Source organism: Papio anubis, chromosome 18 (assembly GCF_008728515.1).
Source record: "Papio anubis isolate 15944 chromosome 18, Panubis1.0, whole genome shotgun sequence".
In the NCBI taxonomy this organism is placed as follows: Eukaryota; Metazoa; Chordata; class Mammalia; order Primates; family Cercopithecidae; genus Papio; species Papio anubis.
Window position 1 is genome coordinate 70,045,962 of NC_044993.1, and position 286,281 is coordinate 70,332,242.

At 46.5% G+C, this 286,281-nt stretch overlaps 3 protein-coding genes and 2 long non-coding RNA genes across 11 annotated transcripts in view; 4 read left to right on the forward strand and 1 right to left on the reverse strand.

The window, feature by feature from the left end:
* The window catches only part of LOC103880275, an 8,187-nt gene extending 2,142 nt beyond the window's left edge, over positions 1-6,045 (forward strand). The window contains exons 2-3 of the long non-coding RNA XR_641220.3: positions 206-335; positions 5,822-6,045. This is a non-coding gene — a long non-coding RNA (uncharacterized LOC103880275). The remainder of the gene's footprint in view (positions 1-205; positions 336-5,821) is intronic.
* A 59,639-nt stretch (positions 6,046-65,684) lies between these two features.
* LOC116271251 (formin-like protein 5) lies at positions 65,685-67,319 on the reverse strand. Its single transcript, XM_031657986.1, has 3 exons — positions 67,225-67,319; positions 66,465-67,037; positions 65,685-65,849 (listed from the first exon to the last, which is right to left on the reverse strand). The coding sequence occupies exons 1-3, from the start codon at positions 67,317-67,319 to the stop codon at positions 65,789-65,791; spliced, it is 729 nt and encodes a 242-aa protein (XP_031513846.1). The 3' UTR covers positions 65,685-65,788.
* On the forward strand, positions 67,037-223,745 carry CREBBP (CREB binding protein). Of its 7 annotated transcripts, none has more exons than XM_003916457.5 (31): positions 67,037-67,926; positions 97,632-98,344; positions 134,672-134,848; positions 152,674-152,914; positions 154,207-154,320; positions 163,167-163,409; positions 165,078-165,180; positions 165,505-165,651; positions 167,546-167,663; positions 168,159-168,330; positions 168,684-168,728; positions 171,771-171,895; positions 172,532-172,711; positions 176,134-176,550; positions 177,755-177,934; positions 179,195-179,384; positions 187,959-188,077; positions 188,932-189,171; positions 189,602-189,690; positions 194,852-194,932; positions 196,984-197,040; positions 200,947-201,024; positions 201,344-201,411; positions 207,747-207,897; positions 208,569-208,715; positions 209,640-209,753; positions 211,489-211,654; positions 212,057-212,224; positions 216,595-216,756; positions 217,047-217,328; positions 218,941-223,745. In XM_003916457.5, exons 1-31 carry the CDS (start codon positions 67,842-67,844, stop codon positions 221,095-221,097), a joined length of 7,329 nt encoding a protein of 2,442 aa, XP_003916506.2. In that variant the 5' UTR covers positions 67,037-67,841; the 3' UTR covers positions 221,098-223,745. The 7 variants fall into 7 exon arrangements, with proteins under 7 accessions (XP_003916506.2, XP_009194140.2, XP_017808636.1 ...); XM_017953147.3 differs by having other exon boundaries at positions 67,615-67,926; positions 194,822-194,932; XM_017953148.3 differs by lacking the exon at positions 67,037-67,926 and adding an exon at positions 67,962-68,444 and having other exon boundaries at positions 194,822-194,932.
* On the forward strand, positions 89,399-91,907 carry LOC110741989. The gene is made up of 2 exons (XR_002519121.1): positions 89,399-91,525; positions 91,628-91,907. It is a non-coding gene; the product is annotated as an uncharacterized LOC110741989 (long non-coding RNA).
* A 14,025-nt stretch (positions 223,746-237,770) lies between the features above and the next one.
* The window catches only part of TRAP1 (TNF receptor associated protein 1), a 70,070-nt gene continuing 21,559 nt past the window's right edge, over positions 237,771-286,281 (forward strand). Inside the window, exons 1-5 of the mRNA XM_003916454.5 lie at positions 237,771-237,942; positions 270,994-271,152; positions 272,885-272,967; positions 275,859-275,999; positions 283,384-283,455. Coding sequence (XP_003916503.2) covers positions 237,855-237,942; positions 270,994-271,152; positions 272,885-272,967; positions 275,859-275,999; positions 283,384-283,455 — 543 coding nt within the window. The 5' untranslated portion in view covers positions 237,771-237,854. The remainder of the gene's footprint in view (positions 237,943-270,993; positions 271,153-272,884; positions 272,968-275,858; positions 276,000-283,383; positions 283,456-286,281) is intronic.

The window sequence follows — 286,281 nt, forward strand, 5'->3', positions numbered from 1 at the left end:
GCAGACTCCCTCTGCCACCCAAGGGTCACCTCTGTTTCCATCACTGTCATCCTAGATTGCATCTTCCTTTTGACTTCCGGGTTGAGTCATATCACAGAAATCATGCAGTAAGGACCGTTCTGTGTCTGGCTTCTTTCAATCATCAATCCGCCTAGGAGATTCCTCCCTGCCATGTGCAGCAGAATTTTGTTTCTTTTCATTGCAGCGTAATATTTCGTTGTGTGAAGAGGCCATGATTTCTCCGTTCCGCTGAGGATCACTTGAGCTGTTCCCAGTTTGGGGCGTTATGAACAATGCCGCAGTGAGCATTCTTGTCAGCGCTGGCGTATCTCATGGTAGGTTTGGAAATAAATTCTGATGGGAATTAAAACTGGTGTAACCTCTATAAAGGGCAACTTAGCAAGAGCTGTCAAAATTTAAAAAACACATGCCCTTCTGGGAATTAATTCTACAGATCTGCCCAAACATGCAAAATGTCTCATGCACCAGGTTCTTCTTTACAGCATTTATTTGCAAAAGGTGAGGGTAGAGACAACCTAAATATCCATCAATAAATATTTATCCATCCGTAGACTAGAATACCAGGCAGCCACCAGAAGGAACGAGAAAGCTCAGTACCAGCAGGACCTCCAAGTTAAGTAAAAAAGCAAGATGCTGAGCAGTACATATAGTTCTCTACCATGTAGATTAAAAAGGGATGGAATATATTTGCTTGTATTTGCATAAAATATCTATGAGTATACTCAAAAAATAGATAATATGATCTATGTATGCGGGACGGGGGGAAGGAAGATGTTTCCATGTATATTCCTTTGTAATCATTGAATTTTAAGCCATATGAATGCATTATCTACTCAAAAACTCAATTTATTGTGAAAAGACTAAAAACCACTGAACAGTACACATTAAAATTCTATGGTATACGATTTAGATCTCAATGAAAAATGTATATTGAGGCTGGGCGCGGTGGCTCATGCCTATAATCCCAGCACTTTGGGAGTCCGAGGCAGGTGGATCACTTGAAGTCAGGAGTTTGAGACCAGCCTGGCCAACATGGTGAAACCCTGTCTCTACTAAAATACAAAAATGAGCTGGGCATGGTGGGGGGTGCGCTTGTAATCCCAGCTACTCAGGAGGCCAAGGCAGGAGAATCACTTGACCCTGGGAGGAGGCAGAGGTTGCAGTGAACCCAGATCACACCACTGCACTCCAGCCTGGGCGACAGAGCAAGACTCTGTCTCAAAAAAAAAAAAGTTACATTTAAAAAAGCTCAGGCTATAGGGCCCGGCATGGAGGCTCACACATGTAATTCCAACATTTTGGGAGGCCGATGCAGGAGAATCACTTAAGCCCAAGAGTTCAGGACCAGCCTGAGCAACAGTGAGATTCCATTTATATTTAAAAAAAAAATTAGCCAGGCATGGTGTCACACATTTGTAGTCCCAGCTGCTCAGGAGGCTGAGGCGGGAGGATCACTTGAGCCTGGGACTTTGAGGCTGAAGTGAGCTATGATGATGCCACGACATTCCAGCCTGGGCGACAGAGTGAGAGCCTGTCTCTAAAAAATATATTATAATAATAATAGTAAATAATTAAATACATAATAAGGCTTAGACTAAGAGGGAAGGCAGAGCACACTCAGGTGCATTCGGCCTTCTGGATGCTACCTGGGAATGCCAGACTTCAGGGAGAAACAAGAACCCACCTGTTGTCAGGGTGCCCAGCCCAGCCCAACCTGTGGCCCTCCAGAAACTGTTGTGGTCGTCATCCATTCATCCATCTATTCATTCATCAGTTCACCCTTCAGAGAGCTGCAGAGGGCCTACGATCGCCAGGAATCTCTCCATGAGCAAACTGTGGGGCATTGGGAAGACAGTGGCCACAGTTAGAGGTGGGAGCTGCACAGACAGATGGAACCGCAGCGGCCGCAGGCCCTGGCGGATCTTCGGCCGCCCGTGCTGGCTTGGAAGCCCTCCCGGGTTTCTTCACACAGACTTAGGGCTTTGGGGACCCTGACTGGGACAGCCTCAACCTGTGCTGAGCCTCTGAAGATTCCTGTAGGCGCTGCACCCCGAGTGGAGACTGCAGCTTGGCCTCCCTACGTCTGCACTGCCTCCCTTGCTGCAGGGGTGTCCTCGAGGGCCTGGGCCGTGCTCCTCCTACCACAGCTCCTGGTCCTGGTGCCTCCTCCATCCAGAGACACAAGCGGCCTCCCGCGTCAGACTTCATCTCAAGCACCAGGCAATACTCATTAAATCAAAATGTGCTAGAACTGCAAGGAATAAATCTCTCACTATGATGGATTCCTGGGGTTCCAACAACCCCTCAGCAACGAGTATATTAATTCTAATAAAATGTTTGAAAATTCAGTAAAATGCAAGGAATCCCATTTTACAAGAAGGCAAACAAAGGCTCAGGCATAGGTAAGGCACACAGGGAGTGACGGCCAACCTGGGAATTAGACTAAGGTTTCTTTCCTCTCTGTGCCTTGGTAGAGAATCCACCTCAGCTCCAGAACTTGCCTTGTAGAAATGGGGTCCACTCTTCCCACCCACTTCTGGGAAGCAAAGCCCTCCGGGCAAGATATCAGGCCTCATGGCTCCGGGCGGCCAGGCATGAAACGCCAAGCACTTGTAACAGGGCACATTCCTTCATGATGATAATATGGTTGGCTCAGACTTTTGACACCGGCTGAGCAAAATATTCAAGCATGCACAGACACAGAAACGCTTCTTTGGATGTTTTCTTTCCTGCCTTCCTCCTATGGAATAACATATATATATATATATATATATATATATATTTTTTTTGGGGCCGGGGTCTCCTCTGTCGCCAGGCTGGTGCAGTGGCGCCGGTCCCCGGCTCGCCGCGGCTCACCCCAGTTCCCGCCATTCCTCCTACCTCAACTCCGATGGCTGGGCTGGTAGCCGCCACCTCGCCTGGACTAATTTTTTTGTATTTTAAGTGAGGCCGGGACTGCAGGTGTTGGCAGGGGATGGTCTATCAGCGACCTCGTGGTCGCTGTGCTCGACCTCCCAAAGCTGCTGAGGATTACAGTAACCACTCATCACCTGACCCACTATGAATGTTTTTGCATTCAATTGAGGCTAGATTACAGTGGCTCCTTGCACCGTAATTAACTACAGAGGCTGAGATGGGAAGACTGCTTGAGTCCAGGAGTTTGAGACCAGCCTGGGCAACACGGTGAGACCCCATCTCTACAAAAACTAAAAAATTACCCAGGCAGGGTGTCATGTGCCTGTAGTCCTCGCTACTCAGGAGTCTGAGGTAGGAGGATCACTTGAGCCCAGGAAGTTGAGGCTTCCATGAACCATGTTTGTGATGCTGCACTCCAACCTGGGTGACAAAGTGAAACCCTATCTCAAAAAGAAAAAAGAAAAAAAGAGGCCAGGCACAGTAGCCCACACCTGTAATCCCAGCACTTTTGCGAGGCTGAGTTGGGTGGATCACGTGAGGTCAGGAGTTCGAGACCAGCCTGGGCAACATGGTGAAACCCCATTTCTACTAAAAACACAAAAATTAGTTGGGCATGGTGGCAGGTACCTGTAGTCTCAGCTACTCGGGAGGCTGAGGCAGGAGAATCGCTTGAACCCAGGATGGGGAGGTTGCAGTGAGCCGACATGGTGCCATTACACTCCAGCTTGGGCGACAGAGTGAGACTCTGTCTCAAAAAAAAAAAAAAAAAATGTCCAGAAAAGGCAAATCTATAGAGACAGAAAGATCAATGGTTGCTGGGGCAAGGGAGGAGAACTGTCACAAGTTGAGAGTAAAATTTTTAGGATGTATACGGATATTCTAAAAATTGAATCATGTTGGTTACATGACTCTATTAAAAAGCATTGCTTATACATTGAGAGTGGGTGAATTTTACTATATGTAACTATATCTAAATAACACTGTAAAAATAAAAGAAAGTAACCTGCAAGGTAGTAAGGCCTAGATGAAACAGTTGGCAATAGGATAATCATTTTGTAAGTTGGGTAATGGGTAACAGGATTCATTATACTATTATTTTTGTTTGCGTTTGAAAATTTTCATTATACTAAGTTTAAAAAATTAATACTTGCTCCTCTGTGCTTCCAAACACCAAAATACATGCGATCCCATGAAATCGCAAGCACGCTGTATTGGCATCATTTACAAGCCTTCCTTTCTACCGAGTTAGTTAGTGAGTTTCCTACAGGCCGGGATGGTTTCCCATTATTTGCTCCTTTTTTGTATTTCCAGGATCTGACTTTGAAGGCTGGCAAATAGATGTTAACTGAATAAGTTATTTAAGTAAAATGAGGAGAGAAAAAAAGAGAAATATCTAGTAACATAGAAAAGATCATTTTCCAAAAGCTAACTTGAGTTTCTTGAAAGGAAATCTTTGCAATTCTCAGAGCTTCGAGAGACCATCTTATTTCCATGTATGTTTGTCTGTTGCCTTTTTGTTTGTTTTTGGAATGTCCTGCTTTAGGGAGAGCTGCTGTCAGTAGAAGCATGAGGAATGGATTCTTTGTTCTATTTTTTAAAAAATTATTAAAACACTCTAAATGAAGATAATGCTGAACAAAATTGGATTCTTCTTCTTTTTTTTTTTTTTGAGGTGGAGTTTTGCTCTCGTCCGCCAGACTGTGGGTGCAATGGTATGATCTCAGCTCACTGCAACCTCCGCCTCCCAGGTTCAAGCGATTCTCCTGCCTCAGCCTCCTGCGTAGGTAGGGTTACAGGTGGGCACCACCACGCCTAACTAATTTTTTTTTTTTAGTAGAGATGGTGTTTCACCATATTGGCCAGGCTGATCTCAAACTCCTGACCTCAGGTGATCCATCCGCCTCAGCCTCCCAAAGTGTTGGGATTACAGGCATGAGCCACCGCACCCAGCCTGGATTCTTCTTGATTAATTTTTTTTTTTTTTTTTTCTGAGACGGAGTTTCGCTCTGTTGCCCAGGCTGGAGTGCAGTGGCGCGATCTTGGCTCACTGCAACCTCCGCCTCCCGGGTTCAAGTGATTCTCCTGCCTCAGCCTCCCGAGTAGCTGGGACTTGAGGCACGTGCCACCAAGCCTGGCTAATTTTTGTATTTTTAGTAGAGATGGGGTTTCACTATGTTGCCCAGGCTGGTCTCGAACTGTCGACCTCAAGTGATCCACCTGCCGTGGCCTTCCAAAGTGCTGGGATTGCAGATGTGAGCCATCACTCCTGTCCAACATTTTGTAATGTCTCAAAGTCCTTATTGGGAGTCTCCTTTCCCATCACATTGAGATAGGAAGCGGAACTTGATTCCTGATGGAGACCAAATTGAGGACTAGCTAAAACAGGGACTGGGCGTAAGCAAATGTTCACAAGACCTGCCCACCAGTGAACCGGGTTGGTTTACTGTTGCCATGGCAACACCTGGGCGTTACCACCCCTTTCCATGGCAACGACCCAGCACCCAGAAGTTACCACCCTTTTCCTAGATTCTGCATAATCTGCCCCTTAATTTGCATGTAATTAAAAGCGGGTATAAATATGACAGCAGCACTGCCTCTGAGCTGCTACTCTGGGCACACCGCCTATGGGGTAGCCCTGTGTGGCAGGGAGCAGTCCCTCTGCTGCTGCTGGACACTGCCGCTCCAATGTAAGTTGCTGTGTAACACCACTGGCTCACCCTTGAATTCTTTCTTGGGTGAGGCCAAGAACCCTCCCGGGCTAAGCCCCAATTTGGGGGCTCACCTGCCCCGCATCAACATTAGCATAGAAAATACACTTATTTGAGTCTGTTCCGATAAATTTCCTGTTTTTTTAAATATGTGATTTTTTCTTACCAATTGACAGGGAGGCACAGGAAAACTTTGAAGAATCTTCCAGATGTGGCTAACAGAGATGCGCATGACCTGACAAGATAGATGTGCCACTTGGACCCTTTCAAGAGCAGACCAGAGGGAAGGGGGGTGATGTGGATCAATTACAGATGTGGGTGGCTTTATTTTTTATTTTTTATTTTATTTTGAGGTGGAGTCTCGCTCTGTCACCCAAGCTGGAGTGCAGTGGTACAATGTCAGCTCACTGCAACCTCTGCCTCCCGGGTTCAAGTGATTCTCCTGCCTCAGCCTCCCAAGTAGCTGGGACTATAGGCACATGCCACCACGCCTGGCTAATTTTGTATTTTTAGTAGGGACAGGGTTTCACTATGTTGGCCAGGCTGGTCTTGAACTCCTGACCTCAGGTGATCCGCCCACCTCGGACTCCCAAAGTGCTGGGATTACAGGCGTGAGCCACTGTGCCCAACCTGTGTGTTGCTTCTTGACGGACACACCTGAGAAAGTCGACTTAAGGCAATTCCGTCATTGTGTGAACATCACAGGTGCACCTACACATACCTAGATGTCACAGCCTCCCACACACCTAGGCCACATGGTGTAACCTATTGCTCCTACACTACCAACCTGTACAGCTTGTTACCCCACTGAAGACTGTAGGCAACTGCAACAAAAGGGTAAGTGATTGTGTATCTAAACACTTCTTTTTTATTATTATTATTGTACCTTAAGTTCTAGGGTACATGTGCACAACGTGCAGGTTTGTTACATAGGTATACATGTGCCATGTTGGTTTGCTGCACCCATTAACTTGTCATTTACATTAGGTATTTCTCCTAATACTATCCCTCCCCCTGCTCCCCACCCCATGATAGGTCCCAGTGTGTGATGTTGCCCACCCTGTATCCAAGTGTTCTTACTGTTCGATTCCCACCTATGGGTGAGAACATATGGTGTTTGTTTTTCTGTCCTTGTGATAGTTTGCTCAGAATGATGGTTTCCAGCTTCATCCATGTCCCTGCAAAGGACATGAACTCCTCCTTTTTCATGGCTGCATAGTATTCCATGGTGTATATGTGCCACATTTTCTTTTTCCAGTCTATCATTGATGGACATTTGGGTTCCAAGTTTTTGCTATTGTGAATAGTGCCACAATAAACATACATGTGCATGTGTCTGTATAGTAGCATGATTTATAATATTTTGGGTATATACCCAGTAATGGGATCGCTGGGTCAAATGGTATTTCTCGTTCTAGATCCTTGAGGAATCGCCACACTGTCTTCCTCAATGGTTGAACTAATTTACACTCCCACCAACAGTGTAAAAGCATTCCTGTTTCTCCACATCCTCTCCAGCATCTGTTGTTTCCTAACTTTTTAATGATCGCCATTCTAACTGGTGTGAGATGGTATCTCATTATGGTTTTGATTTGCATTTCTCTGATGACCAAACACTTCTAAACACAAAAAATGCACAGCACAAATACAGTATAAAAGATTAAAAATGGGCCGCACGGTGGCTCATGCCTGTAATCCCAGCACCTTGGGAGGCCAAGGCAGGTGGATCACCTGAGATCAGGAGTTCGAGGCCAGCCTGGCCAACAGAGCAAAACCCTGTCTCTACTGAAAATACAAAAATTAGCTGGGCATGGTGGTGGGCACCTGTAATCCCAGTTACTTGGGAGACTGAGGCAGGAGAATCGCTTGAACCTGGGAGGCAGAGGTTGCAGTGAGCCGAGATTGCGCCACTGCACTCCAGCCTGGGCAACAGAGTGAGACTCCATCTCAGAAAAAAAAAAGATTAAAAATGACACACCTGTATAGGGCACTTACCATAAATGGAGCTTGTAGGACTGGAAGTTGCTCTGGGTGGTGAGTGGATGTGAAGGCCTGGGACATGACTTTGCACTACTGTGGACTCTATAGATACTGCACACTGAGACCACATGCAATTTATTTAAAATTTGGTTTTTTCTTCTTCAATAATAAATTAACCTTAGCTTACTAGAACTTTTTTACTTTATAAACTTTTTAATTTTTTTAACTTTTTTACTTTTTTGTAATAACACTTAGCTTAAAACACAAACACATCAAACATATTATACAAAAATTTATTTTATGTCTTTATTCTACTAGCTTTTTTTTTTTTTTTTTTAGATAGGGTCTCACTCTGTCACCCAGGCTGGAGTGCAGTGGCACAATCTTGGCTCTCTGCAGCCTTGACCTCCCAGGCTCAAGCGATCTTCCCATCTCAGCCTCTCAAATAGCTGGGACTACAGATGCACATCACCACCTCTGGCTAATTTTTGTATTTTTTGTAGAGACAGGGTTTTGCCACCTTACCCAGGCTGGTCTCAAACTCCTGAGCTCAAGTAGTCCACCCAATTCTGCCTCCCAAAGTGCTGGGATTACAGGTATAAGCCACTGCACCTGGCCCTATTAACTTTTTTCTTCTTCTTCTAGACAGAGCCTCATTCTGTTGCCCAGGCTGGAGTGCAGTGGCATGATCTCGGCTTACTGCAACCTCCATCTCCTGAGTTCAAGCAATTAATTCTTCCTGCCTCAGCCTTCCATGTAGCTGGGATTACAGGTGCCCACTACCATGCCTGGCTAATTTTTGTATTTTTTTAAATGGAGATGGAGTTTCACTATGTTGGCCAGGCTGGTCTCTAACTCCTGACCTCAGGTGATCTGCCCGCCTCCCAAAGTGTTGGGATTACAGACGTGAGCTACTGTGCCTGGACGGCCTTTTCTATCAAATTTTTTTTAACTTTTTAAACTTTTTTATTAAAAACTAAGACACACATACACATTAGCCTAGGCCTACCCAGATTCAGGATCATGAATGTCAATGTCTTCCACCTCCACATCTTACCCACTGGAAGGTCTTCAGAGGCAATGTGTATGGAGACTGTCATCTCCTATGATAATAATGTTTTCTTCTAGAATATCTCCTGAAAGGCCTGCCCGAGGCTGTTTTACAGGTAACTTTTAAAAAATATGAGTGCCCTCTAAGTAACAACAAGGGCCAGGCCCTGTGGCTCAGGCCTGTAATCCCAGCACTTTGGGACGCCAAGGTCGGAGGATCGTTTGAGCTCAGGAGTTCAAGGCCAACCTGGGCAACTTAGTGAAACCTTGTCTCTACTAAAAATTTTTAAAAAATAGCCAGGAGTGGTGGTGCACACCTGTAGTCTCAGGTACTCGGGAGACTGAGACAGAAGGATCGTTTGAGCTGCAAAGGCCACGGCTACAGAGAGCTATGGTCGCACCACTGCACTCCAGTCTAGGCAACAGAGCGAGACTCTGTCTCTATAAAAACAAAACAAAATGAAATGAAAAAAGTATAGTGTAGTAAATACCTAAGCCAGTAACACAGTTATTATCATTACCGAGCATTATGTACGGTGCATAATTACATGCGCTAGACTTTTATATGACTGGCAGCACGGTAGGTTGGTTTACACCAGCATCGCCACAAACTCGTGAGGAATGCGTTCCCCTATGAAGTCTCTAGGCCATAAGAATGTTAAGAATTTTTCAGCTCCATGAAAATCTTACGGGACCAAGGTGCTATACACAGGCTGTTGACCCACACCTCTATGGGATGCACGACTATCCATCCCTCCCATGGGCCGGGCCAAGTGCTGGGCCTTGAAAAGGCATTGCATGGCACCGCCCAAGGATCCTATAACTGGGCCACGCAGGGGGTTGATGATCCGCCTGCGCCAGAGCAGGGAGACCCCGGCCGGCTTCAGGTCTCCCCAGGGAGAGCCTGGCGCGCTCTCGGGCGCCACCTAGCGCCAGCCGGGGCTGGAGCGCTCAGGTTTGAGACCCCAAACCCCAAAAGAGGCCCCGCGGCTTCAGGAGCCCCAGGCTCCAGGACCGAGCGATCGTGGCCTGGGCATCCTGGGATTCAGAGCCAGCCTCTGGGCGCCCTCGGGACAGGCGTCTGCAGCCAGCGTCCCCCACGCGGCGTCCTGCCTGGGGTCCAGGCGCTCTCCCTGTCGGGTTTCTGGAGGCGCCGTGCAGGGGGTAGGACGGGCGCTGGCTCAGGAACGGGGATGGGGTCCTAGTCCCTCCTCAGTCCTCCCGGCACCCCTTTCTTCATGCAGGCGGAAGTGGCCCCGATGCCACTCGGGGGCTCTTCCAGCTCTGCAAACACGAGACCAATTGCACAGACCGCCTCCAGCCCCTGACCCATCCTTGGAAGCCGCCCAGACTCCTGCAGTTTCTTAACTGTGCAGGTCACATTGGAGTCACTGTGAAACTTTAAAAAAAAAGACAAGTATCTGGGCCCCACTTTAGACCAGTCGAATTGGGGGTGGGGGCGCTGGACGTCAGTATTCTTCCCGTTCACCAGGCGATCCCAATCCTCTGCTAAGCGTTGAGAACGCCGCCTTACGCTTAGCGCGCGTCCCCTTTGCACGCCCATGCACTCCTTTCCTGCAAAATCTCACGTTGCGCTGGAAAGCATCCGCTTGGGGTCTAGCTCTGGTGTGTCTGACCGAACCTCTCTCTCAGCCTGGATGGTGGAGGCAGTGGGGGAGTTGGAGAGGGGCTTCTTTTAACCAGAGGCCTGAGAAGCAGTACCCTCTTTGCTCCAACTCCTGGTTAGCGCAAAGCCAGGACTAGAATCTGGATCTTTGAACTTTTTGTACCGTGAATGTTTCCAGATTTAGCAAATAAAAATACAGGGTATACACGTAACTATGAGGGTCAGATCAACAATGAATAATTTTTTGGTATAAGTGTATCCCAAATATGCATGAGTTGGGATATATTACATTAAAAAAATAATTTGACATTTGAAATTATTTGAAATTCAAATTTAGGCCGGGCGCAGTGGCCCACGCCTGTAATCCCAGCACTTTGGGAGGCTGAGGCAGGAGGATCACCTGAGGTCAGGAGTTTGAGACCAGCCTGACCAACATGGTGAAACCCCGTCTCTACTGAAAATACATAAATTAACCGGTCATGGTGGCACATGCCTGTGATCCCAGCTGCTTGGGAGGCTGAGGCAGGAGAATTGCTTGAACCCGGGAGGTGGAGGTTGCTGTGAGCGGAGATCGTACCACTGCACTCCAGTCTGGATGACAGAGTGAGAGTCTGCCTCAAAGAAAAAAAATAAAAATAAAATAGATAAATGTAATAGGGTATACTGTTTTTTCAGGCAAAATTACATCTATGTCTATCCATTTATACATATGTAAATAATATAGCTGGTTAAAAATTGCCCAGTGCCTTTTATCCAGGGCCAGCAGCTACCCTTCTCCCCAGGCCGGTGTCCACCCATGCCAAATACTGAGCACCCCGCTGGCCCTTCGAGAGTGCTTCCCCGCTAGCCTGAGACACCTCCACCCCAGCTCTGCCTGGAGAGCCTGGCTTGCTGCCCACTGACCGTAAGGAAGGTGGCTGGAGCCTGTGGTGTCTTCTTGGACATGCCCTCGTAGCTGGGGAGCCCAGGGAAGCTGAGATGTCTACAGTAGTGTCCTTAACTAAAATGCTCAGCAAAATGGGCCAGCTACTGGCAACATAAAGACACAAGTTTAGAGTTTTATCCAATCCATATTCCTCTAGTTTCTTTCTTCTTTTTTTTTTTTTCTTTCTTTGAAACAGAGTTTGGCTTTGTCGCCCAGGTTAGAGCTCAGTGACGCGATCTCAGCTCACTGCCACTTCTGCCTCCTGGGTTCAAGCCATTCTCCTGCTTCAGCCTCTCAAGCAGCTGGGACTAAGACTACAGATGTACACCACCACACCCAGCTGATTTTTGTATTTTTTGCCTCACCACATTGGCCAGGCTGGTCTTGAACTCCTGAACTCAAGAGGTCTGTCCACCTCGGCCAGTGAAAGTGCTGGGATTACAGGCATGAGCCACCATGCCCGGCCGTATTCCTGAACAGTTTCTTGAACTTCCCTGACAATAAGAATCCCTGAGATTGGAGCCAGTTGCATAACTTTTAGGGCCCAGTTCTAAACGAAAATGAAGGACCCCTTATTCAAAAAGTTGGATCAGGCTAGGTGCAATGGCTCAAACCTATAATCCCAGCACTTTGGGATGATGAGGCAGGAGGATTGCTTGAGGCCAGGAGTTCGAGACCAGCCTGGGCAACATAGGGAGACCCCTGTCTCTACAAAAAAAATTTAAATTAGCCAGGCATAGTGATGTGTGCCTGTAGTCCCAGCTACTTAGAAGGCTGAGGTGGGAGGATCACTTGAGCCCGGGCAGTTGAGGCTGCAGTGAGCTGTGATCGCGCCACCTCACTCTAGCCTGGGCAACAGAGGGAGATGCCATCTTAAAAAAAAATTGTTTTTTTTAAGTTAGAACAAAGTGCTATGAAAGTTGTTAACGTGTAAACTTTCTTCCTTTCTTCCATGCTCTCTCTCCCTTGACTCGTCACAGTGTTATTTTATTTCTGTTTAATGTCATTCTACGTAAAGAAAAATAAAATTGTAAATTATCAGCATGAACTTTACTGTTCATCCATATATTGTGCAATGCCAGTTTTAAGTGCAAATATGAGAGCATTTAACTTGCGTGCAGAATCACAGAAATTACGCCATTTGTGTTGTGGTTTTGTCCTTGGGCGCGCTGAAAGAGACCAATGCAGGCCTGACTCAGAGAGGGTGGAAGGAGGAAAAGGGGGTCCCCAGGCATGGAGCTCAGGCAGGGCGCGTGGGGACCCTCTGCGGTGGTCGAGCCAGGCATCTCTTCTCCCGTATGCTCACTGCCCCACTGCATTGCAGACAGGGACCCCGAGGGATTTTAAACATCTGTGCCAAGAGGTGCGGGGCTCACCAACCCCACCAAGACAGATATGCCCGGCGCTGTCAGCCCGGGGCAGGAATGGCCACAACCCCACAATGTTGCAGGCAGCACACCCGACTCCAGTCCTTCCCACACTTGTGCCCAGGCCCTCTGGGGACAAAGGATAAAGGGCAGAGCATGGCAGTGTACGAGGCAGGGGCAGGTAGGGGAACCAAGCCTGGGGCATCCAGGTGTGGGGGGACTACAGGGAGAGCCTTCCCAGGGAGGCAGAGGGTGGGTCGGGGTGAGATCACAGGTGCGTAGAGCCCGAGCCCCTGGCGCACATCACACTGTCCATCACTTACAAAACACACATTCGAAGATTACATTATTAAGAATTTCAGCCCAGCGTGGTGGCTTACACCTGTAATCCAGCACTTTGGGAGGCCAAGCGGGGCGGATCGCTTGAGGTCAGGAGTTTGAGGCCAGCCTGGCCAACATGGTGAAACCCCATCTCTACTAAAAATACAAAAATTAGCTCGCCATGGTGTCACGTGCCTGTAGTCCCAGCTACTCGGGAGGCTGAGGCACGAGACTCACGTGAACCTGGGAGGCACAAGTTACCGTGAACCAAGATTGCGCCACTGTACTTCAGCCTGGGCAACAGAGTGAGACTGTCTCAAAAAAAAAAAAAAAAATGAATTTCAGGCTGTTGACTGCTGAGGTTTGAAGCAAGCATGGCCCCTCGAGGGTGAGCTGTCAGTGGCTGCTCAGGTCTGGGAAGCTGGGCCTGCCTGGGACCCTTGCTGGTTCCTGGGTCCTGCCTCAGACCCAGGAAATAGAATCTCCGAGACGCCCTGGAATCCTAGAGTTAAAGAATGCCCCAGGCGGTTATTATCAGGGAGTTGGGAGCCAATGCCCCAGGTTTCCAGATCTGGGGATCATTAGATTCCTGCGCCCCCTCCCCTGCTGACTCACATTGAAAATTCCTAAATTCTGCTCTCCTCTTCCCTCCCCACCACTGCATGGAATTCTGCTAGATTTTTAGAGCCGCTCTGCCTGGATCCCGTAAGTGCCACCCCACTATCCACTAGCTGTGTGATTATAAACAAGCTGTGTAAACTCTCTGTGCCTCACTTTTCTTTTCTTTTTTTTTTTTTTTTTTTTTTTAGACGGAGTCTCGCTCTGTCGCCCAGGCTGGAGTGCAGTGGCCGGATCTCAGCTCACTGCAAGCTCCGCCTCCCGGGTTCACGCCATTCTCCAGCCTCAGCCTCCCGAGTAGCTGGGACTACAGGCGCCCGCCACCTCGCCCGGCTAGTTTTTTGTATTTCTTAATAGAGACGGGGTTTCACCGTGTTAGCCAGGATGGTCTTGATCTCCTGACCTCGTGATCCGCCCGTCTCGGCCTCCCAAAGTGCTGGGATTACAGGCTTGAGCCACCGAGCCGGACTTTTCTTATCTGTGAATGGGGGGAGGATAATCGAACCTTCCTCCTGGAGTTGTAAGGATTCAGTGAGTTGCTGTAGACAAAGTGTTCAGAATGATGTCGGCTACATTGTAAGTCCAAAGTAATAGCTGTAGCTGTTTTTATGACCACGGGTTCTCAGCGCAGGGCTGCGTATGACAATAACTGTTGTTTGCTTTCTTTGTTTGTTTTTAGTTTGTTTTTAAATACCAGTGCCTGGATCTCACTGGAGAACAATGACATGCGAATCACACAGTGATTCTGATGCGTGAGCTTTGAGGCACGCTGATACTGAATTGGGATTCGCTTTGTTCATTCCCGTGTGTGTCATGGAGTTCCTTCCTTATATGAGGATATACAGATCCACACTATCATTTTTAAAAACTTTTTATTTTTGAGGCCTGGCCTGGTGCCTTATGCCTGTAATCCCAGCCGTTTGGGAGGCCGAGGTGGGCGGATCACCTGAGCTCAAGAGTTCAAGACCAGCCTGGCCAACATGGTAAAACCCCGTCTCTACTAAAAATACAAAAATTAGCTGTGTGTGGTGGTGGGTGCCTGTAATCCCAGCTACTAAGGAGGCTGAGGCAGGAGAATCGCTTGAACCCAGGAGTCGGAGGTTGCGGTGAGCCAAGATGGTATCACTGCATTCCAGCCTGGGTGACAGAGTGAGACTCTGTCTCAAAAAATAATAATAATAATAACTTTTTATTTTTGAGGTAGTTACCCTATTATTTTAACTGCTTTATGTATTCCATGGCACAGACACATCACAATCTAGTTAATCCCATGTATTTTTGGTGTTTTGTTTTTGCTTTTTGAGATAGGATCTGGCTTCGTCGCCCAGGCTGGAGTGCAGTGGCACAATCGCGGCTCACTGTAGCCTCGACATCCTGGGCTCAAGCAATCTTCCCACCTCAGCCTCCCAAGTAGCTGAAGTGTATGCCACTATGCCTAGATGATTTTTTAATTTTTTGTAGAGACAGGTGTTTCATTGTGTTGCCCAGGCTGCTCTCAAACTGGCAGACTCAAGCAATCTGCCTGCCTTGGTCTCTCAAAGTGCTGGGATTATGGTGTGAGACACCATGGCAGGCCTAATCCCATGTTATTGCTATTGGCCTAATCCCATGTTATTGCTATTGTTCCACTGTGCTCATCCCAAAACTCTGTGAGATAAAACTGTATCCGCCTTTATGCCCGGGGATCGCCCCAGTCAAGTTCAGAGATGTTAAACACCTTATCCAAGGTCACACAGTTAGAAAATAGCAAAACAGATAATGGATCCAGTCTTTTTTTTTTTTTTTTTTGAGGCAAGGTGTCACTCTGTCACCCAGGCTGGAGTGCAGTAGCGTGGTCATGGCTCACTGTAGACTCAAATCTCCCAGGTTCATGGCATCCTCCCACCTCAGCTTCCTGAGTAACTGGTACCACAGCTGTGTGCCACCAAGCCCAGCTAATTTTTAAATGTTTTGTAGAGACGAGGTCTCCCTAAATTACCCAGGCTGGTCTCAAACTCCTGGACTCAAGCAATCCTCCTGCCTTGGCCTCCCAAAATGCTGGGATTACAGACGTGAGCCACAGCACCCAGCCTGAACTTTTTGATTGCTTATGTTTTTGGGGATTAGTTTGCCAAGTTGTATTTTTTCAAAAGAACTGTTGGGATGTTCACTGGGGTTACACTGGATCCGTAGATCAGTCTGAAAATTGATATACTTTCATTATTGAATCTTCTTATCAATGAATGTTTTATTGTATCTCTCCATGTTTTGAGGACTTTTTAAAATTTCTTGTAATAACTTAATTTTTTGTTTCCTATTTACAGGTCTTTGCATATCTTTTGCTCGTTTTAGTCCTAGGCAATGACATATTTTAAAGGTATTGTAAATCAAATCTCTTTTAAATGTATTTTTCTGTTTACTTTCTAAATGCTCTTGATTTCTGTATATTGACTCTATATCCATTAACCTTGCTAACATCTTTTAACTTTAATGTTTATCAGTAGATTCTTTTGGATTTTCTTCAAACAGAATTGTTATATAAGAATAATGGCTCTTGGCCGGGCTCAGTGGCTCACGCCTGTAATCCCAGCACTTTGGGAGACCAAGGCAGGTGGATCACCCGAGGTCAGGAGTTCAAGACCATCCAGCCTGATCAACGTGGTGAAATCCCTTCTCTACTAAAAATACAAAAACGGGCATGGTGGCGCATGCCTGTAACCCCAGCTACTTTGGAGGCTGAGGCAGGAGAAAGGCTTGAACCTAGGAGGTGGAGGTTGCAGTGAGCCGAGATTGCGCCATTGCACTCCAGCCTGGGTAACAAAAGCAAAACTCCGTCTTAAAAAAAGAATAATAAAATAAAATAAATAATGATTGTTTTAGGTGGGTTTTTCCCCACTTCCTAACCCTTTATACTTTTTTTTTTTTTTTTTTTTTTAAAGAGACAGGGTCTTCTTTTGTCACCCAGGCTGGAGAGCAGTGGTACAATCATAGCTTACTGTAACCTTGAACTCCTGGGCTCAAACAATCCTCCTGCCTCACCCTCCTGAGTAGCTGGGACTATAGGCATGCATCACCATGCCCAGCTAATTTTTTGTAGACACAGGGTCTCACTATATTGCCCAGGCTGTTTTCAAACTCCTGGCCTCAAGCTGTCCTCACGCTGTGGCCTCTCAAGACACTTGGCTTCAGTTTGGCTTATCAAAGTACAGGCAGGAGCCACCACACCGGCTGAATTTCCTCCTTCAGTCTATTACCATGGTGGGGTCTATCCACTGATTTCTTAATGTTACACCAAAGCTGCATTCCTGGAATAAATCCAATATGGTCGTTATGTATAATCCTTTTATATGTTGCTTGATCTGACTTGCGAATATTTTGTCTAGGATATTTGAAGTTATATTATGAGTGAAATCATCTGTATCTTTCTTTCTTTTCTTTCTTCTTTCTTTCTTCTTTCTTCCTTCTTCTTTCTTTCTTTCTCTCTCTCTCTCTTTCAACTGTTCTTGTTGGGTGTTAGTATAAAGGTTATGCTAGTCTCCCAAAATTAGTTCGTGATTCTTTTTCTGCTCTCTGGAAAAATATGTTATAACTTAGCTTTATTTCTTTCTTCAATGTTTAGTCTTATTCCCTAATGAAGGAATTTTGTCCCCGAGTTTTTACCATAGCATGTTTTTAAATTACAGTGTAGTTTATTTGATAGTTACAGGACTAAGAGTTTCTTTTTTTTTTTTTTTTTTTTTGAGACGAAGTCTCAGTCTTGTCCCCCAGGCTGGAATGCAATGGTGTGATCTCAGCTCACTGCACCCTCCTCTTCCCAGGTTCAAGCAATTCTCCTGCCTCAGCCGCCTGAGTAGCTGGGATTACAGGCGCCCGCCACCATGCCCGGCTAATTTTTGTATTTTTAGTAGAAGATGGGGGTTTCACCATGTTGGCCAGGCTGGTCTCGAACTCCTGACCTCAGGTGATCCGCCCGCCTCAGCTCCCAAAGTGCTGGGATTACAGGCGTGACCCACCATGCCCAGCCTTTTCTTTTTCTATTTTCTTTTTCTTTTCACAGATGCCTTTGGTGAAAACTGTCAATTCATTTCCTTTTAATCATTCTCATAAGGTGTTAGTCAATTTTATTAGTGGTTTCAGTTTTGGCTTTGTTGATTCTCTCTGTTGTGTGTTTGTTTTTATACTTATTATAGATTTAAATCATTTCCTCCTGTCTACTTTTGTTGCGTTTCTTGGGTTGTTCTTTTCCTGACATCTTAAAATTAATGGGCTTAACTCATTCTATTTTAAGCCTTTCTTCTTCCCTAAAATACGCAATTAAGGCTATAAATTTCCCTCCAAGCACTGCATTAGCTTTACTCCATAAGGTTTGTTGTATTTTGTCTTTCATTACATATAGTATAGTTCAAAGTAATTTCAAATTTCCATTTTTATTTCTTCTGAAACCCATGCGTTATTTGGAAGTATATTTTAGAAGCATGTTACTCGAAAGTATCGTTTTCAAAGACACAGGGACTTTTTAATATTTTTGTTATCGATTCTTAAACTACTTGCAATATGTTAGGATAACATTATCTGCTTTATTTTAATCCTTTGAAATGTGTTGAAACTTGCATTTTGGCCCAGCAGATCATCATATTTTAAAATGGATGATATCTTCTTGAAAATAACATATTTTTCACTTGTTGGATGCACAGTTCTCCATATGTTCATACAACAAGATTGTTCATTATGTTGTTTCAAATCTTCTACAGTGTTATTGATTTCTTGTCTGCCTGTTCCACTGATTACTGAAAAAGCTGTGTCAGACATCCCACTATGAATATGGACTTGTCTATTTCTCCATATAATTCTGTTCACATTTGCTCTATGTATCATGTAACTAGGTACATACAAATTTAGAATAATCATTTATTATTATAGAGTGACCCTCCTTACCCTCCTTAATTCTAGAGACTTTTTTTTTCTTTATCAAGCAAACATATGTTTGCTTGATATTGGGATTTACTACACTGGCTGACCTAATAGTATTTCAATTGTATATAATTTTTTATTATTTTCCTTTCAGTCTTGCTTTATCTCTCAGTATTACATGTGTCTCTTGTATTTAATATGTGTTGGATTTGGTGTCTATCCAGTATGATAATCTTTGTCTTTTAGCTGGAGCATTTAACCCACTTACCATTAATGTAATTATTGATATGCAGTTTGCCATGAATGGGCTTTCTATTCATCACTGATTCTCAGTAAGTCCTTTTTTTTTTTTTTTGAGACGGAGTCTCACTCTGTCGCTCAGGCTGGAGTGCAATGGTGCGATCTCAGCTCACTGCAACCTCTGCCTCCAGGTTCAAGCAGTTCTCCTGCCTCAGCCTCCTGAGTAGCTGAGATCACAGGCACCTGTCACCATGCCTGGCTAATTTTTGTATTTTTAGTAGAGACGGGGTTTCACCACATTGGCCAGGCTGGTCTCGAACTCCTGACCTCAAGTGATTTGCCTGCTTCAGCCTCCCAAAGTGCTGGGATTACAGGCATGAGCCACTGTTCCTGGCCTTCTCTGTTCTTTTATCTAATTTTGCCTTTGTTTAGTTTGGTTGAATTTTTACATTTTCATTTTGTTCCTGTGTTAGTTTGAGAGTTATTGAGTTTTTTTTTTTGTTTTTTTTTTTGGTTTTTTTTTTTTACCATTTTTAGTAATTATTCTAAAAATTACAATAAGCATTTGGTCATGGTGGTTCACACCTGTAATTCTAGCACTTTAGGAGGACAGATCACTTGAGGTCAGGAGTTCAAGAGCAGCCTGGCCAACATGGTGAAACCCTGCCTCTACTAAAAATATGAAAATTAGTCAAGCATGGTAGCACATGCTTATAATCCCAGCTACTTGGGAGGCTGAGGTGGGAGGACCATTTGAACCCAGGAGGCAGAGTTTGAAGTGAGCTGAGATCGTGCCACTGTACTCCAGCCTGAGCACCAGAGTGAGACATTTTTATCCCTTTTCATTCCTTCCTCTATCCCCAACCTCCCTTCTGGGACAATTTTTGCTTCTGCCTGAAGAACACCGTAGACTTCTCTTTACTGAAGAACTTTTCCACTGAGGAAAATTCTAGTTTGGCAAGTTTGCTTGTGTTGTTTAGTTTTCTTTCCAACAGATTGAAGATATTATTCTGCTACTTCTAGCTTCCATTGTTGCTGCTCAAAAGTCAGCAAAAGTTGTACTTTCTTTTTTTTTTTTTTTTAGACAGAGTCTTGCTCTGTCCCCCAGGCTGGAGTGTGATGGCACAATCTTGGCTCATACCACCTCCCAGGTTCCGGTGATTCTCCTGCCTCAGCCTCCTGAGCGCTAGAATTACAGGCACGCGCCACCATGCCTGGCTAATTTTTTTTTTTTTTTTTTTTTTTTTTTTTTTTTTTGAGACGGAGTCTCACTTTGTGGCCCAGGCTGGAGTGCAGTGGTGGGACCTCGGCTTACTGCAACCTCCGCCTCTCGGGTTCAACCAATCTCCTACCTCCCCCTCCCAAATAGCTGGAATTACAGGTGCCCACCACACGCCTGGCTAATTTCTTTGTATTTTTAGTAGAGACAGGGTTTCACCATGTTGGCCAGGCTGGTCTCGAACTCCTGACCTCAAGTGATCCACCCTCCTGGGCCTCCCAAAGTGCTGGGATTACAAGAATGAGCCACCATGCCCGGCCTGCCCCTCCCTTCCTCCCTCCTTCCCTCCCTTCCTCCCTTCCTTTCTTCTTTCCTTCCTTCTTGTTGTTGTTTCAAGTTCACAGCAAACTGAGCAGAAAGCAGAGAGAATTCTCATACACCCATTTCCCCACATACGTACAACCTCCCGACGATCAATATCCTGCCCTGGAGTGGTATGTTTGTTACAGTCAATAAATCTACACTGGACAGCACTTTGGAAGGCCAAGGCAAGAGGATTGCGCAAACCCAGGAGTTCAAGACCAACCTGGGCAACAGAGCAAGACCTTGTCGGTAGGTAGGTAGGTAGGTAGGTAGACAGACAGATAGAATCAGTCTACACTGACACGCCATCATTACCTGAAGTCCACAGTTAACATCAGGGTTCGCTCTTGGTGTTGTACATCCTATGGGTTTGGACAAATATATAATGACGTGAATCCACCACTATAGTATCATACAGAATAGTTCCACTGCCCTAAAAATGCTCTGTGCATCACCTATTCATCCCTCCCTCTTCCTTAACCCCTAAAAACTAGTGATCCTTTTACTGTCTCCATAGTTGCATAGCTTTGCCTTTTCCAGAATGTCACATAGTTGGAATCATATACTATGTGACCTTTTCAGGTTGGTGTCTTTCACTTAGAAACACGTGTTTATAGTTCGTCAATGGCTGGGCACAGTAGCTCACCCCTGTAATCCCTGCACTTTGGGAGGCCAAGGCGGGCAGATCCCGTGAGGTCAGGAGTTTGAGACCAGCCCGACCAACATGGTGAAACCCCATCTCTACTAAAGTACAAAAATTAGCCAGGCATGGTGGCGCGTATGTAATCCCAGCTACTCGGGAAGCTGAGGCAGGAGAATCACTTGAACTGGGGAAGCAGAGGTTGCAGTGAGCAGAGATCGTGCCACTGCACTCCAGCCTGAGCAACAGAGCAAGACTCCGTCTCCATAAATAAATAAATAAAAAATAATGGCTGGGTGTGGTGGCTCACATCTGTAATCTTAGCACTTTAGGAGGCTGAGGCTGGAAGATTGCCTAAACCCAGGAGTTCAAGACCAGCCTGGGCAACATGGTAAGACCCCATCTCTGTTTTAATAAAGTTAAAATTTTTATTAAAAAAAAGTTCCTCCATGTCTTTTCATGACTTGATAACTTTTTAGCACTGAATAATATTCCATTGAATTTCTTTTTAGCACTGAATAATATTCCGTTGTCTGGATGTGCCAAGGTTTAGTTATCCCTTCACCTACTGAAGGACATCTTGGGTGTGTCCAAGTTTTAACAATTACGAATAACGCTGCTATAAACATCTATGTGCAGATACTTGCGTTGAACTAAGTTGTCAACTCGTCTAGGTAAATACCAAGGTATGTGATTGCTGGATCATATGGTATGTTTAGCTTTGTAAGAACCTGTGACACTGTCTACCAAAGAGACTGTACCATATTGCATTTCCACTGGCAATGAATGAACATTCCTGTTGCTCTGCATCCTCACCAGCATTTGGTGTTGTCAGTGTTCTAGATTTGGGCCATTCTAATAGGTGTGTAGTGGTATCTCATTGTTGTTTTATATTTTATTTTATTTTAGAGACATAGTCTCATTCTGTTGCCCAGGCTGGAGTGCAGTGGCACGATCTCTGCTCACTGCAACCTCTGCCTCCTGGGTTCAAGCGATTCTCCTGCCTCAGCCTCGGGAGTAACTGGGACTACAGGCGCCCGCCACCATGCCTGGCTAATTTTTTGTATTTTTAGTAGAGACGGGGTTTTCACCGTGTTAGCCAGGATGGTCTCGCTCTCCTGACCTCATGATCCTCCCGCCTCGGCCTCCCAAAGTGCTGGGATTACAGGTGTGCGCCACCGCGCCCAGCTTATTATTATTTTAATTTGTATTTCCCTAATGACATATGATATGGAGCATCTTTTCATATGCTTATTTGCCATCTGTATCTCTTCTTTGGTGAGGCGTCTGTTTAGATCTTTTGCCCATTTTTTCAATCCATCTGTTCATGTTCTTATTGTTGAATTTTAAGAATTCTTTGTATATCTTAGATAACTGTCCTTTATCAGATATGTCTTTTGCAAATATTTTCTCCAAGTCTGTAGCTTGTCTTTTCATTCTCTTGAAAGCATCTTTCACAGAGCAGACGTTTTTAATTTTAATGAAATCCAGCTTATCAGTTATTTCTTTCGTGGATTGTATCTTCTTTGTTGTTTGCTAAAAGTCACTTCCATGCCCAAGGTCATCTGGATTTTCTCCTATGTTATATTCTAGGAGTTTTATAGTGTTGCATTAACTCAAAATGATCTGAGATCCATTTTGCGTTCATTTTTGTGAAGGGTGTAACAGCGTCTGTTGATATGGTCGTGTGATTTTTCTTCCTTAGCCTGTCGATGTGATGGATTACATGAATTGATTTCCAAATGTTGAACCAGGCTTGCATACGTAGGATAAATCCCACTTAGTAGTGGTGTAGACTTCTATTTATACATCGTTGGATTCTACTTGCTAATATTTTGTTAGGAATTTTTGCATCTATGTTCATAAGATATATTGGTCTGTAGCTTTTGTTTCCTTTTCTTTCTTTCTTAAATTAAGACAGGGTCTCACTCTGTTGCCTAGGCTGGAGTGCAGTGGCACAATCAGGGCTCACCGCAGGCTAAACCTCCCAGGCTCAAACAATCCTCCTGCCTCACCACCCCCCCCCCCCCCCCCCACCCCCCACCTGGGAGTTTTGGGGTGGCCCCCCCCCCCTTGGCTAATTTTTTTTTTTTTTTTTTTTTTTTTTAACTGAGTCTCACTCTGTCACCCAGGAGGCTGGAGTGCAGTGGTGCGATCTTGGCTCAATGCAACCTCCACCTCCCGGGTTCAAGGGATTCTTGTGCCTCAGGCTCCTGAGTAGCTGGGATTACAGGCCTGGGCCACCATGACCAGCTAATTTTTGTATTTTTTGTACAGACGGAGTTTCACCATGTTGGCCAGGCTGGTTTTGAACTCCTGACCTCAGGTGATCTGCCCGCCTCAGCCTCCCAAAGTGCTGGGATTGCAGGCGTGAGCTACCATGCCCAACCTTTTTTTTTTTTTTAAATTTTAGTAGAGACAAGCTCTCACTATGTTGCCCAGGCTGGTTTTAAACTCCCTGAGCTCAAGCAATCTTCCCACCTCAGCCTCTCAAATAGCTGGGACTACAGGTGTGCCCCACCACACTCAGCTAATTTTTTTTTTTTTTTAAATTTTAGTAGAGACGGGATCTCACTATGTTGCCCAAGCTGGTTTTAAACTCCCTGAGCTCAAGCAGTCCTCTGCCTCAGCCTCCCAAACTGCTGGGATTATAGGCAAGAGCCATTGCACCCCGCCTTGTAGTTTTTCTTTCTGGAAATGTCTGGTTAAGGTGATGCTAGCCTCATAGAATGAGTTAGGAAAGGTGATGCTAGCCTTATAGAATGAGTTAGGAAAGGTGATGCTAGCCTCATAGAATGAGTTAGGAAAGGTGATGCTAGCCTCATAGAATGAGTTAGGAAAGGTGATGCTAGCCTCATAGAATGAGTTAGGAAGTATACCCTCAGTTTCTCTCTCTGGAAAGAGATTGTAGAGAATTTGGTATAATCTCTCCCTCAAGCGTTTGGTAGAAGTCACCAGTGAGCCCATCTGGGCCTGGTACTTTCTGTTTTGGAAGGTTATTAATTGCTGATTCAACTTCTTCTCTATTGCGGTTTCTTTTTAAGCTGTCTCTTATATTACTGCAGATTGTTGCACCATCAATTATGTATTGATTGTTTTTAGTCTGAATATTCAGGGTGATATTTTCTTTCCTAGTCCTCACTTTTCATGGGTGCCTCAAAGTAGAATTTGTACCCTTATCTTATGCACTTATTATAACAAGATATTCTTTTATTGTTAGCCCTATCCAGTCCAGGTCAATCATTTCACAGATGGCTGGGGGGATTATAGGAGATCCTACCCCACAGACTAAAAAGAGACCCCCTGACCCAAAATTCTTTTTCTTTAAACAGCTTATAATTCTTTAAACAGTTTTATAATTCTTTAAACAGATATAATTCACATACCATATGATTCACTAGTTTTTGGGTTTTTTTTTTTTAGTTTTTATTTTTATAGAGACGGGGTCTCACCATGTTGCCCAGGCTGATCTCAAATTCCTGGGCTCAAATGATCCTCCCACCTTGACCTCCCAAAGTGCTAGAATTACAGGCATGAGCCACCATGCTTGGCCTGACTCACCCTTTTAAGTATACAATTCAATAACTTTTCATATATTCACAGAGTTGTACAACCATCACCATGATCCACTTGAGGACATTTTCATTATCCCAGAAAGAAACACCATTATCTCTTAACTATCACTTCCCTAATCCTACTAGGGAAGCCATTCCCCAATCCTAACTCCAGACAACCACTCGTCTACTTCCTGTCTTTTTTTTTTTTTCGCAGACAGAACCTCGCTTTGTCAACCAGACTGGTGTGCAGTGGTACAATCTCAGCTCACTGCAACCTCTGCCTCCTGGGTTCAAGTGATTCTCCAGCCTCAGCCTCCCAAGTAGCTGGGATTACAGATGCCCACCACCACACCCAGCTAATTTTTGTATTTTTAGTAGAGGCTGGGTTTCACCATGTTGGCCAGGCTGGTCTTGAATTCCTGACCTCAGGTGATCCACCCGCCTCAGCCTCCCGAAGTGCTAAGATTACAGGCGTGAGGCACTGTGCCTGGCTTCAGTCCTATTTATGGTTGAGTAGTATTCCACTGTATGAATAGACCACAATTCGTTTATCCATTCGTCAGTTTGTGGATATCTGGGTTGTTTTCACTTTGGGCCGTTAAAGGCAATGCTGCTGTGAGCATGCCTGCACACGTTTTTGTGTGGATGGTGGCTTTCATTTCTCCTGGGTATATATACCTAGGAGTGGAGTTGCTGGTAACCCTGTGTTTAAACTTTTGGGGAACGGCCATGCTATTTTGCACAATGGCTGCACTTTTTTACATTCCCATCAAAGGTGTGTAAAGGTTCCCATATCTTCATGTCCCTGCCATCACTTCTCATTCTCCAGGGTTTTGACTGTGGCATCCTTGTGGACATAAGGTGGTGTCCCATTGTGGCTTTGTTTTTTGTTTGTTTTCAGACAGAGTGTTGCTCTTTCGCCCAGGCTGGAGTGCAGTGGTGTGATCTTGGCTCACTGCAACCTCTGCCTCCCAGGTTCAAGCAATTCTCCTACCTCAGCCTCCCTGGTAGCTGGGATTATAGGCGGGCACCACCATGCCTGGGTAAATTTTGTAATTTTAGTAGAGATGGGTTTTCACTATGTTGGCCAGGCTGGTCTCGACCTTCTGACTTTAGGGGTGATCCACCTGCCCGGGCTTCCCAAAGTGTTGGGATTATAGGCGTGAGCCCCTGAGCCCAGCCTCATTGTGGGTTTGACTTGCAGTTCCCTGCTGAGGAGTGGATCTTGACTGGGCTGGAACCACAGCTGCCTTTGGGTGGCCTTCTGCTGCTGTTACTTTCAGCTTCCCTGCCTCGCCCTCAACCACAGACCAAGGGTGAACCCCTGAGTGCATTCTGCAGAGAGAAAGGCGCTTCTCAGCCTGCAGCAGCGAGGCTGGCACCTGCTTCCTCCCAGTTTTGCAGGAATTTCCCCCGTATCAGGTTTTGTTTAAGGGGCAGGTTTCCCAGATTGTTCTCTAACACTTAAAATCACTCACCTTATCTTTCCCCATTAAACAAGTACATCTTACCCAATTTCTATCCAGTTTTTAAAAAATCCCCCTTCCAGACAGGCAAGGGTCAAGATGAGCCAGGACCACCTAACCCCTCCACAGAGTTTCCCTGCCCAGCACAGCACCTCCCACCTCCCACCTCCCACCTCGGAACAGGTTTTCCTCGTTCTGCCAGCGGCTTCCTCCCTGCCCTTTCCAAGTTCTGGGCTCTGGTGGCTGCTCTGGGGCATTTATGCAGGAGGTCTGGCCAGCGAGTTGATTTCCTGCATGATGATTGGCAGCTCATGGACCCGGCAAGCCAAAGCTGCCTCTCTGCCCGGGACAATGCGTGGCAGGGGCCCCACTGCAGCCAGGTAAGTGTTGGCCATTTGCCTGAAGTCGAAGGAGGTTAACACCGAGAAGGTGTGTGTGTTACTCCAAGCAGCTGCCTAGGCTGGGAGAATTGCCTTCAGCGGCGGGAGAGTTCTTTCTGGAAACTATCTGGCCAATACCTTCCCAGTTTCGGTGATTGAAGAATTGAATAAGAAAAGACCACTTCTCCTCTTCCTCCCTTACACCTCTTCCCGTGTCTCTAAGAAAAGGACGAAATAGCACAACCTTATTATTTAGTGTATTCTCTTTCATTAAACACCTTTTTTTTCTTTTGTTTTTTGTTTGTTTGTTTGTTTGTTTGTTTTGCTCTTGTTACCCAGGCTGGAGTGCAATGGTGCAGTCTCGGCTCACTGCAACCTCTGCCCCCTGGGTTCAAGCAATTCTCCTGCCTCAGCCTCCTGAGTTGCTGGGATTACAGGAGCCGGCCACCACGCCCAGCTAATTTTTGTTATTTTTAGTACAGACGGGGTTTCGCCTTGTGGGCCAGGCTGGTCGTGAACTCCTGACCACCCGCCTTGGCTTCCCAAAGTGCTGGGATTACATACCTGAGCCACCATGCCCGGCCCATTAAATGCCTTTTAACACTTTGTTTGTTTTACCATCTTTCCAGCCACTCAGGAAAGATGAAATCTTTCTATAGGGGAAAAAATCCTGGTGGAACAATCAAACAGGATGGAGAGACAAAGTTTGGGTAAAGGCAACGCCAACCGTGTTTCACAGATGTAGCTCTCACGTCTGTGCTGCAAGACGGGTGCTGGAAGGTGAGCCGTCGGAGGTGTTATCGGTGGGAGAAAAGGTCTCATCAGCTCACCAAGCGTGTCTTGGGCAACTTTCCCCTGCAACAGCCGGGACCTCCACGCTGGGGCTTTGTGGCTTGGCCCCTCATGTTCTCTGGCAGAATCTCCTGCCCGGCACAGCCAGCCCACCAACAGTGGGCTGTCTATGGGCAGGACCGACTATGGGTCTGGGACCCATACTATGGGAAGGGCCCCTGAGGTCCCAGCATCCACACAGAACCCGTTTTTCTAGACCACAAGAGTGGTAAACTCCCTACCGGGAGGCGTAGCCACAGAAGGATTCATGAGATACACAAGAGGCCGGGAATTTTGGGTCCGTCCATTCGTCTGAACGTTCATTCGCAACTGTTTAACGAGAAGGTGGTGAGAGAATAGTGAGAAAAATAGTTCTGGAGTCGGTTGAGTGGAAACCTCCTCACTGTGGGATTAGGAAATGGACACATTCAGCACTTTGGGAGGCAGAGGCCGAGGCAGGCAGAGGCGGGCAGATCACTTGAGCTCATGAGTTTGAGACCAGACTGGGCAACTTGGCGAAACCCCATCTCTACTAAAAATACAAAAATGAGCCGGGCGTGGTGGTGCACATCTGTAATCCCAGCTACTCGGGAGGCTGAGGCAGGAGAATCACTTGAACCCAGGAGGCAGAGGTTACAGTGAGCTGCAATCGCACCACTGCACTCCAGCCTGGCAGCAGAGCGTGACCCTCTCTCAGACAAAACAAAACAATACAATGAACTGGGCATGTGCTAGGAAGGCCAGACCCCAGAGTGGGGAGCAGGGTCCCTGGACCTGTCTAGGGCTCAGGGAAAGCTACCTTGAGAAAGGGAACGACGAACTGTCTTCAGAAGGAAGAGGGGGATGTTTTCAGGTCAGGCAGCTCCTGGGAAAACAGCCACTGTGCGAAGCCCCGAGGGAGCACAGCGTCTTCGAGGAGTGGATCAGAGGCCAGCACGACTGGACGTGGAGCAGGCAGGCAGAGGACGGCAGGGTCTTTGGCCAGTGGGGAGGTCAAGGCAGGGTCTGGGTGACTCCCAAGAGCCAGGCTGCTGTTCAGCCGGCGAGCCCCGGTTCAGCTAGTTTGGGTGTTGAAATCTGTGAATACTCCAATGTGGCTAGGCCTCATAGGCCTCCCTGGCATTCCAGCCCCCGCCCCGGGGACCCCTGGACTTCCCTCCAGCCAGACAGTAATAGGGCAGCCTTTGAGACCCAGCTCCACTGTGACGGTGGGGTCCCTGCTGGGTAGCTCTGCCCGTGCCTTCCCCTGCTCAGAGTCCCACTTGGCGTTCAGGTCCCACTAGCTCCCTTGGGTCAAAGGCTCCTCCAGGGTGTCCCCCTACAGGTATTTCTGGCTGTGCCTGTCCTATATGCCTTGGACTGACCCCAAATCCACAGCAGTCCTGGGGAAGAGGTTTGCATCCTACAGCCATGCAGTCACTGGATCCTTGCTCTATACAGAGGGAGGGCTGGCCTGGCAGACCCCACATGAAAACCCACCCAAGGGAAAAAATCATGGTGTTCCAGTCCATGTGTGTTACCTGGAACTAAATCAAGGAAAGACGTAGCTCCCCTCAGAACACCAGCATTTGCAAACCCCTAATAAGAACTTTCCTGGATTAAAATGATCATGATGCAAGTAAGAAAGGTTGTAAGTGGCTCAAGCCTGTAATCCCAGCACTTTGGGAGGCCGAGACGGGCGGATCACGAGGTCAGGAGATCGAGACCATCCTGGCGAACACGGTGAAACCCCGTCTCTACTAAAAAATACAAAAAACTAGCCGGGCGAGGTGGCGGGCGCCTGTGGTCCCAGCTACTCGGGAGGCTGAGGCAGGAGAATGGCGTAAGCCCGGGAGGCGGAGCTTGCAGTGAGCCGAGATCGCGCCACTGCACTCCAGCCTGGGCGACAGAGCGAGACTCCGTCTCAAAAAAAAAAAAAAAGAAAGGTTGTAAGAACTGCACACTGGAAGAAAGGCTGAAAGTGATTAACTTCCTTCATGGAAGGGTTTTCCCAGATGGTGCCTCTGGAACCTGGAGCACCTCCAAAGCTTTCAAAAGGGAATGTGATTGCTATTGAAAAGCTCTCCAGCCCACAAACATGTGTCAAGTGTCTGTGGTGTGTCTCACACATTTCTTATCTCACAAGTCTCTGCTGTGTGTCCCTCCTAGCCCCTGGAGCAAGCACAGCAGAGCTCTGCTCTGAAGGAGTTTCCGTGCAAGGGCTGGCTTCAGACAATAATCAGGCAGACAGGATATTTTAGCTGGTGCTAAAAATGATGAGATGATGTGGTGAAGAGGACCTGGGGTGGGGCATGCTCTGAGAAGGTGACACTAAGTAAAGATGAGAACAACAGGAAAGAAGGCAGCCTTGTGAAGATCAGGTGGAAGAATAGTCTGCGTCAGAGAAACAAAGTGTGATGATCTGGTGAGTTTGCAGGGCATGGAGAAGAACATCATGAATGGTCACATTATGGGGTCTGGGGTATATTATAGGAGTCTTATAGCCATGGTCACGGTTGGGATTTTTACTGTAATGATAAAGGGAGGCCATGGAAGGGGTTTAAGCAAGAAGTGATATGATCTAGGCAAAAAAAAATTTTTTTTAATGTTTAACAGCATACAGACCGATTTCTTTGATCCTTTGTTTAGAAGCGAGCACGGGCCTCCCCCATTGTGACAGGGTCTCTGGTGGGCAAGGCCAGGGGAAAGGCAAGCCTTGGGAAAAGGAGGAGGAAGCCAGGAACCTGGCTGGAGGGCTGGCCCCTGTGTGGGCATAACCACAGTCCAAACCTTGCCACCATGAGGAAGGGGCTGCTGAGACCTCAGTGTGGAAAGGAGCTGATCAGACTGAGGGTCCATTGGGCATCTGGCCCCTTGTGTATGTTGGCCCAGTAAATCCTGACGCATACCTTGAGATAAGTCTATCAGTTATCTATTACTGTGTAACAATCTACCCCCCAAAACATGTTAGCTTAAAACAACAAAAATTCATTATCTCACAGTTTCTGTAGTCAGGAATTCAGAAACATCATGGTCATTTTAATCAGGATGGCTCTGGCTCAGGGTCTCTTGTGAGGTTGCAGTTGGGATGTCTGCTGGGGCTGCCGTCTTCTGAAGGCTCAAATGGGGCTGGAGGAGCCACCTCCAAGATGGCTCCTTCATGTGGCTTCTGGCTGGAGGGTTCGGTCTTCACCAGTGGCCAACACAGTGCTGTTTTAATGACATAGCAGCTGGTTTTCCCCAGAGGAGGGATCTGAGTGCAAGGGAGGGAACAAGTAGGAACCCGCAGGCCTTTTATGACCAGTCCCCAAGGTCACACAGTGTCACCCCTGCCTTATTATTTAGAAGTGAGCCACTAATTCCATCCCACATTCAAGGGCAGGGGATGAGGCTCCACCTCTTAAAGGGAGGAATATCAAAGAGTTTGTTGTGGATGTATTTTAAACCACAGCGGGCAGCAGCATTCGCATCCCAGTTTAAGAGTCTTTAATTAACTTGCCCCAGATCACACACAAGGAAATGGTGAGAATGAGATTAGAATCCAGCTCCCAGCCAGGCATAGTGGCGCATGCCTGTCATCTCAGCACTTTGGGAGGCTGAGGCAGGAGGATCACTTGAGTCCAAGAGTTTGAAACAAGCCTGGGTAACATAGTTAGGCCTTGTCTCTACCAAAAATCAAAAAATGAGACAGGAAGATTGCTTGATACCAGGAGGTCAAGGCTGCGATGAGCCATGATTGTGCTATTGCACTCCTGCCTGATTGATGGGAGTAAGACTCTGTCTCAAAAAAAAAAAAAGAACCCAGCTCCGCAGAGCCCATGTCCTTCCTCTGGTACGTGCTGCCCTCATGGGAAGAAGCAGTCATAACCCAGCCAGCTCTCACCTTGACCTTGCTACAGCCCCTGAGAAGATGCCACTGAAGGCTGTGTCTATGTGTACACTCAGACAAATTGGCCGCTACGGCTTCACCAGGCTGCATCTTCTCTCTCTGGACTACTGGTGGCCACTATCATCACCAAAGCAGTGCCTGTGCCCTGTTTTGTAGGGTAAATCGCTCATCTTTACTTATGGCATATATACACCCCCAGGTTCCTCCTGCTCTCTGGCTATGTACGCCACAGGGTCTGAAGAACCAGAGGGGCCTGCGGTGTTGGTATGTGATAGGCCGTGTAACTATTCCAGGTCAGCTCACTGGGCCTGGCTCCTGCCTTCCATGGGCGAGTGGTTTCCTGGAAGCTCCTTGTCCTCTGCACAAGCTTCTGGTGAGGCCCGACCCACTGGCCCAACATGCATTTCCAAAACATCTGAGTCCATCCCAGGTCCCAGCCTGGGCCCGAAACTAGGGTTTCCCCCATCAGGAAACAGGGAGGGGAGCCCAGGACGTTTGAGCCAGGGCCACCTGTCATGCTTAAGGCACAAACACGGATCCAGATGCCACCGAACGGTACATTGCCTGTGCCAGGCTGGCTCAAGGCCCAGAGGGGCCAACCGCCAGGTGGATCTCCATGTGCCCAGCAGAGAGGAGCTAGGGAAGGCAGAAGCCGAGGTCTCCTCTCTCCTCCTCTCCCTGCCCTGCATCCATCACCGGGAGGTGCTTCATGATGGAAGAGCCAGAGGGGCCTGCAGTGTTGGTATGTGATAGAACTTGTTTGATCACTCCCTGCTATGCAATTAAGGGCAGATTCCCCACGCTGTGGGGAGTGCGCCAGACCCGCCCTCTGTGCAGTGTGGGACTCGATGCTGTCACTGTGAGCTCAGATGAGCCTTGGTGTCCTGCTGTCCTTGAATATGTTCCTGAGCTTAGGGTGATCCATTTGTAAAAGGGGAATAGGGGCATCTACTTCCCAGAGCAGTTGTGAGGAGTCAACAAGATCGTGCATAGAGAGCGCTTGACTCAGCCCTCCTGGCAGGGTAATCGCTCAGTGGGTGTCTGCTGTTGGAGGATGGTCCGACTATTGTCACCATTGTCACCGTTAGAGGGGTGGCCACCGTTGTCACCATTCAGAGAGGTGGCTGCATTTTGCACATTCATTGCCACGGTGTGGCCCTAGGACTGCTTCTACAGGGCTGGTCTTCTCGCCATCAGTCCAGGAGTGCTGTGACGCCATCAAGAACCACTGTTACTCTACATGGGCCTTCAATTTGCATCATACAAGTCAGACTCCCGAGAGGGGCTGGACTCCCAGGGAAGGGCTCTCAAGAGCGCAGGACAGGAAGCTTTGTGGGTTAGGAGAGAGCTGGGCCCATTCACATCAAATGCGTTTGTCCCAGAACTGTTTCTACCCTCCAAGGAGCATCTTGCAATTGAAGTAGGTAAAGTCCGCTGTTGCTGTTGGCCATGGGAGGTCATATATGTCCTGGTTTGCATAGGGGCTATTTTGGAGGGTTCAGAGTGGTTAAGAGGAACAGAAGCACCCATCGAAGGTCATGGCCAGACACCTGCAGGAACAGGTGGAGGAGGCAGAGAGAAGTGAAAGAGGGACAGAGGACTTAAAGGAAAGAAGAGGCCACCAGGTAGCAGGAGAGCACCAAGGAGGCGCGAGTCCTGGATCCTGCGTCTGTCTCTGTGTCCTGGGGGAGTCCAACTCCCACTGCAGCTCACCCCAGCAAGACAGCTTGACAAAGCTCTGCTGTCTCCTGATCCTGGTGACAAACAACCCATCTACTTGTTTTAGGGGTGCCTAGGCCTGTTGTACAATGCAATGGGGTAAACCCTGCAGACATCAGCCTTCCTTATTCATCTGCTGTTTGGCACTAAGCATTCAGTATTTATTTTGGCCAGGCACAGTGGGTCATGCTTGTCATCCCAGCACTTGAGAAAGAAGAGGTGGGAGGATTGCTTGAGGCTGGAAGTTCGAGACCAGCCTGGGCAACTTAGTGCCCAATCTCTACAAGAAAAAAATTAGAACCACCCCGGCATGGTGGTCCACATGTATAGTCACAGCTACTCAGGAATGAGGTGGGAGGATTGATTGAGCCCAGGGGTTCAAGGCTGTAGTGAGCCATGGTCATGCCACTGCACCCCAGGCTGGATGGCCAAGAGAAACTCTGTCTCTAAAAAAAATCAAATAAATAAATAAAAATCTTGGTCGGGCGTGGTGGCTCATGCCTGTAATCCCAGGAATTTGGGAGGCTATGGTGAGTGGATCACCTGAGGTCAGGAGTTCGAGATCAGCCTGGCAAACATAGCAAAAGCCCGTCTCTACTAAAAATACAAAAATTAGCTCGGCATGGTGGCACGCGCCTGTAAACCCAGCTACTCGGGAGGCTGAGGCAGGAGAATCGCTTGAACCCGGGAGGCAGAGCTTGCAGTGACCCGAGATCATGGCACTGCACTCCAGCCTGGGCGACAGAGTGAGACTCCATCTCAAAAAAAAAAAAAAAAAAAAAATCTTACTGCTGCAATTGACTAGTCTTACCTTTTTTTTTTTAAATATTATCTCAGGCCAGGCACAGTGGCTCATGCATATAATCCAAGCACTTCGGGAGAGGCTGAGGCAGGTGAATCACTTGAGGCCAGATGTTCAAGACCAGCCTGGCCAACATGGCAAAACCACGTCTCTACTTAAAAAAAACATATATATATATTATATATATATATAAATTATCTGGGCGTGGTGGTGCATGTCTGTAGTCCCAGCTACTCAGGAGGCTGAGGCACAAGAATCACCTAAGCCTGAAAGGTAGAGATTGCAGTGAGCCGAGATTGCGCCATTGCACTCCAGCCTGAGTGGCAGAACGAGACTCTGTCTCGAAAAAAAAAAAAATTACCCCAAAAAGAGAACTATTAGACAGTCCACACATCTGTGCATGGATCATGGATGCACAGAACCATGCATGCTGCAGTTTAAGGGATTGTAAGGATCATGAGTCACGTGGAGCAAACATGATTTCATCATCATTTAGAGCCCACAGTAGACAGGACGCTGCAGTTTCAGCTGGGGCTGGGCTTGGGCAAGTCACTAAACATCCATGTGCCTCAAAGTTAGTAGAAGCCATACGTTCACAGCAAGTTGGTGACCAAGACACAGTTTGTGGATACCGGACACCGATCCCCACCTGGGCCCCTGCAGTCTACCCTATGGCCACCCAGCCCAGGACACTCAAAGGCAGCCTCATCCCTGCTCTCATGGCTTCTTCATGTACCACTGAGTGGCCCTAAGGGAGGGAAAGGATCCACACGCAGGGCTCCCACTATGCACTAGGCACTGAGCTCATTGCTTTCCACGATCTGGTAACCATCATTTGCTGGGCAGCGCCTATGCTCCTCAGATGCTCACAACATCTTAGCAAGAGGAAATCCAGGTTCTGAGAACCCAGCTTGCCCAGAGTTGCCTGCTAGTGGTGGCAAAGCCTGTAGATGAGCCACCCAGCCCCTCCTGAGTCAAAAGCCCAGTTTGCTGTGCTGCATCCTCTCTCCCCATCACCTCATCTGAGCCTCATGACAACTGGCAGTAGGTGACGAGATCAGCCTCGTTCTACAGGCAATGAGATGCAGGCTCCAGACTGGGACTCGGCCTCATTCCCCAGTTCTTCCAACGCCCCTCATGCCCGTGGACATCACAGAGGAGAGAGGGGGGCCTGGAGCAAAGAGAGAAAGTGCCACACAAATGGCATCACAGCCTCATCACTTCTAAGAACAAAGGTCTTCTGGGGAAGCACCATGAGGAGGCCCACATGGCCACGTGCTGAAACACGCCTCTCTCTCAGCAGCCACCCGCGTCCTCCTTGAAGGTGAATGTCTTTCTGAGTTGCTGCCTTTTGATTTGATTTGATTTGACTTTTTTTTTTTTTTTTTTTTTTGAGACGGAGTCTTGCTCTGTCACCAGTGTGATCTCGGCTCACCGCAACCCCCGCCTCCCAGGTTCAAGCGATTCTCCTGCCTCAGCCTCCCAAGTAGCTGGGATTACATGCACTCGCCACCATGCCCAGCTAAGTTTTGTATTTTTGGAGAGATGGGGTTTCACCATGTTGGCCAGGCTGGTCTTGAACTCCTGACCTCAGGTGATCTGCCCACCTCTACCTCCCAAAGTGCTGGGATGATAGGCATGAGCCGCTGCACCCAGCCTGATTTGACTTTAGAGACAGGGTCTTGCTCTGTTGCCAAGGCTGGAGTGCAGTGATGCAATCACAGCTCACTGCAGCCTCGACCTCCTGAGCTCAAGTGATCCTCCAACTTCAGCCTCCCAAGTAGCTGAGACTACAAGTGTGAGCCATCACACCCAGCTAATTTTTTTTTTTTTCGAGACAGGGTCTTGCTCTGTCACCCAGGCTGGAGTGCAGTGGCACAATCTCAGCTCACTGCAACCTCTGCCTCCAGGCTCAAGTGATTCTTGTGCCTCAGCCTCCTGGATAGTTGGGACTACAGGCACATACCACCAGGCCCAGCTAATTTTTGTATTTTTAGTAGAAATGGAGTTTCACCATGTCGGCTGCACTGGACTCAAACTCCTGGCCTCAAGTGATCCACCCACCTGGGCCTCCCAAAGTGCTGGAATTACAGGCATAAGCCACTACATCCATCCAGCTAAATTTTTTTTTAATTAAAAAAAACATTTTAAGAGACGGGTCTTGCTATGTTGCCCAGGCTAGTCTCAAACTCCTGGGCTCAAGCGATCCTCCTGCCTTGGCGTCTGAAACATTGGGATTACAGGCATGAACCACCATGCCTGGCCAGTCACTGCGTTTTGAGATTTCATGTCCAGTGGCCATTGTCCCTTTGGTTGCCCCGGGAAACATCCTTTGGCTTCCTGGAAGGTACAGAGTCAAGAGGACACTGAGGGCACCTCCAGTCATGGCTGAGTTTTCCCTCTGAGTCTGAGTACCCTGTGATCCCTAGAGCACAGCGGAATGGACAGACTCCAAGTACAGGCCCAAATGGGGCCCCATTGTACAATATCAAAATATGGATGATAAGAAAGAACACCATGAGGCTCGTACAGTTCCCCACTTCATGGTTGAGTTTACCAGCAGAGGAGCCTGGTGTCACCAGGTGCAGTGTGACTATTATTTTTATGTGGCAACTTGCCTAGGCTGCGGGATGCCCAGAGAGCTAGTGAAGCTATTTCTGGGTGTGTCTGTGAAGGTGTTTCTGGAAGAGATTAGCATTTGTTTTTTTAAAATTTTGTTTTGTTTTCCATTTTTGAGAGAGAGTCTTTCTCTGTCACGCAGGCTGGAGTACAGTGGTGGGATCTCGGCTCAGTGCAGCCTCCACCTCCTGAGTTCAAGCAATTCTCATGCCTCACCTTCCCCCAGTAACTTGGATTAGAGGCGTGCACCACCACACCTGGCTAGTTTTTGTATTTGTAGTAGAGATGGAGTTTCACCATGTTGGCCAGGCTGGTCTCGAACTCCTAGCCTCAAGTGATGTGCCCAACTCGGCCTCCGAAAGTGCTGGGATTACAGGTGTGACCCACTGAGTCCGGCAGAGCTTAGCATTTGAACTGGGGTAGAGTCAATATAGAAGATCACCCTCACCAATGCAGGTGGGCATGTACAATCCTGAATAGCACAAAAGGGTTGAGGAGGGGTGAATTCTCTCGGCTCGAACTGGGACGTCCTTCTTTTCCCGCTCTCTAACATTGGTGCTTCTGGTTCTCAGGCCTTTGGACTCAGACAAGGACTTAACTCATGGGACCGCCAATTCCCAGTCATTTGAGTTTGGGTTGGAACCACACCTCCAGCCTGCAGATGGAAGATCTTGGGACTTCTCTGCCTCCGTAACCACGTGAGCCAATTCCTCATACTCAACCTCTTTCTGTGTATCTATATACATCCCAATGGCTCTGTTTCTCTGGAGAACACTGACTCATACATGCCGTCTCCCAGTTGATATCTCGGGGCCCTAAATTCCTGGGAAGGTACCTTTGACTGGCTTGGCCCACACAAAAGCACTTAAAACTTCAACCTTGACCGCTTCCCTTTATCCTCGGTGGAAAGTTTCAAAAGACAGCCAGATATGGTAGCTCACAACTGTAATCCCAGTGCTTTGGGAGGTCAAGGCTGAAGGATCACTTGAACCCAGGAGTTTGAGACTAGCCTGGGCAACACAGTGAGATCCCATCTCTACACGTTTCTTGTTTGTTTGTTTGTTTGTTTTTAATTAGCCAGATGTGGTGGTGTATGCCTGTAGTCCCAGCCACTCAGGAGGCTAATGTGGGAGGATTGCTTGAGCCTAGGAGGTTGAAGCTTCAGTGAGTGGTGATTGAGCCACTGCAACCCAGCCTGAGCAAGAGAGCAAGACTCTGTCTTTAAAAAAGAAAAGTTTCAAAAGACATCCAACCAAGCCATCAGGCCTCCTTTCTCTCCTAAGCTGGCCTGCTCACCTGCTCACCCTAGAGGGGCAGGGCGGAGGGGGAAACTCTCTTGGCTGCAGCACTGGGGGTGCTGACATGGGGGTGGGGTCTGCATCTCCCCTGCACACCACATGTTGCTCTCAGCACCATCAAAGAGGTCAGTTCACGGCGGTGGCAGGTAGGGCTGTTCATGTTGCCACCCTTTCTGAGGAGCTCCTAGAGGCGCAGAGACAAATGCAACCAAGACCCTGCCCTTCCTGGAGCTCACTGGTTGCTCTTAGTGTTGCCATAGAAACAGAAGCCTGGATGGCGGCCGAGGACTCAGTTGTGGCCTCCCCTAAAAGACACGTCCACCTGGAACCTCCAGGATGCGATCCTATTGGAGTAAGGATCTTGGCAGATGTGATTAAGCTGAGGCTCTCGAGATGAGATCATCCTGGATTACAGTGGGCCCTGTGACAAGTCCTTAGAAGAGAAGGGGAAACAGATACAGAGACTCCGAGGAGAAGGCCATGTGAAGATGGAGGCAGAGACTGGAGAGATGCAACCACAAGCCCGGGAAGGTCTGGAGCTGGGAGAGGCAGGACGGGTCCTCCCCTAGAGCCTCTGCAGGCAGTGTGGCCTGCTCACGCCTTGATTTTGGACTTCAGGCCTCCAGAACTGTGTAAGAATAAATGTCTGTGGTTTAAGGCACCCAGTTTGTGGTCATTTGTTTTGGCAGCCTCCAAAAAGAATATAAGGCGGCCAGGCTCAGTGGCTCATACCTGTAATCCCAGCAATTTGGGAGGCTGGGGTGGGTGGATCACCTGAGGTCAAGAGTTTGAGACCAGCCTGGCCAACATGGTGAAACCCTGTCTCTACTAAAAATGCAAAAACTAGCCAGGTGTAGTGGCACACGCCTGTAATCCCGGCTACTCAGGAGGCTGAGGCAGGAGAATCACCTGAACCCGGGAGGCAGAGGTTACTGTGAACTGAGATTGTACCCCTGCACTGCAGCCTGGGCAACAGAGCGAGATTGTCTCAAAAAAATAAATAAATAAATAAATAAAAGAAAAGAAACAAAGAATACAAGGGAGGCTACTGTCGAAGACGGGGCTCCCCAGGACGCATGCTCTGAGATGGAGAGGAGCGTGCAGAGATTTCTCAGGGGTGCTCTTGAGGTCAGCTCACGTGGGGAAGTGTGGAAGCTGGGCGGGCCCGGGAGACGCTGGGCCGCATCACAGGCTGGAGCATGGCCTCAGCAACCTAACCTCTGCTTCAGACCAAGCTTCAGGGAATGGACTGAGATTCTCCCCCTGCCTCAGCCACCTCGAAGCACACCCCAGAAAGGGGATGTGACCTTCAGTAAGGTAACTCTCCTCAGTCACGGGCAATTCACAGGGCATTCCAGCAGTCAGAGGGAGCCCAAGTCATTCAGTCCAGAAGGGAGGGCGGAGGGTCATCATGCTGTCCCTACAGCCCCAATTACTTTTATGCCAACAGCGGGCAGAGGGATCCCCTGCTTCGGGGGAACAGGGCTGCCTGGCCCTGATCCAAGTGTCACCTGGAACTCAGCATCCACCATGTAGCTTGTTCCAGCCCAGCAGCCTGTGTGAAGCACCCCACCATTTGTGGGTATCCCTGTGAGGGGCTGGGGGAGGCCAGGCCTGAGTCACACTGGGTTATTACTGCAGGGACTTAAGTGGGGCCTCCACAGGCACGGTGGCATGTGCCTGTAGTCCCCACTACTCAGGAGGCTGGCGTGGGAGGATTGCTTGAGCCCAGGAGGCAGAGGTTGCAGTGAGCCGTGATCATACCACTGCACTCCAGCCTGGGCAACAGAACCAGACCCAGTCTTAAAAAAAAATAAAAAAATAAAAAGCCAGATGCAGTGGCTCACACCTGTAATCCCAGAACTTTGGGAGGCTGAAGAAGGAGGATCACCTGAGGTCAGGAGTTCCAGACCAGCCCGGTCAACATGGTGAAACACCATCTCTACTAAAAATGCAAAAATTAGCCAGGTGTGGTGGTGCGCACCTGTAGTCCCAGCTCCTCGGGAGGCTGAGGCAGGATAATCAGTTGGACCTAGGAGGCGGAGGTTGCAGTGAGCTGAGATCATGCAATTGCACTCCAGCTTGGGCTACAGAGTGAGACTCCATCTCAAAAAAAAAAAAAAAAAAAAAAAAAAACCGAATGCAGTAGCTCATGCCTGTAATCCCAGCACTTTGGGAGGCCGAGGCGGGGAGATCATGAGGTCAGGAGATCGAGACCGTCCTGGTAACACGGTGAAACTCCATTTCTATTAAAAAATATATATATATAAAAACTTAGCTGGGAATGGTGGCGGGTGCCTGTAGTCCTAGCTACTCAGGAGGCAAGAGAATGGCATGAATCTAGGAGGCAGAGCTTGCAGTGAGCCGAGATTGCACCACTATACTCCAGCCTGGGCGACAGTGCGAGACTCTGTCTCAAAAAAAAAAGGGGGGGGGTCCTTCTTTGCACAAGCTTGCCCCAGATGCCTGTTTGCTGTGTTCCATGATGTTGCCCAGGACAGGTAGGGCAGACCTTGTTGCAGTCGTGTTTGCCAATATCTCAGTTCTTACCACTCAGTCTCCCTCCCATGCTGTGGTTATCCACTCTCATCCTCCATAAGAGAAAGCACTCTGTGCCCTGGGCTTCTGTTGATGGCTCTGAGGGACCTGGGGACTCACGCAGTGGCCAAACAGAGCTCAGCTCCACCCCAGCCTCTTTACTCAGCCCTCTGCAGGCCCTGCCCACACCCCAGTCCCCTGTAGGTATCCAGGCAACTCCCTTGGCTCCTCCTTAAAACTGGTGACGCCTTTTAATCCTTAATTGAAAATGGTTCCTCTAGTCCCTGGATTGTTCTCACAATTTTTTTTTTTTTTTTTTTAGATGGAGTCTCGCCCTGTCCCCAGGTTGGAGTGCAGTGGCGCGATCTCGGCTCGCTGCAACATCCACCTCCCAGGTTCAAGCGATTCTCCTGCCACAGCCTCCCAAGTAGCTGGGACTACAGGTGTGCATCACCACGCCAGGCAAATTTTTGTGTTTTTAGTAGAGACAGGGTTTCACCATGTTGGCCAGTCTGGTCTCGAACTCCTGACCTCATGATTTTGCCTGCCTTGGCCTCCCAAAGTGCTGGGATGATAGGCGTGAGCCACTGTGCCCGGACTCTCATGATTTTTTTTAATGACTTTACTACTTTTTTTTTATTGTGGTAAAATATGTATAACATAAAATTGATCATCTTAGTCATTTATATTATTTTTCCCTCCTTAAGCATTGTGGGTTTTTTTTTTTTTTTTTTTTTTTTGAAATGGGGTCTTGCTCTGCTGCCCAGGCTGGAGTGTAAGTCACAATCATAGCTCACTGCAGTCTGAAACTCCTGGGCGCAAGCAGTCCTCTCGCCTCGGCCTCCTAACGTGCTGGGATTACAGGCATGTACCCAGCTGAGTTTTTTTGTTTGTTTGTTTGTTTGTTTTTTGTTTTAAAAACAGGGTCTCACTTGGTTGCCCAGGCTGGAGTACAGTGGCACAATTATAGCTAACTGTAGCCTTGATCTCCTGAGCTCAAGCAATCCTCTCAACTCAGCCTCCCACATAGCTGGGACTCCAGGCACATAGAGAGACGGGGGTCTCTCTTTATTGCCCAAGCTGATCCTGACCTCCTGGACTCACGTGATCCTCCCGCCTTGGCCTCCCGAAGCACTGAGATTACAGGTGTGAGCTACTATGCTCAGCCTGCCGTTCTACTTTCTGTCTCTAAGGATTTCACTTCTCTAGGTACCTCATGTAAATGGAATAATAGATTAATAGTATCTGTCTTTTTATGCCTGGCTTATTTCACTTAGCCTAAGATTTATCCATATTGTAGCGTGTGTCAGAATTTCCATCCTTTTCAAGGCTGAATAGTATTCCATTGCAGGCATGGCCTGTATTTAGTTTAGCTGTTTATCTGTCATTGGACAGTTGGGTTGTTTTTACATTTTGGCTACTGTGAAAAATGCTGCTATGGACATAGGTGTACAAATATTTCTTCTAGACCCTGCTTTTGGTTCTTCTGGGTATGAAGCCGGAAATGGAATTGCTGAATCATAGGGTAATTCTATTTTTAATTTTTTAAGGAATTGCCCTACCGTTTTCCATAGTGGTTGCACCAACTTACCTTCCTACCAGCAGTGTGCAAGGATTCCAATTTCTCACATCCTCACCTACACTCGTTATTTTCTGGGTTTTGGATAGTAGCCATCCTAAGGGGTGTCAGATGGTATCTCATGGTGGTTTCAACTTGCATTTCCCTAATGATCAAGGATGTTGAACATCTTTTCATGTGCTTTTGGTTCTTTGTATGCCTTCTTTGGATAAGTGTCTATTCAAGTCCTTTGCCCATATTTGAATCAGGTTGTTTGTTTTTTGTTGTCGAGTTTTAGGAGGTGTCTATATATTCTGTATGTCAATCCCTCGTCAGATATATGATTTGCAAATATTTCTCCCATTCTGTGGGTTGTTTTTTTACTGTATTCATAGTGTCTTTTTATGCACAAACTTTAAATTTTTTCGTGAACAGCTAGCTGGGCATGGTGTCTCACCCCTGTAATCCCAGCACTTTGGGAGCTGAGGCAGAGGATCACTTGAGGCCAGGAAGTTGCGACCATCCTGGGCAACATAGCAAGACCCTGTCTCAATAAAAAAATTAAAAAATTAGCCACATGTGGTGGCATGCACCTATAGTCCCAGCTACTTGGGGGGCTGAAGCAGTAGGACCAGTTGAGCCCAGTAGATCAAGGCTGCAGTGAGCCATGATTGTGCCACCTCATTCTAGCCTGGATGACAGAGAGGGACCCTGTCTCAAAAAAAAAAAAAAAAAAAAAAAAAAATTTTTCATGAAGTTTAATTTGTCTATTTTTTTTTCTTCGGTTCTTGAGTTTTTCTCATAATTTTTTAAAAACTTAATTTTGGAGGTGGCAGGAGAAGGAAGAGCATCAGGATAAATAGCTAAATGTGGGGCTTAATATCTAGGTGATGGGTTTATACCTGCAGGAAACCACCATGGCACATGTTTACCTGTGTAACAAACCTGCACGTCCTACACATGTACCCCAGAACATAAAACAATATAATATATATACGATTTGAAAACTTTAAATTTTGAAAACTGTTGCAAGTGATACATAGGTTAATTTGTTTGCTTTTAGTTTTCTTTTTTTTTTTCTCTCTGTTTTTTGACCCCAGGCACCAAGCATTGAGTGATTCACCTCTTGGTTCATGATTCATCTCAGCGCTGTGCAAAGCCTCTCTTTTCTTTTGTAAAGTGTAGCTGGCATGCAGCCTGAGGACAGAAACCTCAGGGGGTTGGTGGCCAAGATGGCAGCATAGACTCAGAGGGTAGCCGTGGTGTGGCGCTGGCAGCAGAGGCAAGCTGGAGGCCTGTTGCTAAGAACAGGAATTACCATGGCAGAGTTTCTATCCATCCAGAGACCTTGACTTGACCGGTGTTTGGCTTCAGTTATTCTCACCTGTGGAACTGTCCAGAAGGGCACTTTGGGAGGCCGAGGTGGGAGAATCGCTTTAGGCCAGGAGTTTGAGATCAGGCTGGGCAACATAGTGAGACCCTGTCTCTATTTTAAATTTTTAATTACTTTCTTTTTTTTTTTTTTTGATACAGAGTTTCACTTTTGTTGCCCAGGCTGGAGTGCAATGGCACAATCTCGGCTCTCTGCAACCTCTGCCTCCTGGGTTCAAGCCATTCTTCTGCCTCAGGCTCCCGAGTAGCTGGGATTACAGGCGCCCGCCACCATGCCTGGCTAATTTTGTATTTTTAGTAGAGACGGGGTTTCTCCACCTTGATCAGGCTGGTCTCAAACTCCCAACCTCAGGTGATCCACCTGCCTCAGCCTCCCAAAGTGCTGGGATTATAGGTGTGAGCCACTGCGCCTGGCCTAATTAATTTTTTGAAAAAAAAGAAAGAAATCACTGGGCTATGCATGGTGGCTCACACCAGTAATCCAGCACTTTGGGAGACTGAAGCAGGAGGATCGCTTGAGCCTAGGAGTTGGAGGCTACAGTGAGCTATGATTGTGCCACTGTGCTCCAGCCTGGACAACAGAATGAGATCCTATCTCTTCTTGATAAATAAATAAATAAGTTAGAAGGCTGAGGAAGGCTTTCAGGGGGTGTGTGAAGCCAGAAAATCTGGCAAACCGAAAGTGGTGATCATTCATTTCCTGAGTTCTCTTACATGCCATCAGGCAGTGGGTTACCAAAGATACTGCAGACCCTCCAGAAGGGACATTCCCCCCAATGTCCAGTGCAGGTGTTTCCACTGTGACCTCATAACAGGGTTAGAGGGGACAAAGGACGTGGCAGATCCTGGGGGAGAGCTGGATGGTGGGCGGTGGAGGTGAGGCCAGATCTACTGACCAAATAACTCGCTCCAGCATCAGGGCAAGGACCTCTTACCACCCCGGACATCAGAATGTACATGCCATGGGCAGGTGACCGCCCTCCTAGTCTCCCCTCTCCACAGAAGGGGGGGTTTTGGATGTTTTCTGTTGCGTTTTTTTGGGTTTTTTTTTTTTTTTTTTGGTTTTGGTTTTCCAAGATGGAGTCTTGCTCTGTTGCTCAGGCTGGAATGCAGTGGCACAATCTCAGCTCACAGAAATCTCCACCTCCCAGGTTCAAGCAATTCTCCTGCCTCAGCCTCCCAAGTAGCTGGGATTACAGGCGCCCGCCACCGCGCCTGGCTACTTTTTGTATTTTTAGTAGAGACAGGCTTTTACCACATTGGCCAGGCTGGTCTTGAACTCCTGACCCCAAGTGATCCACCCACCTCGGCCTCCCAAAGTGCTGGGATTACAGGCATGAGCCACCACACCTGGCCTGGGTTTTGGATGGTTTTATAGGTCTCTTTCTAGAATACCCCCTTCATGGGCTGGGTTGGTCAAATTCTTCAGTCAGCCATAGGTGGTTAGACTATAAGGACCCACATCGCAGACTTAGCAGAAAGGCCAAGTCACCAAAGATTCCAGTCCTAGATTTAGGAGGCTAAGACAGGAGGATCACCTGAGGCCAGGAGTTCGAGACCAGTCTGGCCAGCATGGTGAAACTCCATCTCTATTAAAAATACAAAAAAAAAAAAAAAAAAAAAAAAAAAAAAAAAAACCAGGTGTGTTGGCACCATGCCTGTGATCCCGGCTACTTGGGATGCTGAGGTAGGAGAATCACTTGAACCTGGGAGACTAAGGTTGCTATGAGCCGAGATTGTGCCACTGCACTCCAGCCTGGGTGACAGAGTGAGACTCTGTCACACACACACACACACACACAAAAAAAGATTCTAGTCCTAGAGTGGGAAACTGTGGCTGGATAAAACTGGGTTGGAACTGGGTACACTGGCTCATGCCTGTGATCCCAGCACTTTGGGAGGCCCAGGCAGGTGGATCATTTGAGGTTAGGAGTTCAAGACTAGTCTGGTTCCAGACCAACCCCATCTCTACTAAAAACGCAAAAATTAGCCAGGCAATAGTAATGCATGCCTATGGTCCCAGCTACTCAGGAGGCTGAGGCAGGAGAATTGGTTGAACCCAGCGGGTGGAGGTTGCAGTGAGCCGCCAAGATCGTGCCATTGCACTCCAGCCTGGGTGACAGAGTGAGACTCTGTCTCAAAAAAAAAAAGAAGGAAATAAAAGAAAGAAAAACTGAGTTTGCTCCTCCAAAGAGGAAGTAAATGCATGGTCAGTGTGAGCAGATGTGTCTCTGTGGCCGTGAGTAAGGAAGGAGGGTATTTGTGGCTATTGGGCATCCAGGAAGGCATAGGCATTGCTGCGATTGCCCAGGTACCCCTTTGCTCATCTCTGGCTACTGTCCCCTGCTGTTCACTTGGAGGTCCACATCTCCTCCAGTCTCAGCTCAGATGAGGCTGAGTAAGTGAATCAGGACGAAACCTATTCTGGCATCACATCCCCAGTAGGAGCAATAGATCCAGGAAGGACACGAGGCTCCTTGAAACTCAAGGAGGAGGCCTTGCTGGGGTTTGCAGGAAAGACTTTAGCTGCTGCTGCTGCTGCTGCTGGTTCTGGAGCTATCGTCTCTATTCTGCCTCTGCAGGAGGCCTGAGATTGAAGCCAACAGAAGGAGGCCAAGGCTGAGGTGTGGAGAGAAGCCAAGTGTGGATTTTGTCATTTGAAACCCTGAAGCCTGGGTGTCTGAAGCAGGACCTACTCATGGCCTCAGGCCTGGCGATATCATTTGCAGGGGCCAGTGCAAAATGAAAATGCAGGGCCTCTTGTTCAAAAAGCAGGTTAATCCCAGCACTTTGGGAGGCCAAGGCAGATGGATCACTTGAGCCCAGGAGTTCAAGACCAGCTTGGCCAAGATGGCGAAAACTATCTCTACTAAAAATATAAAAATTAGCTGGGCTAGCTGGGTGCGGTGGCTCATGTCTGTAATCCTAGCATTTTGGGAGGCTGAGGTGGGAGGATCACTTGAGCCCAAGGATTTGAGACTAGCCTGGGCAACATGGCAAGACCCCGTATCTACAAAAAATACAAAAATTAGCTGGGTGTGGTGGCAAGTGCCTGTAGTCCCAGCTACTTTAGAAGCTGAAGTGAGAAGATCGCCTGAGCCTGAAAAGTTGAGGCTGCAGTGAGCCATGATCATGCCACTGCACTCCAGCCTGGGTGACAGAGTGAGACTGTCTCAAAAAAAAAAAAATATATATATATATATATATACACACACACACACACACACACACACACACACACACATCACATATATATATAATTATCTGGGCATTGTGGCACATGCCTGTAATCCCAGCTACTCAGGAGTCTGAGGCATGAGAATCACTTGAACCTAGGAGGCAGAGGTTGCAGTGAGCCGAGATTGCACCACTGCACTCTAGCCTGGGCAACAGAGTAAGACTCTGTCTCAAAAAAAAAAAAAAAAAAAAAAAACACTGTAGCTAGGCAAATAAACTAGGCGTAGTGATGCACACCTTTGCTCCCAACTATTTGGGAAGCTGAGGCAAGAGGATTGCTTGAGCCTGGGAGGTGGAGACTGCAGTGAGCCAAGACTGCGCCATTGCACTGCAGCCTGGGCAACAGAACTTAAACAACCAAAAAAAGAATAATGAAACTGGCCGGGCGTGGTGGCTCAAGCCTGCAATCCCAGCACTTCGGGAGGCCGAGACGGGCGGATCACGAGGTCAGGAGATCGAGACCATCTGGCTAACACGGTGAAACTCCGTCTCTACTAAAAAATACAAAAAAACTAGCTGGGCGAGGTGGTGGGCGCCTGTAGTCCCAGCTACTCGGGAGGCTGAGGCAGGAGAATGGCATAAACCCGGGAGGTGGAGCTTGCAGTGAGCCGAGATCCGGCCACTGCACTCCAGCCTGGGCGACAGAGCAAGACTCCGTCTCAAAAAAAAAAAAAAAAAAGAATAATGAAACTGGCCAGGCACAGTGGCCTGCATCTGTAATCCCAGCACTTTGGGAGGCTGACGCAGGAGGATTCCTTGAGGCCAGGAGTTTGAGACCAGCCTGGGTAAAATAATGAGACCTTGTCTCTACTAAAATTTAAAAAAAAAAAAAATTAGCCAAGTGTGGTGGCACATACCTGTAGTTCCAGCTACTCAAGAGGCTGAGGCAGGAGAATGGTTTGAGCCTGGGAGATGGAGGCTGCACCTTTGGTCCCAACTACTTGGGAGGCTGAGGCAAGAGGACTGCTCGAGCCCAGGAGGGAGCAGTGAGCTGTGATCATGCCAGTGCGCTCCAGGCTGGGTGACAGAGTGAGATCTTGTCTCAGAAAAAAGAAGAATGATGCTAAGAACTTTGTGTGCAAGTCTGTGTGCAGATACATGCTTCATTTTTCTTGTGTAGATACCTAATTTTTGTGGAATTTCTGCATCATATGGTAAATTTAACTTTTTTTTTTTTTTTTTTTTTTTTACAATTGAATGGTTTTGATATACTCACAGAGTTTTGCACCATTGCTGCAATCAGTTTTTGAACGTTTTCATTATGGCAAAAAGAAGTCCTATACCCTTTATCACTTCCCTTCCCCATACCCTTATCCTCACCCTCCACCCTGAGCAACACTAATCTACTTCCTGTTTCTATGGATTTGCCTATTATGGACATTTTATATCAATGGAATCATGTGACATGTGGCTTTTGTGTTTGTTTTTTTCTCCTAACAGAATGTTTTCAAAGTTCCTCCATGTTGTAGTATGTATCAATACTCAATTCCTTTCTATAGTTGGATAATATTCCATTGCATGGATAGATCACATTTTCTTCATCCATTCATTAGTTAATGGACATATGGCATGTTTCTACCTTTTGACCATCATGAGTGATACTGGTAAGAATGTTTGTGTACACGTTTTTCGTAGACATAGGTTTTTATTTCTCTTCAGTATATATCTAGGAGTAGAATTTGCGGATCAAATGTTTAACATTTTGAGGAACTGCCAGACTGTTTTCCACAGAGGCTACAGTATTTTACATTTCCATCAGCAGTCCACAATGGTTGTAATTTCTCTACATCCTTGCCAACACCTATTACTTTTTCTCTGTTTTGTTTATTATAGCGACCCTAGTGGGTGTGAAGTGGTATCTCACTGTGGTTTTGATTTGCCTTTCCCTGGTGACTAATGATGTTTATATGTTTTTGTGGGCTTTTTGACCATTTGTATACTTTCTTCAGAGAAATGCCCATTTAGATATTTTGTCCTGTTTTTGTTTCTGTTTCTGTTTTTTGTTTTTGAGACGGAGTCTTGCTCTGTCGCCCAGGCTGGAGTGCAGTGGCCGGATCTCAGCTCACTGCAAGCTCCGCCTCCCGGGTTTACGCCATTCTCCTGCCTCAGCCTCCCGAGTAGCTGGGACTACAGGCGCCCGCCACCTCGCCCGGCTAAGTTTTTGTATTTTTAGTAGAGACGGGGTTTCACTGTGTTAGCCAGGATGGTCTCGATCTCCTGACCTCGTGATCCGCCCGTCTCGGCCTCCCAAAGTGCTGGGATTACAGGCTTGAGCCACCGCGCCCGGCCTGTCTTTTAATTATTATTATTAGTAGTAGTATTATAGAAACGGAGTGTTGCTCTTGTCACCCAGCTGGAGTGCAATGGCGCAATCTTGGCTCACTGCAACCTCCACTTCCCAGGTACAAGAAATTCTTCTGCCTCAGCCTCCCAAGTAGCTGGGATTACAGGCGCCCACCACCACGGCCGGCTAATTTTTAGTATTTTTAGCTGAGATGGGGCTTTGCCATGTTGGCCAGGCTGGTCTTGAACTGTTGACCTCAGGTGATCCACCTGCCTTGGTTTCCCAAAGTGTTGGTATTACAGGCGTGAGCCACCACACCCAGCCGTCTTTTTATTATTGACTTGTAAGAGTTATTTGTATCTTCTAAATACAGTTCTCTGATAGACATATGATTTACAAATATTTTCCCCATTATTTTCACTTTCTTGACAGTGCCTTTGAAATATAAGTTTTAAATGTTGATGAAGTCAAATTGTTTTATTTATTTATTTCGTTATTGCTACTTGTGTTTTTGGTGTCATGTCTGAAAATTTGGGTTTTTGTTTTTGTTTGAGACGGAGTCTCACACTGTCACCCAGGCTGGAGTACAATGCCGCAATCTCGGTTCACTGCAAGCTCCGCCTCCCGGGTTCAAGCGATTCTCCTGCCTCAGGCTCCCGAGTAGCTGGGCTACAGGCACGTGCCACCACGTCCAGCTAATTTTTGAATTTTTTGGTAGAGAGGGGATTTCACCATGTTGGTCAGGCTGGTTTCAAACTCCTGACCTCAAGTGATCCACCCACCTCAGCCTCCCAAAGTCTGGCACTAAAGGCATGAGCCACAGTGCCCAGCCAATCTTAACCATTCTTTAATCATGCAGTTCAGTGGCATTAGCCATATTCACATTGTTGTGTGACCATCACTGCTATTTTTCTCCAGAACTTTTTCATCTTCCTAAACTGAAACTCCATCCCCATTAAACATGAACTTGCCATATTCCCCTCCTCCCACCTACTGTAACCGCTATTCTAGTTTTTGTCTCTGAATTCAACTTTTTTTTTTCTTTTTTTGAGATAGAGTCTTGTTCTGTCATCCAGGCTAGAGTGCAGTGGTGTGATCTTGGCTCTCGCAACCTCCACCTCCCGGGTTCAAGTGATTCTCCTGCTTTAGCCTCCCCAGTAGCTGGGGCCACAAGCACGCGCCACCACGCCTGGCTAATTTTTTAATTTTTTGGTAGAGATGGGGTTTCACCATGTTGGATAGGCTGGTCTCAAACTCCTGACCTCAAGTGATCCACCTGCCTTAGCCTCCCAAAGTGCTGAGCTTACAGGCGTGAGCCACCGCACCTGGCCTCTGAATTCACCTATTCCCTTTGACTCTTCTACTTGTACGAGGTACATCATATAAGTGGAATCATGCAATACTGGCCCTTTTGCATGTGGCTTATTAGCAAGTCTTCAAGGTCCAGCCATGTTGTCCATGTTGTAGCAAGTGTCAGAGCGCACTTCCTGTTGAAGGCTGACTCATAGCCCATTGTGTGGATGAACCATAGTTTGTTTCTCCATTTATCCATGGAAGAACACTTGGGTTGCTTCCACATTTTGGCAATTGTAAATAATGCTGCTGTGAACACGGCTGTAAAAATATATCTCCAAGTCTCTGCTTTGACTTCTTTAAGGCATTCATCTTGATATGGGGTTGCTGGATCACATGGTAATTTTACGTAAATGTTTGAGGAACCACCATATTGTTTCCACAGCAACTGTACTGTTTTATGTTCCCACTTGCAATGTACATAGTTGTTATTTTCTGTTTTTTATTTTTTGGTAATAGCCATCCTGGTGGGTGTGAAGTGGTATCTCATTGTAGGTTTTGTGTCTGTGTGTGTGTATTTTTGAGACAGAGGCTCACTGTGTCACCTAGGCTGGAGTACACTGGTGCGATCTTGGCTCACTGCAACCTCCGCCTCCTGGGTTCAAGTGATTCTCCTGCCTTGGCCTCCTGAGTAGCTGGGATTACAGCTGCGCGTCACTAGGCCCAGCTAATTTTTGTATTTTTAGTAGAGACGGGGTTTCACCATGTTGGCCAGGCTGGTCTTGAACTCCTGATGTCAAGTGATCCACCAGCCTCGGACTCCCAAAGTGCTGGGATTACAGGTGTGAGCCCCCGTGGCCAGCACAATTTATCTTTTTTTTTTTTCTTTTGTTGCCCTGTACTTCTGGTGTCATACCTAAGAATATATTAAACATGTATATATTTATTTATTTATGGAGATAAAGTCTCACTGTGTTGGCTAGGCTGGTCTTGATCTCCCGGGCTCAAGGGATCCTCCTGACTTAGCCTCCCAAGTAACTGAGGCTTCAGGCATGCACTTGGCTACATTAAACTTCTTAAAGAATTGCTGAACTATTTGTTCTGAAGAGTGCCATTTTACACACCCACCAGCAATGTATGAGTGATTTTGTTTCTGCTCGCCAACGCTTGTTATTTAATTAATTAATTAATTAATTAATTTTATTGTAGCCATTCCTGGTGGTTGTTAAGTATTATCTCGGCTGGGCGAGGTGGCTTATGCCCGTAATCCCAGCACTTTGGGAGGCCAATATGGGCAGGTCACCTGAGGTCAGGAGTTTGAGACCAGCCTGGCCAACATGGTGAAACCCCGTCTCTACTAAAAATACAAAAATTAGCCATGCGTGGTAGCAGCCACTTGTAATCCCAGCTACTTGGGAGGCTGAGGCAGGAGAATTGCTTGAACCCAGGAGGCGGAGGTTGCCGTGAGCTGAGATCACACCATTGTCCTCCAGCCTGGGCGACAAGAATAAAACTGTCTCAAAAAAAAAAAAAAAAAAGAATTACCTCATTGTGGTTTCAAATTGCACTTTCCAAATGATCAATAATGAGGATCTTCTCTCTCTTTTTTTTTTTTTTTTTTTTGAGACAGTCTCACTCTGTTACCCAGGCTGGAATGCAGTGGCATAATCTTGGTTCATTGTAACCTCTGCCTCCTGGGTGTAAGAGATTCTTGTGCCTCAACCTCCCCAGTAGCTGCAATTACAGATGCCCGCCACTGCGCCGGCTAATTTTTGTACCTTTAGTAGAGATGAGGTTTCGCCATATTGGCCAGGCTTGTTTCAAACTCCTGGCCTCAAGTGGTCCGCCTGCCTCAGCCTCCCAGAGTGCTGGAAATAAAGATGTGAGCCACTGTACCTGGCCTTGAGGATCTTTTCATATACCTATTTGCTATGTGTTTTTTTTTTTTTTTTTTTTTTTTGGTAAAATGTCTAATCAAACCGTTTCCGATTGATTTGTTGGGTTGTTTTCTTATTTCATTGTAAGAGTTCTTTGTGGCCGGGCGCGGTGGCTCAAGCCTGTAATCCCAGCACTTTGGGAGGCCGAGACGGGCAGATCACGAGGTCAGGAGATCGAGACCATCCTGGTTAACACGGTGAAACCCCGTCTCTACTAAAAATACAAAAAACTAGCCGGGCGAGGTGGCGGGCGCCTGTAGTCCCAGCTACTCGGGAGGCTGAGGCAGGAGAATGGTGTGAACCCGGGAGGCGGAGCTTGCAGTGAGCTGAGATCCGGCCACCGCACTCCAGTCAGGGTGACAGAGCGAAACTCCGTCTCAAAAAAAAAAAAAAAAGAGTTCTTTGTGTATTCTGGATACATGTGCTTTAATGAGTAAGTGTTTTGGAAATATTTTCTCCCCATGGGTTGCTTACTTTGCCATTTTTTTAATGGTATGTTTTGAAGAATAGAAGATTTGCATGTTGATGAGGTCCAATTGATCAATTTTTTTTTTTTTTTTTTTTTGAGGTGGAGTTTTAGTCTTGTCACCCAGGCTGGAGTGCAATAGCGTGATGTCAGCTCACTGCAACTTCTGCCTCCTAGGTTCAAGCGATTCTCCTGCCTCAGCCTCCGGAGTAGCTGGGATTGTAGGCATGCACCACCATGCCTGGCTAATTTTTGTATTTATGGTAGAGACGGGGTTTCACCATGTTAGTAAGGCTGGTCTCAAACTCCTGACCTCACATGATCCGCCTGCCTCGGCCTCCCAAGGTGCTGGGATTACAGGCATGAGCCACCGCACCTGGCCCCAACTGATCAATTTTTAAAAATGTATTGCACTTTTGTTGTAGGTTTTCCTTTTTTTTTTTTTTTTTTTTTTTGAGGCGGAGTCTCGCTCTCTCCCCCCCGTTGGTGTGCAGTGGGGGGGTCTCAGCCCCCCCCAACCCCCCCCCCCGGGTTTACGCCATTCTCCTGCCTCAGCCTCCCCAGTAGCTGGGACTACAGGCGCCCGCCACCTCGCCCGGCTAGTTTTTTTTTTTTTTTTGTATTTTTTAGTAGAGACGGGGTTTCACCGGGTTAGCCAGGATGGTCTCGATCTCCTGACCTCGTGATCCGCCCGTCTCGGCCTCCCAAAGTGCTGGGCTGTTGTAGGTTTTCTACGGATGCCTGTTATCAGGTCAAAGAAGACCTCTTCTATTTTAGTTTGCTGAGAGTTTTTTTTTCTTCTTCTTCTTTTTCTTTTTTAAAAAAAATTATGAATAGGTATTGAATTTTGTCAGATGGTTTTTTTTCTCATCAAAAGAGACGATTATAAGATTTTTCTATTTTAATCATGTATTTGCTAGCTGAAGGTGCTGTAAGAAATTGCCACAAACTTGGTGGCTTCAAACAACGAAACTCAGGCCAGATATGGTAGTTCATGCTTGTGATCCCAGCATTTTGGGATGCCGAGGCAGGCGGATCACTAGAGGTCAGGAGTTTGAGACCAGCCTGGCCAACATGGTGAAACCCTGTCTCTACTAAAAATATAAAAATTGGCCAGGTGTGGGGGCACACGCCTATAATTCCACCTACTCAGGAGGCTGAGGCACAAGAATCCCTTGAACCCAGGAGGCAGAGATTGCAGTGAGCTGAGATCGTGTGCCACTGCACTACAGCCTGAACAGCAGAGCGAGACTCTGTCTCAAACAACAACAACAACAACAACAACAACAACAAACAAACCAAACAACAAAAGTCTATTATCTAACAGTTCTGGAGGCTGGAAGTCTGAAATTAAGGTGTCATCAGGGCCACACTCAACCTGAAGGCTTTGGGGGAGGAATCTGTCACTTGCCTCTGGTTTTTGGTGGCTGCTGGCATTCCTTGGCTTGTGACTGCATCACTGAAATCTCTGCCTCTGTCTTCATATTTTCTTCTCTGTGTGTCTGTCTCCTCTTTCTGTGTCAATATCCTTCTACCTTCTTTTTATACGGACACTTGTCACTGTGCTTAGCAATGGAGCGAAGTGTCACTTAGCAACGGAGATATGTTCTGAGAAATGCATCATTAGGCAATTTCGTCATTGTGTGAACATTGCAGGGTGCCCTTACACAATCCTAGATGGTACAGCCTACCACATACCCGGGATACATGGTACAGCCCATTGTTCCTGGGCTACAAACCTATGCAGCTTGTTACTGCACTGAGTACTGTGGCAATTGTAACCTTGTTGTATTTATGTATCTAAACATGTCTAAACATAGAAAAGGTACAATACACATACAAAACTACTGTTTTGTTTTGTTTTGTTTTGTTTTGTTTTGTTTTGTATTTGAGATGGAGTCTCGCTTTGTCTCCCAGGCTAGAGTGCCATGTCATGATCTTGGCTCACTGCAACCTCCACCCCCTGGGTTCAAGAAACTCTTGTGCCTCAGCCTCCTGAGTAGCTGGGATTACAGGCACCCAACACCACACCTGGCTAATTTTCCTATTTTTAGTAGAGACAGGTTTCATCATGTTGGCCAGGCTGGACTCAAACTCCTGACCTCAAGTGATCCTCCCACTTCAGCCTCCCAAAGGGCTGGGATTACAGGTGTGAGCCACCTCACCCGGCCTTTATTTTATTTTTTAACATATGATTCAAAGGCCTACACAAAAAATACAAGACATCCTGGAGAAAAAAAATATTAATATGATTGGAACTAATAGAATAGTCTGGCGAATTTGTTGGATCAGCCAAAAGATGGGCAGGCCCTTGTGGAGAAAATTATAAAACTTTATTGCAAGACAGAAGAAAATGTAAATAAATGAATAGCTATATCATGTCTGTGGATGGAAAGACTCAGTATTTCAATGTTTTTATTGTTATACTATAATGCTAATATGTTATTATACTATTATACTGTAATAATATACTGTATAATAATACACCATTTAGTAATAATCACTCTGTTGCCCAGGCTGGAGTAAAGTGGCACAATCACAGCTCACTGCAGCCTCAAACTCCTTGGCTCAAGTGATCCTCCTTCCTCAGCCTCCCAAGTAGCTAAGACTACAGGTGTACATCACCATGCCTGGCTAATTTTTTAATTTTTTGTAGAGATGGGGTCTTGCTGTGTTGCCCAGGCTGGTCTTGACTTCCTAGCCTCAAGCAGTCCTCCTACCCCAGCCTCCCAAAGTGCTGAGATTATAGGCAGGAGCCACCACACCTGGCCCTCATATTTTAAAATCTTTTATTATGGGAATTTTTGAAATACACAAAAGTATGCAGAATAATGTAATGAATTCTCAGGTACCCATCACTCAGTTTCAATAACTATCTATTCCTGACCAATCTTGTTTCATCTATTATTCCTACTCCCAGGCATCCTATTATCATACTATATTTTATATACATTTATATCTGTTGTATTGTTTTTAGATTATAAATATTTCAGCCTATGCCTCTAAAGAGAAGAACTATTTAAAAATACATAATCACAACGTTACCATCACACTTTAAATAATTGGCTGGGGGCAGTGGCCCACACCTGTAATCCCAGCAATTTCAGAAGCCAAGGCAGGTGGACTGCTTGAGTCCAGGCAATAGAGCAACACCCCACCTCTACAAAAATGAAAATATAACAGAAAATTAATGGTAACTTCTTAGTGTCATTCCATATCAGTCATTGTTTCAATTTCTTTCTTTTTTTTTTTTTTTTTCAGATGGAGTCTTGCTCTGTCACCGGGCTGCAGTTCAGTGGCATGATCTCGGCACACTGCACCCTCTGCCTCCCAGGTTCAAGCGATTCTCCTGCCTCAGCCTCCTAAGTAGCTGGGATTACAGGCACCCACCACCATGCCTGGCTAATTTTAGTATTTTTAGTAGAGACTGTGTTTTACCATGTTGGCCAGGCTGGTCTTGAACTCCTGACCTCAAGTGATCCATCTACCTTGGCCTCCCGAAGTGCTGGGATTACAGGCATGAAACACCGCCCCTGACCAAGACACACTATTTTTTATTTTTTTTATCTATTTATTTATTTATTTATTTTTTGAGATGGAGTCTCACTCTGCCGCCCAGGCTGGAGTGCAGTGGCCGGATCTCAGCTCACTGCAAGCTCCACCTCCCAGGTTTACGCCATTCTCCTGCCTCAGCCTCCCGAGTAGCTGGGACCACAGGCACCCGCCACCTTGCCCAGCTAGTTTTTTGTATTTTTTAGTAGAGACGGGGTTTCACCATGTTAGCCAGGATGGTCTCGATCTCCTGACCTCGTGATCTGCCCGTCTCGGCCTCCCAAAGTGCTGGGATTACAGGCTTGAGCCACCGTGCCCGGCCTCACACTATTTTTTAAATGGCAGTTTTCCTCAAATTAATTTACAAATTCAAAGCAATTCCAATGAAAATCCCAACTTTTTCTTCACACTCCTTGAAAATTGAAATTCACATGGAAGACCAAAATAGTCAAGAATAATAGTCAAGACAACTTTGAAAGGGAAGAGGGGTGGGGGAAACTCTCCTCTCCAGATACCAGGCGTTACCCTTACCTGGAAAGATTTTATACATTGTAATATCGGCACAGGGGAATACAAATAGGCCAATTGACAGAAGAAAGAGGATCTTGGGGCCAGGCTCTGTGTCTGACGCCTATAATTCTAGCACTTACAGTGGCCGAGGCGGGCAGATCACTTGAGGTCAGGAATGAGTTTGAGACCAGTTTGGCTGGCCAACATGATGAAACCCCATATCTACTACAAATACAAAAATTAGCTGGGTGTGGTGGCACGTGCTTATAATCCCAGCAACTCGGGAAGCTCAGGCAGGAGAATCACTTGAACACAGGAAACGGAGGTTGCAGTGAGTCAAGATCGTGCCATTGTACTTTAGCCTGGGCAACAGAGCAAGACCCTGCCTCAAAAGAAAGAAAAAGGAAAGGAAAGGGAAAGGGAAAGGAAGAGCATGAGGGAGGGAGGGAGAGATGAGGGAGAAAGAGAAGAAAGAAAAGGAAGGAAGGAAGGAGGGAAGGGAGGGAAAGAAAAAAGAAAAGGAAAGAAGAAAAAAGAGAAAGAAAGAGGATCTTGTATAAGAAAAGAGTTGACATTGGCCGGGCGCGGTGGGTCACGCCTGTAATCCCAGCACTTTGGGAGGCCAAGGCAGGCGGATCACGACGTCAGCAGATCGAGAGCATCCTAGCTAATACAGCGAAACCCCGTCTCTACTAAAAATACAAATTAGCTGGGTGTGGTGGCAGGTGCCTGTAGTCCCAGCTACTCGGGAGGCTGAGTCAGGAGAATGGCGTGAACCCGGGAGGCGGAGCTTGCAGTGAGCCGAGATCGTGCCACTGCACTCCAGCCTGGGCGACAGAGGGAGACTCCGTCTCAAAAAAAAAAAAAAAAAGAAAAGAAAAGAGGTGACATTAGAAATCAAAGACACAAAGATGGAGTATTTCATAAAGGGAACCAGCTCTCTGTAAGGAAAAAGAAGTAAATCCCTACCTCAAACAATGAACATGTGCATGCCCACATGCACAGTCCCAGAATGCACTGAACACCCAAATGTGAAAAAGCAAAACTAAGATTTCTAGAAGAAAACATGGGAGAGCATCTTTATAACATCAGAGTAGGGAAGGAGATCTAAGCCACAGATACATACCATGAAGGGGAAGAGTAATCAATTTGAAGAGATGAAAATGTAAACATCCAGCCAGGTGCGGTGACTCAAGCCTGTAATCCCAGCACTTTGGGAGGCCAAGGCAGGTGGATCACCTGAGGTCGGGAGTTCAAGACCAGCCTGGCCAATGTGGTGAAACCCCATCTCTACTAAATATACAAAAATTAGCTGGGCATGGTGGCAAGCACCTATAATCCCAGCTACTTGGGAGGCTGAGGAACGAAAATCACTTGAACCCGGGATGGGGATTGCAGTGAGCCGAGATCATGCCACTGCTCTCCAGCCTGGGCAACAAAGCAAGACCCTGTCTCAAAAAAAAAAAACAGAAAGAAAAGAAAATGTAAAAGTTCTGTATAACAAAAAATACTGCAAGGGAAAAGATAAGTCACAGACAGAAGAGAATAGCTACAAGTTTTTTGTTTGTTTGTTTGTTTTTGAGATGGGGTCTCACTCTGTTGCTCAGACTGGAGTGCAGTGGTGCCATTATAGTTCACTTCAGCCTCCAGGTCCTGTGCTCAAGAGATCCTCCCACCTTGGCCTCCTGAGTAGCTGGGGCTACAGGTGCTTGCCATTACGCCCAGCCAATTTTTATTTATTTATTTATTTTTTGTAGAGATGGGGTCTCACTGTATTGCCCAACTACATCTCAAACTCCTGGCCTCAAGCGATCCTCCTGCCTCGGCCTTCCAAAATGCTGGAATTACAGGTGTGGGCCACTGCGCCTGACCAAACAATTACAATTTATTTATGAAGGATTAGCATCCAAAATTTAAAAAGAAACTAATTAATGAATCAGAGAAAGATAAACAATCCAACAGCAAAAGAGCAAAAGATAAGGCAATCCACAGTACATAAAATCTCCCCTAAGCAAATAAGTACGTGAAAATACTCAGCCTCATTAGTAATTAGGGAAGAGCATATTAAAATTAGGAGGCACCGGCCGGGCACGATGGCTCAAGCCTGTAATCCCAGCACTTTGGGAGGCTGAGACGGCAGATCACGAGAGGTCAGGAGATCGAGACCATCCTGGCTAACAATGTGAAACCCTGTCTCTACTAAAAATACAAAAACTAGCCGGGCGTGGGTGGCGTGGCTTGTAGTCCCAGCTACTCAGGAGACTGGGAGGCAGGAGAATGGCTGAACCCGAGGCGGAGCTTGCAGTGAGCTGAGATCCAGCCACTGCACTCCAGCCTGGGCGACAGAGCGAGACTCCATCTCAAAAAAAAAAAAAAAAATTAGGAGGCACCATTTCATCCCCGAAGGCTGGGAAACAACTCAAATTAATGAAAATTAAGTCTGGTAAATAACAGCAAATGTCGGGAAAGATGTGAGTATATGGATAGCATAAGTTGCTGGTGGGAATGTGAATGTAAATGGATAAAATCATTTTGGAAAGCAAATTGGGCCCGGTGCGGTGGCTCACGCCTGTAATCCCAGCACTTTGAGAGGCTGAGGCAGGCGGATCACCTGAGGTCAGTAGTTCAAGACCAGCCTGGCGAGAATGGCGAAACTCCATCTCTACTAAAAATACAAAACAACTGAGCTGGGCATGGGGGTGCACGCCTGTAATCCCAGCTATTCAGGAGGCTGAGGCAGGAGAATGGCGCGAACCCAGGAGGCGGGGCTTGCAGTGAGTCAAGATCGCACCACTGCCCTCCAGCCTGGGCGACAGAGCAAGAGTCCATCTAAATAAATAAATAAATAAAAGCAAATTGGAAATTCCCCCTACAGTTGAGGATGGCTATACTCTATGTGCCAGACATCTTCTGGATAGCCTTCCAATTGATCCCGTCACCCCTTTCCCCGTTGTCCTGGCCTCAGGAGGCTGACTTGGACAGGTTGCCATGTCTCGGGCCTGGGTTCCTAGTGGGCAGCCTGGTGGGAGATCAGAAGGAAAGAAAGGCTGGGCGCGGTGGCTCACACCTATCATGTCTGCACTTTGGGCAGCTGAGGTGGGAGGATTGCTTGAGCCCTGAAGTTTGAGACCAGCCTGGGCAACATAGTGAGACCCTGTCTCTACAGAAAGTAAAAAAAAAAAAAAAAAAAAAAAGCCAGGTGTGGTGGCACATGCCTGTAGTCCCAGCAACTCGGTGGGCTGAGGTGGGAGAACTGCTTGAGCCTGGGTGGTCAAGGCTGCAGTGAGCTATGATCGTGCCACTGCATTCCAACCTGAGACCCTGTTAGAAAGAAAGAAAGAGAGAGAGACAGAGAGAAAGAGACAGAAAGGCAGACAGGAAAGAAGGAAGAAAGAAAGCTAGGCATGGTGGCTCATGCCTGTAATCCCTGCACTTTGGGAGGCGAGGTGGGCAGATCACCTGAGGCCGGGAGTTCGAGACCAGTCTGGCCAACATAGTGAAACCCTGTCTCTACTAAAAATACAAAAATTAGCCAGGCATGGTGGCATGTGCTTGTAATCTCAACTACTCGGGAGGCTGAGACAGGAGAATCGCTTGAACCCAAGAGGTGGGGTGACAGTGAGCCAAGATCGCGCTATTGCACTCAAGCCTGGGCAACAGAATGAGAATAGAAAGGAAGGAAGGAAGGAGAAGGGGAAGGGGAAGGGGAAGGAATGGGGGAAAGGGGGAGGGGAAGGGAAGGGAGGGGAGGGGAGGAGAGGGGGAGAGAAGAAGAAAGAAGGAGAGAAAGAAGGATGGAAGGAAGGAATGAAGGAAGAAGGAAAGGCAAGGAAGGAAAAAAAAGAAAGAGAGAAAGAGTGATCACAGTATTTGGCCACCTCAAGTCAGCTGAGTCCCTCTGCAAAAGATCACCCCTCTCAAGATGACCATCTCTACACAATTATTTTCTTTCCAGGTCTGGGAGGCTTTCCCTTCTGCGTCTCTTTGGGCCTTGTGGCAGTAACAGCTCAGCTGCTACAAGACCTAGGTTGCTGCTCTATCCCTTATGGTTTCCTTGCAACCTGCCCTAACTGTGTAGGCAGTTCCTCTATGAAACCTTCCATAAGTTGGCTGATTTTAAGTGTGCCATCTCCTTCTACTGGGGCTCTGCCTGATACAACCTTAAACCCAGGAAATCCACTTCTCAGTGTTCATCCGGTGATACTCTTAGGTGCACAAGGAAACCCGTACAAGAACATTAATTGCGGCCCTGTTTTAACAGGAAAAAAGTGGGAACAAACCAGTCCCTTAGGAGAATAGATAAAATGTGCTTTGTTCCTGCAATAGAATACAAGACAGTGGCTAAAAGGAATGAACTGAAAGATAGCACCTCACACCCATCGGAATGACTATAATCAGAAAAGAAAAGAACAAAATGGCATAAGTGTTGGTGAGCATGTGGAGAAACTGGAACCGTTGTGCACTGCTGGTGGGAATGTAAAATGATGCAGCTGCTATGGAAAACAGTATGGGAGTTCCTCATAGAATCAGAAGTAGAATGACCATATGAGACAGCAATTATCCCACTTCTGGGTATATACCCAAAAGAACTGAAAGCAGGCCGGGTGTGGTGGCTCACGCCTGTAATCCTAGCACTTTGGGAAGCTGAGGTGGGAGGATCACTTGAGCCCAGGAGTTTGAGACCAGCCTGGGTAACATGGCAAAACCCCATCTCTACTAAAATACAAAAATTAGTCGGGCGTGGTGGTGGGCACCTGTAGTCCCAGCTACTCCGGAGGCTGAAACACAGGAATCGCTTAAACCCCAGAGGCAGAGGTTGCAGTGAGCTGAGATCATGTCACTGTACTCCATCCTGGTGACAGAGCAAGACTCCATCTAAAAAAGAAAAAAAAAATTGAAAGCGCGGTCTGGAAGAAAAGAAATACATCCACGTTCACCGCAGCATTAATCATGATAGCTACATGGTGGAAGCAGTTCTGTGTCCATCAACAGATGAGTGGTTAAGCAAACTGTGGTCCATCCATACGACCTAATATTCACCGTTCATAAGGAAGGGAATTCTCTATGGGCACGGTGGCTTACACCTGTAAACCCAACACTTGGGAAGTTGAGGCAGGAGGATCACTTGAAGCCAGGAGCTCAAGATCAGCCTGGGCAACACAGCAAGACTCCATAAAAAAAATTAGCTGGGCACAGTGGTGCACACCTGTGGTCTTAGTTACTCGGGAGGCTGAGGCAGGAGGATCACTTGAGCAGGAGATGTCAAGGCTGCATTGAGCCATGACTGCACTACTGCACTCCAGCCTGGGTGACAGAGCAAGACCCTGTCTCAGAAATAAAAATAGGCCAAGCACGATGGCTCACGCCTATAATCCCAGCACTTTGGGAGGCCGAGGCGGGCAGATCACCTGAGTTCAGGAGTTCAAGACCAGCCTGGCCAACATGGTGAAACCCCCATCTCTACTAAAAATACAAAAAATTAGCCGGACATGGTGGCGGGTGCCTGTAGTCCCAGCTACTTGAGGCAGAAGAATTGCTTGAACTAGGGAGGCAGAGGTTGTGGTGAACCGAGATCGTGCCACTGCACTCTAGCCAGGGGGACAAAGCGAGACTCCATCTCAAAATAATAACAATAATAATAAAACAAAAATAAAAATAAAAAATAAACACAGGGCATGGGAGAAGAGGAGATGAGCCCAGCCTTTGTAGACAACTTGTTCAAGTTTCCTTGGCTGGGGATGGAAGAGACAGGGTGGAATCAGGGCTAAAGCTGGAGCTGATTGCCAATGTGTTTGAGGAGAAGGAGGCACCGGGGTAGGTGAGGGAGAAAAGATTCAGGGGAGGTGATGGTAAAAAGCAACAGCAAGAGAGGCGGGTGCGGCCTCCCATGTGGAAGGCAGAGAGAGGGGAGGGGCCTCTCCCCTTTGAGCACTTGCTTCCCACTGCCCCAAATAGCAGCTGCCTTGTATGGTGCCTTGGTGTGCCACGGACCCCATGCACGCTCCATCTCATCTCCACCGCACCTCAACTCTCTCAGCAGGTGAGGAGGTATTTGTTTTTTTTCTTTTTTCTTTCTTTCTTTCTTTTTTTTTTTTTTTTCTTTTATTGAGACGGAGTTTTGCTCCTGTTACACAGGCTAGAGTGCAATGATGCTATTTCGGCTCACCACAACTTCCGCCTCCCGGGTTCAAGCAATTCTCCTGTCTCAGCCTCCCAAGTAGCTGGGGTTACAGGCATGCACCTCCAAGCCCCGCCGATTTTGTATTTTTAGTAGAGACGGGGTTTCTCCATGTTGGTCAGGCTGGTCTCGAACTCCTGACCTCGGATGATCCGCCTGCCTCGGCCTCCTAAAGTGCTGGGATTACAGGCGTGAGCTACCGCACCCGGCTAGGGTATTTGTTTTCAGCACAGCTAAGAAAAAGCAGTAGGTTTGGGACTTGAACCCAGATCTGTCTGGATCCCTCCACACCACCAGACCACAATCTGCCTTCCGTCCACAAGGAACTGGCTGGAATCCTTCCCTCTTGGGACTACTCCCCCAGGCCTCTGCCCCGCAACCCCCGGACTTCCACCCCTGGGGGATCAGTTACGGTTTTGTGCTCTTCTGACTTGGATTCTCTGCTTATCTTTTCAATGTGTGTTGTGTTTGTGTTTTTCTCCCCAATGCTGTTCTGCATCGCTTGAAGGCAAAGTCCAAACCTGATGCTATCTTTTAATCTATTTAAGCCTAGAAAGGGACAATCAATATCAAATTGCAACAATTCCATTTCTTTTTCTTTTTTTCTTTTTTTGAGATGAAGTTTCACTCTTGTTGCCTAGGCTAGAGCGCGATCTTGGCTCGCTGCAACCTCCGCCTACCGGGTTCGAGCAGTTCTCCTGCCTCAGCCTCCCAAGTAGCTGGGATGACAGTCGCCCGCCACCATGCCCAGCCATTTATTTGTATTTTTAGTAGAGATAGGGTTTCACCATATTGGCCAGGCTGATCTTGAACTCCTGACCTCAGGTGATCCACCAACCTCAGCCTCCCAAAGTGCTAGGATTACATGCATGAGCCACCGGTCCTGGCCAACAATTCCATTTCTTTCTCTTTATTTTTATTTTTTAGACAGTATCTCACTGTTGCCCAGACTGGAGTGCAGTGGTTTGATCATAACTCACTGCAGCCTCGACTTCCTGAGCTCCGGTGATCCTATTGCCTTGGCCTCCCAGGCAGCTGGGACTACAGGTGCACGCCACCACGCCCAGTTAATTTTTTTAACATTTTGTTGTAGAGATGAAGTTCTCACTGTTGCCCAGGCTGGTCTCAAACTCCTGGGCTCTGGAGATCCTTCCACCTCGGCCTCCTAAAGTGTTGGGATTACAGGTGTGAACCATCGTGCCCAGTCCCTTGGTTGTTTTTTAATGTGGTCTCTGAGACTGGAGAGAGTGAGGTTTGTGGAAACAGCAGGAAGCCTTAGGTGTGCACTGGAGTGAAGCCCCTTAGTGGCTGGATGACTTGTCCTCCTTTGGGCCTTATTTCCTCATCTGTGAAATGAGGACAAGTTTTCCTTCCAGGATTGTAGGAAGTGCTATCCATGGGAGGCATGGCAGAGCGGTCTGGTATCCCCAAGGCACTCACTTGTCAGTGGTGATCCCCAGCTAAGTGAGTGCAGGCAAGAGCCATGCTTCCCTCCTTGCTATTCTCCCATCAGTGTCTGAGCTCAGGGTTCTTTGAGTCAGACTGAAGGGAGAAATCGAAACAGGAGAGAACAATGAGACAGGAAAACGAACTGCAGAGCAGGTATATTTTGAGGGTGGAGCATGGAGAGACAGAAAGACTAGGGGCTTTGGAGAGTGAGGACCTGGGTTCCAGGCCCAGCCTTGCCATGTCCAGGTCATTTACTTCTGAGTCCTTGCAACTGGGTTCCCTTGCTTTCCTCTGTAAAATGGAAACCTGTCAGGCAATGGCTGAAGCTCCTGTGCACACTTCTGTGTAAACCACTTACCAAGGGAACCCTGGGGGGCTGCATGCCCCACTGCCCCAAAGCAGGCCCTAAGGCCTCTAGGTGGCTGGACACCTGTCCCCTTTGAGGAGTGGCCTGGAGCCACCTCAGGCTGGGGCCCACCCTTTTCAGTGACCTGAAGGCCTCTAGGACTCAGGGCACCTGACACAGCTCATCACTCATTTATTCAATTTTACAAACCTACTTCTTCTTGCAGAGCACTGTTTCTGTGACTAAGACACCACCTTTGCCTCCAAGCAGCTCACAGACCCTTGGTGAGATGGACATTCAGATATACGGTGTGGCCTGCCCTGTGCCACTGATAAACTTCTTGCCTTTCCTGTGCAAATTGACTTCTTGAATGCATCCATTTATGGTTTCCAGGGTATGCTATTTTAACTCCTTGAATATACGGGGATCTCTTTATGTTTGGCCAAGGGGATTAGCACAGTCTCAATGCCCGTGGGACTTTCAAGAGCTATTTGATGCATAAGTAAAAACATGAACTAATTCAGGGGCAGTGGAGGGCAGGAAGATGGGGCAAGATGTGTTATGTGTTCTCTCACAGAGCCCAGAAGTGATATGGGAGCCGAGAAGTGGGTTAGGAGGGCTTCCTAGAGTAGGTGACATTTGAACTGGGTCCGGGAGGATGAGTTAGAATTCGCTAGGCATGTGCTCTTAGCACAGGGAACAGCATTTGAAAAAAAAAAAAAAAAAAAAAGCCTGAATGATGAGAATTGCCTACTAGCCAAGTGGGTATAGGATGATGATGGTGAAGTGAGCCTTGTAAAGTGGAAGAGACAGATTCAAGAGGGGTGTCGCGGTACAAGGTTTTGAGCAGTACAGATAAACAGAGAAAAGCAGAAAGTTCGCTCAATCTTGACACTCAAGGACAGTCACCATATGTACATATACCTATGTTTTTAAGAGAATTCATACATGTTCTTTTTATTTTATTTATTTATTTATTTATTTTTTTGAGACGGAGTCTCGCTCTGTCACCCAGGCTGGAGTGCAGTGGCCAGATCTCAACTCACTGCAAGCTCCGCCTCCCTGGGTTCAGGCCATTCTCCTGCCTCAGCCTCCCGAGTAGCTGGGACTACAGGCGCCCGCCACCTCGCCCGGCTAGTTTTTTGTATTTTTTAGTAGAGACGGGGTTTCACCGTGTTAGCCAGGATGGTCTCAATCTCCTGACCTCGTGATCCGCCGTCTTGGCCTCCCAAAGTGCTGGGATTACAGACTTGAGCCATCGCGCCCAGCCACATGTTCTTTTTAAAAGAAAGACTACATATGCAGTGTTTTCTTTTTCGGTGTCAGGGAGTTCTGTTTCGTTTTGTTTTTGAGATGGAGTTTCACTCTTGTCGCCCAGGATGGAGTGCAATGGCGAGATCCCGGCTTACTGGCCTCCCCGGTTCAAGGGATTCTCCGATTTCAGCCTCCTGAGTAGCTGGGATTACAAGCCCACGCCACCACGCCCAGCTAATTTTTGTATTTTTAGTAGAGACGGGGTTTCACCAAGTTGGCCAGGCTGGTCTTGAACTCCTGACCTCAGGTAATCTGCCACGACGCCTAGCTGGTCTTGAACTCCTGACCTGAGGTGATCTGCCACGACGCCTAGCCAGGGAGTTGTTTTAAACAGATTTTTTCCCCTCTTCTCCGGACGTTAACTTTGGTGCTGGGTGGGGAGACACGTGGCAAGCAAAGAACAGTTAAGTGAGCAGCTCCCACCATAGCCACCGGGACAGTGCGGGAAGAGCCGTCTCCCAGGTAAAGACCGTGGGTAGAGGGGCGCCTGGTGGGTGAGAGGGAGGAGTCTGCAATGACTCAGGGTTTCTGGCTTAGGAAACAGTGGAGCTGCTGATACCTTTATGAGGAAGCCGGGCTAGTTTGGAGGGGCAGATAACTAACTTGGATGGGAACACCTCGGGTGTTCGTGGAAGTGTCCCGCGGGCTGTGGTCTCGCGTGGGGGACTCCCCAGGCCCGCACCCCTGTCTGGGGCACCTGCGAGGCGCCAAGCGAGTTGCCTGGGGCGGGGAGTGCGGCCTGCGCGTCCAGGCTTAAGCCCCGATGCGCGGACCCTTCTCCACCCAGGCCGGCGCTCGCCACCCTGCTCTCCCGGGTGAGGGTGTCGGCCCCACCGCCTCGGGCTGGGAACAGGCGTGAGGCCCCCTTACTCCCTAGTGTCACCAGGTGGGGCAAGACCCGATTCCCGGCCCTGCCACTTCCTGCCTCGACGACTTTGGAGAAGTTGTTCTCCCCCCTCCTGCCTCAGTTTCCCCATCCGCCCACCTCGTCGGCAGACCTGAAGGCGGTTTGTAACCTGCAGGGCCATTCCACTTCCCTGGCCGGCGGCGAAGGCTAGTGGTGCGGCTTGGGCTGGGGTCGCCCCGATTGTCCCCGCCCGACGCCACCGAGGAGGGTATCGGGCAGGGACGCGAGGAGCTGGGAACACGCAGCGCCGCCCCAGCGGGACGGGCGGGCCCGGGCTGGCGTCGAATCCGCGCCGGAGAGCCCAGCCCGTGGCCAGGCCGCTTCTCCCGGAGCCCGCTGGGGCCCGGAGCCCCGGCCCTCGCCGCCTCGTCGCCATCAGAACAAAAGCCGCGGCTCAGCCCGGAGCCCGGGCGCCCCGCAGGCCTGGCCCGCGCCCGGCAGCCCGCCGCCCTGCGCTTCGCGGCCGCGCCTTCGGGCCTTCGGCCCTTCGGCCCGAGCACGCTCGGCTCTTTCCGCCACGGCCGGCGCAGGTGGAGGGGCCGGGGCGGGGGCCGTGCGTGGTGACGCCGCGGGGGGGTGACGCACCGGCGTGCCCCGCCCCCACCCCCTCCCCGTTCAGGCTCTGGAAAGAGAAGAAAAAAAACTTTCTTTCTTTTTTAATTGAGGAATCAACAGCCGCCATCTTGTCGCGGACCCGACCGGGGCTTCGAGCGCGATCTACTCGGCCCCGCCGGTCCTGGCCCCACAACCGCCCGCAACTCGCCCGCTAAGCCCGGCCGGGGCCTGCCCGCCCGGCCTCGGCGCTCAGCCCTGGCGGCCCCGCTCGCCTCGGCTCGGCCTCCCGGAGCCCGGCGGCGGCGGCGGCAGCGGCGGCAGCGGTGGCGGCGGCGGAACGGGTAATGTCGGCGGCGGCGGCGACCCCGCTCGGCGCATTGTTTTTCCCTCACGGCGGCGGCGGCGGAGGTGGGCCGCGGGCGGGAGCGGAGCCCGGAGCCCCCGCTGTCGTCGGGCCGAGCGAATTCATTAAGTGGGGGCGCGGGGGAGCGAGGCGGCGGCGGCGGCGGCGGCACCCGCTGCTCCCGGGGACTGCTCGGAGCTGCCCGGCCGGGCGCCGCCGCCAGCCGGGCTCGGGGCGGCTGGCCGCCGGGGCGCCCCCGCCGCGGGAGTGTCGCGCTCGGGGAGGCGGGCAGGGATGAGGGGCTGGCGGCCGGCGGCGGCGGCGGCGGCGGCGGCCGGGGGCGGGCGGCGAGCGCTGCGGGGCGCTGTTGCTGTGGCTGAGACTTGGCCGCCGCCTCCCCCACCCGGCCTGCGCCCTCCCTCTCCTTCGGCGCCCGCCCGCCCGCTCGCGGCCGCGCTCGCTGCTCTCCCTCGCAGCCGGTAGGGCCCCCGACCCCCGTCCGGGCCTTCGCCGGCCCGGCCGTCCGCTCCCGGGGCTGTTTTCGCGAGCAGGTGAAAATGGCCGAGAACTTGCTGGACGGACCGCCCAACCCCAAACGAGCCAAACTCAGCTCGCCCGGCTTCTCGGCGAATGACAGCACAGGTGAGGAGGGGTCCGGGGCAGCGGGGGCCCGGGGCGCGCTGTCACCCCCACCTGAAAGAGAGTGTCCGGGGGTGGTGGTCGCGGATACCTACCGAGCCGGGAGCCCGGAGCAGGCCCCGCAGCCGGTTCCCTTCGCCCCGCGCCGGAGGGTGGAAGTTCGTCGCAGGAGTGTCACTGGGCCCGAGTTGGGCAGCACACGCCCGGTGCACTCAGCCTCCCCGCACCCGATCAGCCCTCCTCGCGGGGACCCGAGTGGCACTCCAGGAGGGAAGAAGTAAAGTGCAGTGTGTGGGTTTGTTTGGTAATGTCCTACGCATCCATCCGCGGCCGTGTCCACACGCGTGGCCGTCCAGAGGAATGACAGCGGAGGGTACCTTTGATGCTTAGAGAAAGCAAGATCTCGGCCAAAAGTAGCGCAGTGTATTTTCTGGATTGGCGACACATTGACTAGGCTGCAGTCAGAGGATACTCACAGCAGCCGCCAGCTTGCGAGTTAGAACCGAAGTTTCTTGGAATGAGTGAGTTCCTTGGAAAGATGCTTAGTGCTTATTTTCAAAACTCTTTGTTTGTTTTTTTTTGTTGTTGTTGTTTTTTTTAGTGAACTAGTCATTCCATTTTTCAAAATCCAAACTTCGTTAGCAAGATGTCATTAAAGTTGCTGTGGTGTGTTTCATTTCCATGTGTAACTTCAAAAGAAAGTTAAACAGCAGATTTAAGTTCATTTGGGCTGCCATCTCCATTTGAGTTTGTGTTGCTTTCACAGTGTAGATGTACAAAAAATTATGTTAAGGCATGTAGGAATTCCAATTTTTCAAAAAAATGTAGCGGGATACTGAATAAATCATCTTTTGTTTGTTTCCTCTCATTTAACAGCTTCCCTGGAAACTTTCTTAAGTAATCATTGCTGCTTAAGAGAAGTATTTAGTTTTCTATTCATTCAGTAATTCTGGGTCCTATTGCGCTGGTTCATGGTAACATGAACTAGTTGTATTTCCTCTTTTAGAGCTCTCTCCTTTGCAGCAGAAACTTCTGTGCCGCTGCGAACAATTCTGTCTCCAGCGCAGCTTGCATTTCTCCAGTAGTCTTGCAGTGGCAGCATCTGAAAATCAGTTTCTAATGAATGAGTCCAAATTGAATTACATTGCTGCCTTCAGATTTGCGCTAGACACAGCTGTTCAACTTGTGGAAATAGTTCTGTGACCGACCACTAGCATATTCAAAAAACTGCTATTGCTGTTGAAACAAAACTTGAATTTTGTGGCTTAAGTTTGAATACAATTCCTGGAATCAAGTTATGATAAGAGACATTTAATATTAATGTGGAAGTGAAAAACGATTTTTAAAAATCAATCATAAGGAGATTCTTATCTAGTTAAAATTTCTTAAACAGTGGGAAGGAGTAAATGATGCTCATGGTATGTAAAAATCACTAATAATGTTTTTCTTTTTAGCTGATAAAAGTTGAGTTTGACATTAATCTTATGAAATGAACTTACTGAAGTGAGAAATTTGGCAACAATAGTTTAAATGCCGTTGTACTGCAAAACAGATCTCAGTTGCTTCATTAATCTTGCTGTGTTTGAGTAGTCTTCAGTTCTGTGAGACGTAGGTCATACGAGGCGAGTTCAGCTTTGAAGCTTGTCTTCTGAAACTAGTAACCTGGATGGCTTTGTAGCTTTGCTATTGTTGAATGAATTTGTTGTAGATTTTGTCTTAAAAAGGGGGACAATTAGTAACACAAGACTTAACAAAAAGGCTTATCCTACTGTTTACATCCAGCTGTTTCCAAGATGGAGCCCGAAGGATAGCTTTTTCCATATAGTTTCCATTATGGGATGATCAGATGCTTAATAACAAGTTGATCAGAAAGGATTTTCCACACTTAACCAGCTTTTCCCTCTTCCTTTCCAGTTTTGATCCTTGTAAGGCACAGGGGCTCTTTTGTGGGACCAAAAGTCAGCTTTAAATGACTCTGATTTAATCCAAAGTAGAAAGTCGACATCATACTTAAGTTGGGTCCTGAGTTACACATTCATCACCATCACACTATTGTGAAAGGGTCTGTTAGTGTGGGGGACCAAGGAAGGGATCATTGTCAAGCACATTAAACAAGGGGCTGGATGCCATGGCTCATGCCTGTAATCCCAGCACTTTGGGAGGGGGAGGCTGGTGGATCAACTTGAAGTCAGGAGTTCGAGAGCAGCCTGGCCAACATGGTAAAACCCCATCTGCACTAAAAATACAAAAAAATAGGCAGGCATGGTGACATGCACCTGTAATTCCAGCTACTTGGGAGGCTGAGGCATGAGAATCGCTTGAACTTGGAAGGCAGAGGTTGTAGTGAGCCGAGATCGCACTGCTGCACTCCAGTCTGGGTGACTGAGTGAGACGCTGTCTCTAAAAAAAACAAGGGACACCTTGTCTGGTGTAACTACTAGTCTAAGAAATTGAGTAATGAGATGGACAGAGATCTTAGGGATGTATATTAAACAAATAAATGGGTTGAGTTTTTACATTAAATACATTCAAAGGACTGAAGGCATTTGGTTAGGTGGGACAGACCCGAGAATAACATTCTTGAGAGACTCAATCTTATTTTAGTGAGGGGATGTGTCTCTGAGGCTCCCAGGGGAAAATTGGGCCTAGGGGAGCAGGGTCTGTGCTCTGTGCATGAGATCAAATTTGAGGGAGGGGGACCTCTGTCTGGGAGCTGAGGGGTTGAAAGGAGGAGGAGGCCTTGGCAGCCTGAGAAACAGGAGCTACTTAGACTGCAGTGCATGTCTGTAGAGACTGGCCTGTGGGGCCACCAGTGTCACTTAGATGTTTCTGTGCAGGGTAGCAGTGAGCTGAGAGAAGAGTGCCCCCAACACTGGGGATCTGCTCAGCCAGGGTGCTGCTCATCGGGGGCATGGATGTTGCAAACAGCACTCCCTAAGGTCAGGCAGCACCTCGGAGTGAATTAAATGTCACTGCCACTGATGACAAACAGAAGTCGCTGAAGGCTGGGAAGCTTACGCAGATGTGATGCAGAAATAGGGAATGTGCTGCGAAGGAGGGTAGCAAGAGGAAGAAGGAAAAACAGTACCTTTCACCCTGCTGAAGCAGCAGCCCCGGAGAGGCACAGAATTGGATGGCCTCAGATGTAAAAGTAGCATTTTCTTATATTGTGTTGAAGGCTTAACACTTTCTCATAGATGAGGTCTTCGTTTACTTGGCACCCTTACAAAAAGTGGGGACTTCATGTTTCCAGTATATAGTTAGTTGGGTGTTTTGGAAACTTCTTTATTTAATATATCCAAGTTAAAGTAGTGTATTGTGTCTTTCAACAGCAGAGATTCATGATTTAACAGTATAAGACAAATATCCAGGCAAGCAGTAGACTTTATTTTTGTTTTGCTTTTTGTTTTCTAGGGTTTTTTTGGTCAGCTTTATTGCAAAATTTGCACACAACAGACTGTTTCTAAAGTTTTTGAAATTGCAGGCCAGGGTGGTAGCTCATGCCTATAATCCCAATGCGTAGGGAGACTGAGACAGGAGGATTGCTTAAGGCCAGGAGTTGGAGACCAGCCTGGGCAACATAGTGAGACACTATCTCTACAAAAAAAATTTAAATTAGTTGGGTGTAATAGTACAATCCTGTAATCCCAGCTATTCAGGAGGCTGTGGCAGGAGGATCGCTTGAGCCCAGGAAGTTGAGGCTGCAGTGAGCTGTGATCATGCCACTGCACTCTGACCTGGGTGACAGAGACCGTGTCTCTGGGGGAAAAGGAAAAGAAAAACTACATCCTGAAGATTGAACATAGCTATATTTCATCCTGTGCTGTATAAGTGGCTCTAAGCAGTTGTGATTACATTTTATGACGTGAATCCCTTTAAATGCAATAGAGAAGCTTATTTAAAGAAAGTGATGGCGAATACAGTTGTCAACCAAATGATCTGTTATGTATGTCTGGTATGTATGTATTATGTATCAGAGTGCTTTTCTCCATATCACCTCAGTTTGTTCCTTACAGCGTCCTGTGAGGAAGGGAAGATGCTGTTACTGCTATTTTCTAGGTGAGGAACTGGACTTGAGAGGTGATACAGGGTCAAAACCAGATCCAACCTAGATTGTTAAAGTCAATGGTTCTATGTATTTGTTTTCTAAGTCTCTATCTGTAACAATGCACTTACTTGAACTGAGGACCCAGGAACCTCCCATGCTTGGTAAGTTTCAGTAGCGGCCCTCCCCCACCAAAATGAGGTCGCTAGGGGGTAGGTTTGTAACCACCTGTGGTGGGGGCAGCCAGGAGTGTATTCTTCCTCTGGGTTAGGGGCTCCCCCTTTTCCCTCTGGTTCTGGTGTTATTCTCAGCGTGAAGTGTGTGGGCTCATGTTCCTGTTTACCTCAGGGAGAATGAGAAACAGTTATGTTACCCCATCAGTGAGTTCTGTCTAAATAGGAATAAAAGTTGTCATAGAGACCTTTAGGGCTAGGACGTTTCATGACCGTGCTTCACTTTTGAATAACAGAGGGGTGACAGCGGTGACCCCATTCAGAGGTCCTCAGGGATGAAGGTAGGCAAGGACAAGTCATGTGCAGGGCACCTTAGAGGGCCTTCAGAAGATGGACAGTGGCTCCTGGCTGAACATTCAGATTTGATTCTGTAAACAGAATTGAACATAACTTACAAAGAGACTGAGTCCTGCAGTCGGAAGTTGATGCTTAGATTAGTAGCCTGTGTTTTCACAGCTTCTAAGTTGTGCGTTGTAATTGTGTGACAAAGTATGTGATTACTTGGGGGGTCCATAATTGCTTGTGTTTTTACTTGATGTATTTGAAAACAGGAAAATGATTTTGCCAAAGTGTGTCTTACTTTAGTTAAGATGAAATGTACCTTATTGTGAGTTTCTGAAGATTGCAAAGCTTGTCAGTTTAGTTTTTGGGGTCCCATTGGTGAGGGCACCCCTCTTTACCTCACTCAAATCAGCTCTTCACATGTATTCCAAGAAACTAGAGGGCATGCTAAGAGGTGTTTCTCAACAAAGGGTTTGTGCTCAGATGCGGTTGGTTGTAGCTGAGGAATCTGACTGCGGACTTTCCCATAGCCTTGGTGTGCTGATGGGGCACTGTGAGCGAGGGGCTGCAGTTGGACCACTTTCAATCCTGTTTGACCCTAGAACTCTTTTTAGCCTATTTATGGGTCCGCAGACTTTCTCTGTAAAGGGCCAGAGAGCACGTGTGTGGCTTTGTGAGCCATAAGGTCTCTTGTTGCAACTACTTAAGGCTGCCATTTCAGCAAGAAAGTAGCCATATTCGAGTGGCCATGGCTGTGTTCCAGTAAAACTTTAGTTGTAAAGACTGGTGTCTGAGGACTTGACCCATGGGCTGCAATTTGGTGACTCTGATATAACATGGGACTTAATTCTCTGAGCACCCCTTGGGGAGCACTGGCCTGCCACGGCTGCAGAGACAGCTTTAAGGAAAACAGCAGCAGGGCAAGTTTCCCCAGCTGCATGAAGTGGAGCCAAGAGAGCCCAGGTGAGCAGCAGGCTTGCACGGGTCTCCTGTCTTGGAGCACTTCAGAGCTTAGCAGGGTCCTCTCCCTCTGTCTTTTTTGTTCTGTGGATGACTTGATTTAAAATCAGACGAGTTTATCAGAAAGTCAGGTGACCCTCTGCATTTTTCTTTGTTCTTTTGCTTTGTGTTGACCCCGGTGGCCCACATGGTATTTCTCATCCCTCTTTGTCATCTCAGGCTCTAGGCTTCCTCCCCTTCCTGTGACACCAGAAGGTGAGAGTCAGCAAGAACTCTAGAGCCTTTCTACAGCCCTTTTCCCAGTGCTTCCCTCCCCAGGGACAGCGCCTGACAGCTAGTAGGCCCTCAGGAAATATTTGAGGGAATTGGTGAAAGAGTTATATGGTATTTGTCCCTTAAAGTTCTCATCATTTTCTTGTTAAGATTTCACTTTTAAGCAAATTGCCACCTATCTTCAAGTTGGGTCTGTTATTTGCTTCCGTAATCCAAGTTCCATACCCATGGTATCCCACCCGGTCACTAAACCAACTGGCCTTAGGAGTGCTGGGGCCAGAGCATGTTTGGGGCAAGTTATATCAGCTCTCTGAGCTCAAAGTCTCCTCATCTGTAACATGGAGATAATAACAATTCCCATCTCAGGGTAGTTATGAGGGTGGCCTGAGATGATGTGTGTCTGGCATCTGCGCTCAATGAGAACTGACACTGGCGTTAACCAGGGACGTTGTTACACCTCATAGTCCTAGGACTTACTGGGAGTGCTAGTCTGATTGGACCAAGACCTGTTTCTCAGCAGTTCTGGAAAGGACAGAAGCCATGTGCTCATATCCCCAGAAACCAGTGTGCAGGCACGCGTGTGGTAGTGTAACACATACGTAGCCGGGAATTCTGTCATCTATACCATTGACTCTGTCTCCATTTTTTATTGTATTTTTAAAATAGGAATATGATGGCCATGAAATTTTAAAATTACGAGAACTTAAATGGTGTCGTGTGTTCCGAAATTTTTCTTTTAAATCAGATCAGGATGTACACTGAAAATTGATAATTTTGAAGCATATTTCATGGACCGATTAAGCAGCAGACAAGTATGTGATTCTGTTTCTTTACTGTGTGTAATTTATCTTGTGGTACTTGTTAAGCAGTAGCAGTGTACACAGGATTCTGATAGATAGATGCCTGTGAGTAACTTAGAACCATCTTGACAAGATGAAACCTCGAGGCAAAACTTAAAGAAAGAATACAGAAATGCAGTTAAGTGCCAAAACTCTGGAACCAGAAAGGGTGATCTGAATAAGTCTTCATTTGCTCCCTCCCCTGTTTCCTGAGTGTCCCCGTGTGCGGAAGTCCAGGGCTGCATGCCCCAGTGGGAGGCAGGCCCTGGCATGGTTGAGGAGCGTTGGGCTCCTGTGACAGCCCTCCTGCTGAGTCAGCACAGAGCCAGGAGTTGGGGAAGCCTGCCTGTTTTCCATGCATTCCTGGCTGTTGGGGAAAGCACCCTGACCATGACAGTTTGTTTCCTGGGGTATCGTTGTAGGCCCATGGCTTGCTTGCATCTGAGTCGTCTTCTGGTTGTCCCCAGACAGTCTCTCCTAAGCTCTGAAACTCCTGGCCATGCCATCTGCTTTTTAGCACATGTGCCCAGCATTCCCTTTAGTCCTCTCTGAGGCCTTTTCCTTGCAGTGCATCCCTCCAGATACACTCCTTGCTTTAACTGGAAAAGGATGCTACTCTTCCCAGTCAGTCTCAAACTTGGCTTTCAGGAAAATTCTCCCATTGCATGAGTCTTTGGTGCAGAAATGTAAGCCTTGGGAGCAGTGCCTGTGGGGGCTTTTGCCTGTTCTCCTTTGCCTGGAGCTGTGCTCTGCTGACAGGGGTGCCACAATAGGCCACGAGCAGAGTCCCTGGGGCGTCCTGGAGTGGTCAGGACTTGAAGAGATTTGAGCATGGGCACACAAATCAAATTGGGGAAGGCTGTGTGAAAGGCATGGAAGTAAACAAAAGTGGCCCCTCTCTTTTTAAAGTTTTTTTTTATTAATTTCCTAGACAGTATAGGCAGTGACTGTGGCTGTATTTAAAATACTGCCTTCAGGGTGTTTTCTGGTTCTAAATTTAGGAAGCAAGGCTATTTTTGAGCTCTGTCTCCAAAAGTTGAATTCCTTTTAAAACTTACCCTTAAGAAAGATTTGGATATTATCCCGTGTGACATTTTCCCCCGTGTTTCATTTCCATTAATCAAAAGACTGTTTAGTTGAACCATCGCTAAGAATAGTAAAATCTAATGGGGAAAATAATTCTACATGATTAAATCTGACTTTACTTTGCCATTTCTAGGTGTCCTGTCTGCTGTTGTTTGAAAATGTCTTAATTTGCCTTTCTAATATGCCTGTACTATGCTGTATACAGTAGGTGTATCTTCCAGTTGCACCTAATTCAGCCTTTCGAATTTGAATAATCTGTGATAAGGAGAGAAAACTAGCTGTGTAGTGGAGTTGTACAATTCTGTTGTAAAGCAAATCTTTTTATAATTCAGAAGCTGCTTCTCCTCCCCCTAGTTTGGATTTTTCTTATTAAAACTGCACCACCTAAACATGTTTTAACTTTATGGTTAAAATAACCAGTGAAATAGAAAAATAAGTCACTGTTCTCTATGATAACCTGTAGAGAAGGCTTGTACAACATTTAAATAAGGAGATTTGGGTATTTGATTACAAACTGAATGAGGACATTCAGGAGCTATAGAAATTTATCAGGTAATTAGGGTTTGCTTAGACAATTATGGACTCTACGAGTTTGACCCATTTGCTTTGGATTAAAATATTTTGAGTATTTGTCACCTGATTAAAAGTAGAACCTTCTAACCGTGAGTCACAGTTGAAGGAAATGTCAGAGCTTTTTGTACTGGGAGGCGGTCAGTGTAGTGCTGAGGAGGGAGCTCTGGCTCCTGCTCAGAGTGGACTCTTGAGTCCCAGCTCCCAGCTCATCAACGCTGTGACTTGGACTGGTGACATCACATTTGAGTTTTGCAGGGTGGGGTGTGTGTGTGTGTGAGAGAGAGAGACTCAGAGAGGGAGATCTCTAAAAGGGACTTTTTACCCTGCAATATTCCTTTTCTCTTCTCTCCTTCCTTCCTTCCTTCCTTCCTTCCTTCCTTCCTTCCTTCCATCCTTTCCGTCTTTCTTTTCTTTTCCTCCCTCCCTTCTTTCCTTCTTTCTTTTCTTTTCTCTTTTCTTTTCTTTTCTCTTCTCTACTGTACTCTACTCTTCTTCTTTCCATTGGGGTCTTGCTTGCCCAAGCTGGTCTTGAACTCCCAGCCTCCAGCAGTCCTCCTGCCTCAGCCTCCTGAGTAGCTGGGATTACAGGTGTGAGATGGAGTCACTGTGCCTGGCTCTGTTTCTGCTTACTGTGATTAGCTTGGTACATTGGTCTACTAGGGTGCCTGGCATATAGCAGGTTGAGGCAGCTGTTATTATTGTTTAATTGTATGGGAAAACATGAGCCATCACCTACCTCTTGGGCCAGTGAGGACGGAGATGATGTAGCCTGACCCAGAATCAGGAGGCTTCTTACTGAGTACATGGGAAGCTTCTGCCCCTACCTATTTGGCTTCCAGTACCAGCTCTAGTGCAGTTTGGGAACCAGTTTGTAAGAAAATGAATTAAGAGCTAAGATTCGAGAATCTTACAAAATGGGTAATCGTTTGACTCATTTTACTGCGTCTGTGTTTGCAGTTCAACTGTTCTTTATTGGAAAATTGAACTCTTAATTAAATGGAACTGTGTTTCTAGTTATTGCTTCAGAACAAGGGCTTGATTTAGATTAGGACTTAGAGAAAAGGGAAAAGTGAATGCAGAGAAATTATAAACATAGTATTTTATTGAAAACAGAGTTGGAGAGAAAATGGCCTTGGGATCACTGTCCAGTTTGGTCAGGTTGGTTGAAAGGAATACCAGTGAAACTCAATTTCCTCCCGGGCTCAGCTACACAGATCTTGAAAGGAACAGATTCAGCTCTGTGCTGTACTGTAAGACTTTTCTCTTCCTGCAGATTCATAATAGGAAATTCTTTAAATGGAGGTTACTGTTTTACTGTTCTCCTAGATTCGGTGTGATTATTTTTTTTTATAAGTAAAAGTTACCCCGTGGTGGACAAAGAATTTTCCCCCTAATTTGTGGATATCTTTACTTAAATCTGATTTACATATTCAGTAAGTCACCTTTATTGAAAATAACAGAAAGACATAAAATATTGATAGATTTTCTGTGTCATTGTGGTTGTTCCTCTACTACCGTGGGAATTGGTTTTTGTTTGAAGAGCACACCTGCCCATAGTTGAACTTCTGTTGAAAAGTCTCTGAGGGAATCATTTGAATGATGGCGAGAGAATCAAGTGTTTTGCTTTCACTGATGGCTTTCTCAGTCACTGAAACTTAGGGGAGAATGGATTCTTTCCCAGCAGGAAGAGGGTGGATTGAGATGTTTCCTTTTTCTGGGATGCCTTTGTTCTCAGGATGCCCTCCAAGCCAGCGCTGTCCAGTGGTCCTTTTTGGGAGGGTGGCTCTATGTTGTATCTGTATGACATGGTACTGGAACCGCGAGCCATGTGTGGCTGTTGAGTACTTGAATTGTGATTAGTGTGACTTAGGAACTGAATTTTAAATGTTATTTGATTTAAGTAAATGAAGATAGCCACATATGGTTAGTCGCTACGGTATTGGACCGCACAACTGTAAGTACATTTACTTATCCTGTTTGTCTGGAGTTTTCTTTAAGATATGTATCACCTAGATATTTATGACAAAGTTCCTTTAAAACGATCATTTTTTAAAGATGCAAGACTCCAGAAAAACAAATGATGAAAGACTCCTTCAAAAATATTCACGGCTTAGGTCACGCTGTTCAGAATTATTCACTAATTTAGAAAATATTTGTTATGCTATGGTGTAGGCCCTGGCGATCCGGTGGGGACGTGACAAGCCCTGTCTCTGCCCTCATGGGTGGTGATGGATACTGGACAGGTAACCGCAGTCAGGTGTGACCTTGGAGGGGACATACTGTGCACTGACTGGGGCACCAGACAGGGTCTGAGCCTGTTTTGAAGGGTATTGGAAGTCCCCGGGGGCTGTGACGTTAGCACTGACACCTGAGGGTGAATAGGAGATGGCAGATAGTACTGTTCCAGGCGGGAGGGAACAGCACACATAGCAGGCATGGAGGACTGACTCTTGTGACAGTTTTTGGGTTATATTCACTGGGCTACCAGAATTTAGGAGGCCTCATAGTCTTGCTTCTGAGAGGGTGGAGACTAAAGGTGTGGTTCTGCCCTGCAGGGGTTGGTTGGGCCTGGGATCCAGTCTTGACTCCTACCACTTCATTCTTTTATTCAGCAAATATTTAAGCACATTTTATGTGTATCACCTGTGGTGATAACAGTGGTGGCAGAAGCTGCTTCTGTCCTCAGGGAACTCTGAGTTGTGTGGTGTGGGTGAGCAGTTCCATGGTGCCCACCATTGCCTATAGCATTTCACACCGAGCTCGATGTCTGACTGGAAGGAAGTGGATGCCTCAGGCTGGGTGGTCAGGGAGGCTTGTTGGAGGAAGGACACCGGAGCTCATTGAGGGTGAGTAGAGCTTCAGCTTCGGCATCTGAAGGTGAGGTAACGTCACCAAGGGCCTTGAATATCAGACCAATGAGTCCAGTTTATTTTTTTTTAGGGCTTATAAAACACAATTAAGTTTTTTTTTTTTTTTTTGAGACGGAGTCTGGCTCTGTCGCCCGGGCTGGAGTGCAGTGGCCGGATCTCAGCTCACTGCAAGCTCCGCCTCCCGGGTTCACGCCATTCTCCTGCCTCAGCCTCCCGAGTAGCTGGGACTACAGGCGCCCGCCACCTTGCCCGGCTAGTTTTTTGTATTTTTTAGTAGAGACGGGGTTTCACCGTGTTAGCCAGGATGGTCTCGATCTTCTGACCTCGTGATCCGCCCGTCTCGGCCTCCCAAAGTGCTAGGATTACAGGCTTGAGCCACCGCGCCCGGCCACAATTAAGTTTTTAAAAAAGCCATGTCTGGAGTAATTGGGGGAACTCTTGTGATTTATTTTCCAGAAGTTTAGATTAGCTTTTTCCAAGGTGTATTTTTTCATCCAAGCTCAGGTCTGTAGGGAGAGTAGACAATGCTTTCCCCTCCTGAGCCCCATTTTTGGGAGGAAAAGGGCCCCATGGAAAAGAAGCTTAAGAACTGGAGCTAGTGTTCTTATTTAAGATGTTAGGAAATTTTTGTACAATTTTCTTTTAAAAGTTTTTTTAAGTTCTTTTCAGTAGATAATATATTCATATGGTTCAGAATTCCAAAAAAGCAGAGTAATTGGTGAAAACCCTTCCTCCTCTCTGTTTCTGGTGTCACTGGTCATAGGCAACCAGTGTTAGCTGTTTGTTACATAATCTAGAGATGTACTGTGCGTAGCCAGGCAAATATGGTCTCTTCTTACTCTTTTTGCCCTAAGTAGGCCATTATATGTTATTCTACTATCAGTGCCTTTCAGACTGATAACGCATCTCAGAGCTGTTGGAAATGTTAGTATTAGAAATGCAGGCTTTGTTCTATTTTTTTAAAAATTTATTTTTATTTATTTTGAGACAGGGTCTCACTCTGTCCACCAGGCTGGTGTGCAGTTATGTGATCACAGCTCACTGCAGTGTCCACCTTCTGGACTCAAGCAATCCCACCTCAGCCTCCCAAGTAGCTAGGATGACAGGTGCATGCCACTATGCCTGGCTAATTTTTTTTTTTTTTAGTAGAGATATGGGGTCTTCCTATGTTGCCTAGGCTGGTCTTGAGCTCCTGGGCTCAAGCAGTCCTTCCACCTCAGCCTCCCAAAGTTTAAGGATTACAGATGTGAGCCACTGTGCTTGGCCCAGGCTTTCTTTTAATTAAGTCTTCTTTTTTAATGGTAAAATGTTTTGGTGCTGCACTTAGATAACACAAAACAATTTTAATGTTTTCACTATATTATATAAATAGGAATAATTGAAGTTTTCTTGTTTTTTGTTTGAGACAGAGTCTTGCTCTGTCTGTCACTTAGGCTGGAGTGCAGTGGTGAGATTATATATAGTTCACTGTAGCCTCAAACTCCTAGGCTCAAGCCATCCTCCCACTTCAGCCTCCATAGTAGCTTGGACTACAGGCATGCACCACCAAGCCCAGATAATTTTTTATTTTTATTTTTGTAGAGACAGGGTCTTGCTATATTGCCTGGGCTTAAAGTTTTTTTTTTTTTTTTAAATCCATGTCATCTCAAAGAATATTAGAGGTTTTGTTATTGTCATCAAAATGCATGTCATGCAGCCAGCTCACACAGCAGTTGTGTTTATTGTCTCTCAATTCCTGGAATCGATTCTTAAAACTTCTGGTTTTTATTACCTACCGTACTTAGTATTTGAAATAGAAGTATCTGTGGGTTAGCAACCTATTTCAACACCAAGCAGATACAGTTTCTTGATTGGTAGGACTTCTAAGAACATTCTCATTAACTCCAGACCTTTTCATTAATTTAGTAAATTAATGTAGAGATTGTAAAACACTGAGTATGACTCAGAAATCCTTTAGAAAAGAAAGGGTAAAATCAGTGAAGCTCCATCAGAAGAGTAGCTGAGTTCCCTGGCATTGCAGATCCAGTTGAGGGAGAGTGATGGGTACTTAGGAGCGAAGACAAGATTGAGAATCAGTAAACAAAGGATTGAGAGCAAAAATGATAATTAGATCTCTTTTAGGGGTAGAAAGAGATATGCTAATGGTGTATATAGGAAATTTCTAGAAGGAAATTTCTAGAAATTGTTTTTCGGGGTTGAGCTAGGGATGTTTTGGGGGCTGTTTTTCATTTTCTTCTGAGTTTTTTTTTTTAAAAGCAAAAAACCATAAATGTATTACTTTCATACTGAAAAAAGAAAAACTAGTTAAAAACAAATTCAAAACAAAACATATTTTGGGGGTATATATGTTTTTGTATTGTTTTATTTTTATATTTGTGATTAGGATAATCTGTTAAATGGTGACAAGCAAAGTTTTGGTTAATTCGTGTTGCAAAACCTTTAGACCTGTAATGAGAATTATTTGAACAAAGTACAAATTACCCCTAAGAGGTGCCATCCAGAGATAGGAAAATGTGACTGTTTTAGTGTGGCATCTGATCATCACGTCCTTTGTCACAAGCTCCATTTTTAGCAACATTTTTATATTAGAGGTTTCTTCATTGATTTGCTAGAAGCCACAAGACCTGAGAGCCAACTAATTTTTGAGTATTTTGAAATAATGTCAGATTTCCCTATGTGAACATTGGGTACAAAATGTTACATGTCGATTGTCACATCCCTTTAGAAAAAAATACTTACTTTTGAAAAGTTCTTCTTTTGGCCGGGTGCGGTGGCTCAAGCCTGTAATCCCAGCACTTTGGGAGGCCGAGACTGGTGGATCACAAGGTCAGGAGATCGAGACCATCCTGGCTAACACGGTGAAACCCCGTTTCTACTAAAAAATACAAAAAACTAGCCGGGCGACGTGGCGGGCGCCTGTAATCCCAGCTACTCGGAGGCTGAGGCAGGAGAATGGTGTAAACCCGGGAGGCGGAACTTGCAGTGAGCTGAGATCTGGCCACTGCACTCCATCCTGGGTGACAGAGCAAGACTCCGTCTCAAAAAAAAAAAAAAAAGAAAAGTTCTTCTTTAAAGTGCCCTTCTTTTCTAGCCTTTTAAGCTTATTTGTACACTAAATACACTTTAAACTAATAGTAAGCCCATTTCAGATTTTATCCTCAAATCATAAACACTCTAACTGGAAACTGGAGCACCGGGAACCATTCCAGGTGTTATCACCTGGTGCTGAAGTTAATCACCTGGACCAGTACACCTCCAGTGGGGGTGCCTTAAAAAAATCAGTTTCTTGGCCGGGTGCGGTGGCTCATGCCTGTAATCCCTGCACTTTGGGAGGCTGAGGTGGGTGGATCATGAGGTCAGGATATTGAGATCATCCTAGCCAACGTGGTGAAACCCCGTCTCTACTAAAATATAAAAATTAGCTGGGCATGGTGGCGTGCACCTGAGCCCCAGCCACTTAGGAGGCTGAGGCAGGAGAATTGCTTGAACCCAGAAGGTGGAGGTTGCAGTGAGCTGAGGTTGCGCCACTGCACTTCAGCCTGAGGAGCAGATCGACTCCCATCTCAAAAAAAAAAGTAGTTGCTTTAATTACTTAAACTAGTAGTTCATTCACATGGCTCAGAAAACTCAGAGGACAAAACTTGTAGAGAGAGCCACCTTCCACCTAGTTCCTGCCAGGTAACCACTGGAAGTAGTGCTGTCTTCCAGGGTTTATCTGCATTCAGGCAGACACTGTTGTCTCATAGTTCTCTCTTCCCCTTTCCTGCCTTTTTCTTCTTAACTGAGGTAGCATAGTGTACACATGGTTGCATACCTTTATTGTCTTCTTATAGTTGCCTACCATTCCATTATGTGAGCTGTGCCATAATTGCTTTAATCCTGTCCCCACTGATCGACATTTAGGTTATTTCCAGTCTTGTCTTCTCACAAACAGAGCTTTAATGAATAGCCTTGTAAAGTTATGCAGGCAAGCAAATCTATGGAACAGATTCATAGAAATGGAATTAGTGGTTAAAAGGCATATGCATTTATAGTTTTGATCATAGCAGATTTTCCTTCAAGAGCCTGTGTGTTGGTAGAGTCTTAAAATGTGAAAAGCAGGCCGGGCGCAGTGGCTCATGCCTGTAATCCCAGCACCTTGGGAGGCTGAGGCAGACGGATCACGAGATCAGGAGATCGAGACCATCCTGGCTAACACGGTGAAACCCTGTCTCTACTGAAAATACAAAAAAAATTAGCTGGGCACGGTGGCGTGTGCCTGTAGTCCCAGCTACTTGGGAGGCTGAAGCAGGAGGATGCTGAACCCGGTAGGTGGAGGTTGCAGTGAGCCGAGATCTTGCCACTGCACTCCAGCCTGGGCGACAAAGCAAGAGTCCATCTCAGAAAAAAAAAAAAATGTGAAAAGCAGCACATATATATTCTCAGTATATACATTGTTAGGTATGTTGCAGATATTCTTTTTTTGAGATGGAATCTTGCTCTTTTGCCTAGGCTGGAGTGCATTGGCATGATCTTGGCTCACTGCAGCCTCCGCCTGTTGGGTTCAAGTGATTCTGGTGCCTCAGCCTCCTGGGATTACAGGCATGTGCTACCATGCCCCGCTAATTTTTGCATTTTTAGTAGAGGAGGGGTTTTGCCATGTTGGCCAGGCTGGTCTCGAACGCCTGACCTCAGGTGACCTGCCTGCCTTGGCCTCCCACAGTGCTGGGATTACAGGTTTGAACCACCGTGCCCAGCCACAGATATTCTTTATCAGCATAATCTGTGATGAGTAACACTAAGGTTGTTCTTCAGCTTGTGATTCTCCATGTTGTGCTTCTTAGTTGTTTCTGAATTCTCTCATTTTATGGTGTACCTTATTATTATTATTTTGAGTCAGGGTCTCACTGTCACCCAAGCTGGAGTGCAGTGAGGTGATCTCGGCTCACTGTAGCCTCCATCTCCCAGGCTCAAGCTATTCTCTCATCTCAGCCTCGTGAGCAGCTAGGACTACAGGCACGTACCACCATGCCTGGCTAATTTTTGTACTTTTTTTTTTATAGAGACCAGGTTTTGCTATGTTGTCCAGACTGGTCTTGAACTCCTGGACATAAGCAGTTCACCCGCGTCGGCTTCCCAAAGTGTCGGGATTACAGGCGTGAGCCACTATATCTGGTCCTGGCATACTTTTTGGACTTAAGACATTCATTTCCTGTTTGTGGCTCTCAAATAGCCCGCACGGCTCCACGCGTTCGTTGTACATGGAATTGGCACTTCCAAGTCTGCTTTCACGGCTGGAATATGCTCTTTCCCCCTTTCTTGACTTCTTGTTGCTGCCTGCCAGCTACATCTCACAGCATTTGGGGCAGAGGACCTGGTCTCTGGATGTCCGTTTGCTTAATCTTATGGTATGGCTGGGGAGTCTGAGGTGGTTGGGAATCTGGGGTCTGGGGCTGCTTCTGCAAAGGCTAGATCCTAGCTCGGCCCCGACATTCTTCCTCCTCCAGAACTATTCTTGGCTGGAGAATCCTCCCCCTGTAAGCAGGGTGGACAGGCGGCTGACTATAGCACCTCTCCGGGGTCTGGTGCCCCTTTCAGCTCTGGTGGTGGTCAGCAGTCAACCCCTTTTTGCTCTCCTGTCCCAGATAATTGGGCTAATGTGCAGGGGCTGCTAGGTCATTACTGTGTTCTGGTGGGAGCTGGCTGCTATGACAACCACCTTCTGTTCCACCCTTGTACCCACCCTTCAGGGCTGAGAGAGGCAGCACGCAAACCATGTTGAGGAAACTAACATTGTCTTGGCTGTCTGGGGATGGCACTTTCCTGTGACTTATAAGTGCACCAAATAAAAATAGACTGGCTGCATTTCCAGGACAGTTTAGGGTCCCAGGTGACAAAGAACTTTGAATAAGGACTGTCTTAGGTTTTTTTTTTTTTTTGAGACAGAATCTTGCTCTGTCACCCAGGCTGGAGTGCAGTGGCGTGAGCTCGGCTCACGGTAGCCTCTGCCTCCCGAGTTCAGCAATTCTCTGGTGTCACCCTCCCAGGTAACTAGGATTACAGGCACCCACCACCACGCCTGGCTAATTTTTGTATTTTTAGTAGAGATGAGGTGTCACCATGTTGGCCAGGCTGGTCTTGATCTCCTGACCTCAGGTGATCTGCCCACCTGGGCTTCCTAAAATACTGGAATTACAGGCATGAGCTACTGTGCCTGGCCCTGTCTTGCTTGGGTTCTTTAAATGGAAGGTAAATAGCAATCATTCAGCGAAGCAGGATGTTTTTGATACCTGATACCCCATGAAGTGCATTTGAGAATGAATAAAAAAGCTAAAATTTTATAATCAATTACACAAAGTAGATTTTACTTTTTCCAGGTAGCATTCTTGAAAATTGTATTAAGTGCTTTTGATAAATCAAATATTTCCCTTCTGATTTACATCACAGTTTCTAAGGTTCTGTAATTTTTATTTCAGTTAGTTTAACCTAATGCCGTAGCTTGATTTCTTTCCCCTACCTTCAAATTTTGAAGTTCATGATGTTCCCATATTAAATGTACTTACTAGGCAGGTTTCCATCTAAAAGAGTCCCCCTGGATGGACCCTTCTGTGACATGAAGAATATCCTGTAATTAAACTTTCAAATAAGAGGCAAACATTGAACAGAGCTTTAGAGGGAAAGGACACTAAGAAAAGACAATTCCAAAGAGGCAGGGACAGAAGACAGCAAGGCAGGCAGGCAGGCAAAGCTGGCTGCTCTGCCGTGGAGAGCTTCAAGGGAAAAACTTCAAGATGGCAGGAGCCCCTCAATAGCTACGAATTCGATACAGTGGGAAGGGCCTCACTTTGGTAGATACGTGGATCTGATACAGTAGGAAGAACCTCACTAGAATGTACTATATGATGAATGGACTCCTTGGGGAAGATCATTGTTAATGTCCACTTAAATATTGTTCATCATACAAAACACAGCATATGACAGGAAAACAAGAAAACCCGAATTCTAGGCTCTAGTATAAATGTTAAGTGCTGTCTTGAGGGCTTTAAGACAATTCAGTTTATTAAACCTAAATTTAATAACCCAAGATTGTGTCATTGCACTCCAGCCTGGGCGACAGAGCAGGACTGCCTACCGTAGTGAGGCCCTTCCCACTGTATGGAACTCGTACCTACCCTGGGGTTCCTGCCATCTTGGAGTTTTTCCCTTGAAGCTCCCCACACCAGAGCAGCCAGCTCTGCCTGCCTGCCTTGCTGTCTTCTGTCTCTGTCTCTTTGGAATTGTCTTTTCTTAGTGTCCTTTCCCTCTAAAGTTCTGCTCAGAATTTGCCTCTTATTTGAAGCCTTTCCTACTTTTGTTCACTACCTTATTCCACTTGGCTGTAAAATATGACATACGTGTTAATCAATTTAAGTTTGTGACTTGGTGTCCATGGGCTGTCTTCCTGAATTAGAGTACAGTCCTTGGGGGAGGCCGACTTCTATTCTAGTCTCAAACCAGCCAATCCTGCACTGAGTGAGGGCCGCTGAGCAGTGACTTGCAGTGACTTGCTTCCTTCTGGAGGGTGGGGGCTGCCAGCCAAGCTCCCTGGCTCTTCAGCAGATCACTGATTCTGAGGAGGGGCAAGACTTAGTCAAGATAAGATCACTGTTGAGAGTGAAGTACAACCTCATTATTCTGTTCTAATTAGGGGTTGGAGTGTCTGCATAAAAGAAGCCTGAATTACAGAAGATTTTATAAGGAGGTTGCTTTAATTATTTCCTAATAGTCATTGTAAAAAAAGAAAAAAAGTTAGATGTCTTTTGGGAACTTGTTTAAATGCCTAGATAAAAATTACTTACGATGGCATAAATATTAATAAAACAGCTTTTCTCTTTCCTTTTTTTTCTTTTTTGGTATGGAGAGTTATTCCGTTATATTTTTTTTGTATAATCCCCAAGAACTTTCAAAGCAAAGTAACCTTTAATTCTACTAGAATTGCCAGAGATCACCAGGGTTGAGTTTATTAGCAAGTCACTACCATTGATAAGTAGTGACTGTTGAGCGCCTGCTCTGTACCAGCCCTGTGGGGCCAGGTTCTTACAGGCTTTGGCTGGTTCAGCCCTCGTAGGTGCCTTGGGAGGTGGGCTTGGGACAGTGATAATAATGACTAATATTTTTTGAGTCATTACTGCATGCCAGGCTCAGTGCTAAATGCTGTATGGTTTAATTCTTTGATCAACGATCCTGTGAAGCAGGTGCTATGGTCCTTCCATTTTATTTTATTTTATTTTATTTTATTTTATTTTTTATGTTATGTTATGTTATGTTATGTCATGTTATGTTACGTTATGTTATGTTATTTGAGACAGAGTTTTGCCCTTGTTGCCCAGGCTGGAGTGCAGTGGCGCAATCTTGGCTCACTGCAACCTCCACCTCCCGGTGATTCTCCTGCCTCAGCTTCCTGAGTAGCTGGGATTATAGGCACCTGCCACCATGCCCAGCTAATTTTTTGTATTTTTTAGTATTTTTAGTAGAGATGGGGTTTCACCATGTTGGCTAGGCTGGTTTCGAACTCCTGACCATAGGTGATGCACCCGTCTTGGCCTCCCAAAGTGCTGGGATTATAGGCGTGAGCCACTGCACCCAACTGTCCTTCCATTTTAGAGCTAAGGAGCAGTATACAGGGAGGCAGTAGCCGTGATGACAGCTGTGATCTGAACCAGGGCTTGGTTGAGTACTCTTCTCACTACTCCAGACTGCACTTCCTGTGTCCGTAGTGTCTAATTAGTAAGAGATCAGTAAACACACCGAGAGCCTAGTGTGGCCTCCAGGTCATTGAACAATAATAATAACGCTGTGAATCCTTCCACCACTCTCTAGATTCCTCATCTTTAGATGTGAACTTTTCCAGGATGCTTTGCCCTTGCTGGATCAAGTTTTTTGTATGTAGATTTTTTCCTTCAAATTTTAATTAACAAATAAAAATTGCATGTGTTTATAATATACAACATGATGTTTTGAAATATCTGTACATTGTGGATTGGCTAAATTGAGCTAAGTAACATATGCATTACCTCTTCCTGTGTCTAGTGTTAATTTAGAAATTAAAAATTTTTTTTGGAGCCACAGTGGCACATGCCAGCAGTCTTGGCTACTTGGGAGGCTGAGGCAGGAGGATTGTCTGAGTCCAGGAGTTTAGGAGTTTGAAGCTGCATTGAACCGTGATCACACTTGTGAATGACCACTGCACTCCAGTCTGGGCAGCACAGACCCCATCTCTTAAGAAAAAATTCCTTTTGGAAGTTTTTCGAGGACAGGTAAATAGGTGAATAAAAATGTTTAACTTTTGAAAGATTTAATAGAAGCATTTGAGTAGTCAGGGTTGTAGTACAAGTCTGAGGATGTAGGGAAAAATCAGGTTTCTCCTATACTCATTTATTTCTATATTCAGTGTCAACAGTCAATACAGAACACTTCTGGGACCAGATTTGTGGAGGTTCCCCCAGCCACACACGTACACTGAGTAAGCACTTGGTACTGCAGCAGGCACCAGCTGACATGTAGATGGTGTCAGATCCCCCAGTTGAGGGCTCAGTCCCCAAGACTGCTCCCGCCCCCTGCCGTTTACAAGCCCCAAGTTGTTTTACCTGTGCTTCTGACTGGCTATAAATAGGGTTCCCACAAGCCCCTCCTTGGGTTCAATTAATTTGCTAGAGCAGTTGACAGAGCTCAAGGAAACATGTTTACGGGTTTTTTTTTTAATTGTAAAAGATATTAAGAAGGATACCACTGCATATCAGGTGATAGGGCAAGGCATGTGAGAGGGCCGTGTAGCTTTTTTGCCCCCTCCAAGTATGCCCCTCTTCAGGAACCTCCATGTGTTCGGCTCTCTGGAAGCTCTCGGAACCCTCTACTTTTGGGTTTTTATGGAGGCTTCATTACATAGGCATGATTGATAAACCAGTGGCCGTTGGTTATCAGCTTAATTTAACATTTCTCCCTTCCTGGGAAATTAAGGATGGGCTGAAAGTCCCAGTCCTCTAATCAGTCATGCCTTGGTCTTCCTGGTAACCAGCTCCCATCCGAAGCTATCTAGGGGCTGCCAGCCATCAGTCAATTCGTGAGCATACAGAAAGACATTACTGGCTGGGTGTCGTGGCTCACACCTGTAATCCTAGCACTTTGTGAGGCTGAGGCGGGTGGATCACCTGAGATTGGGAGTTCTAGACCAGCCTGACCAACATGGTGAAACGCTGTCTCTACTAAAAATACAAAAAATTAGCCGGGCGTGATGGTATGCGCCTGTAATCCTAGCTACTTGGGAGGCTGAGGCGGGAGAATCATTTGAATCCGGGAAGTAGAGGCTACAGTGAGCCAAGATCTTGCCACTGCACTCCAGCCTAGGCGACAGAGCCAAAAAAAGAAAAAAACCAAAAAAAAAAAAAACCTGCTTTGGAGAGTCCCAGGATTTTAGGAGTGGTATGCCAGAGACAGGGTGGAAGACCAAATACATATTCACGGTATTACAAAAGTAATGCAAAAGACAATCTAAAGAAACCATGAAAAAAAAAATCTAAAGAAAGGAGACCTTTTTCACAGGAAATAGGGATGTGAGAGAGAAATTAGGAGTGGGTGAGGAAGATAAAATATGTGTGGGAGGGAAAGCAGAGAAATATGAACACATCACAAAACAGCATCTGAACTCTTACTTGCTTATTTCTCACACTACTATTGCTCATTCCACATTATGCCATTTACTCTGTGTATCAGTTCTAGGGTTGGGGTTCATTGATGCTGAGTTTGTAGTCAAAGACTGAAATATACTTGGGTGGTCCCCTAAAAGGTAAAGAGGGCAATAGGAAAAAGTCTTAAAGAGAAAGATGAGTTAGTGTAATATTTCTAGAGACTTCTTTATTGTTTCTGTTTTCAGAAAGTAGTAGTAAATGTTAAGATTACTTAAGATTACTGCTTTATATCTTTGACTTGACAGGCAGCTTGTTGATACTGTGTATCCTCTATAATTCGTGCACTCAGACGTGGGTTTATTGAGTGCCTAGTACATACGAAACATTTTATGCGAGGCACTGAGTAGATAAGCAAGACAGGATCCCTGCTTTCAGGGAGCTTACAGCCTGACGCGTTATAACGTGAAGTTGTTAGCATAATTTTAATGCATTATGTCTGTAGGAGCATAAAATAGTTCTTATTTCCAGGAGAAGGTGTGATAAACCAGTCCTGTCCGTACAAATAATTTGGGACTCCAAGTGGAATTCGAAGAAAAAAATAAGGTATTAGGAAAGAAGAGACTGTAGAAAACCTGAAGAAAGGTGTGTTTTGTGGATACTTTGGCTGATGCCTTTGACATTTTTTTCAGATGAGACTGTTTTCAAATGTTATTGGCTGCACAGATTGATTTAGCCACCCGCCTGGGGTTTGATTCTAATAGTTCATTCCTTGCTTAAGGTGAAATGCTGATTTCTGATCATGATTATTAAGAATGGATCCTGGAACAGATGTGGGTCCCATTTGTCTTTCAGTGTTTAGGAGTGATCCCCATCTAACAGTCTCTGTGTGTGGACTGCCGACTTGGGTTTCCGAGTATAGAAGTGAATGTCTCTCTACCTTGCTTGGTAAACAGCTTGTCTTTCCTGAGGCTGCCTGAGTTTGGCTGTAACTTTCTCCTTCCTAAGTCCCTATTATTTTCCTCATTCCTCACTGGGTCTTCCCAGCCTTGTATGAGTGTGATAGAAATGGGAAGTGTGTAGCCTCTCTTTACTCTCATTTCAGCTTAATGAAAGGGGTAGCCTCCTGGTTGGCAGCCAGGAAGCTCTAAAAGAGAAAATTCCTGTCCCTAGCTATGAAAGTATGACAGGCAGTGTTTGCTATTTGACATTGGCTGGGGAAGTCTCCCTTGAGGTGCAAACGCCCTGGGTGCAGGGTGCCCACAGTCTCCTTTGCTTTGCATTCTCCTGGGCCCCTGGTGACGGTCAGAGAGAAGAGAGCTTACCTGGGACTGGATCGCTGTCAATCCTGAACCTTAGGAACTTCCGATGATACAGATTGCTCTTGCTCAAGCCATGTGTTGGGACACTTTGGTATGTAGAAAGCAAAGCTGTGCTGTGTTGCAATATCCTGGCCTGCCTCCTTCACTCCCCTTTGTCAGTTTTTTTGAACTAGGGAATATGAAAATGTGGTGACAGTGGTGAATAGAAGGGTGATGGTACGACTATGTGTGCCCCTATCTTGTCTTTTAAAAAGCCACACCTATATATTTGGCTTTACACATATTCATATGGTGAATTACAGAAGAAAAATCAGTCGACTCTCCCTTCACCCAAACAGCTGGTATGTGTATTTGGACTGAAATAGGATGAAAAAGTGGTCAGGGTGGTCAGAACATAGCAGACCAGTGAAAAACAAAAACACTACCCAGGACAGAAGCCCTGCTTACAATTTGGAAACTTGCCTGTGAATTTGAATTTGGTAAGAACTAGAATAAATCACAAATGAAAACTGATACTCTGAGAGTGGCAGGATGATAGGTGAATTTTTTAACTCTGGGGTGTTGGTACCCTTGTTTTACAGGTGGGGTATGAAGATGCAGAGATGAAGCAGTTTGCCCAAGGATGCAGGATTTGAACTCCTGTGCTCAGCTTCCAGGTGTTCTGTTCCCATTGGCCTACACTGAGGCCAGCCCTGCTGGGTTTCACTAACTACTCTCTGAGTTTGTCTGCTCTTCTGTGGCCTGGCCTCCCTCTCCTAGGAAGAGTGCTTAGGGATGTTTGAAATAGCCAGTTAGGTCGCCTTTTGCAGATTTTTCCAAACTTAAACATAAAATATTTGGCACTTGTTTGCTTCTGGGTTACAGTGCTTGACATGGTCTCTTCATCCTTGCCCTGGACAGAAAGGAAGGAAAGCTGATCTCTCATGTAATGGCTCCACTTCCTGGTTTAGATGAAGTTTCATTTTCATGCTCATCAGTTAAGGAACACTGCATTTTTAAAAGTTATTTTGGACTGCAGTGGCTCATGCCTGTAATTCCAATGCTTTGGGAGACTGAGGTGGGAGTATTTCTTGAGGCCAGGAGTTTGAGACCAGCCTGGGCAACATAGCAAGACCCCGTCTCTACAAAAAAATAATTTTTTAAAATTAGCTGGCAAGCCTGGGAAACATGGTAAAACCCTGTCTCTACAAAACAGTACAAAAATTAGGTGAGTGTGTTGGTGCGAGGCAGAAGCTGCAGTGAGCCTACAACTTGACCGCACTCCAGCCTGGGTGACAGAGCAAGACCCTGTCAAAATAATTATTTAATTAATTCATTAATTAAAAATAAAATAAAAAATGAGCTGTGTGTGGTGGGGTACACCTGTGGTCCCAGCTGTAGGGGGGCTGAAGCGAGAGAATTGGCGGAGTCCAGGAGTTCGAGGATACAGTGAGCTGTGATCACGCCATTGCACTCCAGCGTAGGTGACAGAGCAAGACCCCATCTCTAAAACATAAAATAAAAAATAAAAAGTTGTTATTTTTGGAGAGTACGTATTTTATTTTTTCCTTTTATTTGTAGTTGACGTGTAACAGTTGTATGTATTAATGGGGTACAGAATATTTTGTAACATGCATGCAATGCGCAATGAGCAAATCATAGTAATTAGGATATCTACTACCTCAAACATTTATCATTTGGGTTGGACAAAAGTATTTATTAGGGAGTACTGAGTAAAAGTGTGTGTGCAGGTGGGCAAAGCCTGGAGGGCAACAAAGAAAACAGTAGTTATGTTAGGACTTTTTTTTTTTTTTTTTGAGATGGAATCTCTCTCTGTCACCCAGGCTGGAGTGCAGTGGCCGGATCTCGGCTCACTGCAAGCTCCGTCTCCCAGGTTCACGCCATTCTCCTGCCTCAGCCTCCCGAGTAGCTGGGACTAGAGGCACCTGCCACCGCGCCCGGCTAGTTTTTTTTTTTTTTTTTTTTGTATTTTTGGTAGAGACGGGGTTTCACCGTGTTAGCCAGGATGGTCTCTATCTCCTGACCTCGTGATCTGCCTGCCTCGGCCTCCCAAAGTGCTGGGATTACAGGCGTGAGCCACCGCGCCTGGCCTGAGAGGACTTTTTAATAAAATGTTATATTGTGCAGTCTTTGTATCTGGACACCTCAGTCAATCGCCAAATTTAGGATAGCATAATAGCATAAAAACTATGGATTGGGACCCTCAGAAGCATGTTGAGTCCTAGTTCACCAGGTATGGGCCCTGTGTACTCATGGAGCTGTCTGCTGTATCTGGGATCAGATTCCTGTTTCTTCAGAATGACATGTCCTGTAACCATGAGGAGGTATCCCAAATTGAAGGACCTTCTACAACAACAACTGGCCTCTATTCTTCAAAAATGTGAGTTATGGCTGGGTGCAGTGGCTCACGCCTGTTAACAGCACTTTGGGAGGCCTAGGCAGGCAGATCTCCTGAGGTCAGGAGTTCGAGACCAGCCTGGCCAACATGGCGAAACCCCGTCTCTACTAAAAATACAAACGTTAGGCGGGTGCAGTGGCGCACACTTGTAATCCCAGCTACTCCGGCTGAGGTTGGAGAATTGCTTGAACCCGGGAGGCAAAGGTTGCAGTGAGCCTAGATTGTGCCACTGTACTCCATCTAGCCTGGGTGACAGAGCAAGACTCTGTCTAAAAATAATAATAATAAATTAATTAATAATAAAATGTCAGTTACGAAAGACAAAGGCCAGGGAACGTTTGAACCTTGTTCGATTAAACAAGGCGACAAAGACATGACAATTAAATGCACCATGATCCTGAATTAGATCTCGGATCTTGTAATCTCACGGCTATAGGACATGTCATTTTGAAGAGACAGATGTGAAAAGAGCATTATTGGGACAACCAGCAACATTTGAGTAAGGGCAGTATATTCAGTATTGTATCAGTGTTACATTTCCTGAGTTGCACATGCATGCTGTGATTATGTAAGAGGATGTTCTTAGGAGATACGTACTGAAGTACTTAGGAGAATAGTGTCATTTTGTCTGCAGCTTACTCTCAGTCTGTTTTTCTGCAAAAACTGTTGCATGCATGTACACACTCCTAAATCACACCTCATTCCTTATAGACAGGTGGGAAGATACAAGTGTGTGTTAGACATGATTTTCTAGGCTGACAAGAGGGACTGTTCAGTTGGACAGGGGCAGCCCAAAGTCTTCATAGTTGCTGTGTCTAATCTGAGTGAGAACTGAGGTGAGTTTTAGAACGAGAGAGAGATTCAAGAGGAAAGATTCCCAATGCATATGCCAGCTCTTAGTGTTGTGGCTGGAAAGTAGGAGGCATCTGGTGTTGTCCTGTAAAGGCAGGCCGAGAAGATAGCCTCACGTGCCATGAGAAGGTGTTTGAACTTCTTCCATAGACATGATGGGTCTGTTAGGGTTAGGGTGGCTAAAATGGCTTCAATGATAGTAAGTGTATTTTCTCACATAACATGAAGTTCGAAGGTGGGAAAGTACCATGGTTGCATCACTTAGCCGTTCAGAGATGATCTACCCACCCCAGGTGTTTGTGGTTTTGGCTACAGCCATTCTCAGCATGCAAGTGGTGTCTGCTCTCCTGGCTACAGGGTGGTTGTCACCCGCCCATGACGAGATCTAGTGAAGAAGAGGAGAGAGATTTCTTTCTGAGCATCCCTTACTGTTAGGAAGGAACACCTTTTCCACAATGGTCCTGGTTCAGTGTACCTTCAGATTCCCTTAGCTGAGATTGTGTCACCTGCAAAGGGGAATGTGATCATGGTGGTGGGCTTATCTGGTCACTCCCCCTCCTGTGGCCAGGAAAGGTGTTGCCCTTCCTCAGAGGAACCTCCCAGGGAGCCACCTCAGATCATGTGGGTGTTGCCAGCAGCATGGGGCCAGGGGTATTGGGTAAGCAGACATTAGGGTCTGCCACCATGCAGAAAATATGTTTTAATTTTTTCTTTTTCTTTTTTTTTTTTTTTGAGATGGAGTTTCACTCTTGTTGCCTAGGCTGGAGTGCAATGGCGATATCTCAGTTCACTGCAACTTCCACCTCCCAGGTTCAAGCGACTCTCCTGCCTCAGCCTCCCGAGTAGCCGCAATTACAGGCGCCTGCCACCACGCCCAGCTCCTTTTTGTATTTTTAGAGGAGACAGGGCTTTGCCATGTTAGCCAAACTGGTCTCGAACTCCTGACCTCAGATGGTCTGCCTACCTGAGCCTCCCAAAGTGCTGGGATGATAGGCATGAGCCACAGTGCCTGGCTGATGTATGGTGTTTTTTGTTTGTTTTTTTGAGATGGAGTCTCACTCTGTTGCCCAGGCTAAAGTGCAGTGGCACGATCTTGGCTCACTGCAAGCTCCACCTCCCGGGTTCACACCCTTTTCCTGCCTCAGCCTCCCGAGTAGCTGGGACTACAGGCATCCGCCACTACGCCCAGCTAATTTTTTGTAGTTTTAGTAGAGACAGGGTTTCACCGTCTTAGCCAGGATGGTCTCAATCTCCTGACCTCATGATCTGCCCACCTTGGCCTCCCAAAGTGCTGGGATTACAGGCATGAGCCACTGCGCCTGGCCTGATGTTTTAAAGTATTATACAGCAGCTTATTACACCTCCTGTTATGGATAGCAGTAATAATAATACACAGTACTTAGCATTTACCACCCACAGGCACTCTTTGTTCCCAGTCGTGTTTTACACTTATTTCTTGATTTGGTCCTCACAACAGCCTTATGAGGTGTAGAGGCCATTGTTACCCCTAGTTTCCAGATGAGGAAACTGAGGCAAAGAAGGGCTGAGTAACCTACCAAGGTCACATCACTAATGAATGGGGAGCTGGAGTCCAGTGTGGGCAGCCCCAGTCTAGATTCTGTAACCACTAGGAAAAACTGCCTCTGGGTATTTTTTGTGCTTTTTTTTTTTTTTTGGATGCTACAGATAATACTAAGATGAACATATTTCTACATACCTCTTCCTTTGCACATACATGAATAGCCTGGCCATCATGGGTTAGAGTACGTGGGAGATGAGAAGGTAGAGATGACATGTGTAGACCACACTTCAGAGAAAAGTTACTTTGAAAGGGACCGGAAAAAAAGGGTTGTTTTAGTTCCCATTTGTTTCCTTATCAGGAAGGATGGATTATTTTGTTTAGTGTTTTATCTCCCCTTGGGATGATGACCTGCTTATGTCCTTTTATAGTCGGGACTCAGTGTGCTTCTCATCTTCCTGTGTGATTGACATTTACCCTTTTCATATACTACAAATACTTTTAGTCTCTTTATTTTCTTTTATTTTCAACTCTTTGTATTTTCTGTGTATGTCTTTATTATCATTTCCTGCAGCTTAAACACTTTAAGAAATCACTGATTTCATTTTGTGTTAAAGCTAGTTTATTTTTTGTTTTTTAACTTTTAAATAATGTAATTGGCGGGGCACGGTGGATCACGACGTCAGGAGATTGAGACTATCCTGGCTAACACCGTGAAACACCGTCTCTACTAAAAATACAAAAAGTAGCCGGGCGTGGTGGCGGGCGCCTGTAATCCCAGCTACTCTGGACTCGGAGGCAGGAGAATGGCATGAACTCGGGAGGCGGAGCTTGCAGTGAGCCGAGATCGTGCCACTGCACTCCAGCCCGGGCGACAGAGGGAGACTCCGTCTTAAAAAAAAAAAAAAAAGTAAGGTTGACTTTACTGTCCTTAAATTGCTGTTCATGCAAGTCAGTGCCCAGTTACTTTTCTACACACATACATTGTTTTTTGTTGTTGTTGTTGTTTTGAGATGGAGTCTCTGTGTCGCCCAGGCTGGAGTGCAGTGGCGTGATCTCAGCTCACTGCAAGCTCCGCCTCCCGGGTTCCATGCATTCTCACCCTCAGCCTCGGTAGCTGGGATTACAGGCGCCGGCCACCTCACCCAGCTGATTTTTTGTGTTTTTAGTAGAGACTAGGTTTTACCGTGTTAGCCAGGATGGTTTCGATCTCCTGACCTCGTGATCCGCCCACCTTGGCCTCCCAAAGTGCTGGGATTATAGGGTGAGCCACTGTGTCCAGCCACACATGCATTCTTAAAAGCATTTTAAAATTATAATTCAGTGAATTTGGGGTCTTCCCATTGTTTTCTTTTAATTTGTATATCTGAGTTTGCCCTCACACCACACTATTATGATAAATCTAGTAGGGCTGTCGTCATCTGTTTAACTTTTCTGTCTTCAGAATTGGAAGGATGTTTTTTTTTTTAATTTTCCCCAATAAACTTGTAAATCATTTTGACATTACTCTTTCTTTTTTTTTTTTTTTTTTTTTTTTGAGACAGAGTGTTGCTCTTGTTGCCCGGGTTGGAGTGCAACGGTGCCATCTTGGCTCACTGCAACCTCCGCCTCCCGGGGTCAAGCTATTCTCCTGCCTTAGCCTCCGGAGTAGCTGGGATTACAGGCATTCGCTACCACGCCCGGCTAATGACATGACTCTTAAGACATGCTAGTGTTTGCACTGAATGCCCCATTAGGTTAAGATCGTAGAAACATGGCAGTTGGAGAGCTGTTAAGGTTGCTTAGTTTCTCATTTCCATTTCTGTTTAATTTCTAGATTTTGGATCATTGTTTGACTTGGAAAATGATCTTCCTGATGAGCTGATACCCAATGGAGGAGAATTAGGCCTTTTAAACAGTGGGAACCTTGTTCCAGATGCTGCTTCCAAACATAAACAACTGTCGGAGCTTCTACGAGGAGGCAGCGGCTCTAGTATCAACCCAGGAATAGGAAATGTGAGCGCCAGCAGCCCCGTGCAGCAGGGCCTGGGTGGCCAGGCTCAAGGGCAGCCGAACAGTGCGAACATGGCCAGCCTCGGTGCCATGGGCAAGAGCCCTCTGAGCCAGGGAGATTCTTCAGCCCCCAGCCTGCCCAAACAGGCAGCCAGCACCTCTGGGCCCACCCCCGCTGCCTCCCAAGCACTGAATCCGCAAGCACAAAAGCAAGTGGGGCTGGCGACTAGCAGCCCTGCCACGTCACAGACTGGACCTGGTATCTGCATGAATGCTAACTTTAACCAGACCCACCCAGGCCTCCTCAATAGTAACTCTGGCCATAGCTTAATGAATCAGGCTTCACAAGGGCAGGCGCAAGTCATGAATGGATCTCTTGGGGCTGCTGGCAGAGGAAGGGGAGCTGGAATGCCATACCCTACTCCAGCCATGCAGGGTGCCACGAGCAGCGTGCTGGCTGAGACCCTAACGCAGGTTTCCCCGCAAATGACTGGTCACGCGGGACTGAACACCGCACAGGCAGGAGGCATGGCCAAGGTAAGTGAGCTGACGTGCTTTCAATACTTCCTACCTAACCTTGGGCTTTCCCTCTGAGTAATACGTAAAATGGGACCTTGTGGCCCACTCCTGTTTCTCCTCTTGGGCTCTGCATGTGCCACTCATACTTGGAAGATACAGATTTCTTTCTAGGTTAAAGATCTCTGCACCATTTCTGTCTTTAAAATGAGAATTCTTAAAGAAGTAGGATAGCTTGCAGGTCAGGCAGTTGGAAAATACAGGGCCTGATGTGTCCATGAACCTGTTAAAGGTTGTTTCCTGCCTCTGTACCGCCCACTGAGGAGGTGATTGTTAGTCTGTGTGCTCCTCTATGGCTACCCAGTGAAGTATCTGTTGTCACAGTGTCCATTTCACTGAATGAGAAAGCTGTGTTCCAGAGTTGTCAGCTCACTCTGCCATGTTAACAAGCAAGAGGTGGCAGAGCCGGGGAGAGGCATGGGCATTCGGGTCCCAGGGGAAACACTAGTGCAGTGGTGCTTGAGGTGGGGTCCCCCAGACCAGCAGCAGCAGCAGCAGCAGCATGCCCTAGAAGCTTGTTAGAAATGCACACTTCTATATTGACTCAGAAACTCGGGGTGGGCCTGGGCTTTAAGAAGCCTCCAGATGGATGCTGGACGCAGTGACTCATGCCTGTGATCCCAGTACTTTGGGAGGCTGAGGTGGGTGGATAGCTCAAGTCTAGGAGTTCAAGACCAGCCTGGGCACTGTAGCGAAACCCTCTTTAAAAAAAACAAAAGAAAAAAAAAAAAAAGGCAGCAACAGCAGCCTCCAGGTGGTTCCAAGCTCACCCACATCCCCCCAACACACACACACACACACACATACACACCCCCACACACACACCCACATACACACACTCTCTCTCACACGGCCAAGAGCTCTGCTAGGGTAGGGAAAGGCCTGGACTGGGATTTGCAGCCACCAGCCTTACAGCTGCCTTCTACAGTAGGAACTGAACTTGGAGAAGAGGGAAGGCATATGCCTAGATAGATGTGAGACAGCTGGAAAAGCCCAGGGCTGACAGGGAGGAGTGCAGAGAAGGAAGCGCCACCTATTCCCACTGAAGCGACAAACACTGTGGATGCTCTGCAGCCAGAGGCTTCTCAGCGGCAGCCACCAGGCACGCCTTCAGGCAGTAAATTCCGCACATCCCAGAACAGAAAATCAGTTTGGGTTGTTCTTTGGATTTGTTTAGTCCCAAGTAGGAGTGAGGGAGAAATAAGAGTAGAACACAGTTTCCCCACAAGGTTGGTGAGACCGTTGGGTGATGGGTCCGAAGCCCTGTGACTATCGGAAACAAGGAGAGGATTTTTTTTTTAACTTAAGAAATGAAGGTGGAGTAATTCTCAGTGTTTAAATTGCATTTGTCTCTTTTGAAATGTTAGTAGAGGGGAACGTGAACTTAAATTTTACTTGTACCTGGCATTTGAAGAAGAGTCTGTATGAGTGTGTCATTTAGAGTCGATTGAGAAGGAATTTCTCATGGGTTTATGGTTCCTGGAGAGATGATCTGATCCATGTTCCTTGTCCTAATTCAGTCATCACTCTATTCCTTACTACCCATTTTTAAAACTCCGTCTATTCTGGAGAGTTTAAGTCATACGAAGTCGACATAATAGTATAAAACAATGATTCCCAAACTGTTTTTTTAATCTCAAGACTCCTGAATAATCTTAACAATTACTGAGGACCCCAGAGAGATTTCTTTAATATGTGCAGTATACCTCTCAATGTTTACTGTGTTAAACAGTAAAACAGAATTTTGAAACACATTTCATTATCCGTCCAGCTCAGTGGCATCACATATCACAAAGTAACTAGAAAACTAGATCTACTGTGTTCTTGTGAGAGAATGAGAGGGAAAAGGCAAATCATGTCTTAGTATTTTATGGAAATAGTTTTGACATCATGGTCCCCCTGAAAGGGCTGGGACCCTGGACTGCACTTCAAGAGCTTTTGATAACATGTATGTAGAAGTTAGACTTTGTAGACCTAAACACAAAGCCATTGTCACATGTTAACAAATTTAACAGTAACTTCATGTCATACAGTATCCACAGAATAGCCACGTTTCCAGTGGTCTCATATGTTGTAATTTGTTTTTTTTTTTCGAGATGAAATTTCACTATTGTTGCCCAGGCTCTGGAGTGCATTGGCGCCATCTGGGCTCACTGCAACCTCTGCCTCCTGGGTTCAAGTGATCCTCCTGCCTCAGCCTCCCGAGTAACTGGGATTACAGGCGCCTGCCACCACACCCAGCTTTTTATATTTTTAGTAGAGTCGAGACGAAGCTGGTCTCGAACTCCTGACCTCAGGCAAACCGCCTGCCTTGGCCTCTCAAAGTGCTGGGATTACAGGCGTGAGCCACTGCGCCCGGCCTGTAATTAGTTTTTATAGATTTTAACTGAAAATGTACATTTCAGTCAGTTGATATGCCTCTTAAGAATCTGTTATCTGTTGGTCTGTGGGATCCTTACAGTTTATTTATTGAAGAAATATGTTTTGGTTGTTGTCTGCTATTTATCCTGGGGAGTGTCTTCCAGAGGTTGGACTTTGCTGATTACACCTGTAACACTTCATGCTCCTCTGTCCACCCAGGTTTTTCATTCCATCCTGGGGTTCCTTTACACACAGTGGTCTTTCTTTCAAACAGGAACTCGTGGATGTCACTGTTTGGAAAGTGAGCCTCGTTAGCATGCTGGGGACAGTTGTCTCTAGTTTCCTATAGGTATCTCAAAGCAGCCCACTAGAGGTGGGTAGAGTGCATTTTTTAAAGATGTGTCATGGCCTTTGGGTGGAATGAAGGACCAAGTCGTGGTGGGCACAAAGTGAGAACAAGAGACAAGTCCATTTTAACCCATTCCCTCTCTAGAACCTTATGACAGCAGAGCCAACTAGATTTTAAAATGCACAAGGAAAAGGCAATTTTTTTAAAAGATAATTTTGTTTTAAGAACTGTTACACAGGAAGTACATCCTATGAAATAATTAAAATAATAGGAAAAAAGCAGCATCCTCCTTACAGATAAAGTTTTAAAATACATAATGAAACCAGACTGCATAAGCACCTTGCTGTTTTACTTGACAGTGTACTTTGATGGCTTTCCGTGACACTGCACAGAGATTTTTTTTTCTTACTGATAGCAAAGTATTCCATTATATGATGCATCATAATTTATTGATCTAATCCTCTGAGGATGAACGTTTGGATTGTTTCTGACTTTTCACTAATACGACAATGCCTGTCCATATATGTCATGGATTAGATTCTGAAAAGGAAAATTAATGGTTCACAGACTTGTTAAAAGTTTTGTTTTTAGAAAGTAAACATGCATGTGATTTAACAACAAACAACCGTAAAAATACTCTAAGGGTAAGAACCAAAGAGTTAATCCTTAATTCTTGAATTTTGATTATCCCAAATTCTCACCAAAGGCAACTATTATTTCTTATCTGTCCCACTAGAGATGGTGCATGCATATAGAGGCCTAGAGAGAGGCGTGTGGGCATGTGTGTGCTATCTCCCCAGACATAAAGAGTAGCATTACAGAACATTTTCCTGTGAGTGTAGATGTTCACCTCCCCACCCACGGCTTACCAATACAAGTTGGAAATTCTTCCATGCTCCGTGTAGCTGTCAGTCATTCTTCATAGGTACAATAGGAATTCCTGATTTGGGTGTATCATAATTTAAGGACTTGTGCTATGTAGGCTGAGCACATGTAGGTTATTCCCAATGTCTTGCTGTTTTCACAGTTTTACTTTGAACACATTGTACATACATTTTTGTACAGCTGAGTGACCATATCTGCTAGATAATTTATTGGATGTGGAATTTCTGAATTAAAAGATACTGAGATTTTAAATAAGCGTAATCTCAGATACTCTTCAGAAATATTATGCAAATTACACCTTCACCAAGAGTGGATGAGTCTCCATCCAGATCTTGACCAACACTGAATATTACCATCCTTTTACTTACTTGACATTCTGTTAAGCAAATTGTCTTCTTTGTTAAGTGTGACTTTTCATAAGGTCACTGGCAGTTGTATTTTACTGATTGTTCGTAATCTTTGTCCATTTTTCTCTTGAATTGTTTGTCATTTTTTCTCATTAATTTATATTCTTAAGTCTCTTAAAACATGTTTTTCCCCTTTGTTATTTGCCATAGTCTGTTTCACCAGGAATATGGTCACATAGGTTTACAATGTTTTTACCAAGTGTATGTTTTCAGTTTGTATAGAAACACATTTATCCATTTATTTCCTTCATGACTTTTAGGTTTTATGTCACATTTTAGAAGTACTTTTTCAGGCCGGGCGCAGTGGCTCAAGCCTGTAATCCCAGCACTTTGGGAGGCCGAGACGGGCGGATCACGAGGTCAGGAGATCGAGACAATCCTGGCTAACACGGTGAAACCCCGTCTCTACTAAAAAACACAAAAAACTAGCCGGACGAGGTGGCGGGCGCCTATAGTCCCAGCTGCTCGGGAGGCTGAGGCAGGAGAAAGGCGTGAACCCAGGAGGCGGAGCTTGCAGTGAGCCGAGATCCCGCCACTGCACTCCATCCTGGGCAAAAGAGCGAGACTCCGTCTCAAAAAAAAAAAAAAAAGTACTTTTTCTATTAAAAAATTATGAAATATTTTCCTGTATTTTTCTCTTTATTACTTGACTCTTTTTTTTTGGAGATAGGGTCTCAGTTTGTTGCCCAGGCTGGAGTGCAGTGGCATGATCTCGGCTCACTGCAACATCCGCCTCCTGGGCTCAGGTGATCCACCTGCCTCAGCCTTGCCAGTATCTGGGACTACAGGCACGCAACACCACACCTGACTAATTTTTGTATTTTTTTGTGGAGACAGGGTTTCGCCATGTTGCCCAGGCTGGTCCTGAACTCCTGAGCTCAAGCAATCCACCCACCTTGGCCTCCCAAAGTGCTGGGATTACTGGCCTGAGCCACCGTGCCTGGCCTCCTTGAATCTTTAACTCAATTTATTTTGGCATAAGGAGTGAGACACAGAGATCCAGCAGTATATATTTTTTCATGTTATAATCATCTTAGTACCATTTATTTAGATTTCGGTAATCCATCTTTTCTCCCGCTGATAACGATATGCTATTTTTGGTATATACCTTATTCTCTTTTCAGATATATATGATTTGGGTCTTATTTCTGAGCTCTTTTCTTTAGTTCCATTGATCTTTGCTTGTTCCTGTGCCAGAAATGTATTAACTTAGCTGTGTGATGAATTTTAGTATATGACCACACTAGTTATTTCTCACACAAGTGGTTCTCAACTCTGTCTATACTTTATCAGATTTATCTGGAGAGTTTTTAAAAATATGATGCCTGAACCCCACTACAGAGCAATTAGTTAGAATCTGGGGGATATGATAAAGCATTCATATAGTGTGTAGTTCCTCAGATGATTTTCATGGCAGCCAGGGTTGAGAACCCCATTGTGTTAGATAAATTTAGGACTTTTTGTTTTCAAATTTTAAAAACAAAAAATCTTTGGAATTTTGGATTTATAAGAATCAGTGCAACTTTATAAGTCATTTTAGGAGGGATGTGACATTTTAACAGTTTTGTGACTTCCTGAGTCTTCTTATGCGTGCAAATTATCTTTTCTGGGGGTCTTATGTTGCTTGGAAGCATAGTATGGTTTTATCTGTGTAATCTTTCTCACTAAGTTTATTTCTGGAGGTATGGGGTTTTTGTTGCTGTTGGTGATGAGTTATATTTCATTATCTAACCGGCTGTTTTAATACAGGAAAGATGTTATGTATATGCTACTCTGATAATCTGGCTGCTTTGTGGGATTATCTTAATTATTCTAATATGTTTTCAGGAGATTCTCTTGGGTTTTCCAAGGACATAGTCATCTTTTGCATTATTGATACTCTTATTTTCTCCTTGCCAATATTTTTACCAGCGTTTATGCTCTTAGGCATCACTGTCACGTATCCTACTTAAATGGAGGTGTATCTAGTGTTTATTATTAAGAATAATGTGAGTTTTGGTTTGCAGTCAGTAGTATATTTCTTTTAAAGTCGGGGCATAATCTGTTCCTCATAAAATAAATGATAAAATCTAAATGTTAGGTTTTATCAGATTTCTTTTTGATACCTACCTATGTTGATTACCCTGTGATTTTTTACTTTCCGTTTATTTATGTGACAGATTATCTGTGTAGGTTTTATAATATCAAATTGAACCATCTCTGTAATTGTAAAATCAAAAGTTAATGTATTGCTGAGTTTTAATTGCTAGTGTTTCATTTAGAATTTTGTTTCTCATTTATCAGTGATGAAATTGATCCATAGTTCTTTTTGTGCTTTGTCAATTTTTATATCAGTGTTATGTTAACTTGGTCAAAAAGAGTTTGAAAGTCTTTCATATTTATTTTCTGAAGCAGTTTAAATTAATTTGGAATTATCTATTCCATGAAGAATTGAGACTTCACCCTTACAGTAATGTGGGTCTGAAGCCTTTTTTTTTTCTAGGAAGTGACTGAAGATCTTTGACAACAGTGCCGGTCGTGGTGGCTCACACCTGCAATTCCAACACTTTGGGAGGCTGAGGTGGGAGGATTGCTTGAGCCCAGGAGTTCAAGACCATCCTGGTAACATAGGGAGACCCTGTCTTTAAAAAAAAATTTAAAAATTTGCTGGTCATGGTGGCACATGTCTGTGATCTCAGCTACTCAGGAGGCTGAAGCAGGTGGATCGCTTGAGCCCAAAAGTGCAAAGTTGCAGTGGACCAGAATCGCACCACTACACTCAAGCATACCAGCAGAGTGAGACTCTGACTCAAAAAAAAAAAAAAAAAATCTTTGACAACAACTTTATTGCTATTTTCTATAAATATTGGCTCTTTTAGGCTTTTAGTAGTCTCTTAGGTCAATATAGTTTTTATGTAGTAAAGTCTAAATTTACTTTGATTTTGAGAAAAACTAAAAGATACTTAACTTTTAATCTTTGTTTAAAAAAAAATAGGAGGTAGGCAAGTCCCATGTTACAGATTAAGAAGTGGAGGCCGCCAGTGAGTGGCAGAACCAGGTTTTTTTTTTTGCATCCACACGGTCTGGCCGGGGTACTGCTAACACTAACGCAGTGCAGTCCGTTCTTTTGTAAGGTTTGCAGTTTCTGTTTTAGTAGAAAATTCTTTTCATCTAGTCTTTAAAATTTATTAACTTAAAGCTGTGCAAAAATGTGTGCAGTTCTTTGTCATTGTTGATGTTTGTGATTATTTCTCCTTTTCTCATTCCTAATTTTTTTTTTTTTTTTTTTTGAGATGGAGTTTCGCTCTTTTTGCCCAGGCTGGAATGCAGTGGCATGATCTTGGCTCACTGCAGTCCCCGCCTCCCAGGTTCAAGCGAATCTTCTGCCTCGGCCTCCTGAGTAGCTGGGATTACAGGCACCTGCCACCACGCCCGGCTAATTTTTTGTATTTTTAATAGAGGCGGGGTTTCACCACGTTGGCCAGGCTGGTTTTGAACTCCTGACCTCAGGTGATCTGCCCACCTCAGCCTCCCAAAGTTCTGGGATTACAAGCCTGAGCCACCGCGCCCAGCCATCTCATTTCTAATTTTATGTGACTCTTAAAATATTTACAGTAGGAAAAACACGACCCGTGTTGACAACATGGCAATATTAACAATACATGATATTACTGTTTTTTTCTTTTGCTTACTCTTGTGATAGAAGGCATGATAAGACTTTTTTAAATAAAAAAAACAATAATACAGTTGCTTTATTTCGACAGTAGCAAAACTTAACATGTAGTCTTACGAGGGGAGCGTGTGCTCATTTTCTACTGAAAATAACTCCTATACTTGTCCTCTAGAAAGAAAGGAAAAAAGATCAGTTTAGGTGGGATTTAGAAGCTGTACAGACACTCTCTCTCGCTACAGGTGTTGAGAGATGTTGCTTGGCACAGAGATGACAGAAGGAAGTCAGAAGCTGGTAGAAAGAGGAAGGTGTAATTGCGCGTCAAGGGGTCCGGAGGCATTCTCATTTTAAGGTTGATAAGAATTTGCTTTTGTGATCTTAGAAATCTTTTAAGTACTTTCTTTTAACTAACAAATCTGAAATGTGTCCAAAATAGTTTGTATGGTAATCCATCTTCACAGGGGGTCAGATTAGGGCTTATTTTTTGAATAAAGTTTTTGGAATATTCATCTTTTTTAGAAAGTGGTCAGAAAACACAGGGCTTGATTTTTGACTAGAGGTGTTCCTGGAGTAAAGGTTTTAAATTAGATCAGCTCCCAGGACTCAGTCAGTCATCATTGTGGTCAGATACTGTAAAGCAGTGGTTCCCAAACTTTGAACATTCAGCAGAGTCACTGCAGGCTTGTGAAGACAGATTTCTGCCTCCAACTTTCTAAGTTTCTGATTCAGCAGATTTTGGCCGGGACCTGAGAATTTACAGTTCTAACCAGCTCACAGGTGACCCTAATTGTGGCGATCAGGGACCACACTGAGAATCCGTGCTCTAAAGGAATGGAGTGGCGGAATATAGTCAGGAAAGAATTAGTAGAACCAAGTTGACTAAGAAATGACTAATCTACCTTGTCTATTTTGGGTAGATTATTGGAAATCTCTAATTTTATTTATTTATTTTGAGACAGGGCCTCACTGTCACCCAGGTTAGAGTACAGTGGCATTGTCGTGGCTCCCTGCAGCCTCGAACTCCTGGACTCAAGCAGTGCTCCAGCCTCAGCCTCCTTAGTAGCTGATACTACAGGTGTGTACCATCATGCCTGGCTGATTTTTTTTGATTTTTTTAAAATGATAGATTCTCAGCTGGGCGCGGTGGCTCAAGCTTGTAATCCCAGCACTTTGGGAGGCCGAGGAGGGTGGATCACGAGGTCAGGAGATCGAGACCATCCTGGCTAACATGGTGAAACCCTATCTCTACTAAAAATACAAAAAACTAGCCGGGTGTCGTGGCGGGCGTCTGTAGTCTGAGCTACTCGGGAGGCTGAGGCAGGAGAATGGCGTAAGCCCAGGAGGCAGAGCTTGCAGTGAGGCTCTCCAGCCTGGGCAGAAGACGAGACTCTGTCTCAAAAAAAAAAAAATTGATTCTCTTATATACACCTTTATTTGTACTGAAAATTGTAAGAAGAGCACAAAGGTTCCTCTTATTGCAACCCAAATTTTTCTTATTATTACACTCTAGCCAAACTACCCAATGCTTTCTTTACCCACAAATGACTTTGCTTCAAATTCTCGATGTTGGGTTTCGTCTCACTGACTTTGGGCTTCTGAAACACATGGGGATACTTACGTCCTCTTGGCTTCTTTGAGTCAAACAGTAGAGCTGAAGTATACTGAAGTTATTCAGATACGTTCAAACTACACAGACCCATTATACGTCACTAGTATCGTGGTAGAAAGGAAAAGATACAAGAAAAATACATCCTAGAACTCATCAAAATTTTTGGTATATAGTGTGTTGTAGCGTAGAGTAGCTTTCTCAACCTGCTACATAAAATTACCAGCAAGAACAAAAAGTACAAGAATAAGGTTTATGGCTGAAGTGGCTCAGTGTTGTAATTCCCTATTCTAGCACTCTCAAAAGTACCCCATCTGTTACACATGCAGAAACTGCAGCAACATCTGAAATGTCCACTTCTTGATTCATTCTGAACTCCCTTAAGCCCAGTGTGTGTTGGTTCTCTTTCAAGCCTAGGACGTCTGCCAAGTAACAGGTATCTCAATTTTGCCATCCTTTCTTTTTGCATAGACAGCAGTATTCTTCATCTTCTCCTGTCAAGCAAGTCGTCTCTGATTTCCCTGAGGATCATTGCTCCAGTATACTGTTGTTGGGGTGAGCCTTCTGGTAGAGGGGAAGAGAATTTGGTACTAGGGTTGATAGTCAAATTACAAAGGTTCTTCATCAACATTTCAGAGCCTGGCTAATTTTTGTATTTTTGGTAGAGACGGGGTTTCATCATGTTGGCCAGGCTGGTCTTGAACTCCTGACCTCAGGTGATCCTCCTGCCTCGGCCTCCCAAAGTGCTGGGATTACAGACGTGAGCCACCTCACCTGGCCTTACGAATTTCTTTTTTAAACTTTTTCATTAAATGAGATTGCATATGAATATTAAATGGATTGACACACACATAGTACTTAGTATACTTACTGCAGCAGCAGTAGTAATAGCAGCAGCTCAGACTGCCTTCTGCAGATGTAGTGGCTAATTGCTTTCAAGCCTGGCATGGGCTCTGGAATAAGCTGCCTCAGTTCACATCCAGGCTTCACTAATTATTAGCTATAGGAAACGTATTTAATTTCTCTGGGTTTTAATTTCTCTGGGTTTTAGGTTTTTTTGGCTTTTTTTTTTTTTTTTGAGACGGAGTTTCGCTCTGTCGCCCAGGCTGGAGTGCAGTGGCGGGATCTCGGCTCACTGCAGGCTCCGCCTCCTGGGTTCACGCCATTCTCCTGCCTCAACCTCCCGAATAGCTGGGACTACAGGCGCCTGCCACCATGCCCGGCTAATTTTTTGTGTTTTTAGTAGAGATGGGCTTTCACCGTGTTAGCCAAGATGGTCTCGATCTCCTGACCTCATGATCCGCCCACCTCGGCCTCCCAAAGTGCTGGGATTACAGGCGTGAGCCACCGCGCCTGGCTTTTTGGCTTTTAAATGAGGATAATAGTAGCTGCCATTGAGAATTGTTCTATCCATTAAAAATAGATAATAATCTCTATCTGACAGAATTGCGTGCCGATTAAATGAGATGATGTATGTAACATTCTTAGTATATATGCATAGGTTTACTGAAAACCTTTCAGAGAATATCGAGTAGTGAACTGGTGAAGTGCTTTGCCACATAAAATATTTGAGATAGCCACAAAACATTTGAAGTGATAATGAGACTGCTTTTCAGATGTTTTCTGACAACTTTTTTTGGTAGTAAAAATAGCTGTTGAGCTTGGTGGCTCATTCCTGTGATCCAGCTGCTTGGGAGGCAGAGGTGGAATTATTGCTTTAGGCCAGGAATTTGACACCAGCCCGGGCAACAGATCAAAATCCTATATCAAGTTTTAAAAAGTTGATGTTTGTTACACAAAATTAGCACAGAAATGTCTAGAAAAGAAAATCTTGCTTATAAGCCTATCACCCAGTCATACTTGGCACTAAAGAAAACATACTCCTGATGTTTTCTCTACCAGTCTTTTATCTATAATTATGTATCTTTTTTAAAGTCAAAGTTGGAGTAGTATTTCCAGTTAACTTTGTGGCTGATTATTTTCTGTAACACAAACTGAATGAATGTTTGGCATGATAACAACAGTGAAGATTTTTATTTGACGTATCTCCCAGGTGACCATCTTGAAGAGTAACTTAGACATGTGTCGCTTAATGATGGGGGTGAAATGCATCCTTAAGTGATTATGTTATTGTAGGAACATTATACAGTAGTTATACAAACCTAGATGGCATAGCGTATTACACACCTAGGCTATGTAGTATACCCTGTTGCTCCTAGACTCTAAATCTGTACATCATGTTACTGTAATGAATACTGTGAGCAGTTGTAACACAGTGCCACAATGCTAAGTATTTATAAACCTAAACATTTCTCTACATAGAAATGGTATAGTAAAAAATACTGTGTAAAAGATTTAAACTGGTACACCTGACCAGGCACTCAGTTCCATGCCTGCAATTCCAGCACTTCAGGAGGTTGAGGCAGGAGGATCACTTGAGCCTATGAGTTGGAGACCAGCCTGGGCAGCATAGATCCTGGTGTGTGTGGCAGGGGTGGGCGGGTGTGTGTGTAAAACACACCTGTATAAGGCATTTATCATGAAAGGTGTTTGCAGGACTGGAAGTTGCTGTGGATGAGTGAATGAGTGGTGAGTGAATGTGACAGCCAAGAATATTGCTGAACACTGCTATAGACTTTATAAACACTATACACTTAGGCCACACTCTTTTTATTTATTTTTTTAATTTCAGTAATAAATTAACCTTGGCTTACTATAACTTTTCACTTTATAAACTTCAGCTTTTTAAAAACTTTTTTATTCTTTTGTATTAACACTTAGCTTAAAACACAAACACACTGTACAGCTGTACAAAAGTATTTGTGCTTATTCTATAAGCTTTTTTCTATTTTAAAATTTTTTATTTTTATTTTTATTTTTTTTGAGACAGAGTCTCGCTCTGTTTCCTAGGCTGGAGTGCAGTGATGCAATCTCCGCTCACTGCAACCTTCGCCTCCCGGGTTCAAGCAATTCTTCTGCCTCAGCCTCCCGAGTAGCTGGGATTACAGGCACATGCTGCCACGCCCACCTGATTTTTTGTGTTTTAGTAGAAACAAAGGTTTTACCTTGTTGCCCAGGCTGGTTGCAAACTCCTGAGCTCAGGCAATGCGCCCGCCTCGGCCTCCCAAAGTGTTGGGATTACAGGCGTGAGCCACTGTGCCCAGCCAGTTCTTTAATTTTTTAAACTTTTTTGTTAAAAACTAAAACATAAATGTACACACACACACACTAGCCTAGGCCTGTACAAGATCAGGATCATGACCTCCACATCTTGTCCCACTGGGAGGTCTTCAGAAGCAATAACATGTATGGAGACTGTCATCTCCTATAATGACAATGCTGCCTTCTGGAATACCTCCTGAAGGACCTGCCTTGAGGCCATTTTACAGTTATGAAAAAGTAGAAGGATTATACTCTAATAAGTGTAGTAAATACATAAGCCAGTAACATACTCATTTATTATCATTATCAAGTATTATGTACTATACATAATTGAGCCATGCTTTTATACAGCTGGTAGTGCATAGATTTGTTTACACCAGCATCTTCACAGACACCTGAGTAGTGCCTTATGCTATGACAGTTTCAACAGCTACTACATCACTAAGCCATTGGAATATTTCAGTTACGTGATAATCTTATGGGACCACTGTATATGAGGTCTGTAGTTGTCTGAAATGTTGTTATGCAGTACATGACTGTACTTGTATGAAAAACCATTATCTTCGTTACTTTATCAACTAAAGGTAGCTATTAAGATCTGGAGTTAAAGACCTACGTATATTAATTTTTAAAATATTTTTATTCTTTTATTATTTTTGGAGTTGTAATTTATATAGCATGAAATGCACAGATCTTACGTTTGTCAAAACCCTGTACCCATGTAGGCCATACCCCTATCAAGATTCAGGACATTTCTCTTAGCCCAGAAAGTTCCTTTGTATGCCTCCGTTTTTCTGTCCCCACTCATCCCCGCACAATTACTGCTAATTTCTTTTTTTTTTTCTTTTGAGACTGAATCTCACTCTGTCACCCAGGCTGGAGTGCAGTGGCACGATCTTGGCTCACTGCAACCTCCACCTCCCGGGTTCAAGCAATTCTCCTACCTCAGCCTCCAGAGTAGCTGGGACTACAGGTTTGCACCACCATGCCCAGCTAGATTTTGTCTTTTTGGTAGAGACAGAGTTTCACCATGTTGCCCAGGCTGGTCTTGAACTCCTGACCTAGTGATCTGCCACGTCAGCCTCCCAAAGTGTTGGGATTACAGGCATGAGCCACTGCGCCCGGCTGCTAATTTCTTTGACCATGAATTGCTTTGCCTGTTCTCAGACTTCATATAATGGAATCTTGTAGTACGATGACTTACAGTATATGCTTTTTTTGTAAGGCTTCTTTTGCTCACAACTTGTTTTCTGAGATTCATCCATGTTGTTGGCATGAACTAGTTATTTTTTATTGCTAAATGGTATTCTATTTTGTGACTATAGCATAATTTGCTTGTCTATTCTCCCATTAGTGGACATTGGGGTGGTTTCTAGTTTGAAGCTATTAAGAATAAATCTGCTGGGCGCGGTGGCTCATGCTTGTAATCCCAGCACTTTGGGAGACCGAGGTGGGCAGATCACACAGTCAAAAGATCAAGACCATTCTGGCTAACACGGTGAAACCCCCATCTCTACTAAAAATACAAAAAATTAGCCGGGCATGGTGGCAGGTGCCTGTGGTCCCGGCCACTCAGGAGGCTGAGGCAGGAGAATGGCGTGAACCCGGGAGGTGGAGCTTGCAGCGAGCCGAGATCGCGCCACTGCACTCCAGCCTGGGTGACAGTGCAAGACTCTGTCTCAAAATCAATCAATCAATTAATCAGTCAATCAATCAATCAGTTTTCTGTGGACATTTTTGTACAACTTTGTTTGTGGGTATAGAAGTTTTCATTTCTTTTAGATAAATAACTAGGAATGAAATTGACTGTACAAGGAGGTGTCTGTTTCTGGACTTTGTAGTCTAAGAGCAAACTATAGCCCGCAGGCCACATCCAGCCCTATGACCTGTTTTTATATGGCCTGCTATGTAAGAGTGGGTTTTACAGTTTTTAAGGATTGTTTAAAAAGAAAACAATCTGGAATGGAAACCATAGGTCATCTGCAAAGACTAAATTATTTATTAACTGGTGGCGCTTCATAGAAAAAAAAATCCCTGTACTCTGTTCTAGTCTATTCAATTGATCTATTTTTCTATTCATTTAGTTTGTTTTTAAGAAAAGCTTTTAAAGATTTAATTTTTTTTAGAGTAGTTTGGGCTTCACAATGAAATGAAGGTACAGAGATTTTCCATCTATCCCCTGTTCTCCTAGTTCATAGTCTCCTCCATTATCAACATCTTCCCCAACTCCCCTGTCTAGAACGGTACAGTTGTCACAGTCAATAAACTGGTATTGATACATCATAATCAACCTGAAGTCTGTAATTTACATTAGGGTTCACTCTTGGTGTTGTACATTCTGTGGACTTGGACAAATGTATAATGATGTGTATCATTATAGTGTCATGCAGAGTATTTTCACTGCCCTAAAAGTCCTCTGTATTTCACCTCTTCATCCCTCTCTCCTCCCGTGAAACCCTGGCAACCACTGATTGTCTCCATAGTTTTGCCTTTTTGTAAAGTTACCGTCATACAGTGTATAGCCTTTTCTGATTGACTTCATTCATTTAATAATAGTATTTAAAGTTCTTCTGGGTCTTTTCATGGCAATTATCCCTTTACCTACTGAAAGACTTCATGGTTGCTCCCAAGTTTTGGCAATTATGAATAAAGCTGCCATAAACATCCATGTGCAGTTTTTTGTCTGGATGTAAGTTTTTACCTGTTTTGGGTAGATGCCAGTGAGCACAATTGCTGGATCATATTGTAAGAGTATGCTTAGTTTTGTGAGAAACTGCAAAAATGTCTTCCAAAGTGTCTGTATCATTTTGCATTCCCGCCAGTGAAGAATGAGAGTTCCTGTTGCACTACATCCTCGCCGGCATTTGGTGTTGACAGTGTTCTGGATTTGGCTTTTCTAATAGGCAAATAGTGGTATCTCATTGTTTTAATTTGCATTTCTCTGATAAGCTGTGGATCATCTTTTCATACGCTTATTTGCCATCTGTGTATCTTCTTTGATGAGGTGTGCGTTGAGGTCTTTGGCCCATTTTTAAACCTGGTTGTTATTGTTGAGTTTTGAGAGTTCTTTATATATTTTTGTAAATAGATCTTTATCAGATGTGCCCCTTGCACATATTTTCTCCCAGTCTGTGGCTTGTCTTCTCATTCTCTTGACATTATCTTTGAAGGGGCAGTTTTAATTTTAATGAAGTCCATTTTATCAATCATTTCTTTCATAGATGAAGCTTTCATAGATGTACTTTAGTTTTACAGTAAGTATTAAAGTCAGGTTGCTTAGTTTCTCATTTTCATTTCTGTTTGATTGCTAGATTTTAGATAATTACTTGTTGCTAGTGTGGAGAAGTATAATAAACTTTTCTGTATTAATGTTGTATCTCGTAACCCTTCTGAACTCACTTATTAATTCTATAAGATGTCTTAGAATTTTCTGGGACATATCTGAGAATAAAAATACCTTGTTGCTTCCTTTTTCATCTGTATGCATTTTATTCATTTTTCTGGCTTTAATGTTCTGCCTAGGATTTCTAGTGCAATGTTTTGTTTGTTTGTTTTGGGTCTCTTTTGAGATGGAGTCTTACTCTGTAGCCCAAGCTGAAGTGCAGTGATGCTGTCTCGACTCGCTGCAACCTCCACCTCTGGGGCTCAAGCGATTCTTGCACCTCAGCCTCCTGAGTAACTGGGACTACAGGCATGCACCACCACACCCAGCTGATTTTGTATTTTTAGTAGAGACGGGGTTTCACCATGTTGGTCAAGCTGGTCTCGAACTCCTGACCTCAGGTGATCCGCCCACCTTGGCCTCCCAAAGTGCTGGGATTATAGATGCGAGCCACCATGCCCAGCCAGTACGATGTTTAGTAAAAGCAGTGACAGTGTTCTTCCCTTGTCTTATTCATGACCTGTGGAAAAAAGCATTCGGCCTTTCGTTAAGTATAATGTTATTGTAGGCTTTAGGTATCATTCATTAGGATGAGGAATTCTGTTAGTAGTTTGCTGAGTCTTTTGATCATAAGCGATTACTGAATTTTGTCATGTCTTTTCTTCATTTATTGAGATGAATCATAGGGTGTTTTTTTAAAAATTTGAATGTGAATTACATCTTTCTGAATGTTGAAGCAACCTTACATTCCTATGAGATAACCCCACTTGATTGTGGAGTGTTAATCTTTTTTATTTATCACTGGATCTGATTTATTAGAATATTGTTCAGGATTTATGCTTCCACAGTAATGTGCTACATAACGAATTTTGGTCAACAGCAGTACTACATATACAACAGTGGTCCCACAAGACTATAATATATTTTTACTGTGCCTTTTCTATGTTTAGATACACAAATACTTACAATTGTGTTAACAGTTGCCTCCAGTATTCAGCACAGTAACAAGCTGTAGAGGTTTGTAGCCTGGGAGCAGTGGGCTGTACCGTACAACCTAGGTGTGTAGTAGGCTGCACCATCTAGGTTTGTGTAAGTACACCCACAGTGTGAGTTCCCACAGTGACTAGAATCACCTGATGACACTTTTCTCAGACGATATCCTTGTCTTTGGGTGAAACATGATGGGTATATTCATGAGTGATATGGGTCTATAACTTTCTGGTTTTTTGGAGTGTTCTTATTTGGTTTTGGTAACAATAATATACTGGCTTCATGAAGTTACCTGGGAATTGTTCCCTCTCTTCTGAAAGTTCATATAAGATTAGTATTATTTATTCCTTAAATGTTTGATAAAATTCACCAGTGAAGCAATCCAGGTCTGGAGTTTTCCTTGTGGGAAGGTTTTAAAATTATGATTCAGTTACTTTAATAGGTATTAGTTATTCAGATTTTCTGCTGCTTGTTCCTCATTTTGGTAATTTGTATTTTTAAGTAATATATCCATTTTATTTAAGTTCTTGAATTGATTTGGCATAAAGGTGTTCATAACATTTCTCCACTGTTCTCTTTTTTTCTTTTTTCTTTTTTTTTAGCTGAGTCGGAGTCTCCCTCTGTTTCCCAGGCTGGAGTGCAGTGGCACAATCTCAGCTCACTGCAACCTCCACCTCCTGGGTTGAAACACTTCTCCCACTTCAGCCTCTCAGGTAGCTGTGATTACAGACGTGTGCCACCACACCTGGTTAAGTTTTGTATTTTTAGTAGAGGAAGGGTTTCGCCATGTTGGCCAGGCTGGTGTCGAACTCTTGACCTCAAGTGATCCGTCTGCCTCAGCCTCCCAAAGTGCTGGGATTAGAGGCGTGAGCCACCATGCCCAGCCTCTCTACTCTTTTCTTAATGTGGATAGAATTTACAGTAATGTCTGGTGTGCTCTCTTGTTTTTCCTGCATTGATCTAGGTTGGGGTTTGTCCATTTTATTGGTATTTTCAGAGAGCCAGCTTTTGAGTTTGTCAGCCTTTTCTTGTTTGTTTTCTATGTCATTTATTTCTGTCTTTATTTTCTTCTGCTTATTTTGGGGTAGAAGTTTGTATCACTGATTGTAGACTTTTCCAATATTAACATTTGGGCAATAAATTTCTCCTTAAACCCTGTGCATCTTTTTCATTTACCATTTCTTTGAATCCTTTAAATCCATAAACCTAAAAAAGTACCCCAAATACTGTTGTTAATTGCATCTCAAATTTTAATACATTTTAAAAATTAGTTTAAAATGTTTATATTTTGCATGTGACTTATTCTTTGACCCATGAATTATGCTGAAGTGTGTTTAGTGTAGGAATTTTGCAGATACTTTGTTGCAGGTTTCTCACTCCACTGTGTTGAGAGAATGTGCTTTGTATGATTGTTGTCCTTTGAAACTGGAGACTTGTCTTACAGCCCAGCAAATGGTTTTTCTTGACAAATATTCTGTCTATACTTGAAAAGAATGACCAGGCGCAGTGGCTCATGCCTGTAATCCCAGCACTTTGGGAGGCCAAGGCGGACAGATCACTTGAGTTTGAGACCAGCCTGGCCAACGTGGTGAAACCTGTCTCTACTAAAGATAGAAAAAAAATTAGTAGCCAGGCATGGCGGTGCGCATCTGTAGTCCCAGCTGCTTGGGGAGGGGGCTGAGATACAAAAATCACTTCACCCCAGGAAGCAGAGGTTGCAGTGAGCTGAGATCGTGCCATTGCACTCCAGCCTGGGCAGGGGAGCAGAAACTGTCTCAAAAAAAAAGAATGTGTATCCTACAGTTGTGGGATGTGATGTTTCATAATTGTCATTTAGAATAAATTGGTTGATGGTGTTCAAATCCTTACTGATTTTTTTTGTTCTGTTGGTTACTAAGAGAGGATTGTTAAAACCTACAATTGTAATTGTAGGTTTGTCTAGTTTTTCATTTAGTCAGAACAAAATGTAACTACTTGTTTCGTGTAGTTTGAAACTCTTATTAGGTTAATATGTATTTTGGATTGTTATGCCTCTGGTAAATTTAGCCTTTTATCATTACGAAGTATTTGTTTTTGCTGATATTCTTTGTCTCCTTTTTCTTATGTTTAATGTGGCCTCCTTATGATTAGCATTCACAATTTTTTTTTTTCCACTCTTTTTGTTTTGTTTTGATACAGGATTTCACTCTCACCTAGGCTGGAGTGCAGTGGCGCAATCTGGGCTCACTGCAACCTCTGCCCCCACCCCGGGTCAAGTGATCCTCCCACCTCAGCCTCCTGAGTAGCTGGGACCACAGGCACACAGCACCACGTCTGGCTATTCTTCTATGTTTTTAGTAGAGACAGGGTCTTGCCATGTTGCCCAGGCTGGTCTCAAACTCGATCTAGCAATCTGCCCACCTCGGCCTCCCAAAGTGCCGAGATTACAGGCGTGAGTCACCACATCCAGCCCACTCATAACTTTGTCTTTACATTTAAAGTATGTCTCTTGTAAACAGCATAGCATTAGATAGTGTTTTAATTTATTCTGATAACCTTAGTCTTTTAATTGTAGTGTTTGGTTTATTTATATTTAATGCTGATAATTGTTGAGTTTAAGTTTCTGATCTTTTTTGTTTTCTGTTTGCCCCTTCCATGTTTTGTTCTTTTTTTTTCTCCCTTCCTGTTCTTTTATAGGCAAATTCCAACATCTCTGTCATCTCCATCTGTTTCGTTTGCAGTCTTTTGTTTGTTTAAATATAGAATTCCTGGTTATGTGTCACATCTTCCTGCTCCTTGGCATGTTCAGTACTTTTAGACTGTGCAGTGGACATGGTGGATAACATTGCTGAATATGGGTTTTATTGTCCTTTAATAGTGTGTTTTGTTCTGGCAGGCACTTAATTACTCAGATCAGTTTGATTCTCTCAAAGCTTGTTTTTATACTTACTTAGGACAGGTCTTGAAGCCCTGTTCCTTAGACATGGTCTTTTTTGGGGTCTCAGTTTAATTCCTGGGGTGTTCAGCAAGATCTTGAAACTCTGGCTGATCAGAACTTCTTTGTCTCTAGCGCTGTGCGACCTCTGGAATCTGTTCAATTCAGAATTCCTTTGTAGTCCTGCACGCTTAGTCACACCTTCAGTAAGCCCTAGGAGGTGTTGGTGATGTGATTGTTGTGTGTGGTCGCACTGGGAGATACTCTCCATTTTAATGGTGTGAACATAACATTATGGTATATAACGGTTGTCCCGTAGTGACTGTGTATTTCACACTTTAAACGTTATCTCTCATCTTCTGAATCGTCTGAGGATTAAGTTCAGTGTAGAAACTTGGGAAGTGCCACATCTAACATTCTTAATGTAAATGGGTCCAAATCATAACTTCAAGGATCAACTTCTCCAAAATATTTTTGCTGTATTTTAAAAAGAGTTACATTTATACAAATTACCAGAGACAGTAATTTGCTGTCCATCTGTCACCAAGTTAAAATATCTAAGGGTTTTTATTTTGATTACCATGTATTTTTTTTTTTTTTGCATTTTTCAAAATTATATATATGACTATAGCATAAAATTTCAGTGTGATCCCGGTATGAGCAAGGATAACAATTACTATATTTATTCTTCCTGAATTACAGTAAGAGGAAGAGCAGAAAAGGACATGCCTATTGTATTGGGCACTGTGCTGGGTGCTTTGCAAACATGATCTTGCTTCATCTCATTTTTAATAATCCTGTGAGGTGGGTGCCATATGTCTTTTATAACAAGGAGTAAAATATTCTGAACCACTTTCCTGCCTATCCAGAAAATTATTCAAGATGACACATGTTTGAAAGTGGTAGACTTTTACTTAAAATCCACCTGTGATTGACTCCAAGTCTGTATTTTTTTTCTACTACATCATTTTGTTTGTAATATAGCTGTATTCAGACTATGGTGGGGAGATACATAAGACCTTATTTTCTGTATGTGGATCAGGTTTTCCCCCATACTCAAAATTTATAGAAAGATAACCTGGAGAGTGAGTCTAGTTTCCCAGGACTATTTTTGTCAAATGAAAGAATGTACGCTTATTCGTTTCTAGAAACATACTCTTGTGTGCTGTAAACTTTGCCTGTGGTCTTATGGGGCTATGGCTCTTAATCCGGCAGCCAAGCAATTTTTGTAAGACCCATAAAGAAGTCAGCTTCGGCCAGGCGCGGTGGCTCACGCCTGTAATCCCAGCACTTTGAGAGGCTGAGGCAGTGGATCACCTGAGGTCACAAGTTCGAGACCAGCCTGACCAACATGGAGAGACCTCATCTCTACTAAAAATAAAAAATTAGCCGGGTGTGGTGGCGCATGCCTGTAATCTGAGCTACTCAGGAGGCTGAGGCAGGAGAATAGCTTGAACCCAGGAGGCAGAGGTTGCGGTGAGCTGAGGTTGTGCCATTGCACTCCAGCCTGGGTGACAGAGCGAGAGACTCTGTCTCAAAAACAAAACAAACCAAAAAAAGAAGTTAGCTTTTCTGGCTAGAAAAATGTACTTTGGCCTATGTGCAAGAGGCCAGCATAATTAATTTTCTTAAACATTATTTTTTAAAGTGATCTTGGCAAGGTGCAGTGCCTCATACCTGCAATTCCAACACTTTGGGAGGTTGAGGTAGGAGGATTGCTTGAGCCAAGGAAGTTGAGACCAGTGTGGGCAGCACAGTGAGACTCCATCTCTACAAAACATTTTACAAATTAGCTGGGTGTGATGGCACGTGCCTGTAGTCCCAGCTACACGGGAGGCTGAGGTACGAAGATCACTTGAGCTCAGGAGGCCAGGGCTGTAGTGAGCCGTCATTGCACCACTGTACTCCAGCTTGGGCGACGGTGTAAGACCCTGTCTCTAAAAAAATAAAAAGTAACCGGGCATGGTGGCTCACACCTGTAATCCTAGCATTTTGGGAAGCCGAGGTGGGTGGATCGTGAGGTCAGGAGTTCAAGACCATCCTGGCTAACACGGTGAAACCCCATCTCTACTAAAAATACAAAAAATTAGCCGGGCGTGGTGGCGGGCGCCTGTAGTCCCAGCTACTCGGGAGGCTGAGGCAGGAGAATCTCGTGAACCTGGCAGGGGGAGGTTGCAGTGAGCTGAGATTGTGCCACTGCACTCCAGCCCGGGCAACAGAGCGAGACTCCGTCTCAATCAATCAATCAATAAAATAAAAAGTAAGCAAGATCACTTTTTGAAAAATATTTTTCTTCAATTACAGTAGCAGAGAAAGGTTTGATTTTTATGTTCTGAGTGTTTAAAATTTTCAACACAAGAAAAAGGATAGTATAACCAACACCTGTGTTTTTGTTAGAATTAATGCCTGTTGATATTTATCACATTTCCTTCATAGTCTTTTTTTTTTTCTTTTCATTTTTTAAGTAGACTTAAATTTTTTTTAGAGAGATGGGTCTTCCTATTATGTTGCCCAAGCAGTGACCGTTCACAGGCGTGATTATAGTGTACTATAGCCTTGAATTCCTGGGTTCAAGCGATCCTCAAACCTCAGCTTTCTGAGCAGATGAAACTACAGGTAGTGCAACTGACTGAGTAGACTCTATGTTGAGAACAGTTTTAGATTTACAGAAAAATTGAAAGAGAGTACAACAGGGTTCTATATCTCTTCCCCACTGCCCACGCACTTTCCTATTGTTAGCGTCTCACCTTTCCTGTGTTTGTCAGAAGTAATGAACCAATATTGATGCCTGTGATTAACTGAAGTCCACACTTTAATCAGATTTCCTTAAATTTTCCCTAATGTCCTTCTGTTTTAGGATCCCATCCATGATACCCCATTACTTTTAATCATCCTGTCTCCTTAGGCGCCTCTTGGTTGTGACGTTTTCTCAGACTTTCCTTGGTTTTTAATGACCTTGACAGTTTTGAGGAGAACCAGTCAGGTGTGTAATAGGATGCGGCTCTGTACAGATTTGTCTGATGTTTTTCTCATGGTGAGACTGGGCTTATGGGCTTTTGAAAGGAAGATCATAGCAGCCAAGGGCCATTTTCACGTCACTTTAAGGGCACATCCTGTCATGGTGACTTACTACTATGGTTGATGCTGCCCATAGCCACCTGGCTGAGATCGTGCCTCTCAGTTTTCTCCACCATAATGCTCCTTTTCCTTCCTGCATGCCATCCTCTTTGGAAGGAGTCACTATGTTTAAGGGTAGGGGGTTTATACTGTACCTTCTTTAAGGCAAAGTGTCTACATAATTTATTTGGACTTCTTCCATGTGGGAGATCTGTCTCTTCATAGTTTTTTACTAAATGAAATCAACTTTAACAGTAAAAATGAAAGTGTCTTTTACATGATATGTATTCATCTTGCTTCCCCCCCCCCCCCCCCCCCCCCCCCCCCCCCCCCCCCCACCGTCCTGAGACTGGGTCTGGCTCTGTCACCCAGGCTGGAGTGCAGTGATATTATCTTGGCTCACTGCAACCTCTGCAGCTCCAGGGCACAAGCCATCCTCCCACCCCAGCCTCCCAAGGGACTACAGGTGCATGCTACTGCACCCGGCTTTCTTTTTTTTTTTTTGTAGAGATGGTTTTTTGCCATGTGGCCTAGGCCGTTCTCAAACTCCTGAGCTCAAGCAATTCACCTGCCTCAGACTCCCAAAGTGCTAGGATTACAGGCGTAAGCCACCACACCTGGCCTCATCTTGCTTTTTTAAGAACAATATTAAAATTCATACATATAGATTTGATTCATTTATTCTAACCTGTTCATATGATTATGAATTCTTCCTTGTAGTTTTTTCTATTACAGTTTTCTCTATGCTTTTGAAGATACACAATGACATTTTAATGAAAACTGTGTCTCTTATAAGAGGTTCAAATGGTGTGGCTGAATCTCAGAAACAAGAGATTTTGTCTTAGTAATTTTTAAAATAAAGGCAAAGTTACTCATAAGTGAGGCTTCCCCTAAGCATCTTTAATCATCTTTGATTATTTGATAAAAAATGCCTTCTAACTGTGTGTAGATCTCATTTTCTTTTTTGTTGTCCGAAGAGGACTGAATCCCTTTTCTGAGTGCTCTACTGAGGCAGGTGTCCAGAGCCCTCCACTTAGAGCTAGGAACTGAATGTCAGTGACATTTTCTTGTCAGGAAGTGTAAATACTTATCAACTAATCGCAATTCCAAGGCCATACTTCCATAGATATACATCTTTATAATTATTACATATTTTTGGATAAGAATGTGGCACTGTGGTTTGTGGCTTTCAGAAAATGGCACATGGTCTGAAGTAGTGTGATTGCAGGGATTGCATTTTTATTTACTAAATAAAAATTCAATGCCCTTAGCAGTGAGTCATATTATTCATTTCATGTTTTTCTACCAAGTAATGAAGAATGAAATGGAAAACAAGCCATCTGAAATCCTTCCTAGAACAAAGCAAGAGATAGATAATACTGAGAAATGCCAACTTTAGACATTGTCTTGCAATTATTGATTTTAAATTATTGTTGTAAGGTTGCATACCTGTTTTCAGTACTGTACAAAATCTGTTTATTTTATAGAGTCCTATCTCATGTTAGAGATTTTCTGTGCTCTATTTTTGGAAAGAGATCTTAAAGCCACCTCAAGATTGCACAGTGCTTTTTGGTTTTCAGAGCATTTTCCCGTGTGCTGTCCCATTTAAACAAGAAACCGGAACTTAGAGTGGCCCTGTGTAAATGGCAAACAGGAGTGTATATATTAGTGATGAGTGGGCACACTGTTGAAGCACAGGGAGTGATTGGGCGTAGAGACTGGGGACAGTCCAAGGAGGGGACGGAGTGTGTTTTCTCCCCAAAAAACCTGGCACATTTTGCTTAGAGAGTTACTCTACAACGGGAGTCACTGGCCTGCTTGGCAGTTGTAGTCTCCAAGTTGTCCAGGTGTGATTCAGCCTAGGTGTGCTGCCGCCGCTTGTGGGCTCAGTGAGGCAAAGGCATGTGGGGATGGGAGTGGCCAGAGGTGGGAGTCACTCTTGACTTGAGTCTGTCAGGATTTGAGTGGAGAGATCAGAGCAGTGTTTGTTCCTGTCTGTCGATGTTATGAGTGATGCTCTTCTGAGACAGTGCTTGCCTTTTGTGACTAACCGTCAGCATGAATAACCAGCTCTCTCCTGAGCTTTCCAGTTTCCGTGTTCATTTTAATTAACACGTCAGCTCTGTCAGTTAACCCCCAGCCAGATGGCTGCACAACTTACCATTTTTTTGTGGACATTTAGATTATTTGATTAGAGATAAACTTTGAAACTGCAAGATTTGTGGCTATCCAGGCCCCTCCCTGAGGTGTTTCACCCCATTCTTGTTCATGGCGAGGTTGCAGGGGCAGAGCCGCCATCGACTGTGGCCGTTACCATTTAGCTCGCCTTTGTAGGCCCAGCTCTTGACCCCCTTGCTGGCCTCCCAGTCAGGACCCCTCTCCCTCTTCAAACTCCATTTAGCAGTCAATGTTGGTGGCACCTGTTAACAGCACATGTCTGATTTCCTTGTGGCTTGTGTCTCTTACCTTTGGCTTGGGAGAACATGGCCCTGTGTGCGTCACCACTGCACAGTATCTCCCTTCTGGAAGACCTTAACACACTTTGCATTCCTAGATAAGTGTGTGTGTGTGTGCTCGCGCGCGTGTGTGTGTGTGTGTGTGTGTTGCCGTAGCCTTTTCAACTTCCAGTGTCCTAAAGATAAGAGCATCACTGCTGAAGAGAGCTAGGGGCGGTTTGTGACGTGATAGCTGCCTAGTGGTCTCCTTGCTGGAAAGGTCTGCTGCTCAAATAGGCACTGTCTGACTAGAAGTGTGCCTCGCCCTGGAAACTTGGGAACTAAATGCATTCAAGTCCATCCCTCATGCTCCAGTCTCTTGCTTTGAAGATCACCTACTGATGATCTAAATGCTTACTGCTTTATAGATAAGGAAAGCTAAGGGACCAAGAGGTTTGTCCCAGTTACATGGCTGATTGGGGCAGAAACAGGATTAGAAATAGTTTCTCCAATGACTTTGACCCATTGTTTTTACTTATGCATTAATGTGGACTGCACCCTGGGGAGCCAGCATCTCTAACTGTAAAGACCTGCCAAGGTGTACCAATAGTATTAGGGTGCCAGTTTCACTGCTGGCAGTTTCTGGAGCAGTTGGGTGACTAACAGTGAAGATACAGGCCTGCATTTCCACTCTTCTTCTAAGTCACATTCTGGTCATGGCTGTGTGTTTGTGTACACAGTGGCTCAATTATGGATCACTATATCCTCGACCTCCTGGGTTCAAGCAGTCCTCCCACCTCAGCCTCCCAAATAGCTGGGACTACAAGCACACGCCATCATACCTGGCTAATTATTTTTTGTAGAGAAGAGGGTTTTGCTTTGTTGCCCAGGTTGGTCTCAGACTCCTGGCCTCAAGCGATCCTCATGCCTGGGAGGATCTTAACCCAAGAAGAGGAGGAATGCTTCTGGAAAGACATTATTCGAATGAAATACACTGAGTGTTGCTAAATACTTTGTTACTAGTCTTCCAATTAGGACTTATCCTTCCAGGGCAAATGTTCAGACCTGGGGGCTGCACATTTTCTTGAATGCATTCAAAGTTGGCAGCACATAAGAGTTCCATTGAGGGGGAGGGTGGGCTGCTTACCTGCCCAGGTGCTTTAGCTGAGCTCTCCTGTCCCAGGCGCACCCTGGACAGCCAAGTGCTGTCTATGGCACTGTAATCAGTGGTGTATTTCTCCCTACTCTATATTTGCCAAGTTGATATACTGGAAGGATTCCAGGAGCAAGCGGGTGATAGCAGACAACTGAATGCAGTCATGTCTTTCCCTGAAAACTGCTTTTGTTGGCTTTCTTCCAACAATGGTAGGTTGCCAAGAGAAAATGCTTTTGGCTTTACAAATGATCTGGCCATAGTCTGGGTTAGTTCTGGTTCTTTATGTCATTGAAAACAATAAATATTTCTGGCTATTAAATTATTTAGCAAACTTTTGCTCTTGGTGTACTGAACTGAGTTGTGTTTTTACACCTTATATGAATTTGTGGTTTTACGTGTGTACCAGCTTGTGGAGAAAGATGCTAAAAACTCCAGCTTGAAAAATATGTCAGGTTAGGCTGAAGCCGCATCAAATGGAAGTTTGCTGCTGTGTCGTGGCTGGCTTATGATTGGTAGTTGCATCAATTTCTTTTTTCATGGGAGTGTTCTTTCATGTTCAGTTCTTCTATATTTTGGTTTAAATTTCAACCCAAGAATGTTAGGCTAGGGTATTTTGATCATATGTCATTATTGCTTATGATTTACTTTAAGTTTGAAATAAACACCCTGAGTTTATTGTTTTTAAAGTTGTAAAACAATGTAGAGTGAAAACTGGAAACGCCTGTGATTTACCAGGACAGTTGGAAAATAATAGCCTCTTCAGAGTATTTCTACAAATAGCAAATGCATTAAGATTGTTGTTGTCACAGGTGTTTCTCTGAAAATGTCTCATAATCAAATGCCAATAATCCCAGCCGGCCTGTCCCTGTCGCCTTATATGTTGGAACCACTCTCCACCATCACACGTTCTCTGAAAAGCATTCCTTTATTTCATTACTGCTTAAGCGTGGTCAGGAAAGAAATCATATGTAGTGTAGAATGATTCCTCCCAAAGCTGTCTCTCATCTCCTCACCCCTGGTACTCACTGTGGCAGTTGCTCATCTTAGTGCTTCGCATATAGGAACTTATTTAGTTCTCACACAACCCTTAGAGGAGGTGCTGTGATCTCCATTTTATAGATGATAAAACTAGGGTGCAGAGAGGTATAAGTAAATCCCTAGCAAGTGGCGGAGCCACCATTCAGATACCCCAGAGCCCACTAGTTGACCACAATGGCATACTGTCTTTATGAGTGAAATTGTATTTGTGGCTGTGTTCCAATAAGAAAAATTTTGGTTTTTCGTAAAGAGGCATTGGGCTGCCCACGGGCCGCACTTTGCCACCCTGTTTTCATAGACAGTTCCTGTCTCTGTCCCAGGTACTGGCATGAGGCTGGTGAGCTTGAAGGAGACAGAGTTCCATTAAGCAGGGAGGTGATGAGTCCCCGTGCAAGGGCGAAGTCTCTGTGGGGGCTGTGGGGAGCGCCTGCTGAGTTCTCAGGCTGATTTAGTGTGTCCCTGTGCTTTTCTGGGGACCGTTTCATCACCTATGAAGCGGTAAATTTTAACTAGTCTTACTTCTCCACTTGTCTTTGCAAAGCTTATTTCTGAACATCATATTTTGGTTCCTTTCTGTGTGTTTCTGACCAGCATCAGTGACCCCCCTGGCCAAAGCCCACTTCCTGTGAGTGCTCTGCTGTGTAGTGTGGCTTAAGGCGTGTCTTGAGGCGTGAGGAAAACTGCTGAAGTAGTCAGCTGCTGCAAAAACGGACTTATTGGGCTCCTCAGAACCACCTCAAGGCCAGGCGCGGTGGCTCACGCCTGTAATCCCAGCCCTTTGGGAGTCCAAGGCGGGTGGATAACTTGAGGTCAGGAGTTCGAGACCAGCCTGGCCAACATGGTGAAACCCCATCACTACTAAAAATACAAAAATTAGCCGGGCGTGGTGGCATGCGCCTGTAGTCCCAGCTACTCAGGACGTTGAGACGGGAGAATCACTTGAACCAGGGAGGCAGAGGTTACAGTGAGCTGGGATGGTGCCACTACACTCCAGCCTGGGCGACAGAGTGAGACTCCATCAAAAGAAAAAAAAAAGAAAACCCAAACATCAAACTCGGCACTTGCTGCACTGAGAGTTTCTGATGGCCTGGCCAACTCTAGGTCACGTTCTGCGTTGCAGTGCATTTCTGGCCATCCTCCTCCCCGACCACCCATTGGTCACACGGTGGCCCCCTCAGGGGCGTACTCATAAGTGGTTATGGTCAATCCCTTCTTGTGAGTGTGCGCTTCAAAAGGACATTAGGAGATGAAAACTGGGGGAGTTTGTCAGAGTGGTGGTTTTTGTGAGTGGTTGATGTCTCTGGAAGTGGGCTATTTGCAAAGGCTCCCATACGTGGCACGGGGTTGTGTGAGATCAGGAACCAGCTTGCCCTTCCCTGAAAATGAAGGACGTGAAGGAAGTTTCCTTCCCCCAAGGACAGGTATTCTTAATCTTTAGGAGATCTTAGAGTGTCCCTCAAAAATGAACATCACACAAAATTGTGGACTGGTGCCCACCCAAGTGCTCCCTCCCCTACCCCCATGGACTGCCTGGCCCATTGCCTCCTCTCAGTGGAGTTTGGTCTGTGGATGGCAGGAGAGGAGCTATAACCTGTGTTGGCCCTAACTGCAAAGAACGTGTTTCTCTGACCTTGTTCAACAGAAGAGCAAGAAAATGGATGCCTGACTTGCTACTATTGTAGAGACCTGTTCTGTGGAGATACTTCTATTTTGATGATTTCTTCTATAACCTTTCAGTCTAAACCCCTTTTCAGTATCAGGAGTTTTTCTGCTGATATTGAAGGACTTGACCTGACTTTTCTCTCTCCTTAAACCCCTTAATTACTTCTTGGATTTCCATTTACTAACTTTTTTACGAGACTAGATCTCACTTGAGAGACGGGGAGTTAGGTGAATAGTAGAGATAATTCTCCTGGCTAGTGAGTGGAGAGAATCTTTCTGGTCTTTCTGAGCCTGGAACTTGTTTTCTTATGAATGTTTTGATAGCTGTCATATCATTACAAGTAGAAAATGATAGTATTTGTCCCACATTCTGAGGTAAACAGAGGAGGCTGTTGGCAGCCAGAAGTGACCATGGAGGCTGATGGGTCAGTAATTCTGTGTGCAAGTGGAAAGCTCTGGGTAAGAGCATGAGTGGGGCCTTGTACCAAAGCCAGGGTTTTCTTGGCCCAAAGATGTAGCACAGAGGGCCCATTTTATAGCCAGACTAGACTTGTGTATCTCCTGTGATCACACACACACGTTTCACCGTTCCGAAAACCAACTCCGAGGGCCTGTTCTCGTTCTGCCTGACTTTTCAGCATGGGAAGGTAGCTGTCCACTCCAACTAGTAGCTGAGATCCTTGTTTGGCAGTTTTGAAGATAGAAAGGGGACTGTTCCTGCTGCCTCTTCTGACGCCCCCTCCAGCCAGTGCTGACTCTCTTTGTGCCTTGACTTTGGTCACTTGCTCGTGGTTCTTTGACCACCTGCTTCCTGGCTCTACTCCTAGGGGCTGCGTGGCATGGTGGTGCTTTGGCGTGTTCATTCATTTGGGTCCTTCCGCTGCATCCCTGGTATGTTGCAGGGGATACAGAGAATGTTCCAGGAAGGTGAGAAGTTTTATCCTAGTTTTGTGACCAAAACAGGTTCAGGATAGATTATTATAAGCATTTATGTGACAGATAATCCTCTAGAGCTATGTGGTACTTTGTACTTTCCATGGTACCCGTGTCTGCTGGAGTAGATGGAAAGTCATTCTGCCTTTTCCCTCCTCTTTGTTGATGATGGTCACTCACCTACTTGCCACACAGCTCAGGCCCACAGCAGCAGGATTTGATGGATGGGCTGGGCTCAGCACCAGAATTTGCTGCGGGTGCCTCTTTGTATTGTTCTTGGGTTTTGAGCTGAGCTTAAAGAGGAATTTCCTCATCAGAGCTCACGCTGCAGTCATGTTAAGGCTAATCCAGTTTCACCCCCATTCTTTCTTGGGGGCAGTGGTTGGAGCTGGGGACATCTCAGGATCTGGCTTCAATATTTTTCTTATCATACACAAGGACTGTGGGTTACATATTTTTACTCTCTGAGTGCAGTAATAGAAAACAGAAGTAGGTTCTCAAACAGTTAAATGATTGATACGCTTGGTCACAATGCTTTTTCATGGGAAACCTGGGAGAGCTGTGAGGCATTATTTAACTTAGTTTCATTGTGGAAGCTCTTGTTCTTTTTTGGGGTACTTACTATAGTTAACTTTTCCTTTTTTCTGAGATTAAACTTGAATTAAATGCTTAAAGGAGTTCTGTTAGGAAGAATAGAGTAAAAGAAATTTCTGCCGGGCATGGTGGCTCATGCCTGTAATCCCAGCACTTTGGGAGGCCGAGGTGGGTGGATCACGAGGTCAGGAGTTCGAGACCATCCTGGCTAACACGGTGAAACCCCGTCTCTACAAAAAATACAAAAAATTAGCCGGGCATCATGGTGGGCGCCTGTATTCCCAGCTACTTGGGAGGCTGAGGCAGGAGAATGGCTTGAACCCGGAAGGTGGAGTTTGCAGTGAGTCGAGATCGTGCCACTGCAGTCCAGCCTGGGAGACAGAGCGAGACTCCGTCTCAAAAAAAAAAAAACAGAAAGAGACTTCTAGTATGTGTGGGCATGGGCTGTTGTTGAATGAGGCAGAATATAAATACTTTATGGGTTTTAATTTGTTAATATATTATATAAATTTTAGTATTAACAGTTGACTATTCTGCTCTGTTCTGCTTTTTGAATTTTATTTCAAAGAGTATATGAAATACAAAAAATAAAAATGAATAAGACTTTGTATTTGCTAGCACAACAGGGTGACTATTCAAAAGTAATTTAATTGTACATTTTTAAATAACTGAAAGACTGTAATTGGATTGTTTATAACACAAAGGATAAATGCTTGAGGTGATGAATACCCCATTTACCTGGATGTGATTATTACACAGTGCATGCCTGTAAAAAAATCTCATGTAACCCATAAATATATATACCTACTATGTACCTCCCAAAATTAAAAATGAAAAAACTTTTTAAAAGATTATATAGAGGTTCTCTAGCAGCATTAAACCAAACCCTGATGAACTCGTTGAAAATAAAGCCAACTTTACAAAAAAAAAAAAAAAATTTTTTTTTGTTTTGAGACAAAGTCTCCTGCTGTCATCCAGGCTGGAGTGCATTGGCAAGATCTCGACTCACTGCATTTTCTGCCTCCTGGGTTCAAGCAGTTTATTCTGTCTCATCCTGGGATTACAGGCATGCACTACCATGCCTAGCTAATTTTTGTGTTTTTAGTAGAGATGGGGTTTCACCATGTTGAACAGACTGGTCTTGAACTGCTGACCTCAAATGATCCGCCTGCCTGAGCCTCTCAAAGTGCTGGAATTACAGGCATGAGCACCTGACCTACCAAATTATTATCAAGTACCTGTTGGGACATTTAAAGAAATGTAGATTTTCATTAATTAGAGTTAGACATCTTGATGTTAGTATTTCATTTTGGGCATTGGTCCTAAAAAGTATATGTTAGCCTAGGCTTGGGGACCACAGTGCTCAGTTTGATTAATGGAGAATAGATATAGACTAGGAATTCAGAAATCTAGAATCTCTAGAAGCAAATGGTTTTTATTCATAACTGCAGCCTAGGACCAGTTCATGGCTCTTGAGTTCTGCCAGGAGATGGTTTGGCACCAGGAGGTAGCCTTGCCTGGGCAATGAGCAGTCATACCCTGTGGGAGAACTGAGCTCTTTAGCCTGGTTAGTAACTTGCTCTGATAAGGAGAGGCTGGGGCTGGCCCTGGTGCCAGAGATTTGAATCCTAACCTCCTGCATATAACCTGGGTTTTGTTTGTTTTTACCATAGGCTAAGGACGGGATTTTTTCCCCTATTTTTGAGAATTATGTAGATCCCTTTGGGCTGAACGTTCCTTACATACCGTTCATGATCTTTGACTTGCCATGTTCTTTACCTTGTGAGAATCAAGGTAAAAACTTGGTGAGACTATTTCCTTGGCTGTCTTATCTGATGGCCAAGAAGAAAAGGTACAGACACGTTTCCTGATGAAATCTGTCAGAGCGCTTCCAAATACTGGGTTGCCCTTTGAAATTGACCAGTTATGGCCGGGGGTGGTGGCTTATGCCTGTAATCCCAACACTTGGGGAGGCTTGAGGTGCATGGATCACTTGAGGCCAGGAGTTCGAGGCCAGTGTGGCCAACATGGCAAAACCCTGTCTGTACTAAAACATACAAAAATTTGCTGGATGTGGTGGCGCCTGCCTGTAAACCCAACTACTTAGGAGGCTGAGACACGAGAATTGCTTGAATCTGGGAGGTGGAGGTTGCGGTGGGCTGAAATCATGCCATTGCGCTCCAGCCTAGGCAACAGAACGAGACTTGGGTCTCAAAAACAAAAAAACACACACACACAAAATAAACAACAATGACCAGTTAGAAAAGGGCCCCAGGCCAGGCAAGTATTACCCACCTGATCACACACATACACCTCATACTCACCCTGGCAGGGCTATCTTAGGAAAATTGTCAAAATATCTGGGAAGTTTTGAAAATAAACTTTGTGAAGCAAGTCAGGTGAACTTTGAGGTCCATGGAACACCTTTCAGAGTGCTCTGGCCTCTTGGTACTGTCCCCTCTTCTCTGGAGCCAGGGTACCTAGGCATTTGGTGTGGAAAGAAGATGGTTACCTGTCCCCTTCCCCACCCCATCAGCTGTCACCCACTTTGGTTTGTCAATGCTGGGCCTAATTAATTAGAAACTTCCAAAAGACGTTGATTTTTGTTGTTGTTGTTTGTCAAATTGGTGGACACAAGGTGCGAGCTCTATGACAAGTAGGAAATGCATCTACACAACCTCAGAACTGGGCTTGGCTCATAGCAGGCACTTGGTGAATACCAGTTGACTTTGAGGATGAATTGATTGAGGGAAGATGAGTATATGTGTTCTGTCATATTTTGTCCAAAGTGAGAAATTTAGGAACTGGAAAAAAAAGAAACGCTGTATTTTTTGTTGTTGTTCGTGTTCTTGTATTCAAATTCTAGGCTTCTGAGAACAATGTTTCAGCAGTTTTATTATACATAATAAGACAAATTCTGAGAGTAGTAATTGTCCCATTGAATTAATTTAGTGTAGTAGTTTCTGAAAATATAAATTCCTGCTTCAATTAAGTTTCAGATGACAGTTGAAGGAAGCTTCTTGCAAATCAGAAATGTGCTTAATATGTATTGAGCTACCATCTTGCCTTGATTAAGTCACTTGAACTCGAAAGTGAGTCTGGTTTGTGGATTTGGTGAAGAATTAGCATCTCAGTTCACTTAAGTAGAGCACCTAAAATGTGATTGCTTTCAAAAAGGTGAGAAATGTCACCTAGGAGGACTACATGTGGAGGGAAATCACCTGTGCATGAAATGCATAGAGCTAGAACTTTCTGGTTTTACTCCTTGAGTTTTTATTTGTGTTTTTGTACGAGCATTTCAGCAGAAAGGGCCAGTTGTGTTGAGTGTTGATTTGTTTATAGCCTAGACTTTTAGAGCTGAAAGAAATAACGCGATCCATCTTGTTGAAGACACTCATCTTACAGGCGAGGAGATTGAAGTCCATAGAAGGAATGTAAGTTACCCAGAGTGGACATGCTGGCGTGGCAGTCACCAGGTGAGGCTGATGGAGAGAACTGAGCAATGATTTCTTGACTGGAAACTCACCCCTGGGAGGTTTTCCATATGTGGGGACCTTTCCCAGTCCATCAAACTGACCACTACACCAGAAATGCAGAACACACAATAGACAGAAGGTGGAATATTAGAGCTTTGCGAAAAAACAAAGACAGGCAGCCCAAGCATCTGGTTTCTTAATTAGCCTTTGTTCCTGCACAGGGAGAAAGGTAGGTACTGGGGTATTGCCATGGCAATTCCTGAATTGACCTATGGAGGCTGGAACTGGGGGTCATCAGGGAACTTGGCCCACGTCTGTTGATAGAAGGAATCCCAGTTGGTTGCAGGCCCTCACGGAAGCATAGCTGAGGGTTCCTCTTTCCCTATCCTGCCTTTACTATATATTTGATTTCAGTTCACTTTAATTTTATAAAATACTTTATTATGGAAAATTTTAGGCCAGGTGCAGTGGCTTACACCTGTAATCCCAGTATGTTGGGAGGCCGAGGTGGGCACATCACCTGAGGTCAGGAGTTCGAGACCAACCTGGCCAACATGATGAAACCTTGTCTCTACTAAAAAGACAAAAATTAGCTAGGTGTGGTGGCACGAGCCCATAATCCCAGCTACTCAGGAGGCTGAGGCAGGAGAATTGCTTGAACCTGGGAGGTGGAGGTTTCAGTGAGCCAAGATCATGCCGCTGCACTCCAGCCTGGGTGACAGAGTGAGACACTCTCAAAAAATAAATAAATACATAAATTTTACACACGTACAGTGGTAGGATACTATAACCTCTGTGTACCCATCGCCTACTGCTTGGTTAGTGATGATCAGTACCTTACCAGGCTGTCTCCATTTGTGCCCTTTTCCTACCATCTCCTCCTGCCCAGTGGATTAGCGATGACCCTTGAGCAACTCAGGGGTTAAGGGTGCTGACCCTGCCAGTCGAAAATCTGCTTATAACCTTTTGACTGCATAAAAGCTTGACTACTACTAATCCCCTGCTGTTGATCGGAAGCCTTACCAATAGCATACACAGTTGCCTAACACAAATTTCATGTTTTAAGTCTTATATACTGTATTTTTACAGTGAAGTAAGCTAGAGAAAAGAAAATGTTATTAGGAAAACTGTAAGGGGCTGGGCGCGGTGGCTCATGCCTGTAATCCGAGCACTTTGGGAGGCCAAGGTGGGCAGATCACCCGAGGTCAGGAGTTTGAGAACAGCCTGGCCAACATGACAAAACCGCGTCTCTACTAAAAATACAAAAAAATTAGCCAGACGTGGTGGCGTGTTGTTCCTGTAGTCCCAGCTATTCAGGAGGCTGAGGCAAGAGACTCGCTTGAACCCAGGCGGCAGAGGTTGGCAGTGAACCGAGACCGCTCCACTGCACTCCAGCCTAGGCGACAGGCGACAGAGCGAGACGCCGTCTCGATTAAAAAAAGAAAGAAAGAAAAAGCCATTAAGGAAAAGAAAATATGTACCATTCACCAAGTGAAAGTGGGTCATCGCCACGGTCTTCATCCTCGTGGTCTTCACATTGAGTAGGCTGAAGAGGATGAGGAGGGGCTGGTCTTGATCTCTTGGGTGGCAGAGGCTGAGGAGGTTGAAGGGGAGCAGGAGAGATTGAAAACTATGTCCATATATGTAGACCCACACAGTTCAGACCCATGTTGCTCATGGGTCAAGTGTATTTTAAAGTAGATCCCAGGTGTTGTATCATTTCATTGCAATATTTCCACTCCCTGTTTTGAACTAATGGAAACTTAGTTCCAATCTGATGGGGAACCTAACAGAAACTAGATACTTATAGAGTAATTAAGGATTAAACTGAAAGAATTCCCCTTGGGTATCAACTTTGGAAAGTTTTGTTTTCCAAATGACTTTCTTCAGGTGTTGGTGCCGTTGTTGGGGCCGGAGGGGTTAAGTGAGGAGAGTGGCTGAGAGTGGGGGGAAACAGCTAGGCTTCTTCTGGAATGGGGTTTAGGGTGAGGAGAGAGTGGCTGCTAGGAGCAGCTTCATGAGCCTTCTGCTTGGAGCGTGTGAACCTGAAAATGAACCTTGAATTTATCATTGCAATGAGTATTTCATAGAAAACCATGTGAGCATTTCCCAGGCCCTTCCTTTTATATGTGACTGCATCACCACAGCTGATGTTACCTCTTTTTGTTTCAGATGGGAATAACTGGGAACACAAGTCCATTTGGACAGCCCTTTAGTCAAGCTGGAGGGCAGCCAATGGGAGCCACTGGAGTGAACCCCCAGTTAGCCAGCAAACAGAGCATGGTCAACAGTTTACCCACCTTCCCTACAGACATCAAGAATACTTCAGTCACCAACGTGCCAAATATGGTAAGTTACCCTTGGCTCTCAGTGCTGTGGCTCTCCGGTGGGTGCTGTGGTCTATGGATTTTTATCATGCTCACAGTGAAAATCTGTAACTAAAAGTGTGTCAGTAGGTGATAGGAAGAGAACCCAGATTTCTCATGAGTAGCTCTCTAAATGAGTTTTAACATTTTCTGTGATGAGCTAGCAACAGGAGAGATAGGTGAGGATGATTCAGCCACTCCTCCCAGGCACCTTTTGTTGATGGAGAAAATCCATGTACACGAATTGCTTTACCTTTCTCTCCAGAATCATGAGAACCAGAGAGACTGGCTTTTTTTACACTTCCTGTTTGTTAGTGGCTTGATGGTATCAGTAGAAGCCCATTGATTTGTATTACCGTCAGATGAAGGACATTTATCTTCCAAGGACAATACTCTGTTGATGACTTGTGTATTATGTCCAACACGATAGATGATTCCACGTGTCTTCATCCTCCCTGAGGTTTGAAGGGATTTTATAGGTGGGAAATCTATGAAATAGGAACTATCCTTATCACTTCTCAACCTGATGAATCAAGATATTAATGGGAAACTATCTGCTTTTGTGCCACAAAATAATAGAATCTCTTTTATTTCAAAACACTGAGGGGTAGTGCATTATTTTGTCCAGCCTCTCTTGCTCACCCCAGCTGCTGCATGTCTAGTGTGCCCTTGGTGGTGGGTGAAGACCACAAGCAGCCGTCTCTCCCCCGTGTGCTTGTTGCTGGGAGCCTGGCCTTCCCAGCTGCCATAGTGATTTGGAAAGATCACAAGAAAGTGAGAGGATTATGTTCAGAAAAAGTTGCTTTTTGTCTTTCAGGTTTTTATACTTTTTATTTTGAAGTATTTGTTGTAAAGATAGTACAGAGAATTCCTATATATCCTTCACCTCATCCAGCTTCCTCTGATGTATCTTATATAACCTTGGTCGTTCCTCAAAACTAAGTAATTAACATTGCTTACAGTGCTTAGAAGTTTTGAGGCTATTGGGAAGCAGAGAGAGCCAGATCTCTTTCTCTTCTTGTTTGATAAAATCAGGAAATGGGAATAATGGGGTGTCCTGTCAGGTGCTGGCTCCCTGCTGTATGGTACCTCCATTTAAAAAGGTGGTTGAGGCCGGGCATGGTGGGTCACACCTGTAATCCCAGCACTTTGGGAAGCTGAGGTGGGTGGATCACGAGGTCAGGAGTTCGAGACTAGGCTGGCCAAGATGATGAAACCCCGTCTCTACTAAAAATACAAAAATTAGCCGGGTGTGGTGGCAGACACCTGTAATCCCAGTTACTCAGGAGGCTGAGGTGGGAGAATTGCTTGAACCCGGGAGGCGGAGGTTGTAGTGAGCCGAGATCGCACCACTGCACTCTAGCCTGGGTGACAGAGCAAGAAAATAAGTAACAAAACTTGCTCTCAAAACTATGAAAACAACCTGAAGTTCTTAGGACTTCTTTATTTCTTCTGACAATCCCCTTATAACTTTCCTTGATATGCTTCTTTCTTTCTGATAACTTTTTGTTACCAGGATTGCCCTGTTCCTGATAGTACAGGTCCAGAACCCGAAGCAGAGCCCAGAGGACCCTAGGTCAGCCCCTCAAGTTCAGGGAACAGTACTGACCTGCGTAATGCTGGGCTCTGTCTCCACACAAATCCTGTTCTCTCCTGCGCTTACTTTTCCAGTCTTCACTGAAAGGACAGCAGTGTGGACTGTGGGGTTGGCTGTCATCGGTTGTGCCTGCTCAGTAACCAGGAGCACATTTGGCTTCATAGTGAAAGCATTTGCTTTTCGCAAGACTTCCTGTGTTTTACAGTCAGGGAAACCCTGACCTAACATTTTCGTCGCTTTTCTCTTTTAAAATATTCTCCAGCCCCACTTCCCCATCCCCTCTCCTTTATCCACAACTTAGTGACAGAATCTGTGCTCTGGGCCCCTCTGCTGCCTCCACTACTGCTCCAGAGGGCCGAACTTGGCAGATGTGATATGCTTGTCAAGGGCAGGTTCGGCCGGGAACGCGAAGAGGCTACTCATTCCCTTCACCTGCAGGAGGGCCGGAGCCCTTTGGCCCGGGGCAGGCCCCCCTCTGCCTCTGCACTGATGGCAGTTCTCTGCTGTGAACCGGTTGTGCCCCAGAGGATGTTGGGCAGCATCCCTGTCCCTACCCATTGGGTGCTTATGACCGTCTCCCCTAAGTCATGACAATCAAAAATGGCTCTAGGCACTGACATATGTTCCCCAGGGCATAGTCTTCCCCAGTTAAAAACTGCTCTGGAGAGTGGTTAGGAGAAGCAGTAGCAACAGCATCTCATCCTTTTGCGTGTCTTCGAGACATCTGACAGAAGTAGAACCAGTTCTCTTCATCTCTGCCTGTCTCTCTTTCTCCCCTCCGCCCCGCCTTTCCCTTCTTTCATCCCTCCCTTTCCCCTTCTCTCCCCACCCCCTGTCTTTCTCTCTCCCTCTCTTCTGTTTCTGCCTCTCTCTCTGGTCTTCTCAGGGTAAACTGAGAAAGCATTTTCATCCATGGAAACTGCATTGCTTGCCTGGTGGCCACTGTCTCACAAGAACCCCTGTGGACTTTGAGACAGATCCATAGATACCTCTTGGGGGTAAACTGACACCACTGACCCTGGAGGGCACAGATCAGATGGGGCTGTGCCCACATGTGCTTTTGTGAGGCAGCCTGACCCAGGAACAGCCTTCAGTGCTCCACATAGTGGTAGGAACTAGAGGGGACTGGTGGGAAAGTGGGGTACCAGCACACATGGTCTCCCCGACATCTTTGTAGGTAATTTTTACCCTATTCCTGCAATAGTCTCTTGAGAGACATCATTGCAGGTTCCATTTTACAACTGAGCAAGTTGAGACTCTGAGGGGTTTGGGTTATTCAAAGCTATGTAGCTTCCTGTTTGCAAAGCATAAAACTCCTCACTTATGTTCTGAGGTCATGTTTTTGTAGCCCTGAGCCTGCCAGGAATGCTTCACCAGCCCGTGCTTACAGTTTGTCTGCAGTTCCTCAGATGCATGTTGTAGTCTTTTTGAATTTTCAAAATTATATCTGGCCTCAAAACCCACAGACTTTTACACACTGAGGGTAAACACTTACAGAGAAATCTAGATCTATTTAGTGAAAAAATAAAAATATGAGGTGTCGAACATATTTGCATTTATTGTCATGCTTTGAGGGGTACCCAACTAAATTTGGTGTCCCAGACAATGCCAGTCAGGACTCCGGTGCCCAGTCACCTGGTGCCCTCTGCAGCTCTTTCCTGGGGTGATTCAGCCACGTGGTCTTGGGCCAGGGAGCTCTTGTTCCTCTCCCCTCCTAATTTCTGTAGGAGTTCAACATCACTGGGTAGCATTGAGGAAGGGAAGGATATGATCATTCAATTAATTTGTCACATGTGTTGAAAGCCTTTTGTGGGCTCAGGTGCTGGAGTTGGCTCCCCAGAAGGCAACTGGGAGTGCCCAGAGCTCCCTCCACTTTCATGAAATGGAGGGTGTAGTGGCCATGGAAAACATATCATTACAAACTGCTCCAAGAGGTCTGAGTAGCAGTCAGCGGTTCAGATTGACACAGGGACCTCTTTAGATGGAGTCATCAGAGAAGGCCACATTGAAGAAGGAGATTTAAAGGCAAGAATGGAAAGTTGAGAAGCCATAGAGACCCCATGGTACTGGGAGAGCACTGGCTTGCGTAGGAACTGGCAGAAGTCCAGAAGGGCCACCATGAGGGAAGGGAGCACGGCGTGAGTGGAAGTTGGGAGCTGAGCAGGAACCAGTTCAGGAGGCCTTGGAGGGAAGGTGGGCCATCAGCTTACAGGGTAGGTTGTGATGCAGGAAGTAGAAGCCACTTTAGTTGAGTGAGGAGAAGTTCAAGGGCGGTCCTTCTGGAAGCGGAACCCACCTAATTCTTGGTGACGTCTTGCTTAAGCTTTGGATTGGGCTTTCTGACATTTTTCACAAAACGCCGTGTAGAAGTGGGACACATCTTGGACTGAGAACATTCAGTGACCAGAGGGGCCTCATCTTCAGGTTCTCCCACGTGGTCTCCTGCAGAGTTATTTCTAATGTGATTTTTTTTTTTTTTTTTTTTTTAAGAACTGCATTATGGAAACTTCATCGTCCTTTTTTTTAATTTTGTTTTAACTTCACCATTCTTAAAGTTGAGATGCAGGAGATTCATCAGGAGTGCTGCTTATTTAAAATTGCTCATGAGAGTGATATTACTATTTGTTGTGATGGAGTGTCAGAATTTTGGAGTTGAGGTTGTGGACGGGGCCCACAGCAGCTGCTGATCTACATCTCTGAACGGAAGGGCGGTGTGGCTGGAAGACTGTGTCGACAGGAGGATGGGAGAGGGGTCTTCTGTGTCCTGCCAGAATATCACAGCTGCGGCAGTGACACTGGTAGCTCCTGAGTGGCAAGCCATGTGCTGGGATGCCCTCCAGGCCCCGCTGTGTCCAGGGGTTCATTCCATTGCTGTGTCTCAGCACCTGTCCATGGCCCCACCTGCATCTGAGTGACTTGCAGTACCTGGGCCTCACCCAGTCCTCCTGATTCACAATCTCTTAGGACAAAGGTGCAGAATCTGTGTTTGGTAGTCACTCTTGTGAAACTTCAGCTTTATTCTTTCTCAGTTTCCCAATTAATACCACCTAATTCCCTGTGATATAACTCAGATAATTCCTGAACACATGGGCTTGCGGTTCTTGGTGTTTTGCTGGAACTCATGGTTTTACATGAGCTGCTCCAGTGATTCTGATCTGGAATAAAGACCATGAAAGCCACTGTCCACTGACACCGTGAGCCATTGGCGTCGTGACCAGCTGTCCCACTCTAGAGTGGACTTACTTTGTTGGTCTTCATGTCCACGTTAGTACTTCAGAAGACTTCACTAATCTTCCTTCACCCCCCAACCTTGTTTGTCAAATTTTCATAGTTTTCTGTCCCGTGTCTAGATTGTGATCATTGAGGGAGCAAGACTTAAACTGACTGCACAGGGTTAAGCTTCATGAACGCCGGAGTCTCTGTCTTTGTTGTCATCTTTGATGAGCTCCTCTCAGTTTTGGTTTCCTTGCACGGATGCCTGTGTTCCCTAACATTATACACAAGCTCCTTTCACTGCACAACTAGAAATTGTAAAATCACTGCTTGTCTAATACTTCCCTCTAGCCTAGGACTAAAGAGATTCCATATAGAGTTCTGTGGAGACGGCAGGTGAATAGTCTTGTCATCTCTTCACCGTAACAGTGTCTGTAGAAAAATTACACCATGATTATGAATTGTGTTTCACTAACTGAATTGGAAAACGTGGGGAAGGTTTGGAAGTAAGCCCTTGTCCATAATTATTAGTGATTTAAGTGTTTGTGTATTCTTAAGAGTTTACATGTATTGCCTCCATCTGTGTCTTGAAGATCGCTGAGAAAACATGTATGCAGGGCCTTCAAATGCCACTAAGTATAAATGTTCCGTTCAAACTTATCCCCATTGGTTTTGGCAGTAAGAATCAGCTGGGAAACATAATTTAAGCACAAAATAATGATATGTGATGTGTTGCAAATAACAAGAAACTAGAAATTGAGAAAAAGTAGCCAGTCCTTTGGTATCAGGGGCAGCCCCACATATTACAGGTGCTCAGTCAAGGTCGTTTAACTTTTTTTCCAGTATAGGTTTCCCATTAACCAGCAGTATCTTTTCTAGAGTCTGATTAGCATAACCCTTTCTTCAGCAAAACCTCCTAGGTGTAAGCATAAATCATCTCAGAGATACTCATGTAAAGTGGAGGCTCACCCAGAAGGTTTTTTTGTTTTGTTTTTTGTCTACACAAGATGTACTGCATACTTACTAACAACCAGCATTGCAGCCTCTGCCTGCCTGCTGGAAGTATAATAAGGATAGCAGGGATTTCTGAGAAATGAAGTGACTTCTAGAAGAATCAAGTAAATACACCGCAATAGTCCTGCAAGAAGCAACAACTCAGTAAACAGCACAGGTCGTGGGTCTGGGTGAGGTGAGTCGTAGCTAGCAGTAATGCGAATATAATACTTCACTTCCTCTGGAGTGGTGTGAACTACATCAGTCTCTACACAGCCAAAATCACCCTAACTTCCTTTTACCTTTTCCACAACCTTTGGAGATGGCCCTGAGGTTCAAGTCACCAAAAAGACAGTCTGTCCAGTAACTAATTTGCCAAGTTACCAAAAAATTATTGTGTAAATTTTTGTTTGTGTTCCTTTTTTCCTCTAATCCTTAGAACCTATCAATGTCATAAGTATTCTTGAAGAATATATATATATCAACAGTATTGAAGGAGAGTATTCTAAAAACTTTATATTTTTAGTAAATTGGTAATTCTGTTGAACTTGGTCGTTCGGCTCCTAGTCTGGTCCACCTGTCCCTTTGACCATAGGAATAGATCCAGTGCCTTCTACCTTGCAGGTTGTCTTTTTTGTTGTTTCTTTGGTTGGTCGGGTATTTTTTTTTGAGATGGGGTCTCACTGTCACCCCAGTTGGAGTGCAGTGGTGTAGTCTCAGCTCACTGCAACCTCTTCCTCCCAGGCTCAAGCGATCCTCCCACCTCAGCCTCCCGAGTAGCTTGGACCACAGGCATGTGCCACCATACACAGCCAATATTTTGTATTTTTTGGTAGAGACAGGTTTTGCCGTGTTGCTGAGGCTGGTCTCAAACTCCTGAGCTCAGGAGATCCACCCACCTGGACCTCCCAAAGTGCTAGCATCACAGGTGTGAGCCACCTCTCCCGGCCACTTTATAGGGTTTCTTTGTGCTGTAACAACTAACTCCCACCCCTTCTAGGTAGACTGCTGGGTTCCGAAGGCTGTGGCTGTGGGTCCAGAAAGAAAGTGGGGAGGGAGTGGCAGGTCCGCCACGCTTGGCCACATTTCTTATGCCGAGCCTTGGCCTTGGGCTCGGGCTCTCCTGCTTCCGTTGGCCATTTGCTTTCTACTTTAAATCACAGCTTTAAGATTACTTATAAATCCTTCTGGATTATTCCCCTATTGAATTTAGATGTTTTGTTTCGTTTCGTTTCGTGTTGTTGTTGTTGTTGTTGTTGTTGTTGAGACAGAGTCTCTATCTGTCACCCAGGCTAGACTGCAGTGGCGCTGTCTTGGCTCACTGCAACCTCCGCCTCCCAGGTTCAAGCTATTCTTCTACCTCAGCCTTCTGAGTAGTTGGGATTACAGGCACCCGCCACTGCACCTGGCTAATTTTTGTATTTTTAGTGGAGACAAGGTTTCACCATGTTGGCTAGGCTGGTCTCGAACTCCTGACCTCGTGATCCACCCACCTCAGCCTCCCAAAGTGCTGGAATTATAAGCGTGAGCCACCGTGCCCGGCCTGTATTTAGATCTTAAATTTTAAGATAATCTTATTTTTTAAAAAATCAATAAACACAAAGCAAAAAGAAGAAAACACAAGAAACGTTTCGTCTATGAAAATAGCTACGTTGTGTTTCTTACCAGTTTATCACCTGAGAGGTGATTATCACTTCTTCCCAGGTTGGCAGCTGTGTACAGTTAATGAACATTTTCTTTGTTTTATGGCGCCACAGCTTTGCATACCCAACTGTTGTAGGTCCTTATGAGGGAACCTGAGCAAGCGGTTATTGCAGAGCCAGCCTTCGTTCTGCCTGATGTTCGCTTTGGTGTCGTTTTCTGATTCTAGGTGGAGGTTGTGGAGGAGACGGGTTTCCAGGTGGGTGGGGGAGCATCTAAGGAGCATGGGTTTGGACCCTGTTGGGATGTGGAAGGTTAGGCATGAGCAGCGGGAATCCCAGCCCGTTGTGGATCGGGGCAGTGGTGGCACAGAGGGGCGACACTGTCCTTCCTTGTTCTTTCTTGGTCAGTCTCTCACTGTTTGGAACACAGGGTCCTTTGAAGACATGATAACCTACTCTTGGACACACAGTAAAAAATGACTTATTTTTCTGTGAGGAATGTGAGGATAAATGTTATTATTCACATTCTGTATGCACATCTCTGTTATGTTCTTAGTATAGAATACAGGCACGATAGGAAAAATGGCATTGGGGCTAAATTACCCAAAACCTATGTAGCAATAACAATCCTAGTAAAAATGCATGTTAGAGTCTTTTGAAAATTAAGGAATAGGCTGGGCGTTGTGGCTCACTCCTGTAATCCCAGCACTTTGGGAGGCCGAGGCTTGCAGATCACTTGAAGTCAGGAGTTCGAGACCAGTCTGGTTAACACAGTGAAGCCCCATCTCTACTAAAAATACAAAAAGTAGTCAGGTGTGGTGGCATACATCTGTAAGCCCAGCTACTTGGGAGGGTGAGACAGGAGAATTGCTTGAATCACAGAGGCAGAGGTTGCAGTGAGCCGAGATCATGCCATTGCACTCCAGCCTGGGCGACAGAGCGAGACTCCATCACAAAAAAAATAAAAATAATAAAAAAAAATTTAAGGAATATCAGAGTAAATGTAAAGAGTTTGTTTTTAAAGGTAGTTTGATGGCTGGGCGCAGTGGCTCACACCTGTAATCCTAGCACTTTGGGAGGCGGAGGCGGGTGGATCACGAGGTCAGGAGATCGAGACCGTCCTGGCTAACATGGTGAAACCCCGTCTGTACTAAAAATACAAAAAATTAGCTGAGTAAGGTGGTGGGCGCCTATAGTCCCAGCTACTCGGGAGTCTGAGGCAGGAGAATGGTGTGAACCAGGGAGGCGGAGCCTGCACTGAGCCGAGATTGCGCCACTGCACTCCAGCCTGGGGGACAGAGCGAGACTCCATCTCGGGGGAGGAAAAAACAGGTAGTTTGACAGTGGAGTATACACAGTGGTTGAGGCTGCCAATTACGTAATAAGCAACACATGCAAAGAGCCTGTGGCTAAACCTAGTGCAGATGATAAGTGGGGTGAGTGGGCTCAGTGAGCTTTGTGTTTACCTGCTGTTACTCAGTGGCTCAAAATAATAACACGAAGGGGAGACTAAGGTTTAAACTAGTATGGCTCTCACACCATACTCACCTCCTCCTTCCACATTACAAATTGCATGTGAAATGATCCTTGCTCCAGAAACATACATTGCATATATTTTAAGGCTTTTGACAGATAGCATTATAGTGCCTTCCAACAAAAGCCATGTACCCAGTTACCAGCATCACACCATCTTCCCAAGGCTAGGGACTGTCACCCCGTCCTTTTGTGTTTTTTTTAGAGAGAGTGTTGCACTTGTTGCGCAAGCTGGAGTGCAATGGCGCAATCTCTGCTCACTGACACCTCTGCTTCCTGGGTTCTAGCTATTCTTTTGCCTCAGCCTCCCGAGTAGCTGGGATTACAGGCGTGTGCCACCGCACCTGGCTAATTTTTTGTATTTTTGGTAGAAATGGGGTTTCACCATGTTAGTTAGGCTGGTTTCAAACTGCTGACCTCAGGTGATCTGCCCACCTCAGTCTCCTAAAGTGCTGAGATTCCAGGCGTGAGCCAATGTACTCAGCCCACCTTACCCTTTAATAGGAGAAAATGATGTCATCTTATTTTGATGAGCATTTCTCTCACGAGTAAGATTTGAAGTGCTTATGTTTAGAGACATAGGCATTTATTTGAGTTGCTTCGGTCCTGTTCTTCACCAGTTTTCCTGTCACATTATCTTAGAACACTATAAAGCAAGGTGGTCAGCCCTCTGTGGAGGAGGAACACAGAGAGCTGCAGGATTGAGGCTCTGCTGCTAAGTGGCTGGCTCATCACCCAGGAAAGGCCCTTTCCTTGGGGCCTCAGTTACGTCACCTGTCATGTGTGGCTAGTTCCCAGAGCACTCCTCCCTCGGGGAGTTGTGTGTCTTCAATGAGCTGCTGTACCTCGGACCCTGAACACAGAGCCTGGCACAGAGTGAGGAATAAAGGTGGACTGGGAGAAGAAGAAATAATAGCTCCATCATGATTTGTTTTGTCTTGTGTCTTTCAGATTTAATTTTTCCTGGTTCATCAATGGCCTTTACACTTGTTCCTAGTGGTTTTAGTCGTAGAAACAATGCCAGTCTTTATGTAATCTAGCCTCTCACACCTATTTAGTGGTACATACAGTCTTCTCCTGCGTTGGAATCGCCCCTGGAGCTTTTGTTCTTTTTTCTCTCTTTTCTCAATGGTTTTGGTTTTGGTTTTGTCTTTTTTTAGCAACAGGGTCTTGCTTTGTTGCCCAGGCTGGGGTACAGTGGCAATTCACAGGCACAATCATGGGACACTATAGCCTTGATCTCCTGGTCTCCAGCAGTTGTCCCACCTTCGCCTCCTGAGTAGCTGGGACTACAGGTGTACCACCACTCCTGGCTTCTTAAATGTCTTTATTGTCTGCCGGGCGCGGTGGCTCAAGCCTGTAATCCCAGCACTTTGGGAGGCCGAGACGGGCGGATCACGAGGTCAGGAGATCGAGACCATCCTGGCTAACACGGTGAAACCCCGTCTCTACTAAAAAATACAAAAACTAGCCGGGTGAGGTGGCGGGCGCCTGTAGTCCCAGCTACTCGGGAGGCTGAGGCCGGAGAATGGCGGGAACCCGGGGGGCGGAGCTTGTAGTGAGCCGAGATCGGGCCACTGCACTCCAGCCTGGGCGACAGAGCGAGACTCCGTCTCAAAAAAAAAAAAAAAAATGTCTTTATTCTCATTGTAAAGGTACATATATGTTAGTTTTAGAAAAATTGGGAAAAGTCTAAATTAAAAAAAAAAAAAAGCAGCCTTGTCTCTTAGGGGAAAATGGGAGGATCTGTATTTTGAGAATTTTTACTGGAAGGCTGGGCACAATGGCTCATAGCTATAATCCCAGCACTTTGGGAGGCCAAGGTGAGAGAATTGCTTCTGCCCGGGAGTTCAAGACCAGCTCGAACAACATGGCAAGACTCTGTCTTTACAAAAACTTTTAAAACTTAGCTGGGTGTTGTGATACACACTTCTGTGATCTCAGCTACTCAGGAGGCTGCGGTGAGAGGATCGCTTGAGCCCAGGAGGGTGAGGCTGTGTGAGCCGTGATTGCACTACTTTACTTCAGCCTGGGTAACGGTGAGACCCTGTCTCCAAAAATAAAAAGAATTGTTACTGGTAATAGTGAGGAACGCTGCTTTATGTTCTGTGACTAAAGCCTTTACTGTCTTTGCATAACAAAGCACTCACCTTAATTACATTCCAATACTTTTACAATTTAATTTTTTATATTTAATTCCTCATCATTTTCTTACTGATTCTTCTGATTTTGTTTTCTCAGGAATTTTCCCCCAGAATGGAATGCTTTTTGATATAAAAATAGTAGTCACTTAAAAAGCTTTTTGTTGAAGCATAAAGGTCTACCTTATTGTTGTTACTAACTTGTTGCCTTAAATAACAGTCATTGGATGTTCTCTCCCACGAATTCAGGCAGGGCTTGGTTGGCCCATTCCCCTGCTCCACATGGCTTTGACAGGGGTTATTTGAGGTCTGCCTTGTTTTTCATGGCTGCCTCTTATTTCATTGTAGGTCTGTAGCCATAGGATGTTTAATTAGTCCACCTTTAATAGGCATTTATAATTTTTTCCAGTTTTTAATATTGAATCAGAATGTGATGCATTATCTTTGCACACATATTTTAACATACTTGTCCAATTACTTCCTTAATAATAAATAATGAGAAGTGGAATTACTGTGTAAAGAAATGCATATTTTTCTCTTTGATACATGTTGCTTTCCAAAATTATACTGGATTTCCAGAGTACTTGAGAATTGCCATTTCTTTATATCTTCATCAATACCAATTAGCAGTTTTAAAATCTTGGCCATATTGATAGATTAAAAATGCCTCATTCTTTTATTTCTATTTCTTTAATGATTAGTAAGAACTTTTTAAAAACAGCTTTTTAAGATATAATTCATGTACCATATAGTCCTTGCTTTAAAGTGTGCAGTTCAGTGGTAGTGTATTGTGTAACCATCACCACAGTCAATTCTGAAACATTTTCTCCACTCCATAAAGAAACCCAGTACCATTAGCAGTTATTCCCCATTTCCCCTGAACCCCCATCTCCAGCCAACCTTTAATAGGCTGTCTACCCCCATGGCTGTATCTATTCTGGGCATTTCCTAGAAATTGAATCACACAATATGTGGTCTTTTGTGACTGGCTTCTTTGACGAAGCATGTTTTCAAAGTTCGCATTGTAGTATGTGTGGTTACTTCCCTTTTTATGGTTGAATAATATTCCATTTTGGATATATACTATGTTTGTTTTTCCCTTCATCACTTGATGGGCATTTGAATTGTATCCATTTTTTGGCTATTTGTAAAAGGCTGTTGTGAACATTTTTTACAGTTTTTGTGTGAACATGCATTTTCAGTTCTTTTGGTTATATACCTAAAATAGGAATTGCAGAGGTCATATGGTAATTTTATGTTTGACCTTTTGAGGAATTGCCAGACTTCTACATCCCACACCACTGTATGAGGATTCCAAGTTCTCCACGTCCTGGCCACCCTGTTGCTATTGGTTAGCATTTGGCTTTTTATTATAGCCATGTGGTGGGTGTGAAGTGGTATCTCACTGTGGTGTTAACTTGCATTTCCCTAATGGCTAATAAGGTTCACCATCTTTTCATGTGCTTATTGACCATTCATGTATCTTCTTTGGATAAATATATATTAAGAGCTTTCACTTATTTTTTAATTGGGCTATTTGTCTTTTTATTAACTGAGTCGTAAGAGTTTTTAAAATATGTTCTAGATGCAAGTGCTTTATCAGACCTGTGATTTGCAAATATTTTCTCTTTCACTTTCCATTTTCACAGTTCATTATTTTGTAATGGCATCCTTTGAAGCATAAAACTTTCTAATTTTTGGCCGGGCGCAGTGGCTCAAGCCTGTAATCCCAGCACTTTGGGAGGCCGAGACGGGCGGATCACGAGGTCAGGAGATCGAGACCATCCTGGCTAACACGGTGAAAGCCCGTCTCTACTAAAAAAATACAAAAAAATAGCCGGGCGCGGTGGCGGGCGCCTGTAGTCCCAACTACTCGGGAGGCTGAGGCAGGAGAATGGCGGGAACCCGGGAGGCGGAGCTTGCAGTGAGCTGAGATCCCCCCATTGCACTCCCCCGGGGGACAGAGGGGGACCCCGCTTCAAAAAAAAAAAAAAAAAAAACTTTCTAATTTTTTATGAAATAGGTTTATTTTTCTTTTATCACTTGTGCTTTTGGTGACATACTAAGAAACTGCCTAATCCAAGGTCGTGAAGATTTATTCCTGGTTTTCTTCTATGAATGGTATGATTGTCACTCTTACGTTGAAGTCTTTGCTCCACCTTGAGTTCATTTTTGAGTAGGAGGTAGAGAGGAGTCTGCCTGCATCCTTCTGCCTGGGCTGTCCAGTGCTTGCGCTCCTCTTCATTGAGAAACGATCCCTCTCTCCCTTGTGTTGCCTCGGCACCAAGGTGTAGAACATTTTTGTATTTGTTGTTTCTTTGTATTTTGTGAGGTATCTTGCATTTTCTTTGCCCAACTTTTTAGTGGGATAGTGTCCTTTCTTTATTGAGAGCATTTGCACAGAAGAAAACCAACAAATTTGCTCTCAGTTTTTCACTTTTTAAACTTTATTATGTGTTTACGTTAAGAAGGCTTTCTCATCCTCGCATCCTAAAAGTATTTTAAAATTTTCTCTCCATTTTAATCCATTTTTATTCAATTTAGTCCATATCAGGGGTTTCACTTTCTGGGGTTTCACTTTCTGGGGTTTCACTTTCTGGGGTTTCACTTTCTGGGGTTTCACTTTCTGGGGTTTCACTTTCTGGGGTTTCACTTTCTGGGGTTTCACTTTCTGGGGTTTCTCTTACCAGCAATCCCAAAATAAGTGAGTGTAGTACAATAAGGTGTTCAGAGAGAGAGAGACCACATTCATGTAGCTTTTATTATAGTGTATTGTTACAATGGTTCTATTTCATTATTAGTTACTGTTAATCTTACTATACCTAATTTATAAATTAAACTTTAGCCTAGGTGTGTGTGTATAGGACGTAACACAGTATATATAGGATTCAGTACTATCTGAAGTTTCATGCACCCATTGGGGTTCTTGGAACCTGTCCCCTGAGGATAAGCGGGGACTTCTATATGCTAATTTGATGTATACATATGTCTGTTTCTGGACTTATGTAAAGAAATTAGCTTTGTAGTATGTTTCAGTATCTGGCAACATAGAGTGCCCCTTTATTTTTACTGTTTTTCAAAATTTTCTTGGCTCTTAGAAAAACAAAATCACACAAAATGTAGATTACTTTTGGTGCAGCTTCCACGACGATGGCTTTGTTCTGTGCTTTAAAGGGGGGTTCTGAAGTACTCTCCCTCCATGTTTAGTGCCTGCTTGCCAGTGGGAACTGGGCAGGGAGGTTGGGGAAGTCTGAAGGATGCTTCTGACAGATTTGGGGGCCACCTACAGTTCACATCTAACTCTCATGGCTCATTGAACACCAGTCTGCGAGAGGAGGAAAGTAAGTGTGCCCCTGTATTTGTAACTACTTTGCAAAACTAAGCTAGTCCCAGACAAATATACAGAATTCCATGGGGAGGGCCAGACACAGGGTCATAAGACATTTTCCATTCCACCGTTGACTCAGCTTCACCCTCAGAATGGCTTTTGAGATGCATGTTGTAAACAATATGTAGAGCTCATTAAACTGTACATTTGTCCTCCATCCAGAGGTAGACAAATAACAGACCAAGTTTTAAATTTGCCATATAGTTTCCAACCATATTGTTTTGACATATGGTCAGGTGTAGTGCAAAAGACACTATTAAAAATACATGCCAGGCCTCGCATGGTGGCTCACGCCTGTAATCCCAGGCCTTTGGGAGGCTGAGGCGTGCCGGTCACTTGAAGTCAGGAGTTCGAGACCAGCTTGGCCAACATGGTGAAACCCCATCTCTACTAAAAGTACAAAAAGTAGGCAGGTGAGGTGGGCACCTGTAATCCCAGCTACTTGGGAAGCTGAGGCGGGAGAATCGCTTGAATCCGGGAGGCAGAGGTTGCAGTGAGCTGAGATGGTGCCACTGCACTCCAGCCTACGCAACAGAGTGAGACTCCTGTCTCAAAAAATAAATAAATAAATACAAGCCAGCTGGGTGCCACCACACATCTGTGATCCCAGCTACATGGGAGGCTGAAGTGGGAAGATCACTTGAGCCCTGGAAGCCAGCCTGGGCAACATAGCAATACCTTGTCTCCGAAATGTAAAAAAAAAGAATCTTTAAATCCCAAATGAAAAGCAGTGTGTTAATTTTTGGTGAATTAAGAACAGCCTGCTTATAATTTATTTGTAGAGTTAAAATTTTTGCCTAATTTTTATGTAATTTTTTTGGTGATATTTCCGTACCTTAAGAAACAGTGTGAGGACAACTATGTAGTCTCTTCAACAAAGGTAGTGTCAGGAGTAAAAGAATGGAAGACATAATAGATTAAGAACCTTAAGAACAACCAAATACAGGATGTAGGCCTTCATGGAGTCCTGATTTGTGCAAACCAGCTATAAAAGATGTGTTTTGGACAACTAGAGAAATTGGGATATGACTCAGTATTAGCTGATACCCAAGAAGGATTGTTCTTTTTCTTAGGTTTAATGATGATATCCTTTCCTTTCCATTTTTCTGTATGTTTGAAATTTTCATAAATGTAAAAGAAAGAGACCTAAATGAGGCTCGTTTTGTGTTTCTCCCATTCTTCTGTGTCTCCATTCCTGTTGATTTCTGGATGGACCTTCCAATCCACAGGAATAAGCCAGTTGAGCAGTGGACTTAACGCCAGTATTGCATGCTTGCAGGGGCAGTTTAAGGGCTGTTTGCTTACTGAAGCTTTATTTACAATTATAAAAAATAAAGGAGGGGGCCAGGGATTCCAGTTTATGCCCCATAACAAGAACTAGTTCAATGAGTGTAAAGTTGTAGAGTAACATGCCGTTCGTTCCAAGTCATCCCAGCCACTGTCTGAGACAGTTTAGTGGTATGGGGCAGAACATGGAAAAACACTAAGCAAAACGTGTGTGTTGCAGGGGAGATACGAGGCTCTATTGATTATGGTTCATACATAAGCATTTATATAGAAAAAGGAAGGGGAAAAAAACCTGTCAACACTTTAATAGTGGACTCCAGGATAATGGGATTTTAATTGTTATTAATTATTTCTGTAGTAGTTCTCTAGCTTTCCAAAATTCCTGCAGTGTATATATATACTTTCATAATCAAGAAAAAATAAACGTAAGGGAAAGAGGCTATTTTCTTTTAGGAGTTGAGCCCTGCATTCATGGTGTTCTGCTTCTCAGCTAGGATGCTGATTTTGCTTTGGGTCCTTCTCAGAATTGCTTTGCGTCCTTCTGAAACTTCCAAGAATTTTACTACCAAGCCCAGCCACCCAGCTTTTCTACACACTTATTTTCTAGTTCTCATAACGGTAAAACCGAAACAGAACACTCTATAACGTTTTAAAAATGAGCTTTGATTCATTAAAAATTATTTTTATAGTTTCCTCTCTTCGTGAATGTACAGTTTTGATTCATACATTTTTAAAAAAATCAGAGTGGCATACTTTAGGGGAGGTAATGAGGGTTGTGGAAGCAAGCTGGAAATATCAGAGTACTAGAGAAAATTGGAAATCTTGGAACTGTGGTTGATACTGTTGCACATTAGGAACACTTCTCTTATTGCCTAAGTCTTTTTTATTAAGTTTATCTGAAGAATGCTTGTAGTTTATGAAGAATAAGACTCTACGGGTCCCCTTTTCCATTTTCCTTGCTGTTTAACGGTTTGGTTTGGCTTGTTATTTCAGGCAACTGAAAGCAAACTCTTTCTGTATTTTTAGCAGATCACCAAATCTTTAAAAATTATCAACTGTCTGAGTGGAAATTTTAATGAGAAACAAAGCATAGGACAGGAATGCATTTCCCATTGTACTGGGTGGTTGTATTAAGGCTAAGTGTCATTAGTCTTTAGGAGAGGTAGTGTTTGCTGTGAAATCAAGCTGCAGGCATTGCCCTTCTAGTCTTGTGATAATGAAATCCAAAAGGTAGCTCTGATTCTTTCTGCTACATCAGATGTTTGCAGTACATTGCAATTGGTCAGGCCTTGGCAATTGTTTTTTTTTTTTTAAACGGAGTCTCTCTCGCCCAGGCTGGAGTGCAGTGGCGGAGCGATCGCAGCTCACTGGAAGCTCTGCCTCCCAGGTTCACACCATTCTTCTGCCTCAGCCTCTGGAGTAGCTGAGACTACAGGCGCCTGCCACCACGCCCGGCTAATTTTTTCTATTTTTTAGTAGAGACGGGGTTTCACTGTGTTAGCCAGGATGGTCTCGATCTCCTGACCTCATGATCCACTCGCCTCGGCCTCCCAAAGTGCTGGGCTTACAGGCGTGAGCCAACGCACTGGCCGGGCCTTGGCAATCTTTTTAATTATGTTGAACCCTATGAAATTGCTGGTGTTTGGCCATTTGGGACATACAGAAGCAGCAGTTTCATATGGTCCAGCTGATATAATACACAGCTTTTCCTGTAGTTGTGTACATCGTAGAGTGAGTTGAGTTTTGGTTGCTACAGTGAAGAGCCAGCCATTGTCTTGCTTGGATGATAATTGTATACAAGTGAACTTGAATCAGCCTTGCTGCTGAGTTGGGTTGATTTCTGTGGTTCTGAATCTTCTTAAAGTCATCAGTGGATTAGAGAACTACACCAGCCTTCTTCTCTCTGTGGTCAGTATTATCCATCAACTTTTGCTTTTGTTTGAGAAATAATTAATGAATATGAGTTGGAACTCTGAGAGGTTAAAGTATTTTTATTATTTTGCTTTATTTTAGTCTCAGATGCAAACATCAGTGGGAATTGTACCCACACAAGGAATTGCAACGGGCCCCACTGCAGATCCTGAAAAACGCAAACTGATACAGCAGCAGCTGGTTCTACTGCTTCATGCTCATAAGTGTCAGAGACGAGAGCAAGCAAACGGAGAGGTTCGGGCCTGCTCGCTCCCACATTGTCGAACCATGAAAAACGTTTTGAATCACATGACGCATTGTCAGGCTGGGAAAGCCTGCCAAGGTAAGTGCTGTTTTTGGAACTCCTAGTGGCAGAGTTCAGGAAGAATTTGTCTTTATTGTTCTTACAGCAGCTCTCTGGTTCATAAGGCTCCGGCAGCCTGAGTACTACCTTCGATTTGGTGTGGCAAAACATATTGCGCTCACGTTCCCCACACAATGACAGTCAGGTGCTCCAGGAAGTCTTATCTACTGAAGAGAAAGGCGATTTGGTTTTCTGATACTCTGTGTACTTCTGCTGTTTGAAGCTGTGCCCCGTATTTTGTTCTTTTCCTCCTTCCTCTGTCATGGAAGATGTTGGTCACTTCTTGAGCACTGTCTTTGTTGTGAATGTCTAGATCGTGGTTTTCTTTTGGGCAGTGAACATAGCACACGCACGTGCAGGCACATGCCCTTTCTGCACCCCAGCATCTGTCTTGGTGGCCTGCGGCCTTGCTCCTCTGTCCTGTGTCTTGAGGCAAGTCCAGATGGCAGTGAAGTTGTCCTGGGTGACTGGCAATGACATGGGGAACTATGCACTGTATCATCCCAGGGGAGGTGGTGAACTAGGCACTTCACGTGCCCTCTGTCTCCCCTTTTACTGCAGACACCTCATTTCTACCAAAGGAAGTGTTTCCTATTAACAGCTGTACTTTCCTTTAATCTTTATTCTCTTTCCTTCTCTTCTTATGCTCATAAACCTTGGGGGAATCTCCCCCTGGTCTCCCTGTCTCCCGTTGTGACATTTGTGAATCCCCAGAGTAACCCTGTCGTAACAGAGAAGCAGAGAAGGGTAAGGTTAGACCTTTAGAAGATGAAGCCGGAATACCCAGGGTCAGTTGCCCTCTCGAGTACTTGTTCTCCAGGTGCCCAGAGTCCCTTTCAGAATCTCTGCAGGCTTCTCATGTGCTTCTCTATCTGTATTTCTTCACTATAGTGTTTAGGTGGTTTCATCTTGAAACATAATTGAACGTTTTTATTTTAAATAGTTACATCACAGAACTATTACTTGTTCTACCTTTCGTTGCAGTTGTTTGGTATTCCAGGTTGAATAGTTTTTGTTTTGTTTTGTGAGCTGCCCTTAATCACCCATCCTTCATAACATTGCTTCTAGGGGAAGTTTTGTTTGGATTTCTCAACAGTCAACTTACAAACTTTTTGGAAAACAGCCTGTTTGTAAGTTGAGGACTGCCTATACTGTGTTATGGTTACACTTGTTACCATTTTCTTATGGAATCTGGCATTATAATTTAGGTATAATTGAAAGTGTGACGATTTGGATAGAAAAATAACATCTCGTTGTTTTTCTGGTCATAGTTGCCCATTGTGCATCTTCACGACAAATCATCTCTCATTGGAAGAACTGCACACGACATGACTGTCCTGTTTGCCTCCCTTTGAAAAATGCCAGTGACAAGCGAAACCAACAAAGTAAGTGAGCACGGGGGCAGAGAAGCTTGGAGATGAGAATAGAAGTTGTTTCTAAAGAAAATTCAGAGAGTAGGTAGGGAGTGGGCAGGGGTTATGAGCCACGGAGTGCAGGGTGAGGTAGGGCGGACAGTGGCCCAAGGTACAGCCAAGCTCAGAGGGCAGGCAGGCTCTCTGTGTCAGGAACTGCTGTGATGATGTTGGACCCTGACTCACTCACTGCCTCTCTCTCTCCCTGCCCCCTGCATACACGCACTTGAAGCAGCATGTAACAGCAGAGTCACTTTGTTCACTGAGCCAACATGAAGACATGGTATTTCCTGACAGTTACTCCATATGTGAGAATTTAAATTCCATGTCGCTATAATGGCGGTGACGTCTTGGGGAGGGGGAGAGAGGGGGCACTTCTTTTGGAACTGGAAAGCCCTTATCCTGAAGTAAATTTTGAAGGCTCCGTCAGTCAGGCTGGGTCAGTATAAAATCCCACACAAACATTTTTGAAGGTTTCCCTCTGCGTGGATCTATGGTCCCCAGACCTCTTTGTATAACTGACCATTCACTCTGCTTGGCAGTGAGAGCCTCTGCCTAGGGCTGCTGCATCCTGGTCATCCCCGTTGTTTTGCCATTGTCTAGGTTGTCTGTAGCCCTTGACAAGACTGGTTATGCAGCAGTCCCTGCTTGTTGGGAGGCCTGCCTGGGGCTCTGAGGCTCCCTGACATTTGTAGGCTTCAGGCAGTAAGAAGGATGAACCTCCCTCCCGTTTTTCAACCCTCTTCCTGTCATTTTAGAGGTAAAACCGTGGTCTTTGGGTGTGTCCTTCAGTTTTGGACAGCTAGGAAGTGACCTTCAATCTCCTGTCCCCTCTGGCTGGAGGTGCTCCCTTAGCGACCCTTCCAGCACAGCACAGTCTTCCTCATCTTCCTCCATCTCGTCTGTGCCATCTTGCCACCCTCCCCTGTTTTGTGTTTTCTGTGTTCATTCCTCTCATTCTTCTTGATCATCCTTCCTCAAGACCCCGCAGCTGCCTAGAGAATATGTGCTGCTTTTCTTTCTGGTTGTTTCCGAGTGGCCCACGTAAAGATAGAAAAAGTGCTTTGTTCCTAAGAGTACTGTGGAGTGGCGTGCCAGTGACAGCCCCCGTGGTTTTCCTTTTACTGAGTCCAGCCCACCTCCCTCTGGCGACAAGGGAGTAGGCAGCAAGCTGACGCTGACCCTGCTTCATGTAAAGCAGGGTGTCCCTGTCACAGAGAAGAGAAATGCCAGGGTAATGGGGCCTGTTATCTGCCTCCCTACAGAAGAACCACAACGAGTTTCCTTTAAAAACCAGTTTCCTGACTAGGTGCGAGGCGGGCAGATCACCTGAGGTCGGGAGTTCGAGACCAGTCTCTACTAAAAACACAGAATTAGCCAGGCATGGTGGCGCATGCCTGTAATTCCAGCTACTGGGGAGGCTGAGGCAGGAGAATCGCTTGAACCTGGGAGGCGGAGGTTGTGGTGAGCCGAGATCTCGCCAGTGCACTCCAGCCTGGGCAACAAGGGCAAAACTCCGTCTCCAAAAAAAAAAAAAAAACCACTTACCTAAAAGTCAATTAAATTATTCTTTGATTGACTAAAATTTGAATTAATAAACAATTTCCTTGGACATCTCTTATATAAAGTGACATTCTGGAATCCTGGGTCTTCTAGAACCAGATATTTGGGACAGTTGTTCTAATGGAATAGAGTCTGTTTTTCCTCCCACGTTACTGTAAAACTTTTTTCTTTAGTATATTGTGATGGCTAAATTTCTTGTGTTTTAGGGCACATTTCAGTAATAGGCTCTTTAAGTGCCAAAATATTCGTTGTCAAGTTTGTAGTTATACAATATTCCATGAATAATGAGCTAGAATTTTATTCTTAACTTTTAACTTGAGGGTGTGGCTTTTTGGGGATCTTTGGTTTTTAGTACATACTACCATGACAGTTGTAAACTTTTGTGATTTCTCTTTTTAAGAAACGCTTATGTGGTTTTTGTTTTAAAAGAAAAAAGAAGTGTATGTGGTTTTTTTTTTTTAACCTTCCTTATAACTGCCGGAGTGTTGTGAAAATTGATTGTGCGCCTGCTCTCTCAAGTGGTAAACCACAGGTTTTCTACTAGTCATAATGTAAGATATTACCAGGATGATTTTATAAAGTCACAAGGAAGATTTAGATTAACTTGCTGCAGAGTTTTGGTAGTTTTTTACAAAAGTATGATTGACAGGGTTTCAGCAGTATCCTTTCTGTACATTTTGTTGTTTTTTTCTCTTCTCCCAAAGCAAATTATGCTTATGGTGTGTGAACTCTTGAGTTAAGAACCCAGAGAGGAAAATGTGAATCTGACCCTACTTTGGCTTAAGGTTGGGTTTTGAAGACGATATATGTGTTAAAAATAATGTAAGGGTGACCTCCCTCAAAGGACTGAGGTAGAGACAAGTCAGTGCAATCAACATTCTTTTTGAGGAGAATTGGAGTGCACCTGACTACTTTATAGAGGGACGTGAGACTTGGTGGAGCCCAGTGCAAACAAAATAACGAAGGAAGAACATTTCAGACAGTGGGGACAGTGTCTGCACAGTGCACAGCTTGTGAGGGCATGCATTTGACTGGACTGGGGTTCCTGTGCAAACAAGGTGAACCGAAAGGTGGACTGTGGTGAGCTCCTGGAAGCCTCAGGGACTCTGCCAAGACCCGCCTGTGCTTGCTCTATGGAGACCGCCTTAGGGGCCCCAGGACTCTGCTTTTTAGGCAGTGTTCCCCACAGACCAGCGCTGGTCTTACATGCTGCACTCTCTAACTTCTGTGATTAATGTCTCTACTGAGAGAACCTTCCAGAATCACCTGTGGAGCTAATCTGAGGTTCTTTGAAATGAAGCCCAGACCATTGATTACCTTTTTGGCCTATGTTGAGTTTTGTTTGGTTGATTGGTTTGTTTTGAGACAGAGTCTTGCTCTGTCACCCAGACTGGCTTGTAGTGGCATAGCCACGTCTCATGGCAGCCTCAACCTCTTGGGCTCAAGCAGTGATTCCACTTCAGCCTCCTGAATACCTGGGACTGCAGGCATCTGCCACCACACCTGGCTAATTTTTGTATTTTTTGTAGAGATGGGGTTTCACCATGTTGCCCAGGCTTGTCTCGAACTCCTGAGCTCAAGTGATCTTCCCACCTTGGCCTCCCAAAAGTCCTGGGATTACAGGCGTGAGCCATTGTGCCTAGCCTCATTTGATTTTTCCTTGAATAAAGATTCTATAATCACTGATCTCAAATTAACCATCCCTTATAACATTACTCAATTTTTGTTGAATAATTAGGACTTTCCAAGTTATGTACCTTATGTCAGTCCTGGCATCTGACCTCCAGTAAATTCAGTGCACAGAGTGGCATAGAGGACTGGGCTATGGGACCCGTGACCAACGGGTTCCCTTCTTGGGGCTCATGTTGCCTCACTTGTGAAGTTCTGGCTGCTCAAAGTGTAGGCCTCAGGCAAGCCATAGAGGCACTCCCAGGTTGCTTGTAAGCAGTAAAGAAATTGGGGCCCTATTTCAGACCTCTTATTTTAAAACCTTCATTTTTACAAAATTCCCAGGTGATTGGTATGCGCATTAAAATCCGAGATGCACTGCTCTGGATGCCTTGAAAGACCAGGTGTCTGGGCCAGTGCTGGTCAGAGGGTTTGAGTCATTCTCTGAGAGAGACCATGGGTTTTCCAACCCAGAGTGCCCCAGGGACTGTCGAAGCAAGTGCACAGGGTCGGCCCCAGAGCCAGCCTAATGCACGCACTGCCCCCGGCTGTGTCAGCCATGGCCCCAGTTGCTGCCAGACATCTCCATGAGTGTAGCACCCACTGCTTCACCTGGCAACATGTTCCATCTGTAGGTGCCTCAGATTGTTTAAAACACCTCCTTTCGGCCGGGCTCAGTGGCTCACACCTGTAATCCTTGCACTTTGGGAGGCTGAGGCAGGCGGATTGTGTGAGCTCAGGTTCAAGACCAGCCTGAGCAACACAGTGAAACCCCGTCTCTACTAAAATACAAATAATCAGCTGGATGTGGCGGCATGTACCTGTAGTCCCAGCTACTCGGTATCCTGAGGCGGGAGGCTGAGGCAGGAGAATCATTTGATGAACCCGGGAGGCAGAGGTTACAGTGAGCCAAGATCGCACCAGTGCACTGCAGCCTGGGCAACAGAGCAAGACTCTGTCTCAAAAAAATAAACCAAAAAAAACCTCCTTTCATTATATGGCGTCAAGATCTCCCTCCTTTGAATTGCCACTCATCGAATAGCCCATCAGGTGCCCAGTGAGTGTATGTGGAGCAGGCCCTTTGTTCACTTGAGGGCCCTTCGGAGATTTTCACCTCTTTTGACAGACTGTGGTGGGATGGGGAACAGCAAGGAGCAGAATCTGAAGGTTGTAGAGAGAATAGTGGCCTTGATTGACCCTGACTTAAGTATCAGAGGGTGGTGGGTGATGTGTTAAATCTGAACAACTTTGCTCCTTGATAGCAAGGAGAATGTCGCTGCGCCAGTGTCACTTGGCTTCTGAAGAAAGCCTTTTGCTTGAGGGCTTGTGGCCGTGCCTCATGGGAGGCTGAGTCTCCAGCCCCCACACAATGCCCGCAAGGTACGGTGGTGCCACCAGCAACTGTAGAGTGTCTGCAGGTCTGGATAAATTCTCTCTCTTTTTTTTTTTTTTTTTTTGAGACAAAGTCTCACTCTGTCACCCAGGCTGGAGTGCAGTGGCGCGATCTCAGCTCACTGCAACCTCCGTCTCCCTAGTTCAAGGGATTCCTGCCTCAGTCTCCCGAGTAGCTGGGATTATAGGCACATGCCACCAGGCCTGGCTACTTTATGTATTTTTAGTAGAGATGGAGTTTCACCGTGTTGTCCAAGCTGGTCTTGAACTCCTGACCTCAGGTGATTCCCCCACCTCAGCCTCTCAAAGTGATGGGATTACAGGCGTGAGCTACCTGAATAAATTCTAGCATTGCTTGTTTAGTAGAAATCTAAGTGTGTTGGTATCCTCGGGAAACTGGTTCCAGGACCCCGCAGGTGTACTGAAACCAGGCGGACTCAAGCCCCGCAGCTGGCCCTCCCCATACACAAGTTTCGCCTTCCACAAGCACTGTGTTTCTGGCCTGCGTTGGGTGGCCCCTCGGCTCACTGTTGTGCTGCTGACGGATCAGCTGTAGCAGCTACTGCTCTGCTTCATGGTGTATCTCCCCCTACCCTGACAAAGTTTGGACATTTAATTCGTGTCTGTTTTAACTGAATTTCCAAATGGAGTTCAGTTTTATAAATGATTAGGGGCTTAAGTTGTCTGAGTAACTTGAGTGCTTTGCATCAGCGACATAGACTGTACAGGGAACCTCTTAGTGGAACATTCTTTTTTTCTTTTTTCTTTCTTTTTTTTTTTTTTTTTGAGACAGAGTCTCTCTTGCCTAGGCTGGAATGTAGTGGTGCGATCTCAGCTCACTGCAACTTCCACCTCCCAGGTTCAAGCAATTCTCCTGCCTTAGCCTCCCAAGTAGCTGAGATTACAGATGCGCACCACCACATTCAGCTAATTTTTGTATTTTTAATAGAGACAGGGTTTCACCATGTTATTAGCCAGGCTGGTCTCGAACTCCTGACCTCAAGTGATCCAAAGTGTTGGGATTTCATGCGTGAACCACTGCACCTGGCCGCACCCGGCCTCTTAGTGGAACATTCTTTGTGCATGAAGAATGGCAGGTAAGTCCAAGAAAGCCTGCTACAAAACTTGGCCTTTTTTTCATAGGCCATAGGCTCCTTCTTGGCTACATCAGAAGGTGGTGAGGCTGAGGGCACTGGGGAGCTTTAAAGAGGGAAACATCCGGGGCAGGAGTATTACCTGATAGGCCCAGAAGAATCCAGCCGGTGTGTTAGTGCACTGCAGGTGTGTTGTGGCTTCCTGAAAGTTAGAGCTTTATGCTCTAGCAAGGAAAAAAGATGTAAAAATGGCCAAATGAGCATACAGCCTTGACATTGGAAGAGGTAAGTGGCAATAATGTGGAAAGGATAAGTAGAGAAACTTCATTCTTAGGGATGCCAGGTAGATGGAGCAGTGCTGTCTGTAGCTCTCCCTGCGTTTGTGTTCAGTTCCAAGGCGCTCCATGGGCTGCACTGGGAGGGCCCACGGTGTGCTGGCCACTGCACTATACCTCACACATCCCCTGGACGCTGCACAGCAGGTTACGTGGCCCATGTGGCAGGTGGTGAAGAGTAAAACCGAGTTTCACGTTAATCCCACCTTTCAGGGATGCACAGGGAACGTGAGATGAGCCTAATTTCCCCTGTCCCAGGGTTCCAAGGTGCAGTTTGGGTGCGTTAGGTGATTATTAGATAATCTTTTGTCCCTCTTAACAGATTCTAGGCTCAGGGAATGCAGAGATTGTGCCCACACCGTATCTGGGAGCCTGGCAGAGTGTACTCACTGAGTCTGTCGTGTGAGTGAGTGAATACACGAAGGGTCAGTGTCTAAAGACAAGCAGCGGTACAGGAGGCACTGTGGGATTTCAGAGAGGGATCGGGAATACCACCATGGAGCACGTGGAGCATCTTGAGGTGGCAGTATGGTTGATGGTGGCTTGTACATAATGACTCCCCTTTCAGTCAGCCATCACCCCACAGTGAATGCCTGAGCACCCTTACCCTTCAGTATTTGTGTCATTTCATCTAATAGCATTGTTTGGACTTCAAATTCAGCCGTGCTTAAATGGCAGAGACCTTCTCTATTTGTTTGTAATTAATTTCCTTTGCTTCTGAATTTTAGAAAAGGTGAGTTGCAAGTGCTTCTCATAGGTATATTTTCTTTTAAAATAAAAATAATGTTTACTTTTAGAAAATGAATGATTTTAACACAAAATGCAGTGACCATGTCAACAGCTTGCATGGGAGGCCTGTGTGAGTATGAGGCATTGGCTGCCCTGTAAGTGGCTGTGGGCTTAGGAGTAGCATTCACCATAAGGTGGTGCATTTTAGTTAAGTAGATGGCACTTGGGGAGGTGTCGATAAAAGGGAAATATTGTAGGAAGAAGTCAATAAAGCATTCACTGGGAAATGGAAGGCTACATACTTTGTTTCTTTTAAGTTCCTCTCCACAGTGCATCACCATGTGTGTTAAATATAGTGTAGCCCTGTTCTTACATCGCAAGGTTGTAGAAAAATAAACTATCCTATCACTGGTAACTTTGATTTCTATACCATAGTGCTTCTTAAAAATGTAAGATGTCAGTTTCAGAAGTATGGTGGACACATGTTTAAAGTTTTGGGGAGTAGTAAGTATTAGAATACTTTTAAAGGTATTGTGCATGACTTACTTCAGCTACACACTTGTCATAAAGTGCACCTTGGGAGTTGCTTTTCATTTATGATAATGAGTGCTTGGTGTGTGTAATTGTGTCTGATGAGTGTTAATGAGTTGATCTGAGTATCCTTATTAGAAAAGTTAATAGTATGGAATGTATAATTACCAGGAATTTTCTTTTCACACATTTTAGTTTAATTAGGTCGCTCTGGGTAAGTATTGGGGTTACTACAGGTGCACTGATGGTTGAATGTGAGAATATTACTGTTACACATAGTGGTTGGAATTTGAAAGAAAGGCTTTGTGATCGTGTTTTATGTATCAAAAAATGATGTGTTATAGTAGCAACACTGTAGGATGCTATTTTTAACATGACTCTAAAATTTGTGGAAGTTAGAAAGGAACTCAAAAATAAGAATAAATAGTATGATGTAGAACTTCTGCCATATGATAAATTTTCACACAACATTTGGGTTGTTGGGACAGATGAGTGGGCAGGCAAACAGGTGGGTAGGTAGGTGGGTAGATGAATTGACCTTGAAATGCCCAAGTTGATGCAAGTTTGGAGTAGTCTCTCCATTACCTTGGAAGCCCTTTGGGATGGAGCTTCTTATGTTGATACCAGTTTTTCCTTTAGTCTCCTGGGGTTAGCTAGCTGAATGGGGCAGCTTCCCTGCCAGCCAGCAGTGGGCCTGGGTAGCAGAATCTGATGTTGGCCATGTGAGGCAGAGCCACCTCCTGAATATCAGAGGTGCTGAGGTGGCCCCGGATAACAAGACCCATGCGGAATTGCGAAGCCTCACTCCAACCTTAATTTCAAACAAATCAGTCAATCAGTCAAGTTCAGTGTTTCTTAAACAGCTTCATGTAACCAGAGAGCTCAGCATGGTGCTCTGCTGCATAGGAATCCCGTCAGAAGGATGTGTTCATGCTGTCATTGCTTGTGTAAGTTTCAAGGACTTGCAATTATGTGATTTAGAAGAGCACGTCATAGATTTATTAATCAAAACTGACCAACGAGGTATCATCTCTGCTCCTTCTCTTAAGCCCTCTGTACCTGTGCAGGTGAGCAGTGAAGGACAGGGTTGGGGTTAACAGCAGGAGGGGACTCCTCTGTTCATCTCACGGTGTCTGCTGCCCACCAGAGAATCAGACGTTTCCCTTGTCATACATTTGCCACTCCCTGGAACTGACCTCTTGAGGAGTCTCTAGGTTTTAAAACATACTAATTTTTTTCAGGTGTTATCTGTGAAATTTTATGATCTGTTGCCTGCTAAGATAGAAACTTCACTTTTCTTTCACTTTTTGTTCCTCACTTACTGCTAGGCAGAATACATGAGTCCTTCAGCACAGTTCCTTTCTCCCTAGCCTTGTTTTACTGCTTTATGATATTCATGTGTAGTATTTTGATGAAATGTATTTGCTTCTCAATAGTTTGTTAAATCATTTGTGGGCTTCTCCCTTTTACTTACCTTTCTCGTTTGTCTGTCTGTTTGTCGTTATAGCCATCCTGGGGTCTCCAGCTAGTGGAATTCAAAACACAATTGGTTCTGTTGGCACAGGGCAACAGAATGCCACTTCTTTAAGTAACCCAAATCCCATAGACCCCAGCTCCATGCAGCGAGCCTATGCTGCTCTCGGACTCCCCTACATGAACCAGCCCCAGACGCAGCTGCAGCCTCAGGTTCCTGGCCAGCAACCAGCACAGCCTCAAACCCACCAGCAGATGAGGACTCTCAACCCCCTGGGTAGGTGAAGAAACTCTCAACTTCATTCTTACTTGTCCAAATGTAGCAAAGGGAATGGAGTGATGGAACCCAAGGCAGTTTTCAGTTTGTTTTGTGTTTTTTACTACAGTGGTTGAAATAAAAATCTCCCAGGAAAAAGCTGAAGTGTCTAATGCAAGGAAAATGTTATATGCTTATAAAAAGAGCAGCATTTGCAAATGAAGCAATGTTTTTGTTGCTTGCTGTGCCACCTCTCTCTGGACAGTTTTCATAAAGAATGTGCCATGTGGCTCAGAATGCAGATCTCACAAGTCAGGATGCTGACTGGACCCCTCGTGCTGACTGTTGTCATTTCTTTGATGGAGAACTTGCGTTTGCCACTTCCTCACACATCTTGGTTAGGGTCTACCCCACAGTTGGAAGTGACCAGCCTGGACTTCGGCAGGTTAATGACAGGAGCCCTGGAAACTCTTTTCCCAGGCTGCTGGACATGTCAGCATTTCTTTTGTCACCCCAGCCCATTATTTGCCCACCTTTGGTCATTTGCTCAAACATACCCATGATTTTTGCCATTTCTGCATATGGTTTCCTTAATATTTTTCTTTAAGTGGACACAGTCCCTTTACATCTAGGCTTAAGCTAAGCAGTGATGTCTGTGAAGTCCAGACTGGCTGGCTGGCTGTGCTAGTTTTGTTCTTTTCCTAATAAAGTATTTTACGGTTAACAATTATTCCTTAAAATATGCCCAGCTAAAGTCATCTTATTTGTTGCTTTTTGGAAAACAACTGCCCCAGTGAATGTCTAACTAATAGTGGCCAGGAGACTGGGTTAGAGTCCTGAGACCCAAGTCTTAATCTAACTCCTCTCCTGTTGATGGTATAATTTAGGACAAACTTAACCTTTATTAATCTCGGCCTTCCTTTACTTTAATATGAAGATTGTAGACAAATTGACCTCTGTATTTTTTTCCTGAGCTTAATTTCTGTGATTTTATTTTCTGATATTGGGGGTGGAGACACAGAGGTATATGTCAGTGCAGCTGAGTCACTCAGAAGTGATACTAATGAAGCAGAATGAAAGTCAGAGGCTGCATATGGATCATTTATAACTTTTTCACTTAGATACCAGCTAATCTCCAGAAACACACCTTACTTTGGTTACAAAGTAGAGTGGGGAGGTGTCTACTGATTATTTGTGCTCGTTGATTACCACTATTGAAAATATGGGCCGGGCGCGGTGGCTCAAGCCTGTAATCCCAGCACTTTGGGAGGCCGAGACGGGCGGATCACGAGGTCAGGAGATCGAGACCATCCTGGCGAACACGGTGAAACCCCGTCTCTACTAAAAAATACAAAAAACTAGCCGGGCGCGGTGGCGGGCGCTTGTAGTCCCAGCTACTCGGGAGGCTGAGGCAGGAGAATGGCGTAAACCCGGAAGGCGGAGCTTGCAGTGAGCTGAGAACCGGCCACTGCACTCCAGCCTGGGCTACAGAGCGAGACTCCGTCTCAAAAAAAAAAAAAAAAATATGACACTCGGGGTTCCTGCCTCAGTGCTTATTATAACTGACCAGAATCACTTATTTAAATAATCACCAATTGTTTATGTGATGACATGTTGGTTATCTGTCATCAAAACTTTGAAGTATATATTAAAATTTAAGAGTTGATTGATTTCTTTCTGTCTTTAAAGGAAATAATCCAATGAACATTCCAGCAGGAGGAATAACAACAGATCAGCAGCCCCCAAACTTGATTTCAGAATCAGCTCTTCCGACTTCCCTGGGGGCCACAAAGTAAGACCCTGTTTCAGTTCTGAGTGACAGTCCAACAAGAAGGTGGACTGAGAACCACACAAAACTGATTCTTTCTAAATGTGTGGCAGAGAAAATAGTTTAAATGGGGTGGTGAGGGGTGAATGCTGTTTTCCTTTTTTTCTTTAGTTGTAAGTGTAGAGCAGATAATAGATTAAACATAGTTTAAGTTTTATTTATATACATTACTTGGCTCTCCTGACTTAAACTTTTAGAAGTCACATGTAGTGGCAGAAGAACCTTATTAGACAAAGTATGTTTGAGTCGCTTCAGTAGATGGATGAAGTGTCCTTATTTCCTCCGTAGCCCACTGATGAACGATGGCTCCAACTCTGGTAACATTGGAACCCTCAGCACTATACCAACAGCAGCTCCTCCTTCCAGCACTGGTGTAAGGAAAGGCTGGCACGAACATGTCACTCAGGACCTGCGGAGCCATCTAGTGCATAAACTGTACGTAACAGGTTTACAGTTTCATAGATGTTTGATTTTGTTCCTGTGTTGCCCATTGACTACCGGATGACAGTACCCTAGGATCCTATACAAGTCACGTGCTTATTTAGGGAGCCACTCTCACTGCTGGTAGAACTCTGGCAGCCCTAGGCAGGCCAGAGATTCCCGCACTTCATGTCCTCGGTGAGCGGGGGTGACAGAGAGCATTGGTGGCTCTGTACTGCCGAGGGGCACTGACTTACAGCCCCTGTCACGGAGGCAAAGACCCTCAGTGCAGCCTGGCCTTAATGCTGCATGAGGCGGCTGGGGTTAGCTCAAGAACCTCACCTTATTTTGTAGTTCCAGATTCTAGTTGTGGAGACCCCTCAGAATTGGATGAGTTTAGAGTATAGATGGCATGTCATTATCACCTTACAGTTAGTTAACATAACAGAAAGTTAAGTTAACTTTTTGTTTTTTTTTGAAGACGGAGTCTCGCTCTGTACCCTAGACTGGAGTGCAGGGCGCGATCTTAGCTCACTGCAACCTCTGCCTCCCAGGTTCAAGCGATTCTCCTGCCTCAGCCTCCCGAGTAGCTGGGATTACAAGTGGGTGCTACCACCCCTAGCTAGTTTTTGTATTTTTAGTAGAGACAGGGTTTCACTATGTTGGCCAGGCGGGGCTCAAACTCCTGACCCCAAGTGATCTGCCCACCTTAGCCTCCCAAAGTGCTGGGATTATGAGCCACTGCGCCCGGCCTTTTTTTTTTTTTTCTTTCTTTCTTTCTTTCTTAGAGACAGAGTCTTGCCATGTTGTCCAGGCTGATCTCAAACTCCTGGCCTCAAGTAATCCTCTTGCCTTGGCCTCCCAAAGTGCTGGGTGGCATGAGCCACCACACCAAGCCTAACTTTGTTGAGCTAGTTATTTTAAATGAACTAGACTTATATTCCCTGAGTTTTTTCCATTCCTTATTTTGATCAAATTTTTTTAGTAGTAAGTAGTTTAAAAATCAGGGATTTAAAAATCGTGTTATTCTGGAAATGATCCAGCACATACTTGTTAATAGCAAAATATTGATGTGTTTGATATGTAGATAAGTTGATAAGTCAGGATTGTCTCCAGGGAGTTACTTCATTCATATATTGATATGCTGGGTAAGAGAGGCTTGGCATTTCTCTCCACAGTGTATTGCCACCAGAGATACATGATCCTGATTTTGTAGTGCTCATTTGACAGCATTGGGAGTAGCTTCAGGCCAGGTGCAGCAGCCCCCACCTGTAATCCCAGTGCTTTGGGAGGCTGAGGCGGGAGGATTGCTTGAGCCCAGGAGTTCAGGCCAGCTGGGGCAACATAACAAAACTCCATCTGTACAGAAAATTTAAAAATTAACCAGGCATGGTAGTGTGCACCTGTACCTCCCTTCTTAATTGAGAGGCTGAGGTGGAAAGATCACTTGAGCCCAGGAGTTCAAGGTTGCAGTGAGCTATGATCATGCCACTGTACTCCAGGTTGGGCGACAGAGCGAGACCCCATGCCTTTTTTTTTTTTTTTTTTTTTTTTTTTTGAGACGGAGTCTCGCTCTATCTATCGCCCAGGCTGGAGTGCAATGGCACTCAGCTCACTGCAACATCTGCCTTCCGGGTTCAAGCAATTCTCTTGCCTCAGCCTCCCGAATAGCTGAGATTACAGGCACCCACCACCAGGCCCAGCTAATTTTTGTATTTTTAGTAGAGACAAGATTTCACCATGTTAGCCAGGCTGATCTCAAACTCCTGACCTCAGGTGATTCTCCTGCCTCAGCCTCCCAAAGGGCTGGGATTACAAGCATGAGCCAGCGTGCCTGGCCAAAACCCCATGTCTTTAAAAAAAGAAGAAAGGAAAAAAAAGTAGTTTGATAGATGTGTTATCCTTTCAGCGTCCAAGCCATCTTCCCAACACCTGATCCCGCAGCTCTAAAGGATCGCCGCATGGAAAACCTGGTAGCCTATGCTAAGAAAGTGGAAGGGGACATGTACGAGTCTGCCAACAGCAGGGTAGGTTGCTGCTTATCGTGCTCTGGCCTCTACAGCATCTGTAGTAGACAGCACTGCATTTGTCTGCTTTGTTATCTAGAAATTGTGGAATCTGTGTAGTTGGGAGAAACTCCTCACCTTGAGGCCACTGGCCAAAGAGACTTCCCAGATAAGACACAAATTTCCTGCAGAACTCTCTTGGTTAGTTACATTGGTACATGGAATATATAAATTTACATTATGTCCATGGGATATATTTTTCACAGTAGGTGGTGGGTGTAATATTGCTAGCATCAGTGAATATTCAAAAGTTCATTTGAATGAAGTGGGACGTGTATTTAGTACCTATTATTTGATACATCCTATAAAGCTCCTGGTGCATCAAGTATTTATTTGCATACTTACTTTTGCCAGTGTACTCAATGAAGAAGTTCATTAGTTAGAACCTACAACACAGATCATTCAGTTGCTTTTTACAGTTTTAACTGTTTCATATTGAATATTGTTGCTTTTTAGGATGAATATTATCACTTATTAGCAGAGAAAATCTACAAGATACAAAAAGAACTAGAAGAAAAACGGAGGTCGCGTTTACATAAACAAGGCATCTTGGGGAACCAGCCAGCCTTACCAGCCCCGGGGGCTCAGCCCCCTGTGATTCCACAGGCACAACCTGTGAGACCTCCAAGTAAGCATTTTATTTCCTTCTGCCATCCCTTAGCCTGGTTCCTTGGTTTTCCTTCGTGTTTGGGGTGTATTTCTAAGAACAGAGAATTAGAATCTCTGATGCGTGCACTGCGGAAACTGTTGATGTGGCAGTGGCCCTGACCACCTGCCTCAGGCCGTGTTGGGACACTGAGTTTCTCTCTTGGGAAGGCCCTTTACAGGGTCCACTGGCATTGGAACACACGTGCCTTTGGACCTATTGGCTGTTTTCCCTTTTAAGTTTGAAGTCCTCATAAGAAATTTCCTATTCCTGAATCAAGGATTGTATTAAATAACTAGGGTGGTTTTGTTTTTGTTTTTGTTTTGCCACCGTAGATGGACCTCTGTCCCTGCCAGTGAATCGCATGCAAGTTTCTCAAGGTATTGAACTATTTGCTGTGAATCATATTTTAGTTTAACATTCAACAGCCATAACTTTCACTGTTTTTTTCCTCTCCCCCTATGTATTTCTTTCTAGTCCTTTCTTCTTTCCATTCCTTTTTGCTGATGAGCAGAATTGTTCTACAGGTAGTATGGATCTGTTTATAGTATGAAATTTGGAGATTATAGGAAAGATCTTTCAAGAGATAAGCAGTCTTTAGCTATTTATTTTATTTTATTTATTTTTATTTTTATTTTTTTGAGGTGGAGTCTCGCTCTGTGGCCCAGGCTGGAGTGCAGTGACGTGATCTTGGATCACTGCAAGCTCTGCCTCCTGGGTTCACACCATTCTCCTGCCTCAGCCTCCCCAGCAGCTGGGACTACAGGCACCCACCACCATGCCCGGCTAATTTTTTGTATTTTTAATAGAGATGGGGTTTCACTGTGTTAGCCAGGATGGTCTCGATCTCCTGACCTTGTGATCTGCCTGCCTCAGCCTCCCAAAGTGCTGGGATTGCAGTTGTGAGCCACTGCGCCCAGCCCAGCTTTTTATTTTTTTAATGGATGGTGAAGGGGCATGGTACATTAGTCTTAGGAAGAGTCTGAGAAAGAAGCACTCTAGATGTGGGGAGGGAGTGCTTCTCAGTGCTGAGAAGGAGAGGCATGCAAGACACTCCTAGACTGCTGAGCACTTGCAGAGGCTGACACGGGGACGGCACGGGCTGCTCCTGGCCCTAGGGGTTAAGCCCAGCTGGCTGGATGTCAACTTCTGGAGAGTGTGTACACACAGGTCCTGTGCCAGGTTGGGGTGGCAGCAGCTGTCTCAACAACCTTGAAAGTTTCTTAAGTAGAGAGCCTATGGTTTTTGGTTGATTGAAGCAGTGATTTTTATTTCGGGGCAGGGAGCATTTGAAAACCTTGTAGCTCTTGACTATTGAGACCCAAGCAGGAGGACATTTTTCCAGATTGTGAAACAAGGTGGTGACATTATCCAGAAGACTCTTGAGGAAAGAGGCTTTATTGTGGTTTGCAGAGTAGTTTGGGAGGGAAGGTAGAAGAGATCATTTTAAAAGTTGTATTCGGGCCAGACGCGGTGGCTCACGCCTGTAATCCCAGCACTTTAGGAGGCCGAAACAGGCAGATCACGAAGTCAGGAGATCGAGACCACCCTGGCTAACACAGTGAAACCCCGTCTCTACTAAAAATACAAAAAAACATTAGCCAGGTGTGGTGGCGGGCGCCTGTAGTCCCAGCTACTTGGGAGGCTGAGGCAGGAGAATGGCGTGAACCTGGGGGGCGGAGCTTGCAGTGAGCCGAGATCGCGCCACTGCACTTCAGCCTGGGCAACAGAGCGAGACTCCATCTCAAAAAAAAAAAAAAAAAAAAGTTGTATTCATATTGCATCCTGGAAAAGACATGGTAGATAAGCTGATATTATGGAAAAAAAACTTATCAGGGACTTGTTTTGATGGACTAGATTTGAGGGGTGAAAGAAATCAAGGAGTCAGGCTAGACACAATGGCTCACACCTGTAATCCCAGCACTTTGGGAGGTCGAAGCAGGAGGATCACTTGAGGTCAGGAGTTCGAGACCAGCCTGGCCAACATGGTGAAACCCCATCTCTATTAAAAAATACAAAAATTAGCCGATCATGGTGGTGCACATCTGTAATCCCAGCTACTCAGAAGGCTGAGGCAGGACAGTCACTTGAACCCAGAAGGCAGAGGCTGCAGTGAGTTGAGATTGCACCACTGCACTCCAGCCGGAGCAACAAGAGCGAAACCCCATCTCAAAAAAAAAAGAGAGAAAGAAATCAAGGAGTCAGAGAAATTGAGCCTTAGGAAAGTGGCTGGATGCTGTGTTGGGGATTGGTCCAGGACTTGGGCCTAAATAGGAGGATGCTGCTGGTGTGGGGTATGATGAGCATGCTGTTTACCAGCAGAATATTGGAATACATGTTTTCTGGTTATGCACTTAGCAACCTCCCTACCAGCACATCTGGGTAAATACAGATTTGTTTAAATGCTGTTCCTTAGTAATTGTTTTTCATTTTGTTTAAAAAAATTCTCAAGGAGAGGGGAAGCTTACATTACAGACTCCCTGGAAAGTCTTCCTGGTCTGCACTGGCACTCAGTTATTTGAAGGTACCATTTCTGGGTAGTCGTTGAAGGTAGTGCTCCGTGAGAGAGTCATCCTTCGAGCCTTCTCATGACTACAGCACCGCTAAGGCAACACCTTCCAGAAATTCTCTACAGGGTTCTGTCAGATTTTAGTGTTGGTCCTAAGACTTATTTGAACTGGTGCTTCTTTAGACTCAGAGTTTACAGAGTATTGTTATAAATTGGAAGGAACTAGACACCACAGTCTGGAGACATTTACTGACTGTGAAGTGTCTTTCAGTGATGCGTTGCTCCTGTAAACTACAGGAGGCTGGGGTTGAGGACGGCTGACCCTTGGGTACTTCTTTATGCTTAAAGTGCTTGCAAAATTAAAAGAATGTTTGGAGTGTTAGCACAGATTCTAACAATGAATGTAAACCTAGCAGAGAGCTGGGAAGCCTCAGTTATGGGCGCCAGCTGCTCCAGAGGCATTAGGTATGGGTGTGCACAGAAGCTTGCCCTGGTCTCTGGAAACATCTCTTCTGTAGATTGTGGGGGTGCTGTCCTTTCAGGGCACCTCCTCACCCTCTTTGTTACTATGATACTTTGTTCGGTATTCTGCCCTCTGGCTCAGCTCTACCTCAGCCTCATTTAATGTCTCACTTACTTGTTCCTGTCTTACCCAACCTTATGCCTTCATGTCCTTATCCTTCCCTCGAACCCCTCACCGTGACACCCTCACCACCCCCACATTGATGCCATTTTCTCTGGATGTGGAGAAGTCTGTTCCTTCATCATCTTCATTGATTAATTGGGTGATTGCTTTTCAGTTTTCTGTTGCCTCTGTGTTCCATCTTATTTTACTTAGAGTTTATTTAGCAAGTTGTAATTCTGTTTTCCTGTGGGTGCTTTTCCTAATGAACCATTGTGGGTACATTTACAGGGATGAATTCGTTTAACCCCATGTCCTTGGGGAACGTCCAGTTGCCACAAGCACCCATGGGACCTCGTGCAGCCTCCCCAATGAACCACTCTGTCCAGATGAACAGCATGGGCTCAGTGCCAGGGGTAAGTGTTCTCTTTAGCTGTGCTGCAGATAGCCCTCCCTCTCACATGGAACATTAAGCAGCAGAATTCATGTCAGTTGAGAATCCTGTGGTTCTTTCTTTGAATTTGGGTTTTGCTTTATTTCTTTCATCTCTCCTTTAAAAATTATCTTCATTACTACACAGAATTATTTGACTGTTAGTTATTTTATTGGAATAACAAATTCATAGGAATGTGTGACTTTGTGAGAATGTGGCAGTTCCAAGGCTGGAGAAGGCAGCCTCAGATATGTGGCCAGCAGGGAATTGTCAGCATCTATTGACTGAGAGCTCGCTGTTCCGAGGCTGCTTTCTAAACACTTTAGAGAACTCATAGGCAGGCATGTCTTAAATTTTAAATTATAGTCTGCTATTGATTTCTATTCAGAGGACATTTTGAAGCTGGGTCATTTGAGAGATTGCCTGAGAAAGTGTAAAGTGCCCAGGAGCCTGGGAGTTCTTAGCAAGTGGTGATCTCTTCCCATGAGGAAGGGCAGGATGTGAGCCCTGTGCTTGGCATCCTCTGGGGTTGTGAGGCCTTGGATCATTCTGGCTCACCTTGAAAACTCTGGCTGTCAGCTTCGGAACTACAGCTCTGGTGGTGCTTGTTGTCTTGTAGATGGCCATTTCTCCTTCCCGAATGCCTCAGCCTCCAAACATGATGGGTGCACACAGCAACAACATGATGGCCCAGGCGCCTGCTCAGAGCCAGTTTCTGCCACAGAACCAGTTCCCGCCATCCAGCGGGGCGATGAGTGTGGGCATGGGGCAGCCGCCAGCCCAAACAGGCGTGTCACAGGTACTGTGCCCCACTGGGAACCGTGCTCCCTAAAAGATAAAATTCTCGTTTTAAGGTGTTTTGTTTTGTTTTGTTTTGTTTTTTTCCTGTCTTCCTTTGTGGAAATTAAAATTCCACAATGCACATTTCATTTCTGTGTATCAGCATCTCTTTTATTTTCCCCACCTTTGTCTTGTAGTCCTTACCTTGTTTGGACTTTCTCTTATCCTCTCTGAGTTAACTATATGCAAAAGTAGTAATGGATTTACATTTTTTGGTTTGTATGCTTTTGTGTTTTGATCTTGGGGTTTTTGTTTTCCTATTTTTTGTTTGTGTATTTTAAATTCTAAGTTTAATGTGACTCTGAGAGACATAAGGATTTTGTTGTTGTTGTTGTTGTTGTTGTTGTTGTTGTTGTTGAGACAGAGTCTCGCTCTGTTGCTCAGGCTAGACTGCAGTGGCCGGATCTCAGCTCACTGCAAGCTCCACCTCCCAGGTTTACGCCATTCTCCTGCCTCAGCCTCCCGAGTAGCTGGGACTACAGGCGCCCGCCACCTCGCCCGGCTAGTTTTTTGTATTTTTTAGTAGAGACGGGGTTTCACCAGGTTAGCCAGGATGGTCTCGATGTCCTGACGTTGTGATCCACCCGTCTTGGCCTCCCAAAGTGCTGGGATTACAGGCTTGAGCCACCGCGTCCGGCTGACATGAGGATTTTAAAAAGGGAGTGAGAAGGATCCGTGAATTCACTTTTGTGATTCGGCTTTCGTATCTTTTGGCCTGTCTCCACTGCCAGGTGAAGTCAAGCTAATAGAATCATTTCAGTATTTCTCTTCTTGTTGAATGTTTTTAATTTCTCAATCTAGAGCTGAAGAAAATGATTTTCCATTTATTCCTTTTTTTCCTCTTTTGTTGTAGTGCATATGATTGCTACTGTATACAAAATATACATGTATTTAAAACAGACCAAATCCTCCCTAAAAGATAAAATTCTTGTTTTAAGTTGGTTGGTTTGTTTTGTTTTGTTTGAGACAGGGTCTCGCTCTGTTGTCCAGGCTGGGGTGCAGTGGTGCGATCTCAGCTCTGCAATCTCCACAGATTCAGAGCCGCAGGTTCAAGCGATTCTCCTGCCTAAGGCTGCCAAGTACCTGGGATTACAGACGCGCGCCACCACACCCAGCGTGCGTGCGTGTGTGTGTGTGTGTGTGTGTGTGTTTAGTAGAGATGGGGTTTCACCATGTTGGCCAGACTGATCTCGATCTGACCTCAGGTAATCCACCCACCTCGGCCTCCCAAAGTGCTGGGATTACAGGCGTAAGCTGCTGCACCCAGCCTTGTTTTGAGTTTTTAATGTGAAATAATGCAGCATAAGTCATTATTATATATTAGATTTCCTCACTAAATAATTATTCTTAATTTTCCGTAACATTTCATTGCTCTAGAACAGGGATCAGCAAACTTCATGTAAAGGGCCAGATACTAAATATTTTCAGCTTTGCAGGCCATTCAGTCTTGGTTTTCATTTACTTCTGTTCTGGTAGTGCAGAAGCTGCCATGGTACATAAATGAGGTGGCTGTGTGCCAATAAAGCTTTATTTACAGAAACAAGCAGCTCAGTGTGTTTGGCCCTGGGATTTTGCCAACCCTTGCTCTAGAACAGTGATTCAGAATCATTTTTAAAATGTTCACAAATAATTCTGAAGTGCCTGCCCAGTATAGAACCACTGCACTGGAACAGTTCTCTTTCAGTAACTAATTTTGTGTGTGTGTGTGTCTGTGTCTGTGTGTGTTTCAGAATGTTTTTTAATTTTTAATTGTTAAGGAAGGGTACTTATGGATGTATATATTTATGGTCAATAACTTTTTTTCTTATTTTTATTTATTTTATAGTTCCCAGGGAAGAAGCAACTTTAAAAAAAATACCTTTTTCTAAGCTAAGCTTAGAAAATGTTAAAGAACACTGAGTACATGTTATAGAACATGAAGCTTATAGGCTGGGTCAATGTACGGTAGCCCCCTGATCTGCCTTTTCACTTTCTGAGGTTTCAGTTACCTGGGGTCAACTGTGGTCCAAAAATATTAAATGGAAAATTCTGGGAATAAACAATTCATAAGTTTTAAATTAATTAGCCAGGCATGGTGGTGCATGCCTATAATCCCAGCTGCTCAAGAGGCTGAGGCAGGAGAATCGTTTGAACCCGGGAGGTGGAGGTTGCAGTGAGCCAAGATCATGCCATTGCACTCCAGCCTGGCTGACAGAGAGAGACTCTGTCTTAAAAAAAAAAAAAAAAAAGATTTTAAATTGAGTGCCATTCCAACTTGCATGATGAACTCCCTCACCATCCACTCTGTGCCACCAGAGATATGAATCATTTATTTGTCCAGCATTTCCACACTGTAGACACTACCCGCCTGTTAGTCACTGAGTGTCCACCTTGGTTGTTAGATCCAAAAAATCTTGGTAAATACCAGGTTCCGTACTATCTGCAGTTTCAGGCATTCCAAGAATGGGGGTCTTGGAATGTATCCGAGTGGATATGAGGGGACTGCTGTAGATGTGTTTGTTTAAGCCATAAGTTTCAATGGTTATTTTAATTGTATAAATCAGACTATAAGAAATATGTATAGTTTTATCATTATTGAGGAGTACACATTACAAGTGTATAGCTCAATGAATTTTCACAAACAGAATACTCCCAAGAAAATGTGATTAAATTCCTATACATTTGGCTGGGCGCAGTGGCTCACCCCTGTAATCCCAGCACTTTGGGAGGCCGAGGTGGGAGGAACACTTGAGGTCAGGACTTCAAGACCAGCCTGGCCAACATAGTGAAACCCCATCTGTACTAAAAATACAAAAATTGTGCTGGGCGCTGTGGCTCACGCCTGTAATCCCAGCACTTTGGGAGGCCGAGGCGGGCAGATCACGAGGTCAGGAGATCGAGATCATCCTGGCTAACATGGTGAAACCCTGTCTCTAGTAAAAATACAAAAAATTAGCCGGGCGTGGTGGCGGGTGCCTGTAGTCCCAGCTACTCGGGAGGCTGAGGCAGGAGAATGGCGTGAACCCGGGAGGCGGAGCTTGCAGTGAGCTGAGATTGCACCACTGCACTCCAGCCTGGATGACAGAACGGAGTCTCAAAAAATAAATAAATAAATAAAAATTTAAAAATAAAAATACACATACAAAAATTAGCTGGGCGTGGTGGTGGGCACCTGTAATCCCTGCTACTCAAAAAGCTGAGAAAGGAGAATGGCTTGAACCCGGGAGATGGAGGCTGCAGTGAGCCAAGATAGCACCATTGTATTCCAGCCTGGGCGACAAGAGTGAAACTCTGTCTCAAAAAAAACAAGAAAAAAAATGTCATACATTTAATTTTTCAAATGTTTTGTCACATTTTCAAACGTGGGAAATAAGTTTAACATACTCTGTCCATTTCTTATAGGGACAGGTGCCTGGTGCTGCTCTTCCTAACCCTCTCAACATGCTAGGGCCTCAGGCCAGCCAGCTGCCTTGCCCTCCAGTGACACAGTCACCATTGCACCCAACACCGCCTCCTGCTTCCACGGCTGCTGGCATGCCATCTCTCCAGCACACAACACCACCTGGGATGACTCCTCCCCAGCCAGCAGCTGCCACTCAGCCATCAACTCCTGTGTCATCTTCTGGGCAGACTCCCACCCCGACTCCTGGCTCAGTGCCCAGTGCTACCCAAACGCAGAGCACCCCTACAGTCCAAGCAGCAGCCCAGGCCCAGGTGACCCCACAACCTCAAACCCCAGTTCAGCCCCCGTCTGTGGCTACCCCTCAGTCGTCGCAGCAACAGCCGACGCCTGTGCACGCCCAGCCTCCTGGCACACCGGTAAGCCTCTCTCTGTCTGCTGTTTTTGGGTCAAGACTCTTAGAAAATTATTTTCCCATAAAAATTGTCTGTCGGGCCAGGTGCAGTGGTTCACACCTGTAATTTCAGCACCTTGGGAGGACAAGGTGGGAGAATCACTTGAGCCCATGAGTTCAAGACCAACCTGGGCAACATAGTGAGACCTCGTCTCTACAAAAAAAAAAAATTTTAACTAGACAAGTGTGGTGGTGTGTGCCTGTAGTCCCAGCCACTCAGAAGGCTTAGGTGGGAAGATCACTTGAGCCTAGCAGGTGCAGGTTACAGTGAGCCAAGATCGCACCACTGTACTCCAGCCTGGGCTTCAGAGCGAGGCATTGTCATCTTTTGTTTGTTTACTTAAAACTCCATTGAGGCTGGGCACGGTGGTTCACGCCTGTAATCCCACCACTTTGGGAGGCTGAGGTGGGTGGATCACCGGAGGTCAGGAGTTCGAGACCAGCCTGGCCAAAATTGTGAAACCTTGTCTCCACAAAAATTAGCCAGGCATGATGGCGGCGGGTGCCTGTATTCCCAGCTACTCGGGAAGCTGAGGTGGGAGAATCGCCTGAGCCTAGGAGGCAGAAATTGTATTGAGCTGAGATCACGCCATTGCACTCCAGCCTAGGTGACAGAGCGAGACTCCGTCTAAAAAAAAAAAAAAAAAACAACTCCATTGAGTAAGAATTTGCAAGCTAGGAATTCTTTTAGTGGTTCCTTCTTGTGATGTTCATTTACTCCCCCAGCACCCGTGTTCCTACCGTTCACACAGGCTGGATAACACTCTGGGTAGGCGCTTGATTTCCCTCCCTTCAGATGTGCTTAGACATTCATAATTCAGCCTTTTACCATACACGTTAACCACCGTATTGAAGGGAATTAATTTCAAAATATGAAGTTTCATGATTTAGCTAGAAAACTTCGAGAAAATAATTTTATATCAAAGTTTGAAAAGCTCTGCTGTTTCCTCTGCCTTTGTGGCAAGACCTGAGTTGTGCCTCTGGCTGCTGTTACCTCCCTCTAGAACTCATTGCTACTTTAACCTCTGTTCTTCGGTTTCACAGAAGGGCACCTGCTGGATCAGTATTGAGAAGTCTTAACGGGAAATTGTAGGTTGCATGAGCAGCATAGTTGAAGATCATTTATGTTGCCTTGCTTACTGAAGTCAGTGCTTTTGGTTTTTTCACAGCTTTCCCAGGCAGCAGCCAGCATTGATAACAGGGTCCCTACCCCCTCCTCGGTGGCCAGTGCAGAAACCAATTCCCAGCAGCCAGGACCTGACGTACCTGTGCTGGAAATGAAGGCGGAGACCCAGACGGAGGACACTGAGCCCGATCCTGGTGAATCCAAAGGGGAGCCCAGGTCTGAGGTGGGTGCTGCTCCCTAGGAATGTGTTGATGGCTGTGTGTCGCAACTTCCCCCAGGTGTCCTTGGGCGAGGCTTGGAGCCTGCCATGGGTATCCCTGACTTTAGTTAAAATATTCTGGTTGAATGTGGGTTCAGAGTTCAGTATGTAGGAAACTGATTTAAAACAGCTTGGTTTTTTCATTTTTAAATATGAGGGGTGGGTTTATTCTGCCAGAAATGAAGAATACTGGCCTGTATTTGAAATATTTGAATCATCCAACAGCCTTTTATTTGATGTTCTCCATTCATTTCTAGTTCTGCAGAGGTAGACTACAGAAGGGGTGGTGGATTCATTTACTAATTAACCTATGACAGAAGCTGAAAACTGGCAGACCGTGGGCTGGATCCAGCCTGTAAATGTGTTTGGCCCACACAATACCTTAAAAATCAGGAAATTGCAAATAAAACTCTAGATTTCTGGCTTTTCTTGAAAAATGAGATGCTTTCAGCATTGTGCCTGCATCCCTGTGTGACAACAGTCTGGTTGTAAACACCAGCTGTGGCGGGTTCTCCAGTTAGCCACAGTCCCCAGTGCTCCTTCCTGTCTCATACCACACCTCCTGCCTCTGAAAAGGACTTTTGGTCCCTGCCCCAGCTTTCAAGGAGATTCTTATTCCAAATTAAGAAATATCTGTACGTGAAAAATCTGAGTATGTGCAATTTTTAAAGCACTTTTACATTTAAAAACTTTTAAATTAGGCTGGGCATTGTGGCTCATGCCTGTAATCCCAGCACTTTGGGAGGCCGAGGCGGGTGGATCACTTGAGGTCAGGAGTTTGAGACCAGCCTGGCCAACATGATGAAACCTCATCTCTACCAAAAATACAAAAAATTAGCCAAGCGTGGTGGCACGCACCTGTAATCCCAGCTACTCAGGAGGCTGAGGCAGGAGAATTGCTTGAACCCAGGAGGCGGAGGTTGCAGTGAGCCAAGATCATGCCACTGCACTCCAGCCTGGGTGTCAGACTCCATCTCAAAAAAAAAAAAAAAAAAATCACTTTTAAATTTAGGACCATAATTGCACTGACTCTGTATTGAAGTGACTTAATGAACACCAAGTACTTTATTTCTTCTTCTGAAAGAGAAGAAGAATCATAAATGCAACTCTGACTAGAGGAAGGTTTTAACAAACCCATCTTAGGCTTGTAAGAGCCTTCCAGTGAGGCTGAGGTAACATAAAGGTGTTTAATATTTGTGTGTTATCTGTAATGTTTTTCTCAAGATGATGGAGGAGGATTTGCAAGGAGCTTCCCAAGTTAAAGAAGAAACAGACACAGCAGAGCAGAAATCAGAACCAATGGAAGTGGATGAAAAGAAACCTGAAGTGAAAGTAGAAGTTAAAGAGGAAGAAGAGAGTAGCACTAACGGCACAGCCTCTCAGTCAACATCTCCTTCGCAGCCACGCAAAAAAAGTAGGCTGTTTATTCATTACCTTATTAAACCATGCTGCTTTTCCACGGTGTTGGGATTCCACGTGGAGGATTAGAAGCTAAAGTAGAAACATAATTCTATCTGCCCTTTTACCTTTCTTGCCTGCCATTCCACAGACTTTCCCTTGCAGAAACACTGAGGCTGAGCAGGACCCCAGCCCTGTGCCTGTGGGGCTCATGGTAGGCGTGAGAGATGAGCTATGACTCTGAGGCCACCCTGGCTGCAGAGCTGTCTTCTGAGATGATGCTGGCAGGGGCCAGGGTTGAAATGTGTCTGGGTCCTTGAGCAGGCTAAGGAGCTTGGCTTTACTCATAAAAGTGTAAAGAACCAGTGACGTATGTGAGTGGGAAAATAACCAAAAAAGCCATAATTTAAGGAAAATGATCATTATGACAGCACAGGGGCGAGCTGGAGGCAGTTTTCTGCTGGTGCAGTGAGGAAGCTGAGCATGCAGAGTGAGGGGCAGGGTGGTGCCTAGGGACCCCATGTAGGGAGACATGGGGAGGGGTAGGTTAGGCAGCTTTGGGGTCTGAGATGTGTGGGATAAGCCCGCCTCACAGTAGAAGTTGGATGGAATCCATTTGAGATGTATCCAAAGTAAAGAGATAACAGGGTATCAGAAAATTGTCAAGTGAACCTTAGAAATGGGAGTTGGGACTCAGAAAGTCCAAGGCTGCAGATGACACTTTTGGGAAAGATTGCAGAGAAATGTTAGAGACTGAGACCATGTTACTCTGCAGCTGGAAGGGGACCCTCGAGTGTGTGGAGTACAGTGAATCTTAGGGCTTTTTATGCTCTTAGAAATTGAGGGCCCCAGAGAGTTGTTGTTTGTGTGGATTATCTATCATTGCTTACTCTATTGGAAATTAAAATTGAGAAATTTGAGTACAGGGCTCACACCTGTAATCCCAGCACTTTGGGAGGCCTTGATGAGAGGTTTGCTTATGCCGGGAGTTCAAAACTAGCCTGAGCAACATAGCAAGACTCCATCTCTACAAAACTAAAATAAAATTAGCTAAGTGTGGTGGTGCATGCTACAGCGGAAGCAGCAGGATCGCCTGAGCCTATAAGTTTGAGGCTACAGTGAGCCCAGATCACATCACTGCACTCTAGCCTAGGAGTCAAAGTAAGATTATTGTCTCCAAAAAAAGAGAAAAATTTGTAAATATTTAGTTCATTTAAAATAGTCTGTTACATGGCACCCATAGAAAACATTTATATGAAAAATAATTTTTCCAAAACAAAAATAAGAATAATGATGTTATTAAGGGCATCTGCCTCTGCATTTACTGTGTTGTGATTGGTTATTTTGGTTGAAGTGTGTGAAGAAAATCCTGTAGTTGGTAAAGGGAGAAGTATTTTCATAGCCTTTTCAGCTGATTGTGGATAGTCTTTGATACTATACCAAAATTAAACCAGTGAAAGTTTCTTAAAGGTTAGTTACGACATTGAACCAGAATCTGTAGCACTGGATATTTCATACTCTGTGACATTAGAATCCATTGATCCATCTTGTACTTGGAATGGATGGTTTGTGCTTGCATTATTTTTTTTTCAATTGACACTAAGTTCTGCAGATTTTCCATATGTTAACATATTTCACTATACAGTGTCAAAAAAAAAATCACATTTGTTAATACCACCATCAGTCTCTTCAAACAAGTCTTACCAACTTTGAAAAGCAGGGCGTGCGTGGTGGCTCACGCCTGTAATCTCAGCATTTTGGGAGGCTGAGGGGGAAAGTTTACTTGAGCCCAGGAATTCAGGGTCTATGATTGCACCACTGCACTCTAGCCTGGAGCTCAGGAGTTCAAGACCAGCCTAGGCAACATGGCGAAACCTAATCTCTATTTAAAAAAAAAAAATAGCTGGGCATGGGTAGTGCATGCCTGTAGCTGCAGCTACTCAAGATGTTGAAGTGGGAGAATCACCTGAGCCTGGGAGGTCAAAGATGCAGTGATCCATGATCATGCCACTGTACTCCAGCCTGGGTGACAGAGTAAGGCCCTGTCTCAAAAAGTAATAGTAATAATAAATTTTGAGACGATGTCAGGCCCGTGTACAAGTTTTCCAAAACATTTGATTTTTTAATGAAAGTCCAGATTTTATCATTGGCAACAAGTATTGTCAGTTGTCCTTGAAGTAACTGTCCCTCTTTGTTCATTTCTGAGAAAATGTCTGACATATAACTAGAGTTAGTAACTATAGCTTATCTCTCAGTCATTCTTGAAAGTTTTAAGGGGTCCATGAGGGCAAGCAGCTACTTCAGCTGTAAATTCTGACACTTGCACAAGTACTGCCTCCTAATGTGGCCACTGTGCATATGCAGCACACATCTTTTATTCTGTGTGATGAGATACACTGAATATTTCATCACACAGACTAAAAGACATGTACCAGGAGGCCAGGCGCGGTGGCTCACGCCTGTAATCCCAGCATTTTGGGAGGCCGAGGCGGGTGGATCACGAGGTCAGGAGATCAAGACCATCCTGGCTAACACGGTGAAACCCCGTCTCTACTAAACAAAATACAAAAAATTAGCCAGGCATGGTGGCGGGCGCTTGTAGTCCCAGTTACTTGGGAGACTGAAGCAGGAGAATGGCATGAACCCGGGAGGCAGAGCTTGCGGTGAGCCGAGATCGCGCCACTGCAGTCCAGCCTGGGCGACAGAGTGAGACTCCGTCTCAAAAAAAAAAAAAAAGGTGTACCAAAGGCTGAGCTTTAATACAAGGAATACTTCTTACCACCTCGTCAAGAATATTTTTTCAGCCAGGTGTGGTAGCTCACGTCTGTATTCTCAGCACTTTGAAAGGCCAAAGTGGGAGGATCACTTGAAGCCAGGAGTTCAAGACCAGCCTGAGCAACATAGTAAGACCCTGTCTGTACAAAAAATTAAAAATTAGCCAAGTGTGGTGGTGCATGCCTGTAGGCCTGGCTACTCAGGAGGCTGGGGCAGCAGGATCACTTGAGCTCAGGGGTCCAAGGCTGCAGCAAGCTGTGATGGCACTGTTGGACTCCAACCTGGACAACAGAGCAAGGCCCTATCTCAAAAATAAATTAACTAAGAAATGAGTGGGCACAGTGGCTCCCACCTATAATCCCAGCTCTTTGGGAGGCCGAGACAGGAGGATCACTTACAGCCAGGAGTTCAAGACCAGCCTGGGCAATGTAGTAAGACCCTGTCTCTATAAAACAATTTAAAAACTAGCCAGGTGTGGTAGTGCACCTGTGGTCCCAGTGGCTCAGAAGGCTGAGGTGGGACGATTGCTTGAGCCGAAGAGGTTGAGGCTGCAGTGAACCATGATTGTGCCAGTGCATTCTAGCCTGGATGAGAGAGTGAGACCCTGTCTCAAAAATAAAGAATATTTTTTCTTGGCTGGAAGCAGTGGCTCATGCCTGTAATCCAAGGACTTTGGGAGGCTAAGGCAGGAGGGATACTTGAGGCCAGGAGTTCAAAGCAGCCTGGGCAACATAGCAAGAACCCATCTCTACAAAAAAAAAAAAAATTTTTTAAACAAATTTTCTTAAGCATGGCTGGTATTTTTTTCTTGGGACTGTACAGCAGCAGCAGCGTATGATAACAATAGAGTTTGATGATATTGGCTTTCTTTTCCTTTGCTTTTGCTTTTTAGCCGGGTGTGGCAGCATTCACCTGTAGTCCCAGCTACTCAGGAGGCTGAGGCAGGAGAATCACTTGAACCCAGGAGGCGGAGGTTGCAGTGAGCCGAGATCACGCCACTGCACTGCAGCCTGGGCAATGGAGTGAGACTCCATCTCAAAAAAAAAAGATTGCTTTTTCCCATCTGTGCAGATGTCTGACGTAGCGCAAAAGGCAAATGATGATCTAGTGTTGTAGAAGTTGTTTCAGGCCGGGCGTGGGGCTCACACCTGTAACCCCAGCACTTTGGGAGGCCGAGGCGGGCGGACCACCTGAGCTCAGGCGTTCCAGACCAGCCTGGCCAGCATGGTGAAACCCTGTCTCTACTAAAAATACAGAAATAGTTGGGCGTGGTGGTGCATGCCTGTAATCCCAGCTACTTGGGAGGCTGAGGCAGAAGAATCACTTGAACCCAGGAGGCGGAGGTTGCAGTGAGCTGAGATCGTGCCATTGCACTCCAGACTGGGCAACAAGAGAGAAACTTCATCTCAAAACAAAACAAAATTGTTTCAAGCTGGGCATTGGGGGGGTCACACCTGCAATTCCAGCACTTTTGGAGGATCACTTGAGGGCCAGAGTTCAAGACCAGCCTGGGCAACATGGTGAGACCCTGTGTCTACAGAAAAAATAAAAATATAGCTGGTTGTGGCACGCTTATAGTCCTTGCTACTCATGAGGCAGAGTTAGGAGAGTTGCTTGAGCCTAGAAGGTCAAGGTTGCATGCAGTGAGCTGTGATTATACTGCTGTACTCCAGAAGACCTCGTCTCAAAAAAAAAAAAAAAAGTTTCAGTTTTGATGAAATAATTTTCATCTTACAGTACATAGATAACTTGAGCACCTAAAATGTGACCAGGGTAGCTGGGCGCGGGGGCTCACGCCCATAATCCCAGCACTTTGGGAGGCCGAGGCAGGTGGATCACAAGGTCAGGAGATTGAGACCATCCTGGCTAACACGGTGAAACCCCGTCTCTACTAAAAATACAAAAAATTAGCCGGGCGCGGTGGCAGGCGCCTGTAGTCCCAGCTACTCGGGAGGCTGAGGCAGGAGAATGGCGTGAACTCGGGAGGCAGAGCTTGCAGTGAGCCGAGATCGCACCACTGCACTCCAGCCTGGGCGACAGAGCAAGACTCTGTCTCAAAAAAAAAAAAAAAAGTGACCAGGGTGACCGAGGAACTGAGTTTTTATTTTTTGTAATATTATTCATTTGGTGAAATTTCTCATTTGGTGAAATTTCAGTAGTCACAGGGGCTGGGAACTGAGATATGAGACAGCAGCCTCCAAGGGCTTGAGAGACGCATTTTTGGGAGCTGCTGGTGCGCTGCAGCAACCCTGCCGCGTGGAGCAGGTCCTTGGGCCAGAGGAGGAGACACACTCTCCTGACTTCACTTCTGCACATATGGGATCTTCTTACAGAAAGGTGCTGGTAAAGACAGGAGTTTGAAAATGCTCTCCTCGGCCGGGTGCAGTGGCTCACGCCTGTACGAGATCGCACCACTGCGCTCCAGCCTGGGCAAGGGCGAAACTCCATCTCAAAAAAAAAAAGAGAGAGAAAATGCTCTCCTCAGCAGGGAATTTGAATAGTTATTTAATGAATGAATAAATGGTCAACCAAAGTGACCCTTGTTTCAGGCCCTGTCACTCCCAATTACCACTGGGGCGGTGACAGGGTCTAGAACAGGGTCTGCAGGCCTTCTCCGTGCAGAGGCCTGGTGTTCCATGCTGTGGGCTTTGTGCATCCTGAGGCCTCTGTTACCACTCCTCAGTGCTGCCACTGTGGTGCGGAGGCAGCTACAGATCCTATATGAATGAATGAGCATAGCTATGCACCAATAAAGCTGTATTTTTGGAGACTAACACTTGAATTTTGTGTGATTTTCGCATGTCATGAAATAATATTCTTTTCTTTTTTTTCTGCCAAACGTTAAAGAATGTGAAATCCATTGTTAGCTCTTGGGCCATACAGAAAAGCAAGCAGCTGGCGACATTTGGCCTGTTGGTCATAATTTGCCAGCCCCTCATTTAGAGAAATCAAAAGGCTATTCGTTACATAATTGTTTTCTTATAATGAGTTATTCAAAGACTACCAAATGCTACTTCATCTCTGCATAAAACAGAAGAAAGGAGTTAGTGTGAAGCAAGGATGTGTGTTTCTGATGCTTCTGAAGGGCACATCTGCACCCTAGACCAGGCCTTTGCACTTTCAAGTGCTGGGGACCGTGTGCTTGGGGAGTGCTGCATCTTGGGGTTTTTACCTGGTTGCCCAGACCTCAAGCCGCTATCGGAGGTCTGAAGCAGCCAGGTGCCCTAGAGAGGAGGTGGTGTCTGCGGAGGTTGGTCAAGAGTCTGGATCCTGGGCTCTGATGGGAATGAGCCCTGAGGCATGTTCTTGGTGCACCTGTTTTCATCTCTAAAGTGAGCCTGTTAAACAAATGGGGTTTTCCTTCAAATTTTAACTTTTGCTTTCACCAGTTAGGAATCAGATGGCGCTTTCTAGAATTTGTCAAGTTAGACCATCTCCACCCCACACAAAATTGATGGCAGACCCATGTACCTCATACTTGCCCCTTCCCAACTGGAACTTTAAATGTTTACCATATTTTAATCTGATTTTTAAATTACAGTTTCCCACTTATCTGTTGTAAGAAATCTTTGCAGCTGGGGGCGGTGGCTCACACCTGTAATCCCAGCACTTTGGGAGGCTGAGAAGAGCAGATCACCTGAGGTCGGGAGTTCGACACCAGCCTGACCAACATGGAGAAACCCAGTCTCTACTAAAAATACAAAATTAGCTGGGTGTGGTGGCACATGCCTGTAATGCCAACTACTCGGAAGGCCGAGGCAGGAGAATCGCTTGAACCCGGGAGGCGGAGGTTGCACTGAACTGAGTTCGTGCCATTGCACTCTAGCCTAGGCAACAAGAGCAAAACTCCATTTCAAAAAAAAAAAAATATTTTCAAGATACAAAAAACAGACCAGGCCCCAGTGGCTCACACCTATAATCTTAATTGCTTTGAGAGGCTGGAATCACTTGAGGCCGAGAGTTCAATACCACCAGCCTGGGCAACATACTAATACCACAAGATCACTTGAGCCCAGGAGTTAGTGGATGCAGTGGCTATGATGGCGCCACATTGCACTCCAGCCTGGGCGACAGAGCAGGACTCTGTCTCTGAAAATATAAAATGAGCTGGCCATGATGGCTAGGCACAGTGGCTCGTGCCTGTAATCCTAGCACTTTAGAAGGCCAGGGCAGGTGGATCATTTGAGGTCAGGAGTTTGAGACCAGCCTGGCCAACATGGTGAAACCCCATCTCTACTAAAAATACAAAAATCAGCTGGGCGTGGTGGTGGGCACCTGTAATTCCAGCTACTCAGGAGGCTGATGCAGGAGAATCGCTTGAACCCAGGAGGCAGAGGTTGCTGTGAGCCAAGATCGTATCACTGCACTCCAGCCTGGGTGAGAGAGCAAGACTCTGTCTCAGAAAAACCTGGGCACGATAGCTCAATGCCCGTAACCTCAGCACTTTGGAAGGCTGAGGCAGGGGGGAACGCTTGAGCTCAGGAGTTCAAGACCAGCCTGGACAACATAGTGAGACCTCATCTCCACAAAAAAATTTAAAAATGAGTCAGGCATGGTAGCACACACCTGTAGTCCCAGTTACTCCCGAGACTGAGGCAGGAGGATGACTTGAACCTGGGAGGTTGAAGCTGCAGTGAGCTGAGATGATGCCAGTGTCCCCCAACCTGGGCAACAGAGTGAGACTTTGTCTCAAAAATAATAAATTAAAAATTACAAGAACACAAAAAAATACGTGTCACTTGTAAGCTAAGGCATCAGAACGCCTGAGACATCTTTGCCTCCAGTTTCTTCTCTGTGTGAGTGAACATGAGCCAGGTGGGGTCATGACACGCTGACTGCTGACTGGCCGGCCTCCCACACTGAGCAGCTTCCCCGGCACCTGTTCCCATACTCATTGAGGGTTTGTATGAATGTACCATCTTGAATATATTTGGCAGCCAGTATTTATGTTTGTATTAGTGACAATAGAAAATGTAGTAGGCAGTGAGGTGGCTGAGGGGTTGGAGAAATTGGCATTAGTAAATGTGGGAGTAGCAATATGGAACTTTTTATTAAAATGCTTTATTTTGTATCTCTATTACTGTTTACGTTTATGAGATTCAAAACCATTTGTCTCTAGTGGCCTGAATTTAATTTAGCCAAGAATAAAAAGACTTTCCTCAGAGGATCTTTTAAGGTCCCTTCCAATGAAATGACTTTTTTTTTTTTTTTTGAGACAGAGTTTTGCTCTCGTTGCCCAAGCAGTGGCGCCATCTCGGCTCACTGCAGCCTCCATCTCCTGGGTTCAAGCGATTCTCCTGTCTCAGCCTCTCGAGTAGCTGGGCTTGTAGGCCCCTCCCACACACATGGCTAATTTTGTGTTTTTAGTAGAGACAAGGTTTCACTACATTGGTCAGGCTGGTCTTGAACTCCTGACCTCAGGTGATCTGCCTGCCTCAGTCTCTCAAAGTGCTGGGATTACAGATGTGAGCCACCACGCCCAGCCTGAAATGGCTTTATTTGCCACCCAGTTTGATGAATGAGACAGATTTGGGAGTTAGCTTTACTTTCTTTTTCAGCAAGTTTTTAAATGTTGGAAACCTTTCATAGAAGATGCAAACTTCTCGTTGTATTTTGCCTCTCAACCTGAACGCAGTTCTGACACTAGTGTGTTTTCAGAAGCTTTAGTCCTTATGGTGATGGACGAGAGCCCCTCGAGTGCCTTAGGAGCATCATGGTTGGGACATCACAGCAGCCAGGATTCCGTTTTAAATGTGAGGTAGGAGGGATCTGAGCACCTTTTACAGAGTGTCTTTTCTTGATGTTTTCTCTGCAGTCTTTAAACCAGAGGAGTTACGCCAGGCCCTGATGCCGACCCTAGAAGCACTGTATCGACAGGACCCAGAGTCATTACCTTTCCGGCAGCCTGTAGATCCCCAGCTCCTTGGAATTCCAGTAAGTTAATTCGTAAAATTAGATTATAACTTTGCTGGTGTGACTTTTGAGTGTCCATTGTTTTATCCCTTGAAATTAGATTATAACTTTGCTGGTGTGACTTTTGAGTGTCCGTTGTTTTATCTCTTGAAATTAGATTAAATAATCCCCCTGCCTTGAAGATTGTTCTTCTAATACAAAAAACTGTTGTCTGTTAACAGTTATCAATGAAAGTGTTTATTTTGTTTGATTTCACTTGTTCATGAAGCCCCGGTCCTTGGAGGGGTGCACTGAAGCAAGGGAAGCACATGCCCCTGAGACTTCACTTTATATTTGGATCCTTGTGTCACTTTTGTCTGAAAGAATTTATGAACATCAACTGTAAAAAAATATTTAGGCTTCTATCTTTTATATTCCTGGATAGCCTTGCAAAGGCCATGGGGACCCAGCAGATTCTATGTAGCAGTAATTACTAGCCTTGTGTTTATATTTGTCTTGGAATTTCATTTTGCTTGCCAGGATCAAGAGTGAATATCTAGAAATACACACTGTTTGATAAACTGGTTCACTATTTTAATTCAGTGGATTAAAGATCTATTTTTAAAATTTTCTGTTAGAAGTATCTTTTAACAATTTTTCTTTATCTTTGCCTTTGAAGTATTATAATGCGATCATACCTGAAAATACTAATTGTACTTTTAGTGAGTAAAGTTAGTTGCATCAGAGGTTATTTTCTTTTCATTTCCCATTTCTTACTGTTGGGAATGGAAGTTATTTTGGTACTTTCTGTTTCTATTATTTTAAAACAAAGCTGCCAGATATGACTGGCATTTGGATGTTGGGGAATTCCCTGAGACCATTGTTTTTTTTAAAAGGATTATTTTGACATCGTAAAGAATCCCATGGACCTCTCCACCATCAAGCGGAAGCTGGACACAGGGCAGTACCAAGAGCCCTGGCAGTACGTGGACGACGTCTGGCTCATGTTCAACAATGCCTGGCTCTATAATCGCAAGACATCCCGAGTCTATAAGTTTTGCAGTAAGCTTGCAGAGGTCTTTGAGCAGGAAATTGACCCAGTCATGCAGTCCCTTGGATATTGCTGTGGACGCAAGGTACAGTTTTAAGTTTTTCCAGAAAGTGAATTTTCCTAGTTAATCCAGCCAGAAGGGTGTTACACTAATATGAGACCACACCTGTGTACTGGGAGTGCATATGTGCAGTCTGCTCTCTGGTGACACAGTTGATGCCTGAAGTGATGTGATGGGTGATCAGAGCTGGGTGTATAGGCACTTACTGAGGGAGGCCATGAGGAAGCATTTCTGGCTGCCCCTCTGCCCGTGGTACCTGTCTGTAATAAATGTTTCTTAGAGCCAGTTGTATCACATGCTATCTCAAAATGTCTTTAAAGCTACTAAAATTGTTAGAAAACTATCTAATATACCAACAGAGATAATTTACTAGTCTCTATAGTAGACTAGGACATTATAGGACAGTGAATGGAATGTATTTTTATATAAAAGTATTTCTCCTTTATTTTTGCAGTATGAGTTTTCCCCACAGACTTTGTGCTGCTATGGGAAGCAGCTGTGTACCATTCCTCGCGATGCTGCCTACTACAGCTATCAGAATAGGTAAGTGTCAAGCAGCATCCTGTATTATGTCTTAGGGCAAGGCACGTTCATCTGGTTATAGTCTGTGTACATTATTTCTTTCCTGAAGTTCCAATAAAAAGTGGTCCAATTTTAGGCCGGGTGTGGTGGTTCACACCTGTAATCCCAGCACTTTGGGAGGCTGAGGTGGGAGGATCGCTTGAGCCCAGGAGTTACGTTATCAGCCTTGGCAACATAGTGAGACCCCCATCTCTATTTGAAAAAAAGAAAAGTAGCTCGATTTCAGTGTCTTGTTAGTCACACGGATAGGCCCATGGCCTCTTAGTTATAAAGCATACTTTTATAGTGTAAAAACTGTAACCTCTGAGTCAAGTCTTGCCGTACTACTTAATTAGGTACGTTCTTTCTTCAGCCATGCCTGTTCTAAAACGCAACCCTAGAAGCAAGCGTCTGAAGTTGAGAGTAACTCTGATAAAGGTTGGCATGCCTTTTTTAAGATGTTCATAGAGTAGAAAATGTGGATTTTACTATTCTGCCTGCAAATATTTGCCTGGGTAATTTGGCCAGGTCAGTCTCATGGAAAGACTTGCACAAGTGCTACTTCCTTTGAGGCAGAGGAAAAGGGTCCATGATCTTTATTTTTAAATTTGACACTAGCAGCATGATACAAAATGAGATCTGGTGTTTTAATTGAGTTCAAGAATCACCCTCCTATTATAAGATGGCCATTTCAGGATTTTGTGAGTGGTGGATCTGCTTAAGAAATACTTGCCATTCTTTTGGAATATGAAGATGGCTAAAGAATAGATCTCCTGTCTTAAAATAGATGGAGAATGAAAACAGTATTTTTTGTTGTGGTTTCCCACACAAATACACCTTGCGTAGTTTTGGGGTTGTTTGAGAAGTCAGCTTATCTGTACCGCAGCGTGTAAGTGTCCATGTGCGGCTGCAGTGTAAGCACACCATGCGTGGAGGCACAGGTCAGGAATCTTGCTCAAACTGTGACGTTGCCTCCATTTTATGAGCCAGCAGCTGGATTCTCTGTGGCCAAGATAGAGCTTTGTGCCTGTTCTTTGTCTTTAGGTTCAAGTATTAACCGTCAACACTGGAGTTTGGCGTTTTTTATTATTTCACTCTCGTTTGGATGCAGTAATTATGTCCTATACTTCAAAGAAGACAGAAGCCTTTTTGTTATTTGTTCACAGGCCTGAAAATGTTGGAATTTTGTGGTTGTTTTAATTCTTCTATGTTTTTTAAAAAACCATATTCAAGATAAGTAATAACTCCCATCAAAATCCTGTATTTTAAAAAATCCTTTTGACACAAAAATGTCTCTAAAAAAAGGTTCCTAAGCCTTTTCTATTAGGAATAAGCCTGGCCTGCTTATTCCTATTACTGTTCAGTGTAGTGAAACACCAGTGCAAGGGAGAAGGGCAGACCCTAAACTGCATCTCTGCTGGAAGTGCAGCCTGTGCAATTGTCCTGCTGAAAATAGTTTAACATTCGGAGTCTGATTTCCATCTCAACTTCCCCTTTATCAATAGAAACATTTTATGATCAAGTTTAAAATGATACCATTGCCCCTTCCTAATGGAATCTCTCCCATAGTGACTTGCTGCTCTTCTGGAAGTTCTGGCCACTCCTTTTACAGTTTTAGCCCCATGACTTCAGCACACCCCATGATGTATTAATGTATTAAGCTTAGCTTTGTCCATGATACAAACAATAGCGTCTTCCCTCGCAGCCTCATTTTGTCAAGTCCCCAATGATGAAATAATGAATAGGAATGCACTTTAAAAACCATTTGTGCCAAGCAAAATAAAGTTAATGATATCTTAAGAGAAAGGTTGATATTAACTATACCCAGAAAAATGCCACCCCTGCTACGTTGCCCAACACAGTTTTGGTCTGTAAGAAAGGTAGATTGTTTACCACTCTCTCTAAAGTGTTGTGGGGCCTGTCCCTGGGTCTGTTGGAACCCTGCCTTTGCTGATTTGCACAGATTTTGGTCTTTTACATTGAGAGCAATTAAAGTTAAATGGAATTGGTAGGATCAAAGAGTCATTGATGGCGTATAAACACAGGACCATCTTGAAAGTTCTGAAACGTCTTATTTCTGTATAGAACTTCATTTTTACTGGGCACTTAGAACAATAAAAAATCCTGCAGACCATTTAAACAAGTGAAACCCTAATATATAAGTGAGCGTATGGTTACGTTTTCACTTGTTTTCATACTTTGCAAATTTGAAAGTAACTCATGTTGGAAGAACTGTTCTTTAGCTTTCCCAGTTAGTATCTATAGATAATATAAATATTATCTATAGATATTCCCAGTTATTCATATGTACTGATATGGTACTTAAAACAATCTGCATTTGAAAACTTACTCCATATATTAAATTACCCTTACAGATAAACTATGCAGTTACATTGTACTAACTTTAGCAACCCTGAAATGCATCATTACTGGATTATGTGAAGTATTTCTCCTTTGCAATTCCATATTCATCAAGCTGCTTCCTTCACACCAGGCAAAATGTCATCTGGGTGCTTAAGTTGAAAAGCAAATTTCTAAATCTTTATGTGTTTCCAGGGAGAATAAAGTGTGGACTAGGTAAGAAGGTAGGGGCAGTCTGGCAATAACATCTAGCATTCACTGACTGCCAGGGTTGCTCTAGCTGATTTTACTAGTTGGGGGTGACTGCTGTCTGTTCTGTGTGCTTTCTTCATCTCTCAGAACAGTAATAAAGTGAAGCCACGGGCCCCTCTTCCTCCCCTTGTTAAACATGAACAGGCTAAATTGTCCATTTCTCCAGCAGTTTTGGGGCAGACGAGGAGTCTGTTGAGATGCTTTGCCTCCCCGGTTTTGATCCTTGGATTTTCCAGGATGAGAGTCAGTCATACAGGAAGAGCCTCAGTTTCCCAGCCACCGCAAGGGTTGCCATTCCACCTCCAGTGTCTCCCTCTGTGTCACTTTCCTCGGTGGGAAAAGATGGGTTTATGGTCCTTGTTTCCTGGATGTTGCTGGACTTGCTGTCCTTGAATAGAAGCAAAGAATTTCTCCAGGATTTTAAAACCATTTAGACTCACCTGTGATTACAATGGGAGTTTCATTTCAGAATGTCTTGAACCGTCCCTTCTAGCTGGCCATAGTGCTGTGTGTTTGATTGTAACATGAATGGAGCACTCAATTTGGAGTTTTACTTATAAAAGGGAAGTATTGGGGATTGAGGGAATGTCTTTTTTGCATATCGTTTTGGTTGCCACTGAATTGGTTTATAGTTTCCGTACTTTAATTCCTTCTTGCCAGTGATGACCATGCCCTCCTGCACATGGAAGTTCTTCTCCATACAGGATTTTAGGATATTTACAAAATAGTGAATGGCCAGAATATTGCTGTAGTTCATTCAGGAAAAAAAAAATACATATTTAAAGAAAAACATTAATCTGCCTGTTCCCTGTCAGAGTTTTAAATCCTGACATAATTTATTAGTTGAGTTAGTCCCAAATAAATTAGTCCCAGCAAGAAACGTTCATTAATCCAGTGAATCTGTCATGTTCCTCATCAACCAAACGCAAAAAAAAGGGCTCATCTTGAGATGTTGTGCATGCTCTGAAGTTGTATGCTTTAAAATGTGCTGTGTGTGTGGGGTTAGTGAAATACAGCAGACAAAATGCTCAGTATATTGAATTAAGATTAGATTTGGGACTTGTGGGGGACCTGTCCTAGTGGTGGTGAACTGGCCACACGGTGGCCCACACCTCAGTCTCCTGTAGCCGTGTGAATGCGCAAGTGAGTGAGACTGCAGCTGTCGTGTCCCGTTCTGCACTTGGTGGTTCAGCCTGGCGCTCGAGTCCTGTCGCACTGTTTTTAATACTAATCCTTCCTGGCATCTCGTAGACATAGTTTTGAGCACTAAACCGCATTTGTGCTGCCGTTGCTACCTGACACTCATTCTTCTCGCTTGTGTGATCCACCTCCGCCCACTTGTTTATTTTTACGGTATTCTTGTGTACTCGTGTCGTTTTATGCAGCATCAGCCTGCATTTCTGTTGATTTCTCATTTATGTTCTTTCCAAACATTTAGTAGTTTTTATTTTAATTGTTCATATTTGATAGCTTGAGCCCAGGCTCTATATTGTCTTACAAGAAATTGGGGTGATGGATAATTTCTCAAATGCAGATTGTTCTTTAAAGATTAACTCTAAATTCACTTAACTTGGATTGCCCCCAAGTCAGTACAGTCATTGGCTAAGTCTCTCCAATTGATGGATGATTGGTCCCAGTACCAAAAATGTCACATCAAAGCTTAGAATTGAATTTTCAAAGATTGTTCATGGATTTACATATATTGTATTTCTTATACAATATATCACATTTCTTACTCTGTATATTCATATTGATAAATGGGTGGAAAGTCTTTGACCCTGACTGCATTTATGTTAAATGTTTGTCTAGAATATGGATTTGGTTTCATTTGTATTGTAACACAATTAACTGAATGATTAACATGAAAAAAAAAAAAAAAAACAGGAAAAAATTAAAATCAGTTCTGGGTGCTCAGCATTTTCATGCATTTAAAGATCTGGCTTAATACCGGAAATAAAATCTCTGAATTGCTGTCAAGCATAAATTTTCCATTTTGAAAAATAAAGCTATTTCAGTGTAAATTGCTTTTTTAAGGCCTTTTGTCAGACTGTTTTGTTCAAGTAAATTTTTCCATCTCAAACCCTAGAGTTATATTTGACTTTCTCTGAGTAAGAACAAAATTCAGATTCCTAAATTTGGGCTCCATGCAATTCTAGTATTAACAACTCCTTGAAAACATTTGCCTCTTGGAGCCGGACCGAGCCTGTCGTTGTTAGTGATGATGGCCTGTGATGTGTGCAATGAGACCGAATGCTAATCAATGCTTTGCCTTGGCTTTCTGCTCTGTGTTGTCTTGGTGTCTGCGTCTTACCTCTGTGTCTGTGCTATTTGTTCCCTTCCTTGTTCTCTAATCCTGCCTTTCCCCACCTGCCCCCTGTTCCTTTCATTGTCCTCACTGACCCATCAATCAACCAACAACGCCCCCCCTTCGTCGTGGTGCTCTGCCCTGCTCTGATTGGTGGCTTCGTTGCTTGGGTGGCTGTGTGTTATGATGGACCAGTTCACCCAAGTATGGCCTTCTTGCTGACAGGTATCATTTCTGTGAGAAGTGTTTCACAGAGATCCAGGGCGAGAATGTGACCCTGGGTGACGACCCTTCACAGCCCCAGACGTAAGTACCGTCCTGTCATTTTTTCTGGGGTGAGGGAGGGTGACCTTAAATTGTTTTTTCCTCTTACCAATGACTGTAAGGAAAGTACCACTGCCATTTTGACTTTCATGCAATGTTTTTTGGTTTTTTGTTTTTGAGACAGGTTTTCATTCTGTCACCTGAGTGGTGTGCAGTGGCACTATCTCAACTCGTTCAAGCAATCCTCCTTTCTCAGCCTCTCAAGTAGCTGGGATTACAGGGGCACGCCACCATACCCAGCTAATTTTTTGTATTTTTTGTAGAGACGAGGTCTCGCCATGTTGCCCAAGCTGGTCTTAAACTCCTACACTGAAGCACAATCCACCTGCCTGGGCCTTCCAAAGTGCTGAGATTACAGTGTGTAGTGTTGTGGGGTTTGTTTCATATTAATTATGCTCGCATTTAATTTGAATATGTGTATACATACACATTTACACTGAAAAATGTGTTTTGGCTGAACCACAGTGCCACTTCTGCCTTTATCATTCAAGGCAGTGGTACTATGGCTTACCACTGTAGACCACTGCTCTCTCTTGACCTTGGTTTGTCTTTTCTTCTAAAATAATTGGTTTTTCCTAGTTGTTGTCAACTTCCATTTTGGGGAATTATAAATTTTCTTTATTTTAATTTTTATTTTTTTAAATGGGGTCTCATTGTGTTACCCAGGCTGGTCTCGAGCTCTTGGCCTCAAGCAGTCCTCCTGCCTTGGCCTTCCGAAGTGCTGGGACCACCATGCCCGACCATGTAAATTTTCAGTTATACCTGAGAAACCAGGTAGCCCCATTAACAGAACTGGCAGTAGCAAAAAATGAGTTTGGTGTACATGCCTTGCCCTTTACATTTAGTTTATCTCTACTTAAACCTCCATCCTTTCAGTTGCTGAGCTCTAATGCAGATTAATGGATTCCAGTACCCCATTTTTTGGCCTAAAGTATAAATGTGTCTCCGTCCCTCACTAGTGCTTTCTTTACCTATTGTTTATCGGCTCCAAAGTGGACAGGTATGACTTTGTTAGTTCATTCCTGCACAGGATTAAACTTTTATTTCCAGTATTTATTATCCAGCAGTTACCTTCGAGTGATAGAATGGCGTGTGTGTGGCAAGAAAAAGCAAATGCACAAATTGTGTTATCAACTCATTTCTATGCTTGAAATGTCTAAAAACCTGCCAGCCACCCACCGCATCTGCCCAGGTCTACCGTTCCCTCTTTTCGTCTTCCATGACTTACTGGGAACTTACTGAGTTCCCTAGTCTTCCATGATTCCTAGCACCCTACCCACAGTGTGACTTCCCCCAACAGAAAGGAAGGCTTTGCCACAAGAGCGGTTTCCAAGCAGTGTAGGCACTTACGCTTTGCCATTTTCTTTGTTCAAATGCAGGAAAAAACCTAACTTGTAAGACATACAAACCAAAGTGACTGAAATTCTACATTTTTAATTTATTTCCCTTGTCATCTTAATTCTCTTTAGTTGTGTGATTAATAATTGGATTGTTGCTTGAGCAACATAGTGAGACCCCCATCTCTACAAAAAATGAAAAAAACTTAACAGGTCGTGGTGGTTTGTATCTGTAGTCCCAGCTACTTAGAACCGGGGTGAGTTTGAATTCAGCCTGGGCAACATAATGAGACCCCCATCTCCACAAAAAATCAAAAAATTAGCCAGTCGTGGTGGTGCATTCCTATAGTCCCAGCTACCCAGGAGGATCACTTGAGCCTTGGAGGTTAAGGCTGCAGTGAGCCATGATCGCGGCACTGCACTCCAGCCTGAGCAGCAGAGCAAGACCCTGTCTCTGAAAAAAAAGAAAGAAAAGAAAATAAATGGTAGTGGAATATGTGGAAAAAGAAATTGTAGTGTTCTGAGAAATTAAATTTTCTGTTCATTCCGTTATTATATGTACTTGAGATTTTAAAGGACCATCATGTCTTTTTGTTTGAAGAACTAGTTACAAAATCACATTCCAGAGACCCTATAGTTTATACTCAGCAGATAAATTTTAGTTAATACAAGATGTTTTCTTTTTTTTAAAACAAGGACAATTTCAAAGGATCAGTTTGAAAAGAAGAAAAATGATACCTTAGACCCCGAACCGTAAGTATATAGCTATTTCTTTTTTACTTTTAATTTTGGTATGAAATTGGTAAAGTTACTCCTTATGGAGTGCGTTGTGGGTAAAAACATTGGGAAGATGTTGCAGTAAGTGGAATTTCTTGTGTGAGATTATCTTTTAGATATAGATTCTTTTTAAACTTAAACAAAATATGTATGTTTCTGTAACATGTTCTCTAATTACTGGATTTTAACAATGATAAAATTAAATAGATGTTTCAGTTCTATGAAAACCTCTCTAATAATTTGGTCATGGGTGTCTTTAAGAAGCCATTTAGTATGAATCTTTAGAGACCAAAGGTAGGAATATTTGGTGGGATAGTACTAGTAGTATCATTTAAAGGGAAATACCAGAAAGAAAATCTCTTGGAAACTGCTTTCTCAAATAATGTAAAGCTTGGTGCATGTTCTTGCCATTGTTAAGCACTTTCTACAGTGATGAATGAGAGTGTTGCATTTGCTAACCTTGCTTCATAACAGCCCCTAAAGAGATGCCAGAATTTCTTCAGTGTGGTAGCCTCTTCCCAGGTCCCCAGTGTAAAGTTCTGAGGGCACTCCAAATTGGCATGGCGATACTGGCTATTTTTTGTCCCCACGGTGAGCACAGGCTCCAGGAGCATTGGCTGCTTGGGAAATGTGGGCTGTGACTCAGCCAAAGCAAGAAACAAATCCTGCTCTCCCTATCCTGACCCTCTCACTCCAGGGAAGCCAGTGGCTAGAGTGGCAGGCACAGATTTCTACCCAGGCCACCTCTGGAAACCTAGCTTGACTTTCAGCAGGTTATTTCATCTCTCCCAGCACCTGGTACACAGACAGGACGATGATGTGAAATCCTAGAGCTGTAGTCTTGGTGAGATGGCTGGGCAGAGCGCCCACCCCTCTCGTGACCAGCAGATCGTTTTTCCTGACTTTCTACCTTTCTTTTCACATTGTGTCTTTCTCTCCGTGGCTTTATAGTTTCGTTATGATTTATATCTACTTCTCTTTTCCACCCCACCCCCCGAGATGAGTGTTGCTCTGTCCCCCAGGCTGTAGAACAGTAGCACGATCTCGGCTCACTGCAACCTCTGCCTCCCGGGTTCAAGCAGTTGTCTGCCTTGGCCTCCCGAGTGGCTGGGATTACCAGCCCAGCTAATTTTTTTGTGTTTTTAGTAGAGATGGGGTTTCACCATCTTGACCAGGCTGGTCTTGAACTCCTGACCTCGTGATCCACCCATCTCGGCCTTCCAGAGTGCTGGGATTACAGGCGCGAGCTACCGTGCCTGGCCGACTTATATCTACTTTTTAATTTCAAAATATATTACATTCAAGTAGTAGGTACCAGGCAGAGGGAATACATGGATGGGTAAAGGGGTCTCCTTCTTCATGCTGGTTGTAGTCTAGAGAGACAGCTGGGTAATGGCACAGCCTGCAGCAGGAGACAGTGCAAGTGAGTCCCAGACAGAAGGGACCCCGCCTGGGCAGAGCGGCATCATCACAGTTGGGCCTGGTTTCCTGGACAAGGTGATACTTGTGTTGAAGCTGCAGAGCATTCTAGAAACAAAGACATGAAAGAACACAGGTTGCTCAATAAAACTACAAGTCCCCTAGAGTGGGTGGTTGGTAGGCAGAGATTAACTTCGTGAAGGGCCATTTCACTGTCTCTTGACAATAGACTTTATCCTATAATGTACTGAGGAGGTTTTGAAGAATAGCATTGGTTCTAATGTAGGAAGGTCACCCTTGGTCTATGAGGTGAATTGTTCAGAAGAGGAAAGACATTGTTCTTTAGTAGAGAAATTAGTTAAGAGACACAAAGCAGCAGGAGGCAAGAAACTGAAACCCTAATTAAAGCAAGAGTTTTCGGAGCCAGGCAGGGGGGCTTGTTGGGGGGCTGAGGGAAGGGGAGCCACCTAGTTGGCCAATAATAATTGGGAGTGAGAGAAAGGGGGAAATTCAAAATGGATGTCATGGGGTCTAGAATACACAGTGTTTTGTTTGGATTTTGTTTGTTTGTTGTTTTTGAAACAGGGTCTTGCTGTGTCACCCAGGCTGGAGTGCAGTGGTGCAGTCATAGCTCACTGCAGCCACAACCTCCCAGACTCAAACATCCTCCCAGCTCAGCCGCCTAAGTAACTGGGACTACAGGCACACACCACCATGCCCAGCTAATTTTTTAATTTTTTGTAGAGATGGGGTCTCCATATTTTACCCAGGCTGGTCTTAAACTCCCAGTAGGCCGGGCGCGGTGGCTCAAGCCTGTAATCCCAGCACTTTGGGAGGCCGAGACGGGCGGATCACGAGGTCAGGAGATCGAGACCATCCTGGCTAACACGGTGAAACCCCGTCTCTACTAAAAAATACAAAAAAATAGCTGGGCGCGGTGGCGGGCGCCTGTAGTCCCAACTGCTCGGGAGGCTGAGGCAGGAGAATGGCGTGAACCCGGGAGGCGGAGCTTGTAGTGAGCTGAGGTCCGGCCACTGCACTCCAGCCTGGGCGGCAGAGCGAGACTCCGTCTCACAAAAAAAAAAAAAAAAAAAAAAAACTCCCAGTAAAACAATCCTTCCACCTCAGCCTCTCCACATGCTAGAATTACAGGTGTGAGCCACTGTACCTGGCCCAAGTGTAGTTTTGGGGGGCACTGCTTTTCCCTGACATGGGAGGGAATAGTTGAGAGCAGGGGACCTTTGGAGACGGCACAGGAATTGAGGAAGTTCTTAGCCCCAACTTTTGAAATTCTTAGCATAAGGGAAGAGCTCAGTGACTGGGTTTTCAAAGACAGGGCTTGTGGAGGACAGCACTGGAGGAAAGGAGTGCAGATTCAGAGCAGCTGCCACGTAGAAGGCAGAGGGAGCCAGACGGAGCTGGGTTGTCAGAGAGTGCCACAGAACCGTGAACGGGTGCCGCCATGGTTTCACAGTTTTGTGTGTGTGTCTTTTCTTTCCCTCCAGCAGACTGGGCAGAGAAGGCTGATGAGGATAGACCCATGGCTAAGGGCTTGCATAGCACGTACAATGGACAGATTAAGGGAACAAGGGCAGGGGCACACTGTAGAGGAGCCATAGCTCAGAGCTCAGGAGCACACAGGGAGTCACATTACTCACCAGTCCCTTCAGCCCCTCCTCAGAGGTATGCATTGTGGAGGCAGCAAGGGAGGGAGCTGACAAAAACCAAAGGTCTGACCTCAAGGCATCTTGGCATTTAAGATTCCTGGGTAAGGCAGTTCCTGGAGGTGACGGAGCTCTGGTGAGCCGTGGTTGTGGGCTGCCATAGAACAGTGTGGAGGATTTGTGGGGAATGGGTGGTCCATCCTCTCGCTTCACCAGTGTTTACTTGAACAAACCCCTGTCAACTTACCAGTAGGACTGACACGTTCCACCCTTTTGTAACTGAGTCCGAACTGGTGTTTTTGTGCCTCCGGCCTAGCGTGGCTGCTCTGAACTGGCCATGTTTCCCATTAGTATCCTAAACAATTTTAGACTTAAGAGCACATGTTTAGAATGCTAAAAGTATTGTTCTCTATTTTTTAAGTCAGTTTAGGCATGTGAAATCACCTAGAGAAGGCATTGTTCTTGAAAATGTGTAGTAGTGTCAGAAATACTGGCCTGTGAGATAATGTATTTGTCACAGCAGTTTTTAAAAATAAAGTTTCCTTTCTGGTTGCAAAGGGAGATTGGGAGAAAAGAGGAATGAAGCACTTGTACAAAGAAAGGAAGAAAGCTTTTTCCTATAGAAGATATCATATGGATGCATTGTAAAATATAGCTGAATCAGCCAACTCATGCATTAATGTCAGCACTACTCAAAGTAACCCAGAGAACAAGATGTGGATGCACACACAGACATCTACAAGTGACTCCGGTCGTGTGGTTCCGTGTGCTTTAACAGTGCGCCTTCTTTGTCTCCTAGTTTCGTTGATTGCAAGGAGTGTGGCCGGAAGATGCATCAGATTTGTGTTCTGCACTATGATATCATTTGGCCTTCAGGGTAAGTAGTTTCCCCTGGCCTGGAGGGCATTTCTACACAGAGCCAATGGTGGGGCAGTTGCAGTGGCTACTGCATCTCATTCATTGTTGTCAGCAAGAATTCAACAATTAAGAGAGATGGCAGTTGGTTCTAAATTTAAGTTCTAAGTGTTTGTCTGCTTTAGGAATTGTGGCATCAAAGCAGTCTGCCTCTTCACTCTTTAATTTTATAATAATAATGTGATTTAAACTGCCAACAAAATATCTGAATGCTGCATTTTGTTGGTTTGACAATTTACATCATTATATACAGTCTCATCATACCACTATTATTTTTGCAGTTTTGTGTGCGACAACTGCTTGAAGAAAACTGGCAGACCTCGAAAAGAAAACAAATTCAGTGCTAAGAGTAAGTTTGGGGAAGCTTTCTGTTTCCTGGACTGCACATTTTAGAAACTTGTAGAAATTGTGCCCATTGTCCTTTGGTTCCTCTCAACACATGGTTTTGAGGTTTGGTTGTCAAAGATTTTTGTGAGTTTTTTCCCCAGTACTTTGTATTTTTCTTGTCTCATCCTTAAGGAGAGCCAGGCCAGTCATGAGGGTAAGAACGCAAGAATGTTCTTCAGGGGCTTCACTGAGAATAGGCAGCACAGCTGTGAGTCCCTGAAGTCTGTGTTTCTCAGAATGGTCATCTCAGCCACGGGACTGCTGAGCACGGGGCTTGGAGCAGGACTGGCAGCCTTGGGCTGTGGATCTTCACCGAGTGTAAAACCTCTCAGTCCACCCTTAAAGGGAATATTTAGCTTGATTGTTATTCAGCTTTTATGATCCAGTGCATGTTTTAGATGAAAGGTTAGGTGTACAGTAAACTTTGTAAATTATCAGAGAAAATTTGTCAACAGATTATTCTCAAGTGGCTTAGACCTAAGACCCCTCACCCCTCGTGCGTGCGTGTGTACACACTGGGGTAGTGTTGGCCAGCCCTGTCTAACCCTGGGCCCTTTGTGGGCTGTCATGGGTCCGTCCCGTGGGTGCTGGGTTCTGCTACAGTGGAGCATGAGCCATGACCCCTGGGAACCAGCTGCCACCCTGGGAGTAGGAGCCTGGCCTGCATGTGGACTGGCTGGACATGTTACTGCAGCTGGTGGTGCCTGTGCAGAAATAGAACAACCTGTTACTGCTAGAAGTAACTTTGCATGAGTAGACTTTCTTTTTTTTAATTTGAGACAGTCTTGCTCTGTCGCCAGGCTGGAGTGCAGTGGTGCAATCTCAGCTCACTGCAACTTCCGCCTCCCGGGTTCAAGTGATTCTCCTGCCTCAGCCTCCCGAGTAGCTGGGACTACAGGCGCCCGCCACCATGCCCAGCTAATTTTTGTATTTTTACTAGAGACGAGGTTTCACCATGTTGGGTTGGCCAGGATGTTCTCAATCTCTTGACCTTGTGATCTGCCCGCCTCAGCCTCCCCAAGTGCTGGGATTACAGCCGTTAGCTACCGCACCCGGCTCACTTTTTTATTTTTTTAAAGACCGCATTGTTTTCAAAAGTTTATGATTATTTAATCTTTGTAATAGAGTCAATTCTCAAGTCTTGGGATGGCCTTCTGCAGCTTGACATGCCAGGCTGTCCTTTTGCTGAGTTAACCAGCAAACCACACAAGAAGGACAACTGCAGCAGCGTTCTAACGTTCACTTGCCTGCTGCTCCCTACAGCTGTCACCTTTCTGTGGCAGGACAGGTGACTGGCATGTTGCTCAGGAGATCCCCAACAGAACCAGGGTCATTTGGGGAGCTCAGAGTAGAAGAGAGATGGAAATGCTGGGATGTACCATGCACTGGGGGAAGGGGAGGAGGAAGCTACCTGTAGACTTGAGACTGAGTCCTAAAGTTCAAACTCTGTTGTTAACCAACATCCAAAGTTATCCTATAGCTTACACTGCCTTTGTTAAATTTTCTGAAATACCACTCATTGATAAACTATCGTAATACTTAGCTCAGTTTCTCAACTGAGCCACTATTGACATTTCAGGCCAGGTAATCCTCTGTTTTGGGGGCTGTCCTGTGCATTATAGGATTTTAGCAGCATCCCTGGCCTCTACTCACTCAGTGCCAGTAACACCTTCCTCACATAATGAAATGACCAACAAAATCATTATGTCTGTCAAAAATGTCTCCAGACATTGCCAGATGTCCCCTGGTGGAGGGGCACAGTTGCTTCCATTTGAGAGGCCCTGCTTCAGAGGATTCATTCTGAATGAGTTCACTAATACATTTGAGCAAATTGGAAGTTCTTCCCTGGGCCAGAGGCTCAGTAGCCAAAACAGAATTACCCAGAGAGCTAGACCTCCATAGAACAGTCATTGCCTGGAAGAGGCAGGAGGTGACTAGGGGGAATGACACAAGTGGCCCCAGAGCGGGTCCGGTCCCACTCCCACTCCAGCATCCAGAAAGACCCATGGGCATTCGGTGGATGAGCCCAAGATCTAGAAATGGAACATTACAGGAGAAAAGGGCCTAAGAGATTAGAGGTAGCTCTACTCTGTCGGTGTGAGCTTGTGTCAGCACAGGGGTTGTGGTGTGTGTGATCACAGAGTGAAGGTATGCTTCCTTAATCTTGCATTGAAAACCACCTCCTTCGCACACACCATACGCAAAATCAAATTCAGGTAGATTAAAAGCGAGAAAAGTAAACAAAACTACAAATGCATTCAGGATAAAAGTAAGATAATAATTTTACTGTGTTGAGTTATGAAAAGCCTTCCTTAAAAAGATACAACCCAGCAATGAGAAAGGAAAAGGCACAAAAGGCCCATCATGCGCCATGGATGAAAATGTAAGTTGAATGCCAGAAAGCGAGGGGCACAATTTAAAGTGTTCATTTTTAGATTTAGCAAGTCTACTTTCACACATGTATCCTATAAAAATATTTGCACATATGCATAAAGGCACATACAAGGACATAACTGCAGCAGTGGCAAGGAGTAATGAAAAAGTAGCAACAGCGGCCAAATCAAGTGATAACAGAAAAGGAGGCAGCACCGTGAGGAAGGTGGCACTGTGTGCACTGCAGGTAGCATGGCCTGCCCCTAGACCCCTGTGCTGTCTGAGGCCACCTCTGGAGTATGCAGCCATATATGGATCACAGGTGTCAAATAGCGAAGTTACTATGGAAGAGTGTTTCTTTGTTTGTTTGTTGAGACAGAGTCTTGCTCTGTCACACAGACTGGAGTGCAGTGGCGCGATCTCAGTTCACTGCAAGCTCTACCTTCCAGGTTCACGCCATTCTCCTGCCTCAGCCTCCCGAGTAGCTGGGACTACCGGCGCCTGCCAACACACCTGGCTTTTTTTTTTTTTTTTTTTTTGTATTTTTAGTGGAGACGGGGTTTCACCATATTAGCCGGGATAGTCTCAATCTCCTGACCTCATAATCCGCCCACCTCGGCCTCCCAAAGTACTGGGATTTACAGGTGTGAGCCACCATTCCAGGCAGAGTGTGTTTTGTTTTAATATATATACATATGAAAATATGTATTTTCGCCAGGCGCAGTGGCTCACGCCTGTAATCCCAGCACTTTGGGAGGCTGAGGCAGGTGGATCACGAGGTCAGGAGATCGAGACCATCCTGGCTAACACGGTGAAACCCCGTCTCTACTAAAAATGCAAAAAATTAGCCGGGTGTGGTGGTGGGCACCTGTAATCCCAGCTACTCGGGAGGCTGAGGCAGGAGAATGGTGTGAACCCTGGAGGCGGAGCTTGCAGTGAGCCGAGATTGCGCCACTGCACTCCAGCATGGGCGACAGAGCGAAACTCCGTCTCAAAAAAAAAAAAAGAAAAAAAAAAAGAAAATAAGTATTTTCCCCATGAGAAGGTGTATCGCTAAAATTTTTATTTCTGAGTGTGCTGGCTCCTCTACCCCCTACATGTGCCTTCCTGCACACAACACGTTGTTGGTTCTTGGCAGCTGTTTAAATGTCTCTTTATATAGTACAGTTAATTTAGGTGATTTGAAGAAAAAAGTAAAGACCTAATGTAAAAGGTTGATTCTGGCTTACGCCTATAATCCCAGCACTTTGGGAGGCTGAGGCGAGAGGATCACTGGAGCCCAGCATGTCGAGGCTACAGTGAACTAAGATCGTGTCATTGCACTCCAGCCTGGGCGACAGAACAAGACCCTGTCTCAAAAAAAAAAAAAAGGTCAATTCCTTCTGTTTGCTGTTTGAAAATGGTAGTGTGTGGGGCCACCCTTTCACATGGGGAAAGAGACAAGATATTGGTGTTTGCTGCAATGTGGCCCTTCTTAGCCGTGTCTAACTTTCTCAGCTGGAAGCCACTTCGTTTGGGAGCAAAACTGGTCAGCAGTTGCACGAGGGTAAGAATGCAATAATGTTCTTCAGGGGCTTCACTGAGAATAGGTAGCATAGCTGTGAGTTCCTGAAGTCTCTGTTTCTCAGAATGGTCATCTCAGCCACGAAACTGCTGAGCACAGAGCTCGGAGCAGGACTCGCAGCCTTCGTGGAGTGTAAAACGTCTCAGTCTACCCTCCCCCACCTTTTTTTTTCTCTGAGACCGAGTCTCATTCTGTCACCCAGGCTGGAGTGCAGTGGCGCCATCTCGGCTCACTGCAAGCTCCACCTCCCGGGTTCATGCCATTCTCCTGCCTCAGCCTCCTGGGTAGCTGGGACTACAGGCGCCTGCCACCACACCTAACTTCTTTTTTCCTTTGTATTTTTAATAGAGACAGGGTTTCACCATGTTGGCCAGGATGGTCTCGATCTCCTTACCTCATGATCCACCCACCTCAGCCTCCCAAAGTGTTGGGATTACAGGCGCGAGCCACCACGCCCAGCCCACCCTCCCCTTATTTTTATAGTTTTGCCAACTTTTACATTTCCGTGGAGTTTTTATTTCTTTGCCATTGTACTTTTTTTTTTTTTTTTTTTTTTAAGAGACAGAGACAGAATTTTGCCCTTGTTGCGCAGGCTGGAGTGCGATGGCGCGATCTCTGCTCACCGCAACCTCCACCTCCCCGGTTCAAGTGATTCTTCTCCCTCAGCCTGCCAAGTAGCTGGGATTACAGGCATGCGCCACCACGCCTGGCTAATTTTGTATTTTTAGTAGAGACGGGGTTTCTCCATGTTGGTCAGGCTGGTCTTAAACTCCCGACCTCAGGTGATCCGCCTGTCTCAGCCTCCCAAAATGCTGGAATTAAAGGTGTGAGCCATCGTGCCTGGCCTAATTTTACATGTTTAGTGAAGATGGGGTTTCATCATGTTGGCCAGGCTGGTCTGGAACTCCTGACCTCAGGTGATCCATTCACCTCAGCCTCCCAAAGTGCTGGGATTACTGCGCCCAGCTTAATTTTGTATTTTTAGTAGAGATGGGGCGTCTCCGTGTTGGTCAGGCTGGTCTCGAACTCCTGACCTCAGGTGATCCGCCTTCCTCGGCCTCCCAAAGTGCTAGTATTATAGGCGTGAGCCATCACGTCCAGTCTAATTCAGCATTATTAGCAGTGATGGGGTTTCACCATGTTGGCCAGGCTGGTCTCGAACTCCTGACCTCAAGTGATCCATTCGCCTCAGCCTCCCAAAGTGCTAGGGTTACAGGCGTGAGCCACCATACCTGGCTTAATTTTGTATTTTTAGTAGAAACGGGGTTTCTCCATGTTGGTCAGACTGGTCTCGAACTCCCAACCTCAGGTGATCTGCCTGCCTCGGCCTCCCAAAGTGCTGGGATTACAGGCGTGAGCCACTGTGCCCAGCCACATATTTCTTTTCAAATCATTTTTATTCAGGTACAACGTACCCAAAAAGCAGCACCACTGATTTGTTTATTGCAGCAAAATGAAATTTAGAAGTTTGGTCTAAATTTTCCAGCTCACTAAGGAATCTTCTAAAATTCCCAATTTTCCTATTTCTCACTAACATAGGAAATATTTGAAAGCCAGTACAGAAAGAAATGTCTTTTAAAATCTCATTGTCTATAAGTAATCACTAAGAACCTTTTGCAACTTTCCCTTATAGTTTTTTAACCTGTGTATGAGGAGTTCTCTGTACTGATATAATGTCCTGCCACTGGGCAGCTCCTGTGACAGTAGCCACCCGGGGTTGGCCCTGGGTGAGGAGGGGTGCAACAGGGAGGGGAGCCCAGGAAAGGCTGCCCTCATCAAGGATCGGAAACTTCATTCATGCACCACACGAGGCGGTGGCTCAGGGCAGGCTTGGAGGCCAATACTTTGCCAGCTCCTGAGGCACCAGGCAGGCTGTGGCCAGAGCTTGATTTGTCAGCCCTAGAACATTCCACGCTCATGTCAGACTCTGTAGTAGGGACTTTCTCCTCAGAGCTGGGCAGGAGGAGCCCACTGAGGGTGTGCCATCTCTGCCCTCCAGGGAAAGCAGGAGGCATCTCGTTCTAATAGCAATAGGGAAACATCCCTCTGCACCACCCTAGAGCCCCTGTCAATTTTGGGCCCACCTCTGTAGCTCTTCTGCCCCATACTATTAGCAAAAGATGCAGGTTACCTGGGCACGTAAACAGTTTTCAGGAGTGAAGTGCCTGAGATCCCAGAGTCCACCTTTCCCTTATGTAACACTCCTGTCACAGGACAGATCAGATTTCTTCCATGTTTGGAGAACATTAGTCCTTTAAAATATCAGCCTGTGCTGCAAAGTGGGGTGGATTCTGTAGTCTCAGTCACTGTCTCAGCAGTGCTGCTGAAGCCTTCTCACCTGCTCCTTCTGGACTTCCTAGGGCTACAGACCACGAGACTGGGAAACCACTTGGAAGACCGAGTGAACAAATTTTTGCGGCGCCAGAATCACCCTGAAGCCGGGGAGGTTTTTGTCCGAGTGGTGGCCAGCTCAGACAAGACGGTGGAGGTCAAGCCCGGGATGAAGTCACGGTCAGTGTGCCTGCTCTCCACAGTGCTCTGCGAGCAGTCCCCACTCCCGCTTGCCAGAGCCTGCTCTCTGCAAAGCTCTTGGGTTTGATGTCATCCTTCAAAGACTTTGCAGCAGCAAACGTGTGCAGTAGCTCCCTCAGTCTCGGTTGTCCTGTTTGGGTTTCAGTTACCCGATAACAGTGCAGTAAGCTATTTCAAGAGAGAGAGACCACATAGCATATTACAGTATACCGTTTTTGTAATTGTTGTTTTATTATTACTTATTAATCTCTTGCGGTGCCTAATTTATAAATTAAAATTTTGTCACCAGTACAGATGCATAAGAAAAAACACAGAGGTTGATAACTGTCCACGGTTTCCAGCATCCACTGGTGGTCTTGGAACATACACCCCATGGATAAGGGGGACTGCTGTATATAGCCAGTCCTACTCAGAATCCCGTATTTCATTCACAGTGGTGCAGTTCTCTAGTGAGGGAAACTGGTCAGAAAGCAGGCACTCCCCGCTCCAGGGCTGACTGGCCCATAGGGAGGACTCCAGGCCACGGTCTGAGGAGGTGGACGTGCCTCCGCTCATCTGCAGCGGCCAGAGTTAGAGGAGCAGGCCTGGTGTGCAGAAGCACTTTGTTAGCAACAGCCTTTGTAAATGTTGGACTCTGACTTTTGTTTCAGGTTTGTGGATTCTGGGGAGATGTCTGAATCTTTCCCATATCGAACCAAAGCGCTGTTTGCTTTTGAGGAAATTGACGGCGTGGATGTCTGCTTTTTTGGAATGCACGTTCAGGAATACGGCTCTGATTGCCCCCCTCCAAACACGAGGTAGTTTTCCAGCTCCTTCCGGGGCGTGTCGTTCAGTGAGCTGTGTTAGGGTAGACCAGGGCTCTTAAGTGTCCCAGAGGAGCCTGTGAGGCTTCATGGGGGATTAAAGTAAATCAAACCACAATTAACTAACCAAAGTAGTTAGTTTTGTTCGCCATTAAACTAGCGGGAAATGAACTGTTGAGCTGACTGCAGTAAGCGTGTTTTGTGTGGTGAGTCTGATCTAAGGCAGGTAAACCTGGGGAGTTGGGATGGGGCAGTCTGGTACCTGCACAGAGGAAGTAGCTCTGCCACGAGGGACTTCATGTGCCATCAGGAATCTGGGCAAGAGAGAACTAAAAGTGGCTTTTCTCATTTTGCCCCAATTGTGGCTCTCTGTGCCGAGTGGTGCCATTCATCCTTTTGTTCAATGACGAAAACTGAATTCCATTTAACTGGTTGGCAGCAGAGTTGGTGACCAGTTTTTTTTGTTTTTTTGTGCGTTTTTTTGGTTGTTTTGTTTGTTTATCACATCCTTTTTGTGGCCAGTGTAAATACCATCAAAACAAAAACTGGCCATGGGCAGTGGCTCACACCTATAATCACAGCACTGTGGGAGGCCTAGGTGGGAGGATCACTGGAGCACAGGAGTTTGGGACAAGTCTGGGCAACAAAGTGAGACCCTGTCGCTACAAAAAATAAATTTTCTGGGCATGGTGGTTCATGCTTTGTCATCCTAACTACGTGGGAGTCTGAGGCAGGAGGATTGCTTGAGCCCATGAGGTTGAGACTGCAGTGGGCTGTGACTGCACCACCGCATTGCAGCCTGAATGGCAGAGTGAGACCCTGTCTAAAAATTAAACTTCCAGGGTGTTTTTTGTTGCTTGTATTTGATTTCAAATTTGAGGGGATACCCTGAGTTAAACATGTGTCTCCTTCCCACAGGCGTGTGTACATTTCTTATCTGGATAGTATTCATTTCTTCCGGCCACGTTGCCTCCGCACAGCTGTTTACCATGAGATCCTTATTGGATATCTAGAGTATGTGAAGAAATTGGGGTGAGTTTGGATTAAATTATTTGGAACTAGTAAAAACCACTTTTTACTGTTTGTTTATTCTGTGACATAATGGGTGTTTTAAGTTTTTATGTATTTATTTTTACATCCTAAGATCAATTCAGAATCTCCAAAGCACCCCTTTCCAGGTGCTCCCGGAGCCTCACAGATCTGGCTTCTGGGCACATAGCAAGCTCTTTCCCTACCTTTACCTTCTTTTCATTCCTTTTTTTTTTTTTTTTTTTTTTTTTTACCTTTATTGAGGCAAAATTTATATATCATAGAATTCCCCTTTTTCGTATGTATGACTCAGTGATTTTTAGTAACTTTACCCATTAGTGCAAGTATCACAAGTCAGTTTCAGAACATTGTTACTGGCCTGTAAGATCCCTCCTGCTGCGGTGGATCACCTGAAGTCAGGAGTTTAAAACCAACATGACCAACATGGTGAAACCCCACCTCTACTAAAAATTTTTTAAAAGGCTAGGCTCAGTGGCTCACGCCTGTAATCCCAGCACTTTAGGAGGCTGAGGCAGGTGGATCACAAGGTCAGGAGTTTGAGACTGGCCTGACCAACATGGTGAAACCCCATCTCTATTAAAAATACAAAAGATAGCCAGGCATGGTGGCGCGAGCCTGTAATCCCAGCTACTCAAGAGGCTGAGGCAGGAGAATTGCTTGTACACGGGAGGCGGGGGTTGCAGTGAGCTGAGATTGTGTCACTGCACTCCAGCCCGGGCGACAGAGCAAGACTCCATCTCAAAAAAAAAAAAGAAAAAAAAGAAAAATACAAAAAAAAATTGGCTGGGTGTGGTGTCTCACCCAGTCTGTAATCTCAGCACTTTGGGAGGCCAAGGCAGGTAGATCACCTGAGATCAGGAGTTCAAGACCAGCCTGACCAACATGGTGAAACCCTGTCTCTACTAAAAATACAAAAAATTAGCCGGGTGTGGTGGCAGGCGCCTCTAATCCCAGCTACTTGGGAGGCGGGGGCAGGAGAATCGCTTGAACCGGGGAGATGAGGTTGCTGTGAGTCGAGATCATGCCATTGCACGCCACCCTGGGCAACAAGAACGAAATTCCGTCTCAAAAAGAAAAAAAGAAAGAAAATTTCCTCCTGCTCCTTGCTGTTAATCCATCTCTGCCCCAGGCGACCACTAATCTACTTTGTCTCTCTGAATTTGTCTTTTGTGAATCCTTTGTGCAAATGGAACCCTGCAGTGTGTGCTGTCTTGGGTCTGGCTTCCTTCTCTAGCACTTGGTTTCTGTACTCTAGACCTGCCCCATTCCCTTCTGAAACTTGAAAAGGTTAGGGGCATTTGATCCAAGTGTCTTGAACAGAAGGAATGAGATTTATGTTGATATTGACCCTTGGAGAGAAATAGATAACTGAACTGCCTTTACAGTGCACAGGAGGAAGGGGATGGCATTGCCTTCATGAGCCATCATATTCCCTGGTTCTTTAATGAGGCCTCAGGTTTCCTTTGCAGCCTTGGCCGGGCCCTGTGTGTGCACCCCGAGGGAGAAGTGTTTCAGGGCCAATTTGCAGGCTTGCATTTGCTTGGGATAAAGTTCCAGCCTTGCCTCCACCACACCCAGCCTTGTGGGCATTCGTTCTCTCTTGTCTCTCTGGTTACTTCTGTCCTGGCTTTAGTCCTTGCTCCTCTGCTATAACTCCTTAAAGGCAGGGCCGATTTCACTGGCACTTTCATCTGACATGTATGTGTGGGTCCTGCAGGTATGTGACAGGGCACATCTGGGCCTGTCCTCCAAGTGAAGGAGACGATTACATCTTCCATTGCCACCCACCTGATCAAAAAATACCCAAGCCAAAACGACTGCAGGAGTGGTACAAAAAGATGCTGGACAAGGCATTCGCAGAGCGGATCATTCATGACTACAAGGTACTTGGTGCTGAAGGAAGGTGTGGTGGCTTTTGTCACTACTGAGTGAAGGATGTTTGTGTGCCTTTTTCTTGCATTTACATACTTGTTAATTACCTTCACTTATGAGGATTAGAAAGCAGAAAAATAAAAGCCTAAAGTAAGAATTTTCTTCAGCTGATTGAGGCTTTCCCCTGGCCGTCTGAGAGCAGCACAGTTGAAGCTGTTTCCGTCAGTGGGCATTGTGGGGCCTGTGCATCACTGTTGCACACACGGGCTCCAGCACCGTGGTGGGGGGTGCACATGTGTAGGGGGGTTCCGCCATACCGTGGTGAGGGGTGTGCTTGCGTGGGGGTCTGCCGCACCATGGTGGGGGGCGCGCGTACATGGCCCTCATCTCACTGTTGTGCTTTGCCCACTCAGGATATTTTCAAACAAGCAACTGAAGATAGGCTCACCAGTGCCAAGGAACTGCCCTATTTTGAAGGTGATTTCTGGCCCAATGTGTTAGAAGAGAGCATTAAGGAACTAGAACAAGAAGAAGAGGAGAGGAAAAAGGAAGAGAGCACTGCAGCCAGTGAAACCACTGAGGTAACAGACGCTTGTCTGAGCCCCACTGCCCACGTGTCCCGCCAGAGCTGCAGGGTGGCAGGCTGGGAGGCGCATGTCGACTGTTAGGTCCTTTCTGTGGTGGTGTCTCCGTTCACACATGCATATTGACACCATCTGCAGCACAGGGCGTTGGTGGGCAACAGCGTGGGCTCTGCGCTCTCTGCATGGTGGATGCTCTGGGGAGCTGGGGGTCCACTTAGACTCGGAGAGGAGAGAGAGGAAGACAGAAAATGGGACATGGTGGCAGTCAGGACACAGCCCGCTGATGTAAAAAGTGAGTCAGGAGGCACAGGGTTGCCAGGCCTTGTCCCCGTGTTTAGTGGCCACTTCGCAAATGGTGCGCATGCCCTACTGCCCTCTCCTTGGCGCTGCCCCTGAGTGCCAGGCAGTGCAGAGTGAGCCAGACAAAACCGCATCCCTGGCCGGGCATGTTGGCTCACGCCTGTAATCCCAGCGCTTTGGGAGGCCGAGGTGGACAGATCTCAAGTTCAGGAAATCGAGACTAGCCTGCCTAACACGGTGAAACCCCATCTGTACTAAAAATACAAAAAATTAGCCAGGTGTGGTGGCGGACGCCTGTAATCCCAGCTGCTAGGGAGGCTGAGGCAGGAGAAACGCTTGGACCCGGGAGGCGGAGGTTGCAGTGAGCTGAGATCACGCCATTGCACTCCAGGCCAGGAGACAGTGCAAGACTCTGTTTCAAAACAAACAAACAAAACCCTATCCCTGCCCCCAAGGGAGTGGCTGTGTCCTGGTAGGATGTGAAACAAAAAGAACTCAGACCCGAGCCATGGTGTGTTCTGAGTGTGGTGGAGCCCTGAAGGGGAAGGAGCCTTGGGGAGGTGATGTGTGGGCCAGACCCGCCCACCACAGGAAGGTGCTGGAAGAGGACCCTCCAGGCAGTGGGAGGAGGCGCGCCATGTGCGGGTTTCTGCAGCTGTCTGGCAAAGAGATGATGGTGGTGTGGGTGTGGGCTGTAGCTGTAGGTGCAGGGAGAGCGATGACGAATGTTGAAGGCTGCAGCCCCAGAACTCAGGACAGGCCATTGTGACCAGTGAGGAAAAACCATGAATGGAGGTGCCTCCTGCATGGGACTGAGCCGCTGCCAAGGGTGAGGCAGCCGGGTGCCGGCCGGGGACGTGTTGCCACTCTGGTGCTTGTCGCATATGAGAGCAGGTCTGTGAGGTGGGTGCCGGTTGGGCTGCGGACTCAGTGTGGGGCCTGGGCCGCTTCCGCCACGCACACTCGTGCTCACTGCACAGGTGGTTGAGAGGCAGCCGCCTGCTGGACGGCACCCCAGAGTGTCATTCACAGGACAGAGGAGGCACGGGCAGGGGACGGCGTGGGTTTACATCCCAGGTGGTTCCTAAGCAGAGCTCCTGGCCTGTTGTTTTCTGACTTGCTCCCGCTGGAGTGTAGCAGGCCTCACTGGTGTCTGATGAGTTAATGCTTGAGTTCCATCTCCTGAGGGTGACACAGGAGGATACCGCGTCCAAGACAGGCTTTGAAGGGGGCAGTGTTTGTGCTTAGCACAACAGTGACAGCTGGCTTTGCGAACCCAGGCTCTGCATCCCAGATGCTGCAGCAGGAGGCGGCCTGATAAGAGCTGCCGCAGTCCTGTATGGGGTGGCAGGGGTCACTGCAGAAGAAGGAATCTGGGCCACCAGGCATGGAAGCCTCTAGTGTCCATCAGAGCCAGTGCCCTGACCACTGAGCTCCCAGAAGCACTCGACAGAGCATAGGGACACACCCCCCTGCTGCTGCAGGGAGAGGGCTCTGAGGGAGAACACTGCTGAGTCCCACCCCAGGAGGGGGCACCTGCCTGTGGCATGGCAGCAGCGGGGCTGTCCAGAAGACAGGCCCGATAGGGGCTCCTGCTGGGGCAGCCTTCCCTGTGCACCGGGGACATGCATGTACTAGGGAGGGCGGGATGCTGAGGTGTCGGTATGTAGACCTGCTGTCCCGTGTGTGTTTGGTTCATGGACAACAATGGGCAGGGACATGCCTTCATCAGCAACACCCCAGGAGCTCGGTCTGGGGGTCCCCTTTAGTGAGGGCTGGTGCGTGGGGTGGAGCACTGCTTTGCCATTAAAAATCATGCTGTCGAGTCTGGGAAATGGGGAAAGGCTCGCGATAGTGTCAGGTGGGGTGAGAAATGGAACCAGCTCCCTGTATGTCCTCCCAGCTTCATGAGGAATGTCCCAAACACAGAGACAAATGTACCCAGGGAAAGCTCCAGAACACAGAACACTGCTGCTCAGGAAGACCAGAAAAACAAAACTTTTTAAAATTACTTGTCTATATTTTCTTAATTTCATGAACATATTTATTTTACAATTTTGTAAAAATAGACTTCCAGGCTGGGCATGGTGGCTCACGCCTGTAATCCCAGCGCTCTGGGAGGCCAAGGCGGGTGGATCACTTGAAGTCAGGAGTTTGAGACCAGCTTGGCCAACATGGTGAAACCCCGTCTCTACTAAAAATACAAAAATTAGCCGGCTGTGGTGGCGGGTGTCTGTAGTCCCAGCTACTCGGGAGGCTGAGGCAGGAGACTCGCTTGAACCTGGGAGGTGGAGATTGCAGTGAACCGAGATCGCGCCACTGCACTCTGGCCTGGTAACAGAGCGAGACTCCAACTCAAAAAAAAAAAAAGAAAAAATAGATACCAGGCGATGCAGTGGCTCGTGCCTGGAATCCTAGCACTTTGGGAGGCCAAGGCAGGCAGATCACTTGAGAAACCAGCCTGGCCAACATGGTGAAACCCTGTCTCTACTAAAAATACAAAAATTAGCTGGGTGTGGTGGTGCACGCCTGTAGTCCCAGCTACTGAAGAGGCTGAGGCAGGAGAATCGCTTGAACCCAGGTTGCAGTGAGCCAAGATTGCACCACTGCACTCCAGCCTAGTGACAGAGCGAGACTCCGTCTCAAAAAAAAAAAAAAGGCTTCCTTTGTTTTAAAGCTGACACACAAATTGAGCAGGGAGTTCCAGTATATTCCAGCACCCAGTTTCTTCTGTTACTAATGTCTTAGCGTGGCACGTCTGCTGCCACGGTGAGCCATTTGTTGATGTTGATGCATTATTATTAACTAAAGTTCACACTTTGTTCCAATTTCCTCAGTTTTCCCCTCATGTCCCTTTTCTGTCCCGAATCCCATGGAGGGACCCACATGACATTTGGGCTCCTTGGGCTCCTTGTCAGTGAGGCGGGATTGTTGAATTCTCTCTGGACTGACCCCTCTCTTTGAACACCAAGTCTCTCTCTCTCATCTTGTTAAAAATTAAGCTCTCTGGCTGCGCGCGGTGGCTCCCGCCTGTAATCCCAGCACTGTGGGAGGCCCAGGCGGGTGGATCACCCGAGGTCCGGAGTTCGAGACCAGCCTGGCCAACATGGTGAAACCCCGTCTCTACTAAAAATACAAAAATTAGCTGGGTATAGTGGGCCGCGCCTATAATCCCAGGTACTAGGGAGGCTGAGGCAGGAGAATCGCTTGAACCTTGGAGGCAGAGGTTGCAGTGAGCCGAGATCACGCCATTGCACTTCAGCCTGGGTGACAAGGACAAGACTGTCTCAAAAAATTAATAAGTAGCCGGGTATGGTGGGGGGTGCCTGTAATCCCAGCTACTCAGGAGGCTGAGGCAGGAGAATCACTTGAGCCCGAGATCACACCACTGCACTCCAGCTTGGTAACAAGAGGGAAACTCCATCTCTCAAAAAAAAATAAAGCTATCTGTGGAAGTGTAAATGAGTAACAAGCCTGCGTTCTTTCCAGAGGAGGAGCCTGTGGGCTGAGAGCAAGCCCAACTTCAGCCAGTCAGGTGCAGCACTGATGGCCCCGGCAGGGAGCCAGCCTGCTCTCAGCAGGCCTTGAGTGGACCCTGCAGGGGCCTTGGAGTCCCTGCTCTTGATGGGGCAGCTGCTTTTCCCATCAGCAGCTCTCCTGTCTCCTGAGAGCTCTCGCTTTCTCGGGTGTGTAGAGCCTTCCTCAAGGCAGGCAGCCGCTGACCACAGCTGTGACGTGGAATCTTCCGCCTCTGGTTGTGGTGCAGTGGAAACGGCGCCCACTGCCCTTATTTGTTAATTTCTGAACTTGCGCTCTGCGTCTGTTTTCCACTCTAGAGGCACCGTGGCATAAAGCTGATAATGGCACCAGCCTAGCCGAGGACAGGCCCTGCTCTGTCCCGAAGGCAGCAGCACCTGCAGCCACCTGTAGCTGTGCACGTGTGGGGTCTGCCTGGCAGTGACCTGCTTTGGCCTGAGCTTCCTGATGCCCATGGCCTGGGAGCTGGGAATCCATGCCAAGTGTGGAGGGGCACTTACCTGGTCTCACAACCTTGCGTGTTGTTGCAGGGCAGTCAGGGTGACAGCAAGAATGCCAAGAAGAAGAATAACAAGAAAACTAACAAGAACAAAAGCAGCATCAGCCGCGCCAATAAGAAGAAGCCCAGCATGCCCAACGTGTCCAATGACCTGTCCCAGAAGCTGTATGCCACCATGGAGAAGCACAAGGAGGTAGGCGTGGGCTGCAGTGCTGCAGCCGAAAGGAGGGAAAGACTTGCAGCTGTCGGTCGAGGGCCCCTGTGCAGGTCTGTGGCGGGAGGGAAGTGGTCCCCAGGAAGCCAAGTGGACCAGTAGGGTGACACCATGCAACGTGTCACCAATTCCGTTCCATCCCAAGTCATCAGGGCCTTCAGGCTCAGCCACCTGCCTTTTGTGCAGGCTGGCTCAGAGCGACTGCCCTGAGCTCACCACTGGAGGTGCCACATCCCTTGTGTGAGACTAAAGCCCCTCCTCTCCTGCAGGTCTTCTTTGTGATCCACCTGCACGCCGGGCCTGTCATCAACACCCTGCCCCCCATCGTCGACCCCGACCCCCTGCTCAGCTGTGACCTCATGGATGGGCGCGATGCCTTCCTCACCCTTGCCAGAGACAAGCACTGGGAGTTCTCCTCCTTGCGCCGCTCCAAGTGGTCCACGCTCTGCATGCTGGTGGAGCTGCACACCCAGGGCCAGGACCGCTTTGTCTACACCTGCAACGAGTGCAAGCACCACGTGGAGACACGCTGGCACTGCACTGTGTGCGAGGTAGGCCCTGTGCCGCCCCCACCTTCACCCCCGAAGCTGGCTTGGGGTCTGACGAAGCATCCTGTCCCTTTGCATGGGTGCCAGGGTTGGTGTCTGTACCAGACGGCGGCTGCACTGACTCCTCGAGAAGTAGGACAGTGTCACAAGGCAGAAGGCGTTGCCGTGTGTGTTTCCTAAACCTACTCTGTGTAGCCACAGCCACAGGCCTGACCCTGGGGACAGCCAGAGGGAGGCTATGCTGGGAAGTCTGGCCTGGCTGTGCCCAGTTATAGTCTTGCTAAACGGCTGGAAACACCCACTGTCCTGTTGGCAGCTTGGGCCCCTCTGGTCGCTTGTTCCCGACAGACCCCACAGTCATGCTCCCTCACTCCCCTCTAGGAATTTTAACCCCACTGCAAAATGGTGCGGGTGTCCCTTGCATGGGCTGAGTCAGGCTGTGCAAGGCAGGCAGGTGACAGATCCCACCATCCCCTCCCAGGACAGTCACCATCACCTGCCAATCCGGAGCCCACTTACTTGCTGTGGTGTCTGTAGGGAGGCAGAACGGGTCCTCAGCAGAGTGAGGGCCTTTCTTCTCTCCCCACCCTCACACACCTCTCCTGCTTTCCACCTTTCTCCAGTCTCCTTTGTCCTCTTTCTAGTTTCTGAATACGGCAGTTTTCATATCTCTCTGTGAACACAGTCATCGTACCTGGTCCTAGGACTCCATCAGATTGCCAGGTGCAAGCAGTTTTCAGTAACTTGGGCTTGCGCATTGGGGAAGGCCCACTGATGCGCTGTGGATAGCCCAGGCCTTCCCAGAGGCACTTCCTGGTAGCTATTGGCGCTTTGGGAGGGACCGGCCTCTCTCAACCTTTCACTGTCAGGCTTCATAGTTTGAGTACAGGAGTTGAACAGGCTGTGGCAGGGGCCGATGTGACTCCTAGGGCAGGGGAAGTCAGAAGGAACAGGGGCTGGTGTCTACTGCCCATGAGCTCACAGGCCAGGGCTTCTCAGGGCATAGGTCAGGTTATCTTTGAGCCTTCAGGGCTGTTCCCAGGAGTGAAGGTCCTTGGGAGCAACACATAGATGGTCCATGCCCCCATCCTGTCCATGCTCCCATCCTGACTGTGCCCCCATCCTGTCCATGCTCCCATCCTGACTGTGGCCCCGTCCTGTCCGTGCTCCCATCCTGACTATGCCCCCGTCCTGTCCGTGCTCCCATCCTGTGCCCCCGTCCTGTCCGTGCTCCCATCCTGTCTATATTCCCGTCCTGTCTGTGCGTGCTTCCTGTGTGGGTCTCCCACCTGTCTGTGCTCCTGTTCTGTCCGTGCTCCCTTCCTGTCCAAGTTGCTCATCTGTCCACGCTCCCATCCTGTCTGGGTCTCCCACCTGTCAGTGCTCCCGTCCTGTCTGTGCTCCCATCTTGTCCGTGTCTCCCATCCTGTCCTGTTCATGCTCCCGTCCTGTCCATGCTCCCATCCTTTCCGTGCTCCCATCCTGTCTGGGTCTCCTATCCTGCCTGGGTCTCCTGGCACAGACCCAGACTTAGAGGTGTAGGGAAGCAGCCAGGGTGCCTGGTGGTACTGGGCCCCATGCTGACACCGGGCCTGTCCCCTTTCCTTGCTTGCAGGACTACGACCTCTGCATCAACTGCTATAACACGAAGAGCCATGCCCATAAGATGGTGAAGTGGGGGCTGGGCCTGGACGACGAGGGCAGCAGCCAGGGCGAGCCACAGTCAAAGAGCCCCCAGGAGTCGCGCCGGCTGAGCATCCAGCGCTGCATCCAGTCACTGGTGCACGCGTGCCAGTGCCGCAACGCCAACTGCTCGCTGCCATCCTGCCAGAAGATGAAGCGGGTGGTGCAGCACACCAAGGGCTGCAAGCGCAAGACCAATGGGGGCTGCCCGGTGTGCAAGCAGCTCATCGCCCTCTGCTGCTACCACGCCAAGCACTGCCAAGAAAACAAATGCCCCGTGCCCTTCTGCCTCAACATTAAACACAAGCTCCGCCAGCAGCAGATCCAGCACCGCCTGCAGCAGGCCCAGCTCATGCGCCGGCGGATGGCCACCATGAACACCCGCAACGTGCCTCAGCAGAGTCTGCCTTCTCCTACCTCAGCACCGCCCGGGACCCCCACGCAGCAGCCCAGCACGCCCCAGACGCCGCAGCCCCCCGCCCAGCCCCAACCCTCACCCGTGAGCATGTCACCAGCTGGCTTCCCCAGCGTGGCCCGGACTCAGCCCCCCACCACGGTGTCCACAGGGAAGCCTACCAGCCAGGTGCCGGCCCCCCCGCCCCCGGCCCAGCCCCCTCCTGCAGCGGTGGAAGCGGCTCGGCAGATCGAGCGTGAGGCCCAGCAGCAGCAGCATCTGTACCGGGTGAACATCAACAACGGCATGCCCCCAGGACGCACGGGCATGGGGACCCCGGGGAGCCAGATGGCCCCCGTGAGTCTGAATGTGCCCCGACCCAACCAGGTGAGCGGGCCCGTCATGCCCAGCATGCCTCCCGGGCAGTGGCAGCAGGCACCCCTTCCCCAGCAGCAGCCCATGCCAGGCTTGCCCAGGCCTGTGATATCCATGCAGGCCCAGGCGGCCGTGGCTGGGCCCCGGATGCCCAGCGTGCAGCCGCCCAGGAGCATCTCACCCAGCGCTCTCCAAGATCTGCTGCGGACCCTGAAGTCGCCCAGCTCCCCTCAGCAGCAACAGCAGGTGCTGAACATTCTCAAATCAAACCCGCAGCTAATGGCAGCTTTTATTAAACAGCGCACAGCCAAGTACGTGGCCAATCAGCCTGGCATGCAGCCCCAGCCTGGCCTCCAGTCCCAGCCCGGCATGCAACCCCAGCCTGGCATGCACCAGCAGCCCAGCCTGCAGAACCTGAATGCCATGCAGGCTGGTGTGCCGCGGCCCGGTGTGCCTCCACAGCAGCAGGCGATGGGAGGCCTGAACCCCCAGGGCCAGGCCTTGAACATCATGAACCCAGGACACAACCCCAACATGGCGAGTATGAATCCACAGTACCGAGAAATGCTACGGAGGCAGTTGCTGCAGCAGCAGCAGCAGCAGCAGCAGCAACAGCAGCAACAGCAGCAGCAGCAGCAAGGGAGTGCCGGCATGGCTGGGGGCATGGCGGGGCACGGCCAGTTCCAGCAGCCTCAAGGACCCGGAGGCTACCCACCAGCCATGCAGCAGCAGCAGCGCATGCAGCAGCATCTGCCCCTCCAGGGCAGCTCCATGGGCCAGATGGCGGCTCAGATGGGACAGCTTGGCCAGATGGGGCAGCCGGGGCTGGGTGCAGACAGCACCCCCAACATCCAGCAAGCCCTGCAGCAGCGGATTCTGCAGCAACAGCAGATGAAGCAGCAGATTGGGTCCCCAGGCCAGCCAAACCCCATGAGCCCCCAGCAACACATGCTCTCAGGACAGCCACAGGCCTCGCATCTCCCTGGCCAGCAGATCGCCACATCCCTTAGTAACCAGGTGCGGTCTCCAGCCCCTGTCCAGTCTCCACGGCCCCAGTCCCAGCCTCCACATTCCAGCCCATCACCACGGATACAGCCCCAGCCTTCGCCACACCACGTCTCACCCCAGACTGGTTCCCCCCACCCCGGACTCGCAGTCACCATGGCCAGCTCCATAGATCAGGGACACTTGGGGAACCCCGAACAGAGTGCAATGCTCCCCCAGCTGAACACCCCCAGCAGGAGCGCGCTGTCCAGCGAACTGTCCCTGGTCGGGGACACCACGGGGGACACGCTAGAGAAGTTTGTGGAGGGCTTGTAGCATTGTGAGAGCATCACTTTTTTTCCCTTTCATGTTCTTGGACCTTTTGTACTGAAAATCCAGGCATCTAGGTTCTTTTTATTCCTAGATGGAACTGCGACTGCCAAGCCATGGAAGGGTGGATTGATGTTTAAAGAGACAATACAAAGAATATATTTTTTTGTTAAAAACCAGTTGATTTAAATATCTGGTCTCTTTCTTTTTGGTTTTTTTTTTTTTTTTTTTTTATGGGGGGGGGGTTCTTTTTTTTCCTTTTTGTTTTTGTTTGGGGGGAGGGGGGTTTTGTTTGGATTCTTTTTGTCGTCATTGCTGGTGACTCATGCCTTTTTTTAACGGGAAAAACAAGTTCATTATATTCATATTTTTTATTTGTATTTTCAAGACTTTAAACATTTATGTTTAAAAGTAAGAAGAAAAATAATATTCAGAACTGATTCCTGAAATAATGCAAGCTTATAATGTATCCCGATAACTTTCTGATGTTTCGGGAAGATTTTTTTCTATAGTGAACTCTGTGGGCGTCTCCCAGTATTACCCCTGGATGATAGGAATTGACTCCGGCGTGCACACACACGTACACACACCCACACACATCTATACATAATGGCTGAAGCCAAACTTGTCTTGCAGATGTAGAAATTGTTGCTTTGTTTCTCTGATAAAACTGGTTTTAGACAAAAAATAGGGATGATCACTCTTAGACCATGCTAATGTTACTAGAGAAGAAGCCTTCTTTTCTTTCTTCTATGTGAAACTTGAAATGAGGAAAAGCAATTCTAGTGTAAATCATGCAAGCGCTCTAATTACTATAAATACGAAACTCGAGAAGATTCAATCACTGTATAGAATGGTAAAATACCAACTCATTTCTTATATCATATTGTTAAATAAACTGTGTGCAACAGACAAAAAGGGTGGTCCTTCTTGAATTCATGTACATGGTATTAACACTTAGTGTTCGGGGTTTTTTGTTATGAAAATGCTGTTTTCAACATTGTATTTGGACTATGCATGTGTTTTTCTCCCCATTGTATATAAAGTACCGCTTAAAATTGATATAAATTACTGAGGTTTTTAACATGTATTCTGTTCTTTAAGATCCCTGTAAGAATGTTTAAGGTTTTTATTTATTTATATATATTTTTTGAGTCTGTTCTTTGTAAGATATGGTTCTGGTTGTTCACTCATAGCGCAGAGGCTGGGGCTGCGGTTGTGGTTGTGGCGGCGTGGGTGGTGGCTGGGAACTGTGGCCCAGACTTAGTGGCTGCCTGGAGGCTTTTCTTCCCAGAGACTGAGGTGGGCGGCTCAGCGTTGGCCCCACACATTCGAGGCTCACAGGTGGATGTTGCTCACACAGTTAGGGTCGTCAGTTGGTCTGGAACTACACGTGGCCCACTCCGCCATCCTCCCTGTCCATCACAGCTGCCACCCCCAGAGGCAGGGCTGCTTCCCGTGTTCAGGTGGCTCCCCACATACACAGCTCCCAGAATCTGAGGCAAAGGGTGCTCCAGGCTCGCGAGGTGCTTCCTGACTTCCCCCCACATCCTGCGGCTGCCATGCAGCGTGTCCCGTGTGGCCTTTGAGGAAATGCTGAGGGACAGACACCTTGGAGCACCAGCTCCAGTCCCTGTTGCAGTGAGAAAGGCACCCACTTCGGAGGATACTTGCATTTAGGCACATGGTCTGCCTCCCTTGGAGTCCAGTTCCAGGCTCCCTTACTGAGTGGGTGAGACAAGTTCACAAAAACCATAAAACAGAGGAGGACCTGCGGCGGGGGAGCTGAAGTTCATCCGCTAGCCTACCACCCCCGATACCCAGAGAACTCACTTTATCCCTAGTCCTCCAGCAAAGGCTGGTCTTGATGGGGGGTGATGGTAAATTTAGAAATCATGGCCCAAATAGCTTCCATTTGGGCCCTTTACATTCTCAGGTATTTATTTTAAATACTTGAATACTTGGTTTGGGAATCTAAATTCGAGGAACGTGTCTGAGAAATTGGAAACATCCTATCTAGTTTTAGCACAGAGTTTTGAACCTTGAGTTATAAAATGTAGAATAATTAAACCAAGTAAAAATAAGACCACCGTCTGGCACCCCCGACCAGCCCCCGGTTCACCCCATCCCAGGAGGGGAAGCACAGGCCGGGCCTCCGGGGATTGCTGCCCCTGCTCGGCCTGCTGGGTTCTTACACCTCCACCGTCCTCTTCACCTTTTCCAGCCATAGGGAAGCCTTGAGCCATGTGTTCAAACAAGAGGTGGGGCTAGAGCCTGGGAGCAGTAGCTCTAAGCTCACACCCAGAACGTGGCACCCTCCTGGTTGTGCAGCCTTTTAATGTGGGCAGTGGAGGGGCCTCTGTTTCAGGTTATCCTGGCATTCAAAACTTTATGTACCAACCTCATCCTCTTTGGAGTCTGCATCCTGTGCAACCGTCTTGGGCAATCCAGATGTCGAAGGATGTGACCGAGAGCATGGTCTGTGGATGCTAACCCTAAGCTTGTCGTAAGGAAATTTCTGTAAGAAAGCTGGAAAGCCCCAACGCTGTGTCTCATGCTGTATACTTAAGAGGAGAAGAAAAAGTCCTATATTTGTGATCAAAAAGAGGAAACTTGGAATGTGATGGTGTTTATAATAAAAGATGGTAAAACTACTTGGATTCAAAGATGGTTCAGATTGGCTAATGACTTAGAGTTAGCTCAACAGCTCGTCATTATAGGATTGCAGATGCGGGCCGGGCGCGGTGGCTCACGCCTGTAATCCCAGCATTTTGGGAGGCCAAGGCGGGTGGATCATGAAGTCAGGAGTTCGAGACCAGCCTGGCCAAGGTGGTGAAACCTGGTCTCTATTAAAATACAAAAAAATTAGCTGGGCGTGGTGGTGGGTGCCTAGAATTGCAGCTACTCAGGAGGCTGAGGCAGAGAATCGCTTGAACCCAGGAGGCGGAGGTTACAGTGACAGTGAGCCGAGATCGCACCCCTGCACTACAGCCTGGGCGGCGGCGAGACTTCGTCTCAAAAAAAAAAAAAAAAAGATTGTAGGTGCTGGCTGGGCGTGGTGGCTCATGCCTATAATCCCAGCACTTTGGGAGGCTGAGGCGGGTGGATCACATGGTCAGGAGTTTGAGACGAGCCTGGCCAATATGGTGAAACCCCGTCTCTACTAAAAAAATACAAAAAGGCCGGGCGCGGTGGCTCAAGCCTGTAATCCCAGCACTTTGGGAGGCCGAGGCGGGTGGATCACGAGGTCAGGAGATCGAGACTATCCTGGCTAACATGGTGAAACCCCGTCTCTACTGAAAATACAAAAAACTAGCCGGGCGTGGTGGCGGGCGCCTGTAGTCTCAGCTACTTGGGAGGCTGAGGCGGGAGAATGGCGTGAACCCGGGAGGCAGAGCTTGCAGTGAGCCGAGATCAGGCCACTGCACTCCAGCCTGGGAGCACAGCGAGACTCCGTCTCAAAAAAAAAAAAATACAAAAAATTGACCGGGGTGCAGTGGCTCATGCCTGTAATCCCAGCATTTTGGGAGGCCAAGGCAGGCGGATCACGAGGTCAGAGTTTGAGACCAGTCTGACCAGCTTGGTGAAACCCTGTCTCTTCTAAAAATAGAAAAATTAACGTGGTAGCGCACCCCTGTAATCCCAGCTACTCAGGAGGCTGAGGCAGGAGAACCACTTAAACCCAGGAGGCGGAGGTTGCAGTGAGCCAAATTGCACCACCGCACTCCAGCCTGGGCAACAGAGCGAGACACTGTCTCAAACAAAAAGAAAAGAAAAGAAAAACTTATCTGGGCGTGGTGGTACCCACCTGTAGTCCTAGCTACTAAGGAGGCTGAGGCAGGAAAATCAGTTAAACCCAGGAGGTGGAGGTTACAGTGAGCCAAGATCATGCCATTGCACTCCATCCTGGGCAACAGAGTGAGACTTTGTCTCAAAAAAAAAAAAAAGAAAATTGCAGATGCTTAGTGGAGTTTTTCTCCACAGAGCATGTGTTTGATGCTATCTTTGAAATTCTATCATGTTAAAAACACAGAATGAGCTGTCCCTGGATAATGTGCCATGGACAGGCTTCTGCTTCTAAGATGTCAAGTTGGGCTGGGCACAGTGGCTCATGCCTGTAATCCCAGCACTTTGGGAGGCCAAGGTGGGCAGACTACCTGAGCTCAGGAGTTCACAGCCAGCCTGGGCAACATGGTGAAACCCCGTCTACTAAAATACAAAAACTTAGCTGGGCGTGGCAGCATGCGCCTGTAGTCCCAGCTACTCAGGAGGCTGAGGCAGGATAATTGCTTGAACCTGGGAGGCGGAGTTTGCAGTGACTGAGATCACGCCGCTGCACTCCAGCCTGGGTGACAGAGCAAGACTCCAACTTTAAAAAAAAAAAAGATCGGCCGGGCACGGTGGCTCAAGCCTGTAATCCCAGCACTTTGGGAGGCCGAGACGGGTGGATCACGAGGTCAGGAGATCGAGACCATCCTGGCTAACACGGTGAAACCCCGTCTCTACTAAAAAATACAAAAAAAAAAAACCTAGCCGGGTGAGGTGGCGGGCGCCTGTAGTCCCAGCTACTCGGGAGGCTGAGGCAGGAGAATGGCGTGAACCCGGGAGGCGGAGCTTGCTGTGAGCCGAGATCCGGCCACTGTACTCCAGCCTGGGTGACAGAGTGAGACTCCGTCTCAAAAAAAAGAATTTAAAAAAAAAAAAAAAAAAAAAAAGATCTCACGTTGAAGACATGTAACTGTCTTCGTTTTTTCTTTTTGAGACAGTGTCTGTCTCCCTCTGTCACCTTGGCTGGAGTGCGGTGGCATGATCTCGGCTCACTGCAACCTCTGCCTTCCGGGTTCAAGTGATTCTCCTATCTCAGCCTCCCAAATAACTGGGACTAGAGGCATGTGCCACCATGCCCAGCTAATTTTGGTATTTTTAGTAGAGTCAGGGTTTCGCCATGTTGGCCAGGCTGGGTCTTGAACTCCCGACCTCAAGTGATCCACCCGCCTTGGCCTCCCAAAGTGCTGGGATTACAGGTGTGAGCAACCATGCCCGGTCCTTTTGATTACTATAAAATGGAACCAAAAATTGTATTTGAACCAAAACATGCTTTGAGCATTGCATGGCAAAATAAAGTGTTTTTAAAAAAGAAAAACACCTTCTCATTAAGGAGATGATTGCACGTTGGTGGCCATTTTGCTACCAGGAAGTTCTTAGCACAGGACAGTGTGTTCCAGGAAGCAGAGGCTGTACCCACAGTGCCGTAACAGATGGGCAGGGGCATGTAGGCGTGAGAATAACTTCATCTCAGACCATGAAGACATCACAGCCTCATGGACATACGGATTTTATGTGTTAAGTTCACATTAGTTACTTGTATACATTTCATAATAAATAGTCAGAGGTGGGAAACACAGGTCCCTTATAAGATACTGAAGGAATTTAAGTGAATGTAATGTCCAGACTAGCAAAGTAGACGCTGAGGAACTTTGATGAGTAGATGACAATGTTTTGCAGTTGATCTAAATTGTGCATAAAACGGTGCTTTTGACATGCTCACATCTTTTTATAGAGGATTTACAGGAATTTTTTGGCTATGAGACCACTGTTAAATCAACTCATCAGACAGAAAAGTTCAATGGGAGCTAATATCTATAAAACACCTCAACTAAGAAAGTACTGCATGAAGAAAAAAATAAAGGGTCAGGCGCAGCGGCTCACACCTATAAACCCAACACTTTGGGAGGCTGATGGAGCGGATCACCTGGAGGCCAGGAGTTTGAGACCAGCCTGGCCAACATGGTGAAACCCTGTCTCTACAAAAAATACAAAAATTAGCCAAGTGTGGCAGCACATGCTTGTAATCCCAGCTACTCGGGAGGCTGAGACACAATCGCTTGAAACGGAGGCAGAGGTTGCAGTGAGCCAAGATTGCACCACTGCACTCCAGCCTGGGCGACAGAGCAAGACTGTCTCAAAAAAGAATAATAATGAAATAGATACAGCTGGGTGCGGTGGCTCACACCCGTAATCCCAACACTTTGGGAGGCTGAGGCAGGCGGATCACAAGGTCAGGAGATCAAGACCATCCTGGCGAACACGGTGAAACCCCATCTCTACTAAAAAAATACAAAAAATTAGCCGGGTGTGGTGGCGGGCCCCTGTAGTCCCAGCTACACAGGAGACTGAGGCAGGAGAATGGCGGGAACCCGGGAGGCGGAGCTTGCAGTGAACAGAGATGCGCGACTGCATTCCAGCCTGGGCGACAGAGCGAGACTCCGTGTCCAAAAAAAAAAAGAAATAGATACAAGAAAGTATTGCATGGGCCAGGCACAGAGGCTCATGCCTATAATCCCAGCACTTTGGAAGACCAAGCTGGGAGGATTGCCAGAGGCCAGAAGTTGGAGACCAGCCTGGGAACATAGCAAGACCCCTGCCTCTATACACACACACACACACACACACATAAAATTTTGAGACACAGTTTCACTCTGTTGCCCAGGCTGGAGTGGAGTGGCATGATCTCGGCTCACTGAAGCATCCACCTCCCAGGTTTTTGCGTGTGTTTGTTTGTTTGTTTTTGAGACGGAGTCTCACTCTATCGCCTAGGCTGGAGTGCAGTGGCACAATCTCGGCTCACCGCAACCTCTGCCTCCCGGGTTCAAGTGGTTCTCCTGCCTCAGCCTCCTAAGTAGCTGGGATTACAGGCGCCCGCCACCACGCCTAACTAATTTTTTTGTATTTTTAGTGGAGATGGGGTTTCACCGTGTTGTCCAGGCTGGTCTTGAACTCCTGACCTTAGGTGATCCACCCACATCGGCCTCCCAAAGTGCTAGGATTACAGGCATGAGCCACTGCACCCAGCCGACCTCCGGGGTTTAAGCAATTCTCCTGCCTCAGCCTCCTGAGTAACTGGGATTAGAGGCCCCTGCCACCAGGCCCGGCTAATTTTTGTATGTTTAGTAGATACAAGGTTTCACCATGTTGGCCAGACTGGTCTTTTTTTTTTTTTTTTTTGAGACGGAGTCTCGCTGTGTCTCCCAGGCTGGAGTGCGGTGGCGCGATCTCGGCTCACTGCAAGCTCCGCCTCCTGGGTTCACGCCATTCTCCCGCCTCAGCCTCCGAGTAGCTGGGACTACAGGCGCCCGCCACCACGCCCGGCTAATTTTTTGTATTTTTAGTAGAGACGGGGTTTCACCGTGTTAGCCAGGATGGTCTCGATCTCCTGACCTCGTGATCCGCCCGTCTCGGCCTCCCAAAGTGCTGGGATTACAGGCTTGAGCCACCGCGCCCGGCCAGACTGGTCTTGAACTCCTGACCTCAAGTGATCCTCCTGCGTTGGCTTCCCAAAGTGCTGGGATTACAGGCTTGAGCCACCACACCCAGCCTATAAAATTTTTTAAAAGAATTAGCCAGTCATGATGCCACACACCTGTAGTCCCAGCTAAGGAAGAGGCTGAGGTGTGAGGATTGCTTGAGACCAGTAGGTTGAGGCTGCAATGAGCTACCATCGCACCACTGCACTCCAGCCTGGGCAACAGAGCAAGACCCTGTCTGTTAAAAAAAGATCCCAGGCCGGGCGCGGTGGCTCAAGCCTGTAATCCCAGCACTTTGGGAGGCCGAGACGGGCGGATCACGAGGTCAGGAGATCGAGACCATCCTGGCGAACACGGTGAAACCCCGTCTCTACTAAAAAAATACAAAAAAACTAGCCGGGCGAGGTGGCGGGCGCCTGTAGTCCCAGCTACTCCGGAGGCTGAGGCAGGAGAATGGCGGGAACCCGGGAGCTCACTGCAACCGCCGGCTCAGTCCCGGCCACAGCACTCCAGCCTGGGTGACAGAGCAAGACTCCGTCTCAAAAAAAAAAAAAAATAAATAAATAAAAAATAAAAATAAAAATAAAAATAAAAATAAAAAAAGATCCCAGCACTTTGGGAGGCCAAGGCGGGCAGATCACGAGATCAGGAGGTCAAGACCAGCCTGGCCAATATAGTGAAACCCTGTCTCTACTAACAATACAAAAATCAGTGGCACATGCCTGTAGTCCCAGCTACTTGGGAGGCTGAGGCAGGAGAATCACTTGAACCCAGGAGGTGGAGGTTGCAGTGAGCCGAGATCGCACCACTGCACTCCAGCCTGGGCAACAGAATGAGACTTCATTTAAAAAAAACACATAAAAAGAAAATGAGAGAGAGGAAAAGGCTGGGCACGGTAGCTTATACCTGTAATCCCAGCACTTTGGGAGGCCAACGCAGGCAGATTACCTGACATCAGGACTTTGAGACAAGCCTGGCCAACATGGCAAAACCCTGTCTCTACTAAAAATACAAAAATTAGCCAGGCATGGTGGCGTGCACCTGTGGTCCCAGCTACTTGGGATGCTGAGGTAGGAGAACTGCTTGAACCCAGGAGGCAGAGGTTGCAGTGAGCTGAGATCACACCACTGCTCTCCAGCCTGGGTGACAGAGCGAGATTCTGTCTCAAAAAAAAAGAAGACAGGCTGGGCATGGTGGCTCACGCCTGTAATCCCAGCACATTGGGAGGCTGAGGCAGGTAGATCACGAGGTCAGGAGATTGAGACCATCCTGGCTAACATGGTGAAACCCCATCTCAACCAAAAATACAAAAAAATTAGCCAGATGTGGTGGCGAGCACCTGTAGTCCCAGCTACTTAGGAGGCTGAGGGAAGAGAATGGCGTGAACCCCAGAGGCAGAGCTTGCAGTGAGCCAAGATCGCGCCACTGCACTCCAGCCTGGGCGACAGAACCAGATTCCATCTCAAAAAAAAAAAAAAAAGTTGTAAGTATTACAGATATTTTTAAGGAGATTAGGAAGAGACTCGGACAGAGAAGATTATAAAGGTTGAGCTGTGGCTCTGTGAGGCTGAGGGGATTGACAAAGGAACACCGCCCAGCCAGGAGTCCGGGGCCTGGAGTAAGGGCCTCGGCATCAACTTTAATTGAGTTCCCAAATTCTGCCTTCCTCCTGTGGGTAAGAAAGTGAAGAGATGGGAAAATACGGCATGTGACAAATGCTGTTTACATGTATTCTTGTAGGAAAACAGAGGTGGTTAAGAAACCATCAAGTTCACAGAGCAGCGAGGGACAGAGAGGGTGCCAGTCCTTAACCCTCTACTGGAAAACTGTCCTACACCTCCGCCTCTCCTCTCTCCACACGTTCACCTCGGACTCACTTTGGGGTGCCTTGGGAAAGCGAGGAATTTATAATGCACCTACGTAGCCCCCGAGCATCGTGGCGGCAGTAAGCGGTAACCAAGGCCTTACAGAGGCCTGGTGGGGATCGGCTTGCCTGTGTTGGACTGCCCACTGGTTAACTTTGGCATTGGAGAAAAAGAAACGTTGACAGTCCTCATGCTGGGCACCCCTAGTGTCCACAGCGCCAAGCTCCTCGTGTGGGTGACGCTGATCCATCCCCACCCAGTGCATGGAAGGGAAATGAGTGACGAGCAAGCTTTATCATCTCTGATCTGGAGTCCCCATGACTCCAGACTAGCAGCAAGAAAGAGTTTTCTTGGTCAGGCACGGTGTCTCACGCCTATAATCCCAGCAGTTTGGGAGGCTGAGGTAGGCGGATAACTAGAGGTCAGGAGTTCCAGACCAGCCTGGCCAATGTGATAAAACCTTATCTCGGCCAGGCACGGTGGCTCACGCCTGTAATCCCAGCACTTTGGGAGGCCGAGATGGGCGGATCACGAGGTCAGGAGATCGAGACCATCCTGGCTAACACGGTGAAACCCCGTCTCTACTAAAAATACAAAAATTAGCCGGGCGCGGTGGCGGGCGCCTGTGGTCCCATCCACACGGGAGGCTGAGGCAGGAGAATGGCGTGAACCCGGGAGGCGGAGCTTGTAGTGAGTGGAGATTGCGCCACCGCACTCCAGCCTGGGCAACAGAGCGAGACTCTGTCTCAAAAAAAAAAAAAAAAACAAAAACAAAAACAAATAAAACCTTATCTCTACTAAAAATACACAAATTAGCCAGTCGTGGTGCCTGTAGTCCCAGCTACACGGGCGACTGAGGTGGGAGAATTGCTTGAACCCGGGAGGCAGAGGTTGCAGTGAACCGAGACTGCGTCACTGCACTCCAGCCTGGGCGACAGAAGGAGACTCCATCTCAAAAAAAGAAAAAAAAAGGACGTGGCACCCAGTGGCAGCCTCAGGTCCTCTGCAACAGGATAGGAGTCTTGGCAGAGCTAAGGCTGAGAAACACCAGGGGCAGCCAACAGTCCCTGCAGTGGGCTTGAAACCTGAAGTTACCTGGAAGGCGCTCCCTGACCATGTTGCTTGCCCCTGGAGAATACAGAGGTGCTAGGAGATGTCCTTCCTGTTCACTTGTGACAAGTGCAGGTTGTGAGGGGAATTGAAAAGGGAATCAAGTCATGCTTGCTTTTCAAAGACATAATTAGGGATGCCTAGCATTCCCGACCAACCACCCAGGTGAGGTGGAACACGTTTCCACCATCCTTCACGTTTCATGAGCTGCAGGGCCAAGGCTGTGCAGGCCAGCGTGGCACCACCATAAAGTGATGGGGCTAACAGGGGCGATGGACAACATCCCCCTTCACCTCATGCCTGGGGGAGTTGGCATCTTCAAGGCCAGACAGCAGGAAAGAGAGCAGATGATCCGCATTTCCACCTGCCCGAAGTGCTGTCCTCCATCCATGCCCCAGGGACCAGCTTGAGAACCAGGACTGAGGGGCCCTCTTTACACCCAAGGAGACCCCGGGATAGCAGGCGCTGCTCAGGACACCAAATGTCTGGAATCCAGGCCCACGGCACCCAGGTGAAGGAGCAGTCTTGAGGTGGCAGGGTGGGGTGGTCGGGACAGAGCCACCAGGCAGCCACACCAGCCAGGAGGGGGCCTTGCAGAGCTGCCCAAGTGGCCCGTGCAATTCCCCTGGGCACATAGGACTGAGCTGCCCTTTCACTCTGTTTTCTCTCAGGCCAGACCAATCCTCACTTGTTTTTTATTTATTTATTTATTTATTTTTGAGACAAGAGTCTTGCTGTGTTGCCCAGGCTGGAGTGCAGTGGTGTGATCACCACTCACTGCAGCCTCAACCTCCTGGGCAAAAGCGATGCTCACACCTCAGCCTCCCAAGTAGCTGGGACTACAGGCACCACCACACCTGGCTAATTTTTGTATTTTTTGTAGAGACAGCATTTTGCCATGTTGCCCAGGCTGGTCTTGAACTCCTGGACTCAACAGATTTTCCTGCCTTGGCCTTGGAAAGTGCTGGGATTGCAGGAGTGAGCCACCATGCCTGGCTCACCTGGCTAGTATTTGTGTTTTTTTTTTTTTTTTTTTGGGGAGGCGGGTCACCGGCTGTCGCCCAGGCTGGAGTGCGGTGGGATCTCCCGGCTCACTGCCACCAGGCTCAAAGCGCACTCCCGGGTTCCAGCCATTCCTCAGCCTCCCGAGGCAGCTACCAGGACTGCAGAGTAGCTGCCACCTAAGCCCGGCCTATTTTTTGTATTTCACCCCAGTAGGAGCGAGGTTTCACACGTGTTAGCCAGGATGGTCTCGATCTCTCTGACCTCGTGATCGCCCATCTCGGCCTCCCAAAGAGTGCTGGGATTACAGGCTTGAGCCACCGCGCCCGGCCGCAGTATTTGTGTTTTTTGCAGAGACAGGAGGGTCTCTCCTGGCTTCTTTATTTGAATTTATTATTTTATTTTTTTGAGACAGAGTCTTGCTCGATCACCAGGCTGGAAGGCAATGGCACAATCTTGGCTCACTGCAACCTCCACCTCCCAGGTTCAAGTGATTCTCCTGCCTCAGCCTCCCGAGTAGCTGGGATTACGGGCATGCACCACTATGCCTGGCTGATTTTTATATTTTTAGTAGAGACGGGGTTTCACCATGTTGGCCAGGCTGGCCTCGAACTCCTGACCTCAAGTGATCCGCCCACCTTGGCCTCCCAAAATGCCGGGATTACAGGCATGAGCCACCTCGCCCGGCCACTTCCTTCCTTTTTATGGCTGAGTAATATTCCATTGTATGAACAGACCACATTTTGCTGATCCATTCTTCTGTCCATGGATACCTGAGTTGCTTCCACATTTTGGCTATTGTGAATAAAGCACCGGGCATTTGTCACGGCCCTCAGCTGTCCCCAGTGGAAGGCAGGGACTTTGTATGGCAGCCTCATACTGGCCATAGAGGTGGGCAGGAGACTTGGGGATTCTTCCCTTTCCCTCCAAAAGCAACTCCCAGTCATTCTCCACTAATTCAAGTATCTCTGCGTGTAAACATGTTTTCCTCTTTCTAGATTATTGGTTTACGCAGAGGCTGAAATCTGTGTGTGGCCATCTTAGGGCACGCCTTGGATCCCTCAGTACCTTAAAAAGCCACAGGTCCAGCAGGGCGCCATGGCTCGCGCCTATAATCCCAGCACTTTGGGAGGCCGAGGTGGGCGGATCACGAGGTCAGGAGATCAAGACCATCCTGGCTAACACGGTGAAACCTCGTCTCTACTAAAAATACAAAAATAAATTAGCCGGGCGTGGTGGCGGGCGAATGTAGTCCCAGCTACTCAGGAGGCTGAGGCAGGAGAATGGCGTGAACCCGGGAGGTGCAACTTGCAGTGAGTCAAGATCGCACCACTGTACTCCAGCCTGGGTGACAGAGCAAGACTCCATCTCAAAAAAAAAAAAAAAAAAAAAAAAAAGATGATTTCCTGAATGTGGTGAAAAAGGGATGAAATGTGAAGCCAAGACGCCCCCCAACCTTGCCCCCATTCCCTGGGCATATGCTGGAAAGGGCTCTGCCTGGAGCGTGGTGATGGGGAACACAGGCAGGTCCATGCAGGCCTACAGGAGGAGGCAGGAGTCTGGAAATGATTCTAAGGACATGCATGTGTGTTGGCAGGGGGATCATTGGAGGATCTGAGAGACGGAGTATGATCTGGCTGCCGTGGAGGATGGGAGGCTGTGAGAGTGGAAGCAGGGGCCTGTCGTGGCTGCTGGAGTGGTCCAGGTGAGAGGACCCTGCTCTTCCACCCAAATCTGCCCACCCTCTTTCTGTTCCCCTTCTCAATCGCTTAAGCTGGGAACTTGCCACTTTCCACCTGGAAGCATTTCCTGACACATCCTCTTCCAACACCCAACTCTGTCCCGGCCCTCTGGAGGTCACGCTCCTGGCTCCTGCGCTTCTCTGCAGCACCTGCCACGAGCTGGAGTCGCTATTTTTGTACAGTTATTGGAGTATGGCAGTGAATCTTCAGTGTGCCTCCGAATTACCTGGGAACCTCAGTGGAGCCGCCTGGGCCCTACTCTGGGACTGAGGAGGTGCTGGGAAATCAGCATGATGAGGTTGGAGCTGGGTCTGGACCAAATGTTAGACCAGGGTTTATGGTCTGAATCTCCAACTAGACTCTAACCTCCAGCAGGGTGTAAGGCAAAAATAAATTCTTTTTGTTGTTATTTGAGATGGAGTCTTGCTCTGTTACCCAGGCTGGAGTGCAGTGGCACGATCTTGGCTCACTGCAACCTCCGACTCCCAGGTTCAAGCAATTCTCTGCCTCAGCCTCCCAAGTAGCTGTGATTACAGGCACCCACCACCACACCTAGCTAATTTTTTGTTTGTTTGTTTGAGATGGTTGCTCCTGTTGCCCAGATTGGAGTGCAGTGGCGTGATCTCGGCTCACTGCAACCTCTGCCTCCCAGATTCAAGTGATTCTCCTGCCTCAGCCTCCCGAGTAGCTGGGATTATAGGCATGTGACACCACGCCCGGCTAATTTTGTATTTTTAGTGGAGATGGGGCTTCTCTATGTTGGTCAGGCTGGTCTCAAACTCCCAACCTCAGATGATCCACCTGCCTCGGCCTCCCAAAGTACTGGGATTACAGGCGTGAGCCACCGTGCCCGGCTGGCAAAAATACATTATAAGTCCCCAACCCACGGAATGGACCATTCCTCTCGGCCAAGGGGATTTCAAAGACACCTAAAAAACTAGTTCAGGCCATAATTGGAAGGAGGGGGTCGGTCATGCCTCGTTATACGCTCCTCCCCTTGGAAATGAGGCATAACTGACCAGCGTTAACATTATAAAGGAGTTTTTTGTTTGTTTGTTTTTTGTTTTTTGAGACGGAATCTTGCTCTGTCACTCAGGCTGGAGTGGGAGCGCAGTGGTGCGATCTTGGCTCACTGCAATTTCTGCCTCCTGGGTTCAAGCGATTCTCCTGCCTCAGCCTCCCGAGTAGTCCCAGCTCTACCACAGGTGCACACCACCACACCCAGGTAATTTTTTTTTTTTTTTGAGACAGACCTTTACTCTTGTTGCCCAGGCTGGAGTGCAATGGCACGATATCAGCTCACCGCAACCTTCACCTCCTGGGTTCAAGCGATTCTCCTGCCTTAGCCTCCTGAGTAGCTGGGATTACAGGCATGCACCACCACGCTTGGCTAATTTTTTGTATTTTTAGTAGAGACGAAGTTTCTCCATGTTGGTCAGGCTGGTCTCGAACTCCCGACCTCAGGTGATCTGCCCGCTTCAGCCTCCCAAAGTGCTGGGATTACAGGTGTAAGCCTAATTTTTGTATCTCGGCCTAATTTTTGTATTTTTAGTAGAGATAGGGTTTTGCCATGTTGGCCAGGCTGGTTTCAACCTCCTGACCTCAAGTGATAAGACCACCTTGGCCTCCTAAAGTGCTGGGATTATATGCGTAAACCACCACATCAGGCCACCTTTCCAAGTCTTTTTCTGATTCTGAAGAGATTGGCTGAGGGTCTAGGAACTTTTAACGGTCTGAATAGAAAACATCTGCAAAAACGTTTGTCATCTATTACCTGTAAGGGGGGGCATCTATGAGACTTCCTCTACATAATAAGAACCTTGGTCTCCACAACCTCTTGCTTTTATTTTTATATTTTGAGACAGGGTGTGGCTCTGTTGCCCAAGCTGGAGTTCAGTGGCATGAACTTGGCTCACTGCTACCTCTCCCTCCTGGGCTTAAGCAATCCACCCACCTTAGGCTCCCTTATAGCTGGGATTACAGGCCTCTGCCACCCACATCCAGTACAGGTATGTTTAGTACAGACAGGGTCTCACCATGTTGCCCACGCGGTCTCCAACTCCTGACCTCAAGCAATTCGACCACCTCGGCCTCCCAGTGTTGGGATTACAGGCGTGAGCCACCGTGCTCATGCCCACAACTTCGTATCTTCACTCAGACACTCTTTTCATTAATTCCAGGTCTGTAGAACTCTTTTTTTTTTTTTTTTTTTTTTTTTTGAGATGGGGTCTCAGCTTTGTAGAAGTCAACTTTGTATTTATTTATTTATTTATTTATTTATTTATTTATTTTTTGAGACGGAGTCTCGCTCTGTCGCCCAGGCTGGAGTGCAGTGGCGCGATCTCGGCTCACTGCAAGCTCCGCCTCCCGGGTTCACGCCATTCTCCTGCCTCAGCCTCCCGAGTAGCTGGGACTACAGGCGCCCACAACCGCGCCCGGCTAATTTTTTTTTGTATTTTTAGTAGAGACGGGGTTTCACCGTGGTCTCGATCTCCTGACCTTGTGATCCGCCCGCCTCGGCCTCCCAAAGTGCTGGGATTACAGGCGTGAGCCACCGCGCCCGGCCTATTTATTTATTTACTTACTTTGAGACGGAGTCTCAGCTCTGTGACCCAGGCTGCAGTGCAAGTGGCACGATCTCGGCTCACTGCAATCTCAGCCTCCCAGGTTCAAGCTATTCTTCCGCCTCCGCCTCCGCCTCCCCAGGAGCTGGGACGACAGGTGCCACCTTGCCCGGCTAATTTTTTGTATTTTAGTAGAGATGGGGTTTCACCATGTTGGCCAGGCTGGTCTCCTGACCTCAGACAATCCGCCCACATCAGCCTCCCAAAGTGCTAGGATTACAGGCGTGAGCCACCCCGCCGAGCCGGAACTCAACTCTTTGAACCAATTGCCAATCAGAAAATTTTTGAATCCACCTATGACCTCTAAGTATTTCACCCTTTGAGTTGTCCTGCCTTTCCATACAGAACCAACCTATGTCTTACATGTATTGACTGATGTCTTATGTCTCCTTAAAATGTATAAAACCAAGGAAGCTGTAACCCAAACCACCTTGGGCAGAAGTTCTCAGGACCTTTTGAGACTCTGCCTCCCTCCACGCACACTAATATTTGGCTCAGAATAAACTTCTAAATATTTTAGTTTGACTCTTCTCCACAAGGGCAAAAGAAGTGGAATACACGAATAACCGCAGTTTTCCTGGTGGCGTTGGTTACTGGGTTCACGTTTTGGTGTAGCCAGTCAAGCCTGGAATTCCCTTCCTCATTCGTTTTAGCTTTTTGGCCAGTCTTGGTTTGCAAGAGACTTGCAGAGGCCTATACGTATGGCCGGGATTCACAAAGGTCGCAGAGACGGGATCTGCTTCTTCCCCGACGCCACCTCCACACTCTCGCGTGGATACTGACATCCGCCCCGTTCCAGGAATGCGCACAGCTAGGCGCAGCGGACCAGCGTGGGCCGGGGGCGGCGGGGCCACGTCCCCCAGCTCCGCGCGCAGGTCCCGTCGCCCTTGACAACGCGACCCAAGGTCACAGAGGCCCCGCCCCCAGGCCCGACTGTCCACGCGAGGGGTCGTACCCCGCCACGCGCCACAGCAGGCAGCTGCCCGGACAGCCCGGGGCCCGCCGTGACGTCACCGCCCCGCGCCCGAGGAAAGCCCCGCCCCGCGCGGCCTCGTCCCGCCCCGTCCCATCCTGTTTGGTCCCGCGTGGCTGTGCGCGGCGCTCTGGGAGGACGACATGGCGCGCGAGTTGCGGGCGCTGTTGCTGTGGGGCCGCCGCCTGCGGCCTCTGCTGCGGGCGCCGGCGCTGGCGGCCGTCCCGGGAGGTGAGGGCGGCCTGGCTGGACGGGCAGCGGGCGGGCCGGGCCACGGAGACTGCAGGGTCGTCCCTCCTAGGTGCTCCCGGGCGCGAGGCGCCGGCACCGGCACCTGCTTCACGGGCGTGGGAGGTCCGGCGAGGCCCATCTCTGCAGGCGCGTTTCGTTTCGCTCCACTCCTCGCCAGCTCCGGCCGGGCTGCCTTTTTCTCGGCTGGACTCGTCTCGACACCGGCTCCTCGGAGCCTTGAAGGAGGTCGGGGCTTGGGGCGTCGCGGGGTCGGGCGGAGCGGCCGCGGGGTCGTCCTTCCTGGAGCTTCCGGTCCAATCAGGTAGCGCACGAGCTGGTGGAGCCGCTGCGGAGCGCGGAGTCTTTGCGGGTGCGAGTGGCGGGGAACGGACTCACTCGGGGTGATAGTGCGAGTTCCCTGGATGGTGCTTTACCCCTCCCCGCCCCTCAGTAGCGCACTGACTGTTCATTTGTTAATTCGTTCATTGGACGCACATGTGAGCGCCCGCTCAGTGCCCGGTGCAGTACGGGTTCTGGGGACGCCGTAGTGAACAAAACCAACAGCAGTCACCCGGGTTTCCAGAGCAGGTGGACTCGATGTCGTTGATGCAGTTGTGTCCTCGGGGCCTGGAATTGATGGATGCGCCAATAAAAGAGAGAATGACCCTAACCTCTGCTTTCCCAGTCCCCACTCGGAGGTAACAGCAGTGAACAGTTTTGTTCCTTTGGGGCTGTACACACTGTTACACGTGGAAACATAAATGTCTACGTATAACTGTTTTCACTCTAAAAAGCCTAAACTATGTTTGCATTGTGGTACGTTGTGCTCCAGAAAATTTTAACTCTCCCAGCATTGTTTCCACATCTTTTCAATTCAGTGTACACAGGTCCACGTGCTTTCCAGTGACCACATAGTATTCTGTATGATGGATTTGTCATTTGCTTAAACATTGTCCTATTAATGGACTCAATAAAGATTATTTCAGGTTTTAATTTTTATTACAATACTGCATAGAATGGATAAGTACTTAAATATTTGTCCACGTGCAGTGTTTCTTTAGCTTTACATAATTAGAGTTTTAGAATTGATGTTTCAGAGCCTATGCATTTTTTTTTTTTTTTTTTGAGACGGAGTCTCGCGCTGTGTCACCCAGGCTGGAGTGCAGTGGCGCGATCTCGGCTCACTGCAAGCTCCGCCTCCCAGGTTCAGGCCATTCTCCTGCCTCAGCCTCCGAGTAGCTGGGACTACAGGCACCCGCCACCACGCCCGGCTAGTTTTTTGTATTTTTAGTAGAGACGGGGTTTCACCATGTTAGCCAGGATGGTCTCGATCTCCTGACCTCATGATCCACCCGCCTCGGCCTCCCAAAGTGCTGGGATTACAGGCTTGAGCCACCGCGCCCGGCCGCCTATGCATTTTTGAAATGTTAGCGGATACTGCCAAATTGTCCAAGAAGGCATTATCAATTTATATCCCCATTAGCAGGCATCAAGACTGCCTATTACAAAGATATTTTCTTCAACGCTGAATATTATGTCTTTTCAAAACCAGTCGCCTGTAAAAGCATACCTTGTGACCGGGCGCGGTGGCTCACGCCTGTATCCCAGCACTTTGGGAGACTGAGGCGGGCAGATCAGGAGTTCACGACCAGCCTGGCCAACATGGTGAAACCCCATCTCTAATAAAAATACAAAAATTAACTGAGTGTGGTGGCACATGCCTGTAATCGCAGCCTCTGGGGAGGCTGAGGCCGGAGAATCACTTGAAACTGGGAGGCAGAGGTTGCAGTGAGCTGAGATTGCACCACTGCACTCCTGCCTGGGCGACGGAGTGAGACTCCATCTCAACAGCAAAAATAATAATAATTTTCCCTCAGAATGTGATGCTGTTGCTTTCTTCTAGCACCGCTGTCTGATCAATTATTTATTTATTTATTTGTTTTTCTTGTCTTTATGAGGTGGAGTTTCACTACGTTGGCCAGGCTGGTCTCAAACACCTGACCTCAAGTGATCTGACGGCATCGCCCCCCAAAGTGCTGGGATTGCAAGGGTGTGCCACTGTGCCCGGCCAACTGTCCTATTAATTTGGTTCTTGTTTCTTTTGTAGCTGACTCGGGTTTTTTCCTCCTTGGAGATTGAGGTTTTTTCTCTTTGTCCCTTTCGTGGTCTCGCGTCCACAGGTGTTTGTGATTCGTGCTCTGTATCATGCACTGTTGCTTCCATTTGGAAAATATGTCAGTTTTCAGCTCAGGGACATTTTAATTCTAATTTTTTTTTTTTTTTTTTTTTTTTTTAGAGACGTGAGTCTCAGCTTTAGTCAGCCTAGGCTGGGAGTGCAGTGGCTGATCTCAGCTCACTGTAAGCCTCCCGGCCTGGTTCACGCTTACTCCTTCCTGCCTCAGCCTCCTGAGTAGCTGGGACTACAGGCGCCCGCCACCTCGTCCGGCTAGTTTTTTATGTATTTTTAGTAGAGACGGGGTTTCACCGTGTCATCCAGGATGGTCTCGATCTCCTGACCTCGTGATCCGCCTGTCTCGGCCTCCCAAAGTGCTGGGATTACAGGCTTGAGCCACCACGCCCGGCCTTTTTTCTTTTTTTAGATGAAGTCTTGCTCTGTCTCTCAGGCTGGAGTGCAGTGGCGCAGTCTCGGCTCACTGCAAGCTCTGCCTCCTGGGTTCACGCTATTCTCCTGCCTCAGTCTTTGGAGTAGCTGGGACTACAGGTGCCCACCACCATGCCCGGCTAATTTTTTGTATTTTTAGTAGAGACAGGATTTCACCGTGTTAGCCAGGATGGTCTCTATCTCCTGACCTCGTGATCCGCCTGTCTCGGCCTCCCAAAGTGCTGGGATTACAGGCATAAGCCACCGAGCCCGGCCTTAATTCTGTTTCTTTATCTCTTTTTCTTTTTCTTCTTCTTCTTCTTTTTTTTTTTTTTTTTTTTAGACGTAGTCTCTGTCCCCAAGGCTAGAGTGCAGTGGCGTCGGCTCACTGCAAGCTTCAACTCCCGGGTTCACACCATTCTCCTGCTTCAGCTGCCCGAGTAGCTGGGACTACAGGCGCCCACCACCAAGCGCGGCTAATTTTTCGTATTTTTAGTAGAGACGGGGTTTCACTGTGTTAGCCAGGATGGTCTCGATCTCCTGACCTCGTGATCTACCCACCTCGGCCTCCCAAAGTCCTGGGATTACTGGTGTGAGCCACCGTGCCCGGCCCTTTATCTCTTTCTTAATCATCTCTGTCCTCTCCTCCTCCTGGTGCAGTGTTTCAAGCATTCCTCTTCCTGAGTCTAAGAAATGGAACGTGTTCTTGGCAGCCTTCTGTGTTGCAGATGCCCTTGCCATTGTCACCTGTGTGGATGAGTGGGCAGGTAAATTGTTTGGATTGATTGAATGATGAGTGAATTTAGGTAAGACAATACTTGTCTTGTGCAACAGGGGAGAAAGAATGGTTTAGGCAGATCTACCTATATGGAAAATCCAGACTTCTTGAATTTTTTTTCTCTTGGGAAAGTGTTTCCAGGTTCTAGCGTGTGCCTGGCCTCACATGTGTACGTCTTGTATCTGTGGAATCCTCTCACCCATGCTGCACTATCTCAGTCACCCGTGAGCTCAGCCCTCTTACCCTTTCAGGCCTCACTGACCCCTGACACTGCCAGGCCCAGTCACCTGTCCTCAGAATATCTTGTCTTTTTTTTTTTTTTTTCCCCCAAGACAGAGTGTCGCTCTGTTGCCCAGGCTGGAGTGCAGTGGTGCAGCTTCTACTCACTGCAACCTCCACCTCCTGGGTTCAAGCAATTCTCCTGCCTCAGCCTCCCGAGTAGCTGGAACTACAGGCAGGTGCCACCACACCCAGCTAAGTTTTGTATTTTTAGTAGAGAGAGGGTTTCACTGTGCTCCTTAGGGTGGTCTCGAACTCATGACCCTGTGATCCAGTCACCTCGCCTCCCAAAATGCTGGGATTACAGGCGTGAGCCACTGTGCCTGGCCTACCCTCAGAATATTTCTGTGAGGGGTGGGCTAGGATCTTTGCTTGTGCACTTTATATTTGTCATTTTTGCCTATAACAGTTTATTCAACAAATACATTTCAAAGGCCCCCTGAGTCTTCAAAGAAAATGTGGCCCTGCTGTCTGGGTCATAGGTGACTGCTGGGCAGTGTACCAGGGCCATCTTGGTGGCCTGGACAGCACATTAGGGAATGCAGAAACGATAGCTGCTTGTCTCAGGGTAAGTTTCACAGATGAGGAGCGATTTGGGCCAAGTCTCCAAGGCTGTTTGCACTGGAGTGAAGGGAGCAGCATCCGTGTCTGGAAAGCTGCAGGCGCAGGGGTAAGGAGATGGCTCTGAATAATTGGTTTGACGAAAGACTTGCGGGGGTATGCAGAAGTGATGGTGAATGAGGCTAGCAGTTGTGTCTTTTCTGTCAGATACAAGCTTGTGGATAGAAGCCTCATCCTACAATCCTCAGGACAGTCACAGAGCCAGCCCTGGGCCTGGTGTTTGGGGAGTCCAGCCACGTGGCCCTTCGAGGTCCACACACTATAAACCCCCATGAGACCTTTTCGTCGGAGCTCCAACTGTCAGAAGTGTCAGATGTGCCCGTAGAAGGATGAGGCTGCCTCCTAAAGGAGAGGGAAGGCCTGGAAAGATCAGCAGCAGACGCCGTCTCCCAAAACAAACATGATTTTGTGGCCAGGCAGGTAGGGTGACTGGTTAGTCATTTTGGATGACCAGCTGACTGCCACGATCACCAAGGGCGCCGAGCCCAGTCTCTTGGTCGTGTCAGATGCTCTTGTTTTCGTGAAATTGCCAGAACATGACTGTGAGGCAACCACGATAGGACTGGTTGGTGCAGGCGTTAAGGTCTTGGGCCTTTCGTTCTCTGTAAGCTGGAGCCTTTGCTGGAATTCCTGTCTTGGAAATCGGAGTTGTAAGAGTAGGTCAGCTGCCAGCACCAAGAAGGTCAGGACAGCTGGTTTCCTCATTTTGCTCGGGGCTAAAGCCCTAGCAAGTTTGTTTCACTTTCCAAAAAGAGCCTCACCTGAACCACGCTCCTGCAGGCGGTGCCTGCCTGCTGCGCCCTCCCCTTCAGTACTTATTTTGTTGACCGGTTTTGCCTCCTCTCTCTGCTCTTCCTTTGTTTGGAGCCTGTGCTGTTTGATTTCCATGTCTTGTGTGCTGCACCCTTCAGGAGAATTCAGGTGAATTTCTGGTGCTCCCCGGCGGTTCTTTTCAGAGTGGAGGGGAGTAGTACTTGCTCGTCAGATGCCACTGTCTCTGTGAAACAGCTCTTTGTGTTGCTGAGAGGACACTAGAGGTGTAGCGTCCACGACACCTTTGTCGTCTGAATAAGCCATGGTGCTGGCACTTAGACGGCAGAGGGAAGTGTGGCCCAGCTGCCCAAGACCTCCAGGAGGACCTTCAGTTTGGTTAGGACCAGGGGGACTGAGTTATCTGAGTGCCTGAAGAAGAACACATCGGGCCAGGCACGGTGGCTTTTGGTGTGTAATCCTAGCACTTTGGGAGGCCGAGGTGGGTGGATCACTTGAGTTTGAGACCAACCTGGTCAACATGGAGAAACCCCGTCTCTACTAAAAATATAAAGAAATTAGCCAGGGTGGTAGCAGGTGCCTGTAATCCCAGCTACTTGGGAGGCTGAGGCACGAGAATTGCTTGAACCTGGGAGGTGGAGGTTGAAGGTTGCAGTGAGCCGAGATTGTGCCACTGCACTCCCTCCTGGGCGACAGTGCAAGACTCCATCTTGGAAACAAACACATCAATCTGAATGTAAGCGATTAGCAAAGTATTTATTAGTTGCTGGGTGAGTGGTTGGCTTAAGCTAAGAAAAAAGAGAAATCTCCCAAGTATTTTGCTACCCCTTGGCAAGAAGGGAGGGAATGCAGCTTGTGGGGGTGGGGTGGGGGAGGGTGTCAAGTTGATAAGAAAACTGCAGAAAAATAAACATTTACTCCTGCCCCCCATGTCAGTAAATAACATGTGACAAAGGTGAGTTCCATGAAAGGCTGTTACTGAGGCCGGTGATACTTGCTCGTCTCAAAATACTGATGTATCTTTTTTTTTTTTGAGACAGATTCTTGCTGTTGCCGGACTGGAGTGCAGTGGCATGACCTCAGCTCACTGCAGCCTCCGCCTCCTGAGTTCAAGCAACTCTCCTGCCTCAGCCTCCCAAGTAGCTGGGCCTACAGGTGCCTGCCACCATGGCCAGCTAATTTTTGTGTTTTTAGTAGAGATAGAGTTTCACCATGTTGGGCAGAATGGTCTCAATCTTTTGACCTTTTCATCTTCCTGCTTTGGCCTCCCAAAGTGCTGGGATTACAAATGTGAGCCACCACCCAGCACTTGGGGCCAGACAAAGAATCTTGATAGTAATTGAAAATGTATCCATTCACACTTAAACGAAGGAAAAAGTGCTTTTAGGTTCAAAGCCAGAGAATGTTCCTGGATTGCGGTTTTGGTGCCGCAGGTGTAGCCAGTTAGAACTTTTTTACCACCATCCTGCTTAGTCCTGCTGAAGACCTGCCTTCTGCTAGGAAGCTGCTTTTGCTTAGTGCACAAAGTGGCTTCCCTGTAGTTCCATAGCATTTAACAAAATACATTTCAGGGAGTTTGTTTGTGGTGTGGCTGGTTATTTCTGCTAAAACCACTAGGAATTACTATAAAAGCTGTAGCTTAGAGAAACAGTATCTACTTGCGGGAGTATTACTGCCACTTTTTTTTTTTTTTTTTTTTTTAAAGACAGTCTTGCTCTGTTGCCCACGCTGGAGTGCAGTGGCATGAACTCGGCTCACTGCAACCTCCGCCTCCCGGGTTCAAGCAATTGTCCTGCCTCAGCCTCCCGAGTAGCTGGGGCCACAGGCACGCACCACTGTGCCCGGCTAATTTTTGTATTTTTAGTTGAGGCGGGGTTTCACCATGTTGGCCAGGCTGGTCTTGAACTCCTGACCTTGTGATCTGCCTGCCTCAGCCTCCTAAAGTGCTGGGATTACAGGTGTGAGCCATTGTTCCCAGCCCTGCCATTGGCTTTTTAACCAGGTGAATTCCTGTAGATGAGGTAAATTGAAAGGATGTGTAGCTGAATCATCGGTTTTAAAAGAATGGCTTAGTTACTTAATAGCCATATAATTAAGAAATGTGGTTAGAACGTAAAAAATTGGCCAGTCCTGGTAGCTCATGCCTGTAATCCCAGCACTTTGGGGGCTATAGTGGGAGGATCCTGTGAGTGTAGGAGTTTGAGACCAGCCTGGGTAACCTAGGGAGACCTCCATCTACCAAAAAAACCATTTTTTTTTTCAATTAGCTGGGTGTGCCTATGGTCCCAGCTACCAAGACTGAAGTGGGAGGCTCGCTTAAGCCTGTGAAGCCTACAGTCTGGGTGACAGAGCGACAGTGTCTCAAAAATATATATATATATATATGGGAAATTAATTTTGAGATAGCTAAATTAAATGCCATATTAAAGAAGAGCAGGAGGCTATACAGCAATGCTGCTGAGAACAAGACAGAAGGGCATGGGTCCTAATGTAACTGTATGTGTCAGGTTAGTAATACGCTCCTTGAAGGAGAAATTAAGACAGCACATTGCCATGTTAGTTCACACTTGCCAGGATTTCAGCATTTGTCAGGCAATGGAATGTTCAAGTGAATTTTCCATGAGGCTGACTTTAAAACATTTTGTTTAAACCGTTATGATGAGAAGTCTTTCTAAAACACTTCATTGTTAGATGGCCCATAACTGAACCTTTCTTTGATGTTTTCAGGGTCATTATTATGGGTGTTAATTTTTGGTGTTCTGTTTTAATACATAGGCTCCCGCAGGGCCATTGAAATGTGAAGAATCCTTTGTCTATAAAGTGTCCCCACATCAAAACTGCATTGTGACTGTTTATTTTTGGCCTCTCTTACTGTGGCGTTAACTTGCAGGCCTGTCTGGAGCCGTGTTCTCTCCTTTCATATGTGACTGGGAAACTGGTTAGCATCAAATTGTTAAAAAAAGAGAGATGGATTTCATGTGGGGCCAGTAGTCTTCCATGACCAAAGCTTAGCGTGAGGGCTTCAGGCCCATATTTTGACTGTTCAGGGTGCCCTTTCCCTTTTTGTTCTTTTTCTTTATGTATAAGGAGTTATGTTTCCTGATGAATGAAGGATCAGTATATCATAGTAGAGAACGGGTAGACCAGGTTCTGGAACACAGGAAGCCCCAGGAAGCAGTGAGTATTGAAAATGCCAGAGCTAAGAACTCAGACATTTGTGAGGAAATACAAGTCTTTCTGTCCAGAATGTTGACGTGCTTAAAAATCTTCTCGCCGGGCGCTGTGGCTCACACCTGTAATCCCAGCACTTTGGGAGGCTGAGGCAGGCAGATCACCTGAGGTTGGGAGTTCGAGACCAGCCTGACCAACATGGAGAAACCCTGTCTCTACTAAGAATACAAAATTAGCCAGGTGTGGTGGTACACACCTGTAATCCCAGCTACTCGAGAGACTGAGGCAGGAGAATCGCTTGAAACCAGGAGGCAGAGGTTGTGGTGTGCCGAGATAGTACCACTGCACTCCAACCTGGCTGCAAGAGCGAAACTCCTCACACACACACACACACACACAAAAGAAACAAAGGTAAACTGGGAAGGGACCTTGTGTAATCTTCCATACTTTGCGTTTTCTACTTATATTCTGGGGTTTGTTTCCTATCGCCACAGAGCTTCCACAGTGTGGATTTTCGTAATTTATGTAACCCTCTCATGGTGGACATTTAGGTTGTTGCTGACTTTCCCCAAAATCACAGACAGCATTGCCACCAGTTTCTCGCACCTTCACCGATGCTAGAATGACAGTATTCACAACATCTCTGTCAATCTGCTAGTGAAAATGCTCTTGTTTTTTTGTTTTTTGTTTTTTTTTTTTTGAGAGGGAGTCTCGCTCTGTCGCCCAGGCTGCGATGCAGTGGCCGGATCTCAGCTCACTGCAAGCTCTGCCTCCCGGGTTTACGCCATTCTCATGCCTCAGCCTCCCGAGTAGCTGGGACTACAGGCGCCCGCCACCTCGCCCGGCTAGTTATTTTTTGTATTTTTTAGTAGAGACGGGGTTTCACCTTGTTAGCCAGGATGTTCTCGATCTCCTGACCTCGTGATCCGCCCGTCTCGGCCTCCCAAAGTGCTGGGATTACAGGCTTGAGCCACCGCGCCGGGCCGCTATCTTGTTTTAAAGTGCATTTCCTTACTTATGAATGTGGTAAAACATCTTTTTCTGGAATGTAAAGGCATTGATGTTTCTTGTTTTTGTGAATGGCTATTTTTCTCTTGGACCAATGGCCTTTTTCTTTTCTTTTTCTTTTTCTTTTTGAGGCAGTTTTGTACTCGTTGCCCAGGCTGGAGTGCAGTGGCGCGTTCTCAGCTCACCACAACCTCTGCCTCCTGGGTTCGAGTGATTCTCCTGCCTCAGCCTCCCGAGTAGCTGGAATTACAGGCACGCACCACCACGCCCAGCTAATTTTTGTACCTTTTTGTTTTTTTGGTAGAGACGGGATTTCACCATGTTACCAGGATGATCTCAATCTCTTGACCTCATGATACGCCCACTTGTGCCTTCCAAAGTGCTGGGATTACAGCCGTGAGCCACCGCGCCCGGCCGGCCTTTTTCTTATGGATGATTTGTTTTTTTGTTTTTTTGTTTTTTTTTTTGAGACGGAGTCTCGCTCTGCCGCCCAGGCTGGAGTACAGTGGCCGGATCTCAGCTCACTGCAAGCTCCGCCTCCCGGGTTCACGCCATTCTCCTGCCTCAGCCTCTTGAGTAGCTGGGACTACAGGCGCCCGCCACCGCGCCCGGCTAGTTTTTTGTATTTTTTAGTAGAGACGGGGTTTCACCGTGTTAGCCAGGATGGTCTCGATCTCCTGACCTCGTGATCCGCCCGTCTCGGCCTCCCAAAGTGCTAGGATTACAGGCTTGAGCCACCGCGCCCGGCCTCTTATGGATGATTTGTAAGTGGTCTTGGTGTATTAAGGAAAATAGACCTTGGTACATTAACTGAAACTAGTGAGTTTAAGATTTTTTAAAAATTAAATTTAATTAAATTTTTTTTTTTTTTTTGAGATGAAGTCTCGCTCTGTCACCCAGGCTGGGGTCCAGTGGCGTGATCTCGGCTCACTGCAAGCTCCACCTCCCAAGCTCACGGCATTCTCCTGCTTCAGCCTCCTGAGTAGCTGGGACTATAGGGGCCCGCCACCAGGCCCGGCTAATATTTTATTGTATTTTTAGTAGAGACAGGGTTTCACTGTGTTAGCCAGGATGGTCTCGATTTTCTGACCTCGTGATCTGCCTGTCTCGGCCTCCCAGAGTGCTGGGATTAGAGGCATGAGACAACGTGCTCGTCGTTTTAAATAATTTTTGAAAATTGAGACAGAGTAAGGCCGGGCATGGTGGCTCACGCCTATAATCCCAGCACTGTGGGAGGCCGAGGTGGGCAGATCGTGAGGTCAGGAGATCGAGACCTTCCTGGCTAACATGGTGAAACCCCGTCCGTCTCTACTAAAAATACAAAAAATTAGCTGGGTGTGGTGGTGGGCGCCTGTAGTCCCAGCTGCTCCGGAGACTGAAGCAGGAGAATGGTGTGAACCCGGGAGGTGGAGCTTGCAGTGAGCTGAGATCGCACCACTGCACCACTGCACCTCAGCCTGGTCAACAGAGCAAAACTCTATCTCAAAAAAAAAAAAAAAAAAAAATTGAGACAGAGTCTGACTGTTTTCTGGGCTGGCGTGCAGTGGCGCCGTGTCACGTCATTGCAGCCTCCGCCTCCCGAGGTCAAGCAGTCCACTCGCCTCAGCCTTGCAAGTAGCCGGGATTACAGGCACGCGCCACCATGCCCAGCTAGTTTTTATTTATTTATTTACTTTATTTATTTATTTATTTATTTCAAGACGGAGTCTCGCTCTGTCGCCAGACTGGAGTGCAGTGGCGCAATCTTGGCTCACTGCAGCCTCCACCTCCCAACCTCTCAGGTTCAAGCGATTGTCCTGCCTCAGCCTCCCGAGTAGCTGGGACTGCAGGTGCTGCCACGACGCCCGGCTAATTTTTGTTTTTTTTTTTTTTTTTTTTTTTTTTGAGACGGAGTCTCACTGTGTCTCCCAGGCTGGAGTGCAGTGGCGCGATCTCGGCTCACTGCAAGCTCCGCCCCCGGGGTTCACACCATTCTCCCGCCTCAGCCTCCCAAGTAGCTGGGACTACAGGCGCCCGCTACCGCGCCCGGCTAGTTTTTTGTATTTTTTTTAGTAGAGACGGGGTTTCACCATGTTAGCCAGGATAGTCTCGATCTCCTGACCTTGTGATCCACCCGCCTCGGCCTCCCAAAGTGCTGGGATTACAGGCTTGAGCCACCGCGCCCGGCCAATTTTTGTATTTTTAGTAGAGATGGCGTTTCACCATATTGATCAGGCTGATCTTGAACTCCTGACCTCGTGATCCGTCTGCCTCAGCCTCCCAGAGCGTTGGGATTATAGGCATGAGCCACCGCTCCTGACCATCTGGCTAATTTTTTTTTTTGTATTTTTAGTGGAGACAGGCTTTTGCCATGTTGGCCAGGCTAGTCTCAAACTCTTGACCTCAGGGGATCCACCTGCCTCAACTTCCCAAAGTGCTGGGATTATGAGCCACGGCGCTAAATTTTATTTTAGAGACAGGGTGTTGCTTTGTCACCCAGGCTTGAGTGCAGTTGTGCGATCCTGGCTCACTGCAGGCCTGACCTCCTGGACTCAAGTGATCCTCCTGCTTCTACCTGCCAAAGTACTGGGATTACAGGCAAGAGCCATTGTGTCTGGCCCCCAATTTTTTTCTTAATGTATTTGTCTTTTTTTTTTTTTAATCGGAGTCTCACTCTGTCTGTTGCCCAGGCTGGAGTGCAGTGGCACGATCTTGGCTCACTGCAGCCTTTGCTTCCCGAGTTCAAGCATGTCTCCTGCCTCAGCCTCCCGAGTAGCTGGGATTACAGATGGCTGCTACCACGCCCGGCTAATGTTTGTATTTTTGGTAGAGACGGGGTTTCACCATGTTGGCCAGGCTGGTGTCGAACTCCTGACCTCAAATGATCCACCTGCCTCGGCCTCCCAAAGTGCTGGGATTATAGGCATGAGCCATCTCACCTGGGCGTTTGTCTTTTGACTTAAATTTTTATGTAGTTCTTATATTTATGGCCTTTTGGGTTATATATTTTGTTTAGAAAGATTTCCTCTTAAATTATTTTTTTTTAAAAAAACTCAAGATGCCTGGCATCATTAGCCATTTAGGAACTGCAAAGCAAAACCACAGTGAGTTAGTACTTCCTACCCACTAGGGTGGCTATAATTAAACATTAAAGAAACAACAACAACAAAAAAAGGTGATACTAAATGGATAACTAGGATGTACAAAAATCAGAACCCTCGCACGCTGCCGGTGAGAATGTAAAACGGTGCAATCTCTGCAGGAAAACATTGTGGCAGCTCCTCAAACAGTGAAACCGATTACCGTATGACCCCACGGTTCTACCCCAGGAACATACCTTGTAGACATGATAACATGTCCACAGAACAGCTTACACATGAATGTTCATGGTAGCATTTTTCATAATAACCTCAAAATGAAAGCAATCTGAAGGTCCATCAGAAGGTGGAAACAAGGCTGTGTGTGGTCGCTCATGCCTGGGATCCCAGCACTTTGGGAGGCCGAGGCAGGAGGATTGCTTGAGGCCAGGAGTTGAATGCCAGCCTGGACGATATAGTGAGACTCCATCTCTACAAAACATTTTTAAAAATTGCTGGGTGTGGTGGCACATGCCTGTGGTCCCAGCCACTCGGGAGGCTGAGGTTGGGGAACTGCTTGAACCTGGGAGTTTGAGACTACATTGAGCTATGATTGTGCCACTGCACTTCAGCCTGGTCAAAGAGCAAGACCCTGTCTCAAAAAAAAAAAAAAAAAAGAAAGTGGAAATGGGCCGGGCGTAGTGGTGCGCCCTTCTAATCCCAGCTGCTTGGGAGACTGAGGTGGGAGGATCACTTAAGCCTGCCAGTTGGAGACTACCATGTACCATGACGGTGCCTGTAAACAGCTCCTGCACTCCAGGCAACACAGTGAGACCCCCCCCAGCCCCCGCAAAACAAAAGTTACAGCAAAAAGTTGGAAGCTGTGCCAGGTGCAGTGGCTCATGTTTATGATCCCAGCACTTTGGGAGGCTAAGGTGGGCGGATTACTTGAGGTCAGGAGTTCAAGATTAGCCTGGCCAACATGGTAAAACCTGTCTCTACTAAAAATGCAAAAATTAACTGGGTGTGGTGGCAGGTGCCTCAGCAGGAGAATCACTTGACCCTGGGAAGTGGAGGTTGCAGTGAGCAGAGATTACACCACTGCAGAGTGAGACTCTGTCTCAAAAAAAAAGATTGGGCGCAGTGACTCAGGCCTGTAATCCCAGCACTTTGGGAGGCCAAGGCGGGCCAATCACCTGAGGTCAGGAGTTTGAGACCAGTCTGACCAACATGGAGAAACCCCGTCTCTACTAAAAAAAAAATACAAAATTAGCTGGGTGTGGTGGCACAGGCCTATAATCCCAGCTACTCAGGAGGCTGAGGCAGGAGAATCGCTTGGACCTGGGAGGCAGAGGTTGTGGTGAGCCAAGATCACGCCACTGCACTCCAGCCTGGCGATGAGAGCGAAACTCCGTCTCATAAAAAAGCTGGAAGCCACCCAGTTGCCCATCATCTGATGAATGGAAAAAATCGTCTATACAGTGGTGTGGTCTTCAGCTACGAAAAGGAATGAGATGCTGATGCATGCTAGATGTGGATGAACCCCAGAGCCTTTATGCTAAGTCAAAGAAGCCAGACAAAAGACCATATATTGTATGATTGCGTTTCTTTGAGGTGCCCAGAAAAGGCAAATCCATAGAGAGAGACATAGTTGAGTAGTTGCCGAGAGCTGGTGGGAGAGGGAAAAGAGAGTGAGCATGAGTGGCTTTAGGGCTTCCTTTTGGAGTGATAAAAATGTTCTGTAGTTGGCCGGGCGCAGTGGCTCACGCCTGTAATCCCAGCACTTTGGGAGGGAGGCCGAGGTGGGCAGATCAGGAGGTCAGGAGATGGAGACCGTGCTGACTAAAATGGTGAAACCCCATCTCTACTAAAAAAAAAAAAAAAATTACAAAAAATTAGCCGGGCGCAGTGGCGGGCGCCTGTAGTCCCAGTTATGCGGGAGGCTGAGGTAGGAGAATGGCATGAACCTGGGAGGCGGAGCTTGCAGTGAGCTGAGATGGCGCCACTGTACTCCAGCCTGGGCTACAGAGCGAGACTCCGTCTCAAAAAAAAAAAATCTATAGTTAGTGGTCGTGGCTGTATACCTTTGTGAATATACTAAAACCACTGAATTGTGCACTTTAAATGGGTGAATTATATGGCAGATATATCTCAATAAAGTTATTAAATATTTCGTGTTTTCTTTCAGTACTTTTAGCTTTTATTTTTACTTCTATGGCCCATCTGGAATTCATTTTAACTTAAGAAGTGACGGTGGAAATTAAAAAAACAGGTTGGTCTTGCTATGTTGCCCAGGCTGGTCTAGAACTCCTCCTGGCCTCAAGTGATCCTCCCAACTTGGCCTTCGAAAGCATTGGGGTTACAAACATGAGCCCCTGTGCCCTGCTGGAAATGAATTTAAATTCTTTTTCATTTTTACTTTTTGAGAGTTGGGGGGTCTCACTGTGTTACCTAGGCTGGCCTCCAACTCCTGAGCTCGAGGGATCCTCCTCCTGCCTGATCTCCCTCCCAAAGTGCTGGGCTTACAGGTGTGAGCAGCCATGCTTGGTCTGGAAATTTATGTTAATAGTGTAGCTTTATATTAATGTTCTTTAATATTTGATAGTATTTCCTCACTTTTTTCAAAATTTCCTTGGCTATTTATGTACACTTAACTTTTCCATATGAATTTTAGAATGAGAATAGTTTAAAAATATGTTTGAGATTTTGTAAATGTGTTTATGTTTCTGGTAAGCTTGTAAGTGTTTTTTATAAGCAATGTTTTGTTTTGAGACAGAGTCTCACTCTCGCCTAGGCTGGAGTGCAGAGATGTGATCTCAGCTCAGTGAACCTCCGCCTCCCAGGTTCAAGCGGTTGGTCTCCCGAGTAACTAGGATTACAGGTGTGCACCCCCATGCCCAGCTAATTTTTGTATTTTTAGTAGAGACGGGGTTTCACCATGTTGGCCAGGCTGGTCTCAAACTCCTGACGTCTGCCTATCCGCCTGCTTTGGCCTCCCAAAGTGCTGAGATTACAGGCGTGAGCTACCTCGCCTGGCCTGTAATGTTACCTTTTGTAAATCGTTTTATAAGTAGGGTATTTTGTAGATAGACTATTGATATATATAGTCCAGTATGCAAATGATACAGAGGTATGTCTGATGAAAAGCCCGTCTACCACTGACATGCCTCAGACACCAGCCCTCCTGGTGGCAAGTCCATTAGACAGTTTTTGGGTGTCGTTGCAGAGATCTCCCTGGCATATGAGAATAGCTATGCATGCGCGCATCACATAAACATTATGTATATGCATTTGAACAGCATGGTAATGTGTGCAAACCGCTGTTCTACCTCTATTTTTTTTCTTTGTGTTAGAGGTAATTCAGCATCAGCACACGTTACACAGCGTTGCCCCATTTCTCTCTGATGCTTTCCAAGTGTTAGGTAATGTCTGTAGTTTACTTATTAGCCTTCTGCCTGTGAGTGTGTAGTGTATGAGAGGGTGTTAAGTTTCATCTCTGTTTTTGGGAGGCGATTTATGTCGAGATCGGGCATCCTTGGCGGTCGATGGTGAGTTCCTCGTGCCTTACCAAAAATACAAAATCTGAAGGGAGCGGCGCCTGTCCCAGTTACTCCTGGGAGGCCGAGGCAGGAGACGAGCAGGAAGCGAGATCCGTTAGCCTGTGCCTGGGTGACAGAGCGACTGCCTCAAAAAACAGTCTTAAGCGGGTTATTTAATGACAGTCCTTGGCCCTAGTAGTGTTTCAAAGTTTCTTTTTTTTGAGATCGAGTCTCGGCTTCGTCGCCCAGGCTGGAGTGTAGTGGTCGTATCTCAGCTCTCACTGTGCTCCCTCCTGGTTTACGCATTCTCCTGCCTCAGCCTCCCGAAGTAGCTAGGGGACTAAGGTGGCTCGGGCCACCACGCCTGCTAATATTTTGTATTATTTTAGTAGAGACGGGTTTCACCGCAGTTAGCCAGGATGGTCTTGATCTCCTGACCTCGATCCTACCATCTCGCCTCCCCAAAGTGCTGGGATTTGCAGTTTGAGCCACTGCCTCGCCGTGCTCTTTAAAGATCTTGCTAAAGAAGAAAAAAGGAAAGATTTTGTGAAGCTTTCTTGGTGAATGCATTATGCATTCTTAATTGTTTAGTTTTTGTTCCTGGGGTCTCATGTCGTGTTTTCTAACTAGTTTTCTGTATATAGGATGGCTGTTGAGTTTTGTATTCTACCATCTTACTGAATGCTTTTTTTTCTTTTTTTTTTGAGATGGAGTTTCACTCTTATTCCCCAGGCTGGAATGCAGTGGCACCATCTCGGCTCACCACAACATCTGCCTCACGGGTTCAAGCGATTCTCCTGCCTCGGCCTCCCAAGTAGCTGGGATTACAGGCATGCGCCACCACGCCTGGCTAATTTTGTATCTTTAGTAGAGATGGAGTTTCTCCAGGTTGGTCAGGCTGGTCTCAAACTCCCGACCTCAGGCGATCTGCCCACCTCAGCCTCCCAAAGTGCTGGGATTACAGGCATGAGCCACTGCACCTAGCTTTTCTTATTTCTTTTAAAGACAGGGTCTCGCTTTGTCACCCAGGCTAGACTGCAGTGGTGTGATCTCAGCTCACTGCAGCCTTTACCCTCTGGGCTCAAGTGATCCTTCCGCCTCAAGTACCCAAGTAGCTGGAACTACAGGTGTGTGCCACCATGTCCACCTAAGTTTTTGTATTTTGGGTAGGGACGGGGTTTCACCAGTTTGCCCAGGCTGGTCTCAAACTCCTGGGTTCAAATGATCTGCCTGCCTCAGTCTCTTAGAGTGCTCGGTTTACAGGTTTGAGCCACTGTACTAGGCCTTATTCTTTAAAATAATCTCCCTCTTGAAAAATGAAAGTCTTTTCTCAAAAAACTTCTTCCCAGGTCTGTGAGGCAGCACAGTGGCCCCTTGTGGCTCTCATCTTGTACCTCGTCCTTGTTTGCCTCGAGCATGGGACCTACTCTGTGTTCGTGCCTCAGGACCCCTCCCTCTGTCTTTGCTGGGTCCACTTAGCCTGGTCATTGGGCCTTGGCTCCTGAGAGGCCCTTAGACTGAATTCCTCATCCGATGTGTCCATACCAGCTTTCACGTGACGTCAACATTGACAGCAGGGAAAACATTAGCACTTTTGTGACAGCCTCATGTTTTTTTGCCCCCCCGGAGATGGAGTCTCGCTGTGTCACCCAGCCTGGGATTACAGGCGCACGCCACCACACCCAGCTAATTTTTGTATTTTTAGTAGAGACAGGGTTTCACCATGTTGGCCTGTCTGGTCTCGAACTCCTGACTTTGTGATTCACCCGCCTCGACCTCCCAAAGTGCTGGGATTACAGTCGTGAGCCACTGCACCGGGCAGCCTCATATTTTTTATAATTTAATATCTGTTTTGAATACATAAATATGGTTTGATTGAAAAGCCAAAACCATGTGAACAGGTAAACCTTGAGAAGCCTTGCTGCTGCTCAGAGCACCTGCTGCCTTCATAATTACTATTAATTACCTGTGGGTCCTGCCACTACTTACTTGTACTACTGTAGTAAGTGCAGATGTACATCTTCCCTCAGGGACACACCCTTCTCTGTGTTGTGTTACTTCGGAGCTCATAGAGAACTTGCTGTGTTCATACATAGTTTGCTGCTCCTTTGCCTTCTGTAGCCACCGTGAAATGCCGTTCATATCTTTTGCCCCAGGTTTTTCTTCTGGACTGGCTGGCTTTCTATTTTTTCTTTTTTTTTTTGTTGGGGACAGGATCTCTCTGTCGCCCAGACTGGAGTGCAGTGGCGCAATCTTGGCTCACTGCAACCTCTGTCTCTAGGGTTCAAGCGACTCTCCTGTCTCAGCCTCCCAAAATGCTGGGATTACAAGCATGAGCCACTGTGCCTGGCTTCTGTTTTGTTTTTTGGTTTGGTTCTGTCAGTTGTTGGGAGAGGAGTGTTAAGATCTCCAACTATGATTGTGGAATTGTTTTTTCTTTAATTCTTTCCATTTTAACTTCATGTATTTTGAAACTCTGTTATTAGGCAAATACATACTTGTGCTTACATTTTCCTGATGAATTGTTCCTTGTAGTATTCTGAAATATCCTTCTTTTTTCCTAATAATGTTTTTTATTTTGAAATATATTTTACTTGATATTAATAGAGCCACTCCAGCCTTCTTAAACACACTTTTTGGATGGTATGTATTTTTCCATTCATTTGTCTTCAGTGTATCTTTTTCTTTATATTTAAAGTGTCTTGTAGATAGCATATAATTACGTCTTCCTTTATTAATTCCGACAATCCTTGTCTTACAATTAGAGTTCAGTTCATTAATATAAGAGTAAATATTGATATAGTTGGATTTATTGCTACCATTTTATTATTTGTCTTTTATTTGTCCTTTTGGATTTTTTCCGTTTTTCCTTTCCTTATTAATTAAATATATTTGAGATTTCCATTGTGGTTTATCTAATCCTTTTTAAAGAGATTCTTCTGGTTACTCTGGTGTTTGAAATATGCCCCCTTGGCCAGGTGTGGTGGCTCACTCCTGTAATCCCCGCACTTTGGGAGGCCGAGGCAGGAGGATCCCTTGAGCCCCAGAGTTTGAGACCAACCTGGGCAACATAGCAAGGTACCTATCTAAAACAATTTTTTTTAAAAGAAATATGCACCCTTGTCATAGTCTAATTTAGAATTAGTATTATAATACTTCATGTACAATGTCAAAATCTTGTAACTGTATACATGAATTCTCTTCCCCACCCCATCTTTTATGTTACAGTTGTCATGTGCATCACACTCACATATGTTACAAATACCACAAGATAATGCTTTAAGTTTTGTTTTTGACTGTCATATTTTATTTATTTATTTTTTTGAGATGAAATCTCACTCTGTCACCCAGGCTGGAGTGCAGTGGCATGATTTTGGCTCACTGTAACCTCTGCCTCCCGGGCTCCAGTGATTCTCCTGCCTCAGCATTCCCAGTAGCTGCGACTACAGGCGCCCACCCCCACGCCCAGCTAATTTTTTGCATTTTTAGTAGAGACGGGACTTCACTATGTTGGCCAGACTGGTTTTGAACTCCTGGCCTCAGGTGATCCACCTTCTTTGGCCTCCCAAAGTGTTGGGATTATGGCGTGAGCCACTGCACCTGGCCTGTCATATATAGTTTAAATATATTAAGAGAAAAGTACTTTTTTTTTTTTTTTTTTTGAGATGAAGTCTCGCTCTTGTCCCCCAGGTTGGAGTGCAGTGGCTTGATCTTGGCTCACTGTACCTCCGCCTCCCAGGTTCAAGCGATTCTCCTGCCTCATCCTCCCAAGTAGCTAGGATTACAGGCGCACACTACCACACCTGGCTAATTTTTGTATTTTTAGTAGAGACAGGGTTTCACCATGTTGGCCAGGCTGGTCTTGAACTCCTGACCTCATGATCCACCTGCATTGGCCTCCCAGAGTGCTGGGATTACAGGCGTGAGCCTCCGCACCTGGCTGAGAAAAATACTTTTTATCTCAGGTTACCATTACTGATACTTCTGCATTCCTTGCTGAAGATCTAAGTTCCCATCAGATAGGATTTTCATTCAGCCTGAAGAATTGCAACATTTCTTTTAGTGCACATCTGCTGTTGAAGGCTTTAAAGATGCTCTACCATTGTCTTCTGGTCTCCATCATTTCTGGTGAGGAGTTAGCTGTCATTCTTCTCCTGTGGAATGTGTCTTTTTCCTCTGGCTCCTTCCAAAACTGTCTCTTTTCCTTGGTTTTCAACAGTTTGTTTATGATATATCTAGATGTTTTTCTTTTTTTTTTTTTTTGAGACAGAGTCTCGCTCTGTCGCCCAGACTGGAGTGCAGTGGCCGGATCTCAGTTCAGTGCAAGCTCCGCCTCCCGGGTTTACGCCATTCTCCTGCCTCAGCCTCCCGAGTAACTGGGACTATAGGCGCCCACCACCTCGCCTGGCTAGTTTTTTTGTATTTTTTAGTAGAGATGGGGTTTCGCCGTGTTAGCCAGGATGGTCTCAAACTCCTGACCTCATGATCCGCCCGTCTCGGCCTCCCAAAGTGCTGGGATTACAGGCTTGAGCCACCGCGCCCGGCCGATACATCTAGATGTTTTTCTTTGAAATTTTCCTATTAGTGGTTCATGGAGCTTTTTGAATCTGTAAATTTATGTCTTTAACCAAATTTGGGGAAAAAGTTTGTTTATTTATTTCTTCAGTTTTTTTTTCTGTCCCATTATCTTTCTCTTTTTCTGACACTCCAGTTACATATATGGTAAACTTGTTTCTGTTGTTGCAGATACCCTAAGGCCCTGTTCATTTGTTCTGAATTTTTTTTTTTTCTTTTTTTTTTTGAAACGGAGTCTCACTCTGTTGCCTAAGCTGGAGTGCAGTGGCGCAGTGTCAGCTCACTGCAACCTCCACCTCCTGGTTCAGGCAGTTCTCCTGCCTCAGCCTCCCAGGTAGCTGGGATTACAGGGGCCTGCCACCATGCCCAGCTACATTTTGTATTTTTAGTAGAGATGGGGTTTCACCACCTTGGCCAGGCTTGTCTTGAACTCCTGACCTCAGGTGATCCACCCTCCTTGGTCTCCCAAAGTGCTGGGATTACAGGCGTGAGCCACTGTACCTGGCTCTGAATTTTTTTCGTCTCTGTTTTATGTTGAATAATATCTAGAGTTACAGCTAAAGATTATGCATCTGAAATATCCCATCTTTCATTTTGGGCGTATTTTATTTTGTCGTATAGTATTTTTGTAATGGCTGCTTTTAAATCTTTGTCTTTCTGATTCCAACATCTGGATCTTCTTGGGATTGGTCTCCATTAATTAACTGTTCTGTTCAGCAGGGGTCACATTTTCCCATTTCTCTGTCAAGTAATTTTTGATGACATCCTGGATACAGGGGATGCATCTTCTGGAGTCTCTGAACTCTGTTATGTTCTCCTGAAAAGTTGTTTTTTTCAAGTGGGATCTTGGCTGGACTCAGACTGCAGACCCTTTTTCGTAGGCAGCGGGTCGTTTCTTTTACCCGTAGCCCCGCACGTGCATGGTTCAGGGGGCCCAGGCAGAGACCTCTGAGAGTTTATTTGCAGAATTTGGGGCTCTCTTCCTTTGACTTTCCTTTCAGGGGTCTCCCCTTACTTTCCAGCTTCTTTGGTTGCCCTAGTCTCTAACCTGGATGTTACAACCATTAGAGGTATACATTGTACACATTTTCTCCTAGTGTTTTCCCCACTCTTGAGTGGCATGATTGCACCGTCCTCGTTTGGTGCTGTTCCCTTCCTCCGCGTGTCAGCCCTCCTCCAGAAACTGTCTGCTTTTGCCGACTCTCCAGAGCGTGCTCGTAGTCTTATTTTGCTGACATTCTGAGTTCCTGTAGGAGCTCTGTAGGTAATAACCTATAGAGCTCTGCTGGGACACAATGCAGCCGTACAGGAAGGGGCATTCTGTGGAGCGGAATTAAATCTAAATGTGAAATTATTCTCTGTGTTGCACATGGTAAAATTGTAGGCTCATTGAGACATGTAGTTTCAGAAAAATAATTGAGCATTTCTCACAGCTGAAAAAAAGTACTCAGCATGTGTATGTAAAGAGCGTAACTGAAGATGCTGTCGAGAAGCAGAACCACAGAAGAACTGTGGGTGGTGTACAGGACAGATAGGTGTTTTTATTCAAGCACAGAGCATGCGCAGTGCACTCTTCCTCATCTGCCTTACTTGAGCGACCCCTGTAGGCAGTTGCCGTTTTTAATTTTTGTTTTTTGTTTGTTTTTTTTTTGAGACAGAGTTTTGCTCTTGTCACCTGGGCTGGAGTGCAGTGGCAAGATCTTGGCTCACTGCAACCTCCGCCTCTCGGGTTCAAGTGATTCTCCCGCCTCAGCCTTCCAAGTAGCTAGGATTATAGTGCCACCACCCCCAGCTAATTGTTGTATTTTTCGTAGAGATGGGGTTTCACCATGGCATTGGCCAGGCTGGTTTCAAACTTCTGGCCTCAAGTGATCCACCTGGTTCAGCCTCGCAAAGTGTTGGGATTACAGGCGTGTTTTTAATCTTGAAAGTGAGTTTGAAGTGACCTTGCAGGACCCCTGGCACCATCTTTTGGCTCCCTGAATGTGCTTCTGCTTGAGCACAGTGAGGTTTATGTCTATTAAAAAAAAAAATTTATGTTTGTTGCCAGGCGCGGTGGCTCACAACTGTAATCCCAGCACTTTGGGAGGCCGAGGTGGGCGGATCACCTGAGGTCAGGAGTTCCAGACCAGCCTGGGCAACATGGAGAAACCCCGTCTCTACTAAAAATATAAAAATTAACTGGGCGTGGTGATGTGCATCTGTAGTCTCAGCTACTCGGGAGGCTGAGGCCCGAGAATGGCTTGAACTGGGAGGCGGAGTTTGCAGTGAGCCGAGATTGTGCCTGTGTACTCCATCCTGGGCGACAGAGTGAGAGTGCGTCTCAAACAAACAGACAAAAAAGTCTGGGCGCAGTGGCTCACGCCTGTACTCCCAGCACTTTGGGTGGCCGATGTGGGCCGATCACCTGAGGTCGGGAGTTCGAGACCAGCCTGACCAACATGTAGAAACCCTGTCTGTACTAAAAATACAAAATTAGTCAGGCGTGATGGCACATGCCTGTAATCCCAGCTACTTGGGAGGCTGAGGCAGGAGAATCACTTGAACCCGGGAGGAGGAGGATGGGGTGAGCCGAGATCATGCCATTGCGCTCTAGCCTGGGCAAGGAGAGCGAAAACTCTATCTCAAAAAAAAAAAAAAAAAAAAAAAAAAAATTTGTAAAGGGTAGCCTTTGTGGTAGATGCTTTGGCATACCAAGAAATAGGGATGTTCCTGTCTTCAAAGAGTGTTACTGAGAAATAAAAGCTTGTCCCTGCCCTAAGTTAGTGAGATAAATTATACATTAACCAAAAAATTAACAGTGGGAAATGTCATATGCTGGCATGTAGCAGCAGTTTCAAATGAGCAGCACAGGCCGGGCATGGTGGCTCAGACCTGTAATCCCAGCAGCTTTGGGAGGCTAAGGTGGGAAGACTGCTTGAGACCAGGAGCTTAAGACCAGCCTGGTCAACATGGAAACACCCTGTCTCTACAAAAAAAAAAAAATTTTAAATAGTCATGTGTGATGGTGCTTACCTGCAGTCCCAGCTATTCAGGAGAGTAAGGCAGGAAGGTCCCTTGAGCCCAGGAGTTCAAGAATGCAGTGAGCCATGACTGCACCACTGCACTCCAGCCTGGGTGACAGAGCAAGCCCTTTTCTTTTTTTTTTTTTTTTTGAGACGGTGTCTTGCTCTGTTGCCCAGGCTGGAGTGCAGTGGCCGGATCTCAGCTCACTGCAAGCTCCGCCTCCCGGGTTCACGCCATTCTCCTGCCTCAGCCTCCTGAGTAGCTGGGACTACAGGCGCCCGCCACCTCGCCCGGCTAGTTTGTTGTATTTTTTTTAGTGGAGACGGGGTTTCACCGTGTTAGCCAGGATGGTCTCGATCTCCCGACCTCGTGATCCGCCTGTCTCGGCCTCCCAAAGTGCTGGGATTACAGGCTTGAGCCACCGCGCCCGGCCTGCCCTTTTCTAATAAAGAAAGAAATAGTAAATACGTGAATAATTCTTTTTTTTTTTTTTTTTTGAGACGGAGTTTCACTCTTGTCGCCCAGGCTGCTGGAGTGCAATGGCATAATCTTGGTTCACTGCAACCTCCGTCTCCCGGGTTCGAGTGATTCTCTTTTGTCAGCCTCCCGAGTAGCAGGGATTACAGGCACTTGCCACCACGCCCGGCTGATTTTTGTATTTTTAGTAGAGATGAGGTTTCACCCTGTTGGTCAGGTTGGTCTTGAACCCCTGACCTCAGGTGATCCACCCACCCACCTCGGCCTCCCAAAGTGCTGAGGTTATAGGTGTGAGCCACTGCACCTGGCCAATGCAAAAATTTGTTAAATGGGCAACATAAAAAGTAAGTACAGTGAATTCATAGGAAGAGATTATTGTGAACTGCAGGGGCCAGGAAGGCCTTAATGGGAGAGAGGGCCTGCAGCCGGGTCCTGCAGCAACTCGGATTGGAAGGAGTCCCAGCTACTGGGACTGCGGCTGCAGAGTGGAGGAGCTGCATGGGCACTCGCAGTAGTGGGTAGGGATGTGGGGGTAGAAGGGGAGGGATGTGTGGTGTCACATTCAGACTATCAGTGCTTCCCATTTTGTGCAACTCCAAACCACCAGATAGTTCAACCTTGTAGTCTGATATTGAGGTTTGTGGTTTTTCCTTTAGGGTGTAGGAGAAACACAAAGACAGAAATTGTGCAGATAGCATGTTTGGTATCTGGTTCAGGCAGATTTATTCCTCTAGTGGTTTATTTATTTCTTTTTTTTAATTTTTAATTTTTTTTTGAGACAGGGCCTGGCTCCATCTCCCACCCTGGAATACAGTGGCATGATTTTGACTGACCGCAACCTCTACCTTGTAGGCTCAAGTGATCCTCCCAAGTAGCTGGGACTACAGGCATGCACCACCACACCTGGCTATTTTTTGTAGAGATGGGATTTTACCTTGTTACCCAGGCTGATCTCAAAACCCTGAGCTGAAGCGACGCTCTGGCCTTGGCCTCCCAAAGTGCTGGGATTACAGGCATGAGCCACTGCACCCGACCTAGTGGTTAAAAGTTATTGTAGAGGCTGGGCGCGGTGGCTCACACCTGTAATCCCAGCACTTTGGGAGGCCGAGGCGGGCGGATCATGAGGTCAGGAGAATCGAGACCATCCTGGCTAACATAGTGAAACTCCATGTCTACTAAAAATACAAAAATTAGCCGAGCATGGTGGTGGGCACCTGTAGTCCCAGCTGCTCGGGAGGCTGAGGCAGGAGAATGGCGTGAACCCGGGAGGCGGAGCTTGCAGTGAGCTGAGATCCGGCCACTGCACTCCAGCCTGGGTGACAGAGCAAGACTCCATCTAAAAAAAAAAAAAAAAAAAAGAGTTGTTGTAGAAAGTTTGCATAACCTGAAGTCAGATCTGCTTTTAACAATGCTGTCAATTAATGTAATCTTGGAATTAGGATACACAGTCTTGCAGTTCTGGCTAGTAATATAGATTTATTTTTTTCTTTTTCCCAACTGTGAAGACTTCTGTGTACTCCTCCCATCATGAACATTATATTAAATCCTTTAAAAAATACAGCCTGGGTGTGGTGGCTCGTGCCTGCATTTCCAGCACTTTGGGAGGCCAAGGCGGGTGGATCATGAGATCAGGAGTTCGAGACCAGCCTGACCAAGGTGAAACCCTGTCTCTACTGAAAAAAAAAAAATAAAAAAAAATAAAAAAATTAGCCAGGCATGGTCGCATGCACCTGTACCCAGCTACTTGGGAGGCTGAGGCAGGAGAATTGCTTGAACCTGGAAGGCAGAGGTTACAGTGAGCTGAGATCATGCCATTGCGCTCCAGCTCTGGGCAATAGAGCAAGATTCTGTCTTTGGGGGAGAAAAAAAATTCTGCGTATTAATTGGGGAAAAACCAAAAAGACTAGAAAAATGAAACATGGGGAAATCATGCTTAATCTTAGAATAAGGAAAGCTTTTACAACCAAAAGACTAATTTCTTAATATATAAAAAGCTCTTGCAAATCAATACGATTTAAAATGTAGCAGAAAAATCATCAGAGGATACCAGCAGTCCCTTAACAAAAAAGGAAATAGGAAATATTTCAAAATATGGGACAGTGCTCAGTTTTGCTTATAATAAGAGAAATGTAAGTGAAAACTACAGTGAAAATTTTATCTGACCAATAGGCAAAGATCCAAGAGTTTTATCTCAGCGCTGGCTTGGCAGGAATGTGGGATGATACGCACTTTAGTACACTGCTGTGGTAACGTAAACTGATAGAATCTCTGTGGAGTGTGACTTGGCAGTATCTACCACTACTTAAAATACATAACCTTAGGCTGGGCAAGGTGTCTCACGGCTCTAATCCCAGTACTTGGGAGGCAGAGGCTGGGGGATCACTTGAGCTCAGGAGTTTGAGACCAGCCTGGGCAACATGGTGAATCCCTGTCTCTACAGAAAACACACAAATTAGCCGGGCATGGTGGCATGAGCCTGTAGTCTCAGCTACTCGGAAGGTTGAGGTGGATCACTTGAACCTGGGGGCTCGAGGCTATTGTGAGCCAAGATCACTTTACTGCACTTCAGCCTGGGCGACAGAGTGAGACCCAGTCTCAAAAAAAAACACAAAACACACAATTATTTATGAGTGGTATTACACGCTTGTAGTCCCAGCTACTCAGGAGGCTGAGGTGGGAAGATGACCTGAGCCCGGGAAGGTCGAGGCTGCAGTGAGCTGTGATTGTGCCATTGTGATCCAGCCTGGGCAACAGAGCGAGACCCTGTCTCAAAATAGCAGTAATTTATACCTGCTACAGTTATTACTGTGGTGTTTCCTGATGGTGCGCTGTTTGCTGCCATTCCTTGTGTTTATTCATTGGAATTCTGCTGTGATGAAAAGCTGTTGCTCCTCCTCTGTTTCAGTGTGCACCGATGGTTGCTCGATTTGCCAGGTCACAGCTTACAGTCCTTTATTGTCGTTATTTCGCTGCACAAATTGTCCTAGATTCTGCCACTGGGAGCCCTTCTGGCTGGGTTGTGTGTCCTCTTGACACACTCCGTCCTTTCTCCTCCTTCTGCACACCACAGGGTGCCCTGGGCTCCTCCGTGTGCTCCACAGGGATCTCTGCTTCCTGTTTTTGGAGAGAGGTATTCACAAACCAAGATCTGGCTTCCAGGTAGGGTGACCAACCGTCCTAGTTTGCCAGGACAAAGGCTTTCCCTGGGACGTGGGACTTTAGAGTGCTGAAACTGGAACAGCTTTTGGACTTTGCTCTCTGTAGCCTAAGTGGGGGGTCATTGCGCCTGGGCCCTGTCACGCGTCGGTGGACAGAGCGGGGAATGTGTGTGTGTGTGAATCCTCTGATATTGATTTCTGCATCCAGTCTGTACACATGGGAAAGGTCGTGAGCCTATACTGATGCCTGCGCCTCCATTGCCACACCGCAGGGTTTTTCCCCGTCGCTTTCCTTATCATTGACTTTTCTTCAACCGTGAGGACTCCAGCTCGTTAGCCACAATGAGCTTGTCCACTTGATCTTGGCACATGGGTAAGTCGGGCTCAGACCTGCTGACCTCTCGGTGGGCGCGTCTCCTGCCCGAGCCCGGTGATGGCACCGCCCGCCGAGGGCAGTTTCACAGTACAGTCAAGGTGCCGTTTCTGAAGTCTCTTGGGTTGGTTCTTCTTTCAGAGTGGTGATGTCATTGTCACAGCTGTACGTATTTGCTGTTTGTATTTCATTTTTTGTTCCTGTGCACCATGTTTTGTTTTCATGGTTTCTTTTTCTTTTTCTTTTCTTTTTTTGAGACAGAGTCTCACTCTGTCGCCCAGTCTGGAGTACAGTGGTGCGATCTCGGCTCACTGCAACCTCCACTTCCGTGTTCAAGCAGTCCTCCCACCTTGGCCTCCCAAGTAGCTGATAACTACAAGTGCGCTACCATGTCTGGCTAATTAATGTTTTTTTTTGGCGGGCGGGTATGAGAACCCTGACTGTGGTTCTGAGAAAGACATACAGAAGATGTGCGTGAAAGTGTCACATCCCTCAGCTCTGCCGGCCCGCTCCCCTTCCCACTTTCTTTCCATTTTCCACATCTATGCTGGTTCGAGGTTGAGTTGTGCCTCCCCACAAAAGAGGTTAAAGTCCCAACTCTCAGTACCTGTGAATGTGACCATGTTTGGAAACGGGGTCTTTGCAGGTGATCAAGTTGAGTTCACTTGAGTGGGCCCTAATCCAACATGACTGTGTCCTTATAAAATGGGGACATTTGAACAGACACGTGTAGAGGGATAAGGGCAGATGTCCTGGCGGGAAGACACAGGGAGAAGACGACCACTCACAAGCCTAATCTATGCCAGAGGCTTCAGAAGCTGGGAGAGGCGCAAACAGACCCTCCCTCCCAGCCTCAGGAGGAAGCAGCCCTACTGGCACCTTGATCTTGCACTTCTTGCTTCCAGGACTGTGGGAGAATCAGTGTCTGTTACTTTAAGCTACTGGGTGTATGAAGGGGAGCTTCATACACACCTCCTGTAGGTAACCGAGCTGTGGGGTTTGAAGGCCGGGCACAGTGGCTTATACCTGTCATTCCAGTGCTTTGAGAGGTCAAAGTGGGAGTATTGCTTGAGTTCAGGAGTTCAAGACCAGGCTGGACAACAGAGAGAGACTTTGTCTCTATTTTTATTTTTTTTTTAAAAAAGGGGCCAGGTATGGTGGCTCATGCCTGTAATCCCAGCACTTTGGGAGGCCAAAGTGGGTGGATCACTTGAGGTCACGAGTTGGAGACCAGCCTGGCCAACATGGTGAAACCCCGTCTCTTCTAAAAATACAAAAAGCTGGGCGTGGTGGTGCGTGCCTGTAATCCCAGCTACTCGGGAGGCTGAGGCAGGAGAATCGCCTGAACCCAGGAGGCGGAGGTTGCAGTAAGCTGAGATCAGGCCACTGTACTCCAGCCTGGATGACAGAGCGAGACTGTCTCAAAAAAAAAAAAGATATGTTTGCGTTCTGACCCCTGGTACCTGTGAGTGTGAGCTTATTTGGGTCATTTCAGGTGTATCAGGTTGTGATGAGGTCACACTGCCTGGGGATGGGGCTTAACTCCAGTATTCCTGGTATCCATATAAGAAGAGGGAAATTTGGACGCAGCCAGGACTCCACATAGAGAAGAGCTTGCCATGTTACAAGAGGCAGAGCCTGGAGATTCTGCAAACCATGAAACACCAAGGATGCCAGCTGCTGCCAGAAGCTGGGGAGAGGTGCGGGATGGACTCTCCCTCAGCACCTCCCGTGGGCACCACCCCTGCCCAGAACCCAGGATCTTTTTTTTTTCCTGAGACAGGGTCTCACTGTCTCACCCAGGCTGAAGTGCGGAAGTGCACTAGTGTGATCTTGGCTCGCTACCGACTCAACATCCTGGGCTCAAGCGATCCTCCCACCTCAGCCTCCCAAGTAGCTAGGACTACAGGTGCACACCACTACACCTGGCTAGTTTTTGTGTTTTTTTCTTTTTCTTTCTTTTTTTTTGAGACGGAGCCTCGCTCTGTCGCCCAGGCTGGAGTGCAGTGGCCGGATCTCAGCTCACTGCAAGCTCCGCCTCCCAGGTTTATGCCATTCTCTTGCCTCAGCCTCCCGAGTAGCTGGGACTACTGGCGTCGGCCACCTCGCCCGGCTAGTTTTTTGTATTTTTAGTGGAGACGGGGTTTCACTGTGTTAGCCCATGTTGGATGGTCTCGACCTCCTGACCTCGCGGATCTCACTCAGCCTCGCCTCCCAAAGTGCTGGGATTACAGGCTTGAGCCAAGGCCTCGCCGCTTTTTATTTTTATAAGACTCCCCTGTCCCCACAGCCTGGAGGTGTGGCCGATCTCAGCTCACTGCAAGCTCTGCCTCCTGTTCCCATTCTCCTGTCTCAGCCTCCTTGTGCAGCTGGGACTACAGGCTACCGCCACCTCGGCCTCGCTAATTTTTTGTATTTTTAGTAGAGACAGGGGTTTCACTGCAGTTAGCCAGATGGTCCTGATATCCTGACCTCGGTGATCCACTAGCCTCGCCTCCCAGTGCTGGGATTATAGATGTGAGCTACCATGCCTGGCGCAGAACTGTGGACCTTTTTGAAACTGCATAGTTTGTGGTGCTGTGTTTCAGTAGCCCTAGGAAACAAAATACACAGTCACATCAGTTTCTGGTTTATCCTTTTTGTGTTTCTTTTTCACAAATTATGAGAAACATGGATACGCTCTGCGGGTAGGTGGGCGGCACTTGGACGCTCCCCTCCTGTGTCCCCAAGGCTGGCTCTGCTTTGGGTGGAGGCGCAGAGACTTCCAGCACCCTGGTTTAGTGTAGACTATTCACAAACTCCTCTAACACCAAATACCATTTAACTCCACAAGAAATGTCCCGGGATTTTTTTTTTCTTTTTAACTGTACGAATAAAGTGAACAATTATGTAGACCCAAATAATTGGATATTTACATGATTTGGAAACTGAATATTTTCTGAATTGTGGTATGTTTTTAAGGTGTCTGCATAGAGATAAAGGTTAGGGTTGGCCGGGTGTGGTGGCTCACACCTGTAATCCCAGCACTTTGGGAGGCCTAGGTGGGCGGATCACCTGAGATCAGTAGTTCGAGACCAGCCTGGCCAGTAAGGTGAAACCTCGTCTCTACTGAAAATACAAAAATTAGTCAGGCGTGGTGGCAGGCACCTGTAGTCCCAGCTACTTGGGAGGCTGAGACAGGAGAATTGCTTGAACCTGGGAGATGGAGGTCGCAGTGAGCCGAGATCACTGCACTGCAGCCTGGGTGACAACGAGACTCCATCTCAAAGAAACGAAAATAAAAGGCTAGGTTTGTGCTGTTTGTAAGTCCAGGAATAAACCTAAAGAATAGGCAAGTTTTGACTGGGCACGGTGGCTCATGCCTGTAATCCCAGCACTTTGGGAGGCGGAGGCAGGCAGATTGCCTGAGGTCAGGAGTTCGAGACCAGCCTGGTCAACATGGTGAAACCCCGTCTCTACTAAAAATACAAAAAATAGCTGGGTGTGGTGACGGGTGCCTGTAAACCCAGCTACTCGGGAGGCTGAGGCAGGAGAATTGTTTGAACCTGGGAGGTGGAGGTTGCAATGAGCCGAGATCGCACCACTGCACTGCAGCCTCGGCAACAAGAGCGAGACTTCGTCTCAAAAAAAAAAAATAGGCAAGTTTGTGTACCTTTTAGGAGTATGAAAGTTGATATGTTAATTTTTTTTTTTTTTTGAGACAGACAAGTGCTCTGTCACTCAGCCTGAAGTGCAGTGGTGCAGTCTTGGCTCACTGCAACCTCCGCTTCCCGGGTTCAAGCCATTCCCCTGCCTCAGCCTCCCGAGTAGCTGGGATTACAGGTGCACACCACTGCGCTCGGCTAACTTTTGTATTTTTAGTACACGCGGGGTTTCTCCATGTTGGCCAGGCTGGTCTTGAACTCCAGACCTCAGGTGATCTGCCTACCTCGGCCTCCCAAAGTGCTGGGATTACAGACGTGAGCCACCTCACCCCTGGCTGATACGTTAATTTTTAAAACCTTGATTACTGGATATTCTATGTCCATCTTTTGTACTCGTTACAAATTTGTGAAGAACAGAAGAGGCTCCCAGTTAGATGTGGTTCATTTAGGCCTAGACTTTCACATGGCGTAGCTGGCTGGCCACGTATCCTTGATGCCACCGTGTATTGCAAATCTGCTGACCAAGGCAGGATCCTGGTGTGTGGTCCTGGGGTCAGTGGGTGATGGTGTTGGGTTGGTCCTGTCCTGTGTTGGAGTGAAAGTGTCTGTGGTTTCTGTAGCATCAAAGGCTGGGCCTGTGTCGGTGAACTGCGTGCGGCTGGGGATACACTGGCTGCTTTCCTCCCTCGCTGGACTCTACAGGCGACTTTCTCAGCCCACTGGGCTGATCAGGAAGTTACAGAAGACAAGTCTCCTTCCTAGTTACAAGGTAGAACCCATCGTCAGCTGTTTTTCAGTTTTTAAAGTACACTAATTTTTTTAAAAAAGTCTGTTTTGGGCTGGGCGCGGTGGCTCACGCCTGTAATCCCAGCACTTTGGGAGGCCGAGATGGGTGGATCACGAGGTCAGGAGGTCGAGACCATCCTGGCTAACACGGTGAAACCCCATCTCTATTAAAAATACAAAAAAATTAGCCGGGCGCGGTGGCGGGTGCCTGTAGTCCCAGCTACTCGGGAGGCTGAGGCAGGAGAATGGCGTGAACCCAGGAAGCAGGGCTTGCAGTGAGCCAAGATCATGCCACTGGACTCCAGCCTGGACAACAAAGCGAGACTCCATTTCAAAAAAAAAAAATCTGTTTTGGATGAAAAAGTCATGGAAAAGAATCAACTTTTAGAACATGATGAGACAGTCTGAGAATATTAACATTTAAATATTTGGATCCCTTTCGGGAGTATTTTTTTTTTTCTTGACTGTTAAGAGCAAGGAAGTGTGGCCCATCTGTGAAGATCGAGGCAGGTTTGAGTTTGTGGGTTCTGCAGGGGCTGCGAGGATCGAGACAGGTTTGAGTTTGGGGGGTTATGCGGGGGCTGCGAGGGTCGAGGCAGGTTTGAGTTTGCGGGTTGATGGAAAATCTCACCTGTGAGGTGAAAGTGGGAAGTGCTGTCAGCAGGCACCTGCCAGCTGGGCGCGGTGGCTCATGCCTGTCATCCCAACTCTTTGTAAGACCAAGACAGGAGGATCGTTTGAGCCCCGGAGTTCGAGACCAGTCTTGGCAACATAGCAAAACCCCATTTCTACAAAAAACTTTTTAAAAATTATGGGGGCGTGGTGGTCTATGCCTGTGGTCCCAGCTACTCGTGAGGCGGAGGCAGGAGCATCGCTTGAGCCCGGGAGGTCGAGGCAGCAATGAGCCGTGATTGCAGTGACAGAGTGAGACCCGCTCTCAAAAGAAGGCAGCAGCCCACCCGATCCAGTTTCGCTTTGGCAGTTCTGAGAAGACCCAGTATCTTAAGCTGACGACGTGTGTGAGGGCTCCTTGCCAAAACCACACCCTGACACTGTGGCGTTTGGTCCTGTGGATTTCTCTTTCAGCAACAACCTGACTTAGAGGTGTCCACACTAGCTTTTGCTAGACACCCTTGATGGGACAAATTACCATATTGTTTCTCGTGTCTTCCTAATTCTCGTTCTTTCTGCATATTTGTCTTTTCAGGAAAACCAATTCTGTGTCCTCGGAGGACCACAGCCCAGTTGGGCCCCAGGCGAAACCCGGCCTGGAGCTTCCAGGCAGGACGGCTGTTGAGCACGCAGACTGCTGAGGACAAGGAGGAGCCCCTGCACTCGATCATCAGCAGCACGGAGAGTGTGCAAGGTAGCCTGGGCTCGCGCTGTGGTCTGGGAGGGCTTCTCGGTTCACTGCTGTGCATAAAGGGGCATTTTCAGGGTGGAGGCAGTGATTGGCAGAGCCACCGCCTCAGGTCTGAAATCAGAAGGTTTGGCTGTAGGGAGTGCTGCGCCCTCCATTTCTGTCCCAGCGAGGGACTTCTGCCAGTGTCGGGTGTGTCTTGCCCCCTCTGGTGGCCACCGGTGAGTTTGCTGTCCAGCACCTCCCCTCAGTGGTGATTCATGGCACATCTGCTAATAATCATGGAAGCGGGAGGGGAAACTCAGCATTGGCTCAGCCTGTGCAGGACCGAATTCCGGAGCTGACTTTTCATTGCCTCTGAAGTATAAAAAAGCGGTCTTTGGAGCCAGTCCTGAAGTGGGTCCATTTCTGGCTTTTAAGTGAGTCGACAAGAGTAGAATCTTTGAAGTTAAAAAGAGAAGTGAGGTTTTCTTATTTTGATTTCTAAATAATTAATTTGGAAACCGCTTATTTGAAGAATATAGGCCGGGCGCAGTGGCTCATACTTGTAATCCCAGCACTTTGGGAGGCCAAGACAGGAGGATTCCTTGAGGCCAAGAGGTCAAGACCAACCTGGGCCACATAGACCCTTTCTCTACAAGAAAAATTAAAAAGTTAGCCAGGCATGGTAGCACACACCAGTGGTTCTACCTACTTGAGAGGCTGAGGCAGGAAAATCAGTTGAGCCCAGGAAGTTGAGGCTGCAGTGAGCATGATCATTCCTCTGCATAGCAGCCTGGGCAACAGAGCCAGATACTGCCTCAAAAAAAAAAAAAAGAAAAAGAAAAGGAAAGAACATATAATCTGGTTCTTAGAGGCAGCCCAGTTCTCGTGACCGTGCACATCGGGAAACCAGGCTGAGCAGTCCCTCGACGTAGCCCGAGGCCTGTCTGGCCTCAGCGGTGGGAGGATTGTTTCCCCTGTGTTCTTTCTGTGCAGATGGGAGCCTGATTTGTCCTGCCCTGAGACCTCCTTTCTGAGAGACTTTTTGTTTCATTTTGTTTTGAGACAGGGTCTTTCTCTGTTGCCCAGGCTGAGTGCTGTGGTGCAGTCATGGCTCACTGCAGCCTCGACCTCCCTGGCTCAAGTGATCCTCCCACGTCAGGCCCTTGAGACTGGGACCGTAAGTGTGCGCCACCATGCTCAGCTACTTTGTGTAGTTTTTGTAGAGATGGCAGGGTCCTGCTCTGTTGCCTAGGCTGGTCTTGAACTCCTGGGCTGAAGTGATTCTCCTGCCTTGGCCTCCCAAAGTGCTGGGATTACAAGCATGAGCCATGGCACCCAGCCAGACTTTGTTTCTGTCTACTTCTTTCTTTTTGTTCACGATCTTAAATGTTTGGGAGGCTGAGGCGGGCGGATCCCGAGGTCTGGAGATCAAGAGCATCCTGCCTAACACGTTGAAACCCCGTCTCTACTAAAAATACGAGAAATTAGCCGGGCATGGTGGCAGGTGCCTGTAGTCCCAGCTACCCGGGAGGCTGAGGCAGGAGAGTGGCGTGAACCCGGGAGGCAGAGCTTACAGTGAGTCGAGATCACACCACTGCACTCCAGCCTGGGTGACAGAGCGAGACTCCATCTCAAAAAAGAAAACAATGTTTAAAACTCATAAACTTAAACATTCTTTGGAATGTGACGTAGCATATTCTTGCACAAAAATAGAAATTAAACTTTATTGGTTGTGTCTGTGTTTCATTACTAGGTTCTATTTCCAAACATGAGTTCCAGGCTGAGACAAAGAAACTTTTGGACGTCGTTGCCCGGTCCCTGTACTCAGAAAAAGAGGTGCGTTCCCTGCTAACCTGCCCGATGCTAGCAAAGTTTCTTTTCACAAAGCTGGTTTTTTGCCATTCTGGAGAATTGCCAGATAATGTATTAGCTGTGAGAAAGCATTAAACTTTGGACAGGTCCCCATCTTAAGCTACTAGTGAGAGGAGTTTTACCAGAATCTGTTTTGGTTTTGAGAGTAAGTGTATCCAGATGGTTCTTTGGGCTGGATCAACTCTGGGAATTAATTGAATTTTGCCAATAATTTTAAAAGTTCCCCAAATACAGGCCTGGTGCAGTGGCTCACGCCTGGGAACTCAGTGCTTTGGGAGGCTGAAGCGGGAGGATCATTTGAGCCCAGGAGTTTGAGACCAGCCTGGGCAATACAGCAAGACTCCTTCTCTACAAAAAATTTAAAAAATTAGCCAGCTATAGGGGCACTGACCTGTGGTCTCAGCTACTCAGGAGGCTGGGGTGGGAGGATGACTTGAGTCTGGCAGACTCTGGGGTTGCAGTGAGCCATGATCGTGTTACTACACTGACCTGCACGACAGAGTGAGACCCTCTCTCCAGAAAAGAAAAAAGTCCCCCAAATCCTAGCATGCAGCTCTGCTGAAATCCATTTATGTGGAGCTTTGGGTGTGCTCTGAGGCCGCTTTGCCCAGTGTGACTACCTACAGGTCTTGGGGGCTTTGGCTGCCAGAGGAAGAAGATTCCCCAGTCCTGTGTGTGTGGAGCAGGGAGGAGTTACTGAGGAAATTAAAACGCATCTGGCTCCGGGTGCAGTGGCTCACACCTGTAATCCTAGTACTTTAGGAGGCCAAGGTAGGAGGATTGCATGAGTCCAGGAGTTTGAGACCAGCCTAGGCAATGTGGTCAGACCCCGTCTCTATTAAAAAAAAAAACCCACAAAATTCATTTGGGGTGACAGGAGAAGGAAAAAGAAAAATGAAGGCCACCATTGTTGACATGCTGATTATTGCTGGAAGGCAAAGGAGAATCTGGAAGAAAGGTAAAGCACCAAATTTCGAAGCTCAGAGGGGCTTCCAGGAGCTGTTTCCAGGTTTTGTAGTAATGAGTGCTGCGTTCCTGCCTCCCAGCGACCTCCAGCTTCCGCTCAGATCAGCCGCTGCTTCCTGAGCTCTTGCGGACTTATTTTTTCTATTTTTATTTGTTTTGTTTTTTATTTTTTTGGAAAAGGGTCTGGCTCTGACGCCCAGGTTGCAGTGCAGTGGTATGATCTCGGCTCACTGCATCCTTCGCCTCCTGGGCTCAAGCCATCCTTCCTCCTCAGCCTCCCAAGTAGCTGGGACTACAGGCGCGCCACCCTGCCTGACTGATATTTGTATTTTTTGTAGAGACGGGGTTTTGCCATGTTGCCCAGGCTGGTCTTGAACTCCTGGGCTGAAGTAATCCGCCTGCTTCATCCTCCCACAGTGCGGAGATCACAGGTGTGAGACCACCCCTGGCGTCTTTCACTGACTTCAAATGGAAGGTCTGTTTGAGGTCAGGGTGCTTTTCAGCTCCTGAGGGACAGCTGGGCCCTGCGTCCCGTGTTTCTCGGGGTGTGTTTTTGTGGAGTAGTAGTGTATTCGTCTGTTTCCACACTGCTGATGAAGGCGTGCCTGAGACTGGGCAATTTATGAAAGAAAGAGGTTTAATTGGACTTACACCTCCATGTGGCTGGGGAAGCCTCACAGTCATGGTGGAAGGCAAGGAGGAGCAAGTCCCGTCTTACATGGATGGCAGCAGGCAAAGAGAGAATGAGCAAGACGCAAAGCAGAAACCCCAAATAAAACTGTCAGCTCTCGTGAGACTTACTCACTACCACAAGAACAGTACCGGGGAAACGGCTCCCATGATTCACTTATCTCCCACCGAATCCTTCCCACAACATGTGGGAATTATGGGAGTACAATTCAAGGTGCGATTTGGGTGGGGACACAGCCAGACCATATCAAGGAGAAATGGATGTTTGAGTGATTTACTGTCATCCTTGTGCAGGAGTTAGGAAAGAAATTGTTCCTCGCAGGGCTCTTTTGTTTGTTTTTTTGAGACAGAGTCTCTCTGTCGCCCAGGCTAGAATGCAGTAGTGGTATCTTGGCTCACTGCAACCTCTGCCTAATGGGTTCAAGCGATTCTCCTGCCTCAGCCTCCTGAGTAGCTGGGATTACAGGCGTATTCCATCACTCCCAGCTAATTTTTATATTTTTAGTAGATACAGGGTTTTACCATGTTGGCCACGCTGGTCTTGAGCTCCTGACCTGAAGTGATCCGCCCACTCCAGCCTCCCAAAGTGCCGGGATTAAAAGCGTGAGCCACCGCACCCAGCCAGAGGGCTCTTCTTAAAGTTTTAATTAACAGGTGGACACATAACTTCAGGCTTGATTAAAAATCCTGAAGAGGGCCAGGCACCGTGGCTCACGCCTGTAATCCCAACACTGGGAGGCCGAGGCACAAGAATCACTTGAGCCTAGGAGATCAAGACCAGCCTGGGCTGTAACATAACAAGACCCTGTGTCTATACACATTTTAAAACAATTAGCTGGGTGTGGTGGTGCATGCCTGTGGTCCCAGCTACTTAGGAGGATGGGGTGGGAGGATTGCTTGGGTCCAGGAGGTTGAGGCTGCAATAAGCCGTGATTGCAGCCTCCAGCCTGGGTGACAGAGTGAGACTGTCTAAACAAATCCTGAAGGAAAGATCAGTAGAAGTTAGCACCTTTAGTCACTTTGTGACCGGCGCAGAGGAACTGCCTTTGACTAAAGCAGAAACTCTATGCTTTGAGAACTGAATATTCTATGACTGTTCTCCTCTACCTTTTAACAGTTATTGGAAGTGCAGCTGACCAGATAGATCCTGCAGGATGAGTGTCCTTCATTGTCTGTGCCTCCCGTTTCTATTCCTGTAGGTGTTTATACGGGAGCTGATCTCCAATGCCAGCGATGCCTTGGAAAAACTGCGTCACAAACTGGTGTCTGACGGCCAAGCACTGCCAGAAATGGAGATTCACTTGCAGACTGATGCCGAGAAAGGAACCATCACCATCCAGGTACCTCCCTCAGTGTCCAGGCATGTGGCGGGCCCGGCCATGCAGCAGGGACAGCACCTGTCTTCTAGTGGTGTCTCTGGGGTCCCCGGGATGTACTAGCCGTCCGTACCACCAGGATAACTCTGGCTATAATTTATTGTTAAAGTAGCACTCATTCATTATAGAACATTTTGGAAAAGCAGGTATAAGCAGAAAAGAAGAAAATTCGAAATCACCCCATCCAGCGACAACTACTGGTAACATTTTAGCATATGGCCACACAGGGTTCTGGTGTATGCAGTTATTAACATATCTAAACATATCTTATTTTTAATGTACTCTTTTCATATTTTTAACTCTGTTTTCCCCTCAAAATGCAGATGAAGCAGTGCTGTGGCTGCTGCTCTAGCCTCGTGGAAATTTTAAGGCTGAAAAGTTAGGCCAAAGAGGGTCAGGTGGGGGCCCTGAGAGACATTGCATCCCAAGACAGCTGCCTTAGGACCTGTCGTCCCAGGGTCACGGCATCATGGCGGGGGTGTCTATCTCTGTGGAGAGGTGGACAGACAGGCCTCGGTGGGTTCTGAGTATCCCCTTTTAGGGTGCTGGCTTGCTCTGAAGGCCTTGTCAGATGAATGAATGCAGGCACATGTGAGTGAACAGACTTGTGAAGGGACGGCTGTTTTAATTGAAAGAGGGGCTTTTGTGAGGTGTCGGCTTTATGTACTCCCTCTTGGGTTTAGAGAATCCAGACAGCCCTGTGGTATGTGCCAGCTGTTTGTCATAGCCCTTGGCCATAAGGATTGGGTGGAGAGTGATTTCTTCTCTCCCTGCCTTCGTCGAGCTGACCTGGCTGTGGAATGGGCCCTGTGGGCAGGGCTGGGGCACAGGGCTGGGATGTGCTGCTGGGGCGCCCTGCACTTCCCTCCTGTTTTCAGCACAGAGGTTCCTTGCAGGTGATTGAAAATGGATGTGTTGGGGCGAGGGGTCATGGGGATGTGATTCGTGGTCTTCAGCAGAGGGCCCTGTCCTATGTGCCAGTACTTCCTGGTACCAAGACTATTTATGTTACAAGAATGATTTTTGGTTTTGACTTTTGTCTTCTTTTTTCTTAAAGAACAGTTCTAGATTTACAGAAAATTTGAGCAGATAATTCAGAGTTCCATTATATCCTTTGGCACCCAGTTTTTCTATTCTCAACACCTGATGTGAGCATGGTCCATTTATTTATTTATTTATGGATTGATTTTTGGAGACAGAGTGTTGCTGTGTCGCCCAGGCTGGAGTGCAGTGGTGTGATCTCAGCTCACTGCAACCTCTGCCTCCCGGGTTCAAGCAACTCTCGTGCCTCAGCCTCCTGAGTAGCTGGGATTACAGACGTGTGCCACGATGCCCAACTAATTTTTGTATTTTTAGTAGAGATGGGGTTTCACCATGTTGGCCAGGCTGGGTGAACTCCTGCCCTCAAGTGATCTGCCCGCCTTGGCCTCCCAAGGGTTAGATTACAGGAATGAGCCACCATACCTGGCCCATTTATTACAATTAATTAAGTAATATCGATATGTTATTCTTACCTAAGGTTTTAGAAAATGAAGGGTTCTTGTGGAGTCTCAGAGATATTATGCCATTCTGTCTCTTCTACTGATAGCTACATTGCCTTTTGTTATTTTTAGGGGATTTTTTAGGGAATAAAATATGAAGCCTTAATTTATCAGTTTCTTTTTTTTTTTTTTTTTTTTTGAGACGGAGTCTCGCGCTGTGTCACCCAGGCTGGAGTGCAGTGGCGCGATCTCGGCTCACTGCAAGCTCTGCCTCCCAGGTTCAGGCCATTCTCCTGCCTCAGCCTCCGAGTAGCTGGGACTACAGGCGCCCGCCACCACGCCCGGCTAGTTTTTTGTATTTTTAGTAGAGACGGGGTTTCACCATGTTAGCCAGGATGGTCTCGATCTCCTGACCTCGTGATCCGCCCGCCTCGGCCTCCCAAAGTGCTGGGATTACAGGCTTGAGCCACCGCGCCCGGCCTAATTTATCACTTTCTAGCTTGAATTAATATTTAACATTTCAATGTAAGAATCTTACAACAGTATCTTTCCAGTGACAGAATCATCTTTTTCTTTTGATGTCAAATATTTTATGTATATACCTGTTGTAAGCCCTCACAAATTCCTTTTTATTTTTAGTTTTTTGAGACAGAGTCTCACCTTATTGCCCAGACTGGAGTGCAGTGGTATGATCTCACCTCACTGCAGCCTCAGCCTCCCGGGTTCAAGTGATTTTCCCACCTTAGCCTTCCAAGTAGCTGGGTTTACAGGCACATGCCACCATACCTGGCTAATTTTTGCATTTTTAGTAGAAATGGGGTTTCACCATGCTGGTTATGCTGGTCTCGAACTCCTGACCTCAAGTGGTCCGCCTATCTTGGCCTCTCAAAGTGCTGGGATTACAGGCATGAGCCACTGCCCCCGGTCTCACCATTTCCTTTTAAAATCACATCGTGTGGGTCGCCTGGCAACAGATGATTTCTGTCTACATCTGAAAAATCTGTATTTTTTTTTAAGTAAATATTTTAGAACAGATTTAAATTTTCAGAAAAATTTTAAAGATTGTACAGCATTGCCATCTACTCCAACACCAGCCTCCCTTATGATTGAAATCTTATGGCCGGGCGCGGCAGCTCACGCCTGTAATCCCAGTGCTTTGAGAGGCCAGGGCGGGCGGATCACCTGAGGTCAGGAGTTCAAGACCAGCCTGGCCAACATGGTGAAACCCTGTCTCTACTAAAAATACAAAAATTAGCCGGGTGTGGTGGTGCGCACCTGTAATCCCAGCTGCTCAGGAGGCTGAGGCAGGACAATCGCTTGAACCTGGGAGGTGGAGGTTTTGGTAAGCTGAGATAGTGCCATTGCACTCTAGCCTGGGCAACAAGAGTGAACATTCTCTCTCCAAAAAAAAAAAAAAAAATCTTAGTATATTAGATTGGTTACAGTTAATCAGCCGGTATGGATATATTATTCTTAATGCAAATCTGTTCAGATTTCCTTAGTTTTTATCTCATGTCCTTTTTCTCTCCCAGCATCCCACATGATGTTTAGTTGTCCTGTCCCCTTAGGCTCCTCTTGGCTGTGACAGTTTCTCAGACTTTCCTTGTTTTTGATGACCTGGAGGATTTTTTTTGTTTGGTTTTTTTGGAGGGGGGACGGGGTTTTGCTCTTGTTGCCCAGGCAAGAGTGCAATGGCGTGATCTCAGCTTGCTGCAACCTCCGCCTCCCGGGTTCAAGCGATTCTCTTGCCTCAGCCTCCCGAGCAGCTGGGACTACAGGCGCCTGCCACCTCGCCCGGCTAGTTTTTTGTATTTTTTAATAGAGACGGGGTTTCACCGGGTTAGCCAGGATGGTCTCGATCTCCTGACCTCGTGATCCGCCCGTCTCGGCCTCCCAAAGTGCTGGGATTACAGGCTTGAGCCACCGCGCCCGGCCGCTTGAGCCACCGCGCCCGGCCTCAAGCGATTCTCTTGCCTTCAGCCTCTCGAGTAGTTGAGATTACAGGCATGCACCACGCCTGGCTAATTTTGTATTTTTAGTAGAGACGGGGTTTCTCCATGTTGGTCAGACTGGTCTTAAACTCCCGGCCTTGGGTGATCTGCCTGTCTTGGCCTCCCAAAGTGCTGGGATTATAGGCATGAGCCACCGTGCCCAGCCTGACCTGGAAGGTTTTTGGTTTGTTTAGAGTCAGGATCTTCCTCTGTCTCCAGGTTGGGGTGCAGTGGTGCTATCAGGGTTCGCTGCAGCCTTGACCTCCTGGGCTCAAGTGATCTACCACCTCAGCCTCCTGTAGCTAGGGCCACAGGCACATGCCACCATGCCCAGCTAACTTAAAAAAAAATATTTTTTTAGCCGAGTGTGGTGGCCCACGCCTCTAGTCCTAGCACTTTGGGAGGCCGTGGCGGGTAGATTGCCTGAGCTTACGAGTTCGAGACCAGCCTGGGCAACACGATCTCTGCTAAAAATACAGAAGAAATTAGCTGGGCATGGCAGCGTGTGCCTGTAGTCCCAGCTACTCGGGAGGCTGAGGCAGGAGAATTGCTTGAACTTGGGAGGCAGAAGTTGCAGTGAGCGGAGATCATACCACTGAACTCCAGCACTCCAGCCTGCATGACAGAGCAAGAAAGTTTTTTTTTTTGTAGGGACAGGGTCTTGCTTTGTGGGCCAGGCTGGTCTCAAATACCTGGGCTCAAGTGATTTTCCCACCTTGACCTTCCACGGTGCTAGGATAATAGATGTGACCTGTTGTGTCACATCTATTTTCTTCTAGCAGTTTTATAGCTTTAGCTCTTCCATTTAGATCTTTGATCCATTTTAAGTTAATTTGTGTGTATGGTGTGAGGTAGGGGTTGAGGTTTATGTTTTGTTTATGAGTGTACAGTTGTTGCAGTACTGTCTTTTTTTTTTTTTTTTTTTTTTTTTTTTTTGAGACGGAGTCTGGCTCTGTCGCCCAGGTTGGAGTGCAGTGGCGCGATCTCGGCTCACTGCAAGCTCCGCCTCCTGGGTTCACGCCATTCTCCTGCCTCAGCCTCCTGTGTAGCTGGGACTACAGGCGCCCGCCACCGCGCCCGGCTAATTTTTTGTATTTTTAGTAGAGACGGGGTTTCACTGTGGTCTCGATCTCCTGACCTTGTGATCCGCCCGCCTCGGCCTCCCAAAGTGCTGGGATTACAGGCGTGAGCCACCGCGCCCGGCCTGTAGTACTGTCTGTTAATAGATGTATCATCCCCCATTGATTACTGTGGAATCTTTGTCAAAAATCAAGTAATACACTGTCTGTGCAGTGCTGTTCCTGTGCTCTGTTTGGTTCTTTGATCTATGTGTTGATCCTTAAATGCCCACATCACACTGTCTTAATTATTGTAGCTTTATAGGAAGTCTTAAAATTAAGTATTTTAAATTCTCCAACTTTGTTCTTCAAAATATTTTGAAAATATTCTAGGTTCTTTGTATTTCTAGAATATACATTTTAGAATCAGCTTGTCATTTTCTACAAAACCGGTAAGGATTTAGATTGGGATTGCAGTGCAGATCAGTTTGGGAAAAAATAAAAATGAATTGAAATAGGAGCTATTAGTTGCATTTTCTCCTTTACCTTGGTCTAACATTAACCTTTCCCTTAAGGACTCTATTTAAGTTTCTGATGTATTAAAGTAAACACTTAAATGAAGATTATATTTAATAACTGATGTCAACTAGATATTAATTTTAAGTAGTTTTTTATTCATAATTATAACATGATCTACAATAAATGAATCAGGCTGGATTTTGGACTCTTCATACCAGCACCTCAGAAATAATTGCCCAGAAGCCTCTTGGTGCCATGTTTCTTGTTGGCTGCTGGGGCCCATGGAACATGCACACATGTGTGCACTGGAGTAACCGGTGGTGATGTGGTTTTGGCACCCATTCTGCCTGTGCTGCCTACAATGGGAAGGCTGACAGCTGGCCAGTCTCCCCGGCCTGCTGCTTGCTGTGGATTATTTGCTGAGGAGCACTGACCACCCCCGCTGTGCCAATGAAGACAGCACTGCTGCCCGGTGCTAGTGGGCTCCCATGGCCCCTGCGGGCTGTCCTGGAGAGGAAGCCTTTATTTTTTATTTTTTTTTTTTTTTTTTTTTTTTTTGAGACGGAGTCTCGCGCTGTGTCACCCAGGCTGGAGTGCAGTGGCGCGATCTCGGCTCACTGCAAGCTCCGCCTCCCAGGTTCACGCCATTCTCCTGCCTCAGCCTCCGAGTAGCTGGGACTACAGGCGCCCGCCACCACGCCCGGCTAGTTTTTTGTATTTTTAGTAGAGACGGGGTTTCACCATGTTAGCCAGGATGGTCTCGATCTCCTGACCTCGTGATCCACCCGCCTCGGCCTCCCAAAGTGCTGGGATTACAGGCTTGAGCCACCGCGCCCGGCGAGGAAGCCTTTAGAAAGGAACTTCCTAGAAGGAAGTTCAGAAAACTGCTTCTGAGGGCCTTTGTCCCAATTCATAGATGTGGAGGCTTGGAGCGAGCTCTTTTATTTAAGGTGGTCTGCACATCGTAGCAGAGCAAGCTGGGGCTGTGGCTGTGTTATGGGCATGTTGAACAAGGAACTCCAGATGGCAGTCTGACCGGGCTTTGAGGAAGGAGGAGGCCATGGTCAGTAAGGCCTTGTGTGTTCACTGGCGCATTGGTCTGTGTTGTGATTCAGGCTGCTATAGCAGAATACCTTAGACTGGGCAATTTATAAACAACAGAACCGTATTGTTCACAGTTCTAGAGGCTGGGAGGTCCAAGAGCAAGGGGCCAGCAGACTAGGTGTCTGGCGAGGGCCCTTTGTCTCAGGCAGTGCCTCTTGCATCTTCACACAGAAGGTGGAAGGGACAGACAAGGTCCCTCAACCCTGTTTTCTAAGGGCCCTCCTTCCATTCATGAGAGTGGAGCCCTCATGACTTGATCACCTCCCCAAGGCCCCAATCCCAGGGCCATCCCTTGGGAGTTAGGTCTTAACATATGGATTTGGGTGACATCAGCGCTCAGACCAGAGCAGCTGCAACAGGATAAGCCAGAATGAGGCTCCCACGCGAGGGCTGCGCCTTCCCGCAGGAAAGGCATCCGTGCCCGCTCTTCCCATGGTGGTAGGGTGGGTGCGGGGGCCGCGCGCAGGGCTGCGTGATCTCCTCAATCAGATCATTCTGCTGGATTGAGAGAGCCACCAGAGGAGGGGACCGCTGTTCCCTGGAACCACAGCCAGGGAGAAGGCGGGGGGTCACATCTTCATGACGGGAGAGCTGTGCTTTCCTCCTAATTGCTGGCATCATATTTTCTTTTCAGGATGGTTTTTAACAAAGCAACTTTCTGCTGTCCCTTCCTGTTTTCTCTGGTGAGGCCGGGCTGCTAGGGCTAGAATTAGTCTTTTCTGTTTTTCTTTTCTTTTCTTGTTTTGTTTTTTTGAGACGGAGTCTCGTTCTGTCACCCAGGCTGGAGTGCAGTGGCACAATCTCAGTTCACTGCAGTCTCTGCCTCCTGGGTTCACTGGGTTCAAGTGATTCTCCTGCCTCAGTCTCTGAGCAGCTGGGACCACAGGCGCTCGCCATCATGCCTGACTAATTGTTTTTTTTTTTAGTAGAGATGGGGTTTTACCATGTTGGCTAGGCTGATCTTGAACTCCAGTCCTTAAGTGATCCGCTTGCCTTGGCCTCCCAAATGCTGGGATTACAGGCATGAGCCACTGTGCTTGGCCCCTAGAATTAGTCTTTTCTGATGAGCATCTGGTGCTACCTGGCTGGGCCCTGTCTGGCCAATGTCATTGACACCATTTGAGCCCCTGGGGCTGCTGGTGCACCTGCTCCCCAGGTGCTGGGGGCTTGGCGCTAAGCGTGTCTCTCTCCTCAGGATACTGGTATTGGGATGACACAGGAAGAGCTGGTGTCCAACCTGGGGACTATCGCCAGATCGGGGTCAAAGGTAAGCGTGGGCCCCCCCACACGGCCTCCCTCTTCCCCTCAGGGTGCAAGGATCCCTCCAGTAGGGGTGGCCCTGGGTGCCAGATAAAGTAACAACATTGTTAGTTGCATGCCACGCAGCGGGCATTGTGGGAACACCTCATGACATGACAGCCATGCCTTAGTATCTGGGGGTTGGGGTTGGTTCCAGGATCCCCCTTGCATACCACAGTCTGCAGATGCTCCAGTCCTGGATTAAAGTGGTGCCGTATTTTGTAGACATGTCTTTCTGTATGCTTTTAATGATCTCTAGATTACTTATAATACCTGATACAACGTAAATGCTATATATAGATATAACATAGTTATGTTTTTTATACTACTTTTTATCATTGTGTTGTTTTTTATTTTTTTCTGAGTATTTTCGATCCTTGGCTGGTTGAATCTGCAAATGTGGAACCCTGGAGATGAGGACCGACTGTATTGGCTCACTGCAACCTTTGCCTCCCAGTTCAAGCAATTCTCCTGCCTTGCCCTCCCAAGTAGCTAGGATTACAGGGGCGTGCCACCATGCCTGCCCAATTTTTTGTATCTTCAGTAGAGACAGGGTTTCACCATGTTGGCCAGGCTGGTCTTGAACTCCTGACCTCGTGATCCACCCATCTTGGCCTCCCAAAGTGCTGGGGTTACAGGCGTGAGCCACCGCGCCCGACCTAGTGTTCTCATTTTATACATGAGGAGACTGAAGTAAGTGCTTTGCCCATAGCTGGAAAAGGGTGAGAGCTGGAGCTTCCCAGGCTGTTGGTCTGAGTCCAGATGTGTTGTTCTGCCTCATGACACTTTTCTGCAAAGTCGATTCCCTGAGCCTCATGGGCTTGATGCAGAGAGGGTCAGAGGGATCAGTCTCCTCTCACACAGCGCCATGCATGAGAACAGGCTTGGGATGCGATGTCTGTGGGTTTGATGGTTCTGGTCAGAACCGCTCTGTGGGTCTGGGCGTGGTGACATGCACCTGAAGTCACACCTCCAGCTGAGGCTGGAGGATCGCCTGGGCCCAGGAGTTCAAGGTTGCAGTGAGCTATGATTGCACCACTGTGATCCAGCCTGGGCGACAGAGCAAAATCCTGACTCTGTAAAAGAAAGAGAGAAAGGGGGAAAGGAAGGAAAGGGAAACTGCTTTGTAGGGGCAAGTCAGCCCTTAGGTCTAGGGTGTCATTTGGCTGCTGGTGTGACTGCAGTCTGCAAAGGGAAGACAGGTGTGCGTGGTCAGGGTTTCCTCAACAGTGTCTGTGCCAAACTAGGACAAAGGTGGGTGGCCTTGGGTCACCCTGGTGCCCTCCTTACTGACTGAGTGCTTTTCTGCCTAGTTGTTGTTAGCCTGAGTGCCGCCCATGTGGCACTTGGTACCAACTACTTGAAAATAGAGCAATTGTTGATCCAAAGTAATTCACAGAAATTTCTACATTTATTTATTTATTCATTTATTCGTTGATCCGCTTATTCATTCAGAGACAGGGTCTCACTCTGTTGCCTAGTCCGGAGTTCAGTGGTGCAATCACAGCTCACTGCAACCTTGAACTCCTGGGCTCAAGCAGTCCTCCCACCTCAGCCTCCTGAGTAGCTGGGTCTACAGGCATGTGCCACTATACCCAGCTAATTTTGTATTTTTTTGTAGAGACAGGGGTCTTGCTTTGTTGCCCAGGCTGGTCTCAGACTCCTGGCCTCAAGCAATCCTCCTGCCTCAGCCTCCCAGAATGCTACAATTACAGGCTTGAGCCGCTGCATTCAGCCAGAAATTTCTACTTTAAAAAAACTACCTGCCCAGGTGCTTTGGCTCATGCCTGTAATCCTAGAACTTTGGGAGGCCGAGTTGGGTGGATCATGAGGTCAGGAGTTCAAGACCAGTCTGGCTAACATGGTGAAACCTGTTTCTACTAAAAATACAAAAAAATTAGACGGGCATGGTGGGAGCTGTCATCTCAGCTACTCAGGAAGCTGAGGCAGGAGAACCACTTGATCCTGGGAGGCAGAGGTTGTGGTGAGCCGAGATCGCGCCATTGCTCTCCAGCCTGGGCAACAAGAGCGAAACTCCATCTCAAAAAAAAAAAAAAAAAAAAAAAGGGCCGAGCACGGCGGCTCACGCCTGTAATCCCAGTACTTTGGGAGGCTGAGCAGGAGGATCACCTGAGGTCAGGAGTTTGAGACCAGCCTGACCAACAGGGTGAAATTGCATCTCTACTAAAATACAAAATTTAGCTGGGCGTGGTGGTGTGCACCTGTAATCCCAGCTACTTGGGAGGCTGAGGCAGCAGAATCACTTGAACCTGGGAGGCAGAGGTTGCAGTGAGCCGAGATCGCACCACTGCACTCCAGCCTGGGTCACAGAGCGAGACCCCGTCTCAAAAACAAAAACGAACCCCCCGCCCCCCCCCCCGCAAAAAAAAATAAATAAATAAAAACTACCATAACTGACTTTACCCGCCACGTTACGTTTTTTGTTGTATTTCTCTCGAGGTTGGTCTGCTGTCCTGTGTGGCGGCCACCAGCTGCATGTGGCAGTTTAAATGTAAATGCATTAAAATTAAATAAAAGGGGGCATCGAGCTCCTCAGCTGTACAGGCCACATTCCAGGTGCTCGGCAGGCTGTCCAGGTGCACCTGGCAGATGCAGAATGTTCCCATCATCGGAGAAAGTTCCATCAGACAGCATGGGCCAGGGCAGTGGGCGTGTGCATTTTACTCGATTTTTGGCCTTAGGATCTTTGGCAATGTTATAGTAGAAAACTTAAGTGCTGGCCGGGCGCGGTGGCTCAAGCCTGTAATCCCAGCACTTTGGGAGGCCGAGACGG

Coding starts and splice junctions, on each gene's coding strand:
- CREBBP (XM_021931710.2), top strand. CDS start 93,258: ATGTTGAGTCCTAGTTCACCAGGTATGGGCCCTGTGTACTCATGGAGC. Junction 152,915..154,206: donor GGCTGGGAAAGCCTGCCAAG/GTAAGTGCTGTT, acceptor TTCTGGTCATAG/TTGCCCATTGTGCATCTTCA. Junction 154,321..163,166: donor TGACAAGCGAAACCAACAAA/GTAAGTGAGCAC, acceptor TTGTCGTTATAG/CCATCCTGGGGTCTCCAGCT.
- LOC116271251 (XM_031657986.1), bottom strand. CDS start 67,319: ATGCGCCGAGCGGGGTCGCCGCCGCCGCCGACATTACCCGTTCCGCCG. Junction 67,038..67,224: donor CCGCCGCCGGGCTCCGGGAG/GCCGAGCCGAGG, acceptor CAATTAAAAAAG/AAAGAAAGTTTTTTTTCTTC. Junction 65,850..66,464: donor CCTTCAGGTCTGCCGACGAG/GTGGGCGGATGG, acceptor CTCCCCACCCAG/CACCAAAGTTAACGTCCGGA.